The sequence below is a fragment of the Trachypithecus francoisi genome, unplaced genomic scaffold (genome assembly GCF_009764315.1).
Source record: "Trachypithecus francoisi isolate TF-2019V2 unplaced genomic scaffold, Tfra_2.0 Lachesis_group17, whole genome shotgun sequence".
Classification (NCBI taxonomy): domain Eukaryota; kingdom Metazoa; phylum Chordata; class Mammalia; order Primates; family Cercopithecidae; genus Trachypithecus; species Trachypithecus francoisi.
Window position 1 is genome coordinate 97,895,613 of NW_022681462.1, and position 271,730 is coordinate 98,167,342.

At 46.0% G+C, this 271,730-nt stretch overlaps 3 protein-coding genes, 3 long non-coding RNA genes and 1 other non-coding gene across 10 annotated transcripts; 3 read left to right on the forward strand and 4 right to left on the reverse strand.

Moving 5' to 3' along the window:
* Positions 1-11,872: 11,872 nt before the first annotated feature.
* Positions 11,873-13,557, reverse strand: LOC117062728. Its single transcript, XR_004428510.1, has 2 exons — positions 13,386-13,557; positions 11,873-12,570 (listed from the first exon to the last, which is right to left on the reverse strand). It is a non-coding gene; the product is annotated as an uncharacterized LOC117062728 (long non-coding RNA).
* A 110-nt stretch (positions 13,558-13,667) lies between these two features.
* Positions 13,668-128,421, forward strand: NOL10 (nucleolar protein 10). Of its 2 annotated transcripts, none has more exons than XM_033176556.1 (21): positions 13,668-13,857; positions 19,355-19,400; positions 21,879-21,977; positions 27,901-27,978; positions 30,514-30,551; positions 32,382-32,518; positions 35,850-35,915; positions 37,290-37,350; positions 38,810-38,895; positions 41,664-41,742; positions 43,055-43,204; positions 46,302-46,368; positions 57,240-57,292; positions 93,126-93,252; positions 97,630-97,709; positions 97,913-98,011; positions 99,195-99,284; positions 110,543-110,716; positions 111,005-111,252; positions 122,153-122,255; positions 127,885-128,421. In XM_033176556.1, exons 1-21 carry the CDS (start codon positions 13,792-13,794, stop codon positions 128,002-128,004), a joined length of 2,067 nt encoding a protein of 688 aa, XP_033032447.1. In that variant the 5' UTR covers positions 13,668-13,791; the 3' UTR covers positions 128,005-128,421. The 2 variants fall into 2 exon arrangements, with proteins under 2 accessions (XP_033032447.1, XP_033032448.1); XM_033176557.1 differs by lacking the exon at positions 13,668-13,857 and adding an exon at positions 18,566-18,584.
* On the reverse strand, positions 95,982-111,081 carry LOC117062729. 2 transcript variants are annotated; one of them, XR_004428511.1, is made up of 4 exons: positions 110,990-111,081; positions 110,198-110,396; positions 109,285-109,430; positions 95,982-96,075 (listed from the first exon to the last, which is right to left on the reverse strand). It is a non-coding gene; the product is annotated as an uncharacterized LOC117062729 (long non-coding RNA). The 2 variants fall into 2 exon arrangements; XR_004428512.1 differs by lacking the exon at positions 110,990-111,081 and adding an exon at positions 110,527-110,600.
* Positions 128,422-167,557: 39,136 nt separating the features above from the next.
* LOC117062872 lies at positions 167,558-171,591 on the reverse strand. The gene is made up of 3 exons (XM_033176752.1): positions 171,345-171,591; positions 168,827-169,256; positions 167,558-168,368 (listed from the first exon to the last, which is right to left on the reverse strand). Exons 1-3 carry the CDS (start codon positions 171,589-171,591, stop codon positions 168,296-168,298), a joined length of 750 nt encoding a protein of 249 aa, XP_033032643.1. The 3' UTR covers positions 167,558-168,295.
* Positions 171,592-243,292: 71,701 nt separating this feature from the next.
* LOC117062731 lies at positions 243,293-249,603 on the reverse strand. The gene is made up of 4 exons (XR_004428513.1): positions 248,395-249,603; positions 247,102-247,290; positions 245,227-245,388; positions 243,293-243,857 (listed from the first exon to the last, which is right to left on the reverse strand). It is a non-coding gene; the product is annotated as an uncharacterized LOC117062731 (long non-coding RNA).
* A 1,987-nt stretch (positions 249,604-251,590) lies between these two features.
* ODC1 (ornithine decarboxylase 1) lies at positions 251,591-259,466 on the forward strand. 2 transcript variants are annotated; one of them, XM_033176563.1, is made up of 12 exons: positions 251,591-251,765; positions 254,631-254,740; positions 254,846-254,964; positions 255,248-255,421; positions 255,636-255,808; positions 256,066-256,200; positions 256,326-256,407; positions 256,588-256,671; positions 257,704-257,866; positions 257,949-258,061; positions 258,157-258,371; positions 258,979-259,466. In XM_033176563.1, exons 3-12 carry the CDS (start codon positions 254,863-254,865, stop codon positions 259,121-259,123), a joined length of 1,386 nt encoding a protein of 461 aa, XP_033032454.1. In that variant the 5' UTR covers positions 251,591-251,765; positions 254,631-254,740; positions 254,846-254,862; the 3' UTR covers positions 259,124-259,466. The 2 variants fall into 2 exon arrangements, with proteins under 2 accessions (XP_033032454.1, XP_033032455.1); XM_033176564.1 differs by lacking the exon at positions 251,591-251,765 and adding an exon at positions 252,078-252,250.
* Positions 253,029-253,164, forward strand: LOC117063145. Its single transcript, XR_004428760.1, has one exon. It is a non-coding gene; the product is annotated as a small nucleolar RNA SNORA42/SNORA80 family (small nucleolar RNA).
* Positions 259,467-271,730: the final 12,264 nt, after the last annotated feature.

Genomic DNA, 271,730 nt, shown 5'->3' on the forward strand with positions numbered 1-271,730 from the left:
GGAGGCACTTTTAACTTCGCCCTCTTCCTTAGCCCTGACAACAATCTTTAAGGCTGGCTGAGTTTGCCCCCTAAATCTTACTGGATTCATTCCCTACGACTACTATGCTAATGTAGGCCTTCCTTGTTACTCACGGGGGTAACTGCAATCACAGCATAACTAGTTTTTCTGCTCTAGGCCGGACTCTGCAAATCTAGTTCGCACTCAGCCTCAGAGAGACTGCTCTTGCAAATCTGACCGTGCCACTCTGGTTCAAAGCCCATGGGCTCTAAGATGAAGTCCTGATGGCTTTGACCTGAGATGCGGTGTGCTCATGATCTGACCCTTCCCCACCCTTCAGTTGTACTTCCTGATATTCCCTGTACTCTGTTTTTCTGAAAGGCTCCTGTACCCCACAAATGAGTAGGGGTCCCTTCTTAGTGTGCCTATAATGCTGTATGCACAGGACCAGCTACATAATTTCAAGAACCTAGTGCCAAATTAAAACATGGGGTCCCTTGTTCAAAAATGGTTAAGAATTTCAAGAGTTGACAGTAGAATGTTAAACCAAGTGTGGGGCCCTTCTGAGCAGGGGGACCCTGTATGACCATGCCGGGCCTTGGCACATCTCATACTTGTTCATGTCTCTGTTTCTGTAATACAAACAGGCAGCCCTAGAGCTCTAGAGATCTCAGGCAAATCATCCATGAACTAAGTTGCTTTCTTCCAAAATCAATGGCTTTGGCTTTTGCTATAATCTGATTAACGTAAATGCTCTTACAAGGTCAAACGTTCATAGTGTTACAGTCCAGTTACTCAGTTCTGAAAACTGCAGTTAACCAATGACCATGTGTGAGAAGCCGTAAGATCAGGCATCGTGAGTCGTGATTGAACGGACTGCAGTGTCACAATGTCAGTCAGCAGTATCATCACAAAGGTAGAGGTTGTGATAAGCATTCAGGCACAGAAGTCACCTTGTGGTCAACTTGTAGTCTACGTAGCGTAATTAGCCTGTGCTTATTCTTAGTAAGTATCTGACAATGTTCTTATTCAAAGGATTCTATAAATTAAATGTCCCTCCCCAGAATATATTGGAAAAGCACATTTATTTGTACTTGGTATTACTCATACAACACTTAGGTGTGTGACTGAAGGAGGAAATGTATAATGAGGTGGCATCCCCTGATTTTGGTAGGGTATGGGTGTTGACTGTGGCATGGTTTGGGATCCAGGCTCTAGCAAGGGTCTTCATGGTCAAGTCTAAGGGTCTTTGGTCTGTCCTACTGCCAAGCCACCTGACTTCATTCATCAGTCCCTAGAATTCCTTGTCAGTGCAGACAAACATCTCAGCCAGACTTTTATTTGTATTTCTACTTATTATTTTTTTGAGAAGGAGTCTTGCTCTATCGCCCAGGCTGGAGTGCAGTGGCACAATCTCTGCTCATTGCATCCTCCACCTCCTGGGTTCAAGGAATTCTCCTGCCTCAGCCTCCCGAGTAGTTGGAACTACAGGCATGTGCCACCATGCCTGGCTAACATTTTGTAGTTTTAGTAGAGACAGGGTTTGATCACATTGGTCAGGCTGGTCTCGAACTCCTGACCTCAAGTGGCGACACCACTCCAGCCTGCGCAACATAGCAAGACCCTGTCTCAAAAAAAAAAAAACATAAAAAATAAAATACAAAATACAAAAAATACAAAATACAAAATTTTAAAAATTTTAAAATTTTAAAAAAATTTACAATACAAAAATACAAAAATATACAAAAATACAAAAAATAAACAAAATTAGCCAGGCATGGTGGTGTGCACCTGTAGTCCCAGCTACTCGGGACTCTTGATCCCAGGAGGTCAAGGCTGCAGTGAGCCAAGATCACACCACTGCACTCCAACCTGGTTGACAAGAGTGAGACTGTCTCATAAAAACAAACAAACAGGCCGGGCGCGGTGGCTCAAGCCTGTAATTCCAGCACTTTGGGAGGCCGAGACGGGCGGATCACGAGGTCAGGAGATCGAGACCATCCTGGCTAACATGGTGAAACCCCGTCTCTACTAAAAAATACAAAAAACTAGCCGGGCGAGGTGGCGGGCGCCTGTAGTCCCAGCTACTCGGGAGGCTGAGGCAGGAGAATGGCGTGAATCCGGGAGGCGGAGCTTGCAGTGAGCTGAGATCCGGCCACTGCACTCCAGCCCGGGCGACAGACAGAGCGAGACTCCGTCTCAAAAAACAAACAAACAAACAAACAAAATATGTATGTTCTTAAGACTTTTTAATTTCCAAAAAGAGAAAATAAGTTGTAAATATCCTACAAATATCCTGGAGTTCCCATTTACCCCCCCACCCAGCACTCTGGTTGTTAACTCATACATAACCATGGTATATATATCAAAATATGAAATGAACACTGATACAATGCTGTCAACTAAACTGCAGATTTTATTCAGATATTACCAGCTTTTCCACTAATGTCCTCCCTCTATTCCAGCATTGAGTCCAGGACACTACATTGACTAAAGACATAATTCTTTTAAATGTTACTTAAAGATGTACAAATACAAACCTACTTACAAAAGTATTATACTTTTAACTCTTTTATTATTATAAACCAAAACAAATTATATATATATATATATATATATATATATTTTTTTTTTTTTTTTTTTCTTTGAGACAGAGTCTCGCTCTGTCACCCACACTGGAGTGCAATGGTGTGATTTTGGCTCACTGCAACCTCCACCTCCCAGGTTCAAGTGATTCTCCTGCCACAGCCTCCAGAGTAGCTGGGATTACAGGCATGTGCCACCACGCCCAGCTAATTTTTTTTTTTTTTTTTTTTTTTTAGTAGAGACAGAGTTTCACCCTGTTAGCCAGGATGGTCTCCATCTCCCGACCTTGTGATCCGCCCACCTCGGCCACCCAAAGTGCTGGGATTACAGGTGTGAGCCACCACACCCAGCCCTTTATAAGTTATTTTCAAGCAAAACTTTAAAACTTCAACCTAGTATAATTCAAATTAATTTAGTGCGATAATTGATATTGTTTTGATGGAAATCTGCTCTTTGCTAAATGAATGGAGAGCTCAGGTATGGCAAGAGTTCTCTTGCTTCTATCCCTGCACTATCACGTTCCCTGGAATGACTTAATTCTTCCCACCCCTGACTTTGATTTGGTCAATTGCAAAACCCTTTTTCCCACAGTGAGCCATGACATCATTGACTTTCACTTGGCTCAAACTTGCCCATATCATATTACCTCCTACCAGACCCATCTCCTTTTTTTTTGAGACGTAGTCTCACTCTGTCACCCAGGCTGGATTGCAGTGGTACAATCTCAACTCACTGCAACCTCTGCCTCCTGGATTCAAGCGATTCTCCCACCTCAGCGTCCCGAGTAGCTGGCACTACAGGCGCGTACCACCATGCCCGGCTAATTTTTCTATTTTTAGTAAAAAAAGGTTTTAGCATGTTAGCAAGGCTGGTCTCGAACTCCTGGCCTCAAGAGATCCACTTGCCTCGACCTCCCAAAGTGCTTGGATTATAGGCATGAGCCACCATGCCCCACCCAGACCCTCTCCTAATCACTGAGTCAAGACAATAAAAGTAGTGGGGCTAGGTGCAGTGGTTCATGCCTGTAATCCCAGCACTTTGAGAGGCTGAGGCGGGCAGATCACAAGGTCAGGAGATCAAGACAATCCTGGCTAACATGGTGAAACCCTGTCTCTACTAAAAATACAAAAAATTAGCCAGAGGCCGGGTGCAGTGGCTCACACCTGTAATTCCAGCACTTTAGGAGGCAAAGGAGGACAGATCATGAGGTCAGGAGTTTGAGACCAGCCTGGCCAATATGGTGAAACCCTGTCTCTACTAAAAATAACAAAAATTAGCCAGGCATGGTGGCGCATGCCTGTAGTCACAGCTACTCGAGAGGCTGAGGCAGAAGAATCGCTTAAACCAGGGAGGCGGAAGTTGCAGTGAACTGAGATCACGCCACTGCACTCCAGCCTGGGCGACAAGAGCAAGACTCTGTCTTAAAATAAAAAGAAAAAATAGTAGCGGCACATGGCACCAGTGAACTGTAAATTTTAATGCAAACTTGGCACTGAGATCAAGCAGCAGTGCTTCTTAGAAGATGGCCAACCAGAGAATTGGCTGTGCTTCTATAAAAAGATTATCACTGAAGCATTAATAGAAGAAAAACACCTAAAGGTTATCTCTCTTTTACTTTATTTTATTCGAGACAGAAGCTTGCTGTGTCACCCAGGCTGGAGTGCAGTGGCATGAATTCGAGATCTCGGCTTACTGCAACCTCCACCTCCCAGCCTCAAGCGATTCTCCTGCCTCAGCCTCCCGAGTAGCTGGGATTACAGGCATGTGCCACCACACCCAGCTAATTTTTGTATTTTTAGTAGAGATGGGTTTTCGCCATGTAGCCAAGCTGGTTTCCAACTCATGGCCTCAAGTGATCCTCCCACCTCGGCCTTTCAAAGTGCTGGGATTACAGGCATGAGCCACTACACCCAGCCAGTTATCTTTTTTTTTTTTTTTGAGACGGAGTCTTGCTCTGTCATCCAGGCTGGCGTGCAATGGCGTGATCTTGGCTCACTGCAACCTCCACTTCCTGGGTTCAAGTGATTCTCCTGTCTCAGCCTCCTGAGTAGCTGGGACTACAGGCGCCTGCCACCATGCCCGGCTATTTTTTGTATTTTAATAGAGAAGGGGTTTCACCATATTGGTCAGGCTGGTCTTGGAACTCCTGACCTCAGGTGATCCACCTGCTTCGGCCTCCCAAACTGCTGGAATTACAGGCATGAGCCACCGTGCCGGCCTTTTTTTTTTTTTTTTTTTTTTGTGAGACAGATTCTTGTTCTGTTGCCCAGGCCACAGTGCAGTGGTGGGATCTCAGCTCACTGAAACCTCTGCCTCCCAGGTTCAAGTGATTCTCCATCTCAGCCTCCCTAGTAGCTGGGATTACAGGCCCACACCACCACACCCAGCTAATTTTTGTATTTTAGTAGAGATGGGTTTTCGCCATGTAGCCAAGCTGGTTTCCAACTCATGGCCTCAAGTGATCCTCCCACCTCGGCCTTTCAAAGTGCTGGGATTACAGGCATGAGCCACTACACCCAGCCAGTTATCTTTTTTTTTTTTTTTTGAGACGGAGTCTTGCTCTGTCATCCAGGCTGGCGTGCAATGGCGTGATCTTGGCTCACTGCAACCTCCACTTCCTGGGTTCAAGTGATTCTCCTGTCTCAGCCTCCTGAGTAGCTGGGACTACAGGCGCCTGCCACCATGCCCGGCTATTTTTTGTATTTTTAATAGAGAAGGGGTTTCACCATATTGGTCAGGCTGGTCTTGGAACTCCTGACCTCAGGTGATCCACCTGCTTCGGCCTCCCAAACTGCTGGAATTACAGGCATGAGCCACCGTGCCCGCCTTTTTTTTTTTTTTTTTTTTTTTGTGAGACAGATTCTTGTTCTGTTGCCCAGGCCACAGTGCAGTGGTGGGATCTCAGCTCACTGAAACCTCTGCCTCCCAGGTTCAAGTGATTCTCCCATCTCAGCCTCCCTAGTAGCTGGGATTACAGGCCCACACCACCACACCCAGCTAATTTTTTGTATTTTAGTAGAGATGGGGTTTCACCATGTTGCTCAGGTTGGTCTCAAACTCCTGAGCTCAGGTAATCCACCCGCCTCGGCCTCCCAAAGTGCTAGGATTACAAGTGTGAGCCACCGCGCCTGGTGCCAGTTATCTTAAGAATACAAGTGTAGGCTGGGCACAGTGGCTCACGCCTGTAATCCCAGCACTTTGGGAGGCTGAGACAGGCGGATCACCTGAGGTCGGGAGTTTGAGACCAGCCTGACCAACATGGAGAAACCCCATCTCTATTAAAAATACAAAATTAGCCAGGCATGGTGGTACATGCCTGTAATCCCAGCTACTTGGGAGGCTGAGGCAGGAGATCACTTGAACCCGGGAGGTGGAGGTTGCGGTGAGCCCAGATTGAGCCACTTCACTCCAGCCTGGGCAACAAGAGTGAAACTCCGTCTCAAAAAAAAAAAAAAAAAAAGAATACAAGAGTAGGCCGGGTGCGGTAGCTCACGCCTGTGATCCCAGCACTTTGGGAGGCCAAGGGAGGCAGATCACGAGGTCAGGAGTTCAAGACCAGCCTGACCAACATGGTGAAACCCCATCTCTACTAAAAATACAAAAATTAGCTGGGTGATAGCGCACGCCTATAATCCCAGCTACTCAAGAGGCTGAGGCAGGAGAATCGCTTGAACCCGGGAGGCAGAGGTTGCAGTAAGCCGAGATGGCACCATTGCACTCCAGCTCTGGGCAACAGAGCGAGACTCTCTTTCAAAAAAAAAAAAAAAAAGCTGGGTGTGGTGGCTCATGCCTGTAATCCCAGCACTTTGGGAGGCCACAGCAGGTGGATCATGAGGTCAGGAGTTCAAGACCAGCCTGGCCAAGATGGTGAAACCCCATCTCTACTAAAAATACAAAAATAAGCTGAGCATGGTAGTGGGTGCCTGTAATCCCAGCTACTCAGGAGGCTGAGGCAGAGAAGTGCTTGAACCAGGGAGGTGGAGGTTGCAGTGAGCCGAGGTCTGGTCACTACACTCCAGTCTGGGTGACAGAGGGAGACTCCATCTCAAGAAAAAAAAAATTGTAAGCCCTAGTTTAAGAAACAAAACAGTGAATGAGAACTTTGATCTCTAGGACCTCTTGCAGGTGAAGAAAAGATTCAGGAGAGTTATCCAGGTGTCTCAGTCCATTTTTTGTTGTTTACTACAGAATACCTGAAACTGGGTAATTTATAAAGAACGAGAGTTTGTTACAGTTATAGAGGCGGTGAAGCCCAGGGTCGAGGGGCTGCATCTGGCAAGGGCCTTCTTGCTGGTGGGGACTCTGCAGTCCTGAGGCGGTGCAGGGCATCACGTGGTGAAGGGGCTGAGTGTCCCAGCTCAGGTCTCTCTTCCTTTTCTTATGAAGCCACCAGTTCCCCTCCCATGATAACCCATGAATCCATTAACTGATTTATCCATGAATGCAGAGTCCTCATGATCCAATCACCTCTTCTAGGCCCCAGCTCTCAATACGGCCTCATGGGAGATTAAGTTTCACTGTGAGTTTTGGAGGGACATTCAAACCAGAGCACCGCGCAAAGGAGGGTGTTAAAAGTAGCCAGAGGAGCAGGAGCAAAGGCAAGAAGAGGGTGAGAGAGGCCTTGTATTTTTCAGGCTGTCAGTAATCCAGGATTTTCGGAGAGGGTAGTGAATGCAGGAAAGAGGCAGTAGCTTCGGCACTGGCTGGAAAATGAAGGAGGGGCCAGGTGCCCATAAGGCCAGAACCTGCAAGGGTGTTCAAATGTAGTATTTTCTTTTTCCTAGACAAGGTCTCACTCTGTCACCCAGGCTGGAGTGCAGTGGTACGATTATGGCTCACTGCAGCCTTGACCTCCCTAGGCTCAGGTAATCCTCCTACAGCCTCCCGAGTAGCTGGGACTACAGGCATGTGCCACCACACCTGGCTAATTTCTTGTATTTTTTGTAGAGATGAGGTTTCACCATGTTGCCCAGGTGGGTCACAAACTCCTAAGGTCAAGCGATTGCCCACCTCAGCCTCCCAAAGTGCTGGGATTACAGGCATGAGCCACTGCACTCGACCTTCAGATAGTTCTTTTTGGCTTTAGGAGGATTGAAGAGTTTTTGTAGGAGTGCACCATAATCAGATTTGCCTGTTAGAGAGAATGAGTTTGTCTCTTATGGGAGATGGACTTGAGGCCGGGAGAACAGGAAAAGGGACTGCAGTGGGCCAGGTAGGACAGAATGAGGTCTGAACTCCAGTGGCAGCAGGAACAGAGAAGGAATCTGATACTGGAAAGAAGGAACCAAATGCTTTGGAGACCCACTGGCCATGGAGGTAAAGAATTGGGAGAGGAGCCGAGCACGGTGGCTCGCACCTGTAATCCCAGCACCTTGGGAGGCCGAGATGGGCAGATCGCTTGAGGTCAGGAGTTCAAGACCAGCCTGGCCAACATGGTGAAACACCATCTCTACTAAAAATACAAAAATTAGCCAGGCATGGTGGCATGTGCCTGTGATCCCAGCTACTCGGGAGGCTGAGGCAGGAGAGTTGTTTGAACTTGGGAGGCAGAGCTTGCAGTGAGCCAAGATCCCACCACTGCACTCCAGCCTGGGCAACAGAGTGAGACACTGTCTCGGGGAAAAAAAAAAAAAAAAGAATTAGGAGACTAAGTTTGAATGTTATTTGAAGGTTTCTGGAATGGCAACTAACACCAGAACATTTAAGGTTAGTTGGAATCTGTAACAACTAGTTTTTCTGGAACCGTTTTTAACGTTTTGGTTTTCTAATAACTAGCACTTATGTAGTAGTGTTCTGTGTAAGGCACTGTTCTAACTGCTTTATACGCACTTTATTTTATTGACTCCAAAAGACCATTACCTATAAGATGCACCCTTCCCTCAAGATATGCATGATACACTAGACACATCCTTTCAGAGATGTTAAAAAAAGGATGTCCTGAAATCAGTGATTTATGACATAAACTCACTTTTTTTTTTTTTTTTTGAGACAGAGTCTTGCTCTGTTGCCAGGCTGGAGGAGTGCAGTGGTGCGAACTCAGCTCACTGCAACGTCCGCCTCCTGGGTTCAAGTGATTCTCCTACCTCAGCCTCCTGAGTAACTGGGACTACAGGCGTGTGCCACCACGACCAGCTAATTTTTGTATTTTTAGTAGAGACAGGGTTTCACCATGTTGGCCAGGATGGTTTCAATCCCTTGACCTTGTGATCTGCCCTCCCAGGCCTCCCAATGTGCTGGGATTACAGGCAGGAGCCACCGTGCCTGGCCTTTTTTTTTTTTTGAGACGGAGTCTCACTCTGTCGCCGGGACTGGAGTGCAGTGGCCGGATCTCAGCTCACTGCAAGCTCCACCTCCCGGGTTCATGCCATTCTCCTGCCTCAGCCTCCCGAGTGGCTGGGACTACAGGCGCCAGGATGGTCTCGATCTCCTGACCTCGTGATCCGCCCGTCTCGGCCTCCCAAAGTGCTGGGATTACAGGCTTGAGCCACCGCACCCGGCTTTTTTTTTTTTTTTTTTTTGAGACGGAGTTTCACTCTTGCTGCCCAGGCTGGAGTGCAATGGCACAATCTCAACTCACCGTAACCTCTGCTTCCCAGGTTCAAGCGATTCTCCTGCCTCAGCCTTCCGAGTAGCTTGGATTATAGGCATGCACCACCGTGCCTATAATTTTATATCTTTTATATTTTATATTTAAAATGGCCGACTAATTTTATATTTTTAGTAGAGATGGGGTTTCTCCATGTTGGTCAGGCTGGTCTCTGGTCTCGAACTCCCAACCTCAGGCGATCCACCCGCCTCAGCCTCCCAAAGTGCTGGGATTATAGGCGTGAGCCACCGTGCCCGGCCCAACTCACTTACTTCCTAACAACCCTCTGAACGAAGTACTACTAATCTCATTTGACACATTAGGTTAATTTGCTCTCTACAAACTCTATATGGGTAGCAAGGGGTCGAGCCAGTGTTTGAACCCAGGGAGTCTGGTTCTGAAGTCTTTGCTCTTAGCTGCAAGCACAGGCTTCTAATACAGCATTACATTTAAGTTCATGACTGCCTAGGGACAGGATGCTGTGTGACACACAATACTAGAAACAGTGGAGAAGCTGCACCTTGCACTGCAGCTCTATTCTCAGCGGGAAGCAACCCAGAAGGGACGCAGGTCAAATTCTCAGGCCAGCGATTGTGGAGAGGGAGCTGTCCTGGCATGAGGACTATGGATACCCGGTTTCATCTCAAAGTAAACACAATGTTCCCTTGCATGTGGTTCCTGACTATAAGCTCTGACACCCTTGGTTGGAGAGACAAAATGTTTAAGTGGATGTCTATGAAAAGTGAAGAATCATCTGGTTGGGCGTCATGACTCACACCTGTAATTCCAGCACTTTGGGAGGCCAAGGCAGGAAGACCACAGGAGCCCAGGAGTTCAAGACCAGCCTGGGCAACGTAGTGAGACCACGTCTTTATTATGAAAAAAATATATATATGTCTGTGTGTGTGTATATATATGTGACATATGTGTGTATGTGTATATATATAAGTGATATATATATGTGTGTGTGTGTGTATATACACATATAAAACATTTAAAAAGAGAAACAGGCTGGACGTGGTGGCTCAGGTCTGTAATCCCAGCACTTGAGGCCAAAACAGGCAGATCGCTTGAGCCCAGTTCAAGAGCAGCTTGGCCAACACAGCAAAACCCCGTCTCTATAAAAAATTTAAAACTTAGCTGGGCATGTTGGTGCACACCTGTAGACCTAGTTACTCAAGGAGGCTGAATTGGGAGCATTGCTTCAGCCCAGAAGGTGGAGGTTGCAGTGAGCTGAGATGGTGCCACTGCACTCTGGCCTGGGGTGACAGAGACCCTGTCTCAAAAAAAAAAAAAAAAAAAAGAAAAAGAAAAAAAAAGACAGTAGTCATCTGCAGAGATCTGCAGTGAGCTATGCTGTTTTTAATATTACCAAAGGCTGAACTATATGGAACAAAAAATTACGACTTTGGATCAGGACAGGGTGCTATGCTCCTCACAAAATTCATGTTGAAATCCTAATCCCCAATGTGATGGTATGAGGTGGGACATTGATTAGGTCTTGTGTGTGTTTGTGTATGTGTGTGTGTGACAGGATCTCACTCTGTTGCCCAGGCTGGAGTGCAGTGCTGTGATGTCAGCTCACTGCAACCTCCGCCTCCTGGGTTTAAGCAATTCCCATGCCTCAGCCTCCACATTAGCTGGGACTACAGGTGCCCACCGCCACACCTGGCTAATTTTTGTATTTTTAGTAGAGACAGGGTTTTGCCACGTTGGCCAGGCTGGTCTAGAACTCCTGGCCTTAAGTGATCTGCCCACCTCAGCCTCCCAAAGTGCTAGGATTACAGGTATGAGCCACTACGCCTGGTCATGATTAGGTTTTTTTTTTTTTTTTTTTGAGATGGAGTTGCCTAGGCTGGCGTGCAGTGGCACCATCTCAGCTCAAAACAACCTCTGCCTCTCGGGTTTATGCAATTCTCCTGTCTCAGCCTCCCCAGTAGCTGGGACTACAGTTGCGCACCACTATGCCTGGCTAATTTTTACATTTTTAATAGAGACGGGGGTTTCACTATGTTGGCCAGGCTGCTCTCGAACTCCTGACCTCGTGATCTGCCTGCCTTGGCCTCCCAAAGTGCTGGGATTACAGGTGTGAGCCACCGTGCTTGGCTCATGATTAGGTCTTTAGGGCAGAGCTCTCATGAATGGGATTGGTGCCCTTATAAAATACAGGTTGAGAATCCCTTATCTGAAAATCCAAAATCTAAAATGCTGCAAAATCTGAAACTTTCTGTCAATATGATACTCAAAAGGAAATGCTCCGTGGAGCATTTCAGATTTGAAATGTTTGGATTAGGGATGCTTAACTGGTAGACCCATCTCTATAAAAACAAAACAGCCAGCTGTGGTGGTATGCCTGTACTCCCAGCTACTCAGGAGGCTAAGGTGGAAGGACAGCTTGAGCTCATGAGTTTGAGGCTGCAGTGGGTCATGATCATGCCACTGTATTCCAACCTGGATGGCAAAGTGAGATGCCCCCATGGAAAAAAACCCACAGCCCCAATAGAAAGTAGATTAGTGGTTGTCTAGGGCTTGGGTGGGGGATGGGGCATGGAGTGAATGCTAATTGAGGCTGGGGTTTCTTTTTGTTCTAAAAATGATTGTGGTGATGGTTGCAGAACTCTGAATACACTAGAAGTCATTATATTGTACATTAAATGGGGACATTTTATAGCATGTTAATTGTATCTCAATAAAACTGTTAAGGAAATGCTAATGGAATTTGGGTACATTTCCACTTATTTGGTATATGGCATGCATTTTCAGTTTTATTTTACAAACACTTACATGGTCTTACTATGTGCCAAGTACTGCGTTCCAAACGCTTTATAAATATGAATGTATTTCATCCTCATAACACTGTCAAGTGGATACTATTGCTATCTCCATTTTACACAGGTACAGAGAGGTTAAGTAACTTACCTAAGGTCTTCCAGTTAAAAATGGCAGTCAGGATTTGAACCGTGCCAGTCTGGCTTCAGAGTCTGTGATCTTTATTTATTTTTCAAGAGATAGGGTCTTGCTATGTTGCCCAAGCTGGAGTGCAGAGTTAGTCACAGGCATGATCCCATTACTGATGAGCATGGGAGTTTTGACTTACTCCATTTCTGACCTGAGTTGCTTCACTCCTCCTTAGGTAACATGGTGGTCCCTGGCTCTTGTGGGGTCACCATATTGATGCCAAACTGAGGACACCCAATGCTCGTTGTGTACTACAGCCAAGAACTCCTGAGCTCAGGTGATTCTGCTTCAGCTTCACTAGTAGCTAGGACTATAGACCTGCGCCACCAAGCCAAGCCAGAGTCTGTGATCTAACCATTCTATTATGCCACCTTTCCCAAGGACGTTTACAGTTTTTCTTAACTGTAACCAGTGCAGAAAATTAAAAATTCGTGGAGGATCTTAAATTTGAGGACAGAGTTTAGGAATATATCTCTACGTACATGGCTAAATGTAAATATGCAGCAATGCCTAATAGAGGCCGGGAACTGTCCTGCTACTGTGGGTAGGGGTGGATAGGGAATATAACGACAAATGATACAGGGTCCACGAAGAACTCTCAACCTAATTCAGATGCAATGTGGTGTTGGTATTTGAGAGTTTCCAAAAATGTTCTGGGTAGGAGAGCAAAACAGTAACATTTGGGTTTTAGAAAGTAAGGCATAAAATAATTTATTCATTAAATCAAAGGAGGTAAGATCAGTTGGGAAAATGATAATCCAAAAATAGTATTTGAGTTTCAGCAGGAGGAATGAAAACAAATTACTTCAAGGAAATATTTCATAATTAGAAATATCCAGGTTTAGATACTGAAAGTGAGGGCCAGAGATAGGAATGGGGTGAAGATGGCTCCACAGTCTTTTTTTTTTTTTTTTTTGAGCCGGAGTCTCACTCTGTCGCCCAGGCTGGAGCGCAGTGGCGCGATCTCAGCTCACAGCAACCTCTGCCTCCCGGGTTCAAGCGATTCCCCCACCTCGGCCTTCAGAGTAGCTCTGAAGATTACAGACGCGCGCCACCAGGCCCGGCTAATTTTTGTATTTTTAGTAGAGACGGGGGTTTCACCATCTTGGCCAGGCTGGTCTTGAACTCCTGACCGCAGGTGATCCGCCCGCCTCGGCCTCCCAAAGTGTTAGGATTACAGGCGTGAGCCACCGCACCCGGCCTACAATACTTCTAATGTAACATCTCAGAAACATTGGAGGAGAGAAAAGGATACACTTCCACTCGGAACCTTCGCTCGCTGGGTTCGCTCGCTGAACCGCCTCGCCCCCGCCCGGAAGGATGACACTTCGGCCTGGGCAGAGACTCGAAAGCCTCCTCCTGCCGCTCGGGATGCTAACAGCAGGGGGAGCAGTGTCTAGTCTTGCCCGTAGGAGCGTCGCCGACAGCTGAGCCGGGTTGCAAGAACCTCACTACTTACCCTCCTGGCCGCCGCTCTTCCCGCATTCACCCTCTTCCCCCTTCTGGGAACGTGCGCACGCGTTCCGGCGCCCGGAAGTGCGTCATCAGCCGGCGCCAGCGGCCGCACGCCGGCGGAGCAGGGGCTCTGAGGGCCGGGGATTCCGGTGCTCGAGCACGCTGGTAGGAAAGGACCCGGGACTTGAACAGTGTTGTGCGCCGCCATGCAGGTTTCCAGCCTCAATGAGGTGAAGATTTACAGTCTTAGCTGCGGCAAGTCCCTTCCTGAGGTGAGTCACTTTCCGGCCCCCTCACGAGCTCTTTGGGGTCGTCCTCCTCGTGGGACAGCCGCCCTTCTACGGGGCCCTAGCCTCTGTTTTAGCTGGACCCTGGTCACCCCCCGACTCGGGGAGGCCCAGAGGCGGCTGACAGTTTCCTGGGGAAGTGTCGGCATTGGGAAACGAGGACACTGCCGTCACCGCGCCAGAAGCTGGACCAAGGGATAATCAGGGTCAGTGAACTTTGCTGGAACTTTTGTAAAGTTTTCTGTTCCAGAGAACGCATCCATTTGGGCTTCTTTGGGTGTTCACAGTCCTTGCCACACACCGAGAAGGAAAACGTGGACAGATTGGCTGACAGATCTCTCCCCAATATGGCCATCAGCTGTTTGCGGAGTCTCTTTCATTTGCCAGGTCTTAGGGATACAACGGTGAACAAGGGAGATACAGACTTCGCATCTGCGGAATTTATGGTGTAGAGGACAGTATTTTCGAGACTTGCTGAACTTAACCTGATTCCTAGTCTTAAAGTTGGAAAGGGCTTGGACAAATCGGTAATTTGCTTCTAATCTTCTCGTGTTTAATAATGCAGCTGAGATTTAATAATGTGTTTAATATGCAGCTGAGATCCAGGAAAGGGAATGGTGACTTGTCCAGCATGACACACCTAGGCTATAAAACTTTTCTTTTGTTTCTTCTACGTGGTGATCAAGCCTCTGTCCAAGCACTACCTTTTGTGGAAGCTCATTTCCATTTTGAGACTCTGCACTTGTTAGAAAGTGGTTTTTCAAATATGTCATCTTATAGCATGCCACTGTTGGTCTGAGTCCTGCCCTTGGAAAACAGAATAAATATAGCCCTCCTTCCATGTGTCTGCTTCTACAAAAATTTGGAGCCAGTGCTTAGGTTTTTCCTTTCTTCCTAAAATTCTGATTTAAATGTTGCCCTGGCTTCCAACTGTTCTTCACACCTCATGAGCTTTCTCATTTTGTTCATTCATTCTCCACACGTGTTAAGAAGTTACTATGTGCAAGCAACTCTGTTTTAAGTATTGGGATATATGGTGGACATTTCAGATAAGGTTCCCTGTTGGGGAAAAGGAAAATAAACAAGTGAGCAAATAAGGCAATTTCAGGTAGTCAAAAAGTACTTTTCGTGATGAATGATTAGAAGAGAGCCGTTTTGGATAAAGTATTGAAAGTGTTTTGGATAAAACCTTCGGGGAAGGCCTCTCTACAAGAGATGATGTATGAGCAGAAACTTGAATGATGAAGAGGGGTCAGTCATGTGAAGATGGGGGAAGAGTTTTCAGTGCTGAGAACAGAAAGTGCAAAGGTCCGCACATGGGAATGTACTGGATATGTAGGAGGACCGGAAGAGGCACAGGTGTGATTGTAGTATGCTGAGTGAGGGGGTGACAGCAGAGTGGATGAGGCTGGAGAGGTAGGCCTGGTAGGAAAGGTAGGAAGTTCAAGTTTTATTCTTAGTGCTGCTGGAAGTCACTGTTGTGTTTCCACGTGGGCTGCTGTGTGACAAATGACTAGCTGGGGAGGGTTCGAGTGGGGATGAATTAGGTAGTCCAGGTGAGCGACTTTGGTGGCTTGGGCTTGCCTGGGAAGAAAGGAGATGCTAAGACACAGTGAGACTCAGGACATATTTTGTAGATAAGGCTGATGGAACTTGCTAATGGATTGGATTCTTGGTAGAGGAAAGTTGAGGTGACAAAAAGGAAGGAATCGGAGAACTCTTCAGTTTTGAGTCTGAACAAGTGGTTGCATGGTGGTGCTGCTAACTGACATGGAGAAGAATCAAGAAGGAACCTGTTAAAGGGTGGAGAGGAGGAACGTAGTGAGCAAAAAGAATCAATTTTTTTTTTTTTTTTTGAGATCGCGTGCAATAGCCTGATCTTGGTTCACTGCAACCTCCCGGGTTCAAGCAGTTCTCCTGCCTCAGCCTCCCCAGTAGCTGGGACTACAGGCACACACCACCAGGCCCAGCTAATTTTTGTATTTTTAGTAGAGACGGGGTTTCACTATGTTGGCCAGGATGGTCTCGATCTGACCTCGTGATCCACCTGCCTCAGCCTCCCAAAGTGCTGGGATTACAGGCATGAGTCACTGCGCTCGGCCCAAGATTTTTATTTTCAATAGTGAACATTTGAAGTTCTAATACATACCAAATGGAAATGTTGAGTAGTTAGCAGTTGCATGGATACTAGTATGGAGATTGCAGGTTAAGTCACTGTCATTGTTTGGCACTAGGTGAGAGCAAATTGTGAGAGAATGAACAGAAGAGAACTGTGCTGAGGACGTGAGGCAGTCTTAACATTTGTCATCTAAGAAGAGGAGGGGAACCCAGCAAAGAAGAAGGAGTAGTAAGCACTGATGGAAGGGGAGACTCGGAAATATATGCTTTTGTAGAAGCAAGTGTTTCAAGGAGGAGGAGTGGTCACCTGTGTCAACTGCTAATGAGAGCTTCAGTAAGATGAAGGCAGAAAAGAGACCATCGACTTTGGCATGATGCAGCACTGTTGACCTTGGTGAGGAGTTCCAGTGGAATGGTAGGGAGAGTAGCTTGAGCTGAGTGGATTTGGAAACCCCTGCTTGTCCTGGTTAATGCCCTGCTTGTCCTGGTTAATGTTTTCTGGTTTGTTGTTTTTTTTGAGACGGAGTCTTGCTCTTGCACTGGAGTGCAGTGGCGCCATCTCTGCTTACTGCAAACTCCACCTCCTGGGTTCACGCCATTCTCCTGCCTCAGCCTCCCGAGTAGCTGGAACTACAGGTGCCCACCACCATGCCCAGCTGATTTTTTGTATTTTTAGTAGAGACGGGGTTTCACCGTGTTAGCCAGGATGGTCTTGATCTCCTGACCTCGTGATCTTCCCGTCTTGGCCTCCCAAAGTGCTGGGATTACAGGCTTGAGCCACTGCACCCAGCCGTTTTCTGGTTATTTCTTTGAGGTGTGGTACCTAAACTACACGTGGAACTCTAGTTGTTGTCTGATCTGTGCAAATATTGCTTCTCTCCTTCTGGGCTTTACCTTTTTGTTAATGTAGAGAAGCCGCTACATTTACTCCCCATGTGATCCGATCCTGGCTTTAAGCACATCTGCATATCCTTAACTATCACATTGACGTTTCTAGCCCTTACCTCTACGCTGAACTGGACTTGTGTGTCCAGCTGTTTCTTGACATCCCTACTTGCATGTCTGATAGGTATCTCAAACTTAACTTGTCCAAAGTAGAACACCAGCTTTCCCCCCACATTTGCCCCTCCTCCAACCTGGTGGTCTTTGCTCTCTCAGTCAGTGGCAACTCCATCCCTCAAGCCGTTGACGCCAAAAGCACTGGAGGTTTTTTGTTGTTGTTTCTTTGCTCTCATACAATCCATTAGAAAATGCTGTCGGTTCTGTCTTCAGTATAGATCCAGAATCCAGTCATCTCCATTACCGCCACTGATCAAGACACGGTCACCCTGGATTATGCAATTGCAGTTATTGCAGTTGACTTCCAAAAGGTTTCTCAGTTTCCGCCCTCTACCCCTTTATTCCACAGTCTATTATCAGTAAGCTGGCAGAGTGATCCTCTACTCAAAACCCTCCAGTGGCTCCTGGTCTCTTGGGGGTGAAAAGCAGAGTCCTTTGAGTGGCCTATAAGGTCCTACTTGATGTTGTGCCTTCCTGCTCTCTTCTCTGAGCTCAACGGTCACTGTTCTCCACCTTCCACTGACCTCACAAGTCTCCTCACTGCTCGAGACCAGGCACACTCTTGCGTTAGCACCTTGGTGCTGGGGATTCCCCCTGCCTGCCTGCTTTTCTCCCAGATGTTCACCAGGCTTACCTCCTCATGCCTTTCAGGTCATTGCTCAAGAGAACCTTAACCTTATTTAAAATTATAATTCTCCACCAACACTTCGTCTCCTTTTCTTGCTTTATTTTTTCCATGGCATACATAACCATCAGACATTCTAATTGTTTTACTTCCTTATTTGTTGGTGTTCCCTCACTTGAAAGAAAGCTTCATGAAAGGAGGGGTTTTTAGATTTATAAATTTATTTATTTATTTATTTATTTATTTTTGAGACAGAGGTTTACCCATTGCCCAGGCTGAAGTGCAGTGGCACAATCATGGCTTACCTCAGCCTTGACTTCCCTTGGGCTCAGCAATCCTTGCCCCTCAGCCTACTGAGTAGCTGGGACTACAGGTGCACACCAACATGCCCACTTTCTTTTTTTTTTTTTTCGGTAGACAGTGATCCCACTTTAGTGCCAGGCTGGTCTCGAGCTTCTGGGCTCAAGTGATCCCCTTGCCTCAGTGCTGGAATTATAGGTATGAACCACTGCACCCGGCCAAGAGGGTTTTTGTTTTTTTTTTCGCGTTTTATTTACTACTGCTATACCTAATTACTGGCATTTAGTAGTACTAAATAAATATTTGTTTAATGTATTGATGAATAAAGTTAATTTTCATTTCCAGCCCCATCACACTTTTGACTTGGGGCTGTGATTTTTATTCATACAATTTGACTTAAAAATCTCCCATTCTGGAGTTAATCAGCTTTTGTTGTATTTTTAATGCTGTTAAATTTATTTTCATTAATTTTCCAGTGGTTAAGCCTGTTTTTTTTGAGACGGAGTCACCAGGCTGGAGTGTAGTGGCAAGATCTCAGCTCCCTGCAACCTCTGCCTCCCGTGTTCAAGTGATTCCCCTACCTCAGCCTCCCAAGTAGCTGGGATTACAGGTGCCCACCACCACGTCTGGCTAATTTTTTGTATTTTAGTAGACACAGGGTTTCACCATGTTGGCTGGGCTGGTCTCTATCGGCCTCCCAAAATGCTGGAATTATAGGCATGAGCCACTATGCCTGGCCAAGTATCAGCTATTTGGTCAGTTACTTATCTGGTTTTATTCTTTGTAAAAAATATATTTCTATAAGAAACATTCTCCTATAAATGTTTTACTTTTTAAATTCTCACTTAAATAAATTAAGTTGTTCCATATATTTAGTTATATTTGAGGCTTTCTGTTTTCCTTTAGATTGGATTGGGTTAGTTTAGATTGGATTAGGTTAGATGGGTTAGTTTTTCTCTTGTGTAAAAGGTTGTAGTTCAAAAAACTTCTTAGCTGGCCGGGCCTGGTGGCACATGTCAGTAGACCTAGCGTTGTGGAAGGCAAAGGTGAGAGGATTGTTTGAGCCCAGGAGCCTGAGGCTTCGGTGAGCTGCAGTCACACTGCATCACTGTACTCTAGACTGGGCAAGCATGAGACCCTGTCTCTAAAAAAGTAAAAATAAAAGAAATTATCTAATGTATGTAAGTATACACAAGAAAAAAATCCAGGAGATATTTAGTATGTTAAGAGTAGGGTTAGGATTAGAGAATTTTTTTGCTTCCTATGTTATATATTCCTATAAAGTTTGAATTTTTAAATATAAGCATGTATTGATTTTGCAAGCTGAAAAACAATTCAGCAAAATTTGTTTTAAAATAAAGTCTCTTCATTTTCTTTAAGTGGCTTTCTGATAGGAAGAAGAGAGCACTACAGAAGAAAGATGTAGGTGAGTATTGGTTTTTCCCACTTCAGCTGCATTAGGGATCCATGTTCTAATGCTTTTACTCATTTGCTGTTATCATATACAAGTGAGGATTTATAAGAATGCAGTAACATATAGTGGAAAATGAATGCTGTTGTCTCTTTCCTTTTTTTTCCTTTGACATGGGGTCTCGCTGTGTTGCCCAGACTGGTTTCTAATTCCTGGGCTTGAGCAGTCCTCCCACCTTGGCCTCCCGAAGTTTTGGGATTACGGGCATGAGCCTCTGCACCCAGCCCTTCTCCTTCTTCTTCTTCTTCTTTTTTTTTTTTTTTGAGATGGAGTTTCAGTCTTGTTGCCCGGGCTGGAGTGCAATGGCGCGACCTCAGCTCACTGCAACCTCCACCTCCCGGATTCAAGCAGTTCTCCTGCCTCGGCCTCCTGAGTAGCTGGGATTACAAGCCACCATGCCCGGCTAATTTTTTTTGTATTTTTAGTAGAGATGGGGTTTCTCCATGTTGGTCAAGCTGGTCTCGAACTCCCCACCTCAGGTGATCCGCCCGCGTTGGCCTCCCAAAGTGCTGGGGTTACAGGCATGAGCCACCACGCCCGGCTGCCTTTCTCCTTCTTAAGAAACTTTTTACTGTGGTTGGTATGTTCCTGGTGGATATGGGATTTGATTTTACCTTATTAACTAATGAGTTAGCCTGTTACTGTTTCATGGATAACAACGGTAAGACGCAAGATTCCTGGGTTAGAGATGCAGTTTTTATTACTCACAGTACAGTTAATAGCATGAGCATCAGCATATTTGTGCTAGTTCACCCCTTGAGTCTCCTGGAGACACTTAGCACAGTCCAGATGGATGCTTGGCACACAGTGGATTTGTGTTGTGACTGAGCAACACAGCTTGGGAAGTCCACTGCTTTTCTAGCAAGCAGTAAGCAAACCTGTGCTTTGTCTAGAAGGGACGTGTTGCCTGTCTGTCAAGGTTCTCAGCAGTATAAACATCCCTGAGAAATGGCTCAGATTAGAGTGACTGGGGCCTTGCAATCTCGCCATACCCAGTAAGCACGCAGGTCCAAGGAGGACTGTCTCTTCTATTGCTTTGCTCTCTGGTGTATCAAAATCTTATCCTGTGAATTAAATCCATTTATCAGTGTTTGAGATACAGAGACAATGAGCATTTTTTGAGGAAAGGAATTTTACGTGTAGGATGTATGAACCTGAACATTAAAAGATGATTGTAGAAGATGATTCTTTCAAATTTATGGCAGCAAGAAATTGTAAGAAAAATTCTAACTTAAATAATTTTGGTGAACAAGTATTCATTATATTTTCTTCATTATAGCTTGTCACATATGAAAGAAAATTTATTTTCCTATATTTTTGTTTAACTTATTCTTTAAAGACCTAAGGTATCAAAGGGGTTTCTTCTTGTCTGCAGATAATTGGTGCCAACAGAGGCATAAGTCAGCTTGGTAGTAGTTTCTTATATAAACTTAAGAGTTCGGGCCAGGCGTGGTGGCTTACGCCTCTGATCCCAGCACCTTGGGAGGCCCAGGCGGGCGGATCATGAGGTCAGGAGTTCAAGACCAGCCTGGCCAACATAGTGAAACCCCCTTCTCTACTAAAAATATAAAAATTAGCCAGGCATGGTGTCACATGCCTGTAGCCCCTGCTACTCAGGAGGCTGAGGCAGGAGAATCGCTTGAACCTGGGAGGTGGAGGTTGCAGTGAGCCGAGACTGTGCCACTGCACTCCAACTTGGGCAACAGAGTGAGACTTTGTCTCAAAAAAAAAGAGTTTGGAGGCGTAAACCTGTTATTTAGGAGAAAAAAGAATTATAAGATTTTTGTCTTTGCCGTGATTGAGTAATAATAGTGGTTTAGGGGCCTGGTGCAGTGGCTCACTCCTGCAGTCCCAGAACTTTGGGAGGCTGAAGTGGGAGGATTGCTTGAGCCTAGAAGTTCGAGACCAGCCTGGGCAATGTGGCAAAACCCCATCTCTACAAAAATACCTGGGTGCAGTGGCATACGCCTATAGTCCTAGCTCTTTGAGGGGCTGAGGTGTGAGGATCACTTGAGCCCAGGAGGTTGAGGCTGCAGTGAGCCATAATCCTGCCACTGCACTACAGCCTGGGTGACAGAGTGAGACCCTGTCTCAAAAAGTGGTTTAATGTTTATGCTTTTCCTCCTGTAACACTGGGTGTTTGATACACTGTTGTGGAAATTTTTTTTTTTCAATTAATGGTGATACTTTTTTTCCTCTTGAAAAGTGAAAATGAAATACTTAGCTTAGAAAAACAATGTATGAGCTAAGGAAAAAAAACCTTTGCTGTTTAATGGTTGGGCTGGAAGGCCAACCATTTCCCAAGGCTGGGAAGCATTTGGGATGAATTTTACCTGTTTATAGTTGTGGTGACTGCTTGGCACACATTTGTCTTCTTATGTTAGAGAATAAGCATATGGTAGCTAAACTAGTTGTTTTTTTCTCTCTTTTTAGATGTCCGTAGGAGAATTGAACTTATTCAGGATTTTGAAATGCCTACTGTATGTACCACTATTAAAGTGTCAAAAGACGGACAGTACATTTTAGCAACTGGTAAGCATCTTTTTGGTTATGATTTCCATGCGTTTTGTACCAGGAAATGCTGTGATGGGAAATGATGTGATTTGGTTATGATTTCCATGCGTTTTGTACCAGGAAATGCTGTGTTGTTGTTGTTGTTGTTTTAAACCATGATATTTTATTATAAAAAACTTAAAACGCACAGAAATATTGAAGAAATTGTAAACACCCATTTAACTACTACTTAAATTCTGCAGTAAATAGTTTACTCTGCAGTATTTGATTTATCCCATGCATCTGTCTCTTTGTTCATACATCAGTCCATCTTGTTTCTTCGATGCATATCAGTGTAAGTTGAAGGTACCAGTGTACTTCACCCCAAAACACCTTAGCATGTATGTCATTAGCTGGAGTTCCGTATTTATCAATATTTACTTATGGCTTTTTTCAAGATAAATTTATATTGGTGAAATGCACAGATCCTAAGTTTACCATTTGATTAGTTTTGACAAATGCACATGCTTGTGTAACTCAAAGCTCTATCAAGATACAGAACGTTTTTTTCCTGCAGAAAATGTCTCCCACTCGTGCAGAGACAACCATTGCTGATTTTTTTCAGTATAGACAAGTTTAGCCTGTTTTAGAACTTAATATAAATGTAGTCATACACTGTATGTTCTTACTCTGTGAGACTTATTTCATGTAGGATTTTGTATTTGAGATTTATACATGTCGTTATATGTGTCAATAGCTTCTTTTTTTAATTACCAAAAAATATTATTATATGACTAAACCACAGTTTATTTACTCATTCTCCATGTAGTGAGCACCTGGGCTATTTTCATTCAGTTTTTTGGCTATTACTAATAAAACACTATGAACAATTGCATAGAAGTCTGTTTTGTGCGTATATGCTTTCATGTCTTTGGTAAATACCTAGGAGTGGAATTTTTGGGTCCTAGGTAGGTGTATGTTTAGTACTCTGGGAAACTTCCAAGTCTTTCCCCAAAGTGATCATATCATTTGCACTCCTACTAACAATGAATGAGAGTTTCAGGAAAGGTCACTTATAACATGGTTTTCTGTATAATGTACTAATTTTTAAAAATATCCCTAAGATTTTACATTAACAGTATTTATCATTATCAAAAAATCATGAAATATAGAGAACTTTTACTGTGTTGGAGTGTTGAACAGTGTCACCCAACCTTTAGTGGTTTGATTTTGGTGCATTAGTCCTGTATATTATCCAAATATTTTTTGCTGGTATCAGTATTCCTTTTCCAACCACTTTCTTTTTGGTAACACCTTTTATACCCACATAGGCCAGTCTCTTTTGCTTTGTGTTAATGATTATCTTAGTACTAACTAACACTATCTACATCTCTTAGTTTTCAGTTTTATGTTCAGAAACTGGTAAAAAAAAAAATTGAGGAAATCTAAGATATATGGACACCCTTATTGAAGACTAGAAGAAACTTAAATTTTCTTCATTTTATAGATCTAGAGATATTAAGTGACTTGTCTAAGCTCACAGATAAAGTACTTAAGAAAGCTAGGATACAGATTTGTTAAATGACACTTTCTTTTATGAAATCATCCTCTATTTCTGTGCAAAATTGGTGGCTTTTCTACTTCTTTTTTTTTGTTTTTGTTTTTGTTTTTGTTTTAAACAGAGTCTCACTCTGTCACCCATTCTGGAGTGCAGTGGCATGACTTTGGCTGACTGCAGCCACTGCCTCCCGGGTTCAAGCGATTCTCCTGCGTCAGTCTGCTGAATAGCTGGGACTACAGGTGCGCACCACCACACCCAGATAATATTTGTATTTTTTTAGTAGAGATAGGGTTTCACCATGTTGGCCAGGCTGGTCTGGAACTCCTTGCCTCAAATGATCCACCCGACTGGGCCTCCCAAAGTGCTGGGATTATAGGTATGAGCCACTGTGCCTGGCCTAATGACTATTCTTATTCAGAACTTCTCGGTTTTATTTTATCTTAAAAATATTTCATAAATAATATGTGGGCTGAGTGGGGTGGCTCACGCCTGTAGTCCCAGCACTTTGGGAGGCTGAAGCAGGCAGATCACATGAGGCCAGGAGTTCAAGACCAGCCTGCCCAACATGGTGAAATCCTGTCTCTGTTAAACATAAATTAGCTGGGCGTGGTGGCGTGCACCTGTAATCCCAGCTACTTGGAGGCTGAGGCATGAAAATTGCTTGAACCCAGGCGGCAGAGGTTGCAGTGAGCCAGGATCGTGCCACTGCACTCTACCCTGGGCAACAGAGCGAGACTCTGTCTCAAAAAAAAAAAAAAAAAGGAAGAAAATGTAAAACATGGTAGTGAGACTGAGGAACTGAATTTCTTTTTTTTTTTTTTAGAGACAGGGTTTCACTCGTAACCTTGAACTTTTGGGCTCAAGCCATCCTCCTTCCTCAGCTTCCTGAGTGGCTAGAACTATGCTCCCCACTATGCCCATTAATTAAATTTTTTTTTTTGAGATGGAATTTCTCTCTTGTTGCCCAGGTTGGAATGCAATGGTGCGATCTTGGCTCATCACAACCTCCGCCTCGCTGGTTCAAGCAATTCTCCTGCCTCAGCCTCCCAAGTAGCTGGGATTACAGGCATACACCACCACGCCTGGCTGTTTTGTATTTTCAGTAGAGATTCGGTTTCTTCATGTGGGTCAGGCTGGTTTTGAACTCCCGACCTCAGGTGATCCGCCCACCTCGGCTTCCCAAAGTGTTGGGATTACAGGCGTGAGCTACCGCGCCAGGCCAAAAAAAAAATTTCTTTTAGTAGAGATAGGGTATTTTGCCCATATTGGTCTCAAACTCTTAGACTCAAGCGATTGTCCACTTGTCTCTCAAAGTGCTGGGATTATAGACATGAGCCACAGCACCCAGCTGGAATCTTAAACTTAATTTGATTTTAATTATTTTTAATTTAGATAGCTATACATTGCTAGTGGCTGCCATATTGGGCAACACAATTGTAAAGTCCAGAGTCCTTCTGGTTTGACTTTCCTTGAGGCCTTTTTCTGGTACTGGTAGGGGAAATGGAGTTGGTGTGTCACTTGCTTCTCCATTTAGTTTGGTAGAGGTTTTTCTTTCAATGTCGGTATCTATCCCTACTTCTTTCTCAGATTCCCTTTGGTGTTCTAGGCCTTGTGGCTAAAAACAAGTTGAATGAGATTGGCCCCGAAGACCCTTCATTCTGGTTGGGGAAATAGATTATCTAAGGGAATGAACCCAGGGGATGTGCTAAGTATTGTTTTGTTATGGAAGTGACCGGCCTCTTAATTCCTTTTGGAAGCATTGGGTTTATGATCATGCCAGATTTAAATCTATTATTAGTGGTGGTGTTAGTTTTTTCCATTACGTGGGGATGAAAGATAAAAAATAGAGGGCCTACTTTTATTGATGTTTATATTTTTTACCACTTTCTCCCCCCGATGGCCAAAGTATACTTGTAAGCCTTTTAAACAACACAGCAATAAAAAACAGCAGGGTACAGAATAGTAGCTCATGCCTATAATCCCTGCACTTTGGGAGGCTGACGCAGGAGTATTACTTAAGGCCAGGAGTTCAAGACCAACTTGAGCAACACAGCAAGATCCTGTCCCTACAATAATATAAAAAAATTAGTTGAATGTGGTGGTGTGCATCTGTAGTGTCAGCTACTCACGAGGCAGAGGCAGGAGGATTGCCTGAGCCTAGCAGTTTGAGGTTACAACGAGCTGTGATTGCACCACTGTGCTCCATCCTGGGCAACAGAGCAAGACCCTGTCTCTGAAAAAAATTAAAGCCCCAAAAACAAACGACAGTGGAATACAGGTCCTGGCTGTATTAAAAGTTTTTATGTGTAGCCTTTCAAATTGTGTGTGTGTGTGTGTGTGCATAAAATTGTGTGTATATATCTATCTGTCTGTATGAATGTAGATGTATATACACACACGCATATATATGTGTATATATATACACATACACACATGCATACAAATCTATTACAATTATTGCCATATGACAGTGGGCTTATATTTACTGGTTTTAAACTTCTCTTTTTTAAGCTGGGTGCGGTGGCTCATGCCTATAATTCCAGCACTTTGGGAGGCTGAGGTGGGTGGATCACTTGAGTCCAGGAGTTTGAGGCAAGTCTGGGCAATGCGGTGAAACCCCATCTTTACAAAAAATACAAAAATTAGCCAGTCGTGGTGGCAGGCGCCTCTTGGTCCCCGCTACTTGGGAAGCGGAGGTGGAAGGATCACTGGAGCTGAGGGAGGTGGAGGTTGCAGTCAGCCGTGATTGCACCACTGTGCTCCAGCCTGGTTGACAGAGTGAAACCCCATTTCAAAAAAGGAAAAAAAAAATTCACCAAAGAAAACCCCACAAAATAACCTTTTTTTTTTTTTTTAATGAAATCTTGGGTTTTGATCTATGACAGTAAACAAAGGACTACCTCATTCTTTTAAGATGTCTTTATTGGAAATACATAACATAAAATATGAAAGTCTCCGAACTTGCACTTCACGGAAATAGACTATCATTGTGAAGTTAGTTCCTCCAACTTTTGCCTTACAAAGTGCCAAAGTTAGGCCAGGCACGGTGGTTCACGCCTATAATCCTAACACTTAGGGAGGCTGAGGCAGGCAGATCACCTGAACTCAGGAGGTTGAGACCACACTGGCCAACATGGTGAAACCCTGTCTCTACTAAAAATACAAAAATTAGCCAGATGTGGTGGCAGGCACCTATAATCCCAGCTACTTGGGAGGCTGAGGCAGGAGAATCACTTGAATCCAAGCGGCAGAGGTAGCAGTGAGCCGAGATTGCTCCTCTGCACTCCAGCCTGGGCAACAGAGCAAGACTCCATTTCAAAGAGAGAAAAAAAAAGGCCGGGCTCGATGGCTCACACCTGCAATCCCAGCACTTTGGGAGGCCAACGCGGGTGGATCACCTGAGGTCAGGAGTTCGAGACCAGCCTGACCAACATGGTAAAACCCCATCTCTACCAAAAATACAAAAATTAGCTGGTCATGGTGGCCTGCACCTATAATCCCAGCTACTCAGGGGGCTGAGGCAGGAGAATCGCTTGAACCTGGGAGGCTGAGGTTGCAGTGAGCCGAGATCACGCCATTGCACCCCAGCCTAAACGATAGAATGAGACTGTCTCAAAAAAAAAAAAAAAAAAGACAAAGTACCAAAGTTACCATTGCATTGTACAAAATTGGGATTGTATTGTATGGATCATATTCCAGCACTCGCCTGTGCTCTCTCTCTGTACTTTTACTTTATAGTACATTTTGGCAGCTTTCCATGTCAGTGGTTACTACAGGTCTGCCTCATCCACTTTATGGGCTATGTAATATTCCCTTGCATGGATTTATTGTTAGTTACTCAACCGTTTTCCTGTCAGTGGACATTTTATTTGCTTTCAGTTGCTGACCATTTATAAATAATGCTGCAGTGAACATTCTTAATATCTTTGGCAGGCTTGTGGATATATTTCTGTGAGTTCAATTTGTGTAAGCTGAAATATAGATTGAAAGTATAGAAACATCATATATTTTAGGGATTATCCTTCAAAGAAGTTGTATCAATTGTATACTAATCAACAACAGTATATGGGAATATTTTACACTTTCACCAACACAGATATTAACCGTTTTTTAAATCTTTGCCATTCTGGTGGACAAAACTGTTTTGTCGTTTTCATGTATTTTGTTAGATTACTTGTAAAGTTTCTTAGTAATTTTGTTTGGTTTTCTATGACTTGCTTGTTTAGCTTTTGCTCAGTTTTTCCTTGGGGTGTTTGAGAGGAGCTGCTTTTACATTCCTTTCTTTTCATTTGGTTACAGTGAACCCTGCCTATCTCTGAACAAGAGGTACACTCAGTGTATCTGTGCATGTCGACTATGAAAGTATGTCTTTAGGTTTTACATCACATTCATTTTTTGTAGGAACATATAAACCTCGGGTTCGATGTTATGACACTTATCAGTTATCCTTGAAGTTTGAAAGGTGTTTAGATTCAGAAGGTGAGTAAAAATCTAAATTTGAATTCATGAAAATGACTTTTTATATTGTTTGCTTTTCTGGTTTTAAAATGAGAATGGTTTTTTTTTTTTTTTTTATTGCTATATAACAAATTACTGTACTACAATCCAGATGGCTTAAAACATCCATTTAGTAGCTCACAGTTGTGTAGATCTTAAGTCTGTGCAGGTTCTGTGCTCATAGAGTGTTGACCAGGTGGAGCTCTGACTTGGAGGTGCTGAGCAAGAATTAGTTATTACACGTGTTAGTTTGTAGTTCTTTTAGAATTGACTAGCAGCTTTTTTGGTTTTCAGAGAAAGCCCCCCCCCAAATAAAAATAAAAATAAAAAATAAAAAGGAATTTGCTTCCAAACACACTCAGGTTGTTGTCAGTATTCAGTTTGTTGTGGTTTTAGGATTGGGTTCCCATTTCCTTCTGGCTGTCAGCTGGGGGCCACTCTATGCTTCTGGAGGCTACATGCATTTCTCATCACATGCTCACCTCCACCTTCAAACCAGCAAAAGCTCATCACATCCTCCCTGTATTTCTTTTCTTTCTTTTATTTATTATTTTTTTAAAGAGATAGGATCTTGTTGCCCAGACTGGAGTGCTGTGGTGTGATCATAGTTTACTGTCGCCTTGAACTCCTGGACTCAAGTGATCCTCCTACCTTAGCCTCCCAAGTAGCTGGAACTACAGATGCGAGCCACCACGCCCCACTAATTGTATAATTTTTTGTAGAGATGGAGTCTAGTCATGTTGCCCAGGCTGGTCTCAAACTCCTGGCCTCAGCCATCGTTTCGCTTTGGTCTCCCAAAGTGCTGGGATTCCAGGCATGAGCCACTGCACCCAGCCCCTTGTGTTTTGGATCTCTCTGACTTTTTATTCTGCTGCCAGCCAGAGAAACTCTGCTTTTATTTTTTATTTATTTATTTTTGAGACAGAGTCTTGCTGTGTCACCCAGGCTGAAGTGCAGAGGCATGATCTTGGCTCACTGTAAACTCCACCTCCCAGATTCAAGCGATTCTCCTGCCTCAGCCTCCTGAGTGGCCGGGATTATGGGCGCACTTCACCACGCCCAGCTAATTTTTGTATTTTTAGTAGAGACGGGGTTTCACCATTTGGCCAGGCTTGTCTCGAACTCCTGACCTCGTGATCCACCTACCTTGGCCTCCCAAAGTGCTGAGATTACAGGCGTGAGCCCTTGCACCCAGCTGAAACTGCTTTTAAAGGGCTCATATGATTATAAATCTCCCCTTTGCCATAAAATGTAGTGTAATCACTAGAGCACTGTCTTATCAATTCACAGTTTCCACCCACACTGTCAAGGGAAGGGGGTTATACAAGGATAAAGGTCACTGGGGGTCATTCTTAGAATTCTGAATGACACCAAAGTCAAGTTAAAATGAGAAAGTTCAAGTACTTTTATCAGTTGGCCTAGAATTTGGGATTGAGGGGAAAGGAGTTAATGGGATATGTGATCTGTGGAATTATATGCATAGTCCCCCAACTTGTTTCACCCTTTGGTTTGTTTTTTGTTTTTGTTTTTGTTTTTGTTTTTACTTTTTAGAAAGAGGATCTTTTTCTGTCACCCAGGCTGGAGTGCAGTGTTGTGATCACAGCTCACTGCAGCCTCAACTACCCAGGATCAAGAGATCCGCCTGTCTCAGTCTCCCAAATAACTGGGACCACAGGTGTGCACCAGCATGCCTGGCTAATTTTTTTTCTGTATTTTTTTTTCCCCCATAGTGATAGGGTCTCACTTTGTTTATGGAAAACAATAGAAACTCTGTGTGCCACTAATAATGGCTATTTTTCACTCTTTTTATTTATCAGGTAGACGATGAATGGGTAAAAAATGACTGTTATCTTTTTTGTTAAGCAACAATTTTTTTAATGTTCTTTAATGTATATTTGAAAGTCTTTTTTTTTTTTTTTTTGAGACGGAGTCTCGCTGTGTTGCCCAGGCTGGAGTGCAGTGGTATGATCTTGGCTCACTGCAAGGTCCGCCTCCCGGGTTCACGCCATTCTCCTGCCTCAGCCTCCTGAGTAGCTGGGACTACAGGCACCAGCAACCACACCCGGCTAATTTTTTGTATTTTTAGTAGAGACGGGGTTTCACCATGTTAGCCAGGATGGTCTCGATCTCCTGACCTCATGATCCGCCCGCCTGGGCCTCCCAAAGTGCTGGGATTACAGGCTTGAGCCACCGCGCCCGGCCTTGAAAGTCTTTAAAATGATTTTGTTTTCAACATCTCAGAAAGAGTGTCAGAATTTAGAAGTCATTATATTTTGTGAATTTGCTTTCAGTTGTACAAGAAACCTAGTTGATGTGTATTGAGAAATTATGCAGCTTTTAAGTTTTTGTTGGTGTTTTGGGACAATATACTATGACAATTTTCTTGTTTCACATAGAGGCAGAAAAAAACTGGTATGTGCATAATTTCTGTGTTGAATTAGAATCTTTGCATCAAGTTTGCATTGTTATTAAGAATGTTGATTGATAATTGTAGTTTTCCTATTTCTTGTTTTTCAGTTGTCACCTTTGAAATTTTGTCTGATGACTACTCAAAGGTATGTTTTATAGCATTGGTTTGTACTGACTAGACCCAAGAAATGAATGAGTGGAATTTATTTTGATGATAAGCAGTTTTATGATATTTTTATTGTTAAACTAAAATGGCTGTGTAGTTCTATTGTTAAACAAAAATGGCTGTGTAGTAAAATGTAACCCATCATTTTTTATTAATAATACAATGATACAGATAGTCTTTGGCCAATCTAATATCAAAGTTAATTTTTCGTATCATATATGAAACCTTATTTATATTTTTAAGAATTGGCAGCAGTCATGTTTTATATCATCTTATATTCTAGATTTGTGATTCTGATTTTTACATTTAACCTAGATTTATTTGCCAGGTTGCTTTCATTTTCTTATTTATATGTGAAAAGTAAACTAGCAGGGTTCTATGTTTAATTTTTTTTTTTAACTTTGCAAATTGTTGGGGTATATTCTGAAACAGTTCAAAATATAGCTAAGTAGATTTTTTTCTTTTTTTGGTGCCATTAGTCCATCTTTCAACTCTTTTTTTGGAGACAGGGCCTCGCTCTGTCACCCAGGCTGGAGGGGCAGTGGCTTAATTTCAGATCACTGCAGCATCAACCTCCCGAGTTCAAATTATTCTCCTGCCTCTGCCTTCTGAGTAGCTGGGACTACAGGCGTGCGTCTCCACACCTGGCTAATTTTTGTATTTTTAGTAGAGATAGGGTTTCACCAGGTTGGCCAGACTGGTCTCAAACTCCTGACCTCAAGTGATCTGCCTGCCTTGGCCTCCCAAAGTGTTGGAATTACAGGCGTGAGACACGGCGCCCAACCCATCTTTCAACTCTTATAGTCACTTTCAACAGTTATAAAATTGTCAGTAAACTCTTGGATTTAAAAGTGAAACATTTTTAGTAATATCAAATGGCATCTTGAAAGAAAATTGAATTTTCTTAGCTGACATGGCTTTATATTTTCAGTTTTGGAAACTATCTGGTACAGTTTATCCTTTTGTCTGTGGTGTCATTTATCATACGTTTTGGAACATGTAATTTTAGAGTGTATTTTCTCTAAATACTGACCAATTTGCCTTTAAATACCATCTGTTGATGTTTGAGATACCCCTTTAGTACACTAAAGTCAAATTTATACAAGGAATTTATCATACCTTGTGTGATAATGGTGGGATTATTATTATCATTTTTTGTTTTTTATTTTTTGAGACGGAGTTTCACTCTTGTTGCCCAGGCTGGGAGTACAATGGCGCAATCTCGGCTCACCACATCCTCTGCCTCCTGGGTTCAAGTGATTCTCCTGCGTCAGCCTCCCGAATAGCTGGGATTACAGGTGCCTGCCACCATGCCCAGCTAATTTTGTATTTTTAGTAGAGACGGGGTTTCTCCATGTTGGTCAGGCTGGTCTCAAACTCCCGACCTCAGGTGATCCACCTGCCTCGTCCTCCCAAAGTGCTAGGATTATAGGCGTGAGCCACTGCACCCCGCCGGGATTATTTAAATGTGTTCCCAAGTGAAAGAGGAAACTGCTCATTGAGGGTACCATGAGAGTGCTGTATGTTATGACATGCTCGTGCCAGGTAAATGAAGGGCATTTGTTGCAAGTCTGTAATTAGTAGGTAAGGTTTGCAGAAAAGCTATCAGGATACAGGAAGGCATTAAGGAGCCAATGGGGAGTTTTCATTCTTAATCCCAGCGGAGAGTGTGTGTACAGACATGTGTGTTTAGACAGACAGAGAAAGAGAGAGGTAAGAGTTTTTCTTGGTTTGCCAGTTTTTTAGTGATAATGAAATAAACACCTAACTAGAAACCTAAGCAAATTAATTTTTTTTGTTTTATTTTCAGATTGTCTTCTTACATAATGATAGATACATTGAATTTCATTCACAATCAGGTTTTTACTACAAAACCAGAATACCAAAGTTCGGGAGAGATTTCTCTTACCACTATCCATCTTGTGACTTGTACTTTGTTGGTGCAAGGTATCGGATCTAGTCCCTCTTTCTCCTTTTCACCTCCGAAAACAACCAACTTCTGTTCCTAAATTTCTTGTACATTTTCTGTAGATAGCTTGCTTTAATAAAAAAGTGATATGTGCCTCTTGTAAAAAAAAAAAAAAAGTAGAAAACAAAGGATAGGCAAAAAAAAATTATTTTCTACATAATTGATTTACTTATAAGTACCATATGCTGTTTTAACAACTGTTGTTTTGCTTAATAAAATATTTTCTTTTTTTTTTTTTTTTTTTTTGAGACGGAGTCTCGCTCTAGCCCGGGCTGGAGTGCAGTGGCCAGATCTCAGCTCACTGCAAGCTCTGCCTCCCGGGTTTACGCCATTCTCCTGCCTCAGCCTCTGGAGTAGGTGGGACTACAGGCGCCCGCCACCTCGCCCGGCTAGTTTTTTGTATTTTTTAGTAGAGACGGGGTTTCACCGTGTTAGCCAGGATGGTCTCGATCTCCTGACCTCGTGATCCGCCCGTCTCGGCCTCCCAAAGTGCTGGGATTACAGGCTTGAGCCACCGCGCCCGGCCAATAAAATATTTTCTAATGTTAAAAATATCTTTGATAGTTACCTGCCTCATTGGGAAATACTGATGGGAAGTGTGTGAACCTTTTCAGTTTAGCCCAGTTACCACAATTTACGAGACACAGTATTTTATTTATCTGTTTATCTTCTAGATTTCTGTCTCTAAGATTGTTTCATGTCAGTAATCAGTTTCTATCTGATCACTTTGTGATTAATAGGTCATATGTGGTTATGGACTCTAGTTTAAAAAAATTGGGAGAGGGCTTTATTATTTTTGGTAATTTGATAGTTTGATTTAATTTGATTTGCGTGAAATGACAAAAGCATTTCAAGCGTCTTTCATTATGTTTTTTTTTTTTTTTTTTTGAGACGGAGTTTCGCTCTGTCGCCCAGGCTGGAGTGCAGTGGCCGGATCTCAGCTCACTGCAAGCTCCGCCTCCCGGGTTTACGCCATTCTCCTGCCTCAGCCTCCCGAGTAGCTGGGACTACAGGCGCCCGCCACCTCGCCCGGCAATTTTTTTTTGTATTTTTTAGTAGAGACGGGGTTTCACCGTGTTAGCCAGGATGGCCTCGATCTCCTGACCTCGTGATCCGCCCGTCTCGGCCTCCCAAAGTGCTGGGATTACAGGCTTGAGCCACTGCGCCCGGCCGCGTCTTTCATTATGTGATTGATGTCCTACATTAAACAATCTACGAAATTCTGAACAAAAGGTCATTAGCAAATTTTCAAAATTTTAAAAAATTAAAGTTATTTCAAAACCATTAAGTAGTAAATGTATTTAAGAAACTAATTAGGACAGATGTCATAACTTTAGAACACCACTACCTACCCATGTTTTTTGTTTTGTTTTGTTTTGTTTTTCTGGTTTTTTTTTTTTTTTCTGAGAGGGAGTCTCGCTCTGTTGCTCTGGCTGGAGTGCAGTGGTATGATCTCGGCTCACAGCAACATCCGCCTCCTGGGTTCAAGTGATTCTTCTGCCCCAGCCTCCCGAGTAGCTGAGACTACATGCACCCACCACCACATCCAGCTAATTTTTGTGTTTTTAGTAGAGGCAGGGTTTCACCTTGTTGGCCAGGCTCGTCTCGAACTCCTGACCTCAGGTATTCACCTGCCTTGGCCTCCCAAAGTGCTGGGATTACAGGCGTGAGACACGGTGCCAGGCCTGGTTTTTTTTTTTGTTTTTTTTTTTTTAACCAAAGCCATTGGTGTATTTGACTGTTAGTATTGGCAGTTTATCTACAATATTTAACAGGATAAATTGTAGACAAAAATTTAGTACAATTTCAATAGAAACACCCCTTTTTTTCCCCCCTGAAAGTACAGCAGTATTTGAAGGACTAATTTTTTTAAAGAAGAATAAGACATTATCTTTGCTTTTAAGTTGCTTAAAGGTTATAACTCCTACATGTGACCGACTCATTTAGGAGTTATATCTTTGGCTTCTGTTATTATGGTGCTAAATTTGGAGATATACGTGTATAATGTAGTTGATAAAGTCAGTTTCTTAGCCCTATTGCACAGTATTTCAAAACTTTTTATTTGAAGTACCTTTTTGGTTTTTAGTTTTTTATAAAGATGGAGTCTCATTATGTTTCCCAGGCTGGTCTTGAACTCCTGGGCTCAAATGATCCTCTTGCTTTGGCCTCACAAAATGTTGAGATTACAGGTGTGAGCTACTGTACCTGGCCTGTATTATTATTATTATTATTATTATTGAGATGGAGTCTAGCTCCGTCACCAGGCTGGAGTGCAGTGGTGCAATCTCCGCTCACTGCAACCTCCACCTCCCAGGTTTAAGCGATTCTCTTGCCTCAGCCTCCTGAGTAGCTGGGACTATAGGCACGCGCTGCCATGCCCAGCTAATTTTTGTATTTTTAGTAGAGACAGGGTTTCACCATATTGGCCATGATGGTCTCAATCTCTTGACCTCGTGATCTGCCCACCTCGGCCTCCCAAAGTGTTGGGATTACAGGCATGAGCCACTGCGCCCCGCCTGTATTTTTTTTATAGTCATCAAAAAGGTAGCATTTGACCAGGTATTTGGCTGGTGGCTATTATGTGTGTGTGTTTATATGTATGTGTGTGTATATATATGTGTGTGTATGTGTGTATATATATATCTGTAAAATACATGAAAAATATATATACAAACACATACCCATTTAGAAAACTGGGAAAATACAGAAAAGAAAAAATTCAGGCTGGGCACTGTGGCTCATGCTTGTAATCCAGCACTTTGGGAGGCCAAGGTGGGCAGATCCCCTGAGGTCAGGAGTTCAAGACCAGCCTGGCCAACATGGTGAAACCCTGTGTCTACTAAAAATACAAAAAATTAGCCAAGTGTAGTGATGGGCACCTGTGAGCTGAGACTGCAGTATTGCACTCCAACCTGGACAATAAGAGCAAAGCTCCATCCCCCAAAAAAAAGAAAAAATTCAGCCATAATTATACCACCCAGAGAGAATCCTTATTATGTTTCCTTCTAGTCCTTTCTTATATACATATGTAAATACATTACGTGTACTTTTGGATCTTGTATTCTCCATCTTATTTGTAAATAGTATACTACGTAATGACTTAATATTTTCTTGGCACGTGAATGGTTTAAATCACTTTTATACATGAACAAATTCATAAAGTGAATATTTTTCAGATTTAGAATACATTTTTGTATCAGTTTTACAAAAAAGTGATGGCTTATGAGTAATATATATTTATAAAATTTATATTTACTTAAAGTTTCATTGTAGTTTAGCAGGTTTTTAACTTTCTTTATTACTTTACAGTTCTGAAGTTTATAGGTTAAACTTAGAACAAGGACGATACCTGAATCCTCTACAAACTGATGCTGCGTGAGTATTGTTTTAGTAATACTGCTGTATACATTTTGACCAGGAGGTGGAGCCAGATGCTCAGTTTGTTAACAAGTAACGTAAAATACTGCAATTAAGCAAAACTCCCAGCAACTTAGTTAAAAAGTACTGTTGAATTTATTCTTAAACAAAAAATTCACTGAAAGATCGGTGATTACTTTCAAAATTAAAGCTTTTTTTCATATACTCAAATTTAAGTCAGTTAAAAATAGTTTATTATTATTACTTGCAGTGTTCTTTAAATTTACATTCATGGTTTTGTTTTGTGATATTTTCTCCTGTGGAGAAATTTTGAATTAATTTGGAGTGCCATTTTTCAGTTTTTATGCTTTGCTAGCGGACATTTAAGGTTTTTAAAGTTTCCTTTTATCATACATTATAGTCTGCACATATGTATTATGCATTAAGAGGTTTTAGGAATGAATCCATCATCGTCATCATCACAACAAATAATAACGATAAACTCAGTAGGAAAGCACTTACTTTGTGCGCGGTGTTATTCAGTCATTTTACTTTTATTAACTCATTTTAAACTTAGAACAGATTTCTATGGTAAGTGTCATTTTACAGATAGGGCAGCTGAGGCTCAGAGAGGTAAGTAGTTTGCCCAAGGCCACACAACTAGTCAAGAGTAGAAGCTGGATTACTTCTCATTGTGTATATGAAGAGCTTGCTGAATTTTTCTTAGTGCTTTGAGAGGATTTTTAAAGGTTAGGCGAACATGTTGTGATAATAAGAACCAAGTAAACTCCAATTTTCTTTATTTCACATTGGCTAGAAATGCTTTTATTTTTATTTTTAAAAACTTGTAGTAGTAACTTCACAATGCATTATATTGAGAGTCCTCTGTACCCCAGGCATTGCTGAACGCTTTGCTGTCTTTTTCATTTAATCCCCATAACAACCCCCTGAGGTAGGTGAAATATCCATTTTACAGAGAAAGAAAATGAGACTTAGAGTGATGTACCCAGGAGAAGCTTGTCAAGGCTCAGGATTGTCATGGTGATAGCGTATGTTCTTTTAAGAATGTTACCTGCCTTGGAAGAAAATATCTTGAAAAAATAGAGTGACCCTTTCTTCTCATGGTAGTGGGATAGTATTTCAGAAGGAAGTCCCTCCTTGTTTGTCACCTAGCAGGTAGAGTGTCACCCTGGGGATCAGAAACTCCAGTGACTGTGAGCCAAGCACTTAACCCTTTCATACCTTAGTGTTTTCCATTTGCAGATTAGGGAGAGAGAATCTGTGTCTTCTTTCTCCCCAGAATTTGGGTTGACTGTGTATTTATTTAATATTCCTTCCCCGCTAAAGTAGCTGCTAACTAATACTTTCTCTCTTACTGCTTTCCTGTGTTAGGGAGAATAATGTTTGTGACATAAATTCAGTGCATGGCTTGTTTGCCACAGGAACCATAGAGGTAAGCATATATTGACTTTATTTTTTTAGAATATTTGTTTTATATTTGATTGGACTTTTTATTTAAAGACTGAGTTGCTTGATTCCTTAGAGCAGGATAATGAGGTGATAGCTTATATATATATATGTGTGTGTGTGTGTGTGTGTGTGTGTGTGTGTGTGTGTATGTATTTATTTATTTATTTTCAACATGAAGTCTCGCTCTGTCACCCAGGCTGGAGTGTAGCGGCACCATCTCCACTCATTGCAACCTCTGCCTCCCAGATTCAAGCGATCCTGCTGCCTTAGCCCACCTAGTAGCTGGGATTACAGGCACGCACAACCATGCCTGGCTAATTTTTCTATTTTTAGTAGAGATGGAGTTTTGCCACGTTGGCCAATCTGGTCTCAAACTCCTGACCCCAGGTGATCCACCTGCCTCGGCCTCCCCAAGTGCTGGGATTATAGGAGTGAGCCAGCGTGCCTGGCTGGGATTCTTTTTTTCATTAAAAAAAAAAAAAAAAAAAAATTTCCCCAGCTTTTTATTTTTAAAAAGTTCACATCTTTGTAAAAGTTTAGTGATATATATATTTTGCATTTTCTTTTCCTATAAAAATGTACATATATTAAAAATGTTTTTTGAACCATTTGAAAATAAGTTGCAGACATGATATTTCTTCCCTAAATACTTTAAAATGGATTTCTTAAAAATAAGGACTTTCTCCTATAAAGTCATATATATATCGTTATCATTACTAATAAATTTAATATTGGTGCAATAATATATATTAAGTAGTTAACATTGATACAATCATTTTAAACTTAAAAATTTTCCCAATTATACCAAGATGACCTTCAGCACGGTTCTCCCTGCCCCTCCATCCAATCCAGGTTCCAGTCAAGATTATGCATTGCATTTTGGACCGTTTTATTATTTTTTTGTTTTGTTTTGTTTTGTTTTGTAATTTAAAAGAAATTCAGCTCATGTCAAAACACTTAAACAGTACTAAAAAGGTTATAAGGTAATAGTTAAACTTTTACTTTCTATGAAATAAACAATGTTAATTAGGTTTATTTTTGTATGTGTTTTAAGGATTTCCTAGTAGCAGATTTTATTTATTTAATTTTTATTCTACAGCTTTTTTTTTTTTTTTTTTTGAGACAGAGTCTCACTGTGTTGCCCAGGCTGGTGTGCAGTGGCGCAATCTCGGCTCACTGCAACCTCCGCCTCCCGAGTTCAAGCAGTTCTTCTGCCTCAGCCTCCTGAGTAGCTGGGATTACAGGTGTGTGCCACATACCTGGCTAATTTTTTGTATTTTTAGTAGAAACAGGGTTTCGCCATGTTAGTCAGACTGGGTCTCAAACTCCTGGCCTCAGGTGATCAGCCCGCCTCAGCCTCCCAAAGTGCTGGGATTACAAGCGTGAGCCACTGTGTCTGGCCTTCTACAGCTTTTATTTAAAATTGTTTTTCATTTGCTTAGGGTAGAGTGGAGTGCTGGGACCCAAGAACTAGAAATAGAGTTGGTCTGTTAGACTGCGCCTTAAACAGTGTCACAGCAGATTCAGAGTAAGTAGAAATTAATTTGCAACGTAAATTTTTGTCAACTTTTGATTTAAGTAATGTGTCTGTATTAAATTCAAATAAATTGCTAAAAGGTATCTGAAATTGTACTTTCCATGATTGTTTTTCATAAAAATCCTCTCCTGTAAAAGCTCACTAGTGAGTAAGCCAGATAGAATTTCTTTCCAAATACTGTACAGAAAGTTTTGTTTCTTTAGTTGCTGTAGAATTTTATTAAAACAATGACACTGCAGGAATTTATATTCCGATTTTGTAGGATCCAGTGATAGAACCAGGAGTCCACCACAAAGTCCACAGAGGTGCGCTTTGAATTCTAAGGTGGAAGGAAGCAAGTGTTTTTAAAATATTTTCTTGTTCCTGTTTGCCCAATTCCTACATTTAAAACAACCAGAAGAGTTTTCACTATTATACATCCATTTACAGTTTTATGATTGTTTCCTAAGAAAAGATACCTAGAACCTGAATTTCTGGAGTAAATAGCATACATGTTTTGAAGGTTTTTGGTACATTGCTAAATTGCCCTACAGAAAACATCATCTCAGGTTAAATGTCTGCCCGTGTGCCCAGAGCATGCATTTGCTCACTCTCCTCAGCCTGGACAGTCCATCACAGCCCTGCTAACAATAAGTCTTAGAAAGAACCTGCGGATATTGATTAAATGAAGCTTAGTAGAAATAATAGCTAACAGATAATGCTTTCTATTTGCCAGGTACTGGGTCTAAGTTCTTTACATATATTAACTTACTTAATATGACAGCCCATTGCTATAGGCACTGTTATTATATTTATTTTACAGATGAACAAAATACTCATCAATGGCATACCTGTTATTCAGCCTTTAAGAATTATGTTGCAGAAGCATATTTATTACTGGGGAAAGGTGGTCCAAATGTGCCTGTGAGTGGAAAAGCAAACCATACCGTTGTCTATAGAGTGTTGCCACCTTATTATCAGAAAAACAGTGAACACAAGCATAATCACAGGAAGAAGCCTGGGTGTATACCAGAATGTTAAAACTAGGGTTTTTTTTCTGATTCGATTTTAGGTAATTTTATTTTATTTTTTTTAATGCTTAGTTGTTTTGTTTTTGTTTTCCCTACAAACCTTAGAAGCTGTCAGTTCTAGGTGGAACCAATACAATATGAGAAAGCAATAAGTGTAAGTGTTGGATAGGGGAAGCAGGCTGCCATTTCCAGATGACATAAGTTTCTGTGCCTGGGAAACTCAGAAGAATAACTGAAAATCTATAAGAACTAATATAACAGTTAAATAAATTGGTTATAAAATGTGCAAAAATCAGTGACCTCGTTATTTATTAGCACTATCCGGCTAGAAAGCTTATAAATGGAAAAACATTCTTATAACAACAAAAATTGTAAAACTTGATAACATACATGGGCCAGGTGTGGTGGCTGACACCTGTAATCCCAGCACTTTGGGAGGCCAAGGCGGGCGGATCACTTGAGGTCAGGAGTTCAATACCAGCCTGGGCAACATGGTGAAAACCCATCTCTACAAAAAAAAAAAACAAAAATCAGCTTTGAGTGGTGTCACACACCTGTAGTCCCAGCTGCTTGGGAGGCTGAAGCAGGAGAATTGCTTGAACCGGAAGGTGGAGGTTGCAGTGAGTTGAGATCATGCCACTGCACTCCAATCTGGGTGACAGGAGTGAAGCCCTGTCTCCAAAAAAATACATACGAAGAAAATGATAAAGGAATAAGTAAAGAAATCTATCACTGTACTGAAAGAAATGATTAAGTGTACTTTGAAGAGCGAGTGACTAAAGTTGCTGTAGATAAGAGGCTTCAAGGTTCCCATAGGTGCCCCAGTGCAGTTACAGGCTCAAGCTCTAGGTGGCAGAAGAGATCTGATGATGACGACAGCCAACAGCCAGGACTCTAGGTCCTGGGCCAAGGGCATGTGGATGATGGGATTGATAGCAGTATCGTCCACTTCTGACTCATCACTTAGCACTCTTTCCACTGGAGATCATTGCTTTTGCTGCTGATTGGCTTGATTGGTATTTGAGAAGCATATTCTAGAGTTGTAGCCATAGCATTCAGTCTGTCTTTGGTACTTTCAGAGGCTCTGGGCTCCCCATTTGAGGATTAGTCTTTTGTTTTAGCTGAGCTTGGCTCATTTTAAAGTGGAAATGGTGTACCCATATCCAAACAAAATTATTTCTTCTTAAATATAAAAGGGGATGTTTCTGTAAATACCTTATTCTGGCTTAATTAAAATGGAAGAAAGAAGTAGATTACATTTTGTATATAAAGTGTAATTTTATTTTGATTATGAAAGTTTGAATACAATTACCATTTACTTATTATTTTTGAGATAGGGTCTTGCTCTGTTGTCCCAGTTGGAGCGCAGTGGAATGATAACAGCTCACTGCAGCCTCGACCTCCCAGGCTCAAGCAGTCCCTTGCCTCAGCCACCCAAGTAGCTGGGACAACAGGTGTGTGTCACCACAACTGGCTTTTTTTTTTTTAATTTTTTGTAGAGATGGTGTCTCACTGTGTCGCCCAGGCTGGTCTTGAATTCCTGGCCTCAATAAATTTTCCCACCTCAGCCTCCCAAAATGCTGGGATTACAGGTGTGAGTCATCTTACCAGGCTGCAGTTACCTTTTAAACAGAAGGCTAGAAATGTGATTTTCCCCCATTAGATTTGAAGTTAAGATTAATAATGAACTTGTTACTTGGAAGGAGGTTTGGCCATATATTCATGAAGCATGAATATTTTGCTTTTCAGGATAAACAATTTACCAACAATCTCTGCTTTGAAATTTAATGGTGCCTTGACCATGGCAGTTGGAACATCCACGGGGCAGGTAAATATGTTTAATTTGGAAACTTCACATCTAAGTTTTTATTTCAGTGGTGTGTGTATGTGTCATGAGAAATATACTGTGGGAACACAAAATGAGGCCATACTATTTTAGCCAGAGCAGAGGATATGCCTTAATGCTGGATTCTTCTGGCATCTTGAGAAATCTTGACTCTTGCCTTGGTCAGTCTGTGGTGCTGTGGACTTGGAGCTGCAGTGGAATAGGCCTTCACCACCACACCTGGCTAATTTTTTGACTTTTTGTAGAGACAGGGTCTCACTGTGTTGCTGAAGCTGGTCTTGAATTCCTGGGCTCAGGCGATCCTCCCACCTCAGCCTCACAAAGTGTGGGGATTACAGGCGTGAGCCACTGGGCCTGACCGTAAGTACTCTCATTAGTGGTTTGGAACAGCATTTCTCAGCGTCTATGGAACAGAGAATTCTGTGGTCAGACAGTTTTGGGAGTCTGCCAGACTTCTACCCTTAAAGATTCACAGTGAGTTTCAGTGCTTTTTAAATAAAGGCACTGAGGAATTCTTGCAGACAAGAAATATGTTTAATAAATATTTCCAAAATTCGTATGTTCAAGGAGGCTTTTTTTTTTTTTTAAACATAGCATTATTAACTACAGCCCATGCCATGAGTGGTCAGCAGAACATGCATTAGCAGTGCTAGTCTGAGGAGTACTTCTTTCTTTCCTTCAAGGCAGAGCCTGTACACTTGCCTCCCCCCTGCAAGAGGTCTGAAACCCTGCCTTGGAAGATGAGCTTTCTCTGTCATCATGGGCTGGAGGGGATCTGTCACCTGGGACTTAATCCTAGGGGAGCTTCCCCAGGCTTCCTTGCCCCTAATGACAGGGGTCCGAAGAGATTTCCCCTTCTCCCAAGAAGTCATAGCCTTGCTACCACCACCTGTCTTGAATCTACTAGGACTGTTGCTAATTATGTCTTTCATTTTTGTTTATATCTGTTGCTATGACACTGCCTGGTATGTAGGCCCTCAGTATGTATTTGTTGAACAAATTAAACAAATTCTTATGGGCTTTCATTTTTTGTTCCTTTCTTAGTATGTTCAGTACTCTTAAAAATTACCCTTGGGGTTGAATTCATAAAATGTATACTTTAAGGATTATTTAAGAGATCTTTCTGGAGAGAATCTCAAATCTCAACGTCTTGAGTAAGGGTGTTCATTGTGTTCATAACAAAGTAATGAAAAAAATGGCTGCCATTATTCTCACTTATAAATATTTCCTTTGAAGATAAAATGTCTAGTTTGTTTAAACAGAAATAACTTGGTTTTGATTTTTTTTTTTTCAGGTTTTATTATATGACCTTCGATCTGATAAGCCATTGCTAGTTAAAGATCACCAGTATGGGCTGCCCATTAAGTCTGTTCATTTCCAGGATTCATTAGATCTGATTTTGTCTGCTGACTCTCGAATTATCAAGATGTGGAATAAGAACTCCGTATGTATTTTTGGTTGAAATTACTTGCTGCTTTATTTGCAGGTGTTCGGAATGATCCTTTCCTCTCCATTGCTTTTTTTATGTGGGTTGTTGAGAAAGAGATACTGAATGTCCATTTGGGAACTTAGTGGGAGGGCAGTTACTTTTGGATAGATAAGATATTCATGATTGCTTTCTTTCTGTTAAGAAATTTTCCTGATTATCTAGAACTGGCATGCATTTTAGATGTTAAGTTAAGTGGAGAGAAAATCATGGTTTAAAAAAGTTGATCCATGACCTGAGAAACCCCCTAGATACCGAGATTCCCTCACAGATGTAGGAAGAGTTTTAAGAGCCACTAATTATCCTCCCATGCATGTTTGTGTTGTTACATATCTCAAATTTATACTTTTCCTTTTTTTTGAGACAGAGTTTTGCTCTGTTGCCCAGGCTGGAGTGCCGTGCTGTGATCTCAGCTCACTGTAACTTCGGCCTCCTGTTTTCAAGCAATTCTCATGCCTTAGCCTTGGAGTAGCTGGGATTACAGGCTTGCGCCACCATGCCTGGCTAATTTTTGTATTTTTAGTAGCGATGAGGTTTCATCATGTTGGCCAGGCTGGTCTTGAACTCCCGGCCTCAAATGATCCCGCCTGCCTCGACCTCCTAAAGTGTTGGGATTACAGGCGTGAGCCACCGCACCTGGCCTTAAAAGCTGTATTTCTTAAGAATATTTTGATGTTCCTTTTCCTCAGCTCTAAATGTCATTTGAAATGTAACAAAATCCTATATTGCTGGTTTTAATCTGTCTTCTGTTTTTCATTTTTCATTTTAAAACCGAAGTATTTTGAGAGAATAGTAAAAAGTTCATCAAATCAATGGGAAAAATGCATTCAGTATAGTTATGCTTTTAAGAGTTCTTTGCATTTAATTCATTAGAAACTTAGCATTCTTAGTTTAAAAACAGATCACTTTCAAAAACTTATTTGTGATGAAGTTGGGTGAACGGTCCACCAGCCTCAGCAGTTTGTGCCTCAGTGCAAGTGCCAGTCTATTCCGTGGGGGCTGCTTGTGCTCAGGCACACATGCTACAGACAGCCCCTCACAGTTCAGCTGCCTGTTGAGTCTCTGGCTTTCTAGACTGTTACTTTGGTTTATTAAATTTCATTTTGTTAATTCCTGAAGTATGGGTCTTCCTTGGCTTATTTTCCTTTTTTCTCTGGATCTCTCCTGGAGACCAGATGTGTGTTCTACATCCCTGAGGCCGTCACCTCTTTCATAAGTTCTGGTGACTTTTTTTATGTTACAGAGAATAACATAAAGAAAAAGACAGGCTTTCAGTCTGTCTAAATTCTTGGAAGAATTACCCTGATGATTGCCCAGGGAAGTGTCTGTGCTGTCTGCTTTGCTGGCTTTGAGTTTGGAGGATATTGAGGGCTTTTTTAAGGGTGATTCGTGATCTTAGACCAGAACTTTCTCTGCTGTTTTTCTGGCAATTCAAACTAATTGACATTAAAACAATATTTATTTTTAATACTGCAAATGCTTATGTTTTTATTCTTAAAAATTCATAAAACACTGGTAAAGTAGAAGTTATTTATCCTTGACCTGGCTTTCATCCAGCCTAAGGGAAAGACTGTTACCAATCTGGATGTGTCTTTCCATACCCTTTAACTTCTGTGTAGTTTCCAATGTGTGGATTAGTATCACCTTTGACACCTTTTTGTCATTGTTGTTCCGTACCATTCTAATTCCTTTCCCCTCGCTTCCTGGTTTCCCCTCTTTTCCTTCCTCTTTCAGTGGCAACTTGAGAAGAACGGGAGGCAGCTGTGTGAGTTTCACTGTTAGTCTTGGGGTAGGACTTGGCCGTGTTCTTCACTGGACACAAACCATCTTGTCTGTGCTCTGACACTGCTCTTTTTTGCCGTGGGCACTCAGTCCATCCTAGTGTCAGACTTCTCATAATGAGTTACAAATGCAAGAGCTGGCAGAAATTTTCAACATCACTTCTTGAAATCATCATACTGTAATTGCTACAGTAAATTTTATTTTGGCATTTTTTTTTGTTTCTTATGACTAAAGACTTCCTCTTGACTAACACCCACATTACTTGGTTTTGCCTGACTTGCTTACCTTGTTTATCTTTCTCATCATCTTTTCCACACCCACCTTCTTAGCATCTTTTTCTTTTACTTTCCTTCTCTTAATTTTTGAGAAGATAGAACACAATTTTGAAAGATAGAACACTTTTCCCCCAACACTTAAAATAGAAACGGTTTAGCCCTAACTACGTAGTAACTAACACTTAAGTATTTGTAGAATTTTGTATTTTATATCCGTTGTCTCACTTGATCCTCCTCGAAACCTTGCGGTGCAGGCATGGCAGTGTTGTCCTCATTTTCCATGCTTGCCATCTCTCTCCTCTGATTTCTTTCTTTTTTTTTTTTTTGAGATGGAGTCTCGCTCTGTCACCCGAGGCTGGAGTGCCATTGTGCTATCTTGGCTGACCACAATCTCCGCCTCCTGGGTTCAAGCAGTTATCCTGCCTCAGTCTCTCTAGTAGCTGGGATTACTAGATCCCAGGCCACCATGCCTGGCTAATTTTTGTATTTTTAATAGAGTCAGGGTTTCACCACATTGGTCAGGCTGGTCTTGAACTCCTGACGTCAAGTGATCTACACGTCTCAGCCTCCCAAAGTGCTGGTATTACAGGTGTGAGCCACTGCTCCCAGCCGTCCTCTGATTTCTTTCAATACAAGTTAAACTGGGTACGCTTCACAGATTATGAAAGATTTTTTTTAAGTTGATGCATAATTTAAACTTCATCTTTTCTTCCCATGTTGACATTATCTTTAAAATGTTGTAATTTTTCTTTTTTTTTTTTGGACAGGTCACTTCTCCTCCCTAGGCCTGTTTCTTGATCTACAAAATGGGATTTTCTGATAAATTGATAAGATAAATTCTCTAAGATTTTTAAGAATTTAAATTTTGTATTTGAATTAGGCTATTTTATTTCTTTACATAGGAGTAGATGGTTGAGTTACAGCTTCAGTTTATTTGACATTGCCAAAAGTTGTTGTCCTTTAACTTTTAATAATTCGTTTTTACTTGCTATTTTTAGGGAAAGATATTTACTTCCTTGGAGCCAGAGCATGACCTTAATGATGTTTGTCTCTACCCCAACTCAGGTATGCATTCTGTAGTGAACATTCAGTGAGACAAATAAAAAGGCTATACTTTTTTAGGTTCTAAACCCATTTTATTTCTTAAGATAGAATTTGGCTTTGTCAGCACAATTCTTGGACATTTAACTTAGAAGGATTAAGAGCAGGAAGTGGTGTGGATGATTCAGAAAAGGGCACTCTTAATGACTCAGTGCTCAGCCCGCCCAGCTATTAGTGGAAAGTGGTAACAGCATACAGGTAGGAGGCAGGTGAAGTGCTATTTTGGTGTGCTCTTTAGCTCTTTTATGTGATTAGTAATAGTGTGTGGAAATTGAGGGCAGAGATTTGGAGAAAGCTAGATTGCCTGATAATACACAGATGGCTCATGAAACCATAGGTTTTATAAATTCTATGTTGTATGCTATTCAGCAATTTACATGTTAGATTTCAAAATTTAACAATGCATTCAAGGCAAATCTGTGAAGAATTTCAGAGTATGGGAGAAAAATGAGAACAGTTTCTACTCTGAGGACAGAGGTGCCCAGATCATCCTGATAGAGGGAAGTAAGGCAAAGCATGAGAAATCCTATCACGTTTGTGTAAAGAGTACTTTGACAGCTTTCTGGAGAGAGAGTGCTTTTACCCCGACCACTGAGAGCAGAGCAGCGAGAAGGTTTTGCTTTGCGTTGAGCTGGAGTGCCGAGTGAGATTTGGTTAGATGGAGTTGGAGCTGAGGTGATTCTCATGGGAGAGCAGTCCAAGATGACCAGAAAGGATGGGCACAGAGGGCTTGGTTGGGGCCGGGAGGAGCGTCCTGTGCCTGAGCTGTGGTGGCTCTGGGAAGGTTGAAGTGGGAGGCAGAGAGTGGCAGGTGGTGGAGGGCCAGACATGATGTGCTGAATGTCTTGGGCTCCGTGTGCAGTCGGAGAGGACTTGTTCCGACTGTGCTTTCAGAGGCAGGTCTATACAGTGTTCCAAGGGTACATTGGTTTTGAACAAAAGTGACCCGGAAATGACTGATATTCTGAGCTGAGATGGGGAGCACAGGTGAGAGAGCAAGTTTGTAAAGATTATGGCTTCTTTTTCTAACGTGTGAGGATTAGGAGGTGATGGGCAGTTGTAGTATCTGGCAGTGTCTGGCTTCCCATCAAAATCATTTGCACAGCTTTAAAGGTACAGCTCCCTTGACCTTATGCTAGGTGTACTGACTCATAGTATCTATGGAGAGGGCTTAGAAATGTGTTTTTTTTTTTGTTTTGTTTTTTGTTTTTTTGAGATGGAGTCTCGCTCTGTCACCCAGACTGGAGTGCAGTGGCATGATCTCTGCTCATTGCAGCCTTTTCTTCCTGGGTTCAAGTGATTCTCATGCCTCAGCCTCCCAAGTAGATGGGACTACAGGTATGCACCACCACCATGCCTGGCTAAATTTTGTATTTTTAATAGAAACGAGATTTTACCATGTTGGCCAGGCTGGTCTTGAACTCCTGACCTCAAGTGATCTGCCTGCCTCCACTTCCCAAAATGCTGAGACTATAGGTGTGAGCCACCGTGCCTGGCCAGAACTGTGTATTTTTAACATACTTCCCAGTGGATTCTTAGGCAGCAAGCCCTGAATTGATCCGCAGACTTGTGCTTGGGAGGCATGTCTGGTGTCCAGTAGAAAATGTGGTCTCAGGGTAAGTGGGTCTGTAGATAGAACGTTTTGCGATTATCCCAGAAGTGGTGGGAATGAATGAGGTGAGTGATAGGGAAAGCAGGAGTGAGATAGGAAGTGAGTAGGAGCCGCTTCATTTGGGAGAATGAGGGGGAGGAGCCAGCTGAGAAACTGGGCAGTAATGGACAGAATGACAGTGCCAGGCCCCACAGTTGTTGAAGTATGGGAGAGATTCAGTGGACATTGCTCAGCAACTACTAAGGATTACAGAAGTTGGGGCAGGAAGGAAAAAACTAAGTTTGATTGCATGCTGCTGTTATCAATCTGGATGACGGATGCTATCATACAAACTTATTTCATCTTTTATAACTGTGTAGTCAGTGGTCCGTGGCTTTTTTTTTCCTTCTGTTTTCTTTCTTTCTGCTTTTTCTTACCTCTTAAGGGGTCAGAAAAATTGGGTAATTCATTCAGGGTTGGTCACCCAGGTGGTGTGTGGCAGAGCCTCAGTTAGAACCCAGCCTTCCTGATTCTGGTGCCCATGCTGTTTTTCTTTTTTTTTTTTTTTTTTTGAGACAGTCTCCCTCTGTCCCCCAGGCTGGAGTGCAGTGGCACCATCTTGGTTGCTCACTGCAACCTTCCCCTCCCGGATTCAAGCAATTCTCCTGCTTCAGCCTCATAAGTAGGTGGGATTACAGGCGCCCGCCACCACGCCAGACTAATATTTGTATTTTTTGTAGAGACAGGGTTTCACCATGTTGGTCAGGCTGGTCTCAAACTCCTGACCTCGTGATCTGCCCACCTCGGCCTCCCTAAGTGCTGGGATTACAGGTGTGAGCCACTGTGTCCAGCCGCCCATGCTGTTTCTAATTGCACACTGCTCTCCCAAGAAAGACGAGAAACCCTGGACTTTATCATTTGCATTTCATCTGTGATAGTTGAGAGAATTTTATTATGATCATGGGAGTAAAGTGAAATTCTGGTGAGTTCAGGAACAGATTGCAGCTGAGGATGCTGGGTCCTAGTTAGGGTGTTGAAATAACCTGCACTGGGGTCTGGGCTAAGTAGGGAAGTGAGTAAACCGGGTGTGGAGCTGAGGCTGGGGCAGGGGTGATGAGCAGGGGTAGTGCGACTGGGGGAGTGACAGTTTGAAGGGCACAGAGAGTAGGGAGAGAAAGACAGTCTCACCTTGGGCTGTACAATTTGGTAACCACTAGCCACTGAAGGGCATTGATAGGTACTGTGAGTATAAAATATACATTGGATTTAAAAGACATTCTGTGAAAAAAGGATGTAAAATAGATCAGTAATAATTTTCTAGGCCGGGCGCGGTGGCTCAAGCCTGTAATCCCAGCACTTTGGGAGGCCGAGACGGGCGGATCACAAGGTCAGGAGATCAAGACCATCCTGGCTAACATGGTGAAACCCCGTCTCTACTAAAAAATACAAAAAACTAGCCGGGCCCTCAGGTGGCGGCGCCTGTAGTCCCAGCTACTCGGGAGGCTGAGGCAGGAGAATGGCGGGAACCCGGGAGGCGGAGCTTGCAATGAGCTGAGATCCAGCCACTGCACTCCAGCCTGGGCGACAGAGCGAGACTCCGTCTCAAAAAAAAAAAAAAAAAATTTTCTATTAATTACGTGTTGAAATGAACATATTTTAGACATATTGGATTAGTAAAATTAATTTCAACTTTTTTTAAATGTGACTACTAAAAATTTTTAAATCACATATGTGGCTCACATGCTTGTTCCCATTGGACAGTGCTGATCTAAACTGGGAGATCTTTAACCCTTTAGGATGCTGGTAAGGTTTAATAGTGCTTGTGCCTGGCCGGGCACAGTGGCTCACGCCTGTAATCCCAGCACTTTGGGAGGCAGAGGCGGGCGGATCATGAGGTCAGGAGATCGAGACCATCCTGGCTAACATGGTGAAACCCTGTCTCCACTAAAAATACAAAAACTTAGCCAGGCGTGGTGGCAGGCGCCTGTAGTCCCAGCTACTCCAGTAGGCGGAGGCAGGAGAATGGTGTGAACCCACCGCGGAGCTTACCTTGAGCCGAGATCGCGCCACTGCACTCCAGCCTGGGCAACAGAGCGAGACTCCATCTTAAAAAAAAAAAAAAAATTAGTGCTTGTGCCTGGCCCAGTGTAGTGGGGATTTTTGAGGCTGGTAGGCTGCCTCACTTTTTCCATTGTAACCAAGAATGTAGAGGCTCAGAGAGTGAAATGAGTGCCAATCTGTTGCCACCCCGAGGCTGCTGTGCACAAACAGCTTCTCCACGAGGCAGGGCTAGAGTTTGGACTCTTCTTGTGGTCAACTTGATATCTCAGGTCAATTTTTGTGCATCTGTCCCCCACCTTTAATGGCTGTAAAGATCTGTTAACCCACAAAGGGTGAGACTCCTTGGCAAAGAAGCCTCTTTCTGAGAAATACTCAGGCTCAGACTATTGAGGAACCCATTCTTGAAATTCTACCAGTGATGACAGTGTTTGGAATCACAAGGACAAGGAGAGGAGGGAGGCTGATGTTAGCAGTGAGTGTTGTTACCCAGGTGACTGCTGAGGAAGAGACTTAAATTGGATTGAGAGGGTGCTGATAATTCAACCACGCATCTCTGAAATACTGATTTTATTTTTTCCCTTGGTCTGTATTTATTTTTTCAGAGACAGGGTTTCACTTTGTTGCCTAAGCTGGAGTGTAGTGGCACATTTATAGCTCACTGCAGCCTTGAACCCCTGGGCTCAAGCGATCCTGCCTCGGTCTCCTGAGTAGTTGAGACTATAGATGCGCACCATCATGCTGGGCTCTCCGCTGGTCTTACAATAAAAATTTAAATGATTTGTCATTAAAAATGGCATAAAAATTGTAAAAATAAGCATGGTTTTTAATGAAATTTAGAAGTGTTTCTCTCTGGGAAGAACACTTATTTAATGAAGATTATTACGGCCTAGCGCAGTGGCTCACGTCTATAATCCCATCATGCCTATAATCCTGAGGCAAGAGGATCACTTCAGGCCAGGAGTTCAAGACCAGCCTTGTCAACATAGCAAGACCCTGTGTCTACTAAAAATAAAAGAAATTAGCAGGAGCAGTGGCACACGCCTGTAGTCCCAGATACTCAGAGGGCTGAAGCAGGAGGATTGCTTGAGCCCAGGAGTTTGAGTTTACAGTGAGCTATGATCTCGAAACTAACTGTACTTCAGCCTGGGTGACAAAGCAAGACCTAAAAAAAAAAAAAAAAAATGTTGATAACATTTTAATTGTAGAAGCATTTGTAGCACAGTGATTTTAATAGTTACTTATTAAAGTAATATTTATGAAAAACTGTTTGACAGTTTGGTCAGAAAACATTCTTAATGAGTAGCATTTTAAAAAGTCTATTTGGCAAACTGACCTTTAGGCCAAATCCAGTCCACCACTTGGTGGTTTGCAGCCTTTGAGTTAAGAATGGGTTTCACATTTTTAAATGGTTGGGAAAAAAAAAAAAAATCAAAGAAGAGTAGTATTTTATGACATGGAAATTCAAATTTTTGTGACTGAAATTCAGATTTCAGTGTCTTTCAGCATAAAGTTTTATGTGAACACAGCAACCCTTGTTCGTTTATACATTGTCCATGTGGCTTTTGCAGCACTGTGGCAGAGGTGAGTAATTTTAACAGTGACCAGGTGGGCTGCAAAGCCTAAAGTATTTACTGCCTGGCCCTTTACAGAGACAGTTTGCTGACCCCTGGTCCATATTACTAATATAAACAAAAAAGGTCACTTTATCCACAGTATTTAATTATGAAAAATTTCAGGCCATGTGCAGTGGCTAACGCCTGTAGTCCTAGTACTTTGGGAGGCCGAGGCGTGCAGATCACTTGAGGTCAGGAGTTCGAGACTAGCCTGGCCAACATGGTGAAACCCTGTCTCTACCAAAAATACAAACTTAGCTGAGGCTGAGGCAGGAGAATTGCTTGAAACCAGGAGGCGGAGGTTGCAGTGAGCCGAGATCATGCCACTGCACTCCAGCCTGGGCAACAGAGCAAGACTCTGTCTCAAAAAAAATTTTCAAACATACAGGAAGGTTGAAAAAGTGGTAGAATGAACATCTTTATATTCTCTCCTCAATGTTTGTTACTGTTATCTTCGCCATAACTGATTTATTTATCTCTGTGCTTCTGTGGTTGTTCTGGTGTCTTTGTGGAATCACTCAAAAGCCAGCTGCAGACATGGTGGCACTTACCTGCACCGAGGGTGGCATTGATCTCCTGAAAATCATTGAAATTATTAGGTCCCTTATCGTGCCTAATAAAAATGGCAGCCCTTTTTCTAATATTATCTTACATCCAGTCCATTTTCAGGTTTTCCTAATTGTTCTCCATACACCCTTTTTTAGTTAGGTGTGGGGTTTTTTTTGTTTGTTTGTTTTGTTTTTTTTGAACCAGGATATAACTGAGGTTGTGTGTTACATTTAGCTATTGTATATCTTTAGTTTCTTTCAATCCAGAATAGTCCCCCACATCTTTTTCTTTTCTTCTCCATGACGTTGACTTTTCAAAGATCAGGCCAGTGGTCTCAGAATATCCCTCATCCTCGATTTATGTGATTTTTTTTTTTCTCATGATGTTGTTTAACTTGATCCTCTACCCTGTATTTTTTCTAAAATCGAAGTTAAGTCTAAAGACTTAATTAAGTTTAGATTAAATTTGGGGCAAGAGTAATGTGCAGGCTGCTGGGGTCTCCAGATAGTTGCAGTATCCGAGAGGGATAAGGTTGATGCAAATTAACAATTTCAAGCATGATGTTTTGGACAAACGAATGACTGTTACTATCTAATAACTCGTAAGAGTTTAAGAGTAGAAAAGCTAGCCAAATAATTTTTCTTTTTTTTTTTTTTTTTTTTTGAGACGGAATCTCGCTCTGACCCCAGGCTGGGGTGCAGTGGCACGATCTCAGCTCACTGCAAGCTCCGCCTCCTGGGTTTACACCATTCTCCTGCCTCAGCCTCCCGAGTAGCTGGGACTACAGGCGCCGCCACCTCGCCCGGCTAGTTTTTTGTATTTTTTAGTAGAGACCGGGTTTCACCGTGTTAGCCAGGGTGGTCTCGATCTCCTGACCTCGTGATCCGCCCGCCTTGGCCTCCCAAAGTGCTGGGATTACAGGCTTGAGCCACCGCGCCCGGCAATAATTTTTCATAAGAGAGCAAGCAAAGCAAGACCAGTAGGCGCCCGTTCTTTGTGGCTTGGATCTGAGTGTGGCAGGTTCATGCGCTCTGCTCTTCCTTGCTTTCCCACACCTTTTCCTCCAGCTGTACTCTTTGTGTGTGCTTAATCATTGTGGGCTTAATCATAGTTCAGAAAAGCTGAAACTGTCTTTCTTTTTTCTTTTCACTTACTCATTTTGGAGTAATTGAAGCATAATCATGATTATGGTTTTGTAATATTTTTCTTATACCAAGGCTGCTCAGAATATTGGGAAATGGTTCCGCCTTCCTGCCTTGTTCAGGGCCCTGCTTCTATGGCTCATCTGGCCACCTGTACAGTGAGCAGCTGCTCCATGTGGGTCAGGGCACTTGAAGAGACTGCACGGCTCTATGACTTGGGTGTGCATCAGATTGACGACACGGGGAGCTTGTAAAGCTTACGTGTGTCTTGAGTCCCACTCCAGACCTGTGGAATCAGCATTGGTGGTTTCAGAACCATTGGTAGAGAGAAAAGAACATGGGCACTGGGCTCAAGAAAGACCCAATTCAGGCTTAATAGTGGTGGAAATTCCCCAACCTCAGCATTCTCACCTGCTTTACAGGGCTGTTGGAGACTGCTTCTACTGATAAATGTGATAAAGTCAGTGCCCTCTAAATACGTGGAGAACTGTTGGGGTCATCTGTAAATATCTTTGGTGCCTTGTATAGTAAACTCAAATGCCCCATACTTTCATTTTAGGTTCTATATAGGGCAGGAGCACCCCTGCCAGTCCCCTTTGGCACAGTTCTGTGTGCACAGCCTGTCTCTTCTGAGCTGTTCGAGGCAGTGACTGATGCCATATGTTTTTGTGCAGTGCTTCCCAACTGTTTGGCGAAGACCAGGATTTTGGTTTTTTGTTTTGTTTTGAAGTTTCTAATCCACTGTACCATGATACGTCTGTAAAATACAATACAAATGAATTACTAGGAAAATGATCACACGTTTGGATGTCACTGCAGTGTTGAACTGCAGGTTTCTAAATGCTTCATTTCAATTTCTGCACTTATTTCCTGGCCTGGTGACAGTTTGCAGTCTGGCTCTGGGGACACAGTTTGAGCAGCTGTAGAGCACTGTGTTTGTGTTGTGAGCTTCAGTGAGTCCTTTAGTCCCCAGAGCACATGCAGATGAGTACTGATTCATGCATGTTTCTGGGGAGGGAACTACTTTGTCAAATTCTCTTTTATTGTATTATTACAGTGTACAGTACACTACTTACTATACACTATAGTGTACTGGTTCATACTGGAAATCTGTTCTTTTGACTCTAGGTGATATCTTTTCCTTCCTTTAAAAATGTATAGTTTTATTGTGGAAACAATAATAAACAACATTAAAATAAATTTAAAGGAAAAAAGTCCTCAATGCCACAAACTCTTTACACGTACTGTTACATACTATTACTGTCTTCATGAATGAAACCATATTAATCCTGTGTTCATATGTTTTAAGTTGTCCTCACACTGTACTTATGGTTACCTTTTGCTTTTTAGTTTGACATTGTATTAAACACATCTTTCACTTTGCCATGTGGTATTTATACTGACTTTTTAAAAATGGTTTCTTATTTGATCATGCAAGAGGTCTTTTAATTTTATCTTAGTTGATGAAGTGTCAGAGTCCCGTGTTATGGAGCTTTGGAATTGGTCGACTGTCAGCGGCTCTACTTATTAGCTATGTGGTGGCCCTGAGCAAGGGAGGTAACTTGCTGATAATGTGACTTGCCTGCCACGGTGCTCATGCTCTTCTCTTCTTCTGCCTTGATCATCTTAATTTCTGCTGAACAAAGACTTGCTTTCACCGGTTTATTTTTCTGTTTCTGCTTGTTAGAAGCTGCTCATACTCTTTGGGCTCTATGATGTTCTTTTTCTCATTCATAATTACTTTCAGCCCTGACCCTTCTCACTTGAGTTTCGTAGTACACCTACTTGTATCATTAGCCATATGTGGCTATGTGAGATCCTCCCCCGTTTTAGAAAACAATCTAGCTATGTCCAGTCTGAATTTTTTGTGTAATTACATTAGAGCACTTACTGTGGTTTGTTGGTAGGTGGTGTTGTATTTCATTGTGGAATGTTCATTGTTGAGTGTTCAGGGTTGAGCCAGTGGAGAAGGCTTAGGAGAGGTCTTTAGTAGGAACCTTCCTTGTGGTAGTAAAGATGGGGCTTCTATCCCCAGAACTTCTTTAATTATGTCTGAAGGCTCCTGGAGATCTTTCGGCAGAGCTGTTAGTGGAGACCTAGGAAGCGCAATCAGGAGAGGCTGTTTCCATCCGTCATGACCTCAGTGAACATTGTTTGGAAGGCCAGAAAAAGTGCTAAGATGAAAGATTCTGCAGGGGTTACAAGCTATGCAAAACAACTCTGATTTTGTTTTGGTTTAATGTAGACATTATTCTTGCTTTTTTAGACTTCGTTAGGTGCTTTTAGATGTTTTTACGGGGGGTGTGGGTATGTGTCTGTGAGTTTTGTGTGCATATATTTTTGGTGACCTGTTGGTCCCAATTCAGGTCTAGCTCACACTTTTGAGTTGTGGGCAAGATGTGGTTTTGGTAAGATAGTATTGAGACCGGGTGCGGTGGCTCACGCCTGTAATCCCAGTACGTTGGGAGGCCGAGGCGGGCGGATCATGAGGTCAGGAGATCAAGACCATCCTGGCTAACATGGCGAAACCCCCTCTCTACTGAAAATACAAAAAATTAACTGGGCATGGTGGCGGACACCTGTAGTCCCAGCTACTCGGGATGCTGAGGCAGGAGAATGACGTGAACCCAGGAGGCGGAGTTTGCAGTGAGCCGAGGTCGGCGCCACTGCACTCCAGCCTGGGTGACAGAGCAAGACTCTGTCTCAAAAAAAAAAAAAAAAAATAGTATTGAGTTCCTGCTTGAGTGGTAATTGACTCTATTCACTCAGCATTTCATTTCTGTAACAGAGTCAGATATCATCACTTTTACAAACTTTTGTGTTAATGAAAGGAAAGGCAGCAAAAAATATTTTTAAAAACAGAATCTAATCGTTGCCCTTAACATTTGGTGTATTCATTTATCATTATGTGATCTGATAATCTAAATGTCTTCCCTCTATGGATTCCTCTTGTATCTTAAAAATAGATTTGTAAAATGAATTATTATTTGGCTGATCTGTAGAAGTCTTTATTTAACAACAGAAACTCTTGAGTTTGCCTTTAACATTCCCTCAAGACTGGGGCATCAGTCCCTCTGAGCTTTCTTTTTCTGATCAATAAAGTAGGGCTGTGATATATCTTCTTTTAGAGGGTTGTTGCATGTTCACTAAGATAATGTATGTGGAAGTGTCTAGATGGTTATGAAGGACTGGCCAAAGGCTTGCTGGTTTCAGTTTTATTTGAAGTGCGGTGATCTGGTCCTGAGCAGGGGTTCTGAGGAGTTTTCATATTTGCATATTGCCATGTGGGAGCTGCTTCAAAACACTTGGGGAAGGAGTGTGTTGCAAAAATGGCAGAGAAAAGGGAACAAAACTGAGCCATTTGAATACTTTGATACTAAGTAGTTTAGTACCAAATAATAATGTATTTATAGGTTGCTCCTGGGGTTATAGGGAGTCCTTTATTGAATGCCAGAAAGTTATCTCTTTCTTCAGTTTTGCTTTCTTATATGCTGATCCTAAGGAGACTCAGTTATTAACCGCCTGGTTGGTTCAGTCTGTTATAATTCCCTGGGAGGGAGTGACTGTGCTGTAGTCAGGACTGTTAGAGTCCCTGTAGGACTTTCTGGTGTAGACTATAACAAAATGTAGACATTTTGTTTTGCAGTCAGTTTTATAAAAGTTAGGAATTTGCTTTGCAAAAGCAAAGCAAATTTGTTCTGCAAAATTTGAATTTGTTTTGCAAAAGTTAGGAATTTGTGGTGACATTTTGTGGGAAATACTCTACTTTTGGTTCAGTGATTAACAGAAGCTCCTCAGGCATTTCAGAATGGAAAGCAAATAGAAAAGGGTACTTTCTTTTTCCTATGCGTTGACCTTTTTCACTGTGTTTATTTTTAGGCATGCTTCTGACGGCCAGTGAAACCCCTAAGATGGGCATCTATTACATTCCAGTAAGTAATACAAAGAGGCATTTCAGTAAAAATAGGACAAGCAAAGATACTTTTTATTATTTATTTAAGTTTTTGAGACGGAGTCTGGTGGTCACCGAGGCTGGGGTGCAGTGGCGCAATCTCAACCCACTGCAATGTCTGCCTCCTGGGTTCAAGTGATTCTCCTACCTCAACCTCCTGTAGCTGGGATTACAGGTGCACACTACCACACCCGGCTAATTTTTGTATTTTTAGTAGAGATGGGTTTTGCCATGTTGGCCAGGGTGGTCTTGAACTCCTGACCTCAAGTGATCCTCTTGCCTGGGCCTCCCAAAGTGCTGGCATTACAGGTGTGAGCCACCACTCCCGGCCAAATACTTTTTAAATCGAGTGTATTGAGGAACCTGGGTCTACATGTGGCTATGTACATTACATACAGTGGACTCACTTGTGGGTTGAATTTGCTTTCTGGAGCTCGTCAGTTCATGCTCAAACGTTCTTTTATGGAAACTGTTTAATATCATGTTAAAATAGACATTAGAAATTAGTATTTATTCTTCTGATTTGCATTTATTTTTTGTTTCCAAGTATTTCTGAATCTTAAACTTTCAGCTGTTAGTGATCTGGAGGTCTAATTCTAAAAAGTCTATTACTCTTCAAGTCATCTCACTATAGTTTGTTTCTTTTAAAAATAAGTCACGTATAAAATAAATTATCATAGATCATCCTGATCAGGGATGACATGTAGTTTGCAAAAAAAAAAAAAATAACCTATTTTTTCCCTCCTGAAATAATTCTTCTCTTAGATAACCAAAAGCTCCCCACCGTTCCCTTTAAGTTTATAGTAGAAATGAAACAAGGAAATATGATTTCATAAGCAGAAAAACACATAGTGTAAGTTGGCATTAGATTACTTTATACTCAGCAGATATCTCCCTTACCTGAGATTTGAGAAGAGAGTTGAGTGAGGGGTACTGAAGATCAGAATTTGAGGGAGGTGAACTCTCTGTCACCACTATCATCTTCCAGGTATGAAAATTCTTCCTGTCTATGATAGTCTTTTTAAAATTGCTCAGTTATGGATCGGGCGTGGTGGCTCACGCCTGTAATCCCAGCACTTTGGGAGTCCGAGGTGGGCGGATCACGAGGTCAGGAGATCGAGACCATCCTGGCTAACACAGTGAAACCCCGTCTCTACTACAAATACAAAAAAATGTGCTGGGCGTGTTGGCGGGCTCCTGTAGTCCCAGCTACTCGGGAGGCTGAGGCAGGAGAATGGCGTGAACCCAGGAGGCGGAGCTTGCAGTGATCCAAGATCACGCCGCTGCACTCCAGCCTGGGTGACAGAGCAAGACTCTGTCTCAAAAAAAAAAAAATTGCTCAGTTATGTATTTTCACACACACAAAAAGCATGCTACTTGCTGTTGATTCCGTGGTTACTGATGTGTAGTTGAAAGCACTTAGAGATACTTTGGTTGGTTGGTAGTAAAATGAAGGCCGTTCAAACAGGAAGCATTTTGGTTTTCCTAAGTTACCATTTGTTCCTTTTTCCCTGGACTCTCACAGATACTGCAGTCATATTCCTATCAACTTATCCATCTTTCCTTGTATTCACTTGTTAATACATATTATGGACTACATCAACTGTGTGTCGGGAACGATGCTGCATGCTGGCAGTATTACAGCCGCCAGGGTACTGCCCTTCACCTTGAGGAGTTACTGTTCAGAATCCAACAATAAAGTAGGCAGTTGCCTTTCAGTGTGAAGAATGCTACCAGGGTACTGTGGTGGGAGCCCTTAGGAGAGAACCTGTACCCATTGAGGGCCCGGGAGCTGATGAGAAGTGTGGTTGGCACTCAGGAAAAACTTCCCAGAGGGACAGACTTTGAAGGAGGGACCTGAGGATGGCTGCGTAGACTGGGTGAAGGGGTGGGGTGGAGTGAGGTGCCCAATGGGAGAAGGATTTTTTTCTTTTCCTTTTCAGTCGACATTCCCAGGTCGGGCAGTAGACCTGGGATAGGATCTTGACAGTAGAGTGGGTGCAGAGTTGAGGGAGCAAGTACCTCCCATGACTGAGCATTCGAGTTGGGGGGCAGGTAGAAAACCAGATTAGAAGGGGTCTTGTGAGCCAGCTGTGGGGATGTAGGGCAGGGAGTCCTGGCAGAGTTGTAAGCCGGGGTGTGATAGGATCAGACCTGTGTTCTGAAAAGATTACTTTTGCTGCCACAGGGGAATTCATTAAACAGGCTCTAGTCTGGACACAACAAGCACAGGCTGTGGTAGCCCACAGGAGAGATGATGGCACCTGCGTTACCTGTGCCAGGCTCCCTTTCTAGTAGTTGTGGCTCTTTGGGGTTCTGGGATAACGTGAGAGAAGTCTAATCTGATAGGCAGTACTTGCCCAGGATTCATCCTTGAATTGCCCAGTGGCATGTTTCAGAGGTGTTCATTGATTGAGAGCTGTATAGATCACAGGAAATGCTGCCCTCAGATCAGCATTACATAGTTTTCTCCCAGTTTCTGTCCCTTTGGGGAAGGTTGTCAGGAGAGGCAGAATAAATCAGCTTGCCCCTATCCTTTTCATCATGAGAAAGATCTCTTTCATCTTCCTCTTAGAAGTGCTTATTGTGTTTTGATCACTACAGCAACATGGACAGCAAGTGCCTGTCCATGCCTTGGATCTTAGATCCCTTCCACATGTCAAAAGTAGATAGAATCAACTAGTGGGCAGGTGAAAAGCACCCTCAGTGTGGAGTGCTGCTTCGAGAGGTCTGCCTAGTAGAGGAGGAGGTGTGGGCTGGAGAGCTGCATTGTAGAGAAGTGGGGGGGCAGTCCTGAGGATGGTTGCAGTGAGGCCACCTTACAAACCTGTGTGAGGATGGTGGCCATGGGGATAGAAATAGACTTGGAAGAGTTGTTATGGTTATAAGAGACTTGAAATTGATGGATGTGGGAAGTAAGGAACAGGAAAGAACCAAGGATGACACCCCAGGTTTTGCTTGGGCAAATGTGTGGATGACGATATCCAGAAAGAGGCAGGAGAATATTAAAAATTGTTTTCCCTTTGGTATTTTCTGCATTTTATAAAATGATCTTTTAAAGAAAGCAAAACAACTTTTTCATTTATGCAAACAATGTATGCATATTCCTGTTTATTCTAAGTGGATTACAAAGTATACAAAAATAAAAACTAGCTATTCCCTCTTGATAACACTGTAACTACCATTCATATTTGGATGTATTGTTTTTCAGTTATATTTGTGATGTTATGTGTGTGAAGTTGTATTTTTTTTTTTTTAAGTTTTAATTTTGTTTTTTTTTTGAGACAGAGTTTTTGTTGCCCAGGCTGGAGTGTAGTGACATAATCTTGGCTCACTGCAGCCTCTGCCTCCCAGATTCAAGCAATTCTCCTGCCTCAGCCTCCTGAGTAGCTGGGATTGCAGGCATGTGCCACCATGCCCAGCTAATTTTTTTTTTTTTTTTTAGTACGGGGTTTCACCATGTTGATCAAGCTGGTCTCAAACTCCTGACCTCATGTGATCCGCCTGCCTCGGCCTCCTAAAGTGCTGGGATTATAGGCGTGAGCCACCGCACCTGGCCCTGATTTTTGTGTTTTTGGTAGAGACAGGGTTTCACCAGGCCAGACTGGTCTTGAACTCCTAGCCTCAAGTGATTCACCTGCCTTGGCCTCCCAAAGTGCTGGGATTACAGGCATGAGTCCTGAAGTTGTATTTTATATACAAATTGGTTCCTGGTTTCTGCAGTTAACCTTGGAAATATTAATTCTAAGGTACTGAAATTACCTAAAACATTTTTAGTTATCTCTATTATATGTCATTGGCTGGTTTATGACATGTCTATTATCTTAGAACTGTAAGAGACCCACTGTTTACTTCTGATTCTCTGGATGAGTTTCTTCAGGTGGGCGTTTTTGTTCCAAGTAATGGTGACTTTAATTAGCATGAGTGTGAGGGGCTAGTGATGAGAAGTGTGAAGTGTGAGGGGCTGGTGATAAGAAGTAAGAAGTGTGAAGTGTGAGGGGCCGGATGATGGCCAGGTGGTGAGAAACTGCCTTCTTGACAAATGTTAGCTTAGCTTGTAAGACCTTTTTAGTTTCAACTTTTGTACCTGAGATTTAACAGAAAGCTACGAAAAAAAATCCAGAGAGCCCTCTCCTAGGTGAGCTGCATATGGAGACAGTGTGAGCAGAAGTTGCTTTTGCTAAGCGAAGCCTTATGCTGAAACTTGGACTTCAGTGTTCCTTTCTGACCTACCTTTCTGCCCTGCTCCCACAGTACTGAGTGATATTTTATAGCACCACTTGTCTTTACTTGGAAACTGCTCTTTGTAATACTCCTTCAAAGCAAAGAGAGAGCCCAGGAGTCTGAAAGCCTGCCATTTTTCATAAGATTTTATCAAACTTACCAAGCTAACATTTGGCACGAAGGTTCATTTGAGGCTATAGAACCAGAGAAATGTGTGTTTAATGTATGACCCATGCCAAGTTTAGGAGGCCTGCACTGTGGTTTGTATTAACATCTTATAAATCAGGTTTGAAAACTATTTCCCTCCCTCTTTGGGGCATGCTGAAGATGAAGGCAACTTAGTGTTCTTTTAGCTTGTTAATTTTTGCCTTTTTGTCTGATACCATCTTTCTTGAGTAATTGAGATCTTTATAAACTAATGCCGTTCCTGATACACCACCTTCTGGCACTTAGATATCTCTGTAGCCAGCTTGTCCTTTGAGACCAAATGGGTTGTCTCCAGCCCCTGTCCCATTTTCTCAGTGCTTTCCTTTTTTTTTTTGTTTTTGCTTTCAGTCAGAGACCAGGTTCTATTGTTTTGTTTGTTTGTTTGCTTCAGGGTCTCATTCATCTGCAGCTTCAGAGACTAATGCCAAGAATAGTTTTTCAAGCTTGGTTTTTCCTCTGAAACATAATTTAATCTCAGGTTAGTTCTTTATAATTAACATCCTTGGCAACTATGTAGACTCCAGAGGGAATCCAAGTCCCCTATGGCACACAACCCAAAACCCAGCCTTTGTGCTTAATGGTGTTTCTGTTGGAAATGCTCCTGAGCTCCGAGCCCCTAGCATATCAGGGCATTCCTGCAGCCACTCATTGCTTGGTGGTGGTGGTTGGGGCCCAAGTGATTGCTTGCTGCTTGGTAATGTGGATGTGTAAACTTGAGGGAAAATGTAGGAGGAAAACTATTTGTTTGGGAAGCTGTTTGATTTGGAAGAATGAAAGTAATTCAGTTGGCCGGGCGTGGTGGCTCACGCCTGGAATCCTAGCACTTTGGGAGGCTGAGATGGGCAGATCACTTAAGGACAGGAGTTTGAGACCAACCTGGTCAACATAGTGAAACCCTGTCTCTACTAAAAGTACAAAAATTAACCAGCGTGGTGGTGCGTGTCTGTAGTCCCAACTACTCATGAGGCTGAGGCAGGAGAATCGCTTGAACCTGGGAGGCAGAGGTTGCAGTGAGCCAGGACTGCACCAGTGCACTCCACCCTGGGCAACGGAGCAAGACTCTGTCTCAAAAAAAAAAAAAAAAAAAAAGTAGGCCAGGCACGGTGGCTCAAACGCCTGTAATCCCAGCACTTTGGGAGGCCAAGGCGGGCAGATCACTAGTTCAGGAGTTTGAGACCAGCCTGGCCAACATGGTGAAATCCCTTCTCTACTAAAGAGACAAAAAATTAGCCGGGAGTCGTTGTGGGTGCCTGTAATCCCGGCTACTTGAGAGGCTGAGGCAGGAGAATTGCTTGAACCCGGGAAGTGGAGGTTGCAGTGAGCCGAGATCACGCCACTGCACTCCAGCCTGGGTGACAGGGTGAGACACCATCTCAAAAAAAAAAAAAATGGAAATTCAACTATAAGGGTATGTGCTTTGTTTTTGTTTTTTTTCTTTTTTAAATGTCAATATTTAAGATGTTATAAAGAATAAATACATCACTGCACCCAGCTTTCAAGAATGGCAGTTAGGTACTTTTTTATTTTATTTTATTTTATGTTATATGTTATGTTACGTTATGTTATTTTACTTTTGAATGAGACAGGGTCTCGCTGTCACCCTGACTAGAGTGCAGTGACGTGATCATAACTCACTGCAGCTTCATCCTTTGGGGCTCCAGCATCCTCCCGCCTCAGCTTTGTGAGTAGGTAGGACTACATGCATGTGCCACCAAGCCCAGCTAATTTTTATGCTGTTTTTTTGTAGAGAGAGGATCTCGCTGTGTTGCCAAGGCTGGTCTCAAACTCCTGGCCTCAAGCGATCCTCCCACATTGGCCTCCCAAAATGTTGGGATTACAGGTGTGAGCCACTGCACCTGGACAGGTATTTTATTTTCAAACATTTTCTTAGGAAAAAACTCCTATATTATTTCTGTTAAAATATTTTGACTATTTAAAATAAAACATTGATTAAATATTTTAACATTTACCATTTAATTTAAAACTTGGAAAGTACTCTTGGAGCCTGCAAATGAGGCAGTGTTAAAAACATGAAGAATCCTTCTAACTTGCACTAGTGCTTCTGCGTCTGTTTAGAATAGCACTGAACTTATCCAGCAGTTCGTAAACCCACAACATTCTGTCTTTGCAAATAGAGGAGACTATGTGTTAAGAAGCATAAGACCTCAAAAATACACACAACACAACTTCACAGAGGCATTCAAACCAAAGGAAATGCACAAAAGTTTTAGAAGCCAAAATTTTTGGAATATAATAAAAGGTTGTTTAGTGAATGCTTGTAAGCCTGTCAGCTGAGTGGGTAGCACCCTCCCCGCGGAGCTGAGGCCTTCTGATGCCATCGCAGGGTTCAACGCTGGTATCTCCTCGGGGCTTCAGTCGCTGGGCTAGGGCAGACATCTGTGCTCCTGCACCTATAAAGATGACAAGGCAGTACGTGCTGCAGAGTTTTAGGGGTTGTCAGGGAGATCCTTTTGAAATCATTATAGCATTGGGAAGTCAGTTTTAGGGAAATGGCGTGGAAATTTTTCTAGTAAATATGGATATTTGGAGTCTGGCAGACTTTTTTTCTTGCTCAATGAAGAAATAAAAATAGATATTGTAGTCTTTTTATCAGGTTTTTTTCTGTAAAGGTTTTTGGTTTTAGTGTGTTTTTTTGTTTGTTTGTTTTGTTTTGTTTTGTTTTGTTTTTTTGAGACAGAGTCTTGCTCTGTGGCCCAGGCTAGAGTGCAGTAGTACAGTAAACCTCCGCCTCCTGGGTCAAGCGATTCTCTTACCTCAGCCTCTCAAGTAGCTGGGATTACAGGTGCGCACCACCACACCTGGATAATTTTTGTATTTTTAGTAGAGATGGGGTTTTGCTGTGTTGACCAGGCTGGTCTTGAACTCCTGGCCTCAAGTGATCCACCTGCCTGGGCCTCCCAAGGTACTAGGATTACAGTTGTGAGCTACCACACCCAGCCTCTAAGGGGTTTTGTGACAAAAACAAATTTAGGTGCAAACAATTTTAACTTCTGTCTGTGGTGAATTGAATTTGTTAGTCTAGTTCTAAACTCCATGACTATGTCAATGACTGTTGTCTATTAGAGAGGTACTTATGGATACTTTTTAATCATCCCTATGTGACCTTCTTCATAGATGGTATCTTTTTTCAAGTTCAGTATTTGAAACGTTACTATTCTGGTGTGTTTTGGCATAATTTTTCAAAGTCTTAAGAACACAACCTTACTCCTCAGCTTCATTAAGAAAATATCTTTTTTTTTTTTTTTAAATACAGGGTCTCACTCTGTCTCCCAGGGTATAGTGCATTGGTGTGATCATGGCTCACTGCAGCCTCACAACTTTCTGGGCTCAGGTGATTTTCCTACCTCAGCCTCCCAAGTATCTGGGACTACAGGTATATGCAACCACGCCCAGCTAATTTTGTTTGTTTTTTGTTTCTGTTTTTTTGTAGAAACAGGGTTTCACCATGTTGCCCAGGCTGGTCTCTAATTCCTGGGCTCAAGCAGTCTTCCTGCCTCGGCCTCCTAGAGTGTTGGGATTGGGATTACAGGTGTGAGCCACCGTGCCCAGCCAAAGATGCCATATTTTATCAGCTATCCAGAGTATATGTTGTTTTAGTTTAATAGTAGATTTGACAATATCTTGAAAATAAGTGTCAAAAATTCCTAGATAGGCCAGGCATAGTGGCACATACCTGTAATCCCAGCACTTTGGGAGGCCGAGGTGGGTGGATCACTTGAGGCCAGGAGCTCGAGACTAGCCTGGCCAACAAGGCGAAAACCCGTCTCTATTAAAATACAAAAAAATAGCTGGGCATGCTTTGGCACACACCTATAATCCCAGCTACTTAGGAGACTGAGGCGTGAGAATAACTTGAGTCCGGGAGGCAGAGGTTGCAGTGAGCTGAGGTCGTGCCACCGCACTCCAGCCTGGGTGACACAGACTCTGTCTTAAAAAAAATAAAAAATAAATGAAATTCCTAGATGGATGAGTGTTTTGCTCTTTTATCTATTAATATTTTTATTTTGTCTTCCTATATTATAAAAGTAAATGTAGGAGACCAACAAGTCTTGTATTTGTTCAGTAAGGATATACTGAGTAGGATGCTAGGCTGCAGGAATAGGTTGGTGAAGAAAACCGACATATTCTCTATTGTACACTCAGCGCCCTTGTGAGCTTACAATCTAGGCGAGGGGGTGATGATAGACAGATCTGTGACTAAGCTCTCTGAAGGAAGGCAGCAGGGTTCGGTGGCTTCCTGAGCATTTTCCCTAAGTCAAAGGTCAGGCACTTCGTATCAGTCTCTTTCTTTATGTAGATATTTTATGAGCCCCCTTCTTCTATGTAGATATTATATGTAGATTTGTGAAAATCTCCCCTACCTTCATCTAAAATTTGAATTGCAGGGTTGGAGACTTGGGGTTTTCTTTGTCTTAAGATCATAGCATGTATCTAGGGCAAAATAGTGAATGACAGTATTTGTCCCACAATCTCTGGAAACAAGAGAGAACAGCAGAGAGAATGTTGGCCAACGGAGAAGGCAGAGGTTGAGCCTCTATAATCCAAAAATCTGAAATGCAAACGCTCCAAAAGTTAAAACCCTTTTGAGTGCCAACATGACTCCCCAAGTGGAAAATCTAAACATGAGGACTTAACCTAAAGTTTGTTTCCTGCCAAAAATTATTAAAAATATAAAATGTTGAGAGATATAAAATTACCTTCAGTCTGTGTGTATCAAGTGTATATGAAATATAAATGAATTTCATGTTTAGACTTGGGTCTCATCCCACGATATCTCATTATTTTTATACAAGTATTCCAAAAGCAAAAAAAAAATCAAAAATTTAAAACCCTTCTGATCTCAAGCGTTTTAGAAAAAGGCTACTTAGCCTGTGTTGCTTTTCCTGGACAGACATGTGTACAGTCAGCCTCCCTTTCTGCTTGAACATACATCTCATGTGCAGATCATTTTACTTTATCTCCAAGTGGTATTTAGAAACACAGTTGACCAGGCTTCCTTAAAACTCTGTGCCCAACTTCTAGAAGGCCACATTCCCCTGGGATTCCTTCTTTCATCGAGTTACCTCTTTTCAGTCTTCACTGGCTCCTCCTCCTGCTGATAACATCCTAGACTTGGGATCTTGCCTCTCTCCCCTTATCTCTGAATGCTAGTGAGCCCTAGGACTTAGTCCTTGTCTCTGCTTTATTTATGTTATCTCCCAGGGAGCTTGTTTATGCCCAGGCTTTATGTAACAGCTGTGTGTTAATGACATCCAATTTTCCCTCTCCAGCCTTCCCTCTGAGCTACAGAGGTACATATCCACCAGTCTACTCAGCTTCTTTACTTGGATGTCTAACAGCACATCCTGTTTAATGTGTCTACATGAGAACTTCTGATCCAGCTCCCCACCTGCACCCCACCTGCCAGGGTCTCCATTTCAGCTGAAGCCCTGTTGTTGCTCACTCGGCTGTCTAGGCTCAGAGCACAGGAACCATCCTTGTTTCCCCTCCTCTCCACTTCATGCCTCCTCATCCAGTCCATTGGCTGTTTTTGCAGATTTTGTTGCACATCCAGCCATTTCTCAGTGCTTCCCTTCCATCAGGCCTCTGGATTACTGTAATGGCCATAACTGATCTTTCTGCTTCTGCTTTTGTCTCTCTTGTAACCTGTTTTCCATGTAACAGCCAGACTGATTTAAAATATTAAAAATATAAACAAAACAGGCTCAGTGCGGTGGCTCACACCTGTAATACTAGTGCTTTGGGTGGCTGAGGCAAGAGGATTGCTTGAGCCCAGGAGTTTGAAACAAGCCTGGGCAACATAGTGAGACCCCATTTCCACAAAAAGTTTTAAAAATTAACCAGGTGTGGTGGCATGTGCCTGTAGTTCCAGCTACTTGGGATGCTGAGGCAGGAGGATCCTTTGAGCCCAGGAGTTTGAGGCTACAGTAAGCTATGACCATGCTGCTGCACTGCAGCCTGGGTGACAGAGCAAGACCCTGTTGCTTAAAATAATAATTATACACACACACACACACACACATATATATATATAAACAAAACAAATATAAATCAGATTGTGTCACTCTTCTGCTTAAAACCTTCCAGTGGCTCATTAGTTTGCTTACAACTTGAAAAGTCTTACATAATAGAAAAGCAGAAGACTAAAGAATCAGATTCTCTGTTTTCTTCTCACTCAACAGAGAATATATCTCTATAAAGCATTAATCTATTTATAAAGATCTGACCAAATGGTCAGACTGTTAAACCAAATCCCCAGCCACTGCTACCATAAATGGGGAATAACTTATGGGCTGTATATTAATATATCAATATATAATTAGTACCAATGTTATGGTATATTAATGTATTGTTAATATATCAATTATATATTAGATAAGCATTATTAGATAAGACATTTAAAATTAGAGCTTTTTGCAGCAGCACCCACCTGTAATCCCAGCTACTCAGGAGTGGAGAATCATTTGAGTCCGGTTCAAATCTAGCTTGGGCAACATGGTGAGACCTTGTCTCAAAACAGTAACTGAATAAATAAATAAAATAAAAAAGACAGACACAACCAAGTTCTGTTCCTTTGGATTCACCCCTGCGAGCCAAGGAAAACTGTGCTTGGATTTAAGAAGTCCAAGTATGGTACACTCTGATGAGGAAGTTTTCCTGGTTCTGACAGGTGAGTCCATCAGGTATCGTAGTGAGACCTCCAAAACTGCTAAAAGATAACTTCCCCAAAACATGAAATCATGATTCTCATATAGATATGAAATAAATACATGTTAAAATTTTTAATTTAGGCCTAGTGCGGTGGCTCACACCTGTAATCCCAGCACTTTAGGAGGCTAAGGTGGGAGGATCACTTGAGCACAGGAGTTTCAGACTAGCCTGGGCAACATACCAAGACATTGTTTCTATTATTTTTTAAAATAATATTTAAAAATTTAAAAATTTCACATTTTAATTTAACCTGTAAATTAAATGAGGGAACCGGGCCTATGGTTAAATCAAAAGGTAAAATTTTAATTTAACTTTTAAAAGGAAAAGTGTAAAAAAGGACAAATTTACATGGAATAAAGTTATATTGAATTGGGAATGTGCAAGTAAACACAAAGTGGTCTATTTTGGGCCTTTTCCAAAGGTATAAACTGTCCACCAGACGTAATTCATTTGCATGCCTATAGACAATGATTTTGCATTGCTTCCAGTTACCTACAATTTGCAGAGTTGTAAAATAGGTCCCATAGAATGAGAATCAGATGCTCTTGCAGGGTGTACTCTAGACTGGGGTTTGGGAAACAAAACACCGGCTGTTTTTGTAAATGAAGTTTTATTGAAACGCAGTGAGCCCATTCATTTATGTATTACTTATGCAGCTTTCTGACTATAATGGCAAAGTTAAGTAGCTGTGACAGAGACCATGTGACTCGTGAGCCCTAAAATATTTTCTCTTCAGTTATTTACTTCTTTATGTCTATCTTTCCCCATTGTAATGTAAGACATGAATGCAGGGACATTATTTTGTCTTTTTCCCTGTTATATCCTCAGCACCTAAAGCAGTGCCTATCACACTGTAGGCCCTCACTTAATGGGTGTTGAAAAATTAATGAGCACACATGTGAGAGTGACCTGATTACTACAATTTGGAGCGTCTTCAATAATGGTTGTATACTTTGACCATGGATGGTTTGCAGTGCTTCTTGACTGTACTTATGCCAGATTGAAATTTTGCATTTGCCCTTTTCTGCCACTACTATTAAAATGTAGAAAGGCACTTTGGGAGGCCAAGGCGGGCTGATCACCTGAGGTCGGGAGTTCGAGACCAGCCTGACCAACATGGAGAAACCCTGTCTCTACTAAAAATACAAAATTAGCCGGGTGTGGTGGCACATGCCTGTAATCCCAGCTACTGGGGAGGCTGAGGCAGGAGAATTGCTTGAACTCAGGAGGCAGAGGTTGCAGTGAGCTGAGATTGCGCCATTGCACTCCAGCCTGGGCAAACAAGAGCGAAACTCCATCTAAAAATAAAAATAAAAATAAAAAAATACAGAAAGGGATAACATGGTTCATGTGTGCCGGAGTATAATTTTTATACGGTAGGATTAGCATCAGTTCTTTGGCTCTGACAGTGCCTTCTAATCAGCCACATCTGAGAATGATGGTATGATGCAATAGTTGTGTTTGGGAGTGCCAGTGGATTTTTAAAAGTAATATCTTGTCCAAAAGATTTAATAGTGATTCTGTTTAAAAGATAGGTTAATTAAACTTTTTTTCCTATAAAAATCCAAAAGGAGAATATGAAAGCAAGGGCATTTAACTTTTGTCTTAACTTTTTGCAATTTGTGCAAAAGTTGGCTTCGCATCTAGAGTACAACAGCCTTATTATATGTTTTAAAGATTGAAAATAATGCCTTTTGTTTTTCTCCCTGTGCTTTTCACTGGAGTTACTGGGAGTGCTGTACATGCCATTCCCTAAGATTTGGATTTGAATCAGGACCATGATTGGTCCAGTTGATGTATTTCAGTTCAAAGCCAACAATGTAGGATCATTTATGTGTACTAAATTGATATTCTTTTTTTTTTTTTTTTACTAGATGAGAGTTCATTAGACTCTAACTAAAAACAGAGAGGTGTGATTACTATTTCCAGCCAGTTTCCCCATCACGATAGTCATGTAACAAACCAAGGCAATGTCGGTCTTGAGCCAGACTCACAGAGTCCCCTGGCCCTGGCCCTGGCCTCAGTACAGAGTCTCTGCATTGCTGCTCCGGGGCCGTTTGATCTTCTCGATATTTTTCAGGATCATGTCATGTAGAGTGACATATTGATTCCTCAGCTCTGATATGATGAGCCGAAGGCTGATATATTCTTTCTCATCAATCTCTGTCACGGTGCGGCGATAGTCCTCCACATGGGGATATTTAGCTATTTTAGAAACCAATTTATTCTGGAGAAGTCCCCCGTAAGAGATCTCTTTGCCCCATTAGTGTATGTTGAAATGGCCCTGAATCTGTTAGTGTCCGTGTAGAATCCTAAAAATGACAGATCACACTTTGATCTAAAGTGCACGTTTAAGCAGAGCGCTATTACAAATAGTGACAGATGTAATTTTACTAGAAATTGCTCTTTTATAGTACCAGTAGCAACATACTCTCTTTATTGGGAAGGTAGTGTCAGATGAAAAGAAAACTCTTCCCTAGGGAATTTATCAGCTTACAAACGATGTTCCAGACAGAACGTAAACGGGAAAGTCGTTCCTGAAATCTTGTCCACACTAAAGAATTTTTCGGTGTGCCTTAAAGGAAAGGGGAAGCTTCGGAGCATAGACCATCAGAGATAGAAGGGATCTCCAGGTCATCTAGTCCAGCTCTTAATTTGTAGCTGAGGAAGCAAGTTACTGTTTTAAGGTCAAATGGCAAGTTGGTGACAGCTGGATCTAAAAGGCATTTCTTCATTCTGTATTGCATAGTAGAAAGAACTTAGACTTTGGAATTGGTTGGACCCGAGTTTGAATACCAGCTTTGCTGTTTGTAAATGTTGTGACCTTGAATGAGTTACTTATTCTCTCCAAGCACTAGTTTCTTGAGCAACAAAAGAGGAATAATATTTTAAGGCATTTATGTAGAATGGATATATTCATTCAGTCATTTCTCCTGTTCAACTGATTTCCTGTAATGAACAGAATTCATGGGGTCCATGGCAGAGTATTTGGATAAAATTAAGTCATTGAGCTGGACATGGTGGTTCATGCCTGTAATCCCAGTACTTTGGGAGGCTGAGGCAGGAGGATCACTTGAGGCCAGGATTTCTAGGCTAGCCTGGGCAACATAGTGAGACCCTCTTTCTGCAAAATGTTTTAAAAAATTAGCTGGGCATGGTGGCGTGCACCTGTAGTCTTGTCACTCAGGAGACTGAGGGTGAAAAAATAATAATTATGGCATTATGTGAGCATGGACTTTTATGTAGCTTTTAGAAGGGAATATCGTGTTAAGCAAAATAAAGCTGTACAATTACAGGAAAAGATTGTGACAAACTTGTGAATGTGAGCGAGGAAAATGACTGAAGACATGATTTGAGATTATTTAGTCTGATAATCGCATGAGATATAGATTGAGAGAGGTCTGTTTTGCCATTAGTTTTGCCATTGACTGTTGAAACAGAAAGCAGTGATAACATCTGGTTGTTTATATAAGAAATCTGATTTTTTTTTTTTGAAACGGAGTCTCAGTCTGTCACCCAGGCTGGAGTGCAGTGTCGCAATCTTGGCTCACTGCAAGCTCCGCCTCCCGGGTTCACGCCATTCTCCTGCCTCAGCCTCCTGAGTAGCTGGGACTACAGGCACCAGCCACCGCACCCAGCTAATTTTTGGTATTTTTAGTAGAGACGGGGTTTCACGTGGTCTCGATCTCCTGACCTTGTGATCCGCCCACCTTGGCCTCCCAAAGTGCTGGGATTACAGGTGTGAGCCACCATGCCCAGCCAGAAATCTGATTTTTTAAAGTGAAGTTCATTTTCCCCGATTATATCATCAAGGCGCACTCTTTGCAGAAAATATGGCAAACACAGATGAGTAGAAGAAAACTCAAATACCCTTCCACCGCCTAAAGACAAACATTAACATTTTGCTATATTTTTTCAATATTTAATCTGAAACTTTGTTAATATGGTTTCATATCTTATTTTTTTCCCACTAAATATTTCTCTTTATTAAACTCTTAGAAATTATTAAAAATATATTTCTGTATGAATATAAAGTAATATAGTTATTTTTGAAAATACATAAATATCAGAAAAAGATGAAAAAAACTATAAATTTCACTAGTCAGAGACATTCTTGCCAACGTATCTTTTACATTTTCTTTGCATTTGGGATATTTTAGTGGCTACTGATTGGATTTAAAGTGAAATCCTGTCAGAAGCTCATTTAGCTTACATCAGTTTCAATAAAAGCCCTTCAAGATGTTGGAGGCTGGAGGTGTAGGGGTCGGGAGGGGGAGGGAGGGAGGTGTATATAGGGGCGAGGTGGAGTGAGCAAGAGAGCATGTTCGCACTCTTAGGCAGTTTCACTTATGTGGCTGTCCATTCACTCTGGGGGCATATGTCCTGGACTAAACTTGAGATGGGAGGGCCTTTCTCAACTGAGAGAACGTGTTCCTAATTCCCTAAAGCGTCCAGTTTATGTGATCAGTTACCTTCTCTCCCATGCATTTAGGTTGGCTCCAGTGATGGATTATTGTTGGGAGAATTGAGGAAACAGCTACTCGGTTATTTTTGTGTTCTTGGTTGAGATGAGGAAGACTATTTGAAAAAGTTTGCTTAAATCTGTTGTTTCCTAATACCTCTCATGGCATCACTACACTGAGTGTGATTCTGGTCATTTAAGACGTGATTTTTTTGGTGTGGCATAGTCACCAGGTACAAGTCTTCTGCTGTATCTGGTCCTATTCTAACACCAGAGGGTTATTCTGACGGGCCTTTCAAGTTTAGGTTTGCTTATATTCCATTTAGTCTTATCTGCTCGACTTAGAACCTCATCTTTATATAAGAGATTAAACCAGTGAAATTAAACTTCAGAAATACTTAATGCAGTGGATAGAGTAGGAGAAGGAGAGTGATTTTGAAAATATAATTAGCAGAATGGGTGAGATGGTGCTTAGCAGCAGCATCTATTAACAAAAAGAGCCGTTTCAGTCAACTGAATAAAGGTTAAGTAGAACGTTGGCAGTGACTCCACATGTGAATGGGAGTGGAGAGTGTCAGGATGGCACAGTGAAGGGGCTGTCTTGGGGCTCTTCGTGTGTATTTCTTCTAGTGGTGAGTTGGAGAAAGCTCAGAAAAGAATTCAAGAATTGTGTTCCCAGGCACCATCTAGAGAAGGCATGATTTTAGGATCTAGGAAAAGAGTAGGATCATGCAAGAAAGGTACCTTGTATGAGGTACAGAAAATGATAGGACGTTGGCCTGAAGAAGAAAGTTTTCATTGTTTGAGGGTGTGTGTGGGAAGACCTGTCAGACGATGGGAGGCAGTGAAGCACTCGCCTTTCAGGGCTTCTGAAAGGAGGAAAAAGACAAATTTGAATGAAAAACATGATTTACTTTAAATTGAGTTCAAATTTGAATTCAGATATATATTTTTAATTTTTAATTTTTATTTTTTATAATTTTAACCTTTTTTTAAGATTCAGGGGGTACATGTATAGGTTTGTTATATGGGTATATTGTGTGATGTTGAGATTTAGGGTGCGATTCAACCAGTCACCCTGGAAGTGAGCATAGTATCCAACAGTTGTTCCTCCCTCCCTTTCTCCCTCCCTCCCTCCCTCTCCAAAAGATGTGTATTTTTAAGATGTCTTGATAAAATTATCCTTCATAATAGGATAAAAGAAACATATGCCTAATTTTATTCTCCAAGAAAGGTATTACAATGATAAACCTAAGCCTATAAGAAAGATCTGGAAAGATAAAACATCTTATGGAAGGCAAAAGACCTAATTTTATGGGGAAAAAGTGTGGAGTTCTCTTTTGTAATTTTTCAGTTATATATTCATAACTGAACTGGGAAGCAAGGCATGAAAATCAGGTGGTTAATACATATTCTTTTGTAACACAAACAAGTTGTTTGTGACTTTACGAAGGGGAAATGTGGACTTCCTATCTTAATCTAAACACTTTCAGGTAGTAACAGTATCTGTGGCCTTTTTCTCAACAAAGGATATCCTCCCCATTTCCCATCACAATTTATTGGATCACAAGAATAGCAGACACACAGAAGCATCACTGTGTGACAATCAGGAAGTAATTTTCTGAGCATCTGGTCACATTTTCAAAGTTAATTTCAGTTCTGATTGAGTAAAAATATATGTAATTTTCATGGAGATATTTGATACACATATGATATATGTTGTGTTAGTATATCAGATGATGTTTATTTTTGCTTAAATAGTCTTACATCTGACATGTCCATTTTCTTGAAAATAAATGACAACTTCCTATTCAGATGCTAGTGTGACTTCAATGTTGACCAAAGGCCTTGTCTCCTGGTTCCAGCATTTCCTCCGTCTTGGTGCTTACCTAGTAGATCTCGTTACCATTCTTATTTTGGATGAGAGAGAGTGGGAATTAAACCTAGTATTTCAGTGTCCTGGTTGTGTAGTCACTTGGGTGGTGATGTCTTTAGTTAACATGGCCATTGTCTATTCTTGTTTTTTGTTCTGTTTTGTTTTTTGTTCTGTTTTGTTTTTTCCTTAAAAAAGAAGGTAGCTTATACAAGTAAGCCAGAAATTTAGACTACATTCTTTTAAAATGCCCACCTTATACAGAAAATAATAAGAAAGTTCTGGGACTTACACCGTCTCTACCTTGATTCAGTGTTCTCAAATCCCACTCAAGTTTCTCTTCTGATGCCCACTTAGTAGGATGTAAGCTCCACAAGGCGGGAACTTTGTATGTTGTGCTTTTTGCTGCGTCCTTGCTTCCTAGAACAGTGTCTTATACTTCATAGGCTTTCATTGACTCCATGCATGCTAGTTTGAAGTAATGAATATTATTGACCCTTTTAAAGTGTATTTTCTTTTTTATTACTTTTTGAGACAGGGTCTCACTCTGTCTCCCAGGCTGGAGTGCAGTGGTGTGATCATGGCTCACTGCAGCCTCCAAACTCTTGGGCTCAAGTGATCCTCCCACCTCAGCTTCCCGTGTAGCTGGAACTACAGGCACACGCCACCATGCCTGGCTAATTTAAAAAAAAAAAAATTTTTTTTTTTTTGTAGAGACAGAGTTTCACTATGTTGCCCAGGCCGATCTTGAACTCCTGAGCTTAAGGGATCCTCCCATCTTGGCCTCCTAGAGTACTGTGATCATAGGCATGAGCCACCACACCCAACCTGATACATTTTTTTTTAATGTATCATGAAAAAATGTATTTTAATTGTCTCTCATTGTTCAGAGGAGAAAAAATTTCAAATAGACATAAAAGTGGAGAGAAAGGTAACAAACCCATCTTCTACCCATCCTTTTGCTTCCATGTTATCAGCTTTTCCCCCAGGCTTTTTTTGGGGGTCGGTGGGGTGGAAGTAAAGTTGGTTTGTATTGTATTACTAGCACTGTAAATTGCTCTAGAAAGTAGTTATTACAGATTGTTAAATGGGAACAAATATTAGATCTTGACATGGGCACATACCCTCATTTGGATTATATGTTTACCTTCCTGAGGAACAGAACATTATTCTTGGTTGGAAAACAAGTAATATATAAATGATAGTAGTGGGACATTGAAAGAAAGGTTAGATCTGCCTGTCCATGTCTCTTGCATGTCTGTATATGGTTATATGGTTACGTCATTCATTCATTCAGTGGTCTTTATTTTTTAGAGCAGTTTTTGGCTCACAGCAAAATTGAGTGGAAAGTACAGAGTTCTTACATCCCTCCCCCACACGCTCCTTCACCATCAGCACTTTACAACAGAGTGGTCCATTTGCTGCAGCCAGGGAACAGACATTGACACATCACCACCTGAGGTTCATAGTTTACATTAGAGTTCACTGTTGATGGTGTACATTCTGTGGGTTTTGATAAATGTATGACATGTATCCACCATTACAATATCAGATAGAATAGTGTCCCTACTCTAAAAATCCTCTCTGTTCCACCTGTTCATCCCTTCCTCCACCCTCCAGACCCCAAGCAATCACTGGTATTTTTACTGTCTCTAGTTTTGCTTTTTTCCAAAATGTCATATAGCTGAACTCATAACAGTATGTAGGCTTTTCAGATTGGCTTCTTTCACTTAATCCTATGCTTTTGAGATTCCTCCATGTCGGTTTGTGGCGTGATAGCTCATTTTCCTTTATCACTGAGTAATGTTCTCTTTTCTGGATGTACTGCAGCTTGTCTGTCCATTCATCTATTGAAAGGCCTCTTGGTTGTTTCCAGTTTTGGCAGTTAGGAATAAAGCCACTCTAAACATTCTCATGCAGGTTCTTGTGTGCACATAGGTTTTCACCTTGTTTGTGTAAATGTCAAGGAACCTGATTGCTATGTCGTGGTCACAATACATGTAGTTTTGAGAAATTGCCAGACGGCCCTCCAGAGTGCCTGTACCTTTTTGTATTTCCGACAGCAGTGAATGAAGAGTTCCTGTTGCTCCACATCCTTGTCAGCATTTGGTGTTGTCAGTGTTTTTGCATTTTAGCCATTCTAATCAATTTATAGTGGTATAGTATTTTATTGTTTTAATTTGCAAGTATTATTTATTTATGTTGGTCAGTCATGAAAATGACACACCATGATTTTTGTCTTTGTGGACTTGACTAGATAGTTGTGTTAATTAGTTGTTAGTTTTGAGTATTTGGGGGGCTGGGTCATTTATTGTACAAACATTTATTACACAAATGCTTAGTGAGCATCTTTCCTATGCCTGAACCAAGAGTAGGATATCAAAACCTGCACCAGGATATCTAAGGCATTGAAGATACAGGCCTTGCTGCCTAGCCACTGATAGTCTAGTAAAGGAACGGAGAGTACAGGTGATAAGGGACTTTGATATCCAGGATCTTACAAGAGGTAAAAAAGTCACTTTCCTATAAGTAATGTTTCAATCAAATTTCGAGGGATGTTCAGGAAATAGGTAGTGATGGTGGATAGAAGGCGAAGGACGTTCAGGAATTAAGCCGTGATGGTGGGTAGCAGGTGAAGGACGTTCAGGAATTAGGCAGTGATGGTGGGTAGAAGGGTGGCAGAATCAGGGAGATCATCCTGTACAGAGGGAGCTGAAGTAAGACCCGAGCCCCGGTCCGTTCAGTCTGTTTGGGAGGAGCTTGGGTTTTTCAGGGGCTGTTAAGGAACAGGAGATAACCAATACTTCTCCAGTAAAACTGGGGTATCAGGACTTAACGCCAAACCTTCTGTACCATGTTAAAATTTTTACTTTTGCTTTAACAAGAGTGGCATGCCTTTGAAGGGTTTTCTTCAAGGGAGTGAAATCAGATAGGTGTGTCAGATTATTCTGTATAATGGGGGTTGGCTTTGGAAGCCAGGGATAGGACACACTGTAATTAATTAGAAAAAATAATGAGGGCCCCATCTAAGGCAGTAGGCATGGTGAGGGAGGAGTTGAGTGTGAGAGACAGTAAGGTATATGATCATAGAGTGTGGTGATTCGTGGGGAGTGATGGATGAGAGGGAGAGAGGGGAACTGAATGAGCAGTGATACCATTCACAGAGATAAGGTGGAGAAATATTAAATTCAGTTTTGGCCATGTTGAATTGTCTTAATTCTAACTCTTCATATGTATGAGTTAAACTGCTTCCTGGGAGAGAGTTTTGAGCTTTTGTTTTTCTGGTTCATCTCCATGGAAAAGATCAAAGGTTATGAGTTAGGTTCTTGAATTTTCTGGAGAATTAAGAAAACCATCTATTATCTACACTTTGAATACCTGTTCTCAGCCAGCGGCATTGGTACTCTCTTGAGTGCTCACTAATAGCCTCGATTTTGAATTAGGGGCCGCGTCTCTGCTCCTTTACAGAGTATTTGAAATAATTGAGGTTTCAGTTGATAGTGTAAGGGACTTGTTAACCACTTGGTATCTGCATCTGTGCCTGTATTCTTTTGGGGGGTGTTTATTTTTTCTTCTCTCTCTCTCTTTTTTTTTTTTTTTTGAAAAATGCTCTAACTAAAAGAAAATTAAACCTTGTAACAATACATAACCAAGAAAATAGAAGTCCTTCATTGCCATTGTTAACAAGTTATTAACAAGTTGGTGCACATGCTATGCCGTCAAGTCACGTATGACACACACAGCAGTGACGTGGGCTTGAGCAGAATCAGGGTCTCCTTATACTATTCTCAAAGGTTTTTTTGATCACTAACAGTATCATTTTGGTCAGCACATAAATCAAACTCACTCTTTTTAATAGTTGCATAGTGTTTTGTTGTATAGATGTATCATACTTTATTTACATAGTTTCCTGTGTAACTGTTTACCATCTACGTTTTCCACTTCTCTAAACCAGCATTGTCCAGTTCTCTAAACCAAAGTCTGCCAGCAGCATTTCTCTGATGACGGACACGTTCTATATCTGCTGTGTCCTAGGTGGTAGCCATTAGTCACATGTAGCTGTTGAGCACTTGAAATGTGAGTACTGCATCTAAGGGACTGAATTTTTAATTTCATTTAATTAAGTTTAACTTAAATAGCCATAAGTGGCTTAGTGGCTGCCTTATTGGGCAGCATAGCTCTAAACTATTCCAGAGTCAAGTGAGATCATTAGGCTACTTCCTTAGACCACATTACTTTGGCCTTCATAAATTATAGTTTATGATTTTTCTTTGATGCTGAACTTCTGTAAGCCTCTCAAAGAAATGTATTTTGTTGCCAGACTCCCTTAAAGGTCTGTATTATGCTGCTTGAGTTTGTTCCAACAAAGAATTTCTCCTTCCAGATCTATCAGTGTGCTTCCCTTCAGCAAATCAAGCGTGTCTGTCCACCTTACTCTGCATCTCCTTTGGCCTTGGTTGCCTAGGAGCCCAAAGTTAATTTTGATTTTTATTATTTTTGAGACAGGGTCTTACTCTGTTGCCCAGGCTAGAGTGCAGTGTCCTGATCACAGCTCACTGCAGCCTTGAATTCCAGGGCTCAAGTGATTCCCCAACCTCAGCCTCCCGCGTACCCGGGACTACAGGAGTGTGTCACCACACCCAGATAATTTTCATATTTTTTATAGAGATGGAGTCTCACCATGTTGTCCAGGCTGGTCTTGAATTCCTGGGCTCAAATGATCCTCCTGCTTTGTCATCCCAAAGTGCTGGGATTACAGGCACGAACCACCACACCCCAAAGTTAAATTTTTTATTGAATTATAGCAGTTTTTTTTGCCTCTCACCACCATCCCTATCAAACTTCATCACTTTGTTTTCCTTCTGAGTTTAAAGATTTCATTGTGTGTGTGTGTGTGTGTGTTTTAAATAAAGCTCTTCATATTCTTTTTGGATCTATCCTAAAACTTCACTAAAAAAATGATTAGCAGCGGCCAGGCACAGTGGCACACACCTGTAATCCCAGCACTTTGGGAGGCCAAGGCAGGTGGATCTTTTGAGCTCAGGTGTTCAAGACCAGCCTGGCCAACAGGGCAAAACCGTCTCTATTAAAATACAGAAAATTAGCCTGGTGTTACTGCACACAACTTTGGTCCCAGCTACTCAGGAGGCTGAGACAGGAGCATCACTTGAGCCCAGGAGGTGGAGGTGGCAGTGAAGTGAGATCACGCCACTGCACTCTGGCCTGGGTGATAGAGCAAAACTCTGTCTCAAAAACAACAACAACAAAAACCAACAATATATACACACTGCTTCCCTCCCGCAGTCATGCACACTCACATATCATACATCTTAGTGAGATTCTAAATATTATCACGTGGAATCCTGTTTATCACCTCAGAGGAAAACTATGTGTATTTAAGACTCTACTTAAGTACTTTTGTGGTTGACCGCATTTTATTCCACTGAGTACGGATTGAGTTCCTTTACATCCTTTGCTGTGCCAGTAGCACGCTCTCTTTCCTTCAGCTTTATTTGAAGGAACATATGGGAAATCTTATTTTGTATGAATTTAAAATATGTTCTTCAGGATTTCCTAGTTCCTCCCCAAGATAATCAGTAACTACTAAATGGTGTTAAAATATTGTTTCTCCTTTCTAGAATAGCACTGTTAAGGTATAGAACCTTGAGTAAAAGTACATATAACTTTTTTAAAGTTTTGCTCTTCCTTTTTTTCTGCCGAGTTTTCCCCCCTGGGTATTTTAAAATGTATTGATACCCTTAGTTTTTACATAGATTTCAAAATTAAGAATTAGAAAGCAATAAGAATATGCAGAAAAGTTGTTAATAAACACTTTTGCCTGCAAGGAAGTCGAGTAGAACCAGGAAACTACTGATGTGCTAAGGATAACACACTAAACCATCTGTGTTACTAACTCTTGGCAGGAATAAAATGACAAAACAAGATCTTGGGAGATGCTCATTACCAGGTGCGTGATCAAAAAGATAAATACATTCTCATGTAAGAAAATTGGCGTAGTGCCTTTAGCATCCTTGGGGCATGTGTACGTATGCATGTGGGCGAGTTTAGCATTTGGTGTAGTTAGGAAACTGGGAGAGGAAAAGGCTGGAAGTAGAGGACTTTAACATTGCTTAGAGTCATTGTTATTGCAAACTCTGGAAGTGAACTCTAGGAAACTGCACTGGAATTCAAGTGTAATATGATGATAAACATCAAATGACTGTAGCCAAAGTGCAAGGCCAGGCTCTTCAGGAAAGAATGAATAGGAGACCTTAAAATAAACATCTGTTTTTTTGTTCAGCTAACAGTGGACTTTGAAGAAGACTGGAGCCATGTTAAGATTTTCTTTTTCTTCCTTGAGAATTGAAGAAAAATGTCAGCTGAGGATTTTTTCATGCTATTTAACATGTCATTTGTAGTGTTTCATGAAAAGCAGGCAGACATGTAAAGCTTTTTATTCTACTTCAAATTGGAATAATAAGTTAGATCCAGTTTTGAATATTTAAAAGAGAACTTTAACAGATTTGTTTTATGAGTGAGTTTCATGATTTTGAATAAAATTTTTGCACACTTAAACTAGTGGTTTGGCCAGGTACAGTGGCCACAACTGTACTCCCATTGCTTTGGCAGGCCACGGTGGGAGGATCACTTGAGCCCAGGAGTTCAAGACCAGCCTGGGCAACATAGTGAGACCCCGTCTCTACAAAATAAAATAAATTAGCTGGGGATGGGTAAGTGTCTGTAGTCCCAACTACTCAGGAGGCTGAGGCAGGAGGATCGCTTAAGCCCAGGTGATCAAGGCTGTAGTGAGCTATGATCATGCCACTGTACTCCAGCCTGGGTGACAGAGCAAGACTCTGTCTCATAAATACATATATACATACATACCTACATACATATACAGTGGTTCATTTGAGAGTAACTCTTTATGTCCTGTTCCTAAATGTTTTAGAAATATCTGGTTTTCACCAAGCTTGCATGTTCTGAATCCTGCTTAAGTTCAAAGTTTATAAACCTGCAGTAGGTATGTGAATGTAGTTTTCAGCAAATTATTCCTTTAGTTTCCCAGAAGCTTCCTTCACATTCCAGCTCCTCAAGTAAATGTTAAAAGTTTAAAAAGGAAAAGGAGTGAATTGATTTTGTATATATTTTTGTTTGGTGAAATAGCAGAGTGTAGGCATAGTCTTCTCAGATAAGTTTGCTAAAAAGTAATTTCCTGTCACCTCCCTTTGAAAAGAACTGAGGTGTGCCCCATCCCCAAACCTACCATCTTGCCAATTTATTTGTATATTGGGGTAGTGGGTGGGAATAAATGTTACTGGGATTTTTCTGGCCTCCCTTCCTAAGCCAGGGTAGCTTGTGGGAGATAGTCCCCATACAAACCTTTACTGGGCCGCCTTCCTAGAACCTCATTTTATACCCAAAATACCAAAAAGTAAAAATACAAAAATATGAAAACACATGAAAATGAAGTGCTGTAAACACACAACTTTGCAAATATTAATCATACAGAGCCAATTGCTTATAGTATAGAAATAGTCTGAAGTATTCTTTTGGCACAGCATTGCCTGTGTGATTCTCGCCAGAAACATTTAACTGTATCTGATTATGAGCAGTGATCAGCAGAGGACTGTGGGGACCTCTGCAAATCAGGGCTCTTTCTAAGAGCTCTTGCCTGAGCCTTGAGCAAATATCCACATCCTGAAAGTCATGAAGGTTAGGGGCTCCTAGATTAAAGGAAACTAAGGAGACATAATAACCTCCTTAATTCAATTAAAAAAAAAAAAAACAGCTCTTTAAAGATATAATACACATACCATGAGCTTTATCCTTTTAAAGTGTGTAGTCCTAAGCCAGGCTCTGTGGTACCCACCCATAATCCAAGCTACTTGGGAGGCTAAGGTGGGAGGATTGTTTGAGCCCAGGACTTTGTGACCAGCCTGGGTGACATAATGAGACCCCATCTCAAATCAAAAAAAAAAAAAAAAAGAAAACATGAAGTGTACAGTCCAGTGGTTTTTAGTACACTCAGTTGTGTGGTGGTCGCCACTAATTCCATGACGTTTTGTCACACTAACCAGAAACCCCATGCCAGTTTTTCTTCCTTCTCCTCCCTCTCCCAGCCCCTGCAACCACTCACCTACTTTCTGTCTATACATTTGCCTTTTCTGGACATTTCATATACAGTATGTGGTCTGTTTTTTCTTTAGCATGTTTTCCAGGGCCATCCATGTTGTACCATGTCTCAGTACTTTATTCCTTCTGATTGCTGAGTGACATTCCATTATATGGATACATCACATTTATTCACCTTCGTCAGTGGATGAATGTCATTACTCAGTTTTTTTCTAAGTCCAGTGTTTGGACTTAGTGAAATAACTAGTCTCTTAAAGATGAGTTCTGTGGCAACTTTCCCCCTCCCTGCATATGGACCCTGCTTTTCTTGTTTCTTTGCATGTCTTAGAATTTTTTTTGTTGGAATCTGGAAGCTTTAAATAATATAATTTAGGATTTATGGAACTCAATCCCTCCCCCAGGTCCCCAGTGTTTGTGGTTGTTTGTTTAGTGACTGTCCTGGAGTAATTCTATAAAATCTGATTTCTTTGTGACGTGTGACCACTGAAGTCTCTGCTGGTTGCTGAATTGTCAGCTAATGAATGAACAGAGGTTTCCTTCAGTGTCCGGAACCAGTCAGTCGCCCAGCCTCTACCAGAGTGATCCTCGTGAATGCCCCTGCTCACCATTGCTCTCTCTATTCAAGCCTCACTGGGCTGGTCTTTTTACTGATTCACAAGCATCCCAAGCAATTCCAACCTCTAGACCTTTGTAGTTGTCAGGTAGTCTTGAGGGTCACTCCCTCCTGCCCCGTGGGTCCGTGTCCATCATCTCCCCTTCCCCTCTATTCTTCATTGCCTTCTCTCCTTAGGTTTCCACAGCACTGATCTCTTGTCTGTCATCCTCTCCACTGCCTCTCCCTTGTTTGTTGTTTCCCCTTTCTGGAAGGTGAGCTCCTTGAGGGTGGGGATTCTTCTGTGTTTTGTTACTGAGTATCTAGAGAAGGGGGGAAAGCGCCTGATCGTAACTCTTTGTTGAATAAGTGAATAGGGAGGGAGCTTAGGCAACCTGTTCTTGTTTAAGAATGAGGGCCAGACGTGGTGGCTCACTCCTGTAATCCCAGCACTTTGGGAGGCCGAGGCCAGTGGATCACTATAGTTCAGGAGTTCAAGACCAGCCTAGGCAACATGGCAAATCTACATCTCTACAAAACATACAAAAATTATCTGAGCATGGTTGCGCACACCTACTTGAGGGGCTGAGGTGGGAGGGTTGCTTGAACCTGGGAGGTTGAGGCGGCAGTGAGCTGAGATTGTGCCACTGCACTCTAGTCTGGGTGATAGAGTGAGACCCTGTTTCAAAAAACAACATGAAGAACGATGTGCTAAAATGCCAACTGGGGCCAGACGTGGTGGCTCATGCCTGTACTCCCAGCACTTTGGGAGGCCAAGGCAGGCGGATCACCTGAGGCCAGGAGTTCGAGAACAGCCTGTCCAACATGGTGAAACCCCATCTCTACTAAAAATACAAAAATTAATTGGGTGTAGTGGCACACACGTGTAATCCCAACTACTTGGAAGGCTGAGGCACCAGAATCCAGGAGGCAGAGGTTGCAGTGAGCTGAGATCGCACCACTGTACTCCAGCCTGGGTGACAAAGCAAGACACTGTCTCAAAAAAAAAAAAAAAAAAAAATGCAGGGTGGTCTTGTCCACTGGTAGTTTTCATGTTGACCCTTCAGCTAATGACTCTACCCAGATATCAGTATCTTAAAGTCTGTCTTCTGGGAGCTTTCATTTTCTCCAGAGAAGAAACCCCCAGTTTCTTTCGGAGGTGTCAGGGATTTGGGCTGGTAGAGTGGACGCACAGCAGCATAGACTTGACTTCAGCATTCCAGGGACTGGGAAAATGAGGCGAGGGTCTCATAGTTTGATGTCTAGACTGCCATTAATTGTCCTGACTTGAGCCCCACCACTCAAGTCACCTGTGCCTGGTGATATACTCCCCACCACCCCCACATAGGGCAGCTTTGGTTCCCCTCCTCCAGAGAATTATCTTCTGGTCTCTTTAGGCATGGTGGGGATTTGGGTGTTCATCAGCTCCATTGTTCCCCCTTTATTCGGGCCTGTGCCTCATCCTGTCATTCCCCATGCTTAGAACCTTGAAGTTCTTGTCCCAAGGATTCTGAGGGAGGAATCTGCTCTCTTTTCTCTTTGCCGTCCACCTCCATAAGCTCTCATGTTTACCAGGTTAAGTTTCTTAAACCACTGCATCTTCTTCTTCAGTTCTTTTTGTCCTTAAAGGTTAATACCTTTAGTTACTGTCATTTGAAAAAGGCTTGACAGTGATAGGGGTACCATTATTAACCGAAAGCTCTGTGTTTCTTATCAGTTTCAGTTTGGTGTTTAAGTGTTTGCTTGGGGCGTCCCGTCTCCGCTAGCCCTTGATTGAAGGCACTCTGTCATTCATATTTGTACTCATAGTGTCACGTAGATTGACTAGCTTGATGGGCTATTAGTGAGATAATGGCTTAAGGAATCTTACAGTTTTTTTTTAACTTGGCCTTATTTTTCTTGTTATTTCATTTCAGTCCCTAAATTATCTTTTCAAATAGTAAATCAAGTTGTCGCAGATAATAGTTTTTCTTTTTTAAAAATAAATCTGTTAAAATGTTGAAATTAAATCACTCCTTTTAAGAACAAAACACTACAAGTAGAGTACATTTAAATGACTCATAATTACTCACACAAATGCATGTAAACTTGGGTATGCAATTAGGCAACTCATTATGCTGCAAATGCAATTACATGCTTAAGGTCATGGCCACTCCTTCTGGCTCATCCAGTTGTTTCTCTTGGGTTTATGATCATTTATTAAGCCTCAGCTGTCAGAATTTGAAAATACATGCTGCTGCTAGTGAGGCCTTTCCACCAATAATGGAAGAAAAGCTGGAAAAGAAAATTTTCTTCTGAGTTTATATGCAGAGTTGGTTTTCTTAATTGGCAAAATCCCATTTTCCCTCTGGAGATGCAGGCTGTGTAATTAAAAAAATTATCATTAATCATAATAGTGGTCAGTGATATTTATACTATATCTATATTTAGTATATATTTACCATATGTAGCTATGTATGGTGTGTATATACATTATAGTACAGCTCCATCATCTCTTATCTGCAATTCTGAAATTTAAAAAGCCTTGAAAATTTGTTCATAACTCTGTGGTGAACCCCGACTGGACCTGATTCATTCGGACCTCAACCTGTGTGAAATAATGAGTTTCTTTGTAGGTCTGTGTTTATCCCAAATCACTGGTGTGAATATGTGTAGGTTTTGCTGCAGAGTTGTTAATATGGTTTGATCATGGGCCCCTGACCCAGACCTCACTGAATTTTTTGTTATATACAGCATACATACGGTATTACTTTTTTAAAATGCAAAACATTATTTGTTTCAAACCCTGGCCCCAGTTGTTTCTGATAAAGAACCAGGGCCTCACTGCAGTGAGCTGTGGTCATACTACTGCACTCCAGCCTGGGCAGCAACAAGATCCTGTTTCCCAAAAAGAATCATGGCCTCACAGTGAGGGTAACAGATTTCTGGTTAGACCGGGATTTAAATTCTAATAGGGGCTGGGCGCTCTGGCTCATGTCCGTAATCCCAGCACTTTAGGAGGCCGAGGTGGGCGGATCACCCAAGGTCAGGAGTTCAATACCAGCCTGGCCAACGTGGTGAAATCCCGTCTCTACTAAAAATACAAGAATTAGCTGGGCGTGGTAGTGCACGCCTGTAGTCCCAGCTACTAGGGAGACTGAGGCAGAAGAATCACTTGAACCCGGGAGGCGAAGGTTACAGTGAGCCGAGATTATGCCACTGCACTCCAGCCTGAGTGACAGAGTGAGACTATCTCAAAAAAAAAAAAAAAAAAAAAAAAAATTCTAATGGGGGCTAAAACCATCTACCTCTTAGAGTGTGGGTTGCTAGTGCTATTATTGTTTTTATTATTGTTCCAGTTCCAGAACTGATATTTATATCTATTTTTAGAGTGTCCTCAAAACAGTTCTATAATAAAATAACTAGATACTTGATATAGTTGCTAGGTGGTAAAAAAAAACTGTTTTATATTCAAACTCCCTGTTGCTGCTAGTCAGTAAATGTGGTTCTTACCTGTTTGATTTAATAGTGTCATTATAACATAAAAGTTTAAATTGAATTTCTAGGATTGTAATAGTATAAGATCACTAAGAGGTAAAAATGACAATTCTCATAACTAAACATCTTCTGTGTAATCAATCAGTTAAATATATTAATTTTCTGTAGCATTACATTCCAACTGTTTAGTGTGGCAGTTAAGCTTTGCTGACTGTGAAACCACAGCCACTCAATTGTTCAGGGCCTTGCTCAATTCCCCCTTGCAAAGCTATCTTGATTGGCCTCAGCAGATAAAGGGCTTCCTAGAACCTTTTAAAAATTTCTGTTTTGGTACTAATCCCATTGTATTGAACTTGATTGTTTTCCACATACTTATGTTTGACTTTAGCACTTAACTTTTACCAGATGCTCTGTTAACTTTTTGAATGAATGAATGAAGTTGAAGAAATTAAGAATCATTTAGTCTTTCCACATAAGTATTGCTATATTTGAAACAACTCTGTTCCTTTTGGGTTTCATTCTACTACCTGTTTTTATAGAGTATACTGTACTTGGAACATAATAAATATGGAATTTAATGAATATGTGATGAATACAAATTGAATTAAAATCTATCTCGTTACATTTAATGGTTTCAGTTTTATTCCTGAAATTAAAATAATATACTTAGGTGCTTTTTCCATGTGATTCTTTTTCTTTCTCTCTTGTCTTATCTGGTCTTCTTTCTCTCTCTTTTTTTTTTTTTTTTTTTTTTTTACAGGATCTCACTCTGTTGCCCAGGCTGAAATGCAGTGGCATGATCATGGCTTACTGCAGCTCAACCTCAAGTGATCCTCCCACCTCAGCCTCAGGAATAGCTGGAATCACAGGCACATGCCACCATATCTGGTTAATTTTTTTATATTTTTAATTTTTGTGTAGAGACAAAGCCTCACTACATTGCCCAGGATTGTAAAAGAATATTTCTAGGATGGGCGCTCTTGAAATCCCAGCATTTTGGGAGGCCAAGATGGGCAGATCACCTGAGGTCAGGAGTTCAAGACCAGCCTGGCCAACATGGCGAAACCCCATCTCTACTAAAAATATAAAAATTTAGCTGGGTGTGGTGGTGAGTGCCTGTAATCTCAGTTACTCAGGAGGCTGAGGCATGATAATCACTTGAACCTGGGAGGCAGAGGTTGCAGTGAGCCTAAATCACGCCACTGCACTCCAGCCTGGGATACAGATGGAGACTGTGTCTCAAAGAAAATAAAAATTCTGAAAAAAGATAATTTCAAATTTAATGGCTGTTCTGTGTTATCAATTATTTTCTTGTTTGTTCCATTAATAGTGCATTAGATAATGAAATGCTTTGTCATACTCAGTAGCATTATAAGCAAGCAGAAAAAAATGATGGCATTTGTATTGGGTTAGTAGACTCTGGTTCTTTGTCTGTAATATTAATAGTACTTTGTTGTTGTTTTAATCACCCTTGATCTGTTAAAACCATTTATCTGGTAATCCTCAGTCTTTTTTTTTTGTCTCAGCACAGCTTTGGGATGTAGCACGGTGATTTTTCTAAAGTAGAGAGAGGGAAGGAGTATCCTCTTTCAGCTCCCTAAGAGTTTATTTTTATTTGTATTGTTCTTTGAGACAGGGTCTCACTGTGTTGCCCAGGCTGAAGAGCAGTGGCACCATCATAGCTCACTGCTGCCTCCAGATCCTGGGCTTAAGAGATCCTCCCATCTCACCCTTTGGGGATAATAGTTGGGACTGCAGGTACATGCCATCATGCCCAGCTAATTTTGACAATTTTTTTTTTTTTTTTTTGAAACAGGGTCTAATTCTGTCACCCAGGCTGGAATGCAGTGGCACAATCTTGGCTCATTGCAACCTCCACCTCCCGGGTTCAAGCAATTCTCATGCCTCAGTCTCCTGAGTAGCTGGGATACAGGCATGCGCCACCACGCCTGGCTGATTTTTGTATCTTTAGTAGAGATGGGGTTTCACCATGTTGGCCAGGCTGGTCTCGAACTCCTGACCTCAGGCTATCTGCCCGCCTCAGCCTCCCAAAGTGCTGGGATTACAGGTGTGAGCCACTGTGCCTGGCCAACAATATGTATTTTTGTAGAGATAGGATCTCACTGTGTTGCCCAGGCTGCCTTGAACTCCTGGGCTCAGGAAGTCCTCTTGCCTTTGCCTTCCAAAGTGCTGAGATTAGGCGTGAGCCATTGCACCCGGCCCCTAAGATTTTTAGTATTCACCCTTTCTCCTCCCCACTTGTAGTCCTTTACAGAAATATACGAGAATTTTGAGTTTTATAATTAACATCTTAAAGACAGATTGTAATCATAGAAGCAGTGATCATCTTGGGCACATGGCATGTATTTTCATGTCTTTTAAAATTGGTTCTTCTGCTCAAATAGATTGGCACAAGCAGATACTTTGCTGCATTTGAGTTGCAGCCTTCTTGTAGCATGTTGGTACATAAAGATTCTTTCATATTTTGGAGAATCAAGTATTTCCATTTAGATTGGTTGATATAATTATCATTAAAGTTGCTAAGGGAGCCACATTGTCCCTTTCTAGCAATCTGATGAATCAGTTTTCAGTTTTCTACTTTTGTTAATACTGACCTGTGAGTTGAAATATTTGCTGGGCGCAGTGCCAGTGCCTGTAATTCTAGCTATTCTGAAGGCTTTCTTGAACTCAGGGTTTCAAGACCAGCCTAGGCAACACAGCAAGAACCTGTTTCTAAAAAAATAAAAAGAAAAAAAGAAAGGCTTGTAAATTGACCACAGCATGGACAACATGGTGTGGCGAAAACATAGAATACAGCAATGTAACAGCAGGACAGAAAACCTGGAAAGTTGGAGGTAGTAGTGATAGTCCAGATATGGCTAAAAAGGATGTTTTCCTCAAGTTGTAAAATGTGGAATTTAGAAAGTAAATTAATATATTTTAAAGGATTAGTTGAGGTTTAACATATTTTATGGCTGTGAAGGCAACAAAGACATTTTACACATTGACACTGTGGTCATCGTAGCTACATCAGAGAGTGTGACGTGCCTGTGGTTGAGCCTTCCTTATCAGCCAAGCCGGCCACTGTTTTGAAACTTAATGGTAGGCCTCTGAGGAAAGGTCTAATGTGGATAAAACCTGCAGTTTATACCAGTGTAAATCAGTCATTTCAACTTTGTTATGGTGGTTTTGATGTTTTTTTCTCTGAAAAGGAACTCAGGAAATGTGATTAATAAGGTCAACTACTAGATTTAATTTTGTTTTTGATGGAAATATTTTTTCCTAGAAAATTTAATGGCCATGAATCTGATTGCAGAGATTATTTGCCATAATTAGACGTGTCCCCTGACAGGCAATTTAAACCACTTCCGTTAAAATCTAGATAATCAGAAAGAATGTTGTGAAACATTATAAAAGAGGGCTATGTGAAAGTAAATTCACATCTAGACTGTTTTAGTATTCCTACCCCTCACCTCCAAAAGTCAGTGCACACAGTATAATCTTTTTATTGTCTTGGAAGCCCATGTTTATGATTGGTTTAAAAAGATAGAACAATTTATTTTGAGGTTCTTTGGGTAGCAGTGTACCCTAGCATAGGAGTCAAGATAGATCTGACTTTCACCAGAAGTGTTCATATACCCAGTAGCCTTACGGTGAGGTATTTGCTTGTTTTTATCTGAATAAGGAATATTAGACCAATTTAGAAATACTTTTGCCACAGAGGACCCTTTAAGTTTTAGTACTTCATGCATATGAAATTCGAATGTGTTTTATACATGAATAGATTTATTTATCACATAGTTATTGAGCACCTACTATCTGGCAGGCACTCTTCTAGGTACTAAAAATTCAGCAGTTAACAAAACAGATGTCTCTCCTCTCCTCAGAGGACAATATCTTGGATATTATATTCTAAAAAAGCAATGATAGCATACTTTGATCTAGTCCAGAAAAGAAAAGATTGCTGTTTTAGGGAGTACACCATTATCTGATAGAGCTTTGCATTTGCAGGTTTATGACTCACTGGAAGCAGATACCCCTGTAGTTACAAACGCCTCAACTCTCTCGGCTTCAGAAGATGCCTGTGATTTTCCTGGCTTGCTCATGTGCTCCTTCCGACATGAAGTCCTTTCAAATAGACTTATTCGGTGTCCCAGCCTTCCCTGTTTTTTTTCAAGCCATCTTCCCCTTGGACTCAGTGTGCAATCTGAGTTCATCGCACACACATTGTGTGTGTGTGCGTGCATGTGCACACGCAAGTGCACACATGTGCTTCAGCTGGACTTTAAACTTCTTCAGGGAGACTGTGGTCAGTGTCTTTAATTTAGCACTGTGCTTTGTATGTGGTAGCATTTAGTTGTTGACTTCAAGCTACTATCCTAAAATTGCTTAAAACCGTGGCAGTTCTTTAAAAAAGTGTTCTATATGGAATTTTTAAAAAATGCCTTACATTTCTTGAAGGTTTTGTCTTTTATGGTTGGAGTCAAACCACTTAGTATGTAAAAACCTTTACTTCTATTTTTAAAAATTGTAGATTGCGCTAATATGAAATTTCTGTGGAAGACTCTTTATGCTCGAGTTTTTTCATGTTTATGAGTACCATAGCTGTGTTGGGGTGAAGAGAATCACTCTTTCTAATCAGGCAAAATATTATAACTAAATTATTATGGCCATATCTAACATTTACTTTTCTTTTTATTTGAAGAGAGTGTTAACAGGGGCTGTTTTTCTTTGTTATAACTCTCTTCCTTCTACCTTTCCTTCTTCAGAAAGTTTAAGCTAGATTTAATAATTTCCATTATGATTTCTGGGTGTTTTTCCGGTATGCTTGTTACTGAAATAAACAGGTTAAGTCGTCACTGGAAGTTCCATTTTGCCGGAGCCCAGTGTTCTCTCATCGGAATACCTCTGGCTTAAGGGAGGATTTCACTAGCGTATCTTCTCTGTTGACTGAGCAGATGTCCTTTGGCATACATTCACCTCAGCGGGTGTGGCATTTGGTTGGGAAAGATTTGTAGCAATAGCAAAAATGTACAAAGCGATCAGAGTATTTTATGAAAGTAGTTGGATTATGTTTTTTCATAGTTGAATTATAAACTTAATGATTCATATTTTATTAGTTAGTTATAATTCTGTTCAGCCTTTTGTTCCTCAGCCTTTCATTGGGATAACTCGTGGAGCCTGGTCACCTATTTAGTTTTGAAGAATTCTTTATACAGAAATTTTTAAAATTAACTAATTATTTTTAAATGGCAAATAACAATTATGTGTATTAGTTGTGTACAGCATGATGTTTTGAAACGTGTATGTTGTGGAATGGCTAAATTGAGCTAATTAACATTTGCATCACGTCACATAGTACTTACCATTTTTTGTAATGAGAATATTTAAAATTTACTTTCAGCGATTTTCAAGAATACGATGTATTGCCATTAACTATAGTCTAGAATTTTAGTTTTTTAGTTTTTAATGAGTTAAATGAATTAAATGAAGTGGACCATGCAGAATGGAATGTAATTGTCAAGTAATTAGTTGAAAAAGCTTAAAAGAAAGTAATTTTGGGCCGAGTGTGATGGCTGAGGCTGGCAGATTGCTTGAACTCAGGAGTTCAAGACCAACCTGGGCAACATGGCAAAACCCTACCTCTAGAAAATAATAATAATACTAATAAATATTGTTTTTAAAAAAGGTAATTTTTCTTTTAGACTTTTGTTTGGCAAACTTAAAAAATCTAGTGTACCAAATAATGCTTTGGTAGAATTCTAGTAGTATTTTGAAGGAAGGAGGTGATACATGAATGGATGGATGTTATTATAAGTATCTGAATTATTTATCTATATTTTGATAGTGCTAATATAAGAACATTCATTAATACTTTTGTGCCCTAGACTAAGTGAGATTGTTTTCTCTTACAAGCCTAAAAATTTACTGATTTGTTTATTCTCTTCTGTTATATACTTGTTCATTATCCATATTGCATTTATTTGTCAGTACTTCTGATAGAAAAAAGGATTTAGAAATCATACTTAACAAAATTTGGTTATAAATGACTGAGACTTGGATGGCGTGGGGAACTGTGCCTTTGCTGACCTTCTCATAAATACCAACAGGTTTTAGGTCCTGCTCCTCGGTGGTGTTCCTTCTTAGACAACTTGACCGAAGAATTAGAAGAGAATCCAGAAAGCACAGTTTATGATGATTATAAATTTGTCACCAAGAAAGACCTTGAAAATTTAGGTAAAAAAAAAAAAAAAAAAAAGTGATAAAATATTATGTAATTATTTTATTTCTACTTTTTTTTTGAGTTTTGAACATGAGAATTGGCTGAGCCATGTTTACCTCATCTCCCAAATCTTCCCTTTCTGCCAAATCAGATATTAAACATATTATAAATTGTCAGATTTGTAACCTTTCTCCTTATAAGGAGAAAAGTTCAAGTAAATTTAACATACTGAAGCCTTTTTGTATTTTAAATGAGAATTTATTTTAGCGAATAATTTCTTTTAGCATACTAGCTATATGGAGAAAACAAATTGTCACGAAAGCAGTGATTTTTTTTTCCCCAGTGTTATCTGAAGTATAATAAGGTTTTGAAAATACCTCAAAGACGGCAAGTAATGATTCCTGCCTCCCTTTTAGGTTTGATTATAGAAGACCCAATCCAAAATTTAGAAGTGATACATTAAAACTTCAGATCTAGAAGAACCTTAATAGTTACTTTATGTTTAAAGGTCATAAGCCAAGAAATGTCTTGAAAGAACAGCAAATACTTATGAGATAGGGCTTACTATGTGCAGGCAGTGTTTTTTTCTTTTTCTTTTTTTTTTTGAGACCGTCTTGCTCTGTCACCCAGGCTGGAGTGCAGTGGCCCAGTCTTATCTCACTGCAACCTCCACCTCCCAGGCTAAGTGATTGTCCTGCCTCAACCTCCTGAATAGCGGGGATTACAGATGTGCGCCACCATGCAGCATGGTAAGACAGGGTTTCACCGTGTTGGCCAGGCTGGTTTTGAACTCCTGGCCTCAGGTGATCCATCCACCTCAGCCTCCCAAAGTATTGGGATTACAGGTGTGAGCCACCACGCCCAGTCTGTGCAGGCAGTATTCTAAGCGTTCTACACATAACTCATTTAATCTTCACATCCCTATGGATTGGGTACCATTATGATTCCATTAGATAAGGAAACTGAGGCCCAAAAAAAAAAGATAAATGTACGTCGCCAGAAGTTTCAGTGGTAGTAAACTTGAGAGTTGAGCTTTAAATCCAGAGTCCATGCCCTTCCCCCAACCATCCCAGCCCCTGCAGGACATGTTGGGCCTGCTTGCCTAGCACTCTTCAAGGTTAGAGTAGATGGTGCTCATCTTGTTCTGCTGCTGCCAGCAGGCTACAGCGGAAGTTACTGAGAGTGGAAAAACTTAGAGGATCCATTCTATACAAGGCAAGGCAACTTAGTTGTCTTTGGAACAAATAGATGTGCAATAACAGTTGAGTATTAAAAGAAAACAGAATCATGTTACCATTAGATTAATTAAACTTCCTTTTTAACCCATATCTCATAGCACAGTTAATCCAGGCAGAATTACTTTCTGTCAGTTACTACCAAAAAAGAGCTGAGTTTAGCCTTTTAAAAAATAACTTGAGTGAAATAGGACCTTCTTAGTGCAGTGCCTTCGTAAGTGTCTCCAGAGTAATTTTATAATATGCTATGTCACACTCACCTACTTTCCTAAATTGAATGAAAAAAGGTCATTGTTCTTTTGTAGATTTTTTAAAAACTACTATATTTAGTACATTTTGGGTTCTTTTTCAGTCTCTTTACTGGTTTTATTTTGGGTGAAGACAGCAGTTATATAAGTTTAGGTATATTTTGTTAAAATTTAATTGTACTGCTAATTTTTGAAACTATAGAAATAGATATTCAACAAAATGACAGTCATACTAGAAAGCATTTTATGTATATTACTAATATCTTTTGATGTCAAATGAGCCTTTATCTTTTCCCCATAATATATAAAACCTTCTAAATAGGTATCTTAAGAGTAGAAGTAAGTAATGAACTTCCCTTACTTCCTAAGATTGTTTTTAGTGCAGCATTAGTATACTGAAGATTTGCAAGTTCTGACTGTTCCAGATATGGCCTATCGCAGATCTTATAGCTTGGTATTTCCCACAGTGCATTCTTTGGAATATTACTTCTGTAAAAAGGACTGGGTAGATAGCATAGTGGCTGATATCATGGACACTGCAGGTAGACTGACATGGGTTTATATCCCACCTCTCTCACTTAATATCTGCACAACTTGGCCAGTTGACTTAGCCTCTTTTTTTTTTTTTTTTTTTTTTTTTGAGGTGGAGTCTCACTCTGTCACCCAGGCTGGAGTGCAGTGGCCGGATCTCAGCTCACTGCAAGCTCCGCCTCCCGGGTTTATGCCATTCTCCTGCCTCAGCCTCCCCAGTAGCTGGGACTACAGGCGCCCGCCATCTCGCCCGGCTAGTTTTTGTATTTTTAGTAGAGACGGGGTTTCACCGTGTTAGCCAGGATGGTCTCGATCTCCTGACCTCGTGATCCGCCCGTCTCGGCCTCCCAAAGTGCTGGGATTACAGGCTTGAGCCACCGCGCCCGGCCTGACTTAGCCTCTTTAAGCCTTGGTTTCCTTATCTGTAAAATGGGAATAATATTGGTCCCTACCCATGGGGTTGCTTGGAGAATGAATCAGAAAATGCTTGGAAAATATTCAGCACCCTGTTATTTTAGAGATTTGTGGCAAATAAATTTGGGAAATACTAGATTAAGCACAGTTAAATCAATTTCTTTGTCTCACTTCTTAGAGCCTTTAATACCATTTTATATTGTAAATCTCCAAACAGGGGAGGAAAGTATGAAACATTTCCCAAACTTACTTGACCATGGAGCCCTGTTTTCTCAGAAGATCTCTTGGGACTAGTGATCCATGGAGTTAACTATAGGAAATGGTGCTGCATCCGATTCTTGGGTTAGGATTGTTACACTGTGGAAAGCGCTTCACTCAGTTTTTATTTATGGCCTGACTTGGAATAATTCTGTGAGATTTATAAAGGAAACAAAAAATTACTTTAATCACTGGTATATGTATTTTATAATGTAGTGGTTAATCAGACCCTTATCCTGAGGAAGGTTTAGAGAATATACATATGCAGTTGTATACTTCCACATTTCATTAAGGCTCAGCCCTCTTAAGACTCCATTGTGAAAGTTCAAACCCCATAGTTTTATTTATTTATTTATTTTTTCCATAGTTTTATTAACCTAATGAATTCTATGATAGTATTTTCCTAATCAAGTTTTAGAATTACTTTATGAGAGTATCCTAAATTTAATTTTGCTTTTCATATTGTTCTACAACATATACTATTTTGCACTACCTTATGATTTTGCTTAGTGCTTTTCAGGTCTAGAAGGATGGATATTTCTAAAATTTGGAAATTAGAGTAATGTTTTCCTTAGAAAGATAGTCACTTATACCGGAGGTCCCCACCCTCTGGGCCATGGACCCGTACCAGTCGGTGGCCTATGAGGAACCGGGCCATACAGCAGGAGGCGAGTGGCAAGTGAGCATGACCGCCTGAGCTCTGCCTCCTGCCAGCCATGGCATTTGATTCTCATAGGAGCGTGAACCCTAGTGTGAACTGCACATGCGAGGGATCTAGGTTGTGTGCTCCTTGTGAGAATCTAATGCCTGATGATCTGAGGTGGAACAGTTTCATCCTGAAACCATCCCTCCCCCCATCTGTGGAAAAATTGTCTTCCACAAAACCAGTCCCTGGTACCAAAAAGGTTAGGGACCACTGACATATACCATAAATGTTCTGCGTCTGAGTACATCACATGTGGCCTTATTTTGAAGATAGTCTCAACCTTTTTCTGTGTCAATATTTGCAATTAATAAATAATTTCTATGACATAGTCGGAGCATTCTTATGTGACCACCAGCAGCACAAGTTCTAAGTGTAATCTGTTACAACTGGGAAACTCTGAAAGGTATCGTTTGAGGCAGGGTTCTCAAATCCTGACTGGCAGTGGACTTTTCATTAGTCCCTAATGAGGAATGCATATATGATGTATTAATATGCATGTATGTGTATTTCTATATGGTGGTAGGAATTTGTCAGCTGTTCTTTCTTGGAAGATGGTTCTTTCTACTTTGTTTTTGTGAGTGTCCTTTGTTTTTGCAAATGGTGGGAGATAACAGTGTTTCTCCTCTCTCCCTTCTCATTTCAGTTTGGCAACCTACTGTTGATCCACAGTATTATTTTCTAAATTGAACTGGTTTGTGGAAATAAAAAATCTGAGGACCACTCAGAGGGTATAAGGGAACGAATCCTCTTTGTCATGGTTCATAAGGACTTTCTCATCTTTTTGTGTGTAGTATTATAACATTTAAAATAAATAAGGATGATATTGCTGAAGTTGATTAAATGTTCTCTATAGATATCAAAGAAGATTAGTAATTCTAATCCTCAAATTTTTACTCTGAAGTGAAATCTTATTATAATCAAATTGTGGTCCAAGAAAAACTGTTGAATTTTAATGAAGATTGCATAAGGACCTGCTGTCTTCTGTTTGACCTTACCCAGGGCTCACCCACCTCATTGGATCACCTTTCCTCCGGGCATATATGCATGGGTTTTTCATGGATATAAGACTCTATCACAAGGTAAACAGAAAACTACAGTTACTGTGTTTCAGGTAACTAATGAGCAATCTATAGCCATTTCCTCACTACTCGGACTTTCATAAAACATACATGGGATTTGTAGGGGATCTGCCTGTTCTTTGGTATAACTGTCATGGTGTATATGAAAATGATATTACTAAATACCATGCTTTTATTTTAAAAACTTTTTTCATTTTGAAAAGGTGAAACTGATGGTAAATCCATTTGCTTATGAAGAATATAGGAAAGATAAAATACGACAGAAAATAGAAGAAACGCGTGCACAGAGAGTCCAGTTAAAGGTAAATGTTATACTTACCATTGAATTTATCAGAGAAGAGTACTTAATTTTCATTTTGTATATTATTCCAAAGAAATCTGCCATTCTTGGTTTTCCATCTTTAATCTGCGTCTTTTGCTAATATTTTTGGTATAGTTTGTTTGTCATCAGCGTGTCATGTTTGTCATGAGGGTATAAAAACTCTTTACAATTTTAGCGTTATGACCTCTGTGGTAATTGTACTGTGGGAAATAATGCTAGGATGATTGATATTGTCACCACCACTAAAAACCTGATAGCATTTTTAGATGTGTTTTCCATTTTTGGAGTATCGGGGCTTTGCTAATCCCCATTCCTTACTGACCTTTGGCCGTATCTTAGGCTTTCTATTTGGATCATGGGAAATGGTCAATCAGAGCTCACTGCAGCCTCCACCTGAGCTCAAGTGATCTTCCTACCTCAGCCTCCCAAGTAGCTAGGGACTACAGGCGCACACTACCATCTCAACTAATTTTTTGTAGATTTAGTAGAGACAAGATTTTGCCATGTTGCCCAGGCTGGTCTTGAACTTCAGGACCAAAGCGAGCCTCCCATCTCGGCTTCCCAAAGTGCTGGGATTACAGGCATGAGCCACTGCACTGCCTCTCAGTGTGCTGGGAAGAGGCATGAGGGCGAGTTCCCCAGCAGTGAGCTGGGGTTGCCATTTTTGTGCCATGTGGCCCACCCGGTATCATCACCTGTCTACATTTCCTACTATGAGGATAATGAAATTTTAAAAATAAGAATTAGTTTGCTGGGCGCTATGGCTCACACCTGTGATCCCAGCACTTTGGGAGGCCAAGGCGGGCGGATCACGAGGTCAGGAGATCAAGACCATCCTGGCTGACATGGTGAAACCCCGTCTCTACTAAAAATACAAAAAATTAGCCAAGCATGGTGGCGGCGCCTGTAGTCCCAGCTGCTCAGGAGGCTGAGGCAGGAGAATAGCGTGAACCCGGGAGGCAGAGGTTGCGGTGAGCCGAGATCGCGCCACCGCACTCTAGCCTGGGCGACAGAGTGAGACTCTGTCTCAAAAAAATAAAATAAGAATTAGTTATCTCCTATTTATGAGATTATACTTACAGAACTGTTAACCTTTAAGCTAATATGTAAATATGTTAGCTTTTATAATAAAATAAAATAATCAGCTTTTATTTTCTTTCTAGAAATTGCCAAAAGTTAACAAAGAGCTGGCGCTTAAATTAATTGAGGAAGAAGAGGAGAAGCAGAAATCTACATGGAAAAAGAAAGTTAAGGTAAGATGAAAAAGTATTGGAAAATCGTTTATGCATTTTGTTGATAATAACTTACATCTTTTTTATTGTCTCTTTCTACTTTAAAAATGCATGTAGGACTTTTTCTTTCCTGCTTATAAGATTAGTATATGCTTAAGATGGGAAGTCTGGAAAACAGAAAAGAATATCAAGAAGAAAGCTATGCTTACAATTCTTATACCAGAGAAAGGCACTGTTAATATTTTAGTGAATTTTCTTCCTGTCTTATTTGTCTCAGAATTAGAAACTACAATAGCAAGAGTCTTGTCTGTGTAAAATGTTTATCCTGATTCTTTAAAATAACTCAGGTCATTTCCCATGTTGTTAAAAATTATTTGTAGATATTTTTAATGGCTACATATTCTGTTCTATGGAGTGATTATGATTTACTCAATCCTTCTATTGTTAAACATTTAGGTTATTATTTTTCTTTGTTTATAACTCCAGAAGTAACTGATTTTTATTGAGACTTGGTGTTCTAGGGCATATATGCAGGCTGAAGTGTAACTTCTACCTGCTTTCCTTTACAAATGTGAAAATAGACAAAGATCAGTCATAAAATAAATAAAAATTCGCATTTGGTTTAGTTGGTATTTTTCTAGGTTTCAGATAGATGAAGAGTACCTGGGTCCTTGCCAATCCTGTTTTCTCTGCTTAGATGAGGCAGGCAGATAGCCACGCTTGATTATGTGCTGGAATGAGTTGGAAAGAACTGATCTCTGCGACAGCCTGCAGAACCTAACTCTGAGTAAGGAGCTGACCTAGTAGCTTTGGGCCAGCTGTGTGGTGCCCTTGGGAGGTTTCTTTTGTTGGCTTATTCTTTCTCTGTCCTCTGGTTTTTAACCAGGTACGTGCATCTAAGATGAGTGAGCTCCTTTTGTCTTCGTTTCTGTTCATGCTCTTCAATACCCAGGGACTGCAACTAAAGGATCTTGTTCCTAGCTCTTTGCACAGCGGTTATGTAATCTTGGGTGACTGCTCATCTTCACTGGGTCACAGTTTTTTCATCTGTAACATGCAAGGACCGGAGATGGGCCTTCTTAGAGCTGTGATTTCCGAATGAATTCAGACTCAAGACTCCCCCTTGCTGTCTTCTGCTTCCTTAGCCTCTCCCTGCATCCCCTCATCCTCGTTTATTACATTCTTTAATATATTATGTAAATTTTAATGTCTGGAAGCCTCTCAAGTAAATAGAGGACTTTTAGGTTTCCATTTTCATGACATGAATAATATGCCAATGTTGAAATAATTCCTCAAACTTATTAATATTTGAATTTATGTCTGTGTGCTATGGCTCTGCACCTTCCTGAGTTACACCAATGTGTATAAATGAGTATGTATGTCTTTAAGTGTTTAAAATACAAGTCCTTCCTGCTGTGTTGACTCTCTCCTCAGAGTATTCACACTGATCTTCTTGTTAGCCAAGCCTAAGCATGATTAGGGAGGTAACTTTTCAGCTTTGTAATGTCATTTCACAGTAAAAGCTAAATGGAAGTGATCTGTGGCTGTACATGCCCTAAGGCTTCAGTAGGTGGAGAGTGGAGCTAATTTAGGCTATAAATGTTTGCATTCCTATCTGTGTTTTATGCCAGAGTCCTTATTATCTGATAGAGGTGAGAATACTTAAGTTAACAATTTAATGTTGCTACTTTGTGCAGCATGGTATACCAGAGCCTTTTTATAAGGCCCTGTGATTGTCAAGATGCAGAAGTGCCCTTCCCTTCCCCCCATTTCTTTGGTAGACCTTTGTTGAGGTTGAGGGCGGCCAGAGAGGATTTAGAATACACCGTAGTGCAGGATGGTAGAAATGACCTCACAGGTTGAACACATGCAGAACAGTCTTCATGGTCAGTAGGGAAAATTAGCATTGTTCCATGCCTTTAAACATTTTTGACAAAACATTAAAAACTCTCTTACTGTCCATTATAAATTGGAAAACTAGGATCTTTTTAGTATATTGTAATTTAAAACATTAGGAATAAAGCGTAATTTTTTTCTTTGTTTTCTTTCTTTTGTCAGTAGTACTTGAAACAGTGCTTTTTTCTCCTCCTAAATTTTTGATACGGAGCCAGCATTTTTCTTTGCCTCAGCAAATTGTCATACTCATTTTCTAAGTTTAGATAAGCTTCCGATGTTTTATCCTTTGCTCTTTTGACATTATGAAATGTCTCTGAGAGTTCCTTTAATGTGAAGTTTTTTGCCAGCGTCACTTCCACTGGGACATTTTTCTTCTTCATGTCACAACTGTTTTCCTCATTTGTTTAGAGAAGTTTACCATTGCACGCTCCCCTCACTACAGACTTAAGAGTGCCAGCCAGCGACAGCAGCCACATTCCCTATATTCCCACGGCCAGCTCTTTCTTCTCTAACTCTCTTTACATTTGATTCATATTTTTGTTGTTGCAGTTTTATCTTGTTGATTAGTTCTCTTTAAATTGTACTTTTTTGTAAAGAGTTTGTCTTTGGTATCTAAAGAAGCAACACAACAGTTACACGTGTCCTGTCTGCATGAACCGAACAGGAAATTCATTGCGCATCACACTGCCAATGCAGTGACCAATCACTGACAGGCTTTGAGAAAAGTGACCCATTATTTACGTAGGGATTTGTGGACTAAAGAACTCGCAGCGGAGTTATACTTTATGCACATACTCAGTTGATGAACAGAGATAACTGAAATTTGAACTGTCTTGTTGGGGCACCTGGTATTCTTTAACTACATTCCTTGGCTACTCCTTCCTGTTGGCACTGTGCGAATCAAGGACTTGCCTTTCGTTATCTCCAGTCACATCTACGTTCCGTTGATGTTCGCTTATTTTGTTGCTACATATTCTCTGATTAACTATCAGGATGACATTTGATTATTTTAGAACCTATTTGTGGGTCACCCTGTAAAGAATTACCAAGCTGTGTACCATTTTACTTCCAGTGAAAAGGAGGAAGAACGTTAGAAATTCTTGTCTTCTTCCATCAAACAGCAGTTTCTCTTCAGCTCTTCATAGCTGGAAATGGGATCTTTGTAGCCATATCACGTGATAACAGAATTCTTCCAAAGAGTAGTATTTGTAAAATGTGCCCCTAATCTGCTTTTTGGTGACTTCCTAGCCCAAATCAGACCTATTATCAGAGCTCAGTTTCATTCCAGAAATATTTATATATGGTCTTTTGAAAATCTGAGGCTGTGCTTAGAAAAAGTTTGTATAATTTGTTGTTGAACAGTTTCATCTTAGATAAAGTGAAGATCGTAGAAATTACTCATGAATTAAGGAAAGAATCCTTCATTATAATTTAAAAGAATACTTGAAAGAATTGCTAAGTCCCATCAGCAGATCGCTAGTCTGGCCTTTGAACTCAGCTCCTCAAAAGCTTGAGAGCTTTACTAGCTATGATACCTCCTGATTTGAAAGTTGGTGTCTTGCAATACCAATTTGAAAGGTTATGTTTTGCCTTGTCTGCAGCTGAAATTTATGGGAGGGAGACAGTGAAATGTGTTCCCAAATATTGCTGCCACTGATAACACAAAAATCTAATAAGATGTTTACTGTATGGTTGATATTGAACCTCAAATGGGAAGTGGCCCACCACATAATGTTAATCAGCATTACATGGACATTATCCAAACTCAGAAATTTTGGTTGTATTAATTCTAGTTAACAATTAAGGACCAGTGCAGTAGCTCATGCCTGTATTCCCAATACTTGGGAGGCGGGAAGATTGCTTGAGGCCAGGGGTTTGAGTCTGCAGTGAGCCATGATCACACCACTGTACTGCAGCCTGGGCTACAGGGCAAGACAGCATCTCTTTTAAAAAAAAGAATGTATTTATTCTTTCAACAAATAGGTGTTGAATTCCCAGTAGGCACAAACAGCTTTTAGAGGCATGGGTATCTGTGATCTGTTTGATTTGTGAGGGTATGAGTTTTGATTAGAGCTATTTTTCCTACAGGTATCATTTTTTGTATGTTAGCCTTTTTTGTCACTTTCTTACTGTGGCCTTAAAGTCTCTGATGAATGTACTTTTCTTGCATTCTGCAACAGCTCAGGCAGGACTGTGCATGAGATCTCTAGGCCAGGGGTCTCCAACCCCTAGGCCATGGTACTGGTCTGGGGCCTGTTGGGAATCAATCCGCACACCAGGAGATGAGCCTTGAGCTTCATCTGTATTTACAGCCACTCCCCATCGCTCACATTACTGCCTGAGTCCCACCTCCTGTCAGATCAGCAGCTGCATTAGATTCTCATAGGAGCATGAACCCTGTTGTGAACTGCACATGGGAGGGATCTAGGTTGCGTGCTCCTTAGGAGAATCTAATGCCTGATGATCTGTCACTGTCTCCCATTAGTCCCCAATGGGACTTTCTAATTGCAGGAAAACAAGTGCAGGGCTCCCACTGATTCTGTATTATGGCGAGTTGTATAATTATTTCATTATTATTACAGTGTAATAATAATAGAAATAAAGTGCACAATAAATGTAATGCGCTTGAATCATCCCAAAACTCCCTCGCCCTCCACCCCCGTTCCCCCGCCACCATCTGTGGAAAACTTGTCTTTTGCGAAACTAGTCCCTGGTGCCAAAAATGTTGAGGACCACTGTTCTAGGCCATGTGTATTCTGTGGCTAGAAACCCATGGAAGAGATATTTTAGCAGTTTCAGGAATTACTAAATACCACTAAGAACTTATATTAAAGTAATAGGGAATACAATTAGGTAAAGATACTTTGGGTTGGATCAGATCAGTTTTAACATCCAAAATATTATTTTTAAAGCTTTTTTAGTATCAATTAATTTTTTTTTTAAATTACAGTTATACATACATAGTTCTAAAACTAAATATTTCAGGCTGGACACAATGCCTAACACAAACATTACAGGCTCATACCTGTAATCCCAGCACTTTGGGAGGCCAAGGCAGGCAGATCACTTGAGGCCAGGAGTTTGAGACCACTCTGGCCAACATGGTGAAACCCCATTTCTACTAAAAATAGAAAAACTAGCTGGGCATGGTGGTACGCACCTGTAATCCCAGCTACTTGGGAGGCTGAGGCAGGAGGAGGATTGCTTGAACCTGGGAGGCAGAGGTTGCAGTGAGCCAAGATCACGCCATTGCACTCCAGCCTGGGCAAGAGAGCAAGACTCCATCTCAAAAATAAAATAAAATAAAATTTCTGGGCCAGGCCGGTGGCTCAAGCCTGTAATCCCAGCACTTTGGGAGGCCGAGGCAGGCGGATCATGAGGTCAGGAGATCGAGACCATCCTGGCTAGCACCATGAAACCCCGTCTCTACTAAAAGATACAAAAAACTAGCCGGGCATGGTGGCGGGCACCTGTAGTCCCAGCTACTCAGGAGGCTGAGGCAGGAGAATGGCGTGAACCCGGGGGGCGGAGCTTGCAGTGAGCTGAGATCGCGCCACTGCACTCCAGCCTGGGGCACAGAGCAAGACTCCTTCTCAAAAAAATAAAATAAAATTTCTGTAATCCCATCACTTTGGGAGGCCAAGGCAGGGAGGATCACTTGAACCCAGGAGTTGAAGACCAGCCTGGGCAACGTGGCGAAACTGCATCTCTACAAAAAATTAGCTGGGTGTGGTGTTGCATGCCTGTGGTCCCAGCTACTCAGGAGGCTGAAGTGGGACAATCTCCCTGCAAGGCTGCAGTTAGCCGTGGTCGTGCCACTGCGCTCCAGCCCAGTAACAGAGTGAGACTCTGTCAAAAACAAAAACAAAAAAAACCTAAACATTTCTCCAAGGTTTGTTAGGAATGTAGGCCATCCCATTGTCCCCCCCTTTTCCTCCCTCCCCCTTCCTCCATTTTCACCTCTTCTCAGACAACCACTTTTGCCTTTTTAGCTGATTATTTTGGTATGAATCTGTCTCTCTGTCTCTCTCTGTTTCCCTCCCTCCCTCCTTCCCTCCCTCCCTCTTAACATTTTAGTGTTAGGCATTATCTTTTGATAACTTTCCTTTCCAAGGAAGCTATATTGTGATTTTGATTAAGTTGGTATTCAGCATTACATTGTTGTAACTTTTGTTTTTTTTGAGACAGGGCCTATTACCCAGGCTGGAGTACAGTGGCAAAATCATAGCTTACTGCAGCCTCAGTCTCTTGGGCTTGAGTGATCCTCCCACCTCAGCCTCTCAGGTAGCTGGGATTACAGGTGCACACCACACCCAGCTAATATATATGTATGTATATATTTTAGTAGAGATGAGGTCTCACTGTGTTGCCTGAGCTGGTCTCCAACTCCTGAGCTCAAGAGATTCTCCCACCTCAGCCTCCCAAAGTGCTGGGATTACAGGTACGAGCTACCGTGCCTGGCCTATGTAGGTGCTATTTCCAGCCGAGTCAGTAGTAATCTGTGACTGCATTTCTTGTTCAATCTTTGTGTCCTTTGAAGTTAATAATTGTCTCTCTTGCTTGTTTTCTATGTAGTTATCACTAATCAACTCCCAATTTATGCCAGTTCTGTAAGTCTTATTTTGAGGTATTTAGATAGGTTAGACTTATACTTATTTACCTTCCTGAAGAAGTTGCTTCTAGAACTTTCTACCCCATTCCATTCTGGCCTGGTCACCTTCTAATCCTGGGACCTCCCTTTACTATTATCCTGTGGATTCAGTTCACCTCAACCCATGTTGGACAGAGAATTACAAGAACCTTCAGTTTCCTGAAGAAATATAGTTTCCAGCCTAGACAAGCAGTCAGTCCATGTGAGGGTATGGTAAATATTTTCAGACATGCAAGTTCTCAACAACAGCCAGTTCCCCTTAAATGCTGTGTTTCCTTGGGAAGTTGCTAGAGGAGTTGCTTCTCTAAAATAACAGAAAGAGGAAGCGTCCTGGGAAACCTCACACAAAACGACTGTACTGTGCTGCAAGCCCATCTCAGTCTAGAAGTTGAGTCTTCAGTGCTGGGGAATTTTCTTGAAAGAAAATTTCTATCAGTTTTTCCTGCCTTGATCCATAGTTATTTTTTGGCAGTGAGGAATAAGAGTTTAAAAAGTGAATGAAAACTCTAGGTGGGGACAGGGTCCCTCAGTCACTGTGTGGTGACTTGGCCACACTGTCTGTTTGGGGAAGGACGCTGCACATGTCATTGCCTCTTAAGTCTTTCTCTTGGCTGGTCAGGTCCTTCTGCTTGGGGGTAAAGGCCTGGCTACCAGCATTCCTAGAACTGACCACCGTAGGTCACAAGAGGTTGGAGGGTTTCAGAGGGCACCTCACCCCCACGTGCCAGCCTTGCCCTCCCCTCTTTGTGGCCAGCACACCTCTCTTGCTCTTGCAGTGCCAACCCCAGCCAGACAACTCCTCAGTGGGAAAGGGCCAGGACCAGGCTTTCCAGAGCTGGGGTGTGATTTTAAATAGGCTTTCTTTCTGGCTCTCACATTTTTATTACCCCTATTTCCTTTCCTTCTTTTAAGGGTTTATGTCCTTTTTAAAAAACTCCTTTTCTGTTGTTCTAGTGAGGTTTTAGGAGAGATTAGAAGATACTAGTGTGCAAGCTACCATCTTTACTCAGAAGTCTGTACCAGCCTAACTTCATAGGTATCATAGCATTGAATGAACTAATTTGATTGGCCGGGGCGCGGTGGCTCACGCCTGTAATCCCAGTACTTTGGGAGGCCTAGGCGGGCAAATCACCAGGTCAGGAGTTTGAGACCAGCCTGACGACATGGTGAAGCACCGTTTCCACTAAAAATACAAAAATTAGCCAGCTCTGGTGGCACGTGCCTATAATCCCAGCTACTTAGGAGGCTGAGGCAGAAGAATCGCTTAAACCCGAGACAGAGGTTGCAGTGAGCCAAGATCACACCACTGCACTCCAGTCGGGGTGACAGAGCAAGACCCCATCTCAAAAGAAAAAAAAAAAAAGAACTAATTTGTTTCAAATGGCAGTCGTTCTTCATATATGTTACTATGTAGCATCCCACTCAGGTAGACAAATACCATTCTTCCAGGTAGGACTGTGGTATGGACAGTACTTTAATGTTTTCTGTATTTTAATGGTAAAGTTGAGCATGTGTAGACAGGTGTTTATAGGATGAATCACTAGCCAGACACTTGTAAGCTCCTATAGAACATTAATAGCTATACCTTATCCTACTTTTTTCCTTAAGACAGCTGTGAAAACAGACAGACTAGGAAAAAACCCTGAAGGAAATATTTTTACAGATGGGTCAGAAGAGGTTTTATTTTATAGTTGTTCATCCAAAGCATACTTGTCTTTAGGCAAAGCAATTGATTTGTTTTAAATTAAGAAAAAAAGCTTAATACCAACAACATACGTAGTCTTTGTAACATTTTATCTATTTATTAAATATGACTATTACTTTAATAAATATAGTAAGATGAAAAGAAAATATTTGCCCTTGGTGTTTTTTTAACCTGAAAATGTGTAATAGGCAGTTAGGTATTCATTTGAAAATATCTTTGGCAATATCACCTGTCTGATACCTACAGATAACTCCAAAATTTACATCACAGCCCCCTTCTTTCTCCTGAGACATGGTGCCTAGTTCCCAGGCACCTAGTGGTGTCCGTCCGAATCCTGGTGCTCTTCTCCCTGTATCACAGGCATAGGCAGCCCTAAATGGAGCATGATTTCTTCCCCTTTACTCCACCCCTGCGTGTTTTCCTAATGCTTACCAGTGATGGATCCTAACTCAGTGTCGCCAGCTTTCTGGTTGCTTAAGCTACATGTTTGAGAGAGGTTTCTAACCGTTTTTAATTCTTAACCCTCCCATCTCCATAGCTGGATCTGTGAATTCTAATTTAGAACTGTATTTCACAATTATTCTTTCCTAAAAACTGTTCCCATTGCCCTAATTCAGACCATCTCTCTCGCCAGTTTCTTAAAATGGCTTCTTAGTCTTCTCATGATGCTAACTTCTTACTTGGCAGTCCGTCAGACATCATGCTGCTGCAGACTCTTGAAGCACAATTTTGGGTTGTTTGTTTGTTTGTGACAAGGTTTCTCGGTCACCCAGGCTGGAGTGCATGGCATGATCTCAGCTCACCGCAGCCCTGACTTCCCAGGCTCACACGATCCTCCTACCTCGACCTTCCAGGTAGCTGGGACTACAGGCGTACACCACCACGCCTGACTAATTTTTTATATTTTGTGTAGACAGTGTCTTACCATGTTGCCCAAGCTGATCTCGAACTTCTGACCTCAAGCAGTCCTCCCACCATGGCCTCCCAAAGTGCTGAGATTGCAGGTGTGAACCACCACCTGGCCAGAAGCACAGTTCTGTCATCTGAAGATTCTTGAAGCACACTTCTGTTGATCATCCATCTTCTCCTTCCTCCCTGCTTCCCTGTCTCCCTCCTTCTTCGTTTCTCTTCCTTTTCCTCTTCTTCCTCCCCCTCCTCCTCTTCGCTAGTGGTTTCCCCTTATATCTTCAAAATAATAGTCATGGTATTTAAAATCCTTTACAGTATGGCCTGATCAAAAAATTGTTTTTGAAATTGCACCATTCTTATGTCACCGGACTATTCACCACTTCTGTCGGCTGGAAATGCTGTTTCTTCAGATTTCTACTTGTTGAAACCTCATCTTTCAAGCCCCCTTCCTGATGCCACACCCCTCAAGGCCCCTCCTGGGGTGTCTTTTGTTGGGATTCCTTTATCTGTCCTCTCCTGTGACACTTTCAGCGTTACCGTTACCGAGCAGCCCTCAGAAGGGGCCTAGTAGCAAATGTGTTTGCAGTGTTTTTTCTTCCTTACTAGATTAGGATCAGGAACCCAATCTTACCTTTCTTTTTCCCTTCATCCTAAATAGTTCTTGGAAATGATGTTTAATCAGGGAAGACTTGTTGCATTTAATATCTCAGAATTTTAGGTAAGGATTTATCTGTTTTTAGGTACATACAAATAATAAACAGACCAAGTTCCTTAATATCTTATGATTTATTAAACTTTTGTATAGGTCTGTCAGTATCACAAGTAATAGTCAGAACTCAACTGCCTGCAACCTTACTTACTCTCAGCAGTGGAGAAATAGTAAAGTAGTCTGTTCAGCAGAGTCAGAGTCCATCACAAACAGGTCAGCTTTTTCCAGCAGTGTTCAAGGCTGTTTAGTCTGATTGACAAACAATTCTAAGTAGGCTGTTTGATCTGGCTTCCAAGCCTATAGCAGAGAAGGAACGATAAGACAGTCCTAAATGTGTAAGATTCTCTGTCATCTACTTAAGTGAACAGGTAAGTTTACAATACAGTTTTAGAAAACTTTCCATTGAAAATGGTACAAATAAAAAGGAATTTAGTGTCAGTCCCAAGCTATCTAAATGGGTCTCAGTAGCCAAAGTTTTTGTGTCTGAAGGATACACAATATCCTTTGACGACAATTAGTTGACCTGAGGGGAAATATTGATGAAACCACCCTGTAGGGGATGGAAACGTCCCTTCTCTTTCCCAGTAACTCAGCTGGAATTGGTAAATTTACATCACCAGCTTCCTCCATCCCACCATGTGAGTTACTGACTTTGTATACTTCCTCTCCCAGTTTTGGAATCTGAAGTTGAAAGAATTGCTTATTTTAAGTCAGCGTAGTAACTAAGCTTTGTTTAAAAGCCCTGTTTTCAGGTACAGTGGCTTACACCTGTAATCCCAGTACTTGGGGAGGCCAAGGCATCAGAAATTGCTTGAGCCCGGGACTTCAAGACCAGCCTGGGCAACGTAGTGAGACCCATCTCTACAAAAAATAAAAAATTAGCCAGGTGCAGTGATGCACCTGTGGTCCTAGCTACTTGGGAGGCTGACTGAGGTGGCAGGATCACTTGAGCCCAGGAGGTTGGGGCTGCAGTGAGCCGTGATTGTGCCACTGCACTCCAGCCTGGGTGACAGAGTGAGACCCTGTCTCTAAAAAATAATAAAAGCCATGTTTTAAAAACTTACGTATTTTCTTGAAAGATATTTTTTGCATTAAAATGTTAATTGAAGAAATTCTTTCTAATGCATTAAGCATAAAGTTAGCCAAAAGGCTCATTCTTAGCTCATTGTGTGTAATGGCCAACTGGTGTAGATCATCTGCAAAGTAGATTAGTAGAGGTTCTTTTGGTGGTGGCAGCTGAAACCTAGGGGCACATTGGAAGTCCTGGAAGAAATTTCATAATGAGTTAATAATGTATGCCTCGTGCCGCTTATTAATTTATAATAGAATCAGTGTTTTAAAACCATGTTTCTGGTCAAATTTTAATCAGATACTAACTTAAATTTTTACGTACTTTTTCCTCCTTATAGAGTCTTCCTAGTATTCTCACTGATGATCGATTTAAAGTTATGTTTGAGAACCCTGACTTCCAAGTAGATGAAGAGAGTGAAGAATTTAGGCTTCTGAATCCACTTGTTTCAAAAATTAGTGAAAAAAGGAAAAAGAAGCTGAGACTCTTAGAGCAACAAGAACTGCGTGAAAAAGTAATGTACTCCTTATCATTTAGAATTTGCTACTGTGTCTTTAATACAATGTTTTCTTTGTAAGTTAGAAGAGTCTTCGATTATACTTGAGATGTAATTAATTCCATATTAAGTGATTGACAGTGGGCTTAGGAGTATTATCTTATTTAATTAAAGGCATTTCTCCTGATACATGCAGTGGAGTAGCTGTTAGGCACTCATTAATGGGCCAGTTGCTGCTTCAGAGAAAACAAGGGGTCTGTGTTTGACTGGGGGAAAGGAGTTGCTGCTTACTGTTTTTATTCTCAGGAAGAGGAGGAAGAGCCGGAAGGAAAACCGAGTGATGCAGAAAGTTCGGAGAGTTCAGATGATGAAAAGGCCTGGGTTGAAGAGGTCAGGAAGCAACGCAGACTCCTCCAGCAGGAGGAAAAAGTGAAGCGACAGGAACGACTCAAGGAGGACCAGCAGACAGTCCTAAAGCCCCAGTTTTATGAGATCAAAGCAGGAGAAGAATTTAGAAGCTTCAAAGATTCTGCCACAAAGCAGAAACTGATGAAGTGAGTAGCGCTGCCTGAGCGCACAGTTGACGTGTAGCCAAGCCCTTGCTTTTCCTCTCTGGCACATCGCCCTAAAGATGACATTTCTGTCTTTGGATGATGGAGGTGCAGAGGGTGGAGGGGACGAGGGAGGCGAGAGGTAAGGCCGTGTGGGAGGTGATGTGAGGGAAGCACACAGGAGGCCTGAGGGGAGTGTTGCTGTTGAAGTACATTGGTCTCTAGCGGATTTACTTACTTGTCACAACTTTTTGAGGTGTGTAGTTTACATGCAGTAAAATACAGGATAGAGATAGCCTTATGAGTGTCAGTGGAACACTTTTAAGCTGCAGAAGCCACACACTTTCCTTGTCCTTGTTTTTTCCCTATGAGGTTCCCTCACCTACAAATACTTATTCTGTGCCCTACAGATCAGTGGTTTGAAGCCTTTTGGAGAGTGGTCTCTAGGAGATGACAACTTTTCTGCTTCTTCACAAAGTTATTTTAAAAAATTAGAACCTTGGTTATGTTTATCCCATCTCACTTTACCTGGTTATTGAAAAAGTTACTTGGAAAATTTGCCAGAAGTTTTAAGTCTTTTTCAGGAAAATTGAGAGATGAAAAAGAGTGGTATTCTAGGATAGGCAAATATGTAGAAAGAGGCAGAAAGTAGAACGGTGGTTGTCGAGTGTTTCATGGGTACAGAGTTTCAGATTGGATTATGAAAATGTGCTGGAAATAGTTGGTAGTGGTGGTTGTACAACACTGTGAATGTACTTAATGCTGCTGAACTGTCTACTTAAAAATGAATAAAATGGTAAGTTTTATATTTACCCCTACTCCAAAAAATTAACCTTCCCCAGAAAAGGTAGTTTTATTTGAATAATTTTCAGTTGTCAGGAGTCTGCATGAGGAACAAGCTAGGTGTCAAGCCCAGGTTGTATATAAACTCTAAATTATGCAATTCTCTGCTTTGAGAATTCCTAGGCAAAGTATTGATGCACAGGATTGGAATATGATAGACAGTCACAGGAGATGTCTTAAAAGAATAACTGGAATGTTTAGGGAGCCAAGGGAGCAGTCTTGAGGTGGAGCAGAAGGATTGGGCAGAATAGACGAGGTGTTAGCTTGGGGTCAGTACATTTCTGTACCTTGCACTTCTCCAGCTCCCAGCTCTCCATGCAGGAGAAGGTGTTTTTTCCGAAGTGGGAGGAGGAAAAGCGTGGGGAGGACATCAGTGAACTGGTGAAATTGTTTCTGGGGTTGAGATGTATTTTATTCATCTTTATTTCACCATCTTCTAGCAAGTACCTGCAACACCAGATGTAGTGAATCCTTCAATTTAGAATTCAGAAGCACCTCAAAATTCTGGTTCTGATGAACTAACAAAAGATATGTCCATGAATAAAGAAGCTAGTAGAGTTGACCCTTGAACAACTTGAGGGCTAGGAGTGCCAATGCCCTGGAAAGTAAAAAAAAAAATGTGCATTTAGGCTGGGCACGGTGGCTCACGCCTGTAATGCTAGCACTTTGGGAGGCCTAGGTGGGCGGATCATGAGGTCAGGAGATTGAGACCATCCTGGCCAACATGGTGAAATGCTGTCTCTACTAAAAATACAAAAGTTAGCTGGTGTGGTGGTGCATGCCTGCAGTCCCAGCTACTCAGGAGGCTGAGGCAGGAGAATTATTTGAACCCGGGAGGCGGAAGTTGCAGTGAGCCGAGATGGCACCACTGCACTCCAGTCTGGCAACAGTGCTAGACTCCATCTCAAAAAAAAAAGAAGATATACACACACACACACACACACATATACACACACATATATATATATATGCATTTAACTTTTTGTGTTACTTATTTATTTTCACTAGAAAGTCTAGACCTAACACATACAACTTTTGATTTCTCGACAACTTTTTTTTTTTAAACCTTCCTGGTGACTTAGATCCTAGAATATCCCCGAAAACGTTACTAATAGCCTACTGGTGACCAGAATTTTTAACAGTCAGGGGTTAATTGCCACGTATTTTGTATGTTCCACGTATCGTATACTGTACTCATACAATAAGATAAGTTGGAGGAAAGAAAATGTTATTAAGAAAATCATAAGGAAAGGAAAATATATTTACTATTCATTAGGTGGGAGAGGATCATTGTAAGGGTCTTCATCCTTGTTGTCTTCATGTGGAATAGTCTGAGGAGGAGGAAGAAGAGGGATTGGTCTTCCTGTCTCAGGGGCAAAGACAGAACAGGAGGAAGTGGAAGGGAGGCAGGGGAGGCAAGTAATGGTGTTAACTTTTATTGGAAAAACTGTGTGTAAGTGGAGCAGTACAGTTCAAACCCATGTCGTTCAAGGGTCAACTCTAGTGTTCTTGATAGCTTTTGAAGATGTTTTCTTTACTGACCAACCTCACTTTTTAAAATAACTTTCTTGAGATATAATTTATGTAACATACAATTAATCTACTAAAAGCGTGCAGTTCACTGGTTTTTAGTATATTCACAGAGTTCTGGAGCCATCACCATAATTTTAGAACATTACCATCACCCCAAAAGGAAACCCCACGCCTCATGGGCAATCACCCCATATCCCATCCTGAGGCAGCCAGTAGTTTACTTTTCTGTCTCTATTGATTTGCCTATTCTGACATCTCATGTAAAAGGAACTGTACGATGTGTGGCCTTTTGTGACTGGCCTCTTTCTCTTAGCACAGTGTCTTTAATGTTCATCCGTGTTGTAGCATCTCTTGGTATAGTCGGCCCTCTGTATCCGAGGGTTCCTCATCCTTAGATTCAACCAGTATGGGTTGAAAATATTCAGAAAAAATTTGTAACTGTACTGAACATGTACAGACTTTTTTCTTGACTTTATTCCCTAAACAATAGTATAAAAACTATGCATGTAGCATTTACATTGTATTAGGTATTATAACTAATCTAGAGATAATTTAACATATAGGAGAAGATGTGCACAGGTTATATGGAAATAACCACACCATTTTATATGACTTGAACATCCATGGATTTTAGTATCCAAGGGAGGTCCTGGAACCAATTCCCCAGCAGATACCAAGGGACAACTCCACTCCATTTGTTTTTATTACCAAGTAATATTCCGGTGTATGTGTAGACCAGTTTCTGTATTCCTTCGTCAGTTGATGGACACGTGGGTAGTTTCCACTTTTTGGCTGTTAAGAATAATGCTGCTATGAACATTGGTTTATACAGTTTTACATGTGTTTTGCATGTTTTCATCTATGTGTAAGAATTGGAAGAAATTGCTGGTCATATAGTAACTCTTACGTTTAGCCTTTTCAGAAACCGGCAAACTTGTCCACAGGCTGTACCATTTTACATTCTCCAGCAGTGTGTGCAGCCTCACTTTTTATACAGCTGTTATGTGTAGGTGTTTTATTGGGAGTCCTGCTTGGTTTGTGCTGTTCTGGTTCTGTGGATTAAATTTATTTGTTGAGTATATGCTGTTTTTGTCTTGCTCTATTTACTGCTTTATCTCTGGTTCTTGATTAAGTACTTAGAATAGAGTGGGCACTTGAGAAATACTTGCTGAAAGTTGAATCTTCTTTGCCGTGACAACACATCAGGCAACGCAGAAGTTACTCTTTCAAAATCTGCTGAGAAAGGGCTCATTTTCCCCATAGCCATTGACCAGGAAAATCTGGGGGCAGTTGTTTTGAGTGTGACCATGGCAACAGGAGGCTGTGATTTGGGGGTAGGCGGCCTGACTAATCTCTCTAACATTCTTCCTTTTGCCTAGGGGCTGTAGTAGGAAATGGAAGTATAAAACAAAGGGAATAAAAATTTATATCTAAGAATAAACCATAGCGATGTGAATAAACTGTAGTTAAACATTCTAAGTTAAATATCACCAAGTTAAACATTCTTACTAAGTTAAATATCACCAAGTTAAACATTCTTACTAAGTTAAATATCACCAAGTTAAACATTCTTACTAAGTTAAATATCACTAAGTTAAACATCCTTTTTGAGAACTATATAAGTGATAATATTTACATGAGTATTTAGTGAAGCATTAAACCATGATCCTTCAGAGAACTAAAGTGACTCTGTATGTTTATTCTGCAAGTTACCACAAGCCAGTCAACAAGAGACAACATCGGATTGAATGTGTTCTATTTAAATGTTGACTTGGACTTGCCCAGCTTTAAAACTGTTTCTATAAAGGGAAAGGTGGATCATGAATGGTAACTGGAGACTTGAGCGAGCTGTCTGCGTTGCTTGGTGTGGTCATATGGCTTTAGATAAACGTGTGTCTGTTGACATGTATTTTTATGCCTTACAGTGTGCTAACGTCGTTTGTGAGTCTGTTCATCCACTTAGCCTCTCCACCACCCATTCATCAAGCATTTATCAACTGCTCAGTGCGAGCAGACCCGCATTCTAGACCCAGGGGATGGAAAGAAAGACATGGCCTGTGTACCTGAAGCATTCATGGGAAAGAAGCATAAGAAAGGAGGAGCTGAATTTGGGGGTCCTTCAAGTCATATGGAAACTGGTTGTGGAAAGATGCAGAGTGGAGCACTCAGGGCTGGTGGGAAAGATAGCATTCCTGGCAGAGGCACAGCGCAGCCACAGGCGGGCCGTGCGAAGGGTGGGGGGGTGCCTTCCTGCAGCCAGAGCACTGGATGCCTGAAGGGGTGGCTGAGCAAGCACTGGAAAGCCACAATCTGAACAGCTTAGATGAATGGGATCAAATCTATTCCAACCCCTCCCCTAGTATTATAAGTACTTTTATAATAAAAGCAGTACATGTTTGTTATAGCAAATAAAAGCATAGGCATAAAAAGTCCCTAATCCCAGAAACCCATTAGCAAAATATCTCCATTTTAGAAAGACAATGTGCGGAGAAGCTGGACACCCAGAGACCAGCTCTCAAACTATTAGAATCGTCCCAGTTAGAAGGGCCACAGGCCTGAATAATGGGCTGGAGAGGAGCAGACAGACCAGAAGACTAAGAGTGAGAAAGAAAAATGGGCACGAACTCCACCGTCGGTTCCTGATACTATCAAAGGAGAAGGGAATAGTCAGGGATGATGTGGAGATGTCTAGCAATGTTGCCCTTGAGGTAAAAAATACAGAATGCAGAGTAGTTTTAGGGCTAAAAGTAATGAGCTGGGTTTTGTGCACGTTAAATAAATGGAGCCCATGCGTCTTCTGTGTCACATTCAGTAAATCAATGGCAATGCCCATCAGGCCCAGGAAGAGGAGGCTGGAGATGTCAGTTTGAGAGATACCAGCCTTTATTGTGTGGTCAAGATCATGAATAAAAAGAGATTTACTATCATTGTGTAGAGTAAGATTAGGGCTAAGAATGGAAGCTTGGGGAAAAACAAATATTTTACTTGAATCTGTGATAAAATCCATACCATACACCTCTCTAGAGAAAATTACAAATGCCTGTGATGTGTTTGCATAGAATTTTAGAGACTTCACAGGTGTACTGATTGCCTAGGACTAAGAATTCTGTTAGAAAGCAGACAAAGAAGAAGATGGGCAGTAACAAGCTGAGAGGAAAACTGGCAAGGGCCAAACCTGGAGCGTGTCTCAGGCAAGGGAGTGGTCCTGACACCCAGCGGAGCAGAGAAGCCCAGGCACGAAGGCTGGGAAAAGGCCAGTATGCAGCTGGCCTCACTGGCACTGTTTCTCAGTCCCGTCAAATGACCAACTGCAGTAGAGAGACGAGTGACTGGGAGATAGAAAACTCGATAAACAGTTAGTGTAGGTAAGTCTTTCAAGAAATTTGGTGGTGAAAGAAAGGGATGAAAGCCAATAACTTGATGGGAAGCGGTTTATAGACTCGAGAGACGTGATTTGTTAGTAGGCAGAGAAGACTCAGCCACAGAAAGGGGATAGTAAGGAATTGAGAGAATTGAGTCAATTGACAAAGTAGCATCTGGTAAGGAACCGGGTGGCAGTGGGCCCGAGTACCAGGTAAGGAGAGCCTCAGAAAAGACAAGGTGTGCATCCTCAGAGACACGGAGGAAAGAACTCCAGATGCATGGACATAGGGGACATAATTCTGGTTAGAGGTAGAAAGATTGGGAAGGCCATGCTTGTTGGCCTCAGGAATCTGGACACATCAGCCTTTTCTGGTATCTGGAGCAGCCGTGACCTGCAAGGTATAGGAGTGGAGCTGTGTGCGTTGGTGAACAGTGGAAGAAGAGAGTCCTTAGAATGAAAACTCTCCACATTTCAGTAGATGGGGATAACTTCTCTTCTTGGGTAGTCAATACTAGCTTCCAGGCAGCCTTTCCCCATTTATGAAAGCATTCTTTGAATGGTTTCATATGCCCTGTGGTAGGTCCTAGAAATTGTTTAAGACAGTTCCTGCCTTTGGGGAGCTCATCTTCTTCACCGGGTAGCTTGGTAGCTTTGGGTGGGCTTTTTATCATGTCTGCAGCATTATCCACTTTGTTAGTTAATATGGCACGTTTTTACTCTTCAGCTCACTTTCCTCTGATAGTGGATAAGAGCCGAGGTAATGCAGCTTTGTTTTAATATAAGCATTTAAAAATCTAATCTGGGAAGTAATTAAATTCCAGACTTACATTTTTAAAAAGAGAATCTTGTATTACTCAATGAATATGTCCTCAGTACTATGTAGGCATGTTATCATTGTAATACTTAAGAGTGTGGACTGAAGGTTAAAGCCTCTCCTATCCCCCACCTCCCTGCCTGAGGTCATGGCTATGTGCGCACCATACTTCTCAAGCCTTTAAGAAATACATTCACTCCTATATGTGTCCACATTCACAAGTCTATACTTGTAGCTTTTTTTCTTTAACGTGAATGGTTCATACTCTTTATGTTATTTTTTGAGATGGATCTCATGCTGTTGCCCAGGCTAGAGTGCAGAGGCGCAATCATGGTTCACTGCAGCCTCGATCTGCTGGGCTCAAATGATCCTCCCACCTCACCCTCCTGAGTAGCTGCGACTACAGGCCACCACATGCGGCTAATTGTTAAATTTTTTTGTTCAGTTGGGGTCTCATTTTGTTGCCCGAACTGGTCTTGAACTTCTGGCCTCAAGACATCCTCCTGCCTCAGCCTCCCAAAGTGCTGGAATTGCAGGCATGAGCCACTGTGCCCAGCCTAATTATACTGTTTAACTTGCTCTTTTCATTTAACAGCAAGTCTTGGAAATGTTGCTTTATAAGTACAGTAGGCTTACCTTCTGGCTGCATAAATATTTCATAAGGTGGATGTGCTGTCATTTTTGTAACTGTTCCTCTAACTGTGGGTGTTTAGGTTGCTGCTTTTTCTTTTACCCTTTTCACAGTCACAAATATGTACGCACACGGACAAGTATTTCTTTAGAGTATATTCCTAATAGGAGTTTGCTGAATCAGCAGGGGTGTGTGATAGAGACTGCCAGATCACCCTCCAAAAAGGCTTGAGCACTTTGCACTCTGGCCAGAGCACCTGTTTCCCCACACCCCAGCATCGCTGGACGTTAGGAATCTTTTAAATCTTCGTTATGCTTGTAGAAGAGGCATCAGATTTGATGGTTGCCTGAGTTTCAGTCTCTTGAAATACGGCCTTTGAAGCAATACGTGGAAACAGAAAGCATTCAAATAAAGTTTTTAGTAAACTTTATGGCATATGTAAATATCTGTCTGGGGTAGTTATTTAAAGCAAAGTACTTAAATTTAAAAAATATTTAATCCTTTATCTGCAGATTCTCTTTCTCCGTTTTCTAATTTATTCCCTCCGGTATAGACTGTGGAGCGGGGGCTCCTTTAATTAGAGTTAATTAACTCTTCTCAATTCTGTCCTGAAGCACAGGCCTTTATGAATATGACCCCCACCCCCCACACTGCCCCTTCCCTGCAGCTAGATTCAAAACCTCTCATCTGAGGAGCATTAAGTTTTAATTAAATATGTGTGTGTGCACGTGTGTTCGTATTTCAAAACCCCAAAGTAAATCAGTCAGCCTTCCTGGTGCATCTAAATATTTAATTTGATTTTCTTCCTTGTAGTTTCTGCCCACTTTCCTTTTTATTTTAAGATAAATATACTAATAATCTTGTTTCTTCCCCTGGGAGCTTTCTGCATTCTATACTGAGTAATTCTACCCACTTTTAACATTGTAAAGCCTATATCTGTTTTCTTACCAATCACAAGTTTGGGGATTGTTTTTATCTACTTGTTCCAATTAGATTTTCCCTAGAATCCTTTACTATAAACCAATGAAAAAGTCCCCCATGGCCGTCAGACCTAAAGTAAAGCCTAGGCAGGGAAAAGAAGTAGGGGCGGGGTGTGGGGGAGGGCAGAGGAGGGGGAGGGGGAAGGCCAGTTCTGCAGTCCTCCTCTGCCACCTGCCAGTGTCCTGGAAGAAACATGCTGAGAAGTGCATGCAGTGTGATGTTCTGCCTTTTGTTTTTCTGTTCAATAAGGAGTTTTCAGGTGTTCCTACAGCAGTGTCTACTTAGGTCATCTCTGACCAAAGTCACACTCAAGAAGCAGGCTGTGGAACTGCTGGTTAGCAAACACTTTCAGTAAACTGACTTTCAAAGGGAGGGAAGTAGAACTTCTTTAATGTAGAAATCTCCACACATGGTCTCTGTGTCTGATCTTCTGCCATGGCTTGTTCCAAAACTCAGCTTGTCTTTCCAAATAGCCTAGACAGAACAAGTTTTTACAAGTGCACATTGAAAGTACATTGAGAGAAACCCCAGAATGTGTATGCCCTATCATGGAGGAAGTAAGGTCATTCTTAACAGAGTAATAATTGCCCACAATTGACTGGAAAAGTCTTTTTCTTCCTAAATTAGTGTTTTCTGTATACCATCTTCTCTCAGTGGTTATATAGTTATTCGGAATTCCTGTTAACTTTTTTTTTTTTTTAAAGTGAAAGCAAGTTTATGAAGAAAGTAAAGGAATAAAAGAATGGCTACTCCCTAGCACAGCAGCCCTCTTAACTTTGAAACTTCAGAGTTTATAGCTATGAAAAGAAAGAAGAATGAAATGAGCAGGTTGAGGAATTTGCTGAGGCTCACATAATTCACATGCACACTACAGTCCATTTACACTTTACTTTTGAATTGTTAGAATAAAAAAAAAGCTAACCTAAATCTTAATTTCATTCTGTTTGTCATGTGGAAGCTTGTCATTGAGAATACTTAATGAACAAGTTTCCTGAACAAAACTGTGTAAATCAAGTATGGTTTGACACTCGCCTGGAAACCAGCAATTCTGAAATTGGAATCTGGCTTAGAACTGAATCCTTACGTGGCCTGCAGCGAGTCATTTCACATCTTACCTCCCTTTTTTGCCATCTATAAAGGATAAATACTTCTGTCTCAGGGATGTTGAAAGGATAATTAGTTAGTCTGTAAAGAACTTTGAAGATGAAAAGTACTTTAAAAGTGCTTCTTAATAACATTATTGCTTAGAAAAGAGTGCCACTTTTATGCTAACCACTTTATGTCTCAAATTATATAAAGAAGGTATGTTTAGTATATTACTACAAGTTGGAAACTAGAGATAAATTTCTCATAGTGTGAACATCAAACATGAGCTTCAGAATTTCAAAGAAGGATCACTTTGTCTTGGGGATCATTTAGGAGCTGTGTTCTCCTCAGTAGTTAGTTACAAAGATCATATTTCAGGGAAAAGAAGACCCTTTCACACAGTTCAGCCTTTTTTTGTTCCTTCAGTCAGGTTTCTTAGCCCTCACTTTAAAGGGCTGCGTTGAATGTGATTTGGGGCAGGGAGGGCAGGAGATGCAGTATACTATTTTTGAGGAGGGAACAGAATAGAAGAGAACCATATTCTTTGTTTTGTCTTCCATCTCATCTCTCTCAGTCTTATCAGGGGAATAAGAATCTATTGCTTTAGCCATTTCTAGATAAGTTAGAGTAACTGTTTAAACATACTGAAAATATATATCATTAGGCTTAATTCAGTTTATTTCCCTCTAAACCAACTTAACAAAAAGGGCCAGTGTTCTAGTTTATAATAAAAAATTATTATAACATGCAGTGAAGTTTCATATAACGGGTACAAAATTCATACTTTTTATTAGAAAGCAGAGTGGGGTTGTGTTCATTATACAGATAACAGTGAAATGCAGGGCACAGCAGACTGTAACAGAGACACAGATTATATAAAGAGAGCCTGGAAACATTTGGAAAATGTGATCAAGAAATGAGATTTAAATTTGGGATAAAGTATGTCAGAAAGAGTAAGTCAAGTAAGAAACTAGAAGGAAAGATACCTGGAGAGATAGCAGTGACTAGAGCTGAATCAGGTAGAATTACCCAAAGGGTAATTGCTTTTGTTTTCTCTCAGTGTCATCAGACAGATTCATGTTTCAAACTGTTCATGCTGTGGGATGATGGCTTGCAGTCTACTGAGTTAAGACTGAGTGAAGGAAAAACAAGAATTATCATAGCTCTTCTCTGTGACTTGACCTGGAGGACTTAATTTGTGCTCATTCCTTTGTAAAAGGTGGACGAGTGGCTAAAATACTCACATACCTAATTTGTGTATTGTTTAAATATATCATTATATCATAAATGCCATTGACCATTATGATCAATTACAGGCTTCAGAAGTAGATTGCTCTTTGCATTTGGTCTTCAGAAATATGATTGATTTTAGTAAGAAAAGTAGCAGGCATTGAAGTGTTTGATACTGCCACTTAAGATATTAAATTAGTGGGTGTTTTTGCCAGCCATTGTTTTATAGTCTATCTCTGGAATATGAATAATGACTATTTGAGTGCACCTAATTCTTTCAATTTATTGTGTTAAGTGAATGATACTTTCATTTACGCGTGTAAACATTTTTCTTCGCAATCAATTCTAATCAAAACTTGTTTAAAATAGTAAATTAAAACATAATTTTGATTAATGTGGCATTCTTTTAAATTTCCCGTAGCAAAACCCTTGAAGATCGTTTGAAAATTGAAGCAAAAAATGGGACGTTGAGTGTATCCGATACCACTGTTGGCAGCAAACAATTGACATTCACATTAAAGAGGGTGAGTTATCTTTTATTGTTATTTTTTAATTCACAAAAGAATAGTAGGCTTTCAATAGTATTTTGTGTGTGTGTCCTAAGACCAGCCTTCTCACACCTCTCCCCTATTGAGGAAGCTGTGTTCCCTGTTCTAGCGTTTTCCTTGCAACCAGAGCCCCTGGTGGGCCAAGAGCACAGTGTGTGACTACAGCAGAGCCAGGAGTGTCACTGGTGTCCCAAGGGAGACAGGGCTTTAGTGGCCCTAGAGTTAGCTCTGTTGGAGATGAACCAGCTGTCTTGGTTTCTGGATCGCTCTGTGGCCTGAGGTGTGGCTTGTAAAGCAAAAGTCCCATCCTGACCCTCTAAGGATGTAGGGCTACCTCGCATGTATGTAGACTTTGAAGAAGACTGGGAATTGGTGAGTTCTGATACCTCGTGACAGTCACACCCAGCTTGCCCAGATACTATCATTTTAGAAGACAAATTCCTCTGCTGGTGGTCATCCTATCCTAAATTGATTTATAAGATCCATCTTTTTAGCCACTGGTAATAATGCCTGTCACACATTGTAGGGAGAGTAAGCTGCTTAAATATTTACTGTTAACTGGATCCAGTTGTATTTCTCAAAAAAATTTTTTCTCATTCGTAGTCAGTCCTCTTCAATATAGTCACCAAATAGAATGACAAAGATTTCATCCCCCCCTTTTTTTTTTCCTAAGCAGTAGTAGGGAGATTATTCTTTTTTAAAATTGAGATATAATTCACAGACCATATGCTCCTTCTAAAGTGTATAATTCAGTGATTCTTAGGGTATTCACTGAGTTGGGCAACCATCACACTATGTAATTCCAAAACATTTTCATCACCCCAGAAAGAAGCCCTATACCCTTTAGCATTTACCCCCATATTTTCATCCCCCAGCCCCTGGCAACCACTAATCTACTTCCTGTCTCTATAGCTTTGCCTGTTCTGGACATTTCATACAAATGGAATCATTCAATGTGAGAAGTCTTTCGTAACTGGCTTCTTTCACTGAGCATAATGTTTTCAAGGTTTATTCATTCAGTGGTGTAGCTTTGCATCGGAATTGCATTCCTTTTTATGGCTGAATAATATACCATTGTATGTATATAACACATTTTGCTATTCATTCTTTTTTAAGGGACACTTGGGTTGTGTTCTTTTGGGGGAAGTGATTAATAATCTGCTATGAAAATGAATGTGTAAATTTTTTCATGAACATGTGTTTTCATTTATCTTGGGTCTGTACCTAGGAGCAGAATTGCTGCATCATACAGCATAGCTATTTAACTTTTTAAGAAACCTGTCAGACCGTTTTCCAAAGTGGCTGCACCATTTTACATTCCCACCAAGCAGCATATGAGGGTTGCAGGTTTTCCACATCCACACCAAACCTGTTGCTGTCTGTCATCTTTATTATAGCCATGCTAGTGGATGTGAGTGGTGTGTTGTTTGATTTGCGGTCCCTAATGACTAATGAGTTGAGCATTTTATCATGTGCTTATTGGTCATTTGTGTATCATCTCTGGAGAACCACCTCGTCACATCCTGTACCTATTCCTCTCTGATTTCTCTAAAATTTTCCCAACCTGCATCAGGAGGCTTGCCAAGTAATTAAAAAAACTTCATTATTCTAAGTGCAAAAAGCTTTTCAGTTAATTCTGTCTGCTGAGAGCAAATTTGCCCTCTTACATTTATCACTTATATCAGCCAAATACACATTCGGAGGGACCTCATTGTGCCTCTTCCTAATTTCTTATCAATTTTCTTTATACCTTAAAGCAATATAATCCTTGATTCCCTCTGAAACTCAAATGATGTCAAATGGGGCAGGAGCAGCACAGCCTGGAAGGATCCCAGGTCTGCAACGCGGCCACCTCAGCTCCTGCAGAGGCCCCTTTGCTGGGTTGAGTGAGCACCTACTTTGCAGAAACCTGAAAATACAAGCCTTTTCCCACTGTTTTCTAAATTGGAAGGAACTGAGTTGAAGATCAGTTTAAAATTTGTAGTAAAATGAAAATAAGATGGCTCCAAAATTATATTTTTGTTTATAAAAAAAGTATTAAGAATTGCTTAAATTAAGTTATGGCCTCATAACTGAATCAGGCAGAGGCTTTGAAACTGTTTTTGAGGAATGTGTCAATTACTGTTTGATGTGTTTGTTTCCTTACTTGATAAACATTTTAATTATTAAATCTCAGTTTTACTTGAGTTCAGGTTTTCAGTAAATTTTACTTATTCAGGCAGTTGTTCATAGAAGTCTCTTTTTATACTGCATGTTTGATATGCTCAGGTAGAATCTTGAGTTTTTCCCATATTTGCATATGTATCTCCTAAAATTTCAGTAAAATTTAAGAGAAAAAATCTATGCTTTAATGTCGTTTAAGATTGTATAGTGGTAAAACTGGGATTCAGTCGCAAATCTAATTTTAAAATTCCATTTCGTACAGTTCCTCATCAAGCCTGAGGCTGTTGCTGATACAAGTGCGCCTGTCTGCACCTGTCCTCCTCCTCCCTCTGTGACAGCAGTGCTGGAGGCTGTGGTGAAGTACTGGGGAAGAGGAGGCAGGGGCACCCGGGAGAAGCGCTAACGGACCCATAGATCCTCCTGGGTCCGCCACATGGCGGCAAGGCCTTCCGATGAAGCCGTGAGAGAGAGGCTAGTCCTAGTCCTTTTTCTGCATGGAAATGTGTCTGCAGAACAATAGCCACTGCTTACAAGCTCCTCTCCAAGCTCCTACCTTGGTGGAGAAAGTCTGGCAGAGCTTCCCACCGTGTGTTCCAGGAGATGTAAATAGTGACCCTGGAAGATTACTTTTGCTATCAGACAGATAAGGGAAAAACCTTGGACTGATGTCCATGTTGAAGACTCATGAAGGTGCCTTAACTTAGAAGCTCCAACACACCTTGTTTATCTGTATTTAGCACATCTTTTTCCAAAATTATATGAAGAAACTTTTTCTTTTCCTTTTTTTTTTCTTTATTTTTTTCGAGACAGAGTCTCGCTCTGTCTCCCAGGCTGGAGTGCAGTGGTGCAATCTCAGCTTGCTACAAGCTCCACCTCCCGGGTTCACACCATTCTCCTCCCTCAGCCTCCCAAGTAGCTGGCACTACAGGCCCCCACCACCACACCCAGCTAATTTTTTGTATTTTTAGTAAAGACGGGGTTTCACTGTGTTAGCCAGCGTGGTCTCGATCTCCTGACCTTGTGATCAGCCTGCCTCAGCCTCCCAAAGTGCTGGGATTACAGGCATGAGCCACCACATCCGGCCTGAAGAAACCTTTTTTAAATAAATTCTGATTAACATGAAGAAGCAAAATATTGAATAACTGGTATTGGTTCACTATACAGGGCTCCTGGTGATGTCATCACTTGCTCAGCTAGGGAGTATTAGGAGTTCGGAGTTTTCCATTAATGCGTGTGTATTGATGCCTGCCCTGTGCTTCATGCTAGGGACAGACATGGCTCTTGCCACCACAGTTCTCAGTCTATTGGGAGAGAGAGACAGTGGGTAAAAATTATATATACCTCTAATTATGTCATTAGAACTGTGGCAAGTGCTTCAGAGGTGAGCAGAGGGCTGTGAGATTGTTTGGTAAAGGACCAAACTTTGCACAGTTTCAGTAAGCACAGGACTGAACTGACATAGTATTTCTTTTTTTTTTTTTTTAAATCCTCCAGCTGTTGCATGGAGAGTTGCCTTAAGGGGCATTTGAGAGGAAGCAGAGCACAAGGAAGGCAGCTCCGTGGTGGCCGTGGTTAGGACGGGCAGCAGCCTGGGCTCGGGTGGTGCCCTCCAAGACAGAGCACAGTGGAGGAGTTTGGGACGCACTTCAGAATACACAGGACAGGATTTACTTTGAAAAGACAGTCGAAGAATGGTAATAATCAGAGAAGGGACTTAAAGAATTATTCAGAAACCCAGTTTAAGAGCTTCTTAGAATAGGAGAAATGCATCTTTTTTTTTTTTTTTTTTTTTGACATTACAAATTGCTTTCCTTCCCCACTATTCTCTCACTTTCAACTGTTTAATTTTAGAAGATTGGGTAATATCCACAAGAGGTGAATGTGGAGACTTTCTCCTCGAGGATAACATACGGATGCATGTTTTGTGTTAGGTATGTAGAAAATACAGATCCTGGCCGGGCGTGGTGGTGCACGCCTGAAATCCCAGCACTTTGGGAGGCCGAGGTGGGTGGATCACGAGGTCAAGAGATTGAGACCATCCTGGACAACACGGTGAAACCCCATCTCTACTAAAAATACAAAAAATATAGCCAGGCATGGTGGTGGGCGCCTATAGTCCCAGCTACTCGGGAGGCTGAGGCAGAGAATGGCGTAAACCCGGGAGGCAGGGCTTGCAGTGAGCAGAGATCGCGCCACTGCACTCCAGCCTGGGTGACAGAGGGAGACTCCGTCTCAAAAAAGAAAGAAAGAAAGAAAGAAACTAGCCAGGCGTGGTCACCTGTAGTCCCAGCTACTCTGGAGGCTGAGGCGGGGGAATCACTTGAATCGGGAGGCGGAGGTTGCAGTGAGCTGAGAGTGTGCCATTGCATTCCAGCCTGGCAACAGAGCGAGACTCCATCTCAAAAAAAGAAAAAGAAAAAGAAAATGCAGATCCCAGTGAAGCAGGTTCCCTGGGTGTCCATAAGGCGATGCTTTTCCACTTTGTCAACTGAGGCCCCTGACAGTGGTTTCTCAGTTTACCATCTGTGCAGTTCCACCACTAAGAATTTTTTTTTTTTTTTTTTTGAGCCTTACGTTCAGGAGTTTGTATTTTCAAAACCATCAAATGTGTTTTTAAAACTGTATAACTCTTACTTTGTTGTGGCTTCTGCGTTGATAATCTTCTAAGGATTTCTGCTGAAAGTAGTTAAACCATTTGGAGCTAGGGATGGGTAGGGAGGAGTTCCAGCTCCCATGTGAGCCAATGAGCATTGAGAACAAAAGTGAGCACCTTTCCAGCAATCAGCCCGGGAGTCCACATGCTTACTGTAGCTGTGAACTTGGGCATCGTCTGCCTAGCTTTCATCAGTGATTAATGAGAGCAGTTTGCTGCTTTTAAGGAAGGAGAGGTGGAGTTTTGGGAAACAGCTAAAAATTATTGGGAGCAAGTTCTATGAATGAGTGTTTTAATAATGTACTTTTAGTACATTTAAGTATTTTTTTATTTTGTTTTTAAAAACAGTGGGAATAAATGAATGGCTCTAGTTTGTAAACAAAGATCTCTAAAAGGAAAGTGGACACTCTGTAAGTGATATCATCTTCAAGGTGGCTCTTTTGTAGGCTCTTTTAAAACAACACAGTGGTCGTGAGTGTGTTGGTTGAAAAACCAGTCTCCTACTTTGTAGTAGACTGGTCTATCAGGCCCTTCTCTTGCCTGGGGTTCAGAATTTCTGCTTTTGCATTGATGGTGAAAGTTGGCCTTGGTCCTGCTGTTTCTGCCAGGGTAGCATTTGTCAGAGCAGAGTCCAGGCAGCCCCACCATGTCCCCTGGAGCCTGTGGGCAGCGTTTCTCCTGGCAGCAGGTCTGAGATTGGTGGCAGTACTGTTGGCATCCTGACGGTCACCAGAAAAGAGGTATAGCATTTTCTCTGTTTCCCTCCACTCATTTAATTTTTTCTTTTAGTCTGAACAGCAGAAGAAGCAACAGGAGGCTGAGAAACTGCATCGACAAGAAAGGAAAAGACTCCGTCGTTCAGCCGGACACCTGAAGTCAAGACACAAAAGAGGACGGTCGTTTCATTGATTTGGGAAGTGATCCTACCTGTGATTAGGGAGGGGTACGTCTCCCCCAAACTGATCGTCATTAAGAGTGTTCAACACAGATAAGGGAACACACGTTTTTAAAGTTCCATGTACCTTCTTGTACACAGAGGTAAAGGTTTGAAAACCTATGCTTTGTGGATTGGACTTTGAAGCTGCCGATGGCCACCACATAGCCCCAAGGGTGTGCTTGCAAGTCATTGCTCCTGGAAACATTGTCCTTTCCCCATGGTTTTAATCATGTCAACCAGGTTGGGGTTTTTTTAATATTGTGAAATGTACACCATGAAATGAAAGGTTTATCCTGTGCTAGAAGCCAAGATTTATCGTGCTCTAGGAACTTTGTTCCTACACTGCCTACTGCCATTCATGATTAAACCATCCGGAAATACCATCCCTATTTTACCTGGTGTCTGTGTATTGCCTGTGTTTGTCTTTATAAGTGTATGTTGATGGGTTTGTTTGGCTTGTTTATGTACTAGTTTGGGATTTGTTTTTAAATAATTTATACCAAGAGAGTATAATCTAATGGTGCAGGTTGAGAGTGTCCCAAATCCAAAAATCTAAAACTGAGCACTGTATTTATCTGTTCTTGCCCTGCTGGAAAGAACTACCTGAAACTGGGTAATTTATAAGTACAGAAAAAAGGTTTAATTGACTCACAGTTCTGCAGGTGGTACAGGAAGCATGGCTGTGGAGGCCCCGGGAAGCTTACTATCTTGGCGGAAGGTGAAACACAAGCGGGCATGTCCTGCATGGCTAGAGCTGGGGGAAGAGGGCAAAGGAGGAGATGGTACACACTTTCAAACACCAGATCTCCAAGAACTCACTAGCACAGAATAACAAGGGGAAGGTCTGGCCCCATGATTCAGTCACCTCCCTCCAGGCCCCTCCTCCAGCACCGAAGATTGCAATTTGACATGAGATTTGTGTGGGGACACAGGGCAAAACCATATTGAGCACTGACATGACACTGGAGGAAAATGCTCATTAGAGCTTTTCGGGTTTTGGATTTTCAGATTTGGGATACTTGACTAGTGAATATAATACAAATATTCCAAAACACAAAAAAAATCCAAAGTCTAAAAGACTTCTGCTCCCAAGCATTTCAGATAAGGGATACCCAACCTGTAATAATGGGAAACTAGCAGTGGAGGCTGCTGGTTAATCTTGGCACCAGTTTAATTACAGGTGGTTGTTTTTTTTCCTGTTTCTTATGTACAGTCAAACATAAACTTACTGGAGGAAACGGATAAAAATAAATATACTTTCATTTGAATAGCTTCTTTGAGAAAGACTCCAAGAAAATTTTTTTAATTAGACGAACGGTGGTGTGCACTTGTAGTCCCAGCTACTGAGGAGGCTGAGGTGGGTTGCTGGAACCTGAGAAGTCGAGGCTAGCCGGGGTGACAGAGCAAGACCCGGGTCTCAAAAAAAGAAAAAAGAGACCAACTTTGGTTTCCTTAGTTTTTCCAGCATTGATGTGATTTTGGAGGTGCCTTTATAAATTTTTAAGGGTCTTTATGTACAACTGAAATAGTAACTCTTTGGACTGTAAATGATACAGCCTAACTTCTAATGTCGTAAGCCGAGAGACAGAATGCATTAATTGACATAACCATGCTTGGGACATGGAACTGGCCTCAGGAACACCTAGATCCAGGGCTCCACGTTCACTCAGCTAGCTCTCTAGTCATGCATACTCTGTCTCTGTTTCCCTCTTTCTCTCTGCTTCCCCTACTCCCGCCTTCCTCCTGCTGTCTCACCATTGCTCCTTCTCTCTTCAGGCCTCCCCTGTTCTCTTTCCCAATATGTTTCCCTTCCCCGCCTCTGCTCTGCGCCGCTTCTGCTTCTGTGCAGATTGGCTTGTTCCCAAGGCAGGGGACAGTCCGGCCATGTGTCCACTTCTGTGGTTGGAGAAATGAGGTCTGTTTCCAGAAAAAAGGTGTGTGGAGGGTGGGGTGTGTGTGTGTGTTCTTGTTCCTGGGGCAGCCAGCCCCATTTGTGCTGTGGTGCCAGGGAGTCCTCCAGCTGGTCCAACCGCTGGACCGTTGCTGTCCTTTCTCAGCTTCTTTCCCCCTAAACTCTTCCTCAGTGTCCACCTCTTCTCAAAGGGAAGGAGCTGCAGCTTCCTGTTGCCTTCTCTTCTGTTTCCACGCTGCCTCCCTTAGGGATGGGGGGTTTTACACATTTAGAGAGGGACACTTTGCTGGCTGGAATGTCCCCAGGGGCTGGATGTTTATGCCCTTGGCCTGTTTCCTGAGGTCAGGCTCTGTCACATCTACTCCTGGCTTTCCGAGGCCCCTCTTTTCCTTCCTTCTTGGAGGGCCTCCTAGTTCTGTGGGGAGCCAGTATTCCGCAGGGCCAGATTCCACAGGCAGCAGTGCTCTGTTCACCCAGTGCTCTCAGCACACCAGGAGATCAGGCCATCAGGGTAGAGTAGGAGGGCCAGGATCACTTCCGGGACCTGGGAGGCTGGCAGTGTAGTAGAAAGAGCTTGGATTTGGAACCACCCTGACACAGGGTCGAATTCCAGGTCTGTTGCCTACTAGTTCTGTGTCTTTTGACTGTTCCCTTAATCTCTGTGAATCTTGTTTCCTCCTGTAGATCAGTCTAATACTTAGTTTTTATTAGGGTAAAATGAGGCACTTAAATGAGGTGCAGCAGCTGGCACTGTGCAAGGCTCATGAGGAACTGACAAAGCTTTGTGACCATTGAGGGTTTTCAAGAGCAGGGGAGCTGCCCTCCACTTTTGCTCTGGAGAGTTACTGAAGGGCAGGCGGAGGGACTGTGCTGAGTCTGAGGGACACAGAAGGAGCGTCCACTGACGACAGCTGCACAGGCACTCCTCCTAGGCCCCACCCGTCCCTCTCGTTGCCCCAGTTTTCCTACCGATTCAGCCCTTAACACAGGCCTGCCTCTTCAGGGCTGGTTCCCAAAGTGCCTGCTCTAATCCTTCATGTCTTCGAAGTTTCCTGTTTTCGAGTTTTATGCAGCTTTCATACTCTGCTCCATAATTTTTCCGTGTGTGTGATATACTGCTCACTGGCGCTAGGAAATGGCTGTTTCCTGTGGGTCTCTGTCCCAGGCACGTGCAGCTGGGGGTGTTCGTGAGCCAGCGCGAGAAGCATTTCCTCGCAGACGGGGCTCAGGGCATGGCTTTTACATCAGGACTGAGCTGAGGGGGGATCCTGGGCTGCCATTTCTCCCCTTCCCCTGCTCCAGATCCCCTCAGCCTCCGACACCCCAGACCTAAGGCCCAAGTTTGTTTGTTTTTTCCAAGTTGTGCTCTGCAGTTAGGGTAGTGGTGGCTTTAGAGAGAGGGGAACGTGGCTGGGACGCAGTGGAGGATCCTGGTTGATCCTGTTCCCTCACCCGGTGGTGGCTTTTCCCACGGGTGCACTCTGACCACTCCTGGGCTGCTCACGACTCATCTCTCTTTCTCTGTGCTTGTTATCCTTGAACAGAAAGTTTCATTGAAAAAGAATTGCTCGTGTTAGCCAGGATGGTCTCGATCTCCTGACCTCGTGATCCGCCCCCCTCGGCCTCCCAAAGGCTGGGATTACATGATGAACCCCCCATCTCTACTAAAAATTAGCCGGGCGTGGTGACGGGCAGCAGTAGTCCCAGCTACTCAGGAGGCTGAGGCAGGAGAATGGCATGAACCTGGGAGGCGGAGGTTGCAGTGAGCCGAGATCGCGCCACTGCACTCCAGCCTGGGCGACAGAGCAAGACTCTGTCTCAAAAACAAAAAAAGAAAAAGAATTGCTTTATCAAAGGGACATGTTTCATGGCTCCTCACAAAACTGTTTCCATAGATAACTCATAACACTGTAAGGTTATGTTTTTCAGATATTTTTCTGTTCTATAGACAATGATAGACACATCTGTTTCAATAATGCAAATGGGATCACACTACATATACTGTTCCTGAACTTGATTTTTTTATAACTAACAATCTGTGAGAGGTATTTTCCCAGTTCTATACATATTAATATGTAGGATGATCTACCTCATTCTTTTGTGTAGAGTATTTCATTACATGGCTGATGCATAATTTATTTAACTCTCTGTCTACGTATGGTTCAACCTAAAAATCTAAAGAAATAACCTTTTAAAGTCTTTTTTCAAAAAGGTTTACATTCAAGGGGACACATGTGCTTGTTTGTGAGATGGGCACATTGCACACTGTGGGGAGTGGGCTTCCAATGCACCCGTTACCCAAATAGTGGACACTGCATCCAGTAGGCAGTTCCTCAACCCTCACCGCCCTCTCAGCCTTTGGAGTTCCCTGTGTCTGTTATTTCCTTTTTTTTTTTCTTTTTTTGAGACAGAGTCTCGTTCTGTCGCCCAGGCTGGAGTGCAGTGGCGCAGTCTCAGCTCACTGCAACCTCAGCCTCCCGGGTTCAAGCGAATCTCCTGCCTCAGCCTCCTGAGTAGCAGGGACTACAGGCGCCCACCACCATACCCGGCTAATTTTTGTATTTTTAGTAGAGACGAGGTTTCACTATGTTAACCAGACTGGTCTCGAACTGTTGACCCCAGGCAATCCGGCTGCCTCGGCCTCCAAACGTGCTGGGACTACAGGTATGAGTCACCACGCCCGGCCAGTTATTTCCATCTCTATGACCATGTGTACCCATAAAAATCATTTCTATAGTAACTATAACCCAAGTTATTTTTTAAATGAATGTAGTAACTTTGCAAAACATTTGTATGTAGTAAAAAACAATGGAAATGTCATTTCAGTTATCATTTTCTTTCTTTTTCTTCACTATATGGGGCTTGATAGTTGTAACTCCAAGCAGTTTGAATAGAGTTTTAGCATCTTTTTTATTTGTCATTTGTCAGAAGAGCAGAAACAAATACTGTATAACATTTTTGTTATAAAGTAGCAAAAACAATCTTCATAACATTCTTTTAAGTACCATTTATGATACAACGAGTGAAAGTATTAAAGTTCCTAGGACATTTCTATGGATTTCCCATCTCTTGTGAATAACCCCCTCAGTTGTTCTTCAGCTACAGGAGAGGGTGGACTGCGTGGGGCTGCGGCAGAAGCAGGAGACCACTCGGGAAGCGCCGTAGCGTCCTGGGGGTGATGGGGCTGGCGTGGGGGTAACGAGGGTAGGGCCCCAATAGCTTTTGCAGGTAGGATTGACAGGATGTGGAGGAGAGGAGCCAGGCATGGCTCTGACATATTTGGCCTTAGCAATGGCAAAGATGGAGCTGTCCTTGCCTGGTACCACAAAAACCACAGCAGAAATAAGTTTGGGGGTGAGGAGGTAATGAGGAATTCTGTTTTGACCAGAATTAGCTTATTTTATTATGTATGTATTATTTATTTGGGGACAGGGTCTCGCTCTGTTGCCCAGGCTGGTATGCAGTGGCATGATCACGGCTCATTGCCGCCTCAACCTCTGGGACTCAAGTGATCCTCCCCCATCAGCCTCTCAAAGTGCTGGGATTACAGACATGAGCCATTTTACTATTTATTTATTTATTTATTTATTGAAAGAGGGGCTTGCTGTGTTGCTCAGGCTGGTCTTGAACTCCTGGCCCCAAATGCTCCTCCCACCTCAGTCTCTCGAGTAGCTGGGATTGCAGACTTATTTTAGACTGAATGCAGATCATTTTTCTCCTCTTTTTGAAACACCCGTGGTTCATGTTCTCACTCAGAGTAACAGTCCACATCCCCATAGCAATCTGCAAGGCACCACGTGGCCCAGCTGGCCTGTCCAGCGCTCTCCCCTCCGCCCACTCGTCCTCTGCATGCTGGCCTCCCTGTCATTTCTAGAACACTCCCAGGCATTCTCTTAAGCCAAGGCCTCTGCAGTTGTGATTCCCTCTGCATGGAATGCTCTTCCCCACCCATCTCCTGTCACTCTCTCACCCACCCCGTCAGGTCATGACCACCCTATTTAGATTGTCACACCCCATCCTCTGGACTGCAGATGAGATGATATGCAACCTGCTTTTTAAAAACTCTACTATGGACAATGTCAAACATATACCAAAGTAGAGAAGAATTTAATGTGCTTCCTTGTACCCAGCGCCAGCTTCGGTAGTCAACAATAGCTAATCCTGTTTCGTCCTCACTCCTACTCATTGTCCCATTATTTTGAAATATTTGATCCCAGAGATCGTATTGTTTCATTCATAAATATTCATAATATTCATAGCGGTTTACTTGTTTACTGTTGGTCCCCCCAGGCCCTCTCCCTTCCACAGCAGGCTAGTAAGGTTCGGGATGTGGGTTTGGATGTGTTTTGCTCACTGCTGTGTATCCAGCATCTAGAACAATGCCTGGCACCTAGTAGCTACTTATAAATATTTATTAAATGAATAATTGGGTCAAGTTTGATGAGGCCTGAAGATTGAACTCTGGCTTTAATACAAGAGGGGTATTAAATTTTTGACTACAGCTGTTTGAGAGGGGCTGGGAATGCTGAATAGCCAAATTGGAGTAGTTCAGGAGAGAATGGGGAAAAGGAATCAGAGATAGTGATTGTGGACAACAGTTGATACAGGGGAACAGAACATAGGACATTTGAGATCAGGAGACGGCTTTCTTTAAGAGGGTAGGAATTATAACCTGTCTATGTGCCCCTGGAAATGATCAGGAAAGACTGAAAGCGACGATGCCAGAGAGAGGGCAGCTTCTGGAGTGATGTCAGGAAGTCTGTGTGGTGGTCCTCTGTCGCTGCATAACAAACCACCCACTACTTAGAGGTTTAAAAGAAAGTTACCTCACAGTTTCAGTCAATCAGGAATCCAGCTTAGCAGGGTGATTGTGTCCAGGTTCCTCCTGAGGGCACAGTCAATGTTGGCCAAGGCTACGGTCATCTAAAGGCTTGCCTGGGGCTAGAAGAGCCCTCTTCCAAGTTCCCACACATGGCTTTTGGCAGGCAGCCATCGTTCCTTGCCACATGGCCTCTCCGCAGGGCTGCTTGAATGTCCTCACAGCATGGCTGACTTATTACCCCAGAGCAAGCCATCCAAGAGAGCGAGAGACTAAGATGGTAACTGCAGTGCTTTTTATGACCTAGTATTAGAAGTTGCATGTCATCCCTTACTCTGATTTGTTAGAAGGGAGTCGCTAAGTACAATGTAGGGTGGCCAGACATCCAAATAAAGATAAAGACTTATTAGTATAGGTGTATTCCAAATATTGCATAGGGAATTCTTATACTAAATAATGACTGTATCTGAAACTCAAAAGTTAAGGTATGACCTGTATTTTTATTTGTTAGATTTGGCAACTTCAGAAGGAATCTGTGGACATCCTTTTAAACTGCCGCACTCGCCAAAGGGAATGGGATATAGTGCATATGTAGAGCTCAGGCCTACGGAAACATGGCGGATCATAGGGAGGGGCAGGCGGAGTACCTGGCAAATGTAGATAGGTAAGTGGCTAGGTAGGCAGATGCAGTGAGGGGAGCAGGTGGACATGCTCTTCTGATTGCTTCTCTTTTCTCACTGGATTAAGCAGCAAGGTTATGGGCAAGGTAACCTTTTCCCACCCCGCCATGCACCTTGCACAGAGCTTACTCTTGACTCAGACCCTCCGTGCTGGGGGAATTACCTCCCTGTGACCATCCTAGGAAGATACCTCTTGATTCTTATAGTCAGAAAAGCAAAGGACATGGAGTTGAGAAACCTGGGTTCTGGCTTTTTTCTTTTTTCTTTTTTGTTTTTGAGACAGAGTCTCGCTCTGTCGCCCAGGCTGGAGTGCAGTGGCGCAATCTTGGCTCGCTGCAATCTCCGCCTCCCAGGTTCAAGTGATTCTCCTGTCTCAGCCTGCTGAGTAGCTGGGATTACAGGCACATGCCGCCACGACCAGGTAATTTTTTGTATTTTAGTAGAGATGGGGTTTCACCATGTTGCCCAGGCTGGTCTCGAACTCCGGAGCCCAGGCAGTCCGCCCACCTTGGCCTCCCAAAGTGCTAGGATTACAGGTGTGAGCTACCACGCCCAACCTGCTTTTTCTTTTCCCTGTTATGGCCTCTCTGGGTTTCCAAAATTCTACCTCAGTGTTTTTCTTTCTTTTTTTTTTTTTGAGATGGAGTCTCACTCTGTCACCAGGCTGGAGAGCAGTGGCACAATCTTGGCTCACTGCAACCTCTGCCTCCCAGGTTCAAGCAATTCTCCTGCCTCAGCCTCCGTAGTAGCTGGGACTGCAGGTACGTACCACCACGCCCAGCTAATTTATTTGTATTTTTAGTAGAGACGGAGTTTCACCATGTTGGTCAGGATGGTTTCAATCTCCTGACCTCGTGATCCACTCGCCTCGGCCTCCCAAAGTACTGGGATTACAGGCATGGGCCACTGTGCCTGGCAATTTTTTTTTTTTTTTTTTTTTGAGACAGTGTCTCATTCTGTCGCCCAGGATGGGGTGCAGTGACGCAATCTTGACTCACTGCAACCTCCACCTCCCAGGTTCAAGTGATTCTCATGCTTCAGCCTCCCTCAATGTTTTCCTACTTTGTCCCACACTAAGAAATCCATTTGACATCATGGTACAGAATACATGTACATCAAAGGTATTAGAAAACTGTTATCTTGCATCATACAAAGGACGCTGTGATTTTTCTATCCAATCCTGCTCTAGTTCCTTGACACCTCACCCCCAAAAGAGTTCACACCCATTCCTGTGGTTACACCACCCACTAATGATGGCTCCAAACCCAAGCTGAGAATCACTGCCTCCTACCCTAATCAACTGATGGCATTCTTGCAGGAGTATGTTGACAAAGCCCGCACTGAAACGTGTCCCTCAGATATGTAATTGTTCCTGTTGTAATGTGATACATTGGGTAATGAAACGTTTTGCTGGAGTTTTATGAGAATTTTTTTGACTGAAGACATGAGATGAGTTTTTAATTCTTTTTTTTCAAATCTCTATTTTCAGCATAAATTATGGAATAGTTACAGGGTTTTATAGGAAAATTTAAAAGATTTTGTGGTTCTTTCTAAGGAAAACTTTCAATGCATTAAAAACCTATCCAGGGCCTGGCGCAGCTGCTCACGCCTGTAATCCCAGCACTTTGGGAGGCCGAGACGGGCAGATCGCTTGAGGCCGGGAGTTCAAGACCAGCCTAGTCAACATGGTGAAACCCATCTCTACTAAAAATACAAAAAAATTAGCCAGATATGGTGGCAGATGCCTGTAGTTTCAGCTACTTAGGAGGCTGAGACAGGAGAATCACCTGAACCCGGGAGGCAGAGGTTGCAGTGAGCCAAGATCGCACCACTGCACTCCAGCCTGGGCAACAGAGCAAAACTCTGTCTCAAAAAAATAAAAATAAAAACCTGTCCAGGTTTTTTATTTGATTAATTTTGTTTTTGAAATGATTTTCAAACCTAACTTTACCCATGTAGCCATGAAGTTAAAATCCTAGAGTTTATGCTGTCATTGTAAACAATTACAGATTATGGCCCTTACAAAACTTAATTTTACTCCGTGGAAGACTAGTCTCTATTTCATGTGCAATAGATTTATCTGTCTTTTGTACTTGAGAATACTAAAAGTAAATGTATTTTAGGAAAGAAAAAAAACCCACGTGTAAATGAATGTGTGTCTTGGAGCAACTGAATTCTATTCAAAACTTTGGAAGGAAACAGCAAAGCATTAGAATACATGATTTTTAAAGTGTATGTATAAATAAATACTGTGAGTAAATATTTGCTTATTTCTTTGACATCCCTAAAAAGTTTATATATACAAGTTGGCATAATTTTTTTCCTTCCCCTTGGGAAATGCTGTAATTACCTTTATTTGGAGTTTCCTTATATTTAACCATTTATAGTTATTGTAGCTTGATTTAGGACATCACACATCTCTTTGAACGTGGGGAAATTTTCAGTCCTGAAAATTTTTATTCTTAAAATTGTTTTTTTTTTTTATTAACATGTACATTTTCCAAAATTAATGCAATAACAAATCTGACAGTTAATATTTGAAAGAACTGTTTTGGTGACCAGCATGCTGCCTCCTACTCAAAACATCTAATGTTCCCCGTGGGCACATACTGGGTGAATGGAAACTTCTAAGAAAATGTCAGTCCTTACCCTTGGAGATAGGACGGCCTGAGGCGGGAGCGTCAGGAGGGACACAGGTCACCATGCAGGTGCGGGCTGCGGGTGTGCAGCTTCCTGCAGGGAGTGGAACCCTCTACGCTCCCCAGGCTTCCTGCCCAGTGAGAGTCCCAGATGCACAGCTTAGTGCGCGAGGAACTTACTATTCTCTCACTGTTGTCGGTTGCAGACCCTGTGTGTGGCTATTCTGTAAACCCAGATGGGACTTCAAAGCGGTAGGGTGGGAAGGAGGCCAACTCTATTTTTCTAGTAGCCTTAGGTTTCTTTCCAACGCAGGACAAAATCACGAGTCTTAGCCTCTCTGGATTTGAGGGACCTTCTCGTTGAGCTGACTGAGACACCTGCCTGATTGGATTTCCCCAGTTGCTTTCTCGCCCATTTCAGATGATCTCATTGTCAGTTGAGATTTGGGGAATCAAAACCTCCCTTCCCACCCCTCCCCTCACTTCCTCCTGCCCTGGCTAGGTCTCCCTTCCAGGGTTCTGCAGAATAGCTCTGATTTCTCCTTGCGCTCCCCTCCCTGTCCCCATTTCCCCCTGCACATCATCCCTTTCCTTGCTGGGACCCACCTCCAGTCCCCTCCTCTCACCATTCAAGCTCGTGGGAGAGGAGGCTCATCTCCCAGTCTCCTCCAGCCTTGCTAGCCTCCCTGGGAACTTCGACGTGGCCTCCATTTCCCTCTTGTCCTCAGCCTCCTTGGTCTCTGCCCACTCCTCAGCCTCACCCACACAGGTGTTAACATGCTCCCGGATGTCTTCTTTAAGCCTGTCACTCTTCCTCCACAGTGTCACCTCTCTTCAGTGTCCCAGAGCCGCCTCCCAGCTAGCCTCTGTGCCTTTCATCTGGGTGGCTGCTGGTACCTTGAGTTCCACATGCTCAAAGCAAAACTCATCCACCCCATCCCACCCACCCGAACACTTGCTGCTGCTCCTCATCGCCCGTCTAACAGCCTGAGCCAGAAGTCACTGTTCCCGCAAGCACTGGTTATCGAGCGCTCTGTGCAGGTGACTCAGCAAAGAGTGCTCTGTTTGAGTTTATGTTTCACGGGAGAGACAGACGAGATTCAGTAGACACGATGCAGGCCACACAGCCATTGGTCAGGAAAGAGAGCTGGGAGGGCAGGGCTGAGAATGCAAGAAATCGTCGGGCTCAGGAGAGGCCTCTCTGAGAAGGTGAGATGTGAGCAAAGCCTGGAAGGAGGAAAGGGAGTTGGCCACGGTATCCGGGAGGAGCGTTCTAGGCAGAGATCTCGAGGGTGCATCAGAAGCCCCTGGAGGGCATGTAAGGCAGAGTTTCTGATTCAGTGGGTCTGAGGTGAGGGCAGAAAACCTACATTTCCAACATAACAGATGCTGCTGCTGCTGCTGCTGCTGCTGCTGGCGGCCAGCGGCCCCGCCTGAGAACCACTGGCTGGTGCAAAGGCCCGACGCAGGACTTTGCCTGGATGCTCAAGGAGGATGCCATTGGCCCCTGGGGCTGGCAAAGAGTTTAAAATTCCCCTGTAACCGGCGGGTGTGGCTTGGTGTCAGCTGTGCCAGAGTGAGTTGTGGGGCACTTGGGTCCTTGCATTGCTGTCCAGCCCATGGAGCTCTCTGTGGGGATCTTTTCATCCCCTGAACCTCAGCCACAACTTCCTCCTTGCCCTTTGCTGGCCTCCTGGTCCAGCAGCCTTCTCTGCACGTGAATAGCAGCAGCATCTGGCCAATGGCCCTAGGCCAAGCTGTGGGAAACTCTAAGCCTTTCATGATGATGGGCTTTCAAAATCCAGCATGGTCTGATTAGTGAAGACAACAGAAGGAAACAAGAGAAGACCTGGGTCTGGCCTGGACTTGCTCATGGCGAAGATTTCACGTAGTGGCCAAGTCACTTAACCCGTCTGTGCCTTGGTGCCTACATCTGTAAAATGGGTTTAATAGTATCTGTCCCCTAAGACTTCAGAGGATGTTAGTGGAGCCTAGTGAGTGAAGTCCATTAAATTCAGAAGAAAGGCGTAACTAAATACAAAGCACTACTAGAATTAGCTCTCAGGTTCTTTAAACCAGGTTACATCTTGTTTTAAGAGGGTTGCCATGGCGATGGGTTTGTTTGAAAAGCATATGTTTAAAAGGCTTGGCTATTATCTTGCAACAATAAGTAAATTTCATTTTGCTGGTTCCCATTGTAACTGACAGGCAAAGCGCATAGTTACTCCTCCTGGACATACAGTGAGTGCTTACTGTATGTTGTAGAGGCCACTATGGTGGCATCTTGTCATGCGGTTAGAGGACTGTCCTGTGGACAGAACCCACCAGAATAATGTTCCTGCCATACCCACATCTGTGGCTGAGCTGGATCTGCACTGCGCCAGAGATGTTGGCGGGATGGGCGGGTGAGGCTGAGCATCCTCCAGGAATGACCCTGTGCCAGGCACCATCAGATTCTTTACATGTCACATCTCATCAAATGCCCCCGGCAGCCTGGCACTGTCCCGGGCAGCAGGATGGGGGTGTGGGTGCATAAGAGGCAGGATGGTCCCTCTCTCCATGAGAACATAATTCAGCCCAGAAACGCAGACAAAGCATGACAATGCTGGGGCGGTGGTGGGGATCCTAAAACTTGGGCACAGGGGCCAGCCCAGAAACTGGGGTCCCTGGGGCTGGGCAGGGGCTTGGGTCAGTCCCTGGGTGTAATCTCAGCCCCACCGCGCAGCAGCTGCATGACAGTGGACAAGTCATTCGCCCTCCTTGCCCCGGTTTCCACATACTGGAGCACACACAGCGCTGTCAGTGGGACGTGGGGCACGCCACATTCAGAGGCTCCGTGTGAGTGTCTGGCAGGCAGCAGCAACTGAATGAACGGGGCAACGAAGACTGTAGCCCTGGACGGGGACACGAAGCTCCTCGGGCGCTGCTCTAGCTCCGTGGTCCTGAGTGGACAGGAAAGACCCTGTCACGCCGCCGTTGCTTCTCAGAGCTGGACCCACCACAGGCACCCCAGACAGCTCCTGGAGTGCAGGAAGCAGGACCCCTTCTCTGTGTGGGGCCACCTGAGCAGAATCTTGCTCAGGTCTGAGAGCCCCACCTCTGCTAAAGAGGGGCTTTGAGGGGGTCACATGTCCCCATGTTCCTGCTCACGATTGGGCTGTGGTGTCCCTGCTGGGCCACAGGCCCAGTCACAGCCAAGGCAGGACCAGGGGCTGGAGGGTCTCAGAGGCTGCCACTCAGCCCCTGCCTCAGTTTCCTCACACTGTGAAGATGGAGTCAGGTGAGCCTCCCGTTGCCTGGTTTTCCCGGGGAGGGAGGGGTCTTCCTGTCCAGCTTGGATGTGGAGTGGAGCACACTTTTATCCCACAGTCCCGCTAAACTGGACTCATTTTCCTTCAAAGCCTAAGTCTTGTGAAGATACTCGTGCCCTGGAGGGCTTGGCAGCCACGAGGTGGGCACTCCATGGCAGGGCCTTGTCACCAAGGCAACTGCTGCCCAGCACAGCACTGTGCATGGCAGGTGCTTACTAAATACAGGCTCAATGAATGAATGGAGTGAATGGAGAAGGGCATGAGAGAAGGGAAGAAATTAATCTGTATTAGCTCAAAACAGCCCGAATTTTGGTCTCCAGTCAGCATGGGACCAAGGAGAGCCAGGCATGTGGTGCTCTGAGCCTCAGCCAGGGTGGGCTCAAGGGTGGGGGTGAGACAAGGTGCACCCATTTACCCGGGAGCTGAGCTGGAGGCTGATCCTGGCTTAGGGCCTTCTGCTTCCTTCCCTGTATGGGGAAACGAGAGGCATTTCCTGGAAATGCAGCCTGGGTACACCCGAGGACAGAGCCAGGGAGACTGGGAGGAGGCTTTGGGCCAGGACTCTAGGACAGGTGAGAAGACACGGGGCGCTCTGCCCAGAGCCCCCATCCCCCAGCAGAGTGGCCATGAATTTCCTTCCCATCAGAAGTCAGGCCCTGTAGGTCCATGGATCAAGACAAGCCATCTCCAACCAGAAGGAACTCTGGAGAGACGTGCCTGTGTCCACGCCTGCGGTTGCTCAGGGACCAGTCAGGCAACCTCCTGCCTCAGTTTCCCCCTACAAAACAGATCAGCATGACCCATTTTGTGTCCCCAGGAGAGGCATCTGTTCTACAGAGCAGGGTGGCAAACAATGGCCTATGGGCCAAACCCAGCCACGGCCTGGTGCTGGTGCTTCCTTTTCAGCCACCCACCTTGTAGTGCCTGGCAAGGGCAGCCCAAGGGAACCAACACCCTCTCTGATGCCTCTGTTGTGTGGCTCTCACAGCTCTCCCTGCTGTTAGAGCTTATCATTTATTTATTTTTATTATTTTTTTGCGACTGAGTGCAGTGACATAATCTCGGTTCACTGCAACCTCTGCCTCCCGGGTTCAAGCGATCCTCCTGCCTCAGCCTGCTGAGTAGTTGTGACTACAGGCATGTGCCAGTACGCCTAGCTGATTTTTGTATTTTTTGTAGAGACAGAGTTTCACCATGTCGGCCAAGCTGGTCCTAAACTCCTGACCTCAGGTGATCTGCACGCCTCAGCCTCCCAAAGTGCAGAGATTACAGATGTGAGCCATCACGCCCAGACAGAAGTTATCATTTATTTACTTTTGCTCATCTTCCTCTACTAGAATGGTAACTCCACAGAGAGCAAGGATCCTGTTTATTGTTTATTTCCGTATCCCCAGTGTCTTCGAAAGTGCCTGGTATGTACTGGCACGCAGTAAACATTTCTGAAATGAATGAGTAGATACCACTCTACTGGTGTCCTGTGACCCACATAACCAAGGGCCGAGAGCTGGGTGGCTTACAACAGCAGAATCCATTCTCTCACCGTCCTGGAGGCCAGGTGTCTGACACTGAGGTGTCAGCAGGGCCCTGCTCCCTCCAAAGGCTCTTGGGGAGGCTCCTTCCCTGCGTCCTCCAGCGTCTGAGGGTTGCTGGCAATCTTTGGCACTCCTTGGCTTGTGGATGCTTCCCTCCAATCTCCGCCTCCGTTTCTGCCCAGAACTCTCCGCCATGAGTCTGTGTCTTTGCTTTCTTGGGAGAATTGCGCCTTCCAGCCGCAGTTCTTCCAGAGGGCAGCCTGCGCGCGTGAACTGCCTGCGCAGGGAACCCAGCCGGGTAATGAACTGTCCGGGCCCCAGCTCCCGGCTTGAATTGCTGCGGTTTTCCTAATTGGAAGAGAAGCGTATGCTGATTATTTTTAAAGACATAAACACTACAGAAATGTAACAAAAGCAGGCCGGGCGCGGTGGCTCAAGCCTGTAATCCCAGCACTTTGGGAGGCCGAGACGGGCGGATCACGAGGTCAGGAGATCGAGACCATCCTGGCTAACACGGTGAAACCCCGTCTCTACTAAAAATACAAAAACTAGCCGGGCGAGGTGGCGGGCGCCTGTAGTCCCAGCTACTTGGGAGGCTGAGGCAGGAGAATGGCGGAAACCCGGGAGGCGGAGCTTGCAGTGAGCTGAGATCTGGCCACTGCACTCCAGTCCGGGCGACAGAGCGAGACTCCGCCTCAAAAAAAAAAAAAAAAAAACAAAAGCAAGTGAAATCCCCCCAGCCCCATCTCTCCCTGCTCAATGGCGTCATCGCATACAGTTGAAGCTGGTGCCTCAACTCAGGCCTCTCATCACCCACGGAGGCCTGGGATGGGCAGAGCATGACGTCAGGCACCATGGGGGGACTCGCGGGGCGGAGCCTTATCTTTGCCCTTAAGGAGCTCCCAGTCTAAAGAGGGAGACAAAAAAAAAAAAAAAAAAAACCCAAGAAACTGTCCTAGCCAGAGGGGCCTAAGGAGACCATGAGTAAATGGCCTGTGGCGTCCTGCAGGGGATCCTGGAACAGAAAAGGACTTGAGGTGAAAACTGAGATCTGAGCCAACAGTGGACTTGATGAATGAATGTCGGTCCGTTCATCGGAACAAATGGGCTGGACTCATGCTCCATGTTAATAATGGAGGAATCTGGATGTGGGGTTTATGGGAACTCCCTGTACTATCTTCTCAATTTTTCTGTAAATCCAAAACTTGGAAAAATTAAAATCCATGACAAAACACACACACACACACACACACACAAGATAAGACACCAAGGCGAATGGTCTGCTGAGACAGAGGAGACCAAGCCTCGGAGCTCCCCAGGGGCTTACGCTGAGGGACCCCAGGAGGGAGGCCAGCTGGTCCTCGCAGCCACACGGGGTAAAGGAAATGAGCTGGGTGTTTCAGGAGAGAGCAGCCAGATATCCCATCTGGCTGTGGCCCGCATCCCTCCCCGCCAGGACCCCGCTCGCTCGGTAAGCGGCATCTGCAGCCTTAGAAATACCTCAAGGGACTTTGGGAGGCCGAGACGGGCGGATCACGAGGTCAGGAGATCGAGACCATCCTGGCTAACACAGTGAAACCCCGTCTCTACTAAAAAATACAAAAAATTAGCCAGGCGAGGTGGCGGGCGCCTGTAGTCCCAGCTACTCGGGAGGCTGAGGCAGGAGAATGGCGTAAACCCGGGAGGTGGAGCTTGCAGTGAGCTGAGATCCGGCCACTGCACTCCAGCCTGGGCGACAGAGCGAGACTCCGTCTCAAAAAAAAAAAAAAAAAAAAAAGAAATGCCTCAAGGGGAAGGGGACAAGAGGAAAGGGAGTGAGACCATGGGATGGACCCGCGGGCCTTCCTGCTCTAGTTCCCAGCCTCTGCCTGCCCCGCGGGAGGCTCCCTAAGTTCCCAGGGAGTGCAGGAACCTAAGATGAGCAAATGATGGTTGCTAGGCCTGCAGGCGCACAGGCAGACTCTCGGCTGTGTCTTTCGGTACCTGCGAGCGCCTTGCGGGTCTGCAGCCCATAAACCCTCTCCACTCACCATCTATTTTGCTACTTTTTAATTGCCTGAGGTCAAACCCAGAAAGCAGCTTCTGAGATTCCCACCGCTTCCTGCCTGCCTGGTGCCCTGCGCTACCATTTTCCTGTGCAAACACTTGAGGGGCGTTGGGAGCCGAGGGAATTGGAGCAGCAGGCCCTGTTCCTTCCCCTGGTCGTGTGTTTAGGAAGTTCTTTGGAAACACAACTGTTTGGAAAAGTCTTGAAATAGGAAATAGAGTCCCAGCTGAGTGTCTAGGTTACATGAGAGTCAAAAAATATAAAATCATTTCCTCCAAGGTTGCCAAGTTTGGAGGGCCCGCCCCGCTCTGCACATCCTGCAAATGACTCAACTTGAATTTCCCTGCGTGACTCTTATGCGACTTCCATGCATGAAGCCAGCACCCGAAGGAGCACTGGGTGCCCCTGGCGGCCTGGACACCAGCCTCCCCTCCATCACAACACCGGGACCCTGTCCCAGGCCGGGCCTGGTCCACTGCTCAACAAGCCTCACACTGTCACCTGGGGGCATCGGCAGAACTTTTCATCACATAAGGAGAAATGGCCTGTCCCTTGCATGGGGAGAATTCCTCTGCTATTTTAACCATTTTCTTTCTTTTTTTCTTTTCTTTTTTTTTTTTTTTTTTTTTTTTTTTTTTGAGGTGGAGTTTCGCTTTTGTTGCCCAGGCTAGAGTGCAATGGCGCGACCTCAGCTCTCCATAACCTCCGCCTCCTGGGTTCAAGCAATTCTCCTGCCTCAGCCTCCTGAGTAGCTGGGATTACAGGCATGCGCCACCACGCCCAACTATTTTTGTATTTTTAGTGGAGACAGGGTTTCTTCATGTTGGTCAGGCTGGTCTTGAACTCCCGACCTCAGGTGATTTACCTGCCTCGGCTTCCCAAAGTGCTGGGATTACAAATGTGAGCCACCATACCCGGCCTTATTTTAACCATTTGCAAACATGCAGCTCAGTGGCAGGAAGTCCATTCATTGTCGTGCAGCCATCACCAACATCCATCCCCAGAACTTGTTCATTATCCCCAGCTGAAACTCTGCACCCACAAAACATTCCCTATTTCCTCTTCCTCCCAGCCCCTGGTAACCTCTACTGGACTTTCTCTCTCTATGAATTTGCCTCTTCCGGGTGCCTCCTATCAGTGGAATCATGCAATGTTTGTCCCTTTGTGTCTGGCTTATTTCACTTAACGTAGTGTTTTCGAGGTTCACCGGTGTGGTAACAGGTATTCAAGTTTCGTGCCTGTCCATGACTAGCCTCCATGGTGTGACTGTGCCGCTTTGCACTGATGCATCTCTCTGCTGAGGGACAAGTGGGTCACTTCCACCTTCTGGCGACTGTGAGTGACACTGCTGTGACCATGGGTATGCACTCTCTCTTGGAGTCCCTGCTTTTGGATATATACCCCAGACATGAAACTGCTGGGTCATATGGTAATTCTGTGTTTAACTTTTTTTTTCTTTTGAGACAGAGTTTCGCTCTTGTTGCCCAGGCTGGAGTGCAGTGGCACTATCTCGGCTCACTGCGATCTCCGCCTCCCGGGTTCAAGCGATTATCCTGCCTCAGCCTCCTGAGTAGCTGGGATTACAGGTGTCCGCCACCACGCCTGGCTAATTTTTTGTTTGTTTAGTAGAGATGGTGTTTTGCCATGTTGGCCAGGCTGGTCTCGAACTCCTGACCTCAGGTGACCCACCTACCTCAGCCTCCCAAAGTGCTGTGATTACAGGCGTGAGCCACGGCACCCAGCCTGGGCTTTTTTTTTTTTGTTGCTGTCATTGTTGAATTGTAGTTCCTTACATGTTCTGGAGAGTGATATCACATTCTATGTTTGGTTTTTATCCATCTGAGCACACATATCCAGAAGCAGAAATTCAAGTTTGGGGGGCTGTGGGGTGACTGAGAAAGGCTTATATAAAAGACTTGGCAACAAAATCAAACCAGCCTTTGCAGAGGTCCCTGTTCCTTCCATTCCCAAGGGAACATTCCAGAAACCCCCACTGTGGGCTGGGCTTCTCAGTCTTTTCTCCATGTCCTGTTGCAAGCCCGAGAGCCCTGAGTCCATGGGCCTGTGTGGTGGTGGTCCCATTATTATTTTAGAGAGACGGTCACCAACCTCCTGACCATCGCTTGATGGTCACCGGACACTCCTGGTGAGGTGGGGGTGGGTCTCTCCTGCCCTGCTCATGTCTGACCAGCCACCTACTGTAACATGGGGAACCTGAGTGCCGTGGATGGAGCAGGGGCAGCTCCCAGCACCCACTGCCACGTGGTGCTGGATGTCCCTCTTTCCCAGTCTGAGGAACAAGCGGCCGTGGAACCAGTGATGCCGGCTTATTGCTTCCTGGATGGAGCGGGCTGGGTTTCCTTCCCGTCCCAGCACTGCCCCTACCCTCTACCCCCAGGGCGGCAGCTCCCTCCCTGGAAAAGGCTGAGGACACGTGTATCCTGGCAGCTGGGCTGAGGGTACTTCCTCTTGATTGTTTGAAGGAAAGTTCAGGAGTAATATGGAAAAAGCCAGCAGCGTGTGGCAGGCCGCCTGCCCCAGGCAGTGTGGCGAGACCCTGGGAGTGTGGCCCCCACCACTGGCCTGGACACAGGCCCCAGCTCCCCAGTGCCTAGGGCCTCCTCTCCACAGGGATACTGGGGTCAGGAGAGCCTGGAGAGCTACTGGGTCTGATGGAACAAAGGACAGCATTTTCTGGGGGTGCTGGGGCTTCCCCCCGTCCATAGCAACCTTTTCCAAGGTCTGCCCCAGGGCCCAGAGAGCCTCGGGGTGGAGGCAGACAGTGGACAGTGGTGCCCAGGGAGGGCAGGCAGGGATGAGGCCCCACCATCCAGTCGCCCTCTTGGGGCTGGGAAAGGGGTTCTATTGCTGTAGGTGTCTGGCCCAGTGCCCCTGGAGATCAAGCCCCAGTCCCTTAGCTGCCCTCCTAGTCCTGCCTTGCAGCCTCACTGTCCCCATCTCTCAGGGTACCTGCCCCTCACCACTGCACACACTGTCACTCGAGGCCCAGCACCACTCTCTGCACACCTTGTGGGCTGTAAAGACCTACTTGTTTGCCGTTTGTCAGCATCGCTCTGTGACTTGATTTAGAAGGGTCCTAGGACAAGATCCCCTTCTCAGCCGACCCTCACATTCTCCCCCGCTGGCACAGAGCGGGCACTCAGTTCAGGGCTGGGTTGCTGCATTAAATTATTCCTGGATAGAAGGCTTGAGCAGGTTGAAGTTCAAGCCATAAAAGAACTACATACATTAGAGGAATGCCGAATTGCCCGGGAGGGTGACAGCGCCTCCGGATGGGTGTGTTCAATTAAAAAGGACTCATGGCCCTGGGCAGCCTCCAGCACTGAGGTCCTGAGCGCCTTTGTGAGCGGAGCACACAGGTCGGTGGCCTTCATGAGATGTGATGTCTCAGGACCTGGGCACAGCCCAGTGTCTCCCAGATGCCAGCTGCCTCCAGACATCAGTGTCTCCTTTATCCTCACCACAGTGCACTGTTTGCTGCTTCAAAATGCTTGTGATGCCTGTGTGCCTCTTCTCCCCTTCTTCCAGCTGGTACCCCGAAAGAGAGCACGTGCCCCTGGAGAAAGCGCCGCCTTCACAGCCTCCCTGAACTCACTGGGTTCTGGACAAGGAGATGTGAGCAGAAGCGGGTGTGTCCTTCTAGGAGTTCATGTCCTCAACAACGGAGCATCCCTTCCACCCCCACGGCTGGAATTTCAACATAATGACCCAAGTTCCAGCAGCCACGAGGACAGGTCCTGCACCCCAGGGAGGACACACTGAAGCCGGGAGGACCCTGATCCCTATGATTTTGGTGCCAGTGCTAGACACTACAATGAACTTCTGGGACATGAGAGGACAGGGCTTTGGATTTTTCTGCTAAATCTCCCGCCGAATATAGTCAAATCACAGCAGTGTCCGGAAAGGGAGACCGTTATGTTTCCTTAGAGGGGAGGGAGGGGAGTCTGTCTTTTACATTTATTTGTAATCTTTTTGGCATCTAGCACAGAGTAAGCATTTTGATCTGATCTGATCCACTCTTTTCAAATTCTGTTACCCAGGGAGTGACAAAATCTACACCATGCCTCCCTGCCATCTCCAACATGCCTCCCTGCCGTCTCCAACATGCCTCCCTGCTGTCTCCGACATGCCTCCCTGCCGTCTCCGACATGCCTCCCTGCCGCCTCCAACATGCCTTGTTTTCTCATCAGCAAACTCCCTCTTAGGCTCCAGATGGGCCCCTTTGGAGGGCGGCAGAGCTTGCTTTCGCCCCAGTTTCTGCTGATCACAGGTCTGGATGACATCATCTCTTAGATCTGATCTTTCCAGATGGGACATCCTCCCCAGAATGGCTGCTTAAGGCATCTGCTGCCCACAGACAGAGCATCCGAGCAAAGCCATGTGGCAGGTCAGAGTCTGAGAGAGGAAGGGCTTCCAGGAAGGAAGGGCTGGGGTCAGCCGGCAGATGCCGAGCCGCCCAAGGTGGGGAGAGCCAGCCTTCCGATGGAGCCCTGGGGCCACGGGACGGGGTCATCCCAGCAGAGGCGCACACGCAGCCAGGCTGCAAGCACTGAGGGTGCCTGGAGCAAGGAAAGCCACAGCAGCAAGGAACCACCCCTTGTCAAGAAAGTTTACAGCGACAGGAATGAAATAGAACAGTGGTTTCAGGAGCCACAAGGTGGGCTTTCCTTGGATAGAATCTAGACGTGAAAAAGCAACGATTCTTTTTCAACGCGTGGCAACCATTTCTCCCTGGCCTGGTTTGCTCTCCAGGCATTGCTGTGGGGAGGGGCAGGCACTATTTTTTCTTGATAGTACCCATATGTATTGCTTATATTTTTTCAAAGCCTGTTTACCTAGTCCTGTCATTTAAAAGAAAACCATTTTAAATAGATTCCTGAGCCGGTCATCGGACCAGGGGCCACCAGTACAAAACTTTGGAAATTCCACTTGCTGCAAGACTTGGCTTTGCGTGGAAATGTCAGAATAAAACAGGCAGCTGCAGATTTTGACTGGAACGAGTCTGGGACATCCGTTTCCTCTGAGCCTGCGGTGGTCCCAGCACCAGCCCTTTGCTGTCATGTGACCAGGAGCCAAATCCTGCCCTCGCTTTTGTTTCCTGTGAAATAAGGACCGGGTGGCAGTGGCAGGGCGGGGGTGTGCTTTCGCAGTTGCGGGTGAAGCCAGGTAGTCACGAAGGTCAATTATAGGGCAGGGAGGAGGCCACAGGGCCGTCTAATAATGAAAGGACCTACGGGATTGTCTTTCTTTCGTTCCACACTCAGCTTACTCCTGTAGCTGCTGTGCTGAGTATGAAAAGGTTAGTGACCACGGAGCTTTGGGTTAGTTCCTGTCCTGGTGAGAACTCCAGGGTAGGGCGGGTAGGGGAAGCGTGCCTTCTGCCGTGGGACAGTGTCTCGGTGCCTGACTATGTTAGGGTTCTCCAGAGAAACAGAACCAACAGGATGTATAGAGATCCACAGAAAGCGATTTATTATGAGGGACTGGTGTGTGATTACACAGGCCACGATGTCCTGAGATCTGCTGTCTGCACAATGGGGATTCAGGAAAGCCGATGATGGAAGTCCCAGGCTGAGCCCAAAGGCCCTAGAACCGGGAGCTCTGACGTCAGAGGGCAGGAGAAATGCATGTTCCAGCTCAGGAGAAAAGAGAGACAATGGGCCTTTCCTCTGCTGCTTTGTTCTGCGAAGTCCTCTGATGGGCTGGATGAGGCCCACCCGCAGGGATTACAGGCGTGCACCACCACACCTGGCTGATTTTTTGTATTTTTAGTAGAGACGGGGTTTCACCATGTTGGTCAGGCTGGTCTCAAACTCCTGACCTCAGGTAATTTGCCTGCCTTGGCCTCCCAAAGTGCTGGATTACAGGTGTGAGCCACTGCGCTCGGCCATGGAGTTGCAGCTTTGCAAAACGAAAAAGTTCTAGAGATGGATCGGTGGTGATGGTCACATAACAGTGTCAGCATACACAATGTCGTTGACCGTACCCTTCAAAATGCTTATGATAACTGTTATGTGTTGTGTGTGTGTGTGTGTGTGTGTGTGTGTGTGTATACTTATTTATTTATTTATTTTTGACAGAGTCTTGCTCTGTTGCCTAGGCTGGAGTGCAGTGACATAATCTCGGCTCACTGCAACCTCTGCCTCCCAGGTTCAAGCGATTCTCCTGCCTCAGCCTCCCTCGTAGCTGGGATTACAGGCATGCACCCCACGCCTGGCTAATTTTTGTATTTTTAATAGAGACAGAGTTTCACCATGATGGCCAGGCTGGTCTCGAACTCCTGACTTCAGATGATTCGCCCACCTCAGCCTCCCAAAGTGCTGGGATTACAGGCGTGAGCCACTTCACCCAGCCATGCTATGTATATTTTACCACAATTTTTAAAAATAGAACAAAGTTTTTGTAAAGTTTGGAAGGTATAGACATCTTTTTGGGTTGCGTGCTGCACACTGAGGAGTTTGGATGTCACCTCGTAGGCTAGTGGTCTGCTTCCGTTTTCTCTTGCTACATAACCAACTATCTCAAAGCTCAAAGGTTTAAAACAACCACCACTTTATTTGCTCACAGTTCTGCGGGTCAGGAATTGGAGCAGGGAAGTTCTTCGGTTCCACATGGGATTGGCGTGGGTCTCTTGTGAAGCTGCTATCACAGGATGGCTGGGGCTGGAACAACCGAGATGGCTCCAGCTGTGTCTGGTGTTTGCAGGAATGGCTGGGACAGTAAGACTTCTCTCCTTCTCTCCCTATTTCCCTAATTTGGTGGATGGACCCCAAGAACGGGCTTCCCAAGTGACCAAGGTAGAAACTGTTTCTCTCTTAAGGCCAAAATTTGGAGCCTACATAGCATTAGTTCCACAGCATTTTATTGCTCAAAACAAGCCCAGCTTCAAAGGGGAGGGGAAAAGCTGGTACTATTTCCTAAGGAAATCACGGCAAGGTTGCTTTGCAAAGGAGCAGGAAAGATAGAGATCATTGTTATCGTCAGTAAAAAGTCTTGGAGCTAACTTTGATATGTATGTTTCTTTGCAAACTATATACATATATTATTATTTTTTATTTATTTATTTATTTTTGAGACAGAATCTCACTCTGTCACCCAGGCTGGAGTGCCGTGGCATGATCTCAGCTCACTGTAACCTCCGCCTCCCAGGTCCAAGCGATTCTCCTGCCTCAGCCTCCCAAGTATCTGGGATTACAGGTGCCTGTCACCATGCCCTGCTAATTTTTTGTATTTTTAGTAGAGACAGGGTTTCACCATGCTGGTTAGGCTGGTCTCGAACTCCTGACCTCGTGATCCACCTACTTTGGGCTCCCAAAGTGCTGGGATCACAGGCATGAGCCACCACACCCGGCCACAGATATATTATTATAAGTAATGGTATATCAAATACCTATAAAACTTATACAAAAAGTGGAAACAGAAAGACTTACTATAAAGTTAAATCAACAATATTTTTAAATGACTGTGATTTTGGTTTCCATTAACGGCTCAAAAATAACCTTTTGCTCTCAATCTCAACAATCACATTTTGTTGGTGACAGCAAGGTGATGGGGTATGCTTTGTTCTCTTACAAAATCTTGGTTTAATAATTGGTTTAATGATCTGAAGATCTTGTTCTAAGTTATTTCAATACTTGGTTTTGATGGACGTCATAGCTGAAAATACACAGCCAAAGATACAGAGAGCCGGAAGGAAGAAGGGCCTTGTCCACCCACATGAAACCATGTTTCTCTTTTAAATCACTCGGCCCGCTGGTCTCCTCCCCTACCTGCCTCAGCGCGAAGGCAACGGATTCCCTGTTCACTCTGTAACCCCATCCTGCCTTCCTTTTTCCTTTTAAATTCCAAGTAAAACGCAGACCCTCTGGCTTACAGAATTTTTCAATAACACATTGTTTTCATTACAGTTTACTTTACAGTTTACATTGTTTTCATTTACCGTTGAGAAAATGCCTTCTCTGGCAGGTCCTTCCTTCGGTGGCTCATGAAAAAGGAGTTCTTTGTGCACTTCGTCTTTGAAACATAACCGTCCCCAGACACAGTAACAGTATCTGCAGTTTCATCCAGTCTTGTGGCAAACTTCCCACCGAATAATTTGTTCTCATGGTTGTCTTCACATTCTCACCCGTGTTTTCCAGGTATTTTCCAACACGATTTGTTGACCCAAAAAATGCATCTTGGTTTGCTGCCATCTTGCTTTCCAGTCTGTAATCCATGTAAGCATTTGCCCACTCGTATTGCCTCTGGGACTTTTTCTATTAAAAAAAACAAAAACGAAAACAAAACAAAAAAAACCACCTCAGACGGCTGGCCACGGTGGCTCACACCTGTAATCCCAGCACGCTGGGAGGTCAAGGTAGGATCATCGCTTGAGCCCAGGCGTTCAAGACCAGCCTGGGCAACATAGCAAGACTTCATCTCTACGAAAAATGAAAAATTAGCTAGCTGGGCATGGCAGGGGAGGACCTATAGTCCCAGCTACTCAGGAGGCTGAGGCAGGAGGATTGCTTGAGCCCTGAAGGTCGAGGCTACAGTGAGCTGTGATCGTGCCACTGCACTCCAGCCTGGGTGACAGAGCAAGACCCTGTCTTAAAAAAATAAATAAACATTTTTAAAAAAACACCTCAAGGCCGGGCGCGGTGGCTTACGCCTGTAATCCCAGCACTTTGGGAGGCCGAGGCGGGCAGATCACAAGGTCAGGAGGTCAAGACCATCCTAGCTAACACAACAAAACCCTGTCTCTACTAAAAAAAAAGAAAAAAAAAAAATTAGATGGGCGTGTAGCTGTAGTCCCAGTTACTCGGGAGGCTGAGGCAGGAGAATGGCGTGAACCCTGGAGGCAAAGCTTGCAGTGAGCCGAGATTGCACTACTGCACTCCAGCCTGGGCGACTGAGCAAGACTCCATGAAAAAGCAAAAACAAAAACAAAACAAAACAAAAACACCTCAAAGAAGCTTCTAAATAGTTTTCATTAAATCTCAAGAGTCCATAAAGAGTAGAACTGTACACATCACAAACAGTGTTGAGGTTTGTCTTGGGTTCCGAACGCTGAGTTTTGTAAATGTGTTGCTAACTGAGATAGTTTTATGCAATCTTGAGCTATGATCCAACGCCAATGCATAGCATAGACTTAGAGGGAGTCTTCTTGTTAGCAATGATGATAGATACATAAATCCACATTTCCAATAGCCTTGGTGGTTTAGAAAAGGGAGGGTTGCTGACTTCTCTTCACACTGGATTAGGTCTCTAATGCTTTTACTGGATATTCATCAGCTGGGTTACCTGTTGTGTGGTTCTCCAATTATCTAACACCAACTTGGTGTTCAACATGTTAATTCGATTCTGACACTATCTACCTGGAGTTAGCATCAGACCCCACAGTTGAAGGGCTCAGTTCCACAAGACAGCCTCGTTCAGATCCCAGCCACAAATGGGGTCCTCAGCCGACCCACACTTCTGCCCAGCTGACTTCCAATTCAGGAGTCCCAACCCCCACCCCCAGGGTCGCTAATTTGCCAGAACGCCTCTCTGAACAAAGGGAAGTGTTCCCCTTGCTGTTCCAGTTTATAAAGGATACAAACAAGCAGCCCAGTGAAGAGGCACATGGAGAGTGCCGGAAGGGGCCAAGGCATGGCAGCCTGTGTCCCGGTGGACACAGGGGCGTGCTGCCCTGCTGGTGTGCGGATGTGTTCACTAACTCGGAGTCTCCTTGAATCCCATCAGTCAGGGGTGCTGGAAGTTCCAACCAAGATTTGGTCTTGCTGGTGTCCAGCCCCAGCCAGGAACCATCTCAGTGCCCCATTCCCCCAGGACCCATCATTCATTAGCATAAAGAAGATACTTCTGTCACTCAGGAAAGTCCAAAAGTTTGAGGAGTTCTGTGCCAGGAACTGGAGACAAAGATCAGAATTTTTGTAAACCATCCCCGTTGTTCACTGGGGCTTGTACGTTAGGATTATTTTCCATTTTAGGACTTTTTTTCTTTTTTGCTGTGTTCTTTTGAAGCTACTTCTCCATTTTAGAACAGTTACTTTGATTAAAATCCGATAATATAATTTATCTATCCATAATGGATCCACCTAACTGGGCAAATGTTTCGTGACCCTAAGAAGAGACAAATGTGGGCAAGAGCACCTCTGTATTTTTTTTAACAGGGTCTCACTCTGTTACCTAGGCTAGAGTGTAGTGGTGTGATCATGGCTCACTGTAGCCTCTGTCTCCTGGGCTCAGTGATCCTCCGGCCTCAGCCTCCCAAGTATCTGGGACTATATATAGCACATGCTACCATACCTGGGTAATTAATTTTTTTTTTTTTTCTTTTTGTAGAAATGGGAGTCTTGCCATGTTGCTCAGGCTGGTCTGAAACTCCTGAGCTCAAGCAATCCTCCCACCTTGGCTTCCCAAAATGTTGGGACTACAAGTGTGAGCCACTGTGCCCAGTCTCCCCTGTATTTTGTGTGCAGAAGTAACCTTCTGACTTACCTGCCAAGAGGGGACCAGTACCAATCTCAGTGATAAATATTTGTCAATCTTACTCTCTTAGGAAACCAAGTCATCAACAATTCTTGAGGTAGGGTGGCTTATTCATCATGCATCCCACAGACATGTGTCGAGAGCTTCCTGGGTTCTAAGAGGTGTGCTGGGCGCTGAAGCCACCAGGTTGAATGCTAGGCCCCTGCCCAAACCAGGATAATCCTGGGCACACCAGGACAGCAGCCCCAGCTCCATCCTGAGGAATGAAGAAACAGCGAATGCCACCCTCCACTCTGAAAACCACATTCCCCTGCACTGCAGCTCTCCTGCCTATTCCAAACATGCTGCTCACCGGCATGAGCCACTCCGCCCAGCTCAGCTCTTTTTGTTTGTTTGTTTGTTTGTCTGTCTGTTTTTGTTTTGAGATGGAGTTTCGCTCTTGTTGCCCAGGCTGGGGTGCAAAGTTGTGATCTTGGCTCACTGCAACTCCGCCTCCCAAGTTCAAGTGATTCTCCTGCCTCAGCCTTCCTGGTAGCTGGGATTACAGGTGTCCTCCACCACGCCTGGCTAATTTTTTGTATTTTTTAGCAGAGACAGGGTTTCCCCATGTTGGCCAGGCTGATCTCGAACTCCTGACCTCAGGCAATCCACCCGCCTTGGCCTCCCAAAGTGTTGGGATTACAGGCGTGAGCCTCTGCGCCTGGTCCCCAGCTCTGTTTTTAATAGCCAAAGAATAGTCAGACAGGAGGCAGCACTCTATCCAAGTCCCAAGGGATATCGATGCCAAATATAAAACGCCACCCCAACAGCCAGTGACGGCGCTGGCGGGCAGGCTCGAGGCCTGTCTCTGCATCGCTCAGTGAGGCAAACACCTGCTCTGGGAGCAGGCCAGGTCCCACACGGGAAGAATGCGTGCGGAAGACGACAGTCATGGGAAACAGAAAGGGCAATCCGGCCTCTGTCTGTGAAATGCAGCACCGGGTAGGTGGCTCTGGAAACTTGGAATATCATAGCCCCCTGTGTGTGTTCAGATGGTGGTTCCTCAAAGCACTCACCAGAAAGTCCACATCCTTCTGCTGAGGTTTAAGATCCAGGGAGAATGTTCCTGATACCAAGTCCCATAACCCAGGTTTTATGTGTGACTTCCCCCTGCATCTGTCTGCCAGGTGTCACCAGCCTCTAAGTGCACCTTACCATGGTAGGGAGCAAACCTCTTCCATCTGAGCTGCTCTGATGTCCACACCAGTCTTGATCTCAGTAGCCCTAAGCCACTGGTGTTGGGTTTATACTCTGGGATTTCATTCTAGAAGCAAGATCCTTCCCTCCCTTTTCTTTTTTTTTTTTTTTTCTTTTTCTTTCTTTTTTTTTTTTTTTTGTGAGACAGAGTCTCACTCTCTCCCCCAGGCTGGAGGACAGTGGCGCAGTCTCGACTCACTGTAACCTCTGCCTCCTGGGTTCAAGGGATTCCCCTGTCTCAGCCTCCCGAGTAGCTGGGATTACAGGTGCACGCCACCACACCTGGCTAATTTTGTATTTTTAGTAGAGACAGGATTTCATCATATTGGCTAAGCTGGTCTCGAACTCCTGACCTCAGGTAGTCTGCCCTCCTCGGCCTCCCAAAGTGCTGGGATTACGGGCATGAGCCACTGTGCTGGGCCAGTAACAAGTTCTTTCTGACCTTCTGAGCTTACCCTCAGGAGAGAGGCAGAAGTGGCCTGCTTGAAGGCTGTCCAGTCTCCTTAGAAGTAGAACTCGGGGGCTGTTGAGAGCTCCTGCCACGTGCCCAGGGGACCAGGCAGAGCACCAGGGCCCCATACAGCTGAGAAGACAGTGTGGAGTCTGGGACATATCCTGGGGTGGACCTGGAGAGAAGGACAGGGCACAGGGCACAACTGTTTGCAGCAGCAGCCACAAAGCTCTGCCAGGGTGGTCCTCAGAGGACCTGGCCCCTTGGCCTCTGGGCGTGTTGTCATCCGGCCTTCCCTGCCAGGCCCTTCTCTTTCCCAAACCTCCCACCCTGGTTTTCCTTCCTCGTCCCCAGGCCTGTGTTTCCCAGCTCAGAACGTGAGCTCTGTCTCCTGGGTGGCTCCTGGGGCCGTCGGGAACTGCCCAGCTGGTCATGAAGTGGCTACATTGTCTGGGGTATAAACCTGGGGTTTGTTGTCACCTGCCAGGAAAATGTAGGACACGGACACACACAAGGAGTTTAGGAGCAGAGGTTTAACAGGCAGAAGGGCAGAAGAGAAGAGAAAGAAAAATAGCTTCCTCAATAGAGAAAGGAGTCTTGGAGCCAAAAGGACCAGCTGGTGAGGAATGTGCCTTTTTTTTTCTGTCGCCCAGGCTGGAGTGCAGTGGTGCTATCTCAGCTCACTGATCCCATTGTAGGAAAATGGCTCAACACCCCGTGCTTTTTTTTTTTAAACAGCTTTGTTGAGATATAATTCGCGTGTCATACCATTCACCCACTTCAAGTGCATAATTCAGTGGGTTTTGGTACATTCACAAAATTATGCAACCATCACCACTCTCCAATTCCAGATATTCCCATCACCCCCGAAAGAAACTCCATGTCCTTTAGCAGTCACCCCCCATCTCCCCACCCCAGCCCTCAGCAACTACTCGCCTACTTTCTGTCTGCACGGATTTGTCTATTCTGGACATGTCATAGAAACGCTTCCACACCCACAATCTCACCAGACACCCGCCATCTAGGGAGGTCATTTCCCTTTTGCAGGAGCAGAAACAGAGGCTTCACACAGGAGGCTGTAAAGAGACCAGATGAGCTTCTGGAACAGTCGGTGGACACGGCCAAATCTCTAGGAACAGTGTGGGAGAGGAAGGTGTCCAGGTACCACGTCTGAACAGCTGCAGACCAAACCTTTGGGGACAGAAGTTCAAGAGGGAAATGGCCTGGGGACCGAGCCAGGAGTTCTGGCAGCTGAGCGCCCTGAGCTGCCTGAGGAAGCCCTTGGAAGTCCCCGTCCCGGGCTGTGTCCAGCCCAGGCTGTGCCCAGAAGTGGCATCGCAGAGGGGAGCCGTGTCTCACAGCTGTTCTCAGGGGACTGGAGGTTTCAGCTGAGCAACACGCACAGATCATTCCATCAGGGCTTGGGGTGGGGGGACTCGTTCATCCCACCGGGGAGGAGGCTAGGGGTGGAGGGCAGGGAATCAGTGACCGTGACAGCAGAGGTTGGCCAGCTGGGAACGGCTCCAGGATGCTGGGCAAGCCCCCAACGAGGCCACAGGTTTTCTCCATTAAAAAAGGCAGCAGCGTGGGTGCCTCCCACTGTGTGGGCTCCAAGAGGAGTCGTTACTGGTGACAAACAGGTGTAACCCAGTGGCCCTGGAGAGGGCCTTGGCAGACAACAGGGACCCCGGGACCCCTCCCCACTACTGGGCTCGACATTCATGGAGCGTGTGTGAAGGACACACGGACCAGAGGAAACCAACATCCAGATTCCTCCTGAGAGGCGGCCCCAGGATGCCCAAAGGAGAGGTGTTCCGGAAATCAGTCCGTCTCCCCAGGGGTGTTTGAGCACAAATGCACTCCGCAGTTCCATGACACCACGTTTGCTTTCTTCTTCTTTTTCTTTTTGTTGTTGTTTCTTGTGTAAATATTTTGTTCTTTTGTCTTTGTCAACAGCCTTGACCACACGTATGTAAGCTTCGTTTCACGCCGCGGTTTCTGAGTTCATGTCCCAGGCGGGGCTGGGTTTCAGCGGATGCATCCTTGTATCCTCCACCAGCGCTGTTTGTTCTGAAATCAACTCGATCATAGAGATTCTGGGGAAAACCTCACTTAGCCCCCCGCTTTCTCCTCCCCGTGGGAATGTCAGCATCCCCACCCTGACTGCACATTCAACTCACCTGGGGAGCCTAAAAAACACCCCAATACACAGGGCTCGCCGAAACACCCCAATGCACAGGACCTCCAAACACCCCAATACACAGGACCCCCAAACACCCCAATATACAGGACCCCCAAACACCCCAATACACAGGACCCCCCAAACACCCAATACACAGGACCCCCAAACACCCCAATACACAGGACCCCCCAAACACCCCAATACACAGGACCCCCAAACAACCCAATACACAGGACCCCCCAAACACCCCAATACACAGGACCCCCAAATACCCCAATACACAGGACCCCCAAACACCTCAATACACAGGAACCCCAAACACCCCAATATACAGGACCCCCAAACACCCCAATACACAGGACGCCCCAAACACCCCAATACACAGGACCCCCAAACACCCCAATACACAGGACCCCCAAACACCCCAATACACAGGACCCCCAAACACCCCAATACACAGGACCCCCCAAACACCCCAATACACAGGACCCCCAACACCCCAATACACAGGACCCCCCAAACACCTCAATACACAGGACCCCCCAAACACCCCAATACACAGGACCCCCAACACCCCAATACACAGGACCCCCCAAACACCTCAATACACAGGACCCCCAAACACCCCAATACACAGGACCCAACACCCCAATACACAGGACCCCCCGAGATCCTGATTTCGTGTCAGAGAACATGCTTCCCCGGTGATCCCAATGTGAAGGCCTGGACGGGAACCCCTGTTTCAGGTTCCCACGCCAGCAGATGCTGAGTGACTACGCCTGACCGGGCAGGGCTCTCAGTTCTTCCCAGCTATGTGACCTTGGCAGGGCCCTGCAGCTCTCTGAGCCTTGGGTTCCCCCCATGTGTGCTGGGATAGTGTCCCTGCCTTCTGTGTCTCTCAGGACTGTTGAGAACATCAAGTCAATTCCAGGATGGGGCCAGGGCAGGCCAGCAACCAAAAGTGCCCTGCTCCTTCAGGGCAGCACCTGGAGCCAGGCCACAGGCCAGAAGATGCTGGAAGTGCGGCAGGAGCCGGTCCAATCTGCCCTCCGCACTCTGCCCAGGCTTCTGCCGCTGAGCACGGCCTGGGCCTGGTGAGGCATGCCTGGGACCCGGGAAGGATCTGCGACGTCAGTGGCATAAAGCCCGATGGAAGAGAAAAAGGAAGCACTTCTCTCATTGGAAGTGTTGCTTAGACGTGGGAATGACAGTGTGGTCATTGTGAATGGAGGTCCTGGGGCCGAACCACCCAGGTGAGAATCCAGCCTCTTCTAGGAGAAGTTACTGAAGTTTCAAGTCTTCACCTGTACGATGGGCAGCGTTGCTTTGAGGATTAAACGAGATCATCCATACAAGGTGCTTTTGTTAGGATCATGACTGGTACCTGACAAGTGCAGTTGCGTTTCTTCTTCACAACAATCCTTCTTCCTATCATTCTTCTCTCTTTTACAGGTGACACTGTGGAAGGTCAGAGAGGTTACGTACCTAATTGCCCAAGGGGCAATGCCAGCAAGTGGAAACAGCCAGAGCCTGAACCCACGTCTGCCTAACTCCAAAGACGGCTCTTTCTGTCTGGTGTCCTGCTTGAACTCAGAATGAGTGCTTTTGGGGCTGTCTGAGAAATGCGAGTGAAGGACCTCCCAGGCAGCTGGGAGGAGGGCAGGGCCTGGCTGTCCGAGACCCCCAGAGCAGAGTACAGGGACCACCTGGAAAAAGGGAGATGCGGAGTCGGAGCCCCAGAGCAGTGGGTCGTGGAGGTCGAGGGCCTGGGGCCTAAAAAGGAAGTCACGTTCTTTGAGTGTCGTGTGTCCCAGGCTCTGACACGTGTTGAATCATGAATCTTCATGGTCCTGCAGACGTCTGTGACGGAGGAGCTGATGATCAGGCCCTGGCCCACTCACGCTGTGGCACTGTGGAGCCCGGAGCAGCAGACAGAGGGGTGAGGAGGGCCTGAGCCCTGCGGCAGGCAGGGGCCTCTAGGTGCCCCCTGCGGTGGGAGAGGCCCTGCCAAGAAGTCCTCACTCTCCCTCCTGTCTAACATCAGCCTGCTCCCAATGGCCAGCTCCCATTCTCCTTCCTCCACAAAGAAAACTCCCATCCCCAGTCAGGCAGGTCTTCTGCTCTCTACACCCCAAGGCCGCCTCAGCCTATGTCGGGGTGAATTCTGCCCTCATGGGAACCTAGAAGGCACAAGAGAGGAGCATGAGGTGGCAGTCACATGCTGGGGGCCTGGATCCTGGGGCCCAGACACTGGGTCATATAGGGCAGCTGTGAGGTCTGTACTGCGGTCTCAACCCTGCATTCTAAGTGGGGCAAAGAGGATTTCCTCTAGAATGCCCTCAGTGTCTCCCAAGGGGGTTTCTCTTGATTAGTGGCATCGAGTTTGGCTCCTGGCTCTCCAGAAACTCTGAAAACAACCTAGTAGCCCTGGCTACAGCAGGGTCACCCTGACCAGGGCGGGCTTTTTGCAGCAGAAATGGCTGCTGGCATTGAACCCTCAAAGAGGACAGGACCTGAGACGGGCCATCCTTACTATTGGGTTCAGAGGCGGCGAGGGCCCAGTTGGCATTAGAAGATGGGAGCTTTCCTTGGCATGTGGTGGAGAAAGTCACGGAGCTGTGGCCAGTGCTCACTGAGTGAAGGCCCATGACGCCGTGGGTGCAGCTGGCTGCTTGCCATGGGGTGAAGCATGCGCGGGTTGTGGGGCAGCAGCACTCAGTAACAGTGAGGGTTTGCACAAGGAAAACCACAGTCTCAAAGCATAGGAACAGAACCAGCCAGAGAGCTTGTAGTCCGAGTCTCTGGACTGATGGAACTTACAACCAGAGCCGAGTCTGGTTTCAACACACGGCGAATTCACAGCCCCTCCAGGTCTCAAATCAACACAGAGCGAACTCACAGCCCCTCCAGGTCTCTGACCGGAACGCCACGGCATTGTCGGCAAACAGCAGGAGCCTTCGGATTGTATCCAGGACTTTGGGAATGTTCACCTCACGGATTCCCAATCCCCAAAGCCCACAGAGCTGCCTTTGCAAACGAAAGCAGCCCCTCCCTCCTGTCTGGTGAGCTGGAGACCCTGTGCACAGCGCACGCATTGCCTTTAGACCTGTTACCCAGCAGGATGCAGGAGCCGGTACCCACTTCTGGAGATCGGAGGGGTATGCCTCCCAAAAAGCAATATTTGCCAGTGCATTTTTTCAAAAACTTGGGGAATATGTCAGGCACAGTGGCTCACACCTGTAATCCCAGCACTTTGGGAGGCCAAGAGAGGTGGATCACTTGAGGCCAGGAGTTCAAGACCAGCCTGGCCAACATGGTGAAACCCTGTCTCTACTAGAAATACAAAAGCTAGCAGGGTGTGGCAGTGCACACCTGTGGTTCCAGCTATTTGGGAGGCTGAGGCAGGAGAATCGCTTGAACTTGGGAGGCAGAGGGTGCAGCAGTGAGCCGAGATTGCGCCACTGCTCTCCAGCCTGGGTGACAGAATGAGAGTCCATCTAAAAATAAAATAAATTAATTAATTAATAAAAAACTTGGGGAATATATGTGAGAATGGATTTGAGACTATTAGGCTTAGGAAGAAAGGAATAATTTTAGAATGGACAGATTTTATTACTATGGTGTAACTATAGCAAAATTAGTGCCATTTTATGGTACAATTTTTCAACTCTGGAGTCTGTGCGTGTGACTGTCCTCTCTAAGCCAGGACAGCTGTACGATCTGCGCCATTGAAATGGACTCTCTGATTTCAAAGAGAAGGGTGGGCGTGTGACTGAGACGGGCAGCAGGACCCAGGGGTGAGCAGAACCAGCTGGGAGCCGATGGTCCCGCAGAGCCAGGAATGCTCCCAGTGTTCGTGAAGGCAATGGGGGGTCCGAAACCAGCCTCTATGAAGGCATCACAGCACAGGTGCTGGGCGACAGAGCAAAGCCACACTCATCAGCAAGAAACGATGCACTTCACAAACATCGCTGAGGCTAAACGTCAACCACAGGGATACCAAGCGACCATGATCACGAGCTATGCATCTCAAACTGAGCCTGGTGTGAGCCAGGGAGCCACAGGCTGGGTGTGCTCTGCAGCAGTTAGTCATCAGGGAGGTGGCATGTACACAGCTGGGCTTGAGAAGGTCCTGAAGGCACAGGTAAGCTGGCTCTCACTCCCCTCCCCTTGCTGCACCGCCCTCCCGGCCCCTCGGTCTTGGCCTAACTGGCACCTCTGAGCACCATCCACCCACCCCCAGGTTCCCAGGCTGCCCAGCAAAGCCCACCCTCACGTCCTATCAGAGGGTCCCTACGGCTTTCCCTAGGGCTGTCATCAGAAAGTGCCACAAACTAGGAGTCTTAAGCAATAGAAATGTATATTGTCTCAGTTCTGGAGGTTCGAAGTCCAGAATCAAGGTGTCAGCAGGGCCACGCCCCTTCTGAAGCTGTTGGGGAGAGTCCCCCACTCTGCCTCTTTCAGTGCCCAGTGGTGGTCAGCAGTCCTCAGCATTCCTTGGGTCATAGGCACATCACTGCAGTCCCTGCTTCTGTCTCCCTGCGTGTCTGTGTCTCCTCTTCTTCTAAGGACACCAGTCATATGGAATTAGGGGTCCAATCTACTCCAGTATGACCTCATCCCGACAAATTACTTCTGTAATGAGCTTAATCCAAATAAGAATTGCATTCGGAGGCACTGGAGGTTAGGACTTCAAATGGTCTTTTTCAGGGGGATATAATTCAGCCCAAAACACCAGAAGACCAGGGAGGATAAATCTGAGCTGGGTTTCAGGACGCTGTGTACGACCAGCTGATGCCAGCACCTGCTGCACGGGCTCCTGGCCACGCTGCAGAACCCCCTGGGCTCAGTCCTGAAGGATGATAGGGAAGGGACAAGGAGGATAGACAGCATCCAAACCAGTTCCCTGGCAGCCCAGAAGCCAGATGTGTCAGCCAGTACCCTGTCATACATACCTTTCTTCTTCACCTGGCAAGAAGGGATCATGTTATCTCTACAAAAACCCTGTGATTGAAGCATCTTTTATTTTTTTACCTTTTGTTTTGAGATGGAGTTTCACTCTTGTCCCCCAGGCTGGAGTACAATGGTGACATCTCAGCTTACTGCAACCTCCACCTCTCGGTTCAAGCAATTCTCCTGCCTCAGCCTCCTGAGTAGCTACGATTACAGGCAAGTGCCACCACGCCCAGCTAATTTTTGTATTTTTAGTAGAGATGGGGTTTCATCATGTTGGCCAGGCTGGTCTTGAACTCCTAACCTCAGTTGATCCACCTGCCTGGGCCTCCCAAAGTGCTGGGATTACAGGCTTGAGCCACAGCACCTGGCTGCCTTCTTTTTGTAATCAGAAAAAATAGTAAACATGCAAGCAAGAATCTTGCCAGGGTGATGCAAGCGGGGAGTGGGGGTGAAAAAGAGGGAGTGAGGGGATGGTGATCTGTGGGTTGCTGGGAGTGCTGACCCCACCCTTTTCATCTAAACCCTCTTATTTGGTCTCGCTGTGTTTCCCAGGCTGTTCTTGAGCTCTGGGCTCAAATAATATCCCCACCTTCTGCCCCAACCTTAGCCTCCAGCAGAGCCGGGACTATAGGTGCGCCCCACCACACCTGGCCTGGGAGGTGCCTTTTCTGGTAATAATTCTCAGAGCCATGGCGGCTCTGCATTCCAGGTCCTCTGGGATCTGTCCCCACCATCTTGCTTCCTCTTCAGCCCAAGACCCAGAACTCCCCAGGGAGACCCCATTGTCTGCATCCCTGAGGGACACACCACTGAGGCCACCAGGGGGGAGTCAGGCCTACCCACACATCTGGGAGGAAACGTGGGGTGACTCAGAGAGGCCACGAATCAGCTGCGGGAAGGAGCATGCTCTTGCGGCTTGGAGACGCTTAGATAAGAGTAGATTGGGAACAGCAAGCAAGCAGATCTGATTAAAGGGAGCTGAGTGAGCAGCCTGAGCGAGCCGGGCCGGTGAGCCTGTTCTGCATCTTTAGCCTCCGCTCAGCCTCTCAGTGCCTCTCAGTAGCAGGGCACCCCGAGTCCCTGCAGTCCCAGCGAAGAGCCCTGGAAGCAGAGCCCAACCCTTCCATTGTACAGGTCAGGAGACTGAGGCCTGGAGCTGGGACCAGAGTCTGGCCTTCCTTGGTTCCTCGTTCTTGGCCTGACTGGCATCTCTGAGCATCGTCTACTCCCCAGGTTTCCAGGTCGCCCAGCAAAGTCATCTGTGTCCTCTCTACAGGCCCTGCCCGAGAGGCCCTGGGGGAAGAATAAATGAGAAACCCCCTCCCAGGGGAGAGGGCAGAGCAAAGGCCTCAAGGAGGACAGCTGCAGCTGTGGCGGTCTCCAGAAGCAGAGACTTTCTCACAGCAACGTCGTCCAGCGTGCCAAATAGCCCATTTAAAATGCAGCTGAGGCCGGGCACGGTGGCTCCCGCCTGTAATCCCAGCACTTTGGGAGGCTGAGGCAGGCGGGTCACTTGAGGTCAGGAGTTCGAAACCAGCCTGGCCAACATGGTGAAACCCCATCTCTACTTAAAATACAAAAAATAGCTGGGCATGGTGGCATGCACCTGTAATCCCAGCTACCCAGGAGGCAGGAGAATCATTTGAGCCCAGGAAGCAGAGGTTGCAGTGAGCCAAGATCACACCACTGCACCCCAGCCTGGGTGACAGAGCAAGACTCTGTCTCAAAAAAAAAATACATAAAATAAAATACCAGGGTGCAGTGGCTCATGCCTGTAATCCCAGCACTTTTGGGAGGCCGAGGCGGGTGGATCACCTGAGGTCAGGAGTTCGAGACCAGCCTGGTCAACATGGTGAAATCCCGTCTTTATTTAAAAATTAAAAAATTTAGCCGGGCGTGATGGCAGGCACCTGTAGTCCCAGCTACTTGGGAGGCTGAGGCAGGAGAACTGCTTGAACCTGGAGGCAGAGGTTGAAGTGAGCCAAGATAACACCACTGCACTCCAGCCTGGGCGACAGAGCAAGACTCTGTCTCAAAAAAAGAAAAACAAGAGTTTTATGTACATTATCCCTTTAGCCCACTGGCAACCTGTCAAATGGGACAGTGGCGCAGAGGTGGCCTGATTTCCCCCAGTCATCCTCCCCTTCGTCCTTAGCAATAGGACCTCAACTTTATCTGGACACATGGCTGCTGGAATAAAGACCGCGCTCCTCAGAATTCCTGGTTGCTGGGTGGGACCATGCGACAAATTCTATCCAAAGGTCTGTAACCCAATGCGTTACATGTAACTCCCAGGAAGTGTCCTTTAAAGAGAACCCTTCCTCCCTTCTGCTAGCTGGAAATAGGACACAGTGGCTGGAGCACGGCAGCCACACTGGGCCATGAGGTGAAAGCTTCCTGCTGAGGATGGTGGAGCAGCAAGAGAGAAGGGGCCTGGGTCCCTGCGGATTTACCACACCACCAGCCCTGGACTGTTTACCAGTAGACTTTTACTGAAATGAGAAATACATTTTTATCTCGCTTAACAATATGCTATAACAGGCCTTTTAGAGCTCCGGGCTCTCTCCATAGACAGCTTCCTGCTATTAGGAAAGGTTATTCACATTTATTGAGTGTCTACCTCTTGCCAGGCATGTCATATATTTTCTTTAATCAAATTTCATGTATTTTAGCTTCATTTCATTTCCCCAGAAACCCTACAGTATCAGTATTCTGATACCCATTGTACACATGAGGAAACCTAGGCTCAGAGAGGCTGAGGACCGTATCCAAGTCCTACAGGTGAATGACAGTGCCTGACTCCCCAGGTCCCGCTGGTCCCGTGGGCCTTGCTGCCTCCTCCCCAGTTCTCCTGGGTTCAATTTTGCTTCTGAAGGAAGAGCTCCCACTTGAGAAAATCAAGTCACCAAAGGTGGCCATAGGCCAGGCGCGGTGGCTCACGCCTGTAATCCCAGCACTTTGGGAGGCCGAGGCAGGCGGATCACCTGAGGTCAGGAGTTTGAGAACAGCCTGACCAATATGGTGAAACTCCGTCTCTACTAAAAATACAAAATTAGCTGGGCATGGTGGCACGTGCCTGTAATCCCAGCCACTCAGGAGGCTGAGCAGGAGAATTGCTTGAACCTGGGAGGCGGAGGTTGCAGTGAGCTGAGATTGTGCCACTGCACTCCAGCCTGGGCAACAAGGAGACTCTTAAAAAAAAAAAAAAAAAGATGGCCATTGTCTTGTTACCCACCAGCCTCACATTTCAGATGAAGTCCTAGAAACCGAGCCATTTCCCAAGGGTTTGAAGGAAAACTTCAATCATGTTTTAATATCAGTAAACTATTTTCTTTCTCTACTTAAGGGGAAAAGAGCCATCGTCAGCTATAATAAATCCGACTCAATTACCCTTATTATAGTGATTACTGCCCATGCCAGTCTAATTGGCTTCACTCAGCATTTTCATTAAGAAACCGTATCTTCAAAGCTTTATACTCAGACACATTTTTACTTGGAGCTAAAATTTGGCTTTAACAGCCAAATTGGGAGCCTAGGCGCCGGAGGTGCGGCCCCAGCAGGCGGGCAGGCAGGCCAGCTCTCCTTAGTGCCCTCCCAGCCTCAGGCGGTGCTAGTAGGTCTGTCAGGACAACCGGTCACGACTGTGCGGTTGTCTCCACACGGGCCTCAGTCTTGTTGGGACAGGCCCCGGGCTTGTCAGATGGCAGCGTGGCCACGGCCTGGCTGAAGCCTGGCTCCAGCTGGGTTCTGGATCTCACCGTGGCTCCAGCAAGCGCTCAGGGGGTGCTGGTTCTGGGGCATGGTGGGAGGAGGCGGGACGGGGAGCCGGAAGGCCTGTGTGGGAGTTCTTGCTTGCCTGTGACTTTTGGCAGGTTGCTTGAGCTTTCTAAGCCTCAGTTTCCCCCACTTCAAATGGATAGTAGTTGTCATGAGGCTCAAGAGAGATCAGGTGTGGAAAGCACTGACGCAGGTGGTGCTGTCTGACTGTGAGCCTCAGCAGGGACCTAGCCCCAGCGTGGATCCAGCCTCAGCGTTCCTCTCTCCAGTGGAAAGTGTGGCCAGGTTGGGTCTCTGGACCTGTAGAGACACAAACTCAAGTCAGTTCTCCATCCGGATCTGTCAGTGGCAGGCCATGGTGCCCGGCAGCAGGCATCTCAGGCTACCGGCAGCCAAGGGGCTCCTGCAGGGCAGAGGGTCAGGGCACTGTCCTGCCACTGTCCGAGGTTCCAATCCCATAGCTCCACGTACTTTCCATGCGGCTCTGCCTTCTCAGAGCCCCAGCTTTCACTGGCATAAAATGCAGATAATAATTGTGCGAGGCGCAGGCTGGCACAGGTGGGCTCTCAACAGATCAGGCCTGTTGTTATTAGCACTGGAGGACCTTGCAAATTCCGAGAATCTGGTGAGTGGAGGGCACCTAGCTGGCCAGCAGCCTTGTGATGCAACATTTTGCCAGCCCTGGTGCCTGCTTGTGAAGGAAGAATAACACTCGCCCCACGTGGGACTGGTCCAAGGCTGGCCTTGCAGGGGCTTACCTGGAGACCCCAGCCTCGGGGTGCTTGTCTAGGACGCCAAGAGCTCCCCTTTCGCAGCTCCACATGCTGCGCTGCTGCTGCTCCCCCCAGTCGGCTTTGGAGGAGCCTTGTTGCTTTACTTCTTGAAACAAGACTGAGCTGGCCTTGATCCCCGGCCTTTGCAGGGAGGGAGAGGAGGTGGGCCCCGCAGGAGGGCTCCTTCCGTGAAGCCAAGATGCAGGGCAGCTGGGAAGCGCTGCTGGCTGGGAAGCTGGAACTCTCTCTGCTCCCTCTTGCGCTGGTCCCGCTGCCCCGCAAGGTCTCTCTCCCTCTCTCACATGCAGAGACACGAGCACAAGTAGACCGCGAGGTCCTGCACGCAGTGTGAACCCCGGCCCCAAACACTCCGTCACCAGCGGGAGCAGCTTCCGGGGCTTCTCTGGCCCTCGGTCTGCTCATCTGTAAAACGGGTAACACTGTTCACCCGACAGGGCTGTGGTCCCCTCTAAACAAGGCGCGCACACGAGGAGGCTGCACTGGGCCTGGCATGTGGTCGGTTCTCAGCAAATGGGGCTGATGTGGTTTGCCTGTGTGTCCCCTCCAGATCTCATGTTGAAATGTGATCCCAATGTTGGAAACGGGGTCTGGCAGGAGGTGCTGGATCATGCAGGTGGATCCCTCATGAACGGCTCCCCTTCCCACATGAGAGTGTTCTCGCTCTGGGAGTCCACGGGAAATCTGGTTGTTAAAGAGTATGGTGCTTCTGCCCTCTCTTTCTCTGACTCCCCTTCCACCATGATTGGAAACTTTCCTGAAGCCTGACCAGAAGCGGATGCCGGCGCCACACTTCCTGTTCAGCCTGCAGAACTGCGATCCAAATAAACCTGTTTTCTTTATAAATTGCCCAGTCTCCAGTATTTCTTTGTAGCAATGCAAAAATGGGCTAACACAGGGGCAAAAGCAACAGCTCCGGACTTCCAGGGACCTTGGTGACCACCCAGTCCTGCCCCATTATTGAACAGACCAAGGTCCCAGCATCTGAGGTCCAGAGACAAAGTGAGTGCTGGATCTGCACTCACACCTTGCACACCCCCCGGACCCCCCCAACACCTTGTTGCTGTGTCTCCCACCCACCCGGACACCCCCACCCCATTACTGTGTCTCCTGCCCACCCCGTTACTGTGTCTCCCACCCACCTGGACCTCACCCCACCCCGTTACTGTGTCTTCTGCTCACCCAGACCCCCCAACCCCGTCACTGTGTCTCCTGCCCACCCGGACCCACCCCACCCTGTCACTGTGTCTCCCCCTACCCTGTTACTGTGTTTCCCACCCACCTGGACCCCCACCCCCACCCCGTCACTGTCTCCCGCCCACCCGGACCCCCCCACTGTCACTGTGTCTCCCGCCCACCCAGGAACCCCCCGAACCCTGTCACTGTGTCTCCCCTCCGCCTACCCCGTCACTGTGTCTCTCGCCAGGCCTCCACACCCTCCAGCTGCCACTCCTCCACCACAGCTGCCCTCAGCCCTACATCGCAGCAGCCCCTAAGATCTCCCCATCTCTGGCACTCCCTTTCCAGTCGCTTCTGAGGCCCACTGCCTGATGTGCCCTCCTAAAATGTCTTCATTTAAAAATCCCCATTGGTTTCCAAACCCCTCAGTTTCAACTCCTCAATTTACAGAAATGGATTTTGCCTCCAGCACCACCGCCCTGTTTCCCCAAGACAACCCTCCTGCCGTAGCCCAAAGATCCCATTGGAGTTCCAGAACCCCAGGCCCTGGCTTGACCCTGTGGCTGGAGACAGCCTGTCTGGGGCTCAGGACAAACTTACCTCAGCCGCAGGCTCCCCGACAGGGCTCAGCTGGGGACGGCTTCCTGGGGAGCAGCCGCTGACTCCCCCACCTCTGTCTGGCTCCCCACGCCACCCTAGAGGGCTCCTGAAAGGCCCTTTCCCTGAGTCCCTATGTGTCATGTTGGGCCGCGGTCTCAGGAGCCAAGAGGCCGGCAGCCGAGGGATCTGCAGAAGTGACGCGGTTGAGGGTGTTGAGAATGGAAGATGACCTGGGGTTACATGGATGGACCCGGAGCAGAATCACAGCTGTCCTTATAAAGGAGGGCAGAGGGAGCTGTGATGGAGGAGAGGAGCGGGAGATGTCACAAAGGAAGGCGGGAAGAAGCGATGTGGCCTCAGTGGGGAGGTGTGCCCTGCCCGCTGTGTGCCCAGCACAGGCATGGAGCCGGTCCCACCTGTGCCTCCAGAGGGAACCGCCCCCCAGCTCACCCAGAACCGTCAGGAAGCACCTTTGTCACTTGCTCAAAGTCACTGGGTTTCAGCGTGATCCTCACAGCAGAAACAAGTGAGGTCACCCAGGCGTGCAACTGAGGATCACACAGGCGGGCTCCAGCCCATGCCAGTCCAACTCCTGGTGCCACGGTTTTGCCTTCTGCACCCTGGGCTGGATGGCCCTGGGCTGCCACAAGGCCCACAATGGGCCGCCATCTCTGGGACATTGCCTGCACTTGGCACGAGGACTCACCTGCATGGGCAAAACGAAGGCCTGCCAGGTGGCCCTCCCAGGCATCCTTGCAGGATCCTACCCTTCCAGTGTGCCTCAGCCCTCTTGCCGAGGCCAGCACCTGCGGCTGCCTCTGCTCTTCTGTCCAGGCTGCCCGGGACCCGGAGCCCTCCTTCTGCTCCCCTTGTAGCTGCTGCCCTCCACTCGGAGGGCACGTCAGAGACTCCCGGGTGCCCCTGCCCCAGCTCTCCCTTCGCTCCCTGTACATTGGATCCCCCACCCCAGCCCACTGCCCTCTGCTGCCCCTGCCAGCCTCTGTGGCTCTGTGGTCCTTCCTCCCTGACAGAGCCTGCCCACTGCCACCGTCTTATTCTCCAATCCCCACAGACCACCTGCTGCCCATGCTGGCTCCCTCGCCTTCCATCCACACCTGCTTCACTCAGCAGGTGGTGGCGAGCCCCACAGGTGCCCATGAGACCTCCGGGATGCAGACAGAGAAAGGCCCTGGTGGTGGGGAGTGGCGGGGCAGCCCCACAGTGGAAACATCAAGTGAGCAGATGGCCCCAGGAGTGAGATGGGGCTGAGCAGGCTGGGGGGCTGAGGAGGCTGGAAGGCTGAAAGGCTGAGCAGGCTACGGGTGCTGAGGAGGCTGGTGGGGCTGAGAAGGCTGGAGTGCTGAGGAGGCTGGGGGGCTGAGGAGGCTGGGGGGCTGAGGAGGCTGGGGGGCTGAGGAGGCTGGAAGGCTGAGAGGCTGAGCAGGCTGGGGTGCTGAGGAGGCTGGGGAGCTGAGGAGGCTGGGGTGCTGAGGAGGCTGGGGGGCTGAGGAGGTTGGGGGGCTGAGGAGGTTGGGGAGCTGAGGAAGCTGGGGTGCTGAAGAGGCTGGGGTGCTGAGGAGGTTGGGGAGCTGAGGAGGCTGGGGTGCTGAGGAGGCTGGGGTGCTGAGGAGGTTGGGGAGCTGAGGAGGCTGAGCAGGCTGGGGGAGCTGAGCAGGCTGGGAGGGCTGAGTTGGGTGGGGGCGCTGAACAGGGTAGGGGCCCCACTGCCTGGAAGGGACCAGACAGGAGCCAGGGCAGAGGCTGGTGGCAGGGGAGAGTGTCCATGTGGTGTCTGGAGATGAGGGCTCCAGGTGGATAGAAGGATGCCCTGAGGCTGGGCCTGTCAGTTAGAGGAGAGAGGGAGGGGTGGGCGAGGTAACTGGCACCCCAGATAGGGCCTTGAGGGCCTCCTCAGAGGGAAAGGACACTCAGCAGGGTGTAGGACCAGGGCTGCAGGCCCAGAGCTGTGTGGGATCATGAGGCCGAGACTTAGAAGGCAACTGCTGGACCTGAGAGGGGCCTCAGGCTCTGTGGGAGTCTGGATGTGTCTTCAAGGGAGTGCTCCCCCATTGACTAAAACTCCCTCTACTCCCGCCCCTGGCCGCCCCCTGACGGCTCCCTACCCGCCACTCCACTCCCGTGGCTGCTCGCTCAGAGCCGCCCCTCCCCCACACCCAGTCACAGCCTTGAGAATCTTCAGTACCCACTGGTGATCCCCTCATCCCCAGGAGACAGACCCCAACCCTCAGTCATGCTCAGACAACTGCCCCTCAGGTTTCTCTGACCTCCCCTCAAGCCCTACAGTTCCTGACATCCCCTCTCAAAGGGGCCCAGCCCCTCCGGTGGGGTCTTCTTCATCTCTCCAGCCTGACCTCCCAGTTCCTCCGGCCTCCTCTGTCCCCCTGCACCCCGTTTTCTGCCCCCTGGGTCCACAAAACCCACCCCCATCAGGCCCACCCTGTGTCTTTCCCATCACAGCACCAGGGACCTGAGCTCTCTTCTGGGAGGTGACGTCCCTCGCCTGCGTCTGGGTCCTCGGAGAAGCTTGGGAGCCTGACCCCGCCCCTCAGGGGTACCCAGCCCCTCCACAGCTCCTCTTCCCACCTGGCTTTCAGGGTGATGAAATGTCATAGGCTGGACGGCTTCACAGCAGGCACTCCTGCTTGTTCTCACAGTTCATCTGGAAGTCTGAGGTCAGGGTGCCCCAGGGGCCATTCTGCAAGGCCACCTGCCGGCAGAGGTGGAGGGACAGTCCCCTTGCCCCTCTGATAAGGCTGAGGTCCCATCAGATCAGGGTCCCACGCTTACGACCTTACTTACCCTTAATTACCTGTACGGTCACACTGGGTTAAGGGTGCAACCCAGGCATTTCAGGAGCCACGGTCCGTCCACAACACCCTCCACTTCTCAGAGGATATGGAGGCTCCCAGTCAGATCTCGCTCCCTCCCTCCGGCCTCCCCTCCTGGCCTTAGCCTCACCCTCCGCTTGCCCCAGCCTGGACTGAGTTCCATCTCTCCTGCTCACTGGCTCTCCGGGCCTCGCTCGCACATCCCTGCTTGAAAACAAATATGAGACCAAAACCTCAAAACACTTCCCCTGATCCCACAGTGCCCACCCCCATCAACCTCTCACTTCCTTTTCTCTTAGAGACTTCTCAGAAGACAGTCTACATTCGCTGTCCTCAGCCCACTCCTTCCCACCCCAGGGAGTCCACACTGTCAGGGTCTCCTCCTCTGCCCCCCAGGGGCCGGCTAAAACACAGAGCCCGCCTCCACCTCCCAGAGTTCGTGTGGAAGCCCTGGTCCCAGTGTGACGGTGTTTGGAGATGGGGCCTTTAGGAGGTGATTAGGTTTAGGGACGGTCATGAGGGTGGGGCCCCCACAAGGGGACTAGTGTCCTAAGAAGAGGAAGAGAGACCCAGCCCCTCTGCCATGTGAGGACACAGCGAGAAGGTGGCCACCTGCAGGCCAGGAAATGGGCACTAAGCCACCGGCATCTCAACCTCAGACTTCCAGCCTCCAGAATGGTGAGAAATAGATCTTGGTTGCTGAAGCCACCCAGCCTATGGTATTTGGTTACAGCAGCTCAAGCAGACGGATACGCAGGTGAAATACCAAAAGCAACCTGTAGGGAGTGCTCCTGTGAACATGCAGGTGGCCCTAAATGAACACACCTGCTTTGGGTAAATGAGATGCCCCACATATGCCAAGGAGGTGTGCCCAGAGCAGATATCCAGGGTTTGGGCCCCTGGTCAGCAACTGACTGGGGCCTGCTGTTCAGAAGAATCTCAGTGCCCTGGGGACCGGGTAGGTCACTGCAGCCAGTGACCTTTCAAGGCATCTGTGTCCCTCATGGGTGCTGCCCCATGGGCTCCCGCCCCCACTGCGGTATCCTCACCGACTGGACACGCCCTCTGCCCAGGGCAGCTCTGACCGGAAGCCAGTGTTCCCCATGTTTATCCGGAGTCTTCTTGCCTTCTGGCCTCCATCCACTGAAAGATTCACACATCTTTTTCATGATGAAGGCAAAAAAACAAAAACAAAAACAACAACAACAGATTACACAGCATTCAGGATTGATTTGGGTTAATATCTTATTTCTTTCCATCTTACTCCCAGTATTTTCCCGTGGGCATGTTTCCTGAAATTCTATCATGTCACATATATAATTGTATGCCCTCTCCTTTACTTCTTTAGAATATATGTTTATTTTTCTATCTATCTGTATCTTAACATTGTATCATGAGCAGTTTCACATGTCCTGACACAGTCTTTCGTTTGCGGATTTAGGTTTTCCATTCCTTTATTCATTCAACAAATGTGTGTTCAGAGCCTACTATGTATGTGCCAGACACTGATAATATAGCAGTCAATGAAGCAGTTGGAGTTCCAGCCCTTACGCAGGTTCCAATCTGATGGGAAAGCGGGGTAGTGAATAAGCATTTGGAAGGGAATTCACAGTGCTGGGGAGGAGAAGTGCGGCCTGCTCTGGGTGCAGATCATGCGAGAGCCCGGCCAGGAGGCCGTAAGGACCTGAGATCTGAAGACTCTGTAGACAGATCGACAGCAGGTTGTCTCTGGGGGTAACTGCAAACATGACTTTCTGAAGGGATCGTAATTGGGGAGGAAGTCCCCTGATCCCAGTGCCACTCCCCACACCTCGTGCTGGCACCGAAACAGGAAAAGCTGATGGGCGTCCTCACCCAGAGGCCTGGCCTGGGCCTGCGTGCCTTCTCCACCCTGACCTCGGCTGGACTCCCCTGGCCTGATCCACATCCAAGAGGGACCTTCTGTGAAGGGAGCCTTCTCTCCCAGGCATTGTGTGTGTCATTGTGTGTGGGGCGTATGTGTATGTGGTGTCTGTGTGGTGTGTGGTGTGTGTGTGTGTGGTGTGTATGTGGTATCTGTGTGGTATACGTGTGTGCGGTGTCTGTGTGTGTGTAATATGTGTTGTGTATGTGTGTGTGGTATGTGTGTTATGTGGTATGTGGTCTGTGCATTTGGTATCTGTGTGGTATATGTATGTGTGGTGTGTGTGATATGTGGTGTGTGTGTAGTATGTGGCATGTGTGTGGTGTGTATGTGATGCCTGTGTGTGTATGGTATGTGTGATGTGTATGTGGGTCTGTGTGGTGTATGTATGTGTGGTGTGTGTGTGGTGTCTGTGTGTTGTGTGTGATATGTGGTGTGTAGTGTGTGGTGTGTGTGTAGTGTGTGGCATGTGTGTGGGGTGGTATGTGGCATCTCTGTGTGTGTGGTGTATGTGTGCGTGTGTGGTGTTTGTGGTGTATTTATGGTGTATGCGTGTGTGTGATGTTTGTGTGTGGTATATATGTTGTATGTGTGTAGTGTGTGTGTATAGTATGTGTGTGTGGTATGTGTGTGTTTAGTATGTGTGGCGTGTGTGTGTGTGGTGTGTGTGTAGTGTGTGTGTGGTGTGTGTGGTGTGTGTAGTGTGTGTGGTGTGTATGTGGTGTGTGTGTAGTGTTGTGTGGTGAGTGTGTGGTGTGTGTGTGGTGTGTGTGTAGTGTGTGTGTGGTGTGTGTGCGGTGTGTGTGTAGTGTGTGTGTGGTGTGTATGTGGTGTGTGTGTAGTATTGTGTGGTGAGTGTGTGGTGTGTGTGTGGTGTGTGTGTAGTGTGTGTGTGGTGTGTGTGTGGAGTGTGTTTAGTATGTGTGTAGTGTGTGTCTGTGGTGTATGTGTGGTGTATGTGTGTGTGTGGTATGTGTGGTGTGTGTATATGTGTGTCATGTGTGTATGTGGTGTATGTGTGTGTGATGTGTGTGTGGTGTAAGTGTAGCATGTGTATGGTGTACATGTGTGTGGTGTGTGTGTAGTGTGTGGTGTGTGTGGTGTATGTGTGTGTGGTGTGTGTGTAGTATGTGTGCGGTGTGTGTGGTGTATGTGTGTGTGGTGTGTGTGTAGTATGTGTGTGGTGTATGTGTGTAGTGTGTGTGTGGTGTGTGTGGTGTATGTGTGTGTGGTGTGTGTGTAGTATGTGTGTGGTGTATGTGTGTGTGTGGTGTGTGTGGTGTATGTGTGTAGTGTGTGTGTGGTGTGTGTGGTGTATGTGTGTGTGGTGTGTGTGTAGTATGTGTGTGGTGTATGTGTGTGTGTGGTGTGTGGTGTATGTGTGTGTGGTGTGTGTAGTATGTGTGTGGTGTATGTGTGTAGTGTGTGTGTGGTCTGTGTGGTGTATGTGTGTAGTATGTGTGTGTAGTATGTGTGTGTGGTGTGTGTGGTGTATGTGTGTGTCATGTGTGTGGTGTATGTGTGTGTGGTGTGTGTGTAGTATGTGTGTGGTGTATGTGTGTGTGGTGTGTGTAGTATGTGTGTGTGGTGTGTGTAGTGTGTGTGTGGTCTGTGTGGTGTATGTGTGTATCGTGTGTGTGTAGTATGTGTGTGGTGTATGTGTGTGTGTGGTGTATGTGTGTGTGGTGTGTGTGGTGTAGTGTGTGTGTGGTGTGTGTGGTGTATGTGTGTGTCGTGTGTGTAGTATGTGTGTGGTGTATGTGTGTGTGGTGGTGTGTGTGTGTGTGGGTGTGTGGTGTATGTGTGTTGTGGTGTGTGTGGTGTGTGTGTGTGTGGTGTGTGTGTAGTGTGTGTGTGGTGTATGTGTGTGTTGTGTGTGTGTAGTATGTGTGTGGTGTATGTGTATGTGTGTGGTGTATGTGTGTGTGGTGTGTGTGGTGTATGTGTGTGTCGTGTGTGGTGTATGTGTGTGTGGTGTGTGTGTAGTATGTGTGTGGTGTATGTGTGTGTTGTGTGTGTGTGGTGTGTGTTCTATTAGAAGACCTGTCATTCCACTTTGAAGCCCGCTTTCTGGAGGCTCCCAACGAGACAGGTTTTTTCAGTGTGTTGACTTTGTGCTGCTTTGCTGGAAAGTGGGCAGTGGGCACAGCAAGCTCTGAGCTGACAGTTCTGGGTTGCCTTCCGCAGCCAGTCTCCCCTGTGCTTTTCCAGCGTGCTCTTGACTATGTCCAGTGTCTGAGGGCAGCACCATGAATGGTCTGAGCTGACCGTGACAGTCTGATTCCATTTTGCCACCTGTTCCTCCAGCCTTCCCACTGCTGGCGACAGACATGTGACTGAGTCTTGGACAATGAGACACATGGCCAGTGGGGTCTGCTGGGAGGCCTCTGGGAACCACTGGCCTCCCGATAAAAGGGACAGATGTGACTGGTGCTCTTTCCTCTTTTTCCTGCCTTAAACATGGACATAATGCCTAGCATTATGGTGGCTATTATGTAACTATGAGGCAATAAGCATGAGGAAGCATCAGAATCCCAGAGAAGAAACATACAAAGAACTTTGACCCTTCCCTGCCCACTAGGGCATTCCTGAGCAAGCGAACCAATACCACCAACTGTCTACCTTTAGACTTCTTGTTACGTAAGAAAAATAAGCTTCTATTTGTCACATTGCTACTACTTGTAGTAGAAAGCATTCCTAACTGATTCATCTTGTACATCTAAAACCTCTAAAATTCTCAAAAGTTGGTTTTGTAGTTTTTATGGCTTCAGGTTGTTTAATCTGAGCAAGTACCAACCATATCTGATGTAGCAAGAAGAATGTCATGTTTCATTTCAAGAAGACTTGTCTCCTTCCATAATTTTCCAAGATTTAGTGCACTACCAATAGATTCATCACTGTGCTTAGAAGAAAATTCACCTATCAGAATTTCAAGCGGAATCAGAATCCCAAGGCCAGAATCCATGTAAGGCTAAGAACCAACCAGAAGATCTTCTGCCCATTATAATAGAACTGTAAAGGGTTACATACCCAGGATTAGTGTGAACTGGAAGTAAATTTTTACATTCTCTCCCCACAACCCCCCTTTAGAAATAACAAGGAAAGGTTTCTTGGCACTGAGGAGAGTGGGAGAAAAGCTCATCTCTGGGAAGCTGTAACCACACGCTGACACTTGTGCACACTGGTACCCAAATTCACACCACCTGAATGGCCCAGAAAATTTCCAGGAACAAATTCAGATTAAGGTGATCTTGGAGTGGAAATATCCCTAGGTACATGGCAGATGCAAGTATAAATTCTTTCAGGCAGATGTCACATTCATCCTAGATCTCAAAGAATTATCATCAAATAATATCTCAAGAAAGTAAGCAGGCCAGGCATGGTGGCTTATACCTGTAATCCCAGCATTTTGGGAGGCCGAGGTGGGTGGATCACAATGTCAAGAGATCAAGACCATCCTGGCCAACATGGTGAAACCCTATCTCTACTAAAAATACTAAAATTAGTTGGGTGTGGTGGCACATGCCTGTAGTCTCAGCTACTCGGGAGGTTGAGGAAGAAGAATCACTTGAACCCGGGAGGTGGAGGTTTCAGTGAGTCAAGATTGTGCCACTGCACTCCAGCCTGGTGATAGAGTGAGACTCCATCTAAAAAAAAAGAAAAAGAAAAAAGAAAAGAAAGAAAGAAAGCAGCACTTAGTAAAAAATAAGGAAGCACACAAGGAAATAAGGCAACATGAGCATGAATAAGCAGAAAAAACAAACAGTTAAACTACTCCCAAATATTTCATATAATGAAATAATAGGAAACAAATTATACAATTGCCATGTTGAAAAAACAATACAGGATTAAAGATATTTGCAGGAAACAGAGAACTATGAAAAACCTGATTTGGCAGGTTTTTTCAAAAATCAAATAGATCTTTCTTATAGAAATGAAAAATATAATAACTGAAATTTTTAATTTAATAGATGGATTTAATAGGATATTAGATATAGGCAAAGAGAGAATTAGTGAACTGAAAGATGGGTCAGAAAAAAGTATCCAAATGATAGCACAGAACAACAGAAAGATGAAAATCATGAAAAAGAGGTTCACAAACAGGGAGGATAGAGTGAGAAGATCTAAATACATTTAAGTGATATTCCAGAAGGAGAAGCAAGAGAGATGGGGGCTAGAGTATTATTTAAAGAGATAATGTCTGATAATTTTTTGGAGTGGATTGAAAGATGCCAATCCATACATTTAAGAAAGTCAACAAATGCCAAGGCCAAAAAATAAAAGTGAAAAAAATGTTTGAACTGAGTGGTTATCACAAATCTGTCTCTTAGTGGCAGGGTGACCCAAAGGTATGTCCAAGGGGCTAATGTTACTCATCCAATCCTGGGACATGGAACTCTGAACGCTTGCAGGGGATGAGCAAAGCAAGTACAAGTGCAATAACAGGCTCTATGAGGCCCACTCCTTCTGGCCTGACATAGGTCTGTTGGTACCATAAACAGAATGATGGCAGAGGTACCAGTGCATTTTGATCTGCCTTCTGTTTATTATATATAACACAGGAGGGATGGAGGAAATGATGGAAAATCCATTCCTCCAAGGTGAGATTGTTTTCAAGAAGTCTGGCATAAATCCATTGTTTACCCCCACCCTACCTTTTAACTTAGTCTCCATATCTACCTTAGAATTGTCATGCGCTTGGGATGATAGGAAATACTCTGAAAATCTTGTCTAGCAGAAAGGCTCATTGAGAAAAATTCAAAATTATACATTTTTTGAATATCAAAGCTTAGGTTTGATACAGTTCACCTCAGGTTAAGATGGAATAACTGAGGCCAGAGAAAGTAAGAGACACTGGGGGAGTCTGTGGCAAGGCCAGGCCTACGTTATGATCTCCTGGCTCCATTTCCAGGGCTCAGTCCCATTCAGCCGCTCAATTCCTTGAGAATGAGGAGGCAGGTGATTTCATTCTCAAGGGATGGCATTTCAACAATGGTTTGTTATGGCATGTACCAGGTTGTGTAAAAAGAAAATTCTCCAAAGCTTCCCAGGGGTGATATAGAAATACAGATACAGACACCCCAACAGATAAAAACAGCCTCAGTTACATAACCATGACAGCAAATGGTGAATCATTGCCGTGTAATGGAAAAACTCAGATTGGTCACTAGTAAAAGTAAAAGGATCGCTATGGTGAGTCACCGGGCCCACCCTCCTGTGGAGCCTCTGAAACGCAGACACCTACCAGTTGATTCAGAGTCTGGGCTTTGTCTTCCTTTCTTCCACATCGATGTTTCGGTATTTCACAACAGAGCTTTGCAAGTGACGTAAATTTTCAACAAGGGCTGGGCCGCAGCCCCACACTCTGTCTCTAGACTGTTTGAATAGGTGGGTTCTGCTCCTGTACCCAAAGGAGAAGATGACTTGAAATGTACAGATAGCAAGTATTATTGAATACCTACTGTGTTCCCAAAAGACACGTGTACTGGAGATTCATTACACCAGTACATCCTTGTAACTCTAGGAGATAGGCACTGTCCTCGTTTCCCTGAGGACAGAATAAAGGCTAGGAGGATTCAGAACTTGCCGAGAGTCTTACAGTTAGTAGGAAGTGACAGAGGCAGGACTCATCCCAGGCAAAGCCATGTGAAGGCCTACCCTCTTTTCACCAGGCGAGAAGGCGTCCTCCAGCCTTTTGACTGCCTTGGTGGTGCAGTAGAAAGGTGGGGCACCAGGTGGTGGCTGTCACATGGAAGAGGAAAGAGCAAGTAGAGGTGGTCCCTCACATCTGTCGAGTGGACACTTCCACTGTGCTTGAAGTGGCTGAGCAGTGGGTATCGGTTTCTCCTAGCAGTAGAGTAGAAGAGTTGAAGTGAGAGAAGACCTGTTTGTTCAGTGGAGAGCAAGACTTACATCTACCTGCTACTCGTTTGGCAGACTATGCTTTAAATTGACCATCTGAGACCAAGTGGGAAGTTCCGGATGGCAACCTTTCATTCAACACTGATGTGGAGCACTCTGGGGGTGGTCTCTCAGCAATCTGCTGTTCTGGCCTATATTGTGGAGTGGAAACTCACCCAGAATAATATTTTTCAAAGCAGCTTATTCACTTGGTGGGTGGGTAGGAAGGGTTATCTCTTCCTCAGGAAGTTCCAACTGAGCAGCATGAAAACACACTATTCTTTTTTTTTTTTTTTGAGATGGAGTCTTGCTCTGTTGCCCAGGTTGGAGTGCAGTGGCGCGATCTTGGCTCACTGCAACATCTGCCTCCCAAGTTCCAGTGATTCTTCAGCCTTAGTCTCCCGAGTAGCTGGGATTATAGGCACGCACCACCACACCCGGCTAATTTTTTGTTAGTAGTAGAGACAGGTTTCACCATGTTGGCCAGGCTGATCTTGAACTCCTGACCTCAAGTGATCGCCCACCTCGGCCTCCCAAAGTGCTGGGATTACAGTTGTGAGCCACTGCGCCTGGCTGAAAACACACTATTCTTTATGATAGTCCGAAAAGTAATTCACTTATGTATATACATTACTGGTATGACCCTCTTCCCCAGCAACATCTCCTTTTTAATATTAACATATTCAAATGAGCCATTGAGTATGCATAAGTGCAATTGCCCACAAGCCTTGGGGCCTCAGTCCGAAAGAGCCAGTGCCTCTGCATCCAGCTGTGGAGAGGCGAAACTGTCATAACCTGCAGCTGGGGGATGAGAGTAGGACAATCATTTTGGGAAACCATTCAGCAGTATCTACCAAAGCTAAATCCATGCTGTCCCCCGAGCCCAGCAATTTCGTCCCTAGGTGCATGCGCAACAAGGGTGCATGTGTGTGCGCACAAATGTGGGAGAATGTTCACAGGAGTCAAAACTGAAGGTGATGCAAGGGTCTACCAACAGTGAATAAAGAAAGAAACTGAAGTTTAATTACCCAAGGATCATATACAGTGATGAGAGAAGACAAGCCACTGTTTCTCGTGACAGCATGTGTACATTCCACAAACATAATATTGAGCAAAAGAAATGGACACAAACAACATACTGCAGGCTTTTAATGAACACACTTATTCATATATATATGAAATTTAAAAACAGTAAAAAAGGATCAATGGTGGGCATAAAAAGTCAGAAGAGAGGTTACTCTTGGGAAAGTCAGTGACTGAGTGGGGACACAAGGTGGCTTCTGGAATGTTCTGTGCATTGATCTTGGTGCTAGTTTCACTGAGTTAATTGATGATTTGTGCACTTTTCTGATGTATATTATGGTCAATCAAATTTTTTCTTAAAATGTGAAAGGGAAGGGGTCAAGGTCTCCATCCCTTTTCCTCCAAGAGGCTTCTCCCACTGTGTGCTCATCCACACTCTTGCTATGATTCACGAATTCTGCATTCCAAGGGATATTTCCAGGGACAGCCTTCGTCAAGACAAGATGCCTGTTCCCAGGTGCATAGCTATGGAGGCCAGCTCTGGGGTTCTGCCTGGATAAAGGGAATGTGCTTTGCTCTTCCTGTTAGAGAAGCACCTGGCAACTTTAAAATGACAACTTCTCCCACCAAAGCAAGCAAACAACAAGTTTCGCCTCATCTGCAGGCTGCTACACTCTCTTTCTCTCTCTCTCCCCTGCTGTTTTGCTGATTATCCAAGAACTACAGGCCTGTTGTAGAACACTTAGAAAATGTAGGAAAAAAAAGGAGAAAATAAATAAAAATAAAGGGGAAACCACTCATGATCGTATTACCCAAAGACAATAGAAGCTATTATTTTCTCTCGTTTCCTTCCAGTCTTTTTAAACACACATATTTGATAAATAGGGGGTGTTTCGTTTTGGACTTTAAAGATCAGATTTATCTGGAGAAAATAAAAAACCCACAACCCAAAGGATGGAATTTTACATCTCAAGACTTCTCCCAGGTATTAAGCCTACAGATTACAAATCATTTTTGTAGAAGATATTTTCGTACAAATTTTATGTGTATTCAGGAGTGAGACGTAAATCAATCCCCATTTCTATTTGAACAGGGGACAAGGTAGGAGAGTGGAAAAAAAGTTTTAGATACGACTATTTGAAAGGAGAGCACACATGAAGTTTTTCATTATCTACAATCAATAGGTTTAAAAAACAAACAAAACTTTCAATCTTCAGTATCTCTCTTTAAAAGCTCACATCTTAGCTGCTAGCCAATCCACACCAATTATTTAAATTCACTTGGTATACACCTTTTGTCCACTGGGTAAATTATTCGTTATGCCCACTGCTGCAGCACGCATACATCAACATCCCTGTGTGGCTGAACAGAGCCTAGGACTGATGGGAGATGGGCTTGAAACCAAGATCAAGGTGTCCTTTCTCTGCAGGTGCTAATATTGTCCATGATGGGGAAAGATACCGTCTATCAAGCTGATTCCTACACAAATGCACATAAAGGCAGACAAGTTTAGCTACTGTGTTGCAAGAGAAACCAGAACCTTGTTAAGTAGTTCTCTCCATTACCAATTATTTTCTCAAGGGCAGTTTTAAAAAAGAAAAGAAAAAACCCACACATTGGTCTAGGCACCTTATAAATCCAAGCATTGGTGTGGCATTTCAGTGGAGAAGAAAACTTGGGGAAACAAACAAACAACCATCAGCATTGTAAGAAAGGCTCCCAATTTAAGTGTCCCTATTTATTCACCATCTGAGACCATCAATTTTAGAGCAGGATGAATACAGTTTTAGTAGTGTTAATGAAGTATGATTTACATCTAGTGAAAAATGCACTTAAGTGCATCATTTAATGATTTTTGGCAAATTTACAGTTATGCAACCATCACCACAATCCAGTTTTAAAACATTTTCATCACCCCAAAAAGATCCCTCCTGCCCACTGGCAGTCCATCCCTGTTCCCATAAGCCCCAGTCAGCCACTGACCTGCTTACTGTCTCTAGAGCTTTGGCCTTTCCGGACATTTCATATGATTCGAAGTCTTCTGTGTCTGGCATATTTCACTCACTATAGTGTTTGTCGAGGTTCATCCATGTTGTCACATGTATCAGTTTGTTCCTTTTTCTTCTTGAATACAATTCTGGGATACATCTCTATATATCACATTTTGTTTATATACTCATCAGTTGATGAACATTTGAATTTTTTGGCTATTATGAATAATACTGCTGTAACAATCTGTGTACAACTTTTTGTATGGCCAGATCTTTTCATTTCCACTGGGTAGCTTCCCAGCGGGGCAGGGGGCAGGGAATTCCTGGGTTGTATGGAAAAATTACACTTAAGTTTTTAAGAAACCGACATACCATTTTTTTCGAGGTTTCTGTACGATTTTGATTATGGACATGCCAGTCAGTGTGACGTGGTATTGCACTGTTGTTTTAAGATGCATTTCCCTGATGGCTAATGGTTTTGATCATACGTGTATTAGCCATTTTTTTGTATTTTTTGGTAAAATGCCTATTCAAATATTTTGCCTATTTTAAAAATTGGGTTGTGTGTCTTCTTATTGAGTTATAAGAGTGCTTCACATATTCTGGGTAGAAGTCCTTTATCAGGTATACGTTTTATAAAAATTTTCTACCAGTCTGTGGCTTGTCTTTCCATTTTCCTGATAGTGTCTTTTGAAGCACAAAAGGTTTTCATCTTGATGAAGTCCAATTTATCAATTTTTTCCTTTTACCACTTGCAGTTTTGGTATCTGAGAATTCTGCCTAACTCAAGGTTATAAAGATTGTATTCTATGTTTTTTCCTAAAAGTTTTATAGTTTAAGGTCTTGCACTTAGGTCCAGGATCTATTGTAAGTTAATTTCTTTATAAGGTGTGAGGTAAGGATCTGAATGCTTCTTTTGGCATGTGGATATACAATTATTCCAGCATCATTTGTTAAAAAGCTATTATTTTTCTCCATTGAATAGCCTCAGTACTTCTGTTGAAAAGCAACCATAAATGTAAGCTTTTATTTCTGGATTCTTAATCCAGTTCTGTATATATATATAATATTATATATATTTTTTGTATGTGTATACATATACATATGCATTATCTTTATGCCAGTACTTCACTGTCTTTATTACAACAGGTTTACAATAAATTTTGAAATTAGAAAGTGTGAATTATCCTACTCTTTTCTTCTTTTTCAAAATTGTTTCGGCTATTCTGGGTCTTTTGCATTTTCATATACATTATAGAATTAGCTTGTCAATTTCTGCAAAAATGCCTGCTGAGATTTTGATAATGATCACAATGTATCTACAGATCACTTTGAGGAGAACTGCCATTCGAACCACATTGAGTCTTCCAATCCATGAACATGGAATAGCTCCTCACTTATTTAAATCTTTAGTTTCTCTCAAGGATGTTTGGTGGACAAGTATGGTGCGTCTATGTTTAATTTATTCCTAAGTGTTTTATTCTTTTGATGCCATTTTGAGTTAAATTGCTTTCTTATTTTATGGTTGGCTTGTTAATTAATTTTGGGTTTTGGTTTTGTTTGTTTGTTTGAGATAGGGCCTCATTCTGTTGCCCAGAATGGAGTGCAGTGGCATGATCTTGGCTCACTGTAACCTCCACTTTCCCAGGCTCAAGCAATTCTCCCACCTCAGCCTCCTGACTAGCTGGTACCACCGGCGTATGCCACCATGCCTGGCTAATTTTTGTATTTTTTGTAGAGACAGAGTTTCACCATGTTGCCCAGCCTGGTCTCAAACTCCTGAGCTTAAGCAATTCACTTGCCTCTGCCTCCAAAGTGCTGGGATTACAGGCATGAGCCACCTTGCTCAGCCTGATTTTTGTATATTGATCTATAATCCATGAAATCGTTAAACCTGTTTACTACTTCTAGTAGTTTGTGTGTATGCATGCTTGTGTACATGTATGGGTATTCTTTACGATTTTCTACATACAAAATTATGTTATCTGCTAATTAAGGCAGTTTGACTTATTTGTTTCCAATCCTATTCATTTTCTTTTACTTGCCTGTTTGTACTGGCCAGAACTTCCAGTAGAATGATGAATAGAGGTGGTGAGAGTGAATATCCTTGCCTTGTTACCAATCTTAGGGAGAAAGCACTCAGTCTTTTACTGTGAAAAATGGTGTTAGTTAGAGGTTTTCAGTAAACCTTTTTTTTTTTTTAAGTTGAGGAAGTTTCCTTCTATTACTAATTTTTTAGGAGTTTTTGTAATGAATGGGCATTCAATTTTGTCAAATGCATTTTCCTGCATCTATTGGAATAACCATGTGGTTTTGTTCTTTATTCTATATGGTGTATTATATTAATTGATTTTCTTGCATTCCTGGGATAAATCCCAATTGGTCATGATGTATAATGATTTTACATGTTGTTGGATTGAGTTTGTTAGCATTTTGTGGAGGACTTTTGCATCTATAGTCACAAGAGATATTCTGTAATTTTATTTTCTTGTAACACCCTTGTCTGGTTTTGGTATCAGGGTAATACTGACTTCATAGAATGAGTTGGTAAGTGATTCTTTCTCTACTATTTTCTGAAAGAGTTTGTGAAGTATTGGTTTTATTTCTTCATTAATGTTTGCCAGAATATACCAGCGAAGCTATCTGGGCCTAGACTTTTCTTTGTGGGGAATTATAAAATTACTAATACAGTTTTTTTTTTCTTTTCTTACATGTTACAAGTCTATTTAGACCATCTCTTTCTTTCAGGAGTTTGAGACCAGCCTGGACAACATGGCAAAACCCCATGTCTACAAATAAAATACAAAAATTAGCTGGGTGTGGTGGTGCGTGCCTATAGTCCCAGCTATTCGGGAGGCTGAGGTGGGAGGATCACTTGAGCCTGGGAGGTGGAGGTTGCAGTGAGCAGAGATCATGCCACTGCACTCCAGCCTGGGGGATAGAACGAGACCCTGTCTCAAAAAGAAAAAAAAAATTATCCTAAAGCTTTTCACATAACATTAAATACTCCTTACAACCCAGTTTTGTAAGTGCTTAACATTGCATTGTATTGAAGAATACAACTTACTTAGCCATTGTGCTATTGTTAAACATTTGGATGGTTTCCTAGTTCCTCATTATCATAAACAATGCCTACATTAACATCTTTATCCCTAAATCTATATCTAATTATTTCATTAGATTGATGTCTTAGGCCGGGCGCGGTGGCTCAAGCCTGTAATCCCAGCACTTTGGGAGGCTGAGGCGGGCGGATCACGAGGTCAGGAGATCGAGACGACCATCCTGGCGAACACGGTGAAACCCCGTCTCTACTAAAAATACAAAAACTAGCCGGGCGAGGCGGCGGGCGCCTGTAGTCCCAGCTACTCGGGAGGCTGAGGCAGGAGAATGGCGTAAACCCGGGAGGCGGAGCTTGCAGTGAGCTGAGATCCGGCCACTGCACTCCAGTCGGGCGACAGAGCGAGACTCCGCCTCAAAAAAAAAAAAAAAAAAAAAAAAAAGATTGATGTCTTAAAAACCAGGTTTCCTGGGTGAAAGTATGTAACACTAATTCCTTTCTAGAAGTTTCCTGGGTGAAAGCGTGTAAACACTGATTCCTTTCTAGATGGACTTTACCACTCTGTGCTCCCACTGGCTGGTGTGAGGGCGTTCATTTGACGGCACTTGCTCAATGGCTCTCTGAAATGGAAGTCTTGGCCCAGGTTTTCTGGGGCCCAGTGACAGTGGGGCCCCCAGAGGCTCCAGCAAGGCTGAGTCTGGGGACAAGCTCCTCAAGCTGCCTTCAGCTGGGAACAGGTGCAGCGGTGAAAGACGCCCTTTCCCAGGCAGTCTCTGGGTCCTGGAGACCCTTGTGTGTCAGCCCTGTGCTCCACCAAGTTGAAGCCAATGGTGCCGGCCTCAGCCCCTGCTGGTGAGAACGTTGAGGTTGGTTCCTGGGCCCCTGGAAGCCACAGGGTTCCCACAGGGTCAGGGGGCCTGTGTCATTCATTCCACTCAGCACACGCCATTGTGCACCACACTGCAACCGCCAGTGTGATCTTCGGAAAGCACAGACGAGGTTGGTTCAACCCATCCCCCAGAGCTCTTCATTGTCTGCAAGGAATGAAGTTCAAGTTCTTTGACTTGGTGTTTCGCAACCTCCCATGACCTGCCCCAACTTACCCTTCCAGCTTTGTTCATTCTTTCTTGTATTCAACAAATACGAGTAATTGCTACATGCAGTAACCAAATCAGACTCTCACTAATAGAGGACATTTAGAAGCATTTCTCCTTGTCCACAGCTCTACCTCACTATTCCCAGAACATCCAGATCACAGCAGCAGTAAAGTTCTGCCCGCTCAGCAAGACCCTTCTAGGGCTACTTCTCTAAGAGAAGCCTCCACTGACTCCCTGGCCATGGGCGGGGCCCACGGCACACAGCGGGTCGCCAGTAAATGTCTACAGACTATGGAATTTCACGGTGCTTCGCACCTCTGGAGTCAGGCTGGGCCTGAGGGCCAGCCCTGGCAATGCCATGGATCCCCTGAGTGCAGGGGAGTGTGGCAGGTGGGATGCAGGTGCCGAAATCATAGCATGCCAGTAACAGAAGCCACGATGGACATCAGCTCTGTGTTCTGTGCAGGCTATGGGACATCAGCTCTGTGCTCTGCATGGGTTATGGGGCCGCTCTATAAAGCACAGGCCTCAGATTAAATGAGCAGTCCTCAGGAAGCAGTGACCTGACAGGCCCCCTTCTGGAACTTTGTTTTTTCTTTTCTTTTCTTTTTGAGGCGGAGTCTCGCTCTGTCTCCCAGGCTGGAGTGCAGTGGCTTGATCTCAGCTCACTGCAACCTCCGCCTCCCAGGTTCAAGTGATTCTCCTGCCTCAGCCTGCTGAGTAGCTGGGATTACAAGCACTGGCCACCACACCGGCTGATTTTTTTTTTCTTAAGTGGAGACGGGGTTTCACCATGTTGGCCAGGCTGGTCTCGAACTCTTGAGCTCAGGTGATCCACCCGCTTCAACCTCCCAAAGTGCTGGGATGACAGGTGTGAGCCACCGTGCATGGCCCTCCTGGGACTTCTGTTACAAGGCCAGGTTCCTTTGTCCCAACCCTAGAGATTCTCACTCAGGGGCCCATGGCAGAGCTCAGAATCTGTATTTTCATGACTGCCCCATTCCTGGCTTTGGAATTGCTAGAGTAGGTGATCCCTAACGGCCACACAGCCTCAGTTTCCTTGAGCTCTTGGATCTAAATGTGATAATTCAAACCAGAAGTTCTGTGAAAGAGTCTCATTCACGGAGTATCCCTTAGACTCCCCCAGTGAAATCTGCTCCTTAGAAGTTCTGCCCATTTTTCTTCCCTTTAAAAAGGGGACCCACTGGGGGCTGAGGAGGTGACCTGTGTGTCCCTTGACAGGCTTGCCCAGGTACAGGCAAAGCTTATGATGGAATGGCCAGGCCAGTGAGACCGTGCACAGCTCTCTCACTTTTGCCTGGCTTCGTGGCTGTGCGTGGCAGCCGTTCTACAGTGTCCTAGTGAGCCCAGGGGCCCAGCCTGGATGTTTTGCTCACAAGCGGCCCCCTCTGGCCTCCCAGGAGGCCCACAGCCACAGGCACCCTGCAGGGGTGGGTGGCCAGGAGCCTCAGACCTGGAGTGGGCTGGGGGCAGGTGCTCTCCAAGGGGAAGGGTCCACCACAGAAGTCCAAGGACCGATCAGTCGCCTCACTGAACCTCAGTTTCCCCTTTTGTTCAGTAAGAGGACTCCTGCTGGCCTGCCTCCCAGCGGGGGCTAATGGGAGGGACAGTGATGACCTTGAGCTCTCCAACCTGAGTCCCCTCCGTAAGGAGGAGCAAAGCCCAGGCCCAGCCCACTGTCCACCTCCAGGGAGGACAGGCAAGAGAAACTCGGGCACCTCTCAGGTGGGATCCAGGCAGGAGGCCGCAGCCCCACAGGGCCCTCGTGAAAAGGCCCAAGGCAGAGTCCAGGCTGAGGCGCAGGTTTCCAGGAGCTGGTCAGGGAGCAACTGCTGGAGGAGTTCAGCGCTCCCATCCTGGTAGCCCCTCCCTGTGTGACCCCCAGTCCCACCTCAACTGACTGTTGGAGGCTCCAGGGGTGCCCCATGAGCACTCCTGGGAGAAAGCCACCTTCTGCAGCAACAGAGGCTCTAGCGACCAACCTGGGATCCCGTGTTCTGGAAACACTTCTGAAAACCTACACTGGCCAGAAAGGGAGGTCAACATGGGCCCAGCCACCCCAGGACTCTGGACATCTGAGCTAGAGATCGAGGCAAACTACAGATGAGGTTAGGGTCTGGGTGAACCCGAACAGAGTCTGGTCCAAAGCGCCCATTTTACAGACAAGCCAACCAAGGCCCAGAGTCCGGAGGCAACTTTATTTCCCCACATCACTCACCTTGAAGCTTCTTGCTACCCCTTGGGCAGCAGAGCTCTGGGGTGGGAGTTGTTTTGTTGTTGTTGTTGTTTTTGTTTTTATTTTTGTTTTGTTTTTTTTGAGACAGTCTCACTCTGTCGTCCATGCTGGAGTACAGTGGCGCGATCTCGGCTCTCTGCCGCCTCTGCCTCCTGGGTTCAAGCAATTCTCCTGCCTCAGCCTCCCGAGTAGCTGGGATCACAGGCGTGCACCACCATGCCCAGCTAATTTTTGTATTTTTAGTAGAGACAGGGTTTCACCATGTCGCCCAGGTTGGTCTCAAAGTCCTGGCCTCATCCACCTGCCTTGGTCTCCCAAAGTGCTGGGATTACAGGCGTGCGCCACCGTGCCCGGCCCTGTGGTGCGAGTTTTTATCTCATGTTTTACAAGCAGTTGGGAGAGCCTGTAAGGGAGCCTGTGGTTTGAACCCTGGACTTTGTCTCCGAGAGAGCTCTAGAAAGGGAAAAGAGAAATCCGAAATGGTAGCAGCATTCATGCTTGAAGGATATCTCCAGCCGTTGTGTCTCCCTGTGCTTCTGGAGCTCATTGTTATCTCTTAGCCACAGCAATTATGTGAGGGGCACGATAGTAGCCCCATTTGGCAGATGAAGAAACTGAGGCTTGGAGGGAGCACCTGTCCTAGGTGGGGCCACCTAGCTCATAAGGATGGAGGCCTGACACCATCTCTTTCCACCGCCTTCCACTGCCTCTGTTTGGAATTCTCTGGCAAGTTGTGCAAAGTGTAGACCTGCATCTGCCCTTCAGTTTTACATGTGGGGAAAATGAGGCTCTGAGGGGCGGCCACACAACTGGTGTACACAACTGGAGGTTGACAGCCCGTCAACCTCCAAGCCCAGCAGCTTCTCTAGACCAGCCCCTTCCAATTGCACGTTCTCTGTTCCTTGGTTCCCTGGCTCTTCCCAGACCCCCAGAGCCCTGGCCCTAACACCGACCACCTCATGGTTCCCCTGCCACCATGGGAAACAGATCTCGGACAGAGGCAGCCGAGGCAGAGGACAGGCAGGGGAGGCGCTCACAAAAGCCAGCACAAAATGCAGCATTCGATACTTTCATCTTTTTGCAACTCCCAAAATAATTCCTTTTAATTGCTTCATTTTCTGTATTATTTCATTTTATTTAGACTAGTCTGGGGCTCTCCAGTCTGGTATATTAGAGAACTTCTTACTTTTTAATAATAATACTTAGCATTTATGTAGCACGTTTCATGTTCAAAGTGCTTGACAGAGTTCACTAATTAATCGGAACACTAACAGCTGTCCTGGGCAGGCTTACCCAAGTTCTCAGGCTCCTAATTGTGAGGGGTGGAATTCTTCCTGCTGCCTGACCCCTGGTTCCCTCTCTGGACCCCCGATTCTGTCTGCAGTTGAGACTCTAGGCTATCAATCACAGTTGACCTGTGTGCTTGCTGGGTCATGCCCAGGGCTGGGGGACACGGAGCAGGGGCAGACACGCTGCCACCTCAAACAGCCCTGGAACAGTGTGGGAAGAGACTCTAGTGCCGAGACACGTGTCTCAGTGGAGAGAATCCTGAGGACAGTGGGCACACAGGAGACAGTGACTCACTGGTCTTGCAGAGCTGTAGGAGGAGGGGATTTGAGGCGTGAAGAGGTGCTCTCCAGGCAGGCTGCCCAGGCAGTAAGGGCATCCCAGGCAGAGAGTGCGGCCTGTGCCCAGAGGTGGTGTTGACAGGCAGGCATTCAGGGCTTAAAGGAGGAGGGGGAGAGATGGCATGGAGGCCGGGCCAGGCTGCTGGGGCTGAGGCCTGCCGAGGAACTGGATCTTTGCCATGGACTGTGGCCGGAGGAGTCAAATCCTTCCCTGTGGCAAGAAGACACAGAAGCCAGACTTGAAAGGTGGTTCTGCGCATTCGAGATTCTTCTGTAGGCTGCGAGGGGCTGAACCGAGGACAGGCATGGAATGCAGAAGCCTGAACTAGGGCAGAGAGAAAGGAGGCTGAATCCGGGAGTGATTGGTGGACGACAGGACTCAGAGGCCCGTCAGGTGTTGGGGTGGAGGGGAACGTGGTGGCGGGGGGCCTGAGGGTCCCGGAGTGCAAGCGCAAGTCCCTGAAGGGGGCTTGAAAAGGCGATGCTGTGGACCCCTCCCGGTGTAGCTGCAGGTGAGACATGGGACGTTCACTGAATGACGACTCATGGATTCATGGGTCGAGAGCTTGGGCAGGGTATGGAGTGGTCTGGAAAGAGCCATACTTCATGTCACTGTGTCCAGGTGGCATTTGATACCCCGAGAGTGCCTGGGCTTATCTCTGGGGACATCAATAATTAAGGGGGCAGCGGAAGCAAGGGGCTGACATGGGCTGCTGAGTGAGTTGGGCAGAGTGGGGCAAGATCTGAGCAAGGTCCGCCGGATGGCTCGGTCCCACTGCCACAGAGGGAGGAGGCTGGGCAGCAGCCGGGGGAGGAAAGGCCGGTGGAGGAGGGGTCAGAGCTGGGGAGAAGCTTCTGTGCGATCGTGTCCACAGGCCCAGTGGAGGGAAGGAGGCTGGCTGCCAGGGCAGGTGCCTGAGGAGTCCAGCACGGGTGTCCACTTCCACCACGCGGTGGGGGTGGGAGGAGGCGGACCAGGGCAGGTGCACTGTGGGAAGCCGAAGGAACTCACCTGTGGCTGGAGGAGCCAAATCCTTCCCTGTGGCAAGACACAGAAGCCAGAATCAGAGGCCCTGCCCCTGCCCTAGGTCTGCCCAGTCCTCTTCCTGCAGAGCCGAGAGGAGCCCCGGGGCCATCAGGGGTGGAGGGCAGGCCCGAGGTCTTGTGGAGGCTCCTGTCTACAGCTTGTAGGCCAGCTGTGCCCATGGAGGGTACAAGTGTTCCTCCCACCTCCTCCTGGGGGTGTCAAAGCCCCTAATGGTACAGCTGGGGCTCCCTGCCTGGTAGGTACCAGCCGCCAGCAGCTGTTCCTTCGAGGGCAGGGTCTCAGCTGTTTTGTTGGGAGGCATGCCCCACCGCCCACCGTCCCAGGCAACCCTTCAAGTGGGGCAAAAATAGAGCCTGTGCCTGTCCTAACTTCCAATTTCCCACCCAGACTCCAGTGAGAGAGTCAGAGACAGCCTGAAGTCCCGAGGGCCTCCGGTCCCACCTCCCCATTGGCCCGGATGCAGCCCGTGCTGGCCATGCCCAACCTGCAGCCTTTAGTCCTGGAAGACCAGGGGACCACACAGAAGTGGGAGGGTGGGCAGGAAAGTGAACGGGGGCCGGGCCTGTCCCGTGCAACTCAGCCCTCACCCTGAGGCATCTTCCACCTGATAAAGAGGAGCCTCGGAGATTCCCACCTTCAGACCTCGGGCAGGGGAGGAGGGACCGGGAGGCACCCGCAGGAGAAAGGGAGCCAAGGTGGGGAGGTGCTCCCTGGCGTCTGTGTGTGTTTGTCACAGACACAACAGCAGAGCTGGGAGGAAGGAAGGAGGCGTTGACTTGTTGTGGCTGGGGCTCTGCCAGGTCTGTGGGGACTCGGAGACGGATACGTTGCTGCCCTGGAGGGAGGGAAGAGTCTCCGCTCAGAGGTTTGGAGTCTCCACTCAGGGCTGTGACTAATGAGGTGCTCACCATACAGGCCTGGCTCCCTCCCGGGCTCGTGAGTCCCCGGGGCTGGGAAGGAGAGGAAAGTTAATTGAGCATCTAATAGCTAACAGGTCCCGTGCCAAATAATAATAATTAACTTTTATTGAGTGCTGTGCTTGGTGCTCCAGAGCTCATCGCAGGAACTATCTCATTTAAGGTTCACGGCAACCCTGAGAGAAGTGCCACTCCACATTACAGCTGTGGAAACTGAGGCACACTGAAGTTAAGTGATATGGCCGAGGCTGCACCACCAGGATTGGAACCCAGCAGCTGAGCACCCTCATGCCAGCCCTGCACTTGTGATGCTACTGTTCTCTTGTGCTGATGGGGGCGCGATGCACCCAAGGCCCCCATAGTGGTCCTAAACAGGGTGGCCAGAGCCCCCATCTAGGCCTGGCTGCACACTGGGCCCTGCCACATTCTCCCTACACTTCACCTGTGTCCTCCACATCGGCCCAGGCCAAGGGAGACTGGGTGGCCAGAAAGAAGGCCGTCCATCCGCACACACGGGTGTACCTCTGCACGGGTGTTCGGCCCCCTCGAGGGGCTTTTGCTTACAGCGATGAGCCTGCTGATTGTCGGGCCAGTATCAGAGAGACCCTTGGTCCCAGGCCTCCTCTATTTGCAGAATCTTGGAGGCTGAGCAGCAGCAGCTCTGCCAACCGGTGCGGAAGCATGACCCTATTGTAACGACCAGTGCAGATGAGCTGGTGCTCTCCAGTCACAGACTGGCTAACTGCCCTTCCACTTCCGCCCCAGACTCCGTGCCCACTGCCTAGAGCCATGGGGTGGCCAGAAGTGGCTGGAAGCTGGACCCGGGCCAAGGAACTGCCTGTGGCTCCTGTGCAAACCAGTTGGAGTGGGGTGACAACTCCCAGGGGCACTGGCTTCTTCCTTGAGCCTACAGACCTGCCTCCATCCTTCACTTCCTTCTTCAGGGGCCTAGCTGGCTCTCTGGGCTCCTGGACGCACTTAAGAACTGAATACGGTGATTTCCTTTGCATGTTGCAGGATGCTAATAGAGTGGCTTAATGCAGTAGCCTAAATGAGTTTGTCAAACAAATCAGAATCCTGAGTATTATCCCTGGAAAGTCCCCTAGCCACTATGCAATCCAGACTAACTTGGCCTGAACAGGTGACTAGCCAGCCCTCGCTTGAATACCTTACTATATGTAAGGCAGACTCTTTCAATTCTCAACTGCTCTTGCTGGAAACTTTAAAATCTGCCCTTAGCAGTGTATGCCAGTACCTAGAACAACCATTACCCTTTTCCACAAAACATTTCAATTACTAGAAATCAGGACTCATGTGGCCGACTGGCGCAGTGGCTTCCACCTTGAGTGCTGCCCGCTCAGCGCTCCCCCCGCACAGTGCAGGACCAACCTCCTACCCGTTCCATCCACTGAGTTTGATCAGGCCATTGACTCCAGTTCACAGTTCTCCTGGGCTCTTGGCTCACTCACCGTTTCCTGAGAGCTCTTCCAGCCTCCTTTTAAGACAAGAAACTTCCATTTTAGTTCATAGAGTTTGCCGAAGACCCCTGGAAGGTGACCTCACCCTGTGAGACCTTTGCTGGTAGAGGGACTGTGTGTGGCCTGGGAGAGAGAGTGCATGGTTAGGACCCCAAGGCCCCAGGTGGTACCATTTGCCAGTCATTGGTCAGGAACACACAGCTAGGGGTGTCTGGCCAAGGACTCCCCACTTGCTAAGTTGTGTGCCCTGGTTGGGGCTGCATCCTCCCAGAGGTGTGCCTTCTGATTCACACAAATCAACTGTAAGAGCTAGATCCAGCCTTACTTGGGGGAGTCAAAGGGTCTGTTTAAGCCTCAGTTTCCTTACCTGTAAAACAAGGATAATAACAGTGGAGGGACCAAGGAAGTGCCCAGAAATATTTGGGTTTTTTTGTTTCTTTGTTTCTTTTTATTTTTCTGAGATGGCGTCTCGCTTGGTTGCCCAGGCTGGAATGCAGTGGCGTGATCTCGGCTCACTGCAACCTCCGCTTCCCAAATTCAAGCGATTCTCCTGCCTCAGCCTCTTGAATAGCTGGGATTACAAGCGTGTGCCACCACACCCAGTTAAGTTTTGTATTTTTAGTAGAGACGAGGTTTCACCATGTTGGCCAGACTGGTCCCAAACTCCTGACCTCAAGTGATCCTCCCGCCTCAGCCTCCCAAAGTGCTGGGATTTCACTCATGAGCCACCGTGCCTGGCCAGAAGTGCTTAGAAATATTTGAATGAATGGATGAATGAATGAATGAGGCCCATCTTACTGGGCTGTCATGAGACTTAACACTGCACCCGCGACCCCATAGGTACTCAACGAAGGATCACTTTCTCATTTTACCTCCTTCTCTTTCTTAGGTCAAAAGAAGCAACTCCTGCTGCATTTGCCCTTCCTCAGGCACTGGGGTCCTGGGTCTGCCTCGAATTTCCTTCTCTCTCTATGCCAAGCTCTGTGCCAGGAGCATCCTCTGCAGTTCCCCCCATCCCCGCCAGGTCCAAGGTGAAGACAATGGGCGGGTGGCTGTGCGTGGAGGTCAAGGAGCAGCTGGTGGGCCTCCAGGCCTGGCTGGCTGTCTTGGCTGTGGGCTGGAGGAGGAGCTGCGCTGTCCCCATGCCCCTCCCGCAGCACAGGCGATTCAAAGCCATGACAGAGGAGAGTGAGTCTCCTGCCACCCAGCAGCTGCAGCAGGCCTGTTACATCACAGCCCACACACCAGGCTGCCTGTCACCCACCCAGACAACGCCCCGGCCCGGCCCGGGCCCGGCCCGTGGTGCACGGTGACTCATCGCTGCCGCCTTTTCCAAACACTTGGCAGGCCCTGTCTTGCCGCGGCCGGCTGGCACCTTGGGCTCCTGTTCTTAGCAGGATCATTGCAGGGAATGTGGTGTGTGCAGCCTCACTGACTCCAAGGTAAGGTGGCCCAGGGTGCTCGGTGTCCACCGGCTCCTCTGACCAGCGCCAGGGGTCCAGGGTCAGTCTCACACTGTCACTGGTTAAATTACACCTGCAGGCTGTGCAGTTAAACAGCTCTGCCACCTACTGGCAGAGACTCTGACACATTTCCTAGCATCTGAGCCTCAGTTTTAGCTGCTCTAAAATGGGAATAATAATGACACCTACTTCTCGCAGTGTCTTAAGATAATGCTTATGAAGTCCTCAGTTCCACATGCTTGATGCAGAATAAGAAATTAATGATAAAACAGTGCAATCACTTTCATAATGTTTGACTGTTCTTTTATTTATTTATTTATTTATTTATTTATTATTTAGTAGAGACAGGGTCTTACTATATTGTCCTGGCTGATCTCGAACTCCCGGGTTCAAGTGATCCTCCTGCCTCAGCCTCCCAAAGTGCTGGGATTACAGGTGTGAGCTACCACACCCAGCCCTATTCTTTTCATTTGCTAGTGGTCAAAGCTACTGCCAATGCTCTTTTCAATGATACATGACAGCATGGAGAAGAGAAAGAAACAGCATAATCTTTGAATTATAAACATACTAAATGAGTTGAGGATCACCAGCTGGGGGATTATTGGTGGGAAGGATGAAACAAAACTGGCAAAGGGTGAAGGTTATTAAAGCTGGGTGGGAAGCATGGGGGTTCAATATACTATTTGATCTTTGTTTGTGTTTACTGTTTACTTTGTGTATGTTTGACATTTCCACAATAAAACAGTTAAATAAAATCATGGTGTGTGCGAGGCAGACTGATTGACTCTGGACACTCCCACACTCGCTGGCCGAAGTGGGGCAGTTTTCACAGCAATCTTAATGAGGACTTATTCTCTGCTGGGCTGGGAAATCAAAACTGAGGGCAAGGGAGGCCCAGCCTTGCACGTGCTACTGGTTCAATGTGAGGGGGACGCATAACATCTCTTTTGGAGATGAGCTCAAAAGAGGGGTCTTCCGAGAGGGAGGGTGTCGGCATGGTCAGAAGCCAAGTTCAGGGCAGGCAAGCATAGAAGCGGGAGGGGCATTTCAGAGCGGAGGTCCCTGGCACTTGCACACAGCCTGAGAAGTTCTGGATTCAGGGTGCCATGTGACGCCAGAGGTGGCAGGTGGCAAAGCTGGGTGGGTGGCAGGTGGCAGGTAGCAGGTGGTAGTAAGGCCAGCCTGTGTAGCTGGCATTTACCTGGAGGCTGAGAAAGAGCCCCAGGAGACTCAAACAGGGGACAGAAAGGTTTGCGGTCAGACTCATGCTTTAGAAAATTCATTTTGCCGGCCTCATGCCTGTAATCTCAGCACTTTGGGAGGCCGAGGCAGGTGGATTGCCTGAGGTCAGGAGTTCAAGACCAGCCTGGCCAACATGATGAAATCCCATCTCTACTAAAAAAAAAAAAAAATACAAAAATACAAAAATTAGCTCAGCGTGGTGGCAGGTGCCTATAATCCCAGCTGTTTGGGAGGCTGAGGCAGGAGAATCGCTTGAACCTGGGAGGCAGAGGTTCCAGTGATGCCATTGCACTCCAACCTGGGCGACAAGAGCAAGACTTCATCTCAAAAAAAAGAAAAAAGAAAGTTCATTTCACAGTGTGGGGACCAGGGTTGGGTGGGCCGGGAGGTCGGGTAAGATTCAAAAAGTAAAATTGGCAGGACTGGGGTGGGAGCGCATGGAGGTGGGAGCAGGACTCTGGACCAGCCCCCCGGTTCGATTTGCAGAATCTGAATGTGGGGAGGGAACATGTAGGATGGACCCCCAGGCTGAAGGGCTGAAAGCAAAGCTCCCGGGGACCTGCTGTCAGGACTTTCCAGGAGGCTGATGTGCAAAGTTCAGCCATGGCTGGAAATGGGGGTTTGGGTTGTGAATGTGGAGGTGACAGCCGGGGAGCGAGTGGGTCACTCAAGAGGAACCTTGACAGTGAGAGGAACAGAGGGCAGTCAATGGCACCCCATCAAAAAGAGGGGTGGGATGGGAAGAGGAGAGCCACACCATGGAAGCAGCATGGAAGAGAGGGTCAGGAGGCAGGCGTGCCTGCAGGATGGGGCTGAGGCACATGGCGTCTGCTCATCAGATCTGGCAGCAGAGCCATCGCTGGAGACTGCTGCAGAGGTGTGGCCCAGGGAGGGCTTATTTAGAAGGGCTGAGTTTACGGGCAGAGGGGGAAGAGCCAATGAGAAGATAAGGTATAAGAAAGGGCAAAGCACTGAGAAGTGGGCTGTGAGCAGGAGCTGGAGGGTCTGGGAGTGCGGAGATCCCGGGTAGCTTGTGCAGGATGAGCAAACAAAGACTCAGCATCTTCACGTGCAAAACAGGGTAAGACGGATTCCTCAGAGTGTGCAGGGAGTGACTGAAACGGAAGCACACAACTTCAAAGGACCAAGTATATCAAGTGTGGGCGAGGATGGAGAGCAACTGGAGCCCTCATCCGCTGCTGGCGGATGTGGAAAGGCACAACCACTCTGGAGAACAGTCAGGTCCAATCTACACCTGGCCTATAACCCAGCCACATTCCACTCCCAAGTGTTTACCAAGATATGAAAGTTTATGTCCATGCACAGACTGGTACACTGATGTTCCCGGAAGTTTTATTTGCAGTAGCCCCAACTAGAAACAACCCAAATGTCCATCAACAGACAGAAATTGTGGTCAAGACATGCAAAAGGATAATACTCTAAAGGACAGAAGGAAGGAAAGAAGGAAGGGAGGAAGGAGGGAGGAAGTGAGGGAAGGAGGGATGGAGGAAGGGAAGGAAGGAAGGAGAAACGGAGGGAGGGAGGAAGGAAGGAAGGGAAGGAAGAAAGGAAGGGAGCAGGGAGGGAATATCCCCACCCATGGAGGGTAGGCAGACGTTGTCTAACTCTGCACCCAGAGGAAACCCGTCTGGAGGACAATGGGCAAATCCCATCCCTCTTGCCCTTCAGTGACCGGCATGTGGCCAGCACGGGGAGCCTTGTTAACCACGGCGACTGAAGACACAGATGTGGGACAAGCAGGGAGCACCAGTGCTGGGCTCCCCGGTAGGGAGGCAGCTCCCTCCTGTGGCCTGCCCCTCAGCCGGCTCCACCTGAAAGGCTCTGTGACCAGTTGGGCCCCGTCCCCAGCAGCTAAGTGGGTGCGACCCTGGCGGGATTTTACCCTAGCCTGGCTGGCCCTTGCCCTTGAGAGTTCTTCCTTGGGAACTGCTGTTGTGCCTCTGGTGTGGATTGGTCCTGTCCTGCCCCAGCCCTGGCCTCCCCAGCTGGCTTCTGAAGACACAGGTCTCTGACCTGTGATCCATAGGGGCAGGCTCAGCTCATGGGATTTCGATCCAGCAGCTGGACTTCCATGGCCCACACCTAGAAAAGGCCCCGATTGTCCACCCGCAGCCCCATCCTTCTGCAGAGCCCCCACCCCTCTTGTCCTGACTGTGGGGCCCACCCATGCGGCCAACGTCAGGTCCGAAGACCTGGGTTCTGTTTCCAGCTCCACTAATTCTAAGCTGGTATTCACAAACTTAGAACAGACGCTTCACTTCTGTGAGCCTCAGTTTCCTTGCTAAGTCATTGCTGAGCGGGGGCACGGCCGCTCACGTGGAAGGCTGTCGCGTGGTGGTAAGGTACACATATGGAAGGGAGGGTGACTCTTAGATGGCACTGGCCTCAGTCCACAGGCACTGTCCTCGGTCCACACTTTTAGTGTGCCAAGGGTCGGTCTCCATGACTCTCACCATGGCAGGCTGCACTCTGTTAGAAGTTGGACTCATTTACTTTGGGTTGTAGCCAGCTCTAAGGGCCTCATTTGTGATTTGTGTGTGTTCTAGAGACAGCTCAAGTCCACAGTACAGTCCCTCATTCTGCAAAAGCAAAGCTCGCTCCCTGGATGGCTTATGGGTGAATCAGTGGGATGGTTTAAAGATGCTGTTGAGTAACCATGCTCTCTGGGGGTTCCCCTTGCTCCAGGATGTGGCGTGCAGAAAGCTGCCGCCCTGGAATGAGCCTGGCCCCAGCGTCATTGCCCAAGTTGTGTAAATAGCCAGTCAGTGAGGCATGCAAAGGGTAGGGGCTGCTGAGGCAGAGGCTTCCGGGGAGAGGTGGTACAGGGCCCAGGGCGAGAAGCGCTGAGGCTCCTGGAACCGTGACTGGTGGTTCCCACGCAGGGCCAGGCTCTCCAAGGGCCAGTTCTCATATTTGATTGTTGATGTTTGGGTATGGAAATTTCAGCCCAGGGAGAGGCAGGCTTGCCTCCTAATCAACAGAGTTGTTGCCAGGGATGAGACACCTGCTTCCTTGTGGTTAAAGGGCTTGGCACCTGGGAGGCAGCACAAGACTTAGGCCTAGGAGGATCATTCATGATCATCTGGGTCAGCAAATCCTTGACTGAGCACCTACTATATGCTCATGAGTGGGTCTCTGAACCCATCGTAAAATTACAGGGTTTTAGGGTCAGAAATGACTCATAGTCATCTAGTCAATCCTGCCTTCCAAACCCTGTGAGTGAACAATCTCTCCAGTAGCTCTCCTGGGCAATGGCACAACCTCTGCTTTGTTAAACACTCCCAGCAACGTGGAACTCACTGCCACTGGAAGTAGCCAGTGCCGTCTCATAGCAGCCTTTTTTTTTTTTTTTTTTTGAGATGGAGCTTCGCTCTTGTCGCCCAGGCTGGAGTGCAATGGCACAATCTCAGTTCACTACGACCTCTGCCTCCTGTCCTGGGTTCAAGCAATTCTCCTGCCTCAGCCTCGCAAGTAGCTGAGATTATACGTGCCCACCATCACGCCCAGCTAATTTTGTGTATTTTTAGTAGAGACAGGGCTTCGCTATGTTGGCCAGGCTGGTCTCGAACTCCTGACCTCAGGCTATCCACCCGCCTTGGCCTCCCAAAGTGCTGGGATTACTGGCATGAGCCACCGTGCTGAGCCAGCATCTCCTTATTCTAAGGAAGGATTTTCCATACCCAGGAGCTTTGATGGAGCCTACAGAGCCACAGGTTCCTCATCTGCCTGCCAGTCCTCCAGGTGTTTCAACGCAAAGCCAGTGCTGCTGCTTCTCCCTCTCACTCTCCTTGTCAATTGAGATAGAATTTACATACCATAAAAGTGCTCTTAATGGGTACAGGTCCATGGCTTCAGAACATAATCACAAGGCTGTGCAACCATCACCACAATCTAATTCCAGATATTTTCATCGCCCTCAAAAAAAACTTCTCACCCCTACCTCCACCCTGGCTCCTGGCAACCAGTGACCTACCTCCTGGCCTATAGATTTGCCTATTCTGGATATTTCATACAAATGGAGTCACACAACATGTGGCCTTTTGTGTCTGGCTTCTTTTGCTCAGCATGATATTTTCAAGGTTCATCCATGTTGTAGCAAGTATCAGTACTTCATTCCTTTTTACTGCCAAATAATATTCCATTGGATTGATTGACCACATTTTTTAATCCATTAATCGGTTGATGAACATTTGAGTTGCTTTCACATCTTGGCTATTACGAATAATGCTGCTGTGGATGTTTGTGCACACATTTTTGTGTGAACCTGTGTTTTTAACAATGGCATTTTTGGCCAAGTGCAGTGACTCACACCTGTCTCCTGCCTCAGCCTCCTCAGCAGCTGGGATTACAAGGGTTCACCACCACGCCTGGCTAATTTTTGTATTTTTAGTAGAGACAGGTTTCACCATGTTGGCCAGGCTGGTCTCAAACACCTAACCTCAGGCAATCCACCCACCTTTGCATCCCAAAGTGCTGGGATTACAGATGTGAGCCATCACGCCTGGCCAGTATTACATCTTAAATGTAAACTATCACTTAATCTAAGATCACATAGATTTATACCTAAGTTTTCTTCTAAGAGTTTTATAGTTTTAGCTCTAACATTTAAAAATCTTTGATCTTTTTTGAATTTTTAAAATATGGTGTGAGATAGGGGTCCAACTTCATTCTTTTGTGTGTAGCTATTCAGTTGCCTCAGCACCATTTCTTAAAGACTGTTCTTTCCCCCATTAAGTTGTCTTGGCAGCCTTGTTGAAAATCAACTGTTCATACACATATGAGTTTATTTCTGGATTCTCAATTCTATGCCATTGATCTATATGCTTATATTTAAGCCAGTACCATACTGTCTTGATTATAGTCACTTTGTAGTAGGTTTTAAAATCAGGAACTGTGAGTCCTCCAGCTTTGCTCTTCTTTACCAATATTGTGTTGGTTATTTTGAGGTTCTTGAATTTCCACATGAATTTCAGAATCAGTTTGGTCAATTTCTGTAAAAGGGCCATCCTGATTCTGACAGAGAGTACAATGAATTTGTAGATCAATTTAGGAAGTATTGCCGTCTTAACAATTAAGTCTTCCAATCCATAAACATGGGGTGTCTTCCTCTTTATTTAGGTCTTCTTTAATTTCTTTCAGCAATGTTCTCCCTTTCACTCTTGCCACTCCCAGCCTTTTCCTTCCAGCAAAACAACTATAGTTCCCTGAGGGAACACGCAGGATATGGGGATAAGCCCTTCAGCCTCCAGTGCTTCTCTTAACTTGCTCCTTGTTGTCCATGTCTCTCTTACAAGGTGGGGCCAAGAACTCCTGAGCACTGAGCTCCAAGTCTGGCCTGGATGTTGGGGGAAGACAACTGCCTCCTGGGGCTCCCCCGTCCCTTCAGACACCATGCCAACCTCAGGTAACCCACTGCTCCTGGCCCCAGCAAGCTGATGCGGCATTTCCTTGTTTCCCTCAGGGCACTGTGAACTCATCTGAGGCAGTGACCCAGACCCAGCCAGCTCTGCGCCTCTGGAGCCTAATTCCAGGACTTCTATTAATGTTTGTGGAACAAGGCAACTTCCTTGTTCTGGATCTAGATAACACTGAATTCCGCCTGTGAGTACACTTGAGGCTGGCTGCTCTATGACACGGCAAATCTTATGACAGATCCTGGGAATAAAAATTCCTCTCTCAGTTGGGCTCGGTGGCTCATGCCTGTAATCCCAGCACTTCAGGAGGCCAAGGTGGACAGATCACCTGAAGTCAGGAATTCAAGACCAGCCTGGCCAACATGGTAAAACCCCATCTCTACTAAAAATAGAAAATATCAGCCAGGCATGGTGGTGCACGCCTGTAATCCCAGCTACTCGGGAGACTGAGGCAGGAGAATCGCTTGAACCCAGGAGGTAGAGGTTGCAGTGAGCCGACATTGCGCCACTGTACTCCAGTCTGAGAGACAGAGCGAGATGCCATCTCAAAAAAACAAAAGTAAGAATAATAAATAAATAAATATCCCTCTTTCTTTGGAAACCCAGCATCCTGTGCATTATTGGAGATTTCACCTACTCTTCTCTTTACTCCACGGCCAGCTTCCAACTGTGCTGACCCAGGATGCAACGCCCTAAATGTTTGAATGGGGGCTTTGCTGACCTTATGAATCCCCAGAGGCTCAGAGCTGGAACGCTTCCCAAGGGGTAAGTAATGACAACACTACTCTCGTCTCCTGGGGACTGAGTTTTAAATTAAACGTTTTGTTTGGGTGGTGCCTTGGGGTGGTGCCTTCCAAAGCCTGCAGGCAACGTGTTGAACTTTCCGATAGGAGTTGCAAACAGTGAAAACCATGACTCAGTCACCCGAGAGACTCAAGGGAACATCACTGTGTTGTTTCTGAGACACTGGGTCACACAAGACAGAAGTAATCAGAAGTTTCCCAGTGGACAGAAACAAGATCAGTCAGAATAGAAGAAATCGAACATGTTGTGAAATAGATCCAGACCCTGAATGCATGCACGCTCCCTGGAAGAGAGCTGTGAACCCTCTGAAATTCTGCCCACGCCGTCCTGCTAGAGGCCGTCACGGAGGCCATCCAGGAAATCGTCGTTGGCTGAGACAGCCAGCTCCCTATGGCTTCCCCAGATGCCACATTGGATATGTCACAGTCACTGCTGACTGATGCAAAGTGAGGCTGGTTCCCTGCCTGGATGTTGCCAGGGTGAATTCCCTCACCTTCCAGAAATTCCAAAGCAGGTGCAGTTGCACAGACTGGTGCTGGTCCTGCATTCTGGGTGCATCTGACTTTCTTAGAGCAGGCACCATAGAAATCTGGTTTTCAAAAACTGATTCTGTTCTGTGTGAAACTGCTCTCAGATGTTTATTGAAGGCATTTGAGAACCTGTGACCAGGTTTTAAAACAGGATTTAAAAAAAAAAAACAAAAAACATCTTCACACCAAGATGCTTTTTGCAGTCCCACCAGCTCCAAAACAAAGGCCTAAAGATACAGACAAGGTTGGGCATATTCAATACAAATGGCCCGGGAAGACCCCCTGGCAGCCCTGCCTATGCGACGTGTTCCGGACTTCCAATTGCCATTTTCGCACTCACACTTTCATAGGTTCAGACAACTGAGAGTCTCAGATCCTGAACTACAGAGACTCAAACAAACAGGTAAGCTGAGGAAACAGTCTCTGAGGGGGCGGGGGACACAGGGAATCATTCTTATTGGGTTCTGAAAGGAACACTAATTTCACCCATGAAACAAGAAACAGATGGAACAAAAGGAACATTCAGAAAAAAGAAAACAGTTGTTGAGAATTAAAAACTTGAGAGCAGAAATGAAACAGTCAGCAGAAGGACTAGAACATCAAGATGAAGAATTCTAGAAAGGAGAGCAAAAAGGTAAAGTGAAGGCATAGAAGGAAAAAGATAAGAAATGGAAGGTCCCACTAGGAGGCCCATTTTTTTTTTTAAAGAGCATTCCAGAAAGAGGAGAAAACAAGAGAGGAAATAAACAAAGAAATTATCCAAGAAAATTTTCTCAGACTACAGGGCATGAATGTTCAGAATGAAAAGGGCCCTGAGTTCCAGCTCAGCAGACCAAAATAGATGAGTGACCAAGCCTTTCTCCTGAGATGGTGGCTTGGTTAATTTCTCTTAAAAGTTGTAAGCAGTCATTTTTCTCCTGAAATGTGAAGGCAGCTCTAGAGGCCCCTCTGAGAGTCGTTGCTGGTTCTAGCAGGTGAGAAGTCTTGACAGGTGGAAGTGGAGATGAGAAGCCTCCACGAATGGAAGTGGGGGTGAGAGGCCTCAGCAGGTGGAAATGGAGGTGAGAAGCCTTGGTGGGTGGAATTGGAGGTGGGAAGCCTTGGTGGATAGAATTGGAGGTGAGAAACCTAGGCAGGTGGAACTGGAGGTGAGAAGCGTCAGTGGGTGGAATTGGAGGTGAGAAGCCTTGGCAGGTGAAACCGGAGGTGAGAAGCCTCTATGGGTGGAATTGGAGGTGAGAGGCCTCAGTGGAAGAATTGGAGGTGAGAGGCCTCGGCAGGTGGAACCAAAGGTGAGAAGCCTCTGCGGGTGGAATTGGAGGCGAGAAGCGTCTGCGGGTGGAATTGGAGGCGAGAAGCGTCTGCGGGTGGAATTGGAGGCGAGAAGCGTCTGCGGTGGAATTGGAGGCGAGAAGCCTCTGCGGGTGGAATTGGAGGCGAGAAGCGTCTGCGGGTGGAATTGGAGGTGAGAAGCGTCTGCGGGTGGAATTGGAGGCGAGAAGCCTCGGCAGATGAAATTGGAGGTGAGAAGCCTCGGCAGATGAAATTGGAGGCAGCTCCTGAGGGTGCCCTGTGTCTGGTGCAGCTGCACAGCCAGGGTACGAACTGTTTGTGCCCCCACAGCTCTGTGCCTAATCAGTGATCTGCTTACCAAAGTGGGCAAGGGGCCCCGGGAGTGAGGCCAGCCAGGAAACCGGAATGAGATGAGGGGCCTGGGCCCCCTGCTAACTCTCCCCGGGGAGCTGGAGGAACAAACTGACTCCAGAAACAGGCGCAGAGAGGGAAGCCAGGCACGGGGGGGCGTGGCAGACAGAGACCTCCAGGGCTGCCGCAGGTGGAGGTGGTTGCTTTCAATGCATGCCAACTGAAAGAACAGGCAATCCCATAGCATCATTCTCCCCTTGACCTTTCAAAGCCCTTAATCTGCTGGCATACCTGCATGTGGATCACTGACGATGCATTTCAAGGTTGAGCAATTTGTTCATATTTACTTTGTGGTTGGGTGTGAAAATACCCAGTCAAGGATAACATTGTGGCTGTTTGTTCGCCTCATGGGAGAAGGAGCTGAGGGCCTTTCTGCAAGCACAGGATTGATGGTGATCCTGAGTCACGAGCAGGCAAATGGGAGAGGCTTTTGAACTGGGGCGTTGGGGAGAAACTTGAGTTATGTAATAGAAGCATGGTGAGCTGTCCTTGATACGATTACCACTCTCAGTAATTATTATTATTTGACCTATGCAGACGAATCCAATTAAACAAGAGTTGTTTTGCAATCGAGTTGTTCGGAGGACAGCAGAGAGCTCTCTGCATGGTGAGAAAATACCCCTGGTTTGTACTACATTCGGTGGTTTCTCAAGCAGCCCCACCCACATGGCTGCTTTTCGATTTTGATCCACAAAACCAAATGTGTGAAGAAGGCCAGGCATGAGTCCCCCCATGTTGTGACCAAGGGGTTTGAGGCTCAGAGAGGCCAAGTGACTTGCCTAGGGTCGCACAGCAGGAACAGAACAGAGGCAGGGCTGGGTTGGTTTCCTGGCCTCCACTTCAGACTTTGCTCTGCCAGTGCTGGCTAGGCTCCAGCAGCATTGTTAGGCGGCGTTGTCCTGGGTGGGAGGAGCAGCAGGTGTTGGAAAGCACAGGAACTTCAGATTAAATAAAATACTGTAATGCTGGTCCCCGTAACGGGCCCCACGGGATGTTGGTGAATCCTGAGTCCTGCCCTCACGCCGTGCAAAGCCTATGAGGCTCAACCCTCCACTGAACTCCAAGCAGGCTGTGCTGGGAGAACCCTGGGCACTTTTTGCATCTAAAAGGAGACTCAAGATTCTTGTTACTGGTGTTCCAAAATGTAAATATGCTTTTTCTCCTGATTATAACAGCATGGCAAGTTCATTGGAAAAAATTTCAAAATACAAAAGCTATGAGTAATGATATAAAAATCACCCAAATTTCTATCAACATTATATACAGTATTTCCTTTCTGTGGTTTTTCATGTATAGATGAGTATTTCTTGTTTAAAAGACTAGGGTCATGCTATACATGGTTTTGTATACTGAGGGGTTTTTTTCACTTTAACTTACTTCATGATTCTCTTACCATGATGCTAGTCTTTGAAAACATAATATTTTCAATAATACAGTATTCCATCATTTGCAAAAAGTCTTTTGCTTGGTTTTTGTCTTTGAAAAACCACAGACATGAATTAAAATCAGAAAGAATGAGTGACAGACTGTATGCATGTGTACATTTACAAGCATAAAATTATCTTCTTGAAAAACAAAGGGAAAACAATTTTTGAAAAATCACACACATACACGTGGGCGCAGACATACACGCGGGTGCAGACCTACACGCGGGCGCAGACGTACACGCGGGCGCAGACATACACGTGGGCACGCACACACACACACACACACACACACACACTCCAATGGAGCCTAAAAGACATTTGACAAAATGTAGCATCTTTTTTTAAAAAAACCTCTAAACAATAGATTATGGAAACAAATTGGAAATATAAAGCATTCACCAAGAACTAACAGAGGATATTTTTCTTTTTTCTTTTTTTTTTTTTTTTTTGAGACGGAGTCTCGCTGTGTCGCCCAGGCTAGAGTGCAGTGGCCGGATCTCAGCTCACTGCAAGCTCCGCCTCCCGGGTTTAAGCCATTCTCCTGCCTCAGCCTCCCGAGTAGCTGGGGCTACAGGCGCCCGCCACCTCGCCCGGCTAGTTTTTTTTTTCTGGTATTTTTTAGTAGAGATGGGGTTTCACCGTGTTAGCCAGGATGGTCTCGATCTCCTGACCTCGTGATCCGCCCGTCTCGGCCTCCCAAAGTGCTGGGATTACAGGCTTGAGCCACCGCGCCCGGCCACAGAGGATATTTTTCTAAAGAGTGAATCTCTAGAACCAAGTTCATTTAAATCAGGAACTGTACAAGGATGATAATACCACCATTATTATTATTGAATATTGTTGTGGTTCCAGCAAACGCAATAACATCAAAAGCCTATGAAACCATTCTGGGACCCTGGAAAACAAGAAATAAATCTATTTTTGTTGATGATGTGACTATGCACTTAGAAAACTCAAGAGATTCGTAAAAGTAACTAGAAATTATCAGTGAGTATTGGTGACATTGCTAGACACTAGATAATTATACAAATTATACAAATACTGACAGCTTCTCTCTATTCTAGTCACAAGCAACTAAAATGGAAAAAAATGTATTTACAATAGCAACCAAAGCTATGAAGTGTTCAGAAATAAAATGTAACAAGAAAGAAAAATGTCCTATGTAAACTCTAATTGGATGGCGTAAAGCAGACTGAATGAAGAGAAAGCTTGAATGGGAATGCATATGTTTAACTTAAAGTACTCCTCCTAGAATTAATGTATAAAGTTAATGCAACTTCAAATAGAATTCTGATGGAGTACTTTTTTCTTATATATTATATACTTTATATGTTATATTATATATTATACATTTTTTGTTTTTTTCTTTTATGTATACATTTTATAGAGATGGAGTTCTCACTCTGTTGCGCAGGTTGATCTCAAACTCCTGGCCTCAAGTGATCCTCCCACCTCAGCCTCCCAAAGTGCTGGGAGGTTCACACGTGTGAACCACAATACCTAGCCGAGTATTTTTTAAGAGGCAGAGAATTGGATAAAATTATCATAAAGTTTATTTGGGAAAATTAATTCCTAAGAAATAAAACCTTTTGACATAGAATCATTGGGGAAATTTGCATTTTCAGATCAGGACATGCCCGAAAGCTACTCTATTCAAAGAAATAGACTGTTGGCATAGGAATAGAAAGCTAGATCTAGAACCAAACAGAAAGCAGAAATAGATCCCAGTATGCTTCAGAGTCTAACACATGAAAAAGGTGGTCTTTTTACTAATGGAAAAAGATAGATTACTTGGTCCTCAATCTTACAGTTTATAAAATGATGGATTTTGACAAAGACATCAACAGCAAGACAGTAAAGATTTCTTTCCTTTTTTCTGTTTTTAAAGGCGATTACTTAATAATTTAATGGTAGGGAAAACTCTTAATTCAGAATTTTTTTTTAAGACAGACATATTTGTTGATATTAAGCCATTTACAATTATTTATAGCAAAAGATACAGCAAACAAGGTGCCAGTTACAAACACTTGCAACTCAGGAGCCAGATAGTGGTTTCATGTCTCATACGCAAAGAGCTCTTACAAATTAGTAAACAATCACCCAGTTAAAAAATGGACCAAGGATCTAGAGAAGCAATTTATCAGAGGGCAAACCCAAATGACTAACAAAAATTTCTAAAGATTCTCTGTAATTTAAAACAGTGGTCAGATTTTTTTTTTTTTTTTTTTTTTTGAGACCGAATCTCGCTCTGTCACCCAGGTTGGAGTGCAGTGGCCCAACCTTGGCTCACTGCAACTCCACCATCTGGATTCAAGAGATTCTCGTCCCTCAGCCTCCTGTGTAGCTGGGACTACAGGTAAGTTTTGTACTTTTAGTAGAGACATGGTTTCACCATGTTGATCAGGCTGGTCTCGAACTCCTGACCTCAGGTGATCCACCCACCTCAGCCTCCCAAAGTGCTGGGATTGCAGGCATGAGCCACCACGCCTAGCCTAGATGACTCTTTACAACTGTAAAACTGCCAAAATTTAAAAACAGCAATAACATCTTTTGCTCTTGGGGTATGGGGAAAGGAGTACCCATTTACTGGTTACAGCTTGCTTGAGAGTATTGAGAGTCAATCTGGCAATATCTGTGAGAACAATAACCCTTCAGATCTGCAATAATCCCCTTCCTGGGAATCGAACACATAGACACAACAGCATCTGTACGTAAGGCTTGATATTCAAGGATTGCAGCCCTGGAAAACTGTGGGAACAAAGTGCATACCTATCAAGGAGAGGGTTGAATAATTTGTAATTCTCACCTTAGACTTAATTATGTAGCCATTTAAAAGAATGAATTTGAGCTATGCTTACTGACTTCATTGAGAAAACTAAGATGCAAAAAAACTGCATAAGGTGTGATCTGACTTTGGTAAACAATGTGACGAAAACCATATGTATTTTTGTATATTATTATTATTATTATTTTTTTTTGAGACGGAGTCTCGCTCTGCCGCCCAGGCTGGAGTGCAGTGGCTGGATCTCAGCTCACTGCAAGCTCCGCCTCCCGGGTTCACACCATTCTCCTGCCTCAGCCTCCCGAGTAGCTGGGACTACAGGCGCCCACCACCTCTCCCGGCTAATTTTTTTGTATTTTTTAGTAGAGACGGGGTTTCACCATGTTAGCCAGGATGGTCTCGATCTCCTGACCTCGTGATCCGCCCGTCTCGGCCTCCCAAAGTGCTGGGATTACATTATTATATGAACAGAGAAACATCTATATAGGGCTGTTAGTGTGGATGTCCTGGGGAAGCTGCTGTAGGTGGAAGCGGGAAGGTGTATGAAGGGATGGCAGAAACAGGAAAAGAAAATAAATACCACTCCCAAAAGGAAAATGAACCAAAGGGAAGAGTGGGTCTGCGTGTGTTTGGCCCAGACCCAGGGCAATCCTGTGAGATCTGCCACGTGTGTCGATAAAGATCCAGCATGGAGGCATATTCCTCCCGTACCTCGCAAGTGGGAACTGGGAGACACATGCTTATCAGCATGTGCTTAATGTGACTCAGAGCTAGCAAGTGAAATTATTCCTGTTTTACGTCTTCAGAGATAGGAAAATCTTATCATGTGAAAACCTCACCATGTCCTCTGTGAGATAATAAAAAATATATATGTTGATCTCTGCCCCCAGTCCCTGGCACAGAGCTCCTAAAAACCTTGCAATTTCCTGAGAGAGGTGTGCTAGGAGAATCCTTTGTTCTAACATTTGGTCTCTGCCCTGGTTTTTGAGACAGAGCTCCTGAAACCTTTGTAGATAGGGGTGCTCGGAGAATCTTTGGTTCTAATATTCAGTCTTTGATCCTGGTGCCTGACAAAGAGCTCTGAAATCCCTTGGAATTTCCTGGGTGATAGGAACTTTTTTTTTTTTCTAATGAAGTGACTCTTGGTGGACTCCTGGCCAGGGGGATGGTCACCGGAAATCCCAAGCCCTGATGAGAGGCTTGGAGTTTTCAGCTCCACTCCACATTCACCAGAGAAAGAGAGGAGCTGGAAACTGGGTTAATAATCAATCATGCCTATGTTGAAACTGACACAAAAACCCCGGAACTCTGGGGCTTGGAGAGCCTCAGGATTGCTGAACACATGGGGGGTGTTAAAGGGCAGGGGACGTGCCTGCAGAGGGCATGGAAGCGCCACACCTCTTCCCACAGGTGTGCCTCACGCATCCCTTCCCTCTGGCTGCTCACCTGTGTGTGTCTGTACCACCTGTGACATCCTTTATACTAAACTGGTAAATGTGAGCATTTCCCTGAGATCTGTGAGCCATCCTAGCCAATTAATCAAACCTGAGGAGGGGGACTGTGGAGCCCCCGATGTACAGCCAGTCCGTCAGGAACACAAGTCATACACCAGGGATTGTGATTGGCATCTGAAGCAGGGACAGCCTTGTGGGACTGAGCCCTTCACCTGTGGGATCCGACGCTACCTCCAGGCGACAGTGTCAGAACTGAGTGGCATTATAGAACACCCAGCTGGGGTCTGCTGAAGAATTGCCTGGTGTGTCGGAAAAAAACCTCACACATCTGGTGTCAGAAGTGTGGTGTTGAGTGTGTGAGTAAGAAAGGCACTTTGGGTTTTCCTATGCTTACATCCTCCTTCATATGAGTGATGGAATGCCATGTTCCACCGCCTGCCCTGGCCCGAGCCCTTTCCTGGAGAGCTTCCTTCCCCATAATGCCTCCTGCCCAAAGTGCCCACCGGTGTCAGGTAGCTCATCACAGCAGCTGAGCTGGGCCAACTGGGTTCAGGGTGTGTGTGAGTCAAGGATACCCAAGGGCCACCCATTTGGTAACGGTGAGCTCGTATGCTGAACAGCCACGTGGAGTTAGGGCTAAGGCAGCAAGATTGCTGAGAGTGGCCTAAGAGAGGGGGCAGTGGTGCTGTGACAGCCACCATGCATTCCCAGACAGAGACTGAGAGACTGGCTGCCGTACCCCTGCCAGCTACCCAGCCCCCAGCTTCAATTCCATGACTGGGCTTTGTTCCTATGAGCTTTCCCTGTGCCCCAGTTATCTATTGGTAGGTTACAAATACTCCCAAAACTTAGTAGCTTCCGACAGCTGTCATGTTCACTCATGATTCTGTGTGTTAGCGACGTGAGCCGGGCTCAGTATCATCATCCTTCTGGGCTGAGCTGAACTTGGCTGTTCTAGGCTTGGCGTCATTCCCCTGTCTGGGGCCTGTGTCTACGCAGTCTCTCATCCTCCAACAGGTTAGCTCAGACTCATGTTCATGGTGGTAGAAGAGTTCTCAGCCTAATGGCAGAAGCTGCAAACCCTCTTAAGGTCTAAGCATAGAAGTCAGTGTCACCTCTGTCTCATTTAATGGTCAAAGTAAGTGAGGCAGCCACTCCAGATGCAAGGGATAGAAGAAACTCCACCTCTTCATGGTGGGACCTTGAACAATGGTGGTTACTTTTTCACACCTGCCTCATTTAAGTCACGACTTTCATTCAGTTCTTTGAATAAGTTTCTATCCCATGAAGCCAGAGAGGTTTAGCTAAAATGTGGGTGCAGACACAGGTTCTTAGCCACAGAGACATCAAATCCTTCCTTCCTTTCTCCATTCCATGAACACTAAACAAAAACAACAGTTTCCATTTGTTGGTCACCTGCTGTGTGCCAGAACCCAGTTCATTTAGAGCACACAGCTCTATGAGGGACGGACTTTTCTGGGTCTGGGTCCCTTTCTGCAGATGGGGAGGTGGAGACGTTTTTTGTTTTGTTTTGTTTTGTTTTGTTTTGTTTCGTTTTTTGTGACAAGGTCTTGCTCTGTCGCCCAGGCTGGAGTGCAGTGGCACAGTCACAGCTTATTGCAGCCTCAACCTTCCGGGCTAAAGAGATCCTCCCACCTCAGCCTGCTGAGTAGCTTGGACTACAGGCATGCACCACTGTGACCAGCTAATTTTCATTTAATATTTTGTAAAGACAGGGTCTCCCTATGTTGCCTAGGCTGGTCTCAAACTCTTGAGCTCAAGCAATCCTTCCACCTCTGCCTCTGCAATTTCTGGGGTTACAGGCATGAGCCACCGCACCTGGCCAGGCAGAGACCTTAAAAGGCTCAGCCACTCTCCAAAGTCAGGCAGTGTGTAAGTGGGGGGTGAGGGTAGGGAGCTGGGATCCAAGCCCAGGGATGCAAGAAGTCAGCCCCAGCACTCAGCTCCACTCTGGGACTGACCAAGGAACTGGAGTCTTCAAGAGGAGGAAGACAAAGGCCTTGCCACAACCCTACCAGGCTAGCAGGTGCACAACCAGGCCTGAGATGCCTGAGTTGGCAGTGGGGGAGGGGAAGCAGGCGGGAGCAAGCATTTCATTGAGGGAACCCAGAAGAGCTTTGTGGGAACAGGGCAGGGGCTGGAAGGAAAGGGAGGAGCTCACCTGTGCACAAAAGCATCGGATCAATAAGGGTCAAGCAAGTCAACAGCTCAGGCCACAGGTCTTCGGTGAGCTGGGGAAGACTGCATGTGATGAGTGTGTTGTGCCCAGGAGCCCCTGGCCCTCTTCCTATTCAGGCTAATGACTGACAACCTGACTCCCATGCCCAGGTGGTCAAGATTCCCCTGTGACCCCTGGAGAGTGAAGGGCCATGTGCCTCTGATGTGTCCCTCCTCAAAGAGGCACAGATCTTTTCTGGTGCTGAATAACAGCAGTACCAATGCAGATGCAGGCCTGGTGTGGGGGTTCCCGCTGAAAATCCCAGCACTTCGGGATGCCGAGGTGGGAGGATCACTAGAGGCCAGGAGACCAGCCTGGGCAACATAGTGAGACCTTGTCTCAAGAAAGAACAAACCAAAGAAAGAAGGAAAGAAAGGAAGGAAGGAACAGAAAGGAAATAAATTAGCCAGACATGGAGGATTACTAGAGGCCAGGAGACAAGCCTAGGCAACACAACGAGACCCTGTGTCTACCAAAGAGAGAGAGAGAGAGAGAGAGAGAGAAAGAAAGAAAGAAGGAAAGAAGGGAGGGAGGGAGGGAGGAAGGAAGGAAAGAAAAGAAGAGAAAGGAAGGAAGGTGGGAAGAAAAAAGGAAGGAAGGAAAGAGAGAGAAAGAGAAAAGAAGGAAGGAAGGGAGAGAGAGAGGGAGGGAAAAGAAGAGAAGAGAAAAGAAAAGAAAGAAAAGAAAAGAGAAGAACAGAAAAAAAGAAAATTAGCCAGCCATGATAGTATGCACCTATAGTCTCAACTCTTCAGGAGGCTGAGGCGGGAGTATTGTTTGAGCCCAGGAGTTGAAGGTTTCAGTGAGCTATGATCACACCACTGCACTTCAGCTTGAGTGACAGAGTGAGACCCCATTTCAAAATAATAATACAAATAAAATAATAATGCGGATGCCTCTATGATCTGCTCTGTGCCACGCATTGCACCACTTGGGTATGTGGGCCAATGGGGCCCCATCTCAGCTCTGGGCTTACAAGTTCTGTCAGGGCACTGGCCAATGAACACTTCATTTCATTTTCTCATTTGTTAGCTGGTGACCGTAACACACACCTCCTAAGTCTATGCTGAGTGAGGTACCTCAGGTACTTAGCACAGTGTCTGGTACTTAGCAAGTGCTTGTAAACATTATGATTATTGAAAAGTGCGCCAACGCTCATTCATTGACCACGCAAGGTGATGCGTGGGTTTCAACAGCACTGCTTCATGGTCATGTTTATCTCGTTCTCTCTGTTCCCCGATAACCTGCACAGGAGTTGATGGATGTGGGATCCCTTTATGCTAAAGGGGATCATGATACATGACAGGGCTAATTTGTGGGGCATTTGGCCATCCTGAAGCAAAATGGCAGCTGATGTGTGTTTTCAAATGAGCCTATCTGTTGAGGCCGAACTGAGTGGGGTCAGGGGCTCCAGAACTAATAAATCAAGATTGTTCTTACAGAAAACTTCAAATAGCAGCTTTAACTAAGAGGCGGCCAAGACCTTGCCTGAAGCCATTTGTGTGACTATTGCTGTTGGCTCTAAATTCATCTTGCCTGGAACCAGAGAAATGCATTTCTACTACCTCAAGGGGAAGGCAACCTCCATTTTTCTGTTCATAAAAGATTTCTAGTTATTTTCTGAATTGAAACTTCCAGGAGAATATTTCACAGGTGCAAAGTTTACGCCCTTTAAATAACAGCAGCTAGTGTTCCTCTCCTGCGGTAGGAGCGCCTGTACTCACGTCGACAAACATTTGCCTTCTCTGCTCCCCTCTCTGGTCCTCGTGTTTCTGCCATTACAAAGCCGGAAGGGCGGCGGGGTCACCAGCTCTCATGAGGAAGCCGGGCCGAGCACGCCCGGTCGCTGGGTGGCGGGGAGACATGGGCACGCACGCTGTGGGTTTTGGTGGGGTTGGTGTGTGGGGCACACACCCACACGCTGCTGTGCGGACTTGTTCCCATGAAATGAGTCTTTCATGATGGGGAGGGAATATCCATCTACTTGATTGTATGCCTGTCAGCATTGTTCTAGAGGGAGAATATTCTAGAGCAGTGCCAGCAGACACAGTCACCACAAAGCGTCAGCTGAGGGACGCACCTTCATCTCCCTCAGGCAGCTCAGCCATTACTTCCTGTTTCCCTGATGCTGCCTGCACGATTCCATTCCTTCATTCCTCCATCTGTTTGATATTGATCGGACCTCTTCTGTGGGGAGATACACAAAGAGGCGCAAGTCCCACATTAAGAAGCTCACTTCTGGGGAGGGGAGAGGAGAGAAAGAAAAGCGAACAAAGGACGGGTGCCCCGGCGTCAGGTAGACAGGACACCTGGTTCAGCCTGGAGACAGGGAAGGCTTCCTGGGTGGGTTGATGCTGCTCTTGAGACTAGAAGGATGAATAGATCCCACAAAAAATTCATATGATGTACAAACGTTCAGAAGACGGAGAGGGTGCAGGCTCAGGGCCCCTCGGCGGCACACAGGGCTGTGACCACACTGCACCATGACTACGTGTCCTGCTGTGCCTCCCAACCACTGGACACCGGCTTCTGGAGGACCCAGGTGGCCTCTCCCTCATCTGTGACATCCCCAGCACCCGGCACTGGTAAGGCCACTTGGAAAATGGTGAGTGACTCAAATGACGGCCATCACGCAACTGACCTGGCCGTGAAGAGGCTTGCCATCCTTCCTTCCGTGGAACCTGTGGAACCCGTGGAACCCGTGAACCCCGGGCCTTGGGATTCTGTCTCTCAGTGCCTGTGGGGGGCAGGTCTCAGGCACCACTTCCCTCAAAGCCCCAAGACCTTTCTTATCTCTGCACCAAGTCACAGAAACAACAGGGGGTCCTGCACAGCCATTGTGAGAATGTTGAAAATGCAATCTTTTAACCCCATGACACCAGGACCACCTGCAGAGGCAGGACACGCTTCTCCTCTGCTGTCTGTCCATCCATGGCAAAGGAAGACAGACAGTGGAACGTCACACCCTCTGCCAAAAAAAAAAAAAAGGAGTCTTTGATCACAGAAGAATGTTTGGTAAACTTCTCCAGAGTTAAACTAATTGGTTTGGGGCAGATCTAATCTCCTGGATGCTTTGCTGCTCAATTAGTACTGGTCAAGATGTTTGAAGTTCAGAGGAGAGCGGCTTCTCAGAGGAGAAGCCCATTTGAATAATTAGCATCACGGGGTGTTCCCAACAGGGCCGACCCTCCTGGGGAGATGAAAGAGACACCTCCCCTATAACTGTCCTGGCTCCACTGCCAATGGAGACCTCTGGAAAGCTTTAAGAACAGGTGGCCTCTGCCCTTCCCTTGAAAACTGAGTGTGGGAGGGAGCCTGTTCCAGGCCACAATCTGACAGGAAGAGAGCAGGCTCCGAGGGGAGGCCCTCTCCCTCTTCTGAACGTTTGCACATTACGACCTCTTTTCTGTGGGATCTACTCATTCTTCTAGTCCCAGAGGCAGTGCCAACTCACCCAGGAAGCCTTCCCTGTCCCCAGGCTGAACCATGCGTCCTGTCTGCCCCTGTGCTGCTGGGCTCAGGCACCCATCCTTTGCTTGCTTTTTCTTTTTTTTTTTTTTTTTTTTGAGACGGAGTCTCGCTCTGTCGCCCAGGCTGGAGTGTAGTGGCCGGATCTCAGCTCACTGCAAGCTCCGCCTCCCGGGTTTACGCCATTCTCCTGCCTCAGCCTCCCGGGTAGCTGGGACTACAGGCGCCCGCCACCTCGCCCGGCTAGTTTTTTGTATTTTTTTACTAGAGACGGGGTTTCACCCCCACTCTCCAAATGTGAGCTCCTTAAGGTGCAACCTGGGCCCATTGTGTACCACACAGAAGTTATTGATACGTATTGAAGAGATGAATGGATGAAGGAATGAATGAGTGAATCAATGAATGAAATTTGTGTAGGCGGCACCAGGGAAACAGGAAATACCAGCGAAGATATCTGAGGGAGATGGAGGTGCACTGTTCAGCACTGTTGACATCATGGGCTGGATTGTTCCTTGTTGTGGTGCCTGTCCTCACCTTACGAGACGTGTGGCAGCAGCCCTGGCCTCCACCCACCAAGCCAGGAGCACACACCTTCTCCCCACCATGTGACAACCAAAAAGATCCTCAGACGTTGCCAGATCCCCTGAGTTGAGAACTACTAGGCTAGACCAACAACTTCTCTTTTTTGGGTCTGAACAAAACATGGTACCAATAGCTTCAGTTCAGAAATATCCTTTGTCAAAGGTTTCCCTCCTCCGGCCAGTGCCTGTCTCTTTCCCACCCTGTAGTGATAAGAGGGAGATTTAAAAACTACAAGTCTTTTCCTTTTGTTTTTTTTGAATGGGAGTTTCACTCTGCTGCCCAGGCTGGAGTGCAGTGGCACGATAGCAGTTCACTGCAGCCTCCACCTTTTTAGTACTTTTAGTAGCGACGGGGTTGCCAGGCTGGTCTCGAACTCCTGACCTCAGATAATCCACCCACCTCGACCTCCCAAAGTGCTGGGATTACAGGCGTGAGCCGCCGCGCTCGGCCTTAAATTACAATTCTTAGTGACTAATTCGCAGTATCACAGCCTATTTTGAGGTTGTGTCTCCCGGGCTTTGAATTCAGGCTCTGTCACTCACGAAGGCCATTTCATCTCTCAGAGCCTCGGCGTCCCCACCACAAGGTATGAAGAGTGCCAATCCTACTTGCACAGTGAGCAGTCGATGAAATCACGTGGGCGGTGCCCCCACACAGTAGGGCTTGCAAATGGCAGCTAACAGTACTGAGTCTGCACTTCTCCCTTCAGGAGGAGGGGCTTCCCAGAGTATAAGAGTCTAACCTGCTACCAAGTCCTTCAACAGCTGGCATAATTCAGTTCATTCAAAGCCTGTCTCGCCCACTTAGAAAGAGCCAGAGGCCGCAATGCTCTGACAGGTGCCCGGGCTCAAGGCAAGAGCATGGGCCTTGGGGCCAGTCAAGCCAGACCCAACCTCCAGCCCTACCATTGCCCAGTGCGTCCAGGGGTCCAGGGCTGGTCACTCAGCATCCCCCTCACCCGAGGAAACAGGGTTAACAACCCTCACCTCACAAGGTCTCAGGAGGATTAAACGAGTCCTTAGGTTCACAGATGCTGTGGAATTATTAACTGTGGCTCAGTCAGTGTGGCGAGACCAAAGCCCAGAAAGCTAAATGTGAGTACAATTCCTTCAGGAAGGGACCCTGGGAGGCCCCCGGCAGCTTCTCCTCTGGCGTGGCTTGTTAGACCAGCACAAGCTGGGTGTAACTCTGTTAACTGAGCACCAGATCCGTGACCCTCAGCTTCTTCCAGAACCATGAATACCAGCATGGAGGGACAGGCGTGTTCAGACACGGGGTTGCCTTTTAAGCAAGAAAATGTTATTCCAAAGCAAACCAGTGGTAGCACCGGAGATCTCAGAGGTCTCTTTCATGCCCAAATGCGGAGATTTTTGTCTTTTCTGAAATCAAGCACCCACAGCCCTCTCCTTGCAGCAGTGAGCACCCTGAGGCCCACCGAGGCCCATCCTGTCCACTGCACAGCACGCCTGGGGTCTGAGAGGCCTCAGGGCCGGCCCAGGCCTCCCGCCACTGTGCTCAGACGAACCCTGGTCTCCAGGTCCACAGGGAGGACAGGTCTTTCCAAGGCTGCTGGCTGGGTCACATCTGTGCCGCCCTCCCCACCCCGGGCAGGGGGCAGTGTTCCCCGGGGACCTCACGCAGACCCCCATGGCCAGCCCCGAAAATGAGAGCTAGAAATGCCCTGAGCAGCCCTTAGGTCCATCAGCCCCCTTCACAGACAAGTGGCCAGTGGCCAGCACACAGTTCCAGCTGGACCCCCAGTCTCCATGCAGAGGTGACGGAACCTCCAGGCACTCCCCAGAGAGGCTGCCAAGAGTGGGTGTGGGGAGACCACGAGTGTGGAGCCGGGAGACCGCCCAGTTCTTGCTGCGTGGCCTTGGGTGAGCCGCCCAACCATTGTGAGCCTCTGGGTCCCCCTCTGTGGAACAGGGACCCCATTCTACAGATGTCATTGCAGGACTGGGAAAGGTTGCATGACAGTGGGACAGGCATGCTTCCTGCACACAACGGAGCTCCAAATGGCAGCCCCTGTTCCTTCTGACGTGCGTATTTAGGACACAGCTGCGTCCTAAATAGGTGGAAGAGCAGTCAGCCGAAGGCCAGCACATGGGAAGCAAGCAGGTGCAGCCTCCCGACGTGCTTCCTTGTCCTGAATAGGGCCTCCCTCGGCTCAGAGCTGGGCCCAAGCTAATTCAGCCCGGGGAACAGACTGAGAGCTTCCAGCAGGGAGGTGGAAGAAAGATCATGGACTCTCCTGGGAAACCCCTTCCTCCCAACACAGACCCCAAAGAGGGGAGGCCCTGCCCTCCAGCCCCACCAGGCGGCTGCCTGTCCCTCTCCCTCAGGTGAGGGATCCTCCTCTCTGGCCTCCTGAGAGGCTCCTCAGCCAGGATTTCTACGTTTATGATCACTTTGGCTTCTGGTCAACACTGGTTTTGCAGAAGAAAAAACTGAGGGTCAGGGAGGCCATTAAAAGCAGAGCCAGTGGGAAATGCACGAAAGGACCTTGAGCAGCCAGGCCCAGGGAGCAAGCCAGTTCTCTGCTTCGGTACCCTCTTAAGAAAGCACTTAGGCCTCTCCGAGTCCGTTTTTCTCTTCTGTAAAATGATACCACCTCGAAAGCTCTTCCAGGCCGGGTGCGGTGGCTCACATCTGTAATCCCATCACTTTGGGAAGTCCAGGAGGGAGGTCACCTGTGCTCAGGAGTTCAAGCCCAGCCTGGGCAACATGGTGAGACCCCATCTCTCCAAAAATTAAAAATTAAAAATGTTAAATCATTCCCTTTCCAATGCTCAAATTTGGTTATTTTAATCCTCAAATTCCTGGAGTCGAGGAACATGGGTTCCCTCTCTCTGGTACATCTGTGTCAGCAGCTCCAGGGAGTCCGTCCCTGCAGAGGCTGTGGGTGTGGAGCATGGCGCCAACTCTGGGTGCTCGTCACCCCCGCTGACCTGGTCTCCAGGCTGTTTGTCCCTCCCTGGCTCTTCGTCACCTGCCCAGGAATGCCGGCACTGGTGGGAGACGTCGGAGCCGCTCAGGGCTCTTATTGCCAGGTGTTTGCAAAGCTCGTGTTTCCTGCACAGATCCTGGCAGAGATTGCTCAGAGTACTTGGAATATGGAGGGACAGATTGCATCGATGTATTCCATCCTGTTACAGATTTTATCTTTCTCTCTTTTTTCATAAAAAGGGAATTTAGTAGAAAAGTATTTCTTCAAAGTTGAAGGTCAAATTAAGATCTTGACATTTTATCTCCTAGATCACAGTGAGGAATTCATGAAATAAGACAGAAAAAGCACACAGCAAAATGCTGGCCCCAAGCAGGGGTGAGGCAGTTCCTCCCGGGGCTGGGGATTTCCACACCTGGGAGGCTGGCTAAACACTGACCCATGAGTCCTCAGGACACCCTGAGGGGAAGGGTTCTTGTTTCCCAGATAAGAAGAGAAATTTAAAAAATCCTGTAGTCACAGACAGCGAGTAGCAAAACTGAGATCTGAACCAAGGTCTTCCACATGGAGAAAAGTGACTGGGGCTACTGGCTGTTTAGCTTCTGTAGCTCAGAGGAAGCAACTCGGGTGGGCTGGGACCCCCGCGCCTGCTTCAGGCATCTGCTCTCTGAGGACCCCACTTTCAGGTTTGCCTCTGCACGTCCCCAGTAGAGCAGGAGGCTCTCTCCAGATACACGGATCCCAGAACGAGCCAGACAAAGACACCTTTTTCTTATCCATTGGTGCCCCATTCATTTCATGTTACAATTTTCTAGTTTAAATGTACTTTTTAAATTTATCAGACAAGCTGGGAAGTTATAGACTATTCTGCCCACCCTGTATTCTTCCATTTCTCTGTGCATCTAATATACAAAAGAATAATAAAAATCATTTTTTTGGGCCAGAAACAGTGGCTCATGCCTGTAATCCCAGCACTTTGGGAGACCAAGGCGGGAGGATCGCTTGAGCTCAGGAGTTCGAAACTAGCCTGGCCAACACGTGGAAACCCTGTCTCTACTAAAAATACAAAAAAATTAGCTGGGCATGGTGGCATGCACCTGGGGTCCCAGCTACTTGAAAGACTGGGGTAGGAAGATGGCTTGAGCCTGGAAGGAGGAGGTTGCAGTGAGCTGCAATGGCGCTACTGCACTCCAGCCTGGGAGACAAAGCAAGACTCATTCTCAAAAAATATATAAAAATAAAAATCATTTGTCCCCAGTATCAGGTGCTTTGCGTGCATTGCCCAGGGGCTCAGTTCTAGCGTCCACCCCAAATCCCAGAGTAAATCAACCCAGGCCTTCAATCCCAAGCCCGTGGTCATTCACGCTGCCTCTCTGTCCCCTTTAGAACCATCCTAAAGGTATGGGCTTGCACTGCCCATCCCTGGCACCTATTAAACCTGTGGAAAGGCTTCCAGGGGAGATGAAAGGGACCAGCCATGCAAAACTTCCCATATAAAGGGCTTCTCATCTTTAAAGTTCTATCTATCTATTTATTATCTATTAATATTTTTAACAGAAAGTAATTGAGTCTCCCTACATAGTTCACAGGGAGATGGAGACGATCTTTCCCTTTTTCTTATGAAGAAAGAAGCCTAGAGATGGGGAAGGGGGGCTTTCTTGGGGAGACAGGTGTTCGAACATGAACTAGAATATGGATAGCGGCTCATTTTTCCCTTCAAACAGCCTGATCCAGCCTCTCTCTAGGTTACCCCTGTGATTACAACTCAAATCTCTTGAAGATGCTCTGCCAAGGGGAATTAGAAGGTCACCAAGCTTTCCTCAGAGCTGGAAAGCTCTAGAGCTCCTCCAAGGTTCTAGGGCTGGCCTTCCTTTCCCCTCACGTGACACTGGGGTGCTGATACTCGCCTCCCAGGGCTGCTGTGGGACTCCAAGGGCAAACTCAAGGAGAGTCCCTAACCCAGGCCCGGCACAAAGAGACATGTTATGATCCTTTGCTGGCCTACCACTGAAATCTGTAATTATCAAGCTGCATTGATTATTGGCAAGGAGAAAACATGTTACAATTTTTTAAAATTATATAAATTATCTTCTAGACTTAAAACTTTCTATGACTATATCTGCCTTTGTTTCTGCTTGTACAGAAATTAAAATTTTGCCTTTTCCTGTGAAATTATGTTTTATAGCCTACTGGCTTATGATAATAATCCTTTGTACTTTTGCAGGGCCTTTTATCTGGGAATCTCAAAGCACTTCATAAACTTTAATTAATTCTTGCAACAAGCCCCATGAGGTAGGTAAATATTATTATCCCCATTTTACAGATAAGGGGAGTGAGACATTGAGAAGTTAAGTAATTTGCCGAAGGCCCCAAAGCAGTTAGTAGCTAAGTCTGAACAAGACCGCAAGCCGACTGTCTCAGGCCTGGCTTGGCCCCACCGGGGCTGCCCTGCTGGTTTCCCCGACCCACCCCAGGACGTGATTGACAGGGAGACCTCAATCGATTGCAGCGCCTGTGTTAAATACATGTTGTACGGCTTACAGGCGTTACGGGGAATTATTGGGGCTGACTCACAGGTTTCTCCCTGGTACTGGCCTATCTTCATGTGAGCTGAGCAAAGTCTGCAAACCCATTTCTCAGGTCAGAATGCTTCTGCTCCTCAATGCTCTCGCTCGGAAAACTCTCGCTTCCCTCATAGTAGGACTCAACCAAGCATCTGCTGTGTGCTGAGCACAGGGCTGGTGGCTTTTTTTTTAGCCTGTGCTGTCTCCTCGAAATACGTTCTTAAGACAACCCTATGAGTGACTGTCGTTATCCCCATTTTACAGGTGAGGAAAATGGACGCTCTGAAAGTGAAGTGGCATATTTCAGGGTCACACAGGAGAACTGGGATTCCAACCATGTTCTGGCTCGAAGCTGATGCTCTTGTCACTCAGCCAGCTGACACCTGGTACCCAGTTGTGTTGCAGGAAGGCTTATTAATGCTACAATGGCATTTCCAGAGGACATTGGTGAGTGAGTGAAGGGCTTCCATTTTAACTGTGAGCCAGGCTGAGCTAACAGTTTCTGTAGTTGGGTGCATGGATTAATAGGCGACTCTCCTAGGAGAGTGGGCACGGTTCCAGAATGGGGCACAGTTGCTCCTGAGAGACCCCTTGCTGATGACTCTCCTTGTCTTACTCAACGGCCTCACCACCAGCAGCAAAGCTCCTTTGGTTAATCTTGGGCAAGTCCCAACCTCTCCCTGCCTCAGTTTCCTCATTAGTAAAAGGCGCTGCGGCAAGGATCAAATGAGTTAACGAACACAAAAGCCCACAGCACAGAGCCTTGCATGCGGCAAGGGCTCCATCAGGGTCTGTGTCTGCTCTGCCATTCCTGTTCCGTCAGCTGCCCGCATTCTGTCCTAGCAGAGCTGATGGAGGAGCACCAGCGTCATCCAATTCTTTCCTCTGTTGCTTTTGCCAAAATACTGGCTTGGACTGCCGCTCTCCTTCACCCAGGTCACGACAGCACCCAAGAGCCGTCGCTCCAGCTGCTCCTGCTATGTGACAGCTTGGAGAGACAGAGGATTAACTGGGGTCACCCTGCTGCGGGATGTCATGCTTGTCTCTTTCAGATCCTGCTAAAGTGGAGTGTTGGACTCAAGGTGCTCTCTGCCTCCTACCCTGCAAGCTTGGACCTCCCAGGATTCTCTTCTGCCCCTGACAGTGTGAGAACTGCAAGCACAGCCTTGGGGAATGAAGTGTCCCTTCCCAGTGCCACTGAGAGAGGGGCGAGAACTTGCATGCAGCCCCATGGCCTGAATGAATGGTGTTTCTCAGGCATGGCAAATCTGAAAGAATCAACACATTTTCCTGTTGGATTATCTCTTTAAAAATGGGAATGGCAGCACAAGCACATTTCGGTTTGAAAAGGTTCTGCGACGCCAGCTCACCTGCAGGCTCTGTGTTCTTTCATGCTCCTCCAGCCGCTCCTCCTCTCAGGCCCTAGGAATGAGCCCCCTAGCACTAGGGCCTGGAGCACAGGACCCCAAACACTGCCTGCAGCTCAGCCCTGAAATGACATTAGCTGTGGGTGTTGGAGCCAGCCCGGCCACCAGGCCTCTTAGACTGGTTGTCTGGGACACTGCCTGCCTGACAAGCCCTCAGCCCTTTCTTTCCCCTCACTGGACCGTGGGCATGACAGCGAAAGCATGTCCCGTGTACTAACTTTGCCCAGAGGTGGCCTGTCCAGCCACCTCTCCAGGTGACCTTGCCCCATAAGGGGGAAAGTTATGTGCCACTACCGCTGCAGACTCCTGGTACTTCTACCGGGCAGATAACCCTGCCCCTAGGAGCCAGGGACTGGCCACCAGCCTGGTGCTCCAGAGTGCACAAGGCCTCCCGTGGTCTTGGGTCCCCTCACCCCATCAGTCTGCTGTCCTCTCAGCCTCCTGATCTGGGTTGGTCTGAGCCAGTCCCTCGGACCTTGACCTGCTGGAATTTCTGGGCCTGGCCTTAGCCAATCCCACCCAAGTCTGGCTCTGAGGGCCTGTCCTCCCCTTTCTTGGGCTGTCTGCCTTCCCAGACGGTGCTTTCTCATTTAAACGGCAGCAGAATTGCATAAATATTTGCCAAGTCCATGCATCTAGACAACCTCGAGGACGCCCCGCAATTGAGCATGGAATCCCTCCATAAATGGAAATTGGACTTCTTCACTGCCATGGGTCCTCCTAGAAGTTTCAAGACCATCACAGAGGGCAACTGTAAAACAATGAGGATGGTGTGTTTGTGTGTGTGTGCGCACACTGGTGTGTATGAGGCCCGTAGAATCCAATGTGAAGGACTGAATACAAGCCACATTACAAAAATGGCCCCCAATACAGCAAAGCACATCTGACAGGGCCGGGCCTCCCCTCTCCAGTGATGGGAGTGAACGGAGCGGTGGGCTCATGCTTTAAGGCAAAGCTGTTTCTTCTCATTTTAGAAAATAACATTTATGGCCTGACACGGTGGCTTACGCCTAAAATTCCAGCACTTTGGGAGGTTGAGGTGGGAGGATTGCTTGAACTCAGGAGTTCAAGACCAGCCTGAGCGACATCGTGAGACTGTCTTACAAAAAACTTTAAAAAATTAGCTGGGTGTGGTGGTGCACGCCTGTAGTCCCAGCTACTCCAGGAGGCGGAGGGGGGAGGATTGCTTGAGCCCAGGAGTTAGAGGCTGCTGTGAGCTATGATGGAGCCACTGTACTCCAGCCTGGGTGACAGGGCAAGACCCTGTCTTAAACAAAAAATTAATAATAATTTTAAAAAGTGAGTGCTCCTTATTACAACCACCAGGCTGCTTAATGGTTATGAGGTTTCCTTTCAGGGTGATGAAAACATTCTGGAAGTCAACAGTGGTGGTGGTTGCAAGACACCGTGAATGTACTAAATGCCACTGAATAGTACATTTTATTTATTTATTTATTTATTTATGTATTTATTTATGTATTTATGTTGAGACGGAGTTTCGCTCTTGTTGCCCAGGCTGGAGTGCAATGGCTCAATCTCTGCTCACCTCAACCTCTAACCTCCCAGGTTCAAGCGATTCTCCTGCTTCAGCCTCCTGAGTAGCTGGGATTACAGGCACCTGCCACCACGGGCGGCTAATTTTGTATTTTTAGTAGAGACGGGGTTTATCCATGTTGGTTAGGCTGGTCTTGAACTCCTGATCTCAGGTGATCCACCTCCCTCAGCCTCCCAAAGTGCTGGGATTACAGGCATAAGCCACCATGCCCGGCCGAATGGTACACTTTAAAATGGTAAATTTTGGCCAGGCACGGTGGCTCACACCTGTAATCCCAGCACTTTGGGAGGCCAAGGTGGGCAGATCACCTGAGGTAAGGAGTTTGAGACCAGCCTGGCAAAATGGTAAAACCCCATTTCTACTAAAAATAAAAAAATTAGCTGGGCATGGTGGCATGCTTCTGTAGCCCCAGCTACTCAGGAGGCTGAGGAAGGAGAATTGCTTGAACCTGGGAGGTGGAGGCTGCAAAGAGCTGAGATTGCACCACTGCACTCCAGTCTGGGTAACACAGCGAGACTCTGTCTCAAAAATAAAATAAAATAAAATAAAATAAAACGGTAAATGTTATGTTATGTATATTTGACCTCACTCACACACATTGTCCATCCCTGCATGTGAGGTGTGCCCTGCACCAGGCAAGGTGGGGATACAGCACTGGACAAGACCCGCCTCTCCCGCCCAGTGTTCCTTCTGGTTAACGACACAGACATTCTCAGCGAAGTGGGGCTCGGCCAGCAACAGAAGTGAACAGGGGCGGGCTCCTCCACCAGCTATAGGCCACGGTGCTGACATCCACTGGTTGGAAGTGGTGCCCGTCCCACTGCTTCCCGGAGATAGGCAGAGTTACTGCAGCTGTGGCAGCCCCTCTGCTGTTTTTCCCCCCCCTCCCCTGGGGCACCCCGCAGCACCCCACTTCTAGAACTAAGAAAGGTGGGCTGTATTCTAAGATGTTGCTTGCAAGCCAGTCATTTGAAATGTGAGGTGTATTTTACCCCAGCAACACTGTGATGAAAGGCAACTGGTGGCCCCAAATAGCCCACAAAACCAAGTCAGCTCGTGTGTCTGAAATAGGACACACTTGTCATGATCATGTGTCTGAAACAGTCCACACTTGTCATGAAGAATAATTGAAAACGATGGTCCTAGAATCCAAACAGGATCCTTGCTTCATGTCACCTCAGCAGCCTGTGGGCACAGATGTGTCTAGACTAGCGAAGGCACCAAAGACCTTACATGCTCTTACCCCCACCTCTCACACGGGTCTTCCTGGCCCTAAGAGCTACGCTCGCCCGGATGTCTCGAGGAGACCCATGCTGTGGGTTCTCTCTCCTACGACTGCAGCACGAGACGAAGCCATCTTGGAGGCCAGGGTTGGTGCTGAGGGTAAAAGAAGCTTTGGGGCCCTTGAGCAGCCTCCTGCGGCACTAGAGTCTTGAACGTCATGACTCTCAGGCTGTGGGGCCCACTCTCGCCCTTGGCCTAGAGGAATGGGGTAGGGAGGGGTGCAGTGAACCCCTTCATAATGCCCAGCATACTGGAGTCCAGTCTGCAAGTTGGCCGACATACTTGAAAGGAGTCACTGTTGGGTGTCATTGGAGGCAGAAAATGTCTCAGTGGCTGGTCATGTCTGCTAATGCCATTGCAAGAATTTCCCAGAACTTAGGAGGCAAGGAACCAGAGAGCGACTTTTCACTCCCCTCAGTTTGTTCAACCTGCAGCCATTCAGTGAGCATCACCCATGCTTGCCCTTCGGTTTTGGATCTAGAGAAGTATATTTGCCATCGCTTAGCACTAGAAGGCCTGGATTCCTGCCTTGCTATTTCAATAGATGTAGAAAGCCTCCTTGAGCTTTCGTCTCCTTGTCTTTGTCTTTGAAACAGTTCTTTCTTTTTTTTTTTGACAAGGTCTCACTGTCATCTTGGCTCATTGCAGCCTCAACCTCCTGGGGTGCAGCAATCCTCTCATCTCAGCCTCCTGAACAGCTGAGACTACAGGCACATGCCACTGTGCCTGGCTAATTTTTTACTTTTTGTAGAGACAGAGTCTCCTTATGTGGCCAGGCTGGACTCGAGCAATTCTCTTGCCTCAGCCTCCCGACGTGTTGGGACTGCAGGCGTGTACCACGGCGTCCAGCCTGAAACAGCTCTTGCCTCAGCCTCCCGACGTGTTGGGACTGCAGGCGTGTACCACGGCGTCCAGCCTGAAACAGCTCTTGCCTCAGCCTCCCGACGTGTTGGGACTGCAGGCGTGTACCACGGCGTCCAGCCTGAAACAGCTCTTGATTCACAAAGCTGTTCCAAGGGTTTAAGAAGATAAACATGTGCCAGCATTCTGTAAATTGGAATGCGCTAGGTCAATGCCAAATAAGTAAGTAACACAGAACGCGTAGGCAGATGGCTTTGGGGTACATGTTCTTCCAGGGCTTTATTACTGTTTTATTTATGATAAAATTAATGATAGAGTATGCAAATGCTTAAACCCACTACCACCTCAGAATAGTACCCTTCCCCATCAAGCATGGTGGTGAATGCACAAGGAGTCAAATAAAACCAAAGTGAAATATTCTGTGTACCTATACACATAGTGGGATACGAGATGATATTATAGCACATACATATTTTTTTTCATGTAAATCCTGGTCAATTATCAATCCTGGTCAAAACATACAGGTATAGAGTGAGGGCCCTTTGCCTGTCATGCCAATGGGCTCCAAGGCTTGGGAAGGCCTGGAAATCCTGGGAAGAGTTCACAGGGTGGCACATACCATGTTCCCATGGGGGCCTATAACCTCAAAGCTGAGGGTGCCGCTTCAGGGTGGTGCTTCCCCAGCACCCTTGTGCACACAGATCATAGGGGCCTTTATCAAAAATCAGGTTCTGTCAGGTGCAGCGGCTCACGCCTGTAATCCCAGCACTTTGGGAGGCCAATGCAGGCAGATCACTTGAGGTCAGGAGTTCAAGACCAGCCTGGGCACCATAGCGAAATCCCGTCTCTACAAAAAATACAAAAATGAGCCAGGTGTGGTGGCTCATGCCTGTAGTCCCAGCTACTCAGGAGACTGAGGTAAGAGAATCACTTGAGCCTGAGAGGTGGAGGTTGCGGTGAGCTGAGATCACGCCACTGTACTCCAGCCTGGGTGAGAGAGCCAGACCCAGTCTCAAAAAACAAACAAACAAAAAACAAAACTCAGGTTCTAGCTCGGAAGTTCTGGCATATGGCCTGAGATTCTGTGTTTCTACCAGGACCCCAGGATGCTACTGGAGCCTAGGTCTGGGTCTCACAGCCTTCATCCCAGGCAGCAGGTTCGGGTCACCTCGAGGGCTGTAGAAGTAGCATCTGGGCTCCAGCCCCCAAAGCATTTCCGTTGTCTTCGTCTGGGTGAGTCTGAGCATTGGCACTTTTTTTTCTTTTTTTATACTTTAAGTTCTAGGCATAACGTGCAGGTTTGTTACATATGTATACTTGTGCCATGTTGGTGTGCTGCACCCATCAACTCGTCAGCACCCATCAATTCATCATTTATATCATGTATAACTCCCCAATGCAATCCCTCCCCCCTCCCCCCTCCCCATGATAGGCCCCGGTGTGTGATGTTCCCCTTCCCGAGTCCAAGTGATCTCATTGTTCAGTTCCCACCTATGAGTGAGAACATGCGGTGTTTTTCTCTTCTTGTGATAGTTTGCTAAGAATGATGGTTTCCAGCTGCATCCATGTCACTACAAAGGACGCAAACTCATCCTTTTTTATGGCTGCATAGTATTCCATGGTGTATATGTGCCACATTTTCTTAATCCAGTCTGTCACAGATGGACATTTGGGTTGATTCCAAGTCTTTGCTATCGTGAATAGTGGCATTGGCACATTTTAAAAAGCTCCCTAGGTGATTCTTACGTTAATCTAAGACTGTCCATTCCAGGGCAGCAGATTTGTCAACCGAACAAAATGTTCATATTCTCTTATTATTAAAATAAAACATAGGATGCTGTTTAATGATCACATCGAAATAAAATAAAATAAAATATGGGGATTCAATGAGAGAGTGGGAAGCTACCTACCACAGTGGATGTCGGCAAACAGCCACTCAGGCAGCGTGGGCCGTCATCGACAGCAGGGCAATATTAAAGACAGCTAAGGTGAGGGATCGCTTGAGCCCAGAAGTTCAACACCAGCCTGGGCAACGTGAGGCAGCGTGAGCCGTCATCGACAGCAGGGCAATATTAAAGACAGTTAAGGTGGACGGATTGCTTGAGCCCAGAAGTTCAACACCAGCCTGGGCAACATGGCAAAACTTGGTCTCTACTAAAACTCAAAAAACAAATAAAGTAGCTGGGCCTGGTGGTGTGAACCTCTGGTCCCAGCTACTCAGGAGGCTGAGGTAGGAGGATCACTTGAGTCTGGGAGGTTGAGGCTGCAATGAGCCAAGATGGCACCAATGCACTCCAGTCTGAGTGACAGAGTAAGACCCTGTCTCCCAAAAAAAAAAAAAAAAGTAAAACAAAAAATAGTTAACAATTGTATGACGCAGAAAGTGAATTCTAATGTAAACTATAGACTTTAGTTAATAATAATGTACTGGTATTTCAATATTGGCTCATCCATTGTAACAAATGTACCATACTAATCAAGGTGTTAACAGTGAGGACACTGGGGTAGGAGAGTATATACTCTGAATGTTCTGCTCCATTTTTCTGAAACCTAAAAATGCTCCAAAAACAAAAAGTCTATTAATTAAAGAAAAATTAATAACTGGTACCATACAGATGCTGGCCAATGCTGAGTCCCACAGGCCCCCTGAGAAGCAGGGAGCAGTCCTTTAGTTACTGAATTATAGGGAGGGAGGGAGGGAAGCAGAGAGGGTCTCAAGGGGTGCGGTGGGCTGCAGAATTATTTTGATATTTAAATAACTGGCATGGCCCTAACACCTGAATATCAACTCTGCTGAATAATGTTTTTTATTAAGAGGCAAGGTCTCATTCTGTCACCCAGGCTAGAGTGCAGCAGCACAATCATTGCTCGTTGCAGCTTCCAACTTCAAACTGCTCCCACCTCAGTCTCCCGAGTAGGCAGGACTACAGGTGCATGCCACTACACCTAGCTATTTAAAAAAAAAAAAATTTGTAGAGACAGGGACTCACTATGTTGCCCAGTCTGGTCTCGAACTACTGGGCTCAAACAATCCTCCTGCCTTTGCCTCCCAAAGTGCTGAGATTATAGGCGTGAGCCACCATACCCAGTCTATTATTTTTTTAAATATTTATTTATTTATTTACTTATTTTGATACCAGGTCATAAGACTGGCTAATTTTTGTATTTTTGATAGAGACAGGTTTTCATCATGTTGCCAAGGCTGGTCTTGAATTCCTGGGCTCAAGCAGTCCGCGCACCTCGGCCTCCCAAAGTGCTGAGATAATAGGTGTGAGCCACTGCACCCAGCTCTGGCCTATTATTATTGTTGTTATTATTTTATATTAGTTAAAAGGAGAAGTGAAAGAAGCAAAGAAGTAGCAACCAATAGAACAGGTACAATTATCCTCATTTTATACATGAAGAAACTGAGCCACAGAAAAGTTTGCTTTGTCCAAAGTCACACAACTGTCCAATGGAGAAGCTGCGATTTGAACCCGTTTATCTGCCTCAAAACCTAAACTCTTTTCAGAGGAGAAAGACTCTCACTCACCAAGCTTGCTGGCACCTAGCTCGTCTGTTACCAGTTTACTCCTTCACGAAGATGGTCATGAAGCTGGCACTTGCAAAGGGCCAAAAGCACAGCAGCACTTGCAATCTGGAGGCAAGAGCTCCTGCGCAGCATGGCCATGCCCCTCCCTGGGCGGATCTCTTCTCTTCCCAGTGCCTCACCTTTACGTCTGGAGAAAGTCAGCGTCATAAGGACACTTACAGCTCATCTGATCAGTTGTCCTGACTTCCCATTTTATAGATGGGAAAAGTACGGTTCAGATAGGGAGACAACTCAGCTAAAGTCACACAACCCCTATGTCTAGAGCTGGGGCTGGACACCAGGTCCTCCGCCACCCAGCACGCTGCTCTGCCTGTCCCCATGGAGCCGCAGTGCACACATGTGCTGCTGCCCTTGGCCGGACTGCAGATCAGAGCATGATCGCTTTCATTGCCTACGTACAAGTGCCCGTGCGCTGTCTGCAATTAAGCCGTGAGCGGCCGTCTCCACCTTCGAGTCAGTGGGCCACAAGTCCGCTCTCTATGAGCCATGCTCAGTAATGTAACTGGGAGTTGTCCACAGGTGACTTCACAGAGGTGTGACAGTGTCACACATACCTCCCTTTGCTTCAAATGCACACGCTCAGCATCTTTCTGGAGTCTTCATACAGGTCAGTGTGTGCTTTGCAAAAACTAAGGGTAGATGAGAGCCGACTTAGTACAATCAGGGGCTTGCTTTTATGAATAGGAAGAATAGCCTTTGTCCAGCAGCATGAAAAAGTTGTTTAAAGTGAAAATTGTGTCATTGGATGGCCCTCAGACTCTGGCAATGAATGACACCTCACCAGATGGCTACAGGGGTGATTTCTTCCAAAGGGAGGTTAAAGCTGAGGATACACAGTTCATGGCTTAGGGGGACACCCCCACTCGCTTCTGTGGCACTGTGTTAGCAGACTTTCAAGAAATATCCTGTCCTGGACCAGATTCCTGCCCTGAGAACAGTTAGTAAAGGGCCAGGTTGAAAGGGGACCACAGTCCTAATGAGTTCAGGTTGCGTTAAAAATGCACGTGCCGTTGGGTACATTGGTTGCCATTTGTACATCTAATGTCGATGTTTGAGGCTTTGACCTAGAGCTGTAGGGCCCAATATGAGAGCCACCAGCCAGGCATGGCTACTTAGGTTTACACAAAGTAAAATGAAATACAATTAATAGGCTGGGCACAGTGGCTCACGCCTGTAATCCCAGCACTTTGGGAGGCTGAGGTGGGTGGATCACCTGAGGTCAGGAGTTCAAGACCAGCCTGGCCAACATGGTGAAATCCCATCTCCACTAAAAATACAAAAGTTAGCTGGGCATGCTGACACACATCTATAATCCCAGCTACTCAGGAGGCTGAAGCAGAGAATTGCTTGAGCTCAGGAGGTGGAGGTTGCAGTGAGCCAAGATTGTGCCATTGCACTCCAGCCTGGGCAACAGGAGCGAAACTCCATCTCAACAACACCAAAAAAAAAAAAAAGAAAAGAAAAGAAAAGAAAAGAAATACAATTAATTCAGTTTCTTAGTCACCCTGGCCACATTTCAAGTGCTCAAGAACTACACGTGGCTCATAGCAGCCATATTGGACAGTGAAGATCCAGAAGGCTTCCATGATTGCAGAATCAACGTGTGGGTCCAGAGAGCGAGTGCTGTTGATGGGAGAGAGAGTATCAAATAGAGCGTGGGGAACCAATCGGCAAGGCCAGACCGCCATGAGCACAGGCTGAGAGCCTGACAGCTGGACTGAATGGATTGAGGATCTTTGTCTCTTCTGCAGGTGCCAAACAGGCCTGAAGGACAGAGAGAAGCCACAGAAACAGATGCTTTCTCCAGATCTCGTCCGAAAATCTGGACCTCAGGACACTGTGCGCCATCTCATCCTAAGACCAGCGGGGGCAGAACTGGTGACGGCACCGCGGAATTAAAGCGATTCTGCCCGGCATGAGTTCTAGAATAAACCTGCTTGGTGGGACACACGGAGGGTTCACGTGGGGATTGTGAGCAGGCTCTTACTTTGCAGTTGGCATGTATCTTTGGTCCTGGAAAGCCAATTATGAGCAGATGATTACAAATCAAATCCTATTCTTCCAGAAAAAAACTGTTTCTAGTTATTCTTGGGGAATGTTTGGTTTCCAGGAACCAAATTGACCTCAATTAAGTAAAGGAAGATACTTCTCAGAAGTTGGGGAAATCGTGTGAAAGCTGAGGGAGGCAGTTCTGCCCTGACTGGGCGGGAAGTGGACTCTGCAGGGCCAGGTAGCGCCCTCTCCTTCCCATGTGCCCTCATTGCTACTGTCTCGGCTGTGGATGTCATTCTGTGCATACGGGCTTGTGTGGCTCCCGCATCAGCCCGCACTCCCTTCATGGTGGCTGACTCCAATGACTGGTTTCCATCCCCAGCCTCCCACGTTAGCTCCAGTGCCTGGAGCGCCCTCAGACTACAATCCAGTCTGAGGGAATCTGACCTGTCTGGTTTTATCTACACATCCAATCACTTGAGCCTGAGGGTAGACATATTCTAAGACTGGAAGGCACAGGTGCTCTCAGAAGGGGAGGAGGAGGAGGAGGAAACGGCGGCTCTCTGGTATAGTTCGGCATGAGATATGTGCAAGCAGCCTTTGTGGTGTGGTCAGAAAAGAGAAAACAACTGGAAACTCTATGATCATTCACAATGATCAAACTCAGCCAGAAATTCAAGATGTGAACCTAAATTTACAGTGTCCACGTATCAAGAAAGAGTCTGCTACATCAAGACCTTAATGAATATTTGTCCAATGAATACACGAATGAATGGACCCACTGAATTTCAAAAGACACAAAGTGGGCTGGGCACAGTGACTCACACCTGGAATCCCAGCACTTTGGGAGGCCGAAGCGGGCAGATCACTTGAGGTCGGGAGTTCAAGACCAGCCTGGACAACATGCTGAAACCCCGTCTCTACTAAAAATACAAAAATTAGCTGGGCATGGTAGCACGTGCCTATAGTCCCAGCTACTCGGGAGGCTGAGGCAGGAGAATTGCTTGAGCCCAGGAGATGGAGCTTGCAGTGAGCCGAGTTGGCGCCACTGCACTCCATCCTAGGCAGGAGAGTGAGGCTCTGTCAAGAAAACAAAACAAAACAAAAAAAAGACAAAGACAAAGCGTACAGGAATTTTATATCATATATTTGACTATAAGAAGGAAAAAAAACCTCCTTCCTTCTGCACCTCAAATGGACATTAAGTTTTTGACATCTTTCTTTTGATGGACATTTACTGAAGACCCACGCTGCAGCTCACACAGCGATGAAAGAGTAGACACAGAACCCACCTCCCAAAACTCCGAGTCCTGAGTGCAGTCTTGTGGGGAAGACAAAAGTAGTAACCACATTAAAGTATGTGCAAATACCCCTAAAGATGATGAAGAAAATCTGAACGTATATTTCCTCACTCTCTTGATAAATTTCACTATAGCAAATACAACATCAACAATCACTCCAAAGTATTGTAAGAGGTGCTTAATAATGTTATTTTGAAGATAAAGATGATGTTTCTCCCATCCAATAGCATTTTAAATATGTTTTAAATTAACAAAATAATGTGCTTGTTGATTAAAAGTTAAGTACAGAACAGCATAACTGATCATTATATCAGGACTGACTATACCAGGAAAACCAGGATCTTCTCCCCACTGAAATGTCATGTAGGACCCCATGTCTACTTTAAGTCAGCACCGAGAGTCTGCATAGAATGGGATGCCAAATATCTGAAATCAGGACCTTACTGGAGACTGCGTGTGTGTGGTCTCTGTGTATTTCCGTGAGCTTGGTTTCTGTGTGGGCACGGTGAGAAAACATTGTCAGCCATGAACCATGCAATCTCATGGGGTGACAAGACAGCACGCACACCTAAATGCTAACAGTCCACCTTGTCAAAGGAGGAGAGATCAGACAAGACTAGATATGGCCGGCCGGGCGCGGTGGCTCAAGCCTGTAATCCCAGCACTTTGGGAGGCCGAGACGGGTGGATCACGAGGTCAGGAGATCGAGACATCCTGGCTAACACGGTGAAACCCCGTCTCTACTAAAAATACAAAAACTAGCTGGGCGAGGTGGCGGGCGCCTGTAGTCCCAGCTACTCGGGAGGCTGAGGCAGGAGAATGGCGTAAACCCGGGAGGCGGAGCTTGCAGTGAGCTGAGATCCGGCCACTGCACTCCAGTCGGGAGACAGAGCGAGACTCCGCCTCAAAAAAAAAAAAAAAAAAAAAAGAAAAACTTTCTGTTGCCCCAAAATAAAAATTAAAAAAAAAAAAAAAAAAAAAAAAAAAAAAAAAAAAAAAAAAGACTAGATATGGCCAAGGTAATGAGCTCCCAGGAAAGCCACAAGCAGTGCGGTTACTAGGGGTTCATGATTTGAGATGAGACAAATTTCTTTTCTTTTTTTTTTTCTTTTTTTGCAATAGAGTCTCGCTCTGCTGCCCAGGCTGGAGTGCATTGGCACCATCTCGGCTCACTGCAACCTCCACCTCCCAGGTTCAAGCGATTCTCCTGCCTCAGCCTCCTGAATAGCTGGGACTACAGGCACCATGCCTGGCTAATTTTTTTGTTTTTTTTAGTAGAGATGGGGTTTCACTGTGTTAGCCACGATGGTCTCGATCTCCTGACCTCATGATCCGCCTACCTCAGCCTCCCAAAGTGCTGGATTACAGGTGTGAGCCACCACACCCAGCCAAGATGAGACAAATTTCAATCATCGAAGATCTAAGCATGACGTCTTCAGGTGAGGGAAGCAGCACCGTGTCGCTGCGGAAGCCAGGAAGTGGGGAAGGGGAGGGACGGTGCAGTTACTGAGCCCCTACCAACGTCAAGGCTTGTGCTAGGTTCTTTAGAGTTTAACTGATAGTCTTACAACCATGACCCTACAAAATCCTATATCCAACAACTCTACAAAATAACCGTTAGATCCGGCCTCAGAGATGTGAAAAGACTTAGCCAAGACTCCCCAGTTAGCTGGAATGAGAGCTAACATATACCATTACCAGGTGCGCGTTCCAGGCCAGGTGTGGTGGTTTAGGAAGGGTGGGTCCAGGGGCGCTCTCTGCCCCAGGTGCAGGCAATAAGGACGTGTATTGTCTGTAGATCATGTTAAAACAATAATAAAACTGACTAAAAGTTGCTCTGCTTGTTATTATCATCATGCCCATCAATTCTAAACAGTGGCACTGATAAAATACTCCTCCCTGAAAAAGATCCCTTTGTTCTAAACAATTGCTGAAGTTACGATGATGTTTTAATAATACATATGTGAACTTCAGGTTTTTATTAGTTGTCCTTTCATAAACATATTCTGCACCTAAATTAATTCAGAGAACTCCTGGTTCCACGGCTGGCCTCTGATTCACAAAGACTTGGCTACGTGTTCATTGGGAAAGTGTCCAAAGCTTTCTTTTCAGTCCTTCAGCTGGCGGGCCAACTTGTCCCAGTTCACCCAGGACTTTTCTGAATTCAGCACTGAAAGTCCCAGACCAACAATTGACCACCTCACCTTGGCGCCCAGCACAGGAGCAAGACGTATCTCCAACTCTCATGACATTTGAAAGAAACAGTATCACTGTGATTGGGAAGGCAAAGATGCAGCATGTAAGCAGTTAAATTCCATCATTAAATATGGAGTCTTGGTGTTGAAAATTTAAACAGTGGAAATGTTAACTGTAAGATGGAATATTTTTGTTTGATACATGCAAACAAAATGTATAGTTTTCATTTATACATGAAATGTTTAACTTAGTTTGAATAATATCTTTAAAATTGAAGTTTCTTCTTTTAAAATTCTTGTTTTACACCTAAAGAACAAAACAGGAAAATAATGACTGCTTATTTTTACATAGGTTATCACAGAAAATAATCCTATCGTATTGTGATGGTTAATACTGAGTGTCAACTTGATTGAATTGAAAGTATTGATCCTGGGTGTGTCTGTGAGGATGTTGCCAAAAGAGAGTAACATTGGAGTCAGTGGGCTGGGGAAGGCAGACCCACCCTTAATCTGGTGGGCACCATCTAATCAGCTGCCAGAGAATATAAATCAGGCAGAAAAATGTGAAAAGGAGAGATTGGCTTAGCCTCCCAGCCTATATCTTTCTCCTGTGCTGGATGCTTCCTGGTCTTGAACATTGGACTCCAAGTTCCGTTTTGGGACTTGAACTGGCTCTCCTTGCTCCTCAGCCAGCAGATGACCTATTGTGGGACCTTGTGATTGTGTAAGTTAATACTTAACAAACTCCCCTTTATATATATCTATATATATATATATCTATGTATATAGATGTCCTATTAGTTCTGTCCCTCTACAGAACCCTAATACATATACCAAGGAAGTGATGTCAAGAAAAATTAACTGTTTCAGGGATCAAATACAGTAGACACAGCCTTGGTGCTGTGCATAAATAATCTCATTTAATTCCCTTTAACGTGGCTTCTATTATTTCCTCCATTTAGGGATGAAGAAACTGAGATTCAGGGAAATTAATTAACCTGCCGATGACAGGCTGGGATTCCAATCCATGTGCTCTGTCTCCAGGGCCTGCCCTCTTGACATATTAAAACCCAGATCTATCCAACCCCAAAGCTGGGCTCTTCCAGAGAGAACTTCTTGCTGGAATAGGAGGGTCCTGGCTAAGTATTTCATTATAAGAATATTGTAGCTGCTGCTTTCCATTGCATGGCTGCATAACAAATTACTCCAAAACTTAGTGGGGTTAATAACCATCTTTTATATGTCTGCTGGATTCTGGGGGTCAGGGACAGTAGATACTCGTTTGTCTGCTGGTTGATGTCTGGGACCTCAGCTGGGAAGATTTGGTGGCCAGCAGTGAGGGACTCGATGCTTGTGGCTGGAGTTATCTGGAGGTGTCCTCACTCACGTGTCTGATGGTTGGTGCTGGCTGTCAACTGAGATCTCAGCTCGGCTGAACCAGACACCTGTGGGTGGGCCTCCCATGAGGCCTCAAGAAGGCCTGACGTCTTACAAGGTGACTGCATCCCAGCTAACAAGGTAGAAGCTGCACCGCCTTTTATGATGTGGTCTCAGGTGACTTTTGCCACATTCTAGAGGTTTCAAACAAGTCACAAGCCTGCCTAGACGAAGGGAGACTTCACTTCTCCAGGGTCCTGAGCAGACCTCGCTGCAGCTCTCTTCAGAAAACACAGTTCGTTTCACAGCTCTTCTTTCCGCCCAGCTGGTCCTCACTCTTCCATTCTCAGCTCCTATTTGGGCTCTTCCTAGGACGTCTGCCCTGCTGCAGACCCTGGCCTGTCACAGGCCTGACAGGAAGCCGCAACCCCCAAGAGCATTGTGGGGTTCAGCCCTGGGAGAGACAATGGCTAGGAGGAGACCTCTGAAATGTAGGGTGTCTGCTGAGTTTTGAAGACATTTACAAATAACTGTGCAGTCGCTGCCTCCCTAGACTGTCAGGGAAAACATTTATTCAGACCCTGAAATTTCCAAGTAAAGCCTTAGCTCACTGATCCACCAAATTGTTTTGAACACTTTGTCTCTTCCCAACCATCATCCTGTCCCCTTCCCTCAACAAGGCATTGCCTGCCCTGCCTCTCGCCCTCCAAACCCCCCAAGCACAACCAGAACAGAAAAGACCGCCTGCCCAAGGACACCTGCTCTGTGTAATGAGGGCAGGAGAGACATGTGGGAAGTGTATCCTGCAGGAGTACGTGGCCCAGCAGAGAAAGGCTGCTTGAAGGGACACAGGGAGACAGTTTCCTGCAGGAGGGAGAAAAAGACCTATGGATGGAAGGAAGCAGCTCCCAAGATTTTCACAGGCTGGAAACAGAGAGGAGAGGGGTTTTGTTTCCAACTTTTTAAATTTTTTTTTAAAAATATATACAAATTATGTCATCTATCCCTTGAGACAGAGTCTTGCTCTGTCATCAGGCTGGAGTGCAGTGACACGATCTTGGCTCATTGCAACCTCTGCCTCCAGGGTTCAAGCGATTCTTCTGCCTCAGCCTCCTGAGTAGCTGGGATTATAGGCGTGCACCATCACGCCTGGCTAATATTTGTCTTTTTAGTAGAGATGGGGTTTCAACATGTTGGCCAGGCTGGTCTCCAACTTCTGACCTTGTGATCCACCTGCCTTGGCCTCCCAAAGTACTGGGATTACGGGCGTGAACCACCACACCCAGCCTCCTCTCTTCTTTAAAGGTTAACTCTGTAACCATCTGGTTCTGGAATCCTTTTCAATGCTAACTCTTTAATGACCTTTCCAGCATCTTCTATAGGAATTGGTATAGTCAAAGTTCCTACTTCTGGGGTCAATTTTGATAATTTATATTTGGCTGAAAAATCATCCTTTTCTGCTTGTTTCACACCTCTTATCATGAGTTTATTTATATAAGTCTCAAAATAATTTTATCTTCTATCTATTGGTTTGCCATTTATTTTCCTTTCCCTTATTTTGTACTCTTGCTGTCTTATTTTTCCCTTAATTAGGCTTTCAAGGGATTTATCTATTTTACTGGTCTTTCCAAAGAACCAGCTTTTGGATTTATTTATCTATTCTTCTATCCCGTTAATTTCAGTTTTTATTCTTCTTCCTGGGTTTTTGTTTGTTTGCTTGTTTAGATGTTATGTGACATTTTCTATTTCTGTTATTCTGTATTCTTCCTCACCCACCCAGGCCAAAATCCACTTTTTTCTTTATTTCCATACTCCTACAAGAATGGCCATAATCAAAAAATTTTTTAAAAAAGATGTTGGTGTGGATATGGTGAACAGGGAACGTTTCTACACTGCTGGTGGGAATGTAAACTACCATAACCACTACAGAAAACACTGTGGAGGTTCCTTAAAGAACTACAAGTGTGATCCTACCATTTGATCCAGCTACCGGGTATCTACTCAAAGGAAAAGAAATCATTACACAAAAAAGATACTTGAACACACATGTTTATAGCAGAGCAATTTGCAGTTGGAAAAATATGGAACTAGCCCAAATGTCCATCAATCAACGAGTGAATAAAGAAATTGTAGTATATATATATATAGGATGGACTACTACTCAGACATAAAAAGGAATGAATTAATGACATTCACAGCAACCTAGATGGAATTGGAGACTATTATTCTAAGTGAAGTAACTCAGGAATAGAAAACCAAACATTGTATGTTCTCACTCTTAAGTGGGAGCTAAGCTATGAGGATGCAAAGACATAAGAATGACACAGTCGACTTCGGGGAAAGGGTGGGAAGGGGGTGATGGATAAAAGCTACAAATTGGATTCAGTGTATACTGTTCCCGTGGTGGGTGCACCCAAATCTCACAGATCAACATTAAATAATGTTTTAATTTTTTGTAGAGGCAGTATCGCGATTATGTTGCCCAGACTCGTCTTGAACTCCTGGCCTCGAGCAACCCTCCTGCCTCGGCCTCCCAAAGTGCTGGGATTACAGGCATGAACCACCACGACTGGCCAAGGAGAGAATTTTTTAATGATGCACTGAGAAGTCCCTCCTTCCATGTTTGAGAAAGAAGCCAAGGGAAATGCGAATTTCTGTTTGGAATGTCTGTGCATGCAGCGCTCCTTGGGGACTGAGCTCTGTGGATTGCAGCCTTATAAGCGTCACATGTTGCACCGAGCTTCTACAGTAAGCCCTGCACAAATCCATCTCCATTCTTCAAAACAACCCGGGGAACCCTGGAGTGATCTCAGGTTCAGCCCCAAGGCGGGTATCCTCCGCAGGTCTCCTCTCCTTTCTTCTAGCAGTCCAGCCCTGCTTTTGTTCTGAGAGTGGATGGTTCCCTAGGGCTGCTGTAACAAAGCACCACAAACTGGGGCTTAAACAACAGAAATCTATCATCTCACAGTTCCGGGGGGCAGAGGTCTGAGATCAAGGGGTTGGCGGGCTGGCTTCCCTCTGAGGGCAGCGAGCAGATGAGCATCTTCGCTGTGCCTTCCCCGAGCTCCCAGTGGCTTGCTGGCCGCCTTTGAAGTTCCTCAGTGTGTAGAGGTGTCACCCTTACCTCTGCCGCGTTCACAAGATGTTTTCCCTATGGGTCTCCGTCGTCCCCCACCTTTTCATGGCTCACTGCAGCCTCAAATTCCTGGACTCAAGCGATCCTCCCACCTCAGCCTCCTGAGTAGCTGGGACTACAGGCATGCACCACGCACCAATTTTTTTGTTTTTGATTTTTTTTTATAGATACCGGGTCTCCCCGGTACCTTGAACTCCTGCCCTCAAGCAATCCTCCTGCCTTGGTCTCCCAAAGCACTGGGATTATAGGTGTAAGCCACTACACCCAGCCCCAAATTTCCCCTTAATATCAGGACAGCAGCCCACCCTAATGCCCTCATTTAACTTAATGACCTCCATAAAGACCCTATGTCCTAATAAATTCACACCCTGCAATACTAGGGTTAGGACTCAACATACTGTCTCAGGGGCAGGGGACATAATGTAACCCGTAACAGAGGGCATCTTCATGCTGTTCATGGGAGGCCTGAACCCATTTCCACACAAAAGAGTGGATCCTAGTGGGTTTAGTCAACCATGGAGGGATGGGGGAAGGCGAAGGGATCCATGCATTCCTCCCAGAGAGCCGAGGGGAAGGATGCTGGTCAAACTGGTTTCTTAGATAAAAAGAGACTTAGAGGAGGAGATGCTTCTCCCTCTGTCCACAAGCCTTCCTGGGGCAGCCTTCTGGGAACCATGAGGACAGCTGCGCCAACACCTGGGCATGGAACTGCAAAAACAGGAAAAGAATCCAGGTCTTCAACGTAGCTCTTGAGGCTCCGAATACATGAAACTGGAGACTCCCTTCCCCGAGCCATGCTGCTACTTGAGATGATTGCTCTTCCTTATTGCTTAAGCCGATGTGAAACGTCACCAGTGCTTACCAGAACTCTGGTTAGAAACTGTCCTACAAGAAGGCAGGAGGAAGACTCTGACGGGCCTTCCGGAAGGGCTGAGCCTGCCCTTGCCCGCCCGCTCTCAGACCCATTCCCCACTCCCACTGTGGCTCTGCTGTTTCTCTGGTGGAATGGACCAGGCTGGCCTCGGAAAATTACACTGGCCAGGGTCTCTTGCCAACAGGCTTCCGACTGGGAAGCGCTGGTGGGAGCCGGGAGGATGGGCAGAGGGGAGAGCTGGCTTCTCTCTGTCCCTTCTCTCTGTCTCCCTCCCTCTCTCTTGGCTTCCCAGCCTCCCCAGCACTAGCTGCTTCCCCTTGGTAGTCAGTGGGTCTCTCTGTGGTGCCAGTTCCACTGGACAGCCCACAGGTGGCTGCCATGCTGCAGAGGACCCTCATCCCCTTTCGTCCCTAGTCCTCTGAGTGACAGTGGCTTCCTGCAGCTGTAAGATATGTCATCTCTGTAACTAGTTCCCTTGCTAAATTCCCTCTGCTGAACTGCCTGCCTGGGCCCTGAGCCATACAGGGCATGGAATGCCAAAGCAAAACATTCTGTGCCCATATGTGCAGGCCGACCTGCCCTCTACGTTGGTGGGGCCCTGCTGTCAGCCAGGATTTGAATGGACTGATGGAGGCCGGAGCTGGACGAAGTAGCAGCCCCTGGGGGTGAGATGCTGCTCCCCAGTGACCCCTCCTCTGCTCTCCCCTTCACAGTCCTCAGTCCTCTCACAGAGGAAAGCTGGGCTCATGGGCGGAAGCCTCCCTTGGTGCCCACAGGTCTTATTCTTGCCCTGGGTGCTGCAGGCCCCTCCCTAACTCGAGCCCTGGATGAGCCTTTCCAAGCCCAGGCCCCTGCTCCCTCAGCTGCGTCCATCTCCTTTGTCTGTGTGACCACTGTCCCAGGGACCAGAACTTAGAAAGCACAAGCCTGGGGCAGCCTCCCCTCTGGACCATGAGCTCCTGGAGCACAGGGACCTCCTTGGCCTCCCCTCCTTCTCCCTGGCACCTGGCAGGGGCGCTGGCACAGAGCAAGTGCTCACAGCTGTTGGAACAGAGACAGAGGGCACTGCCCTCAGGGCACTCCACCCCTTGGAAGGCCTGCAAGGCTCGGTGTGGCAGACCCCAGCCACAGGCCCTTTGGATGGTCCCGCCTCTGACTTGGCAGGGATGCAGAGCTCACACTGCCCCCGGGCAGAGCACTCACCTTCCAGAAGACCCAGGTTGTGCAAGGGCCCTCTGCATGCTGCTCCCTGTCACGAGAGGAAAAAATCTTGCAGGCGCTGGGGCTTCCCAGAGGTGGGGCCCCACCAGGGTGAGGCTCTAGCAAACACGGGGCAGTGGCAAAGCCCAGCAGAGGCGCTGCAGCCTGTTGGGTCAGAGGGAGTCACCAGGAACTCAGAAAATAAAACAAAAGAGGCAGTTTTCTTTTTTTTTTTTTTTTTTTTTGAGGCGGAGTCTCGCTCTGTCGCCCGGACTGGAGTGCAATGGCCAGATCTCAGCTCACTGCAAGCTCCGCCTCCCGGGTTTACGCCATTCTCCTGCCTCAGCCTCCCGAGTAGCTGGGACTACAGGCGCCCGCCACCTCGCCCGGCTAGTTTTTGTATTTTTAGTAGAGACGGGGTTTCACCGTGTTAGCCAGGATGGTCTTGATCTCCTGACCTCGTGATCCGCCCATCTCGGCCTCCCAAAGTGCTGGGATTACAGGCTTGAGCCACCGCGCCCGGCCAGTTTTCTTAGGCACTGCGTAAAAGCGAGGCTTCTCCTGGCTCTTATCAATTCCCTGCTGGTCCCCAGGAACCCAGCCCAGACATCGGGGGTCCTCCCTTGTCCTACCTGCCACTTGCACATAGGAGGAAGCAGACACGTGTGGAATGAATCCACAAACACCTGACCAAAGGCAGAACACCCAGGGTCTTTTGTTCCTCTAATTTTAGATAGCACGTGGGGAGCAATTCTCCTGAGCTAATCACTTGTACAGCAACCACAAAGGACGATGGTTCAGCACAGCCTCACTTTCTTTCTTTCGTCCCCAATAGCCCACAGGTGCTACGAAACCCAGTTTCAACTTGACAATATTGAATGACTGTGTGTGCCAGGAATCGGGCTAGAAACTGAACATATGGAGAGAAGAAAATCATGGTCCTGATTTCAAAGGAGAGTTGCGGGGAGGGGAAGGCAGGAAAGGTGCCCATATCACGTGACCCACGTTACGATGGCAGGGGCAGGGTCCATGGAACATCAGTGGCTCAGGGAGCTAGAGTGGCAGAAGAGGCTGGGAGGGTGGCCAGGGTAGGGCAGGCCTCAGAGGGCCCTGGGTGCCAGGCTAAGGTGTTTGGACTTGACTCTGTGGACCAAGGGCCACCAGTGAAGGGCTAGAAACAGACAAGCCAAGTAGGCAGATGGCAAAGCTTCCATCCACATGTCAGATGGCATGTCTGAATGCTGACACCGTACAGGCTTAATAGGACTCTGACTTCTGCCCACCGAAAAAGACAGGCCGTGGGAAGCAAAATAATTATAGACATCACTTTCCCCATGAAAATGAACTCTTCCAGGCCAGGCACGGCAGCTCACACCTGTAATCCCAACACTTTGGGAGGCTGAGGAAGGCGGATCATTTGAGGTCGGGAATTTGAGACCAGCCTGGCCAACATGGCAAAAACCCATCTCTACTAAAAATACAAAAAATTAGCCAGGAGTGGTGGTGCACACCTGTAGTCCCAGCTACTCAGGAGGCTGAGGCACGAGAATCATTTGAACCCAGGAGGCAGAGGTTGCAGTGAGCTGAGATTGCACTACTGCACTCCAGCCTGGGTGACAGTAAGACTGCATCTCAAAATAAATAAATAAAAAAGAACTCTTCCAAACTCTCAGCCTCCAGATAAGGGCCCCCTCTTCTCTGCAACTGTGTGCCCACTAACCTGCCCCAGGGCACTTCTGGGCTCCCGAAAGCCCTGGCCCAGTTCCTCCTATTTGGCTCCTGTCCCAGCAGCTTCCCAGTGAGCCACACCAGGGCTGGGGCAAGGTAAGGCCATGATGTAACACTTTATAAAACAAACATCCTGGGACTTCCACTTACACATGGGCGTCCTCTGCTTCCAGCAGATTCTTTTGGAGGAGCTCCACTTTTCTGATGATGCCACCATTGCTCAGAGGAAGGAGGGCCTCCCTGAAAGCTGCTTTCTATGCCTCAGGCACACCATTTGGATTATGGGCAGAGATGGCACACTTTCCACCTTGGAGGGTGGACTGGGTTTTTCGGAAACACCTAAAACCATTCAAAGGGCAAGGTGAAAGGACTGCTGAGTGATTGAGCTAAGGGAAACTGTTTTTGGCCAAACATCCAGATGGGACTAGAGCATCTGTGACTGCTCCCCATTACCCAGGTGTCCTGAGTTATGGCATCCTTGCCAGGGCAGATGCTAACCTCCCAAAGTCCTCATGGGACTAGAGGTCATGAGCCTCACTCCACAGTCCACTGTTCTGTGCTCCTGGAAGAAGTCTGGTGAAGTAGAGCACAACCACGGACACGTAAGCAGAGCCCAAACCCATTTTCCAGAAAGCTCTCAATGTCAAACTTTCCAATATTGAGTAAACGGATACACAAATGCTTGCTGGTTATTGTCTTCTATGTGACCTAATTCTTTTCAATAAGGGTGAGGCCGGGCGCGGTGGCTCACGCCTGTAATCCCAGCACTTTGGGAGTCCAAGGCAGGCTGATCACTTGAGGTCAGGAGTTCAAGACCAGCCTGGCCAACATGGTGAAATCCCATCTCTACTAAAAACACAAAAATCAGCTGGATGTGGTGGTGGGCACCTGGATTCCCAGCTACTCAGGAGGCTGAGGCGGGAAAATTGCTTGAACCTGGGAGGCGGAGGTTGCAGTGAGCCAAGATCGTGCCACTGCACTCCAGCCTGGGCAAAAGAGCAAGACTCCTGTCTCAAAAAAAATCAAGAATGATAAGGGTGACTGCTTAAGTCTGCAATCACTATATACCTTTATAAGCCTTTTCATGAAAGTTAGCAAAAAAGAGAAAAAGATACCTCCTTCATCAGACGTGTTTTTGTTTTTGGTTCAGAAAACTTGGTCAGTGGATTTATACAGAACTCTGTGAAATAAGTCAGATTCTTAGAACATTAGAAGGCAAGAAGAACCTGAGCTTTCATCCAGTCCAACCATCCATTTACAGAAGGGTAGCCTGGAACTCAGAAAGGCGGAGTCATGTCCAAACTTTCATAATGAGTGGGGCGGGGCCGGGGTTGTGAGGGGGCCCAAGGAATCCTAAGAAAATGGGATTTGGTCTGAGAACTTAGGTGAGATGACTAAGCTCTTAGTAGCATGTCCAATGTAGTGTCTGATGTTTTTACTTACTCTTTTAGCACCACACACAGAAGTCTCATCTCCAGCCAGGTGCAGGGGCTCATGCCTGTCATCCCAGCACTTTGGGAGGCCGAGGTGGGCAGATCATTTGAGGTTAGGAGTTCGAGATCAGCCTAGCCAACATGGTGAAACCCCATCTCTCCTAAAAATACAAAAATTAGCTGGGCATGGTGGTACATGCCTGTAATCCCAGCTACTCAGGAGGCTGAGGCATGAGAATCGCTTGAGCCCGGTAGGCAGAGGTTGCAGTGAGCAGAGATCACGCCACTGCGCTCCAGCCTGGGCGAGAGTGAGACTCTCAGAAAAATAAAAATAATAAAGAAATCTTATCTCCACATGAGGGTGACTCCTAAGTGTGTGGCATCACGTATTTTTACAAGGATCTGTTGTTTTTTTCCAAAGAAAAGAAATAGTAATGGAGAGGATGAAGTTTACTGAAAATACATTGAAAGACAATAAAGTCATGCATTTTGATTAAGGCCAGGTTTAGTCACCACCACCTGAGCTTCTGGAATCCAGTTGAGTGGTTGGGTTTCACGACTCAGGCCTTGCTGTCCACAGTCCTGCTGCCCAGGGCCACTGTGGGTCTTCCTGCAGCCGCAGAGCAGAGCTCCGGGGAAGCAGCAAGACTCCTTCCCTCCTTCTATTTTCCCTGCTGGGCTGTCTAGGCAAGGCCTCACCTTCCCAGCATGTGGGCAGGAGTTTGGGCTTTGGGGTGGGCTAGCAGGAGAGGAAGGTACGTGGGTGACAGCAGTGTGAGTGGCTTGTGTGTGCAACAGTCGGAGCCCTCCTGGCTCCCTGGATCTGGAACTGGAGCGGCACCGGGATCACTTCCAGGTCCCTTGCACTGGAGTGGTGGGCGGCAGCAGGGTCCTGAGTCGGCCGGGCAGGGCCCACGTGGCCAGCACACCTGTGCTCCAGTTCCAGTTAATGTTTCTATCTGGCCACCCCAGGCTGCTAGGGGAACCCTACCTGCCAAGACATCCAGGCCCTCTGCCGGGAGGCTGCATACTGGGCAGTGCTGGGAATGACTGGTTGGTAGGTGTGCCAGGAAGCTGGGCAATTCTGGCAGTGAGGACACTTCCGGAGTGTGAGGAAAACTGCATCGTTGGAAGAAAGTATTTCCTCACAGAGAAGCACAAAGTCCGCATCACCACAGAATCAAAGATGTTCCATTCAGCACTGGAGCTATAACGTTCTCTCATGGGTTCTTTTTTTTTTTTTTTGAGACGGAGTCTCGCTCTAGCCCGGGCTGGAGTGCAGTGGCCAGATCTCAGCTCACTGCAAGCTCTGCCTCCCGGGTTTACGCCATTCTCCTGCCTCAGCCTCTGGAGTAGCTGGGACTACAGGCGCCCGCCACCTCGCCCGGCTAGTTTTTTTTTGTATTTTTTAGTAGAGACGGGGTTTCACCGTGTTAGCCAGGATGGTCTCGATCTCCTGACCTCGTGATCCGCCCGTCTCGGCCTCCCAAAGTGCTGGGATTACAGGCTTGAGCCATCGCGCCCGGCCTCATGGGTTCTGATGGTTAATCTCATCAAGAATTAAGCTTGTTAAGGGTGGAACTACCCCCACCCCTCTAGTCCGGGCAGGTGCTCCAGGACTAGGTAAAGATAAAGTTGATAGGGGCGGACCACCCCCACATCCCTTCACATAGGAAGAAGATTCACTTCTGCTTACGGCTCGCGTTTGCCCTTTTTGTTTCTGGAAGTCGCGCCTGCTCCAGGAAGAGCTGGATCATCCATTCATTTATTGCATGCATTCATTAAACAGGTATTCACTGACTGTGCCTCAGACCCGGCTTTGGATACCAAGGAAGTTTTTCAAAACCTCACAGGGCTTTGCGGCTATAAAGATATCTATGTAAGGATTCTTGGGTTATCTGAGGCCCAGAGAACGGAAGTAACTTGTCCAAGAGAACACAGCAAGTTGGGGGCAGGGCTGGGCCAGTGCTCTGAGCTCCTCCAACCCCATCCCTACCCACCCAGGGCTAGATCTAGATCTACTCTCTCCTCTCTTTAACTCTTCATCGGCCACACTCCGGTCTGTCGAAATCCCTACCCTAGGGAGAGACATAAACTGTCTGGATTGTCCAAAATGGTAAAAATGAAAAAAAAAAAAGTGTCCCCAATTCAAGTTCAGTGCTTGCCTGGTGGGGGCATTCCAGCGTGGCCTGGGGTGAGTGGCAGTCCACCTCCAGAGGCATCCCCCGGGCGCTTCTAGAGACACGAATTTCCCACCCGGCTTTTTGCCTTATGTATTCACTGTTAGATGTTTTCGGTCAAAGCATTTTGGGACTTCCGTAACTCTCAGAGCGCGCCAGGGAGCCGCCCTTAAAGATACCTAGTTACTGACGAATTCCATCCGGTCAAGTAGAGGGTAGTGGGCGGCTTGGGGGTTCAGGACCCGGCTCCCCTCACGCTCCTGGGTGAATCTCTGGCTTCACAGGCGAAACCACCTCCGCAGGACAGGACTCATCTAGTTACAGGGCACTGGATGTTACAAAGACGAGGCTTCCAGCGCGGGGGCGTGGGGGCGGCTGCCAGCCCTGCCCCCAGCGTGCTGGCGACCCCCGGGACGCCCTTTCCCTCCCGCGCCTCTGCTCCCTCGCTGGTGGGAGCGGAGCGGCACCGGGTCACTTCCAGGTCCCTTGCACTGGATCGGCGGGCGGCAGCAGGGTCCAGAGTCGGCCCGGCGGGGCCCACGTGGCCAGCACACCGGTGCTCCGCTCGCGATCTCCCTTTTCCGCTCTCGGGCACGAGGCACTGAAGGTCAGGTGGAAGCACAGCTGTTCAGGGACAGTCTCCGCCATTCAGCGGCCGCGGGCCGGGGCCTGCGGCGTCGTGCGCGTGCGCAGACCAGTTCCAGGCGGGCGGACCGCCGCAGGGCGGGGCGGGGCGAGGCCGCCGCAGGGTGGGGAGGGCGGGGCGCGAGGCCGGGGGCGGGGGCCACGCGTGGGGCGGGCGGTGCTCGGCTCCGCTGACGTCGGCCCGCCAGCGCCCCACCAGCTCCGCGCGGGCCTGGGTTGGCCACCGCCGAGCCCCCGCCCCTCCCCCGGCGGCGTCCCGGCCGGAACCGATCGTGGCTGGTTTGAGCTGGTGTGTCTCCATGGCGACCCGCCGGCGCTATAAGTAGGGAGCGGCGCGCCGTGGGGCTTTGTCAGTCCCTCCTGAAGCCGCCGCCGCCGCCGCCCGCCGCCCCTGTGCCAGCAGCTCCGGCGCCACCTCGGGCCGGCGTCTCCGGCGGGCGGGAGCCAGGCGCTGACGGGCGCGGCGGGGGCGGCCGGGCGCTCCTGCGGCTGCGGCTCAGGCTCCGGCGTCTGCACTTCCCCATGGGGCTGGCCCGCGGCGCCCGGGCACTCTGAGGTGAGGGACCGCCCGGCTGCGGAGGAAGGGAGGGAGCGAGGGCGGGAGCCGGGGCGGGTGGCGGGCCCAGGGCACGTGTGCTGCGCGCCTCGCCGGCCTGCGGAGACACGTGGTCGCCGAGCGGGCCACGACCTTGGGGCGCCGCTTCCTCCTGGCCCGGCGATCTCCCGCGGCTCGATAGGGGTGACCCGGGCGCCGCGTCCTGCCCCCGTTTTCACAGGTCGGGGCTGGAGGGGCCTGGCGGAGACCCTCCCAGGGACCCTGCGTCTCCGCGCAGTCCTTTCCCAACCCGTCGTCGGCCGCGCGCGGGCCAGGGAGCCGTTGGGGAGGCCCTGGCGGGCGCGCAGCAGGTGCAGGGGCGCAGAGCCCGGACTCGCCTCGGTACAGACGAGCGGGGCCCCGGCCTTGGCGCCTTCAGTTTCCTTCCAATTTTTATTTTCGCTGTGTCTACAGAGCAGATGACACCAATCTGAAAACCCGCGAGTGTGGGTAGAGCTAAGATAGTCTTGTCGTAGTAGCTATGATATTAGGTGCTCGGCCAGCCATGACTTAGAGGTGTTTATTTAAGGACTCTGAATGACTCGGTGATCTCGGGAAAGCTTGGCTCAGATGAACGGAGGGACACAGGGGAGCCAGCCCTAAGGTTTTCAGAAAAGGCTGATTGTGCTGTTTGCGAAGCCGAAATAATTGGTGAAAATGTAAAAGGCAGAACCTCTCAGGAATGTCTGGGGAGGACAAAGAATGTGTTGGCTGACTTTGTTTAAACATAAAATTGGGCAGACTGTAATTGATTTGTGAAAATTTTTTGCAAGTTTGTTTGAATTAGCCGCTCTCTCTTCTGACATTACCGTCTTGTGCTAATTGATTCTCCATTTTAAATAGCTGTTACAGAAAGACCAAAAGGTGTTCTTCAGTAAAATATATTCAAGTAAGTTACTTAAGTAACGCTTTAAAAGATACAGAAAAAGCAAAAAAGTGTTGGCATATTAAAAAGAAATAAAAACTTTCCAAGTTTAGGCCTGAACATTGCCTTAAAAATATTTAACAAGGCCTTAAATGACCCCGTCCGTGTCTGCGTGAGCCTATTTATTATTAAATTGCAAATATTCTTTATATAAACAAAAATATATAACCATTTCTATAACAAAAATGGTTTTGCTAGCGTTGTTACTCTCTTGCCTTCTCCGAGGGGTGATTTAGGCAACTTCCGAGGTTGACACTCCCGAGTAGTCACAATAGATAGAGCTTTAAAGCAAATTCCATGCATGGGTTTGGATTTATGACAGGCCCGTCCTCCTGGGCCTGTCATAGTACCCCATGCCAGAGCAAACTGTGTCCCCGAACCATTGCCTGGCCTCTGTGCCTGTAGGCTGCTGGCACTGAAGTGGGTTGCACAGTGGAAAAGAAGAAAGCTGTACCTGGCAGACATTTTTAAGGTTAAAATAAATAATTTTAAGAAAGCTGGTTCACCAGTGTGTCACATTTGATGAAAGCAAAATACAGTGGTTTTTATTGTTACTAGCGCAATGTTCTTGCTTATTTTTCTTATTGGTGAAGTTAGCCCCAAATTATTCTCATAGCTAAGCAAATACGAGAGTGCCTGTAAGGACAGTTGGCATTCCGGAATTGCTAAACTTGGTAGGCAACGCTGGCTTAAGAAGACTGAGTTCTAGCCAGGCGCAGTGGCTCACGCCTGTAATCTCAACACTTTGGGAGGCTGAGGCAGGCAGATCACCTGAGGTCGGGAGTTCGAGACCAGCCTGACTAACATGGAGAAACCCCGTTTCTACTAAAAATACAAAATTAGCCAAGCCCTGGGCGTGGTGGCGCACGCCGATAATCCTACCTACTCGGGAGACTGAGGCAGGAGAATCGCTTGAACCTGGGAGGCGGAGGTTGAGGTGAGCCGAGATCACACCATTGAACTCCAGCCTGAGCAACAAGAGCAAGACTCCATCTCAAAAAAAAATTTTTTTAATTAAAAATTAAAAAAAAAACAATTCTAATTAGGTAACAGCAACTGTAATACAATGTGATAAGTTGACTTGAGGATTACAGTTTTTAAGAAGTATATACCCAGCTAATACCAGAAAATTAACTTGTAAAATCTCAAATGCTCCAGACATTTCCATGATGCCTGTTGCTCAGTAAAAATCATTCTAAGACTTAGTGGAAGTAGGAAATAGCAAGATGTTTGTATGGCTGTATATAAAGGCTATAATGTAATCTCATCACTTTGGAAGACCGAGGCAGGTGGATCACCTGAGGTTAGGAATTCAAGACCAGCCTGGACAACGTGGTGAAACCCTGTCTGTACTAAAAACAGAAAAATTTGCGGGGCATGGTGGCAGGCGCCTGTAATCCTGGCTACTTGGGAGGCTGAGGCAGGAGAATCACTTCAACCTGGGAGGCAAAGGTTGCAGTGAGCGAAGATTGCACCACTGTACTCCAGCCTGGGTGACAGCGTGAGACTCCGTCTCAAAAAAAAAAAAAAAAAAAAGTCTATAATGCTATTTTAAGTTTCTAAAGAACTGAAACTGCTCTGAAATAAAGCAGACCATTATAAAACTTTTTCCATATCAGTGAGCTAAGTGCAGATAAGCTTCTGAAACTTGCATTCTACATTTTTTTGGTACAAATATTAGTGTGCTGCCTTGGGAAAACCTGGTATTGAATTTGTGGTGTCCTTATACTGCCAAAGTTTATGGAATCATGTGCCTTGTACCTAGTAATAATTGGGATCACCAGGCCAGTGAATGATTTATATCTGGGGTATGATTAGCTCTGCGTGTGCTCAGCCAGTGCCCCATCTTCAACTTGATGTGTTCCTAAGGTAGACAGCAAATTCCCTGTTTTATTTCACAGATTGTCACTGCTGCTCCAAGGGCACACGCAGAGGGATTTGGAATTCCTGGAGAGTTGCCTTAGTGAGAAGCTGGAAATATTTCTTTCAGTTCCATCTCTTAGTTTTCCATGTAAGTATTCAGTTTACATTTGTGTTGCAGGTTAATCCTAAGAATTGTATTGCTAAGTCTTCTGAGTGAATTTCTCCACTCTATTTGCATTTTGTTGCATTTCAGAGGAATATCAAGAAATCATGAACAACTTTGGTAATGAAGAATTTGACTGCCACTTCCTTGATGAAGGTTTTACTGCCAAGGACATTCTGGACCAAAAAATTAATGAAGTTTCTTTTTCTGTAAGTATATGAGGCCCATGCTGGCAGTGCAGCTGAGAGTGCCAGGCAAGTGGAAAACTTTGGCAAGGTCTAAGGAAGAGCAGTGAGGCTTATGTGTCTTGTTAGGGGATGTAGAAATTAATTCACTGGTGGTAAATTAATAGTGATAATGGTGATATTCATATTGGTGGCTAGACTCAAAAGAGCAGGATTCATTGTGACTGATGGGAAAGAAGGTCGTTGGCTGTTGGTGTGGTATGTGGTGAGACTGCTAGTGAGTCACCTGTGACCACTCTTGTTTCAGGATGATAAGGATGCCTTCTATGTGGCAGACCTGGGAGACATTCTAAAGAAACATCTGAGGTGGTTAAAAGCTCTCCCTCGTGTCACCCCCTTTTATGCAGTCAAATGTAATGATAGCAAAGCCATCGTGAAGACCCTTGCTGCTGTTGGGACAGGATTTGACTGTGCTAGCAAGGTAAGCAATAGCAGCAGGACTCAAAAGCAGTTGTATAAAATGGTCCTGGTATTCCCCACAGGGCAGATACAAGTTGTGTTTTTTGGGCAATGAATGCTCACTGAAGGCAGGTGGGCGGGGGTGGGGCGGGGCACATCACAACTTCCTGTGCTTTTCTGTTTATTCTACCTGTGAAGCCACATATGGACAGCATGACACCACTCTTCTTTTTCAGACTGAAATACAGTTGGTGCAGAGTCTGGGGGTGCCTCCAGAGAGGATTATCTATGCAAATCCTTGTAAACAAGTATCTCAAATTAAGTATGCTGCTAATAATGGAGTCCAGATGATGACTTTTGATAGTGAAGTTGAGTTGATGAAAGTTGCCAGAGCACATCCAAAAGCAAAGTGAGTTATTCCCCCATCTTGAGGGCAAGATCAGGGGCATAAGATACGTGGAATCTTATCAAACAAACTTAATTTTCTGATTATTATATTTCTGTACCTTAGTAGAAAGTTGAAACCCCCTCTTGAGTCATGAAGCCTGGGACTCAAACTACAGAATATATCAGCGACAGTGTTTAGAACAGGATTGTTTTTATTTTAATCGTGGCTGTAAGTGAACATCTATCATGAGACATTTGCTGCACTTTCCTTGCTTGTAGGTTGGTTTTGCGGATTGCCACTGATGATTCCAAAGCAGTCTGTCGTCTCAGTGTTAAATTCGGTGCCACGCTCAGAAATAGCAGGCTCCTTTTGGAACGGGCAAAAGAGCTGAATATCGATGTCGTTGGTGTCAGGTGAGATCTTGGTGGGATAGCTGAAGGTCATTAAACAGTTTGAGATTTACAGGCTTTCTCCTAGTGTTTGCTTTTGTGTTAAGAAATACTAAGACACAGTGTCTTGTCTCTTTATTTTACCCCAGCTTCCACGTAGGAAGCGGCTGTACCGATCCTGAGACCTTCGTTCAGGCAATCTCTGATGCCCGCTGTGTTTTTGACATGGGGGTGAGTATACGTGACCCTGTTAGCGAAGGGCGGGGCAGAACTGACAATAACTAGTCTTAATTCTAGAGCTAACTTTTTATGGTGGTTGGTCCTGTGTTACATGGGTTTCAGCCTGTCTGCTGCATACATTTTTGTTGTTTATTAGCTGTAGATCTGACTGACTTATTTTCTTGATTCTAGGCTGAGGTTGGTTTCAGCATGTATCTCCTTGATATTGGTGGTGGCTTTCCTGGATCTGAGGATGTGAAGCTTAAATTTGAAGAGGTAATTTAGAACAAAACTAATACACAGTAGCTGTTTTAATAAATTCCTTTTTGGAATATTTCAAAATTTAAGTGTCTTAACTAGTACCAAAATGGGCTGAAGTGTCTTGGTGTGATACTTTAAGTGATTTCTTTGTGCTATCTAACATTGCACTTGATATCATTTGGTTTTCTAAAGTGTGAGTCAGCTTTCCCAGAAGTGTTGGATAATTAGTTACATTGCAAATCATGGCTTACACCTGTAATCCAGCACTTAGGGAGGCCGAGGTGGTAGGATCACTTGAGCCCCAGGAGTTTGAGACCAGTCTGGGCAACACAGACCCCATCTCTACAAAAAATTTTAAAATTAAAAAAAGTTTTTAAATCCCAGCTACTTGGAAGGCTGAGGTGGGAGGATCACTTGAGCCCAGGAGGTTGAGGCTGCGGTGAGCCATGATCATGCCACTGCTCTCAGCCTGGGCTACAGAGTGAGACCCTGTCTCCAAAAAAAGAAAAAACATGTTGCTGTGGGCTTCCTAGAGCATATGCTAACGATAGGACATCATCACCCCAGATGTGCTTTGCTAGACCTGTGATTCCTCTCCTTAAAATATTTGAAATGTTTAGTCACTTAGGAAGTTAAGCCATTATATTGGTGCTTAAATTTATAAAATACATCCACGTGGTTTGTTAAAATCGTGACGTAGGCAGAATAGGATATTTATCCCGTTGGCATGTATTTGTTAAATAAGAATGTTTTGACGTCTTGATGCTTTCCTAGGTAGTAATTTGTTTTGTGCTGTTCTTTGATAAAATCATACCCATAACATCCTAAAGGAGATAGGGCGCCTGGAGGGGAATGAAAGTGAGCCACCTGGGATGTGCAACCTGGTTTGCAGGGAGATGATGTTGTTTTACTTTTGTTACTTAATGATAAACTTGTCTGCTGAGGTCTGGTCTCATGATGTCATGTCACAAGGCCCTGTGATGTTACTTCCCCATGTGAATTCTCCACAATGAAGGCTGCTCTTTCTTTCCTGTTTCGCTCTCTTAGATCACCAGCGTAATCAACCCAGCCTTGGACAAATACTTTCCCTCAGACTCTGGAGTGAGAATCATAGCTGAGCCCGGCAGATACTATGTTGCATCAGCTTTCACACTTGCGGTTAATATCATCGCCAAGAAGATTGTATTAAAGGAACAGACTGGCTCTGATGGTATGTGTAAAGGACAAATCACTTCATGTATAACTGAAAGCTGATGCAAAAAGTCATTAAGATTGTTGATCTGCCTTTCTAGATGAAGATGAGTCAAGTGAACAGACCTTTATGTATTACGTGAATGATGGCGTCTATGGGTCGTTTAATTGCATACTGTATGATCACGCACATGTAAAGCCGCTTCTGCAAAAGGTAATTTCTGAGCATACTGTATAAAACAACTAAGAGGACTGCTCACCACAAGTATAATTAAGTAGTACTTCCTCTCTCTCTGTCTCTTTGTATAGAGACCTAAACCAGATGAGAAGTATTATTCATCCAGCATCTGGGGACCAACATGTGATGGCCTTGATCGGATTGTTGAGCGCTGTGACCTGCCCGAAATGCATGTAGGTGATTGGATGCTCTTTGAAAACATGGGCGCTTACACTGTTGCTGCTGCCTCTACGTTCAATGGCTTCCAGAGGCCGACGATCTACTATGTGATGTCAGGGCCTGCGTGGTAAGTAAGCCATGCACGTTGATGGTGCTGCCAAGAATAGGCACCTTCTTGAATATGTGCTGCTTGTTTAGACGAATAAGAAATTGTCTTGCCTAAGATTAAATATAAATGGATATTTTTCCTAAGAAAAGTTTTAGAAAAGACTGATGAGGATATTTCTATGTAACTGGAATGTATTTAAGTTTGTGCCCTGTGTCTTGTGGTTTCCTTATTACCAAAAAGGTGACTGAAGAAACGCTTGCTTTAGAAATACATTGAATTGGCCGGGTGTGGTGGCTTACACCTGAAATCACAACACTTTGGGAGGCCAAGGCAGGAGTTTGAGACTCTGTCTCTACAAAGAATTAAAAAATCAGTTGGCCATGGTAGTGGGCGCCTGTAGTCCCAGCTACTTGGGAGGCTAAGGTGAGAGGATTGCTTGAGCGTGGCAGGTTGAGGCTGCAGTGAGCTATGACAGCACCGTTGTATTCCAGCCTGGGTACCAGAGAAAGACCCTGTCTCAGAAAAAAAAAATACATTGAATTGTTTCCTGATGGGAAGTAAATACTGTCATGCCCAGTTAGGAGTGTGAGGCAGGGTTTTTAATATTCCACTTTTCCTTTCTCAGGCAACTCATGCAGCAATTCCAGAACCCCGACTTCCCACCCGAAGTAGAGGAACAGGACACCAGCACCCTGCCTGTGTCTTGTGCCTGGGAGAGTGGGATGAAACGCCACCCAGCAGCCTGTGCTTCAGCTGGTATTAATGTGTAGATGTCACTCTGGTAGCTGTTAACTGCAAGTTTAGCTTGAATTAAGGGATTTGGGGGGACCATGTAACTTAATTACTGCTAGTTTTGAAATGTCTTTGTAAGAGTAGGGTCGGCACGATGCAGCCATATGGAAGACTAGGATATGGGTCACACTTATCTGTGTTCCTATGGAAACTATTTGAATATTTGTTTTATATGGATTTTTATTCACTCCTCAGACACGCTACTCAAGAGTGCCCCGCAGCTGCTGAACAAGCGTTTGTAGCTTGTACAATGGCAGAATGGGCCAAAAGCTTAGTGTTGTGACCTGTTTTTAAAATAAAGTATCTTGAAATAATTAGGCATTGGGACGTTTTTACAGTGTGTTCATTCCAGACGGTTCATGAGTCCCGTATAGCTCGTTCTGATTCTCAGAGAACAATGGGTCCACACACACACAGGTAGGAGGACTGGTCAGATGGAAGTCCCGTCGTCCGGTGTGGACAGTGCACATCTGCTTAGCCCACCCCACACGTCCAGAGTTGGCCATGAACTCTGTGTGCAGAGGCCCTGGTGTTGGGACCTACTTAAGTCTGATGGACCTGGCCTGCAGAGACCATCCATGTCGCCTCCCACCTTCACGCCTGTAAGAGCTTAGGAATGTATAGAGCACATTTGGCAGTTAGCTTATTTTAATAAACTCAGCAACAGCAAGTCCCCACCATGTTGTGTATCTTCACTGTCTTGTCTGACCATGACCACTGGCCTTGTGTGTTCTTTTACTCAAAGTGTACCCCCACTCGCCCCAAAACATGGCCGGCTCTCATGCTCCGTAACCCCCAGTGTGGCGATGTCTTATGGGTAACGCTGGAGCTGCAGGAGGAGAGAAGGACACGTCAGAGCCACCAGGCAGTGGGAGCATCCTGGAGTCCCCACCAGCCTCATGAGGGGAACAGGAAGAGAGCAAATGTGTAGGGAGGAAGGCTGTGGCTCCTCCCAGGATGGAAGGTCAAGCTCATGCTGTTACACATTTACCAAAGCTGAAGAGAGTGACTTCCTGCCTTTCTCAAAAGCACCACCTTCCCCTGAGCCCTGATTCCGGAGAAGTCAGGAGCCCTCCTGTGGCTGCAGTTACCTCGTGTGGCTGCCAAGTTAGCCCGGGGCTTGGCTTATCACCAACTCTGGTCTCCCTGGGCCAGAGTTGCCAAAACATGAAAGATTTTTCAGGAGCCACAGTGGTTGGTTCTGACTGGAGGGGGAAGGTGGGAAGGAGTGCTGTAGTCCACAGCCCTGCCTTCCAGGAGCCTGAGAAGTAGGATGCTGGTGTGTTTGGGTAACTGAGCGTCCCAGCAAGGGCAGTTCCCTGGGATCCGGGACCCACTATGTTAAAAATACGACAGTCGGCACTGAGTGTGTACTGTGTGCCAAGAAATTGGAGCTAGACACGAAGCCTAGACTCTTGGTACATTAGGTCTTCCATCTTAAGAAGGAAGAAATTGCCAAGGTCGCTTAGTGGCAGTGCTGAGCTTAGACTGAAAAGAGGGGTATTCCATTCAAAGTGGACTAAGGCTTTGGAAACAATGCTCTTTCAGCCAGTTAGGTGAAATGCAATCCAACAACCGTCAGTAGTGCCAGTGGGGACAGAAACAGCCGCAGGTAATCATGTGCTACACGTGAGTGGCCCCTGAAGCCTCGCTCCTGACCACAGCTTGGCGCAGCCACTTACCAGGCCCCAACAAAGCCGGACTTGGGTCTGTGAAATGGTGTGGCCAGGCTTGATCAAGTGATCTTCCTTGGCCCTTGTACATGGGAGCAGGCAGGCACATTTGGCAGGAGAGACCAGAGAAGGAGGACAGTAGCTGGGGCTGTGTCGACACTGGGCACTGTCCTCCAGGGGGCTTAAGTCCTACTTTGCGTTTGGGTGTCTCCACTTCATTATTAAAGATGGTGCTGTCTGGTCGTGCGCAGATACTGGACCTTTCTAGACTTGTGACTTAAAGTGAATACAGCTCCACCAAGACCACTTGTGAATTTCCTCCTGGCACGCCGGCCCCCACGAGAGGGGATTCAGGGGGAACTGAGCTATTGGGCAAAGGTAAAGGCAGCCAGAGTCCATTGGAATCACTTGGGGCATTTCTTAAAAATACCGATTATTGCCCCCTGACCACTTTCCCCAGACTGGGGGTGGGGTAGTGTTAGAAGACACACAAGTATCCCCAACTCCTACTCCAAAATACGTTCCAGATAGATGGAAGTTTTAAATGTAACAGACCATAAACCTACTGGGAACAAATCAAGGGACACACAGGGCTACAATACCCGTGAAAAGGGCTAATTTTCTTCATATTAAAAACTCTTAACAAATCAATGAAGTAACTAATAGAAAGTGGGTAAGACATAAATCTGGCTATCAGTACAATTTTTTTTTATTGAGGCAGAGTCTCACTCTCGCCCAGGCTGGAGTGCAGTCGCACCATCTCAGCTCACTGCAACCTCTGCCTCCGGGGTTCAAATGATTCTCCCTCAGCCCCCTGAGTAGCTAGGACTACAGGTGCATGTCACCACACTGGGCTACTTCTTTATTTGTAGTAGAGACAGGGCTTCACCATGTTGGCCAGGCTGGTCTTGAACTCCTGGTCTCAAGTGACCCACCCGTTTGCGCCTCCCAAAATGCAGGGATTATAGGCATAAGCCACCATGCCCAGCCGACGGTAAACTTTTTGAACATGAAGACATTTGTCAACCAAAGGAGACAAAACTGAGAATCTATTTCTCACCTATCAGATTGGCAAAGACAAGAGTTCCCCAGCTCGCGGGGTGAGCAGGTGTGCTCATGCACTGGGCAGAAAGTAAATTAGAGGAACAGTCTCTTTGGAGGGAACGTGACAATATCAATAATCCACATTATAGGCCGGGCGCGGTGGCTCACGCCTGTAATCCCAGCACTTTGGGAGGCCGAGGCAGGCAGATCACAAGGTCAGGAGATCAAGACCATCCTAACAGGTGAAACCTCTACTAAAAATACAAAAACAAAATTAGCCAGGCGTGGTGGCAGGTGCCTGTAGTCCCAGCTACTCGGGAGGCTGAGGTAGGAGAATGGCGTGAACCCAGGAGGTGGAGCTGACAGTGAACGGAGATCTTGCCTCTGCACTCCAGCCTGGACGACAGTGAGACTCTGTCTCAAAAAAAAAAAAAAAAAAATCCACATTGTCTTTGACCCAGCAGTTGTAAGAATTTCTCTGATGAAATACTCTTCTAAAGTTATTCATTGTGGTATCATTTGTAAACAATTTCTTGTATACAAGAAGGTACTGATGAAATTGTCCATGGAACGGGATACACAGTGGTTAAGGAATGAGGCAGATTCATCAGTACTGATAAGGAACAAGCTCCAAGCTAGATTCAGTGAGGATAGCAGAGCAGGGGGCACTGTGTCGTATGCTACTATGTGTGTAAAAAGCAACATCAAACCCCAACAAAGTGTGTGTGCACATACATACTTGGATATGCATGGAATATTTCTGGAAGAGCTTGTGAGAGACGGGTAACAGAGGTTGCCTCTAGGCAGAAGAATCAGAGGCCTGGGTGGAGAGTGGGGACTGGCTCCACACTGCACTTTTGAAATGGGTATGTGTTACTGACTTTACGAGGATTGTAAAATAGGTTTCCCATGTGAAGACATAAACTCAGAGATGAACTCAAATCATGCAGATGGCGAGGCAACATTGAAGCCAGGTCAGATGACTCCAGCTTCATTCAGTGTTTCCCTACCCCGGGAACGTGCTGTTAAGCATCGGGAGGGTGGCTTGGGCAGTGGACTGGCTCGGGGTCACGGTAGAGTTGCTCACGACCTGGTCCTCACCTTTGCAGGGTCCAGGAGGGCTGGCTCATGCCAACCCAGCTCATGAGGCCGATGAAGGCAGCAGACACATCAGAAGCCAAGGATGGGAACATTCCTGGCACATCAGCAGGTGGCCAACCCCTCCCTCCCCGACAGGGTCAGGGCCAGGCACTGCCCCTCACAGACAGCCTGCAGCAACCAAAGGCAGGCCAGAAGCCTGTGGGCAGAGCAAATCACGTGTGCCCCCTGCAACCCTCTCCAGCCCTGGCTGACGCCCACTTTGCACCTTCTTATGAGTGGGGCCTGCCCCTACCCAGGCTTCCCTCGGCTTGTCGTGTGAAGTCATGTGCTCCTCACACCCCCAACAGTGACCTCTTCAACTGGGACCACACATCTCTTTGCAGGTTCCCTCCTTACCAGATTTTCCTAAGTGACTTGAAGTGGCTGGCTAGCGCCCTCCACTGTAGGGGTTTTCTGGCTGTCACCCTGTACCCTCTTTGACATGGGCCCTCCCCCAATGCTGGGTCTGGCTGGAGAACTGCCCCTGAAGGCAAGAGTCAACCTGTTTCAAATCGGGTTCTGTCCCTACCAGGGAGTCCCGAGAAGCCTCAGTGCCTGGGGGTGAGGGGGGCGAGTGGGGGGCTCCGCCCTCTCCTGCTTCACCCAGTCTCACCCATCGGGTTTCGAGGTAGGGCGTCATGTGAAGAAAAGGTTTTGCTGAGTTCTCCCAACTCTTGTTTTTTACCGATGGGATGAAGCCCAGAGAGGCCAAGTGACTCTTGGCCTCTGAATCACTGAGTCTGAGGTGAGTCCGGGAGTTAGGAGGAGGGCCTGGGAGTCCTCGGGGCCCTGCCTCGCCAGCCAGGTTCTGCTCCTGGGTTCTTGCTGAACAATGACCATGACTAGAATGAGGCATCCTTCTCTCACCAAGGGCGATGTGCTCCCGGCCCTTGCTCTCTGCCAATCCTATTCCCTGCCAGGGTGGCAGAGGCAGCCCTGAGCACCCATGGCTCCAGAATACCACAGAGGGTGGCACCTGGCCCTGCATTCCTGCTGTGGCTTTGGTTTCAGCTGGAGCTGGACAGACGCAGCCGGACCCGGACCCCACACCTCACTAGGCACTAGCCAGACCCAGGCTGCACACCTCACTAGGCACAGGGGTCCCCACGGCCGCTGCCTCCTGAGTGGGGGTTGAGCTGGTGCTCCCCCTGGCAGGGCTGCTACAAGGGAAGATTGGTGAAGGCCCAAATGCAGGGCACAGAGTGGAAGGGCCTCCAGAATTCTTGCTGCTGTTGGGAGTTAGGAGAATTTTATCTATGCGCAGCGCTGACTCCAGGCTGGAGACGGCTGTGACCAGGCGTGCTCTGCCGCTGGCCGGGGGTTACCTAGGTGGAGCTCAGTCAGGTGACTTGTGGAGCTCAGGCCCATGAGCTTGTGAGCTAGGGAGGGGGGTCTCCAGGCGTGGCCAGCTCGGGGGCGGCTCTGCACAGGAGGAGGCCTGGTGCCCTGCTGGATGAGGGTCAGTCTGGGCCTGGGTGGCTCCGCCAGGAGGATCATACGCCTGGTCCTGGGGCTGCCTGTCAGGAGGCCTGGCCTTTGCAGCTTCTCACCCACCCCAGAGCTGTGCAGGCTGCACTCCCTGGCTTCTCAAGGAGAGTTGCCATATTTAGCACAAATATAAGATACTGCATGGGACATATGTCAGCTGCAAAATTCCTTCTTGTTGATCTGAAATTTCAAGTGTAACTGGATGCCCTGTATTGTATCCGGCATTCCTATCTGGCAATAAGGCCCCTGGTCCTGGATACCGGGAGCCTGGCCTCAGCTTTTGTGTGCAGTTTGGCCCACCACAAGTCAGGGGCTCCTCTGGGCCTCAGCATCCTCCTCTGTCATCAAATGCCACCCAGGACAGAAAGCTTTTCTCCAAAGCAGGCCCACCTGGGACCAGCACACCCAAGCCCTAGATGGCCCTCCCCGCTATGGACACCAGGGGGCAGCAGCACCCCGCGGTGGCAGCGCAGTCGGGGCCAGGAAAAGGTGGTCCAATCACTCGGCCACTGGGCGAACATAGACAGCTCGACTGTCACACGGGGCCCTTGTCGAGCTGGCCTCGATCTAGAGCTCCCGACTCAGCCACACCAGGGTCCTGGGGTCTTTGAGGAAGGGGCACCAGGGGGCCTAGTCCCTGGCCAGACCACTCCCCTCAACCTCAGAACGCTTCCTGAAGCCCCGCAGGTGAAGCTCCCAGCCCAGCCCCTGCACCCCTGCCCCATGTTGTAGAACCAAGCTTGTGAACAGCTGGTGGGGCCCTGCAGCCTTGGTCCTGGCTGTCCCCCTGCCTGTCCCCAAAGTGGCCCCAATCCCCTCTGAGGTGTTCCCAATGCTCCCCTATGCCCAACAGTGACTGGTGACCCCACCTGGCCTCCCCTGACCACTCCCCATGATAGGCTGAGTGGGTGGAGGGCAGATTTTCACCCCCCCCACCCCTCCTGTGGGTCTGGTGCCTGGCACCTGTCCCTGAGCCAGAGGCAGAGCCCAGCTGAGACTACCCGTGCTGCCCTCCTCATCCCCCACACACCACCACACATGCAAACACACCACACACATCCATCACACATACACACAGTGACACCATCCCTCACACACCACCACACACGCAAACACACCACACGCATCCATCACACACACACACAGTGACACCATCCCTCACACACCACCACACACGCAAACACACCACACACGCAAACACACCACACACATCCATCACACACACACAGTGACACCATCCCTCACACACCACCACACACGCAAACACACCACACGCATCCATCACACACACACACAGTGACACCATCCCTCACACACCACACACGCAAACACACCACACGCATCCATCACACACACACACAGTGACACCATCCCTCACACACCACCACACACGCAAACACACCACACGCATCCATCACACACACACACAGTGACACCATCCCTCACACACCACACACGCAAACACACCACACACGCAACACACCACACACATCCATCACACACAGTCACACCATCCCCACACACACCCCCACACGCAAACACACCACACGCATTCATCACACACACACAGTGACACCATCCCTCACACACCACACACGCAAACACACCACACACGCAAACACACCACACGCATCCACAGTGCACGCTAAGACCACATGCCCCAGCCACCCACACACCCCACAAGACACTCGAACACACGGCTCCATGCTCTGCCATCCCTGCCGGGGTGCCTGACCCTAGCCCTGGGGCCCCCACCTCCAGAGGTCCCCAGGAACCTGGGGGTCAGGTCCTGCCCCTGAGGACCCTTGCCTTTCCCCCAAGGCCCTGCAGCCCCTCCCTCTGCCCCTGGTTCCCTGACCACATGGTTTACAGGTAAAGACGCAGTGCTTGTCCAGTGCCAGGCGGCTCATTCGAGGTGGAGCTGGGACTTGACCTGGGTTTCAGTGTGTCTCCAGGGCACACACACTGCACAGTTCCAGCTGCGTGAAGATGGGGCAGAGCCACCTGCTGACCCTCCCTTCATTCATTCATTCCCACTCATTCCTGAGCAGCCTCACAGGGCTCCAGGATGGAGACGACCAGAGTCATTTGATGAGGTCACCGAAGGCGACCTCTGGAGAAGGGGACGTGGAGGCCTAGGACAGGCCTGGTGCAGGGAAGCTCAGTGGGAAGGGAGGCCACTGTGGGCCCAGGTGGGCCAGGAAGGGGAGCAGGGTGCCCAGAGCCCAGGCCCAGCCTCTCAGGCTGCGGAGCCAGGCGCCCCACCTGACCCTCCTGGAATGAGCTGCCAGGGCTGCCACTCGACGGCCTCGTGTGGCACCCCAGAAGCCACCCACCTGTGGACCCGGGTCCACCACAGCACACGCAATGCCACACAGACACAGCACAGTACACACCACCACACACATCCACAGCACAGTTACACCATGCCCCACACACCGTGACACAAACACATCGCACACGTCCATCACACACAGTCACACCATCCCCACACACACCCCCACACGCAAACACACCACACATATCCATCACACAGTCACACTATCCCCACACACCATCACACACACAAACACACCACACACACAGTTACACCATCCCCCACACACCATGACACACAAACACACCACACATCCATCACACACAGTTATACCATCCCCACACACCACCACACACACAAACACATCACACACACAGTTACACCATCCCCCACACACCCTGACACACAAACACACCACACATCCATCACACAGTTATACCATTCCCCACACACCACCACACACACAAACACACCACACACATCCATCACACACACACAGTCACACCATCCCCACACACCACCACACACACAAACACATCACACACACAGTTACACCATCCCCCACACACCATGACACACACAAACATACCACACACACAGTCACACCATCCCCACACACCACCACACACACAAACACACCACACACATCCATCACACACACACAGTCACACCATCCCCACACACCACCACACACAAACACATCACACACACAGTTACACCATCCCCCACACACCACCACACACACAAACACACCACACACAGTTACACCATCCCCCACACACCATGACACACAAACACACCACACATCCATCACACAGTTATACCATCCCCCACACACCACCACACACACAAACACACCACACACATCCATCACACACACAGTCACACCATCCCCACACATCACCACACACACAAACACATCACACACAGTTACACCATCCCCCACACACCATGACACACACAAACACACCACACACATCCATCACACACAGTTATACCATCCCCCACACACCACCACACACACAAACACACCACACACATCCATCACACACACAGTCACACCATCCCCACACACCACCACACACACAAACACATCACACACAGTTACACCATCGCCCACACACCATGACACACACAAACACACCACACACATCCATCACACACAGTTATACCATCCCCCACACACCACCACACACACAAACACACCACACACATCCATCACACACACACAGTCACACCATCCCCACACATCACCACACACACAAACACATCACACACAGTTACACCATCCCCCACACACCATGACACACACAAACACACCACACACACAGTTACACCATCCCCCACACGTCACCACACACGCAAACACACCACACACATCCATCACACACACACAGTCACACCATCCCCACACACCACCACACACACAAACACGCCACACACAGTTACACCATCCCCCACACACCATGACACACACAAACACATCACACACACACAGTTACACCATCCCCCACACACCGTGACACAAACACATCACACACACATACAGTTACACCATGTCCCACACACCACCATACACACAAACACACCACACACATCCACATCACACACACACAGTCACACCATCCGCACACACCACCACACACACAAACACACCACACACATCCACATCACACAAAGTCACACCATCCGCACACACCACCACACACACAAACACGCCACACATAGTCACACCATCCCCCACACACGACACACACAAACACATCACACACACACAGTTACACCATCCCCCACACACCGTGACACAAACACATCACACACACATACAGTTACACCATGTCCCACACACCACCACACACACAAACACACCACACACATCCACATCACACAAAGTCACACCATCCGCACACACCACCACACACCCAAATACGCCACATACATCCACAGCGCACACTATGACCACATGCCCCAGCTACACACACCCCACAAGACACTCGCACACAGAGCACACACACGTAGTGGATGAGCCCGGTTTCGAGTCCCCAGGGTCTGGCCACCGCTGGAATAGGCCGTGGGCAGGTGGCAGGGCGGGCCAGGGTCTGCCTTCCCGTGAACTGCCTTTCAGATCGGGGCACCACGGTGGAGTCCCACAGGCGGCTGGGAAGAGCCAGAGTGGCTGAGGATCCGGGGAGCCCCACTCTGCCCTCCAGGGGCTGCCGCCCCGTCCCCGCTGGCCTCAGCCACCCCTCCTCCCGAGCTCCCTCCCACCCTCCCCAGCCTCCTGCCCCAGCCAGGCTGTACCTGTCCCGGGTGCCCCTGCGCCCCGGCGCCCTGCTGTGCCATGCCCCACGCTGGCCCTGGGGAGGTGTTAGCCGGATAAACAGCTGCCCTCCGAGTCCCAGACCCGCAGTGCTCCATCGCCACCGTGTCTCCAGCATCACCCCGTCTCCTCTGAGACCTCTTCCCAGGCCGCAGTAAGGGAGCCCCAAGCCAAGGAGAGGGTGTGCCCAGATGAAAGGAAACTGGCCTTCGCCCCAGGCCCGGCCCTGCCCTACCCCGCCCCACGCTGGGCCGGGATGCATCGCTGCCCACCCGGAGCCCGAGCCCAGGACCAGCGGGCACCAGGCCACTGCGCTGCCGTGACGGGGTCAGAGTGGCAGGGCTGGGTGGCTGACGACAGGTGGGACTAGCACGGGACCACTGGCCTCTGGAGCCGAGCCCCGCCCCTGCCCCACAGCTCCGTTTTCCTCTTGTTCCTTTCGGGGCCCCCAGGACGCCTCAAGCCGGAGTCTGTTCCCCAACGGCCGAGGTTCCCGCTGCCTGGCTCCCCGGGCGCCCGGGCTTGATTCAGCGGCGCTCAGCCCAGGGCAAGGCGGCTAGGGAAGGTCGCGTCACGGATGAGCCCAAGGCCAAACTCCTGTTTTTCTAAATACCTTTTTCTGGGCCCACCATCTCCCTCTCAGAAGCCTGAAGGTCCCGTGGGTTCTGTCTCCTCTCGAGGGGCTGTGATCCTAGCTGGACCCCGTTAGGGTCCCTGCTCAGGCGCACCCCTGATCTCAAGAGGCAGATAGAAGATCTAATCATGTACCTGCCTAAGCACGGCAGGGAGGGGAGGGTTCCATTCAGAGTCCAGAGCGCGCCCCTCAGACAGTGGTGGGGAGATGTGTCCCCTTCTCCATTTAGGGCGTGACCTGGCACGGGTGGGGAGGGAATCAGGCCTGGGTGCCACAAATGCAGTGCATTTAAGTCTTGTTCAGGGACCCAGGGAGAAGCTCCTTCGTTTCCCTAGACACCAGGGGCCCTGAAGGAGGCCGCAGAGGGCCGGCAAGGAAACGTGGACCTGGCTCCAGCCCAGCTACTGGAAGACCTTTCTGTAATTGGGGGAAGATGCACCTCGGATTTGGGAGCTGATCCTTCTTTCAATTCCTGATTCTGCCACTTCTTGCTAAGGATTTAGGACTAGTTACTTAACTTCTCTTAAACCAGTATTATAAATCTGTACCATGTGATAGTGATATGGGAGGTTTAAATTAGATATTTGAAGTTTTAAACAGTGTCTGTCCGAGGAAATCCTTGATGAATGGGAGCTAATGCTTTGCTAGCTCAATGCTGGTTCCCACACAGGAGGCCAGTCTACCCAAGCAGAAAATGCCCCGGGCCGTATTAATTAAGGCCTAAGGTTCAGAGTAAGGGAGGTGACAGTCTTGCCCTACTAGGGGTTAATCGTGGCCTGACCAGATGAACTGTCTTGGGACTAACACCCCGTACTGCCACCCTCCCCTCCACACTCCAGGGCTTCCTTCCTTAGAGTCTAAACATTTTCCTGTCTCAGGAGTTGTTCCCATTACGCTGTGTTTACTCAGTGAGCATGGGACAACATGCAGTGAGTGTCAGGACAGCTGATGGATGGGACCATGGAGCCACCAGAGCCATTTTCCAGAGTTTCTGTTGAGTCCACACACATAAGTCTTGCTTAGGCAGGTACGTGATGAGATCTTCTGTCTATAGGATAAGGAGCACTTATATACAACTCCCAAGGAACTTTAACAACTTGGAGTGCCCGTGTAGGATGGCAAAGGGTCTGGGATCCCCTGAGGCAAGGAGAAGGCAGGACAAGAGAGAAGCTTGCAGAAGGATGGGGTTGGAGGAAGAGGAAGCAGGCCCAGGGCCAGTATTGCAAATTACCAGAGAGGGACAGGTGGAGACACTTTCTAACGACCGCCCCCCCGCCGCTCCGAAACAGCCTGATCCGGGACAAAGGAAGAGACTGAAGAGGCCTCCTGCTGGGTGGGTGGCATGGTCCACAGTTCTGGATTCACTTCTGGGTTCTTTCCCCCTCTGATAGGCTGAGCTTCTTGGCACAGGGACATCTTTGGGGTTCAATTCCCTGACTTCCCAGACAGCACTGGACTCCCAGACGAATCATACTGGCTTCTGTAAGCTCCTTGTAGGGTAGGGTCCACTAGGACCCCCATATCTACCTCCTCCACATCTAAGCAGAGGTGGTTATAATGGTTAATTTTATGTGTCAACATGACTGGGCCATGGGGTACCCAGACATTTGGACAAACTGATTATTCTGGGTGTGCCTGTGAGGGTGCTTTTGGATGAGTTTGACATTGGAACTGGTGACCAATGGGGGAACCAGGTGGGGTAAAGCAGATTGCCCTCCCCAGTGTGGGGGGCCTCATCCACTCAGCTGAAGGCCTGAATAGGACAAAAGGCTGAGAATTTGTTCTTTGCCTCAGTCTTGCGCTGGGACATTGGCCTCCTCCTCCCTTAAGATTCAGACTGGAACTACACCATTAGCTGGGTCCCCAGCTTGCTGACCTCTGTCTATGGGGGACAGGGCTGCTTGTTTCCTTGGGACCTCTCAGCCTCCATAATCACACAAGCCAATTCCTTATGATAAATCCATCTATC

Excerpts from the sequence above, each read along its gene's own strand:
- ODC1 (XM_033176563.1), top strand. The coding sequence starts at position 254,863 with ATGAACAACTTTGGTAATGAAGAATTTGACTGCCACTTCCTTGATGAA. Across the intron at positions 255,422-255,635 it reads GATTTGACTGTGCTAGCAAG|ACTGAAATACAGTTGGTGCA; the intron begins GTAAGCAATAGC and ends CTTCTTTTTCAG. Across the intron at positions 257,867-257,948 it reads GGAACAGACTGGCTCTGATG|ATGAAGATGAGTCAAGTGAA; the intron begins GTATGTGTAAAG and ends CTGCCTTTCTAG.
- LOC117062872 (XM_033176752.1), bottom strand. The coding sequence starts at position 171,591 with ATGTACAGGGAGCGAAGGGAGAGCTGGGGCAGGGGCACCCGGGAGTCT. Across the intron at positions 169,257-171,344 it reads CCTTCGTTTTGCCCATGCAG|ACCGAGGGCCAGAGAAGCCC; the intron begins GTGAGTCCTCGT and ends ACAGATGAGCAG. Across the intron at positions 168,369-168,826 it reads CCCGAGGCTGGGGTCTCCAG|GTCCAGAGACCCAACCTGGC; the intron begins GTAAGCCCCTGC and ends GTGTCTCTACAG.
- NOL10 (XM_033176556.1), top strand. The coding sequence starts at position 13,792 with ATGCAGGTTTCCAGCCTCAATGAGGTGAAGATTTACAGTCTTAGCTGC. Across the intron at positions 35,916-37,289 it reads CCTCTACAAACTGATGCTGC|GGAGAATAATGTTTGTGACA; the intron begins GTGAGTATTGTT and ends TTCCTGTGTTAG. Across the intron at positions 57,293-93,125 it reads TGGGCATCTATTACATTCCA|GTTTTAGGTCCTGCTCCTCG; the intron begins GTAAGTAATACA and ends AAATACCAACAG.